The sequence below is a fragment of the Amphiura filiformis genome, chromosome 5 (genome assembly GCF_039555335.1).
Source record: "Amphiura filiformis chromosome 5, Afil_fr2py, whole genome shotgun sequence".
Classification (NCBI taxonomy): domain Eukaryota; kingdom Metazoa; phylum Echinodermata; class Ophiuroidea; order Amphilepidida; family Amphiuridae; genus Amphiura; species Amphiura filiformis.
This window is the reverse complement of record NC_092632.1, coordinates 43413841-43661077: the sequence shown is the minus strand read 5'-3', so window position 1 is coordinate 43661077 and position 247237 is coordinate 43413841. Positions and strand designations below refer to the sequence as shown.

At 36.5% G+C, this 247237-nt stretch overlaps 4 protein-coding genes, 1 non-coding gene and 1 pseudogene across 9 annotated transcripts; 2 read left to right on the top strand and 4 right to left on the bottom strand.

The window, feature by feature from the left end:
• Positions 1-11557: 11557 nt before the first annotated feature.
• Positions 11558-54040, top strand: LOC140153184 (ral GTPase-activating protein subunit beta-like). 5 transcript variants are annotated; one of them, XM_072175857.1, is made up of 26 exons: positions 11558-11897; positions 17044-17239; positions 19138-19305; positions 23840-24106; positions 24829-25089; positions 27154-27597; positions 32774-33075; positions 33940-34082; positions 35369-35466; positions 35629-35781; positions 37060-37234; positions 37558-37646; positions 38979-39119; positions 39747-39913; positions 40058-40228; positions 40902-41079; positions 41733-41824; positions 42427-42551; positions 44603-44855; positions 46011-46184; positions 46659-46812; positions 47738-47965; positions 48915-49181; positions 49803-49950; positions 50995-51111; positions 51632-54040. In XM_072175857.1, exons 1-26 carry the CDS (start codon positions 11685-11687, stop codon positions 51747-51749), a joined length of 4842 nt encoding a protein of 1613 aa, XP_072031958.1. In that variant the 5' UTR covers positions 11558-11684; the 3' UTR covers positions 51750-54040. The 5 variants fall into 5 exon arrangements, with proteins under 5 accessions (XP_072031958.1, XP_072031959.1, XP_072031961.1 ...); XM_072175858.1 differs by having other exon boundaries at positions 17044-17251; positions 23873-24106; XM_072175860.1 differs by having other exon boundaries at positions 17044-17251; positions 27154-27513.
• A 6796-nt stretch (positions 54041-60836) lies between these two features.
• On the bottom strand, positions 60837-61703 carry LOC140152216 (E3 ubiquitin-protein ligase TRIM17-like). The gene has a single exon (XM_072174515.1). The coding sequence runs from the start codon at positions 61701-61703 to the stop codon at positions 60837-60839; it is 867 nt and encodes a 288-aa protein (XP_072030616.1).
• Positions 61704-74864: 13161 nt separating this feature from the next.
• Positions 74865-210777, bottom strand: LOC140153183 (fermitin family homolog 2-like). Its single transcript, XM_072175855.1, is given in 13 exon segments — positions 74865-81896; positions 83127-83303; positions 89878-90099; positions 91272-91378; positions 93271-93395; positions 100210-100259; positions 101392-101523; positions 111864-112074; positions 159563-159998; positions 162192-162295; positions 162297-162423; positions 207697-207965; positions 210658-210777. Coding segments are annotated over 12 exon segments (2139 nt in total). The 5' UTR covers positions 207854-207965; positions 210658-210777; the 3' UTR covers positions 74865-81605.
• LOC140153182 (zinc finger protein 862-like) lies at positions 177184-179546 on the top strand (annotated as a pseudogene).
• Positions 210778-218448: 7671 nt separating the features above from the next.
• On the bottom strand, positions 218449-243687 carry LOC140153181 (nuclear factor NF-kappa-B p105 subunit-like). The gene is made up of 11 exons (XM_072175854.1): positions 243544-243687; positions 236407-236541; positions 235583-235761; positions 233887-234038; positions 232667-232932; positions 231876-231971; positions 228800-228882; positions 227183-227321; positions 226213-226299; positions 225630-225809; positions 218449-224029 (listed from the first exon to the last, which is right to left on the bottom strand). Exons 1-11 carry the CDS (start codon positions 243551-243553, stop codon positions 223281-223283), a joined length of 2076 nt encoding a protein of 691 aa, XP_072031955.1. The 5' UTR covers positions 243554-243687; the 3' UTR covers positions 218449-223280.
• Positions 219386-219458, bottom strand: Trnaa-ugc (transfer RNA alanine (anticodon UGC)). The gene has a single exon. It is a non-coding gene; the product is annotated as a tRNA-Ala (tRNA).
• Positions 243688-247237: the final 3550 nt, after the last annotated feature.

Here is a 247237-nt window from a genome sequence, read left to right as displayed (position 1 = left end):
ACGATTAATTGAAAATTTTGACTTTTCATATTGAGGATATGGATTTTTTCCCAAAAGACCTAATTTTTGGGGAAAAATCCATGTCTTCAATACGAATGGTCAAAATTTTCAATTGATCGTCTGCTTTTTCCACCTACATACACTGAAAGTATAAATCATCAGATTTATAAAGTTTACTTCGAGTACTGTTAAATATCAAAAATATCAATTTTTAATCATTTGCCATAAAATGTGTATTACATTACGAATTTCAAAAAAAAAATCAAAATTTTGATATCAGAAGGACATTCTTCGTATTCAGAATGCAATTCGATATGTCTGATGTGCTCTAATGTCCCACAATAAATACTGTCCAAACGTTCATACCCCATCCCTTAATGATAAACGCTTAAAACAAAAAAAATAAAGAAATAGGGGAGAGAGGAGCTAAACAGGCCCGGGACAAAACAGGCCCCCAAACAGATTGAGCTCATTGATAAATATACCAACAAGGCCAGTAAGGTTGCTGTTTGTGTGTTGTTAGGGCCACTACCTTTGCACACACTCATGGCTATATGGTTAACTTGAGGCTTCAGGCATATGGCTAAGAAGACCTGATGTCCAGAGGCATCTATAGTATAGCTAGTCCACTTTGGAAAGAGGGATGTAGTATCTACCAAATACTTGATGTCATTTTCCATTTATGTTTATTTTAGTAAGTTACTATTATGCATCTCAATAGTAAACTTATTTCCTCAAAATTCCATACTCTCTTATCACTGGACATGCTTGAATCTGGTAAGACCGTCGGGGCAAAACAGGCCCCCATATTTCTCTGCCCTATTTGGTCATTCAATGGGGTGGAATCTTTTCTAAACCATTTAGTTATGTAAAATGATTATAACAAAGGCTATTTTGAACAAATAGAAGTGAAAAAGACAATTGGAAAGCCGGTGTTGAGGCACCATACCATAATATCGAACCACTGGAGATTCCGGAGTCCATGCTCCATGAATGGAACATCATCCCCAAGCATTTTCAAGTATACAGGTATGAAAATGCACACAGCTCTATATCTGCACCCTAAACACTGGGAAGAACTCAATAAATCTTTGGCAACCCCATGTGTGTCTACATCACAGTCAATTCCAGTCAAAAAGCAGCACTATAAGCAGAAACGCATTTTAGGTAAGTATATAACATCTACTAGGCTGTAGATAGCAACCTTAAACTCATTTGAACAATTGTCAATATTCAGAAGGTTATTCTCAAATTTGGCCTTGATCATTTCATAGGTATCAATTTGACTGCCTATTGATGAAAGAAGTGATAAAAACGCAGAAATGAAACTGAACAGTTGAATGGGCACAGAATAAGAAAAGAAGACTGAGAGCAATGGGTAAAGAATTATACACTTACTATGTGATTCAAAACACCACCCAAGTCCGGCATACAAAATTACCCCTCACGAAGTCCCCTGAAATGCTAATCGTCAACCCACTCATTAATTTTGATATTTACAAATCTTGCCCTATTTACGAGGTAAATCTAACCATGCTAACTGAAGGAATTACAATGATACACAATTTCTTTTAGTTTTCTCAAAATCCCTTTCCATGGACTTGGGTGGGTTTTGTATTCATGTATTCTACTGCTGACACTGGCATTGACGTTGACATCAGTGGTATTGGTGAAGTAGCTATCTGCTGCTGATACTGGCATTGACGTAGTAACTATCTATACTGCTGATATTTGCATTGACAATGATTGAATGAGTAATGTTGATATTGGTATTGGTGAAGTCGCTATCTATACTGCTGGCATTGATGAAGTAACTCTCTACGCACGATATTGGTATTAATGAAGTAACTGTCTACTGCTATTGGCATTAATGAAGTAGTTATCTATTGCTGATATTGTTATTGATGAATTAACTTTCTACCGCTGATATTGGTATGAATGAAGTAACTATCTACTACTGATATTGGTATTGATGAAGTAGCTATCTACTGCTGATATTGGTATTGATGAAGTAGCTATCTATACTGCTGATATTGGTATTGATGAAGTAGCTATCTACTGCTGATATTGTATTGAGGAAGTAACTATAATCACTGATATTGGTATTGATGAAGTGATATCTACTGCTGATATTGTTATTGATGAAGTAGAAGTAACTACCTACTCCTGATCTATATTGGTACTGATGAAGTAACTTTCTACTCCTGATATTGGTAAAGATGAAATAACTGCACTACCAACATTGGTTTTGATAAAGTAACTTTCTACTGTTGATATTGGTGTTGATGAAATAACTATGTACTACTGATATCAAAGAAGTAATTATCAACTGCTGATACTGACATTGATGAAGTAGCTATCTACTACTGATATTGGTATTGATGAAGCTATTATATACGGCTAATATTGGTATTAATAAAGTAGATTTATGAACTGCTGATATTGGTTTTCGTATTTACGCCTGATGTTGGCGTTGATAAAGTAAATATCTTTTGCCGATTTTGACATTGATGAACTGTTATACTGCTGATATTGACATTGATGAAATAACTATCTACTGTTGATATTGACGACGTAATTATATACCGGGGTATCTGCTGATATTGCCATTGATGAAGTAACAATCTACTCCTGATATTGACATTGATGAAGTATTATCTACTGCCGATATTGACATTGATGAAGTAACTATCTACTGCTGATATTGACATTGATGAAGTAACTATCTACTGCATATATTGACACTGATGAAGTAACTATCTACTGCTGATATTGACGCTGATGAAGTAACTATCTACTGCTGATATCGACATTGATAAAGGCTGCAATTGGGATGACCTGATTTTATTGCTGGCTGTTGTCAGTAATGAAGCATTCTTATGGCGAGCAATTTAAGACCATTTTCATTGAAATTCGAGTAGTGATATTGACATTGATGAAGTAACAATCTACTGCTGATATTGGCATTGATGAAGTAACTATCTATATACTGCTGATATTGACATTGATGAAGTAACAATCTACTGCTGATATTGACATTGATGAAGTAACTATGTACTGCTAATATCGACATTAATGAAGTAACTAACTATCTATACAGCTGATATTGAAATTGATGAAATAACTTATTGCCACTGATGAAGTAACTATCATCTATTAACTATAGTACTCAAAAATCGGGCAGTAAGAAAAACATCGCCTGATGAAAGAAATTACTTCTATAAGAGGAATCATAATACCTGTAATATAAATAATTTGAAGCAAAAAACTTTCCAATGTGAATTGGCATGCTGAACTGGATAATGAAGATGTAAATGATAGTTACAATAAGTTTATACATATTTTCAATAATGTATATGATGAATGTGTGCCTTTGACAAAATGCAAGAGTAATAATAAAAAAGAACCAAAATTTCCTTGGATAAGTAGAGGTCTTCTCAAAAGTATAAAAACTAAGAATAAGATGTATAAGAGGTATATACAAAAGCCATGTGATGAAACGCTTGAGTCATTCAAAACATATAGAAATAAGTTAAACACGTTAATACGAAAATCAAAAGAGAGTTTTATAAAAGAAATTTGAATCTGTCAAACACAATCTGCAAAAAACTTGGAAAACAATAAACAGTATTATTGGACGTAACAACAAAAGAAATATGCAAGCTAAATTCAAAAATGATGAAGGCGAAACGGTGTCAGATCCCCAGAAAATTTCAAATGAATTTAATGAATATTTTGTTAACATCGGACCTAAATTAGCTTCCAAGATTACAACAAATGGCAAGAAGTACTATGATTATTTAAAGAGCCCATTAAGCAGTAGCATGTACATGAAACCAATTGAATATATGAATACAAAAGCCACCCAAGTCCATACTTTCGCCAAATTGAGTTAAGTATGGGAAAGTGTTGCTATACATAGGCATGTCATATGTATGAAAGAACAACTCAAATTCATCCTCTGTGTCTTTTGAGCATGTGAAAAATAGCATGTATGAAAAAATCAACCCAAGTCCATGATTTGAGTCTTGTAACACATTGATTGAAATCCAGTATGTATAAAAGTCCACTTGTAACATCTTCATTGCTGGAGAGTGACTTTTAAAAAAAATGGGTTTGCAGAATGCTTATCAACATTATACATAACTGTGTGCTTTATTTTGTATTATCTTACTAGTGGTAATCTCATTCCAACATTATTGTCTTTGTATATGATTCAAAAAACCACCCAAGTCCAGAATTTAAAATGAACCCCACGAAGTCCCTGAAATGCTAATCGTCATACCTAATACAGTTTAATCCACCCATTTGCACGTACAACTTACCATATTGACCAGGTAAATCTAACTGAAGGAATTAAAATGATACACATGTTTTTTTCTCAAAATCACTTCCCATGCATGGACTTGGGTGGGTTTTGGATTCATGTATTCAATTGTTAATGAAGACGTTATAAAAATAATACATAAATTTAATCAAAACAAGAGTGCTGGTCACAATACTATTGGTAATTACGTGGTAAAAAGGATTGCAAAGGAAATATCGATTCCGTTAAGGGATCTAAAATGAGCGTTTATTGCGTTTCGACAGTATTTTTTGTGGGACATGAGAGCACCTCTATCGAATTGCATTCTGAATACGAAGCAGGTCTTTCTGATATCAAATAATTTTCATTGTTTGAAAATCACAATATAATACAAATTTTATGACAAATTATAAAAATTTAATATTTTTCAAATGTTTGATATATAACAGTCCTCGAGGTAAATTATGTAAATCTAATGACATATTCTTAAAGTGTATGTAGCTGGGAGGAAAAGCCGACGATCAATTGAAAATTTTGACCTTTCGTATTGAAGATATGGATTTTTTTTCCCCAAAAGACCTATTTTTTTTTGGGTGTTTTGGGAAAAAAAATCCATATCTTCAATACGAAAGGTAAAAATTTTCAATTGATCGTCGGCTTTTCATCCCACCTACATACACTTTAAGTATAAATCATCAGATTTATAAAGTTTACTTCAAGTACTGTTAAATATCAAAAATATTAATTTTTAATGATTTGCCATAAAATGTGTATTAAATTGCGAATTTCAAAAAATCAAAATTATTTGATATCAAAATGACATTCTTCGTATTCAGAATGCAATTCGATATGTCTGATGTGCTCTAATGTCCCACAATAAATACTGTCCAAACGTTCATACCCCAGCCCTTAACTATCATATTCAACCTGTCTATTGGGCTATTCCAGAAAATAGATGCACACCCCCTATAGAGGAGTTCGGATATCCGGACTTTTGTCCAGTCGTGACTGTTGGAAATCCAGACTTTTAAAGTGCCCAAAGGCAAAAAAATCCGGCAGAAAAATAGTTCATAATCAGAAATCCGCAATTTGAGAGCTCATTTTCAACATTTCCGTGATTTTTCCTGCATTTGATTGGATTTCCAAGCTTTTTCCAGTAACATTTGCAACTGGAAATCCAGTAGTTTTCAGAAAGCATACTTGGAAATCCGGACATTTCTTCGATTGAAAAGTTACTCCTCTATAGGGGGTGTGCACCTATTTTCTGGAATAGCCCATTACTGCTGGTGTAGTACCAAATGAGTTAAAGATCGCAAAGGTAATTCCCATTTATAAGAAAGAAAATCCAGAAGTTTTCTCCAACTATCGTCCAGTTTCTGTCCTGCCATGCTTGTCAAAAATACTTGAAAGGCTTGTATTCAACAGATGCATACATTACATTGATAAATATGAAATTCTAAATGATAAGCAATTTGGCTTTAGATCTAAACATTCTACCTATATGGCTATCTTGGAATTTATTGACAAAATTAGTAATGCTGTCGAAAACAATGAGACAACTGTTGGGATTTTCTTAGATTTGTCAAAAGCCTTTGACACTATCGACCATAGTATTTTATTACATAAACTGGAACATTATGGTTTTAGAAACGTTTTAAAATGGTTTAAAGATTACTTACATAATAGAAAACAGTATGTGTATTACAATTCTTGTAAATCTGAATATAAAGATATAATATGTGGAGTACCTCAAGGCTCCATCCTAGGCCCATTATTGTTCATTTTGTATGTTAATGATATCATAAATACTTCCACCATTCTAAAATTTGTCTTGTTTGCCGATGATACTACTATAACTTATTCACATAAGGACATTGTGTCCAAATACGATCTTATCAACAATGAATTAAAAGAAGTTAATAATTGGTTTAAGGCTAATAAGCTATCAGTGAATGCAAGCAAGACTAATTATATGGTGCTTGGTACAAATCACAAAACATCACGCGTATTGTACAATGTTACTAATAATATTATATTAGATAATGTAATCCTGGAAAGGTTGAATAAGACCAAATTTCTTGGAGTGACAATTGATGAGAATCTAACTTGGAAATTTCATATTACCAACATCTCAAAGAATATATCTAGAGGTGTTGGTGTAATAAACCAACTGAAACATTTTGTTCCCGAGCGAATAATGTATTCACTATATTGTACTTTAATACTTCCTTACATAAACTACGGTATCTTAGCATGGGGAAATACTTGTCAAAAATATTTGGAAAAGATTTTCAAACTTAAAAAAAAGCCCTTAGGGACCGTTCATAAATACTTTGGTGGGGGGACTGGGCAAAGTGTGGGGGACACAAAAAGTTTTGAGTTGCAGAATGGGGGACCAAAAGTTTTGGTTACTAAAGGAGGGGGGTCAAAAAGTTTTTAAGAAGAAAATACCAAAAGAACAAGAGCATACAAAATTTTTGCGCGCTACGCGCGCATGTACCAATAAAGCCCTTTTTTACCCCGATTATGGCTCAAAATAGTGCAAAATAGACCTACATTTTTTGGCACGCTACGCGCGCTCATTTCCAGTATCCCATTAAAGCCTTTTTGGAATCTCAAAGACTTTACATGTATGTATTCTACAGTCACTATAAGAAAAGGGTATATGTATGTATCCCACTGATAAAATGATGCAACCAGTATTTTTTTTGTCTTTGACCCAAAATTTATATTTTGCCTCCCTGACCAAGAAAGCTGGCTATGCCCCTGATAAAACAGTCTTAAGTATTAAATTGAGTATGTGCCCAGATGTTGCTCTCAATTTCCAGTGGCATAGCGACGGGGGAAGGTGGGGCATGTGCCCTGGGCGGCACTCTTAGGAGGCGCCAAATTGACCAATTCAGCATTGATTCTGCGCCCCTCTAAGCGATGAAAGTCAAATTTTTCGCGCGCTTCGCACGCATAAAAGGTCAAAGTCATTTGAAAGATCAATTTAAGACCAATATTCAACTTCATTATAACCAAAATTAATTAATGGTAGGCCCTTTGTGCTCCGGGCGCAATAATTATTTCAAGAATCGGGAGCAACACCCATCCTTAGACCTGGGTGCCACAAGCCCTAGCTACGCCACTGTCAATTTCCCTTTTTTGTGTTACTTTTATTTATTTAATTATTGGTTATAAGAATAAAACATGTATTTTCAAAAAATTAGAATGCATAAATTGAAATTAAACTTCATACAAGTCACAGCATGTGAAAAACACCTTCAACTTTCATGTTTTTTGGAAACAGGCCTATTATAAATAAATGTATGAACAAACATGCAGGCCTATAATTGTGACTGAGTTTGCACAAATGGAGTAGCCCCCCTCCCTAGACCTTTTTTAACCTCATGTAAGGGGGGGGGGTCAAAAAAGTTTTGTATGTCTAAAGAGGGGGGTCAAAAAAGTTTTATGGTTCTCTGGAGGGGGTCAAAAAGTTTTGACTCAAAAATTTCAAGTGCCCAGCCCCCCCCCACCAAAGTATGATATCGAATAGTCACTTTTTAAGTCACTCAGCCCCTATTTTCAAGAATTACAATTTGCTTAAGGGATCTAAAATGAGCATTTATTGGGTTTCGACAGTATTTTTTGTGGGACCTGAGAGCACCCCAGACCTATCGAATTGCATTCTGAATACGAAGCATGTCTTTCTGATATCAAATAATTTTCATATTTTGAAAATCACAATATAATACAAATTTTATGACAAATTATAAAAATTTGATATTTTTCAAATTTTTGATATAATACAGTCCTCGAAGTAAATTATATAAATCTAATGATATATTCTTAAAGTGTATGTAGCAGGGAGGAAAAGCCGACGGTCAATTGAAAATTTTGACCTTTCATATTGAAGATATGGATTTTTTTCCCCAAAAGACCTAATTTTTTTTGGTGTTTTGGAAAAAAAATCCATATCTTCAATACCAAAGGTCAAAATTTTCAATTGATCGTCGGCTTTTCATCCCACCTAAATACACTTTAAGTATAAATCATCAGATTTATAAAGTTTACTTCAAGTACTGTTAAATATCAAAAATATCAATTTTAATGATTTGCCATAAAATGTGTATTAAATTGCGAATTTCAAAAATCAAAATTATTTGATATCAGAATGACATTCTTCGTATTCAGAATGCAATTCGATATGTCTGATGTGCTCTAATGTCCCAAAATAAATACTGTCCAAACGTTCATACCCCAGCCCTTAATGTTTATGATAGTTATGATCACGAACTAAGCACTTTCATGTACAAGTATAATACCAATCTGTTACCAAAGGCCTTCAATAGTTATTTCGTTGAGCAGAGGAATCACCTCAGGTATCACACAAGAAACGCTGAAGATGACAAGATCTGTCTTACAAAAACAGAATTTGCTAACAAAACAATAAGAACCGCCGGGCCAAGAAAATGGCATTCGATTGACAGATGCGCCAAAACGGCTACATCAGTCAAACTCGAAGTCAATCCCAAATTAAAACAAACCTTATGGAAATGGACACTTAATACCTCTTAGTTTTGATTTACTTATTTTTATTTTTCTCCCTTTTAAAACAAAAAATCGATTAAAATAACTGATCTCTTAGCATTTATACTATATTCACAAAATGTCAGCTTTCTTTTGCGATATACGTGAGCATATGTTGTGAAATCCTAATTTGTCTTACACTTATATTCTGCATGTTCTTTATTCATCATTTTTTTCCTGCTTAGTTCGTTCTACATGAATGTATGAAAGAGGGTGGGGGGTGTTTGTATGTATGTAATTGCATTTTAATTAACAAATTAAGAAACTTAGGCTAAGGTTAAGGGGGTGCTTGTTCAGGCCTTTTTGGCCTTCTGAGCATCTCCTCATTCAAATGTGTTGTTTTGCTGTTATTGTATTGTTGTATTTTGAATGAAATAAAGACTGATTGATTGATTGATTGATCTACTGTGTATCGACATTGATGAAGTAACTATCTACTGCTGATATTGACATTGATGAAGTAACTAACTATCTTCTGCTGATATTGACATTGATGAAATAACTAATTGACATTGATGGCGTAACTAGCTAATACTGCATATATCGACATTGATGAAGTAACTATCTACTGCTGATATTGACATTGATGAAGTAACTATCTACTGCTGATATTGACATTGATCATGCTGATGAAGTAACTATCTACTGTTGATATTGACATTGATGAAATAACTATCTACTGCAAATATCGACATTGATCATGCTGATGAAGTAACTATCTACTGTTGATATTGGTATTGATGAAGTAACTATCTACTGCTGATATTGACATTGATGAAGTAACTATCTACTGCAAATATCGACATTGATCATGCTGATGAAGTAACTATCTAATGTTGATATTGGTATTGATGAAGTAACTATCTACTGCTGATATTGACATTGATGAAATAACTAGCTACTGCATAATGCCATTGATGAAGTAACTATTATACTGCTGATATTGACATTGATGAAGTAACTATCCCCGGGGGTAACTACTGATATTGACATTGATGACGTAACTAGCTATTGCATATATCACATTGATGAAGTAACTATCTACTGCTGATATTGACATGAAGCAACTATCTACTGCTGCTTTTGACACTGATGAAATAACTATATAGCTAACTGCATATATTGACATTGATGAAGTAACTACTGCTGATATTGACATTGATGAAGTAACAATGTACTGCTGATATTGCCATTGATGAAGTAAGAATCTACTGCTGGTATTGCCATTGACGCATGACGACGTAACTATCTACTGCTGATATTGACGCTGATGAAGTAACTATCTACTGCTGATATCGACATTGATAAAGGCTGCAATTGGGATGACATGATTTTATTGCTGGCTTTTGTCAGTAATGAAGCATTCTTATGGCTTGCTTTAAACGGCGAGCAATTTAAGACCATTTTCATTGAAATCCGAGTAGTTTTTCATTTTTGACCCCTAGCCAAAAAGCTGACCACCTAGACCTCCCAGCTTGGACCCAGAATATAGGCCTATGTTGCAGGTATAGCTGAAACTACAGTGCAAAATCCATAGATATCGAGGACAGATTTGTGTTTAGAAAGTTAATATATCCTAAACACATGGCTATAGGCCTATGATTATGTGTTTAGATGTTTAAAGCCATAATGTACGATGTATGAAATTGGTTAATTTTTTTCAAACCTGAGTTTTTTGCATATTTGTAATGTTTACACATGTATGGAATCGGCCAAATTTGTTGTCTTTGTAGGTCAAAAGAGCAAAGTTCGACATATTATCATAATTTAAAAATTATGATAATATGTCCTCCCATAGAACTGCATGTAAAATGGCCAAAATAACCAGTGGGGTTTCTTTCACTTTACCTTGTTATTTCAACTTAAAATGGACATCAACCCTTCCCGTCTGTATATTATTTCAACATTTTGAATAAAGAATAACAAAATTAAAATTTAACGGCCTTTTTTAAAGCCTTAATGTACGATTTCCGTTAAATTTTAATTTTAAAAGATCTAAACATCAAAGTGTTTAAATGCTAGACATTTAACATTCTAAACACCAATCTGTCCTATCCTGTGTGATGGGCCTATATAGGCCTACTTTCAGTTCTGATTCATTGAGTTGAGAGGAATGGTTAATCAAATGTGAGTCTGCAAGAAATTGGATCCCTGCGTTGACCTTTTGATTAATCCTTAGGAGCTATGCAATAATATGTGTCCGGGGGTGGTAAATTCTCAAAATGCACTGCCAAAAATCGCTTAATTGCTTGATCATCTTTCCACCTGCCAAAACCCTTATAGGCCCTACTACCCCTTGAACGTTTCATGTTTGTGATGCTTTTTTTTTGCCTGCCAACAAATCTTTCCCCTTTTGGCTAGTAAAAACCCCTCCCTTTTGGTCTGCCAAAAAATCTTACCCCCCCCCCCCGCGAAAAAAATCTTTGCTCCTCCCCTCCTCCCCGTTTTATCATAAACCGTCTGTCATATTTTTTTTTTAACTTGGCCCCGTCCTCTTTTCGGGATTTTGGGGCAAATGGGTTCAAATGGGCAAGATGAATTTACTGCGTGGATAAGGTAATTTTATTTTACCCACCCTCTTTGCCTTTCAGTGACTTCACACAACCGCCTAAAAATAAACAAACAAAACACCTGCTCTTGTTTACATACTAGAAACACCAATCGCTGTTTCCGATTCGACCTTTGACCCACCTGCAAGTACCGATTTTGCAGCAAAATAAAGGATGAAAACATTGGATTTTTGGCTAAAAGAAAAGTTTAAAATGATAATTTAATAAATTGAAAGCAAGTTAAGACGTTTTTGAAGATGTATTCAGAGTGGGCATCTCTACAACTCTCTATAGAGAACGATACAAGCAATCGCAGTGTGCTGCATAGCTACAGTGAAGTTGTGGGTAAAGAAGTGGCCGTTTCCGTGGTCAGACAGTTATCTGGGCACCTGAGTTTGACGGCCACCAAAGGCGATAACCTACCGCCTAGTCCGCTTGATTCAGAGAAGCAAGTGTTATGGACAATGGAGGTATGTATTTTATTATGTATCCCAAGTTTCTGCAAATCTTAAGTCTGATTCAGACGCGTGCATTGCAGGGCCAGGGGCGGCGATGAGAATTGAGATTCTCTCGGTCGGGCTGACGCGACTCAGTGGGAAAAGCCTTGACTTTTACTTAACTTTGTACTTGTAAAACCAGTGTGCGCATGTGCAGTTCCCCTTCCTCGAGCTGGTTGCTATGCGCGCGCTTGTGCAAAGGGGACAATGTTCCCGAATGTCTGACTGAGAGAATCAGAATGCGAATGATTGCTGCAAGTCCCCGGGCTCATGATGGGCTGCGAGCCTGCGATAGTCGGGATTATGCACTTTCAGTTTCTCACACGTTTGAACGGGAATTGGATTGCGTACTTTTGTCTAGTGAGCAAATTTCTTCAGTATTTTGAGAAAATGATGTCAAATTTTCTATTCTATATAATATTGTTTGGTAATAATGTCTTTTGCAGTATGTTTAAGGGGGTACTACTAGTCTACACCCCTCGATAAATGTGTGTTTATTTGTGCATTTTTCTCAAAAACTAATGACACAGTGGTAACAAAAATTATGTATATTATAGGGGCAAGGAATCCAATTACTACACTGGAATTTCAGTGACCCAAGACAAGTGGTTCGTTATTTATGATAAGAAAAGAGGTACCGCTAGTATGTACCACATTTCCTATCATAATATATTGAACCGTTTGTCTTGAGTCACTGAAATTCCAGTGTAGTAATTGGATTTCTTGCCCCAATAATATACATAACTTTCGTTACCAATGTGTTATTATTTTTGAGAAAAATGCTAAAAATAATCGCAATTTACCACAGGGGTGTAGTACCCCTATAAAGTTGTAATTTTGTGTTTTTGATCATAAAGATCGGATATTTTCGTTCCTGATTGAATTCTGAACCCTTCATAAGGGTGCCGATTTGACAGAACTTTGGAGATAATTTTGCCTTTTTGGACACTAAAATGCATTCGATCCTTAATTTTGTTTCAACCGAGTCTTAAATTAGCAAGCACAATAAGGTTGGTACTACTTTTATATACATACCGGTACTGTACATTGATAAAATTTTTAAGATTTTTTTTCAAGTTTCTAACCGGCGCAAATCGTTAAGTGTGTATTTCCCATTGTCATTGACATCCAAAATGGCGTAAGCCAGTCCTTAATATACATAGGTACAGCGTATATAGGACTGGCAAGCAAGTCTAGGCTGCGATGCATGCTTTGTGAGTTTGAAAACTGAAATCTGAGCCAGGTTTCTACACAGCCCTCAAATTAACCCACGGCACCCACGGCAAAATGCCAACCCCACTGCCGTATTTCCGTATCACTATTAATGCCCACAAGGCTCAAAATATGTCCTTGCTGTGCCCTCTTAAGGCAGCTGTGTACTCTCAGACATGCATGTAGTAAAAGTGCCATAACTTTGTAATTATTCACGCAAGACATATAAAAGTATATACATTTTTATAAAGGCAATACATGTACATCAATGAATCTTAATACAGATTTGGTGTAAAAACAACAATTATGAAGAAAATCACAAAAAAATGAGTTTGTGGCAATTTTTGTTCGGTACATCATAACAAAAAAACACTTTGTTTTTTTCTTAATCTTGAGACACCATTCCAAAAACGGATTTTTTAGTTTTTTGATATTGGCCTTATTTTTTGAGATATTGACCAATGACCGCATAAGGCATCAAAATGAACTTTTAAAATTCACAAACGCCTATTTGCACATGATGCCTAAAATCAGAAATAGACCAAAATATAAAAAAATGAGAAAACCGTTTCTTAAGTCGATCATGCTTTTTATGATGAGCATAATTGTGACCGTCCACCACGAATGAGCCGTAAATGTCCTCAATCGTATTCTGAGTTACAGTGTAAAATGGGCATGAAGGTCATATTCTTACGTACTTCAATTTGGTGCTACATGTATCGGATTAAATGAGGTACGCTTAGATCCAAATTGAGGTACCTATGAATACAACCTTCATGCCCATTTTACTGTAACTCAAATACAATTGAGGACATTTACGACTCATTAAATGATGAACGTCACAATGCTTACCTATAGATGCTGTATTTATTGAGTTATCGTGTACCTAAATCGTCATTTTACCGAGAAAATGAACCTTGAAATAGAGGCCGTTGAAGTTTAAAGTGGTCACATTTTGCACTTTGATTGAAGCTCACACGAGAATACGACAGTTCTCGTTTTTCTACCTTACATTACGTAAACATCAGGTAAATCCACAGCCCCTTGAGAAGTTTGGGCGAAATCTGTTCATATCTTGATGTTTAAATCGGGGAAAGAACTTGAAAAAATCCACATTTTATCAGCTAAAAGCGGAGCCATTTGACCGCTAGGTTTTATGAAATCAGTGCTTCCGTAGGCGCTTCCATAAGATCGCCCGGCGCATGCAGATAAGCGTTAGCGTATGCGTAGCGTATCTGTGCGTTAACAAATTGCGCGTCTACAAAAGCGCGATGCGTTGTTGTCTTAGCGTATACCCGATGGTACAACAAAGATTTTATTTCCTTTTAAATTGCGTAAACGAGTGAAATAGTGAAATAAAATCCATAAAATAGAGCAGTTGGAGTTAACAAATCTGGATTTTCTTTCTTTGTATCTATAAAAAACATAACAAAGTAAATACATTTCAAAAAAGCTCAATTTCATGAAAGAAACAATGTCTAGAGTACACAGCCGCGTTAAGAAGTTGCCGTCGATTGCCCCAGCCCTGCCCTTCATTATAAAATCATCTATCTATGTTCTTCACTTCTGAGAAATTGCCTTGGTGCCCTTCTCAAATTTTCAACAGTTGTCATGATGCCCTCTTGAAATATTACAGACTGCTGTGCTGCCTTGCCTTTTCAGTGAAAATCCAAGGCAATTACCAACTTGCCCTAAAAAAGTTGCAGTGCCCCTTCAGGCAGTGAAAATTCTCATCGCGTGGTGGAAATTTTGATCCGTTATGGAGTTGGATTTTGTTCAACTTTTTCGTATCGTACACGAGATATCGTGGCCGTGCATGCTTGTGATTGGCTGCAGGAAAATCGAGGTCTGCAGAATGACAATAAATTAGGAGATGCAGACCCTACATGCTTTTTTTTAAAACATTGCAGCATCGCACAATGAAATTTAGGTACATTTTTCTTTCATTGTGCGATGCTGCGATGTTTTAAAGGCATCACAGAATCGCATTGCGCTGCAAAGTGTAGTCTGAATCAGAGCTTCCAAAGCAGCCAGTTTGGTTCCCTCCCTCCGCATAAGCGGTCTGCCAACAGGGTTGCCAAAAGATTTCAGGCTGAATTGCGGGTCAAATAATCGAAAAAGTCGCCCAATTTTTCTCTTTAACATTGGTTTCTATGGGGCATGAAACTATCGGAAATCGCGGGAACCAATGTTGAAAAGTCGCCCAAATTATTTCTTAACCATTGGTTTCTATTCTATGGGATAGGAAATTGTCAAAAATCGCGGGAAAAATCTTTAAAAGTCGCCCAATTGGGCTACCAAATCGTGGGTTTGGCAACCCTGTCTGCCAATCTTTTTTGATTGGCTAGCACTTTTCCCATGACGTCATCTAGCATGTGCTGCTCGTTTATCTGATTATTCAGCCAGAAGTTCAACCCACTGGCAATCAAGTTCCCTGATGTATCGCTTCTGATCAGATTCTCATGTAGACTTTGCATTGTTGCCCTCTTACAATACATGTAGCTAATTAAGGGCTCATATTGAAATACACTACCACGGTTTCACACAGAAAGAAGGCAGGATTCCCCTCGCTAAGCGCGCGCCTCAGGAAAGCTCTGTCATAAAGCGGATGGATTATATGCATCAGTGATACACCCTGCCCAGGATTTTAACAAAAGAAGGCTAGCACAGGAAAGCTGCAGGATGGCGCACACCTTCCTGTGTAAGGGAATTTCAATATGAGCCCTAATCAGAAACAGACAGCGCAGCATACATACGTGTTCATTGGCAGACTGTTTGTGTGGAGGAAGCGTAACCAAATTGGCTGCATAGGAAAAGCGCCAAACAGAATATACTCGAGAACTCTAGCTTTGAATTTGCATGTGTGCGATAGTTATGCATAACAGCATTCGATGCTGGAGTACGTTGCTATCGTTTTTCAGTTGGACAGCATTGACATTCTTTTGCACTGGATGTTATTTATTGTGTTAAATGTTGAAATTCGGATGAAAGTTATTTCAATGAATCAACTGTATGCCTGAATCTTTTAAGTAAAATTTGCCTATTTCAGTCTAACACTTTGTTGACTGCATTTTAGCAACACATTTGATGCTATCACCCGTCGTGATCGGCTATGTCTACTTCTGAACTTCCATTGCTTTACATGGTGTCATGCTTCAGCGAATCCAACTAGATTTTGAATGCAATGGTCTCTAACCTCCAATGTGAAGCTATCGGTGGCTAGACCAGATTAAGCCCTTTCACAATTTTGGAAATCTCAGACTGGGTATGATTGATGAACTGCGCATCAACATCCGGGTTTTTTTGAGAGATTGACAACCGATTGAACCAAACTTCCTCCATTGAAGATGCGTGTGATGAACCATGCCTGAAAGGGATTCCCCCATGATTTTACATTCCTGTTTTCACTCTAGTAGTTTCCAGCTACATATAGCTCATCAATACTTTCAATTCTTATTATGCAAGTGTATGGAAGACATATGATAAACACAGATAGAAAGTGTTTCTTAAATTAAATGTGCAATGTTCACCCGCATTGTCCATATGGTAGCGAGTCCTCAAAAGTCAATATTTATCTTCTATTCTAAGCAAGGAATTTACGCATGCACAGTAGTAATTGTGAATCGGCTTATTGAAACAGGATATAGTGCCGCATTAATTAATATATTATTGTTGCACTGCATGTGATTATATGTAACTTTTCGTAAACTTTGGTGATGTCATGATGATAATTCTTGATCATGAGAGGATGTACCATCTGCGTACTGTTGTGTCAGCATACTTTTCATTGGAATAACACAGTCACATGACCTACATGACCTAGTTCGCAACACAAACTTTAAAATGCTCTCCAAATAACTGCTGCGCTTATTAACCTCTAAGTATATATTTTTTCTCTTTCCATCAGGTCATCTGCTATGGTTTGAGTTTACCGTTGACAGAACATGATGCATTGAAAAACTGTGTGAATATCTACTGCGAATGGCTGAGTGCCCTGACCATTCCTAAACACACAGTGCCGCCTCCACTGATGAAGGATCCCAATCATTATGTGCAGAAAATCTTCCAACATCTCATCAACCTTTTCCAGCCTAGACCACAAGGTTGGTCACTTGGTAGGCATTGCTATGGCATGCCAGTTCATAACATAATATAACTACTAATATTCCTGAGGCATTGTTAGCTTTAATAGTAAACCTGCATTTCTATAACAGATTAGATCAATACCTGACTGGAATGATTGTAATTTGTTTTTAATATACAGTACAGTTGCATGAAAAGATACAAATAATTTAGAATCAGCATTGGACCATATCCCTGATTGGACGCAAGACATGTGTAGCATTATCAGTTTGCACTACTTGATTTTGGTTACATTTGCACACTACACTATATAATTTTGTTGTTTATTGCCAGATGAATAAAATAAAATAATAAAAATTGTATGGCAATTGAGTAGCAATGTGATCAAAATTGGGTAGCATTTTGCTACGCGATACCGACTATGGTCAACACTGTTTAGAATACCAGTAACATGGTAGTATACAAATATTGACTGCTATGAGGGGCATGGTTAAAATTATAGGCCCAAGGTGATCTCAAAACCATGACTATGCCCGAGGCGTAGCCAAGGGCATAGTCATGGTTTTGAGATCTGCTGAACCTAATTTAACCATGCCCCAATTAAAACAGTCAATATTTGTTACTCTCTAAATCTTAAGATTCTTGTCATCTGTTTGGTTAAAAGCATCGAATTGTGAAGAGAAATTAATATTTTCAATGCGAGCGGCACACAGATTACAATCTGCGATTTCTGCGTAATTATAGCGCATGAAAACATTAGCGTGTGCGTAATATCATTTTACGCTGGGAAAAAGCAGCGCAGTTTGATCGTGGCGCACGTGACCGGTCCATAGTTCTTTTCCATGGACGGTCCATAGTTCATTTTGCGGGCATAGTTAATTCAATGACTGCTTTTTCTACCAATCAGATGACAGGAATCTATATGAGGTATATAAGCATTGCTATGGCATGCCAGTTCATAACATAACTAGTACTACTAATATTCCCGAGGCATTGTTAGCTTTAATAGTAAACCTGCATGTCTATTAGATTAGATCAATACCTGGGTGAGTAAGTTTATGAACATTTGGTAGATTGTTTATAATTTACCTGTACATTTGCATGCCACTTAGATACAAATTAGTTAGAATACAAGTATTAAACTTGATGCATTGCTATGGCATGCTAGTCATATCATAACTACTACGGTAATATTCCTCAGGCATTAGATAGTGAAATTCAAAGTTGGGTATCACTATTTATTACGGTACCGGGGTATCTGTGTTTATGCATGTGTTTAAGGTGTGTGTGTGCTCTAGGATGTTTGAAATGAACTATTGGGAGCATTATGGTACATGTGGGCAGGGTGAGCAAGTGTGTGCAAAGTAAAGTGAACCATATCATAATACTAATCACAGAGTGTCCATCCACCAGCGCTTATCGCGTTCAGCAGTGCGATATCGCGTGCTTTCGCGGTGTGCTATCACGAAGTATCAACTGGGGTGTGCGCAGAGTACCGCATCGCGCATCGAAAGACATTATAGTGTGACTAACAGGTGCATCTCATCGGACCAATAGGCCTATTTTCAAGACATGATTGAATTGACGGCCTACATGTACATCCAGACACTACTAGAATTTTGGGGTATATTTGGGTCCTCCAATGTGGTAGCAGGATAGGGCTTGGAAGAGGCGGACGATGGGTTTTCAGATTATGGGTAACGAAGTAAGCGTCACAGCTACAAAACAGAGTTGATTAAGTTGTGTCTTAATCATTGAGAGACGTAGGCCTATATCGTAGTAGTTTGAAAGGTCAGGACAAGTATTATGGGTAACGGATGTTGGTTAAGTAGAGATAGGCCTATCACAAGAACCGCCCAACCCGAGAACCGCGAAATCTAGTACCATATAGTGTTGAATAATTTTGTTTTCTTTACAGTTGCATTGAGCGATGCTAATAAACAAGCAGTTCTGTGCCATCGAGTTCTGAGAACCATTCAGACTGTTGCCACAGAGAGCATCGTGATGACGAGGCAGACATGGGAATCACTGCTGCGTTTTTTGCTAGCCGTCAATGACACCATCTTGGCTCCACCGCTGGAAGCAGGTACCGGTATTACTGTAGATATAGTTTGAAAAGAAATATTTACAAAACTTGAGTGTTGGTATGAAAGGTTCAAGCTGTAATCCTGTTTCCTTTTGTACAAGGATCTATTATCAATGCATACATACAAGTACCCTATTCATTATTCAATATAATTAGCGCTCTAGGCGCTTAAGTCAGTCACTCTATAGTGTGTCTTATATTAAAATGATGAAATGCAAGTTTCAAGTCAGTAATTTAGTAGGTAAATTAACATAACCAATGGACCTAGTGCATCTGAAGGCAAAATCATCTTGCCGTATTTCCTCGAATAGTCGTCCCCCCTCAAATATACGCTTTCACCACTTACCTATTTCCATGCTATCTTGTAAAGCGTATCAAGTTGCACACATGGTCGATAATAGCGTAGATAATCGGCGAAAAACTGGTCGGAAACCCGGAAGTGAACCAGAAGTCAGTGTTTCTAGTTCATAGTTCATCATTTAAGCATGAGTTTTAAGCTTACCTAACAATTTTAACAGGAATTTTTGTTCTAAAATGACCTCGAATAAACGCCCGATTTGGAAAATGCAACGCCCTGGGGGCGTTTATTCGAGAAATCTGATCATCTAATTTTTAAGCTAGAAAATTCTGATTAGTCAGATTTTGTTTTGACATTTGACAGAATTTAGTTGTTCAGGTGCATTTAAAAGGGGCGCTTAGACAGCTGTCACTTGAAAAAATTACACAGGGAGCGCTTATTAGGGGAAGAGTGCTAAGGGCTCATATTGAAATACCCTACCACGTTTTCACACAGAAAGAAGGCAGGATTCCCTCGCTAAGCGCGCCTCAGGGAACTTCGGTCATAAAAGCGGATGGATTATATCATGCATCAGTGATACACCCTGCCCAGGATTTTGGATTTTAACAAAAGAAGGCTAGCACCAGGAAGCTGCAGGATGGCGCACACCTTCCTGTGTAAGGGAATTTCAATATGAGCCCTAATTAGGTTGAATGCAGTACTAGAATCTGCCTAGTGTATGGATCTCGTGGTGACAGAGTATTATCGAGATCAGAAAATTACAAAGTCGTACTAAGATTTCTTAATTCAGGTTTTCATGTAAATTAATTATTACAAGTAAAGTTAGCAAAACTGTTCAAAACACCTTACTATTATAAACAAGCTCTCCTGCACCTTCTATAAAGCATCATTTATCTCAAGAATATATGCCAAGATATCTCATCATAATTAGAATGATTTGCATAATTCTAACAGAACTTGAACAATGCGTGTACACTATGATTTTGGTTTAGGGCCTATGAAAATAGCTAATGTTGTATTTCAATTTTGGCATTAGTACATTTTGTACACATAGTTTGATGTGTGCTATGCAACATCATCAATTTAGATCTGTAAACAGGCTGCTAAAAGTTGTGATGAGATACCTTGTCATTGTTGTTTTCAAACCTAGCAGTATTTATTTAAAAGCACCATTCTTGCTATGACAAAGCCTTTTCTTACACATAGTTACATAGACTCATTGTCCCTGCATATATATTTATGTTACTGTTTGTAGTTTAGTGCATGTCACACTATCCACCTGGGTGTGCAGTGGTATTCTAGTAGATAATTTGATAGGTGTGCAGTGGTATTCTAGTAGATGTAGGTAGTTTGAACTTGTGTACAATGTTAGAAATATGCCTCAAAAGTTACAGGCCAGCCGGACCTGTAACTAAAAAGTTACCAGCCAGCCGGGCCTGCAACTACACTGCTAGTCAGAAAAGTTACCGGCCAAGCCAAAAAGTTACAGGCCAATGGGTGGTTGACCGGCCCTATTTCGAACGCTTCTAGGTAGAAGCAAATGGGTTTTGTGTGTGTGTTAGTTGGGTTTCCTTGGAAGTGTTGGAATCTGATTACAGACATCGGATGTACACTGTATATAGATGATGTCTGTTGTACAACATATCAAAAGGGCATAATTTAAAATTGCTCTGTTGTCCTATAAACACTACAAATTTGGCTGATTCCAACTAGGTGTCAGCTGGGACATGTGTAAATATTACAAATATGACAAAAAGCAGATTTTGAAGAAAAAAACAACCAATTTCATTTGAAAAGATGAAACATCAGCACCTCATTTACTGAATTAGAAATGAGTCATTGCACAATTCTGCAATGACTTTGATATTTTTATATGTGATAAGCAATGTGGGCATGGTAACACTAACAAGGGTTAGTGTGGTTACTGTAATTCCTGGGTTTATTGCACATTTTATGATCAGTAAGTACCCAGGTTGTAATTGAATTGTTGATGATACCCTATTCTGTTTTCAATACAAAAGGTGAGTTAAATGTGAGACCTGCTCTGGGAGGTAATTTAACCAAATTGTCTTAGTTTTTGAAAATTTTCCCAAAATTTTGTGAAAATTTTGAAAATATTGGCTAGATTAAGGAAAAATTGGGCTATTTTCCGAGAAAATTTTGAAAAAAGGACCCATTTATATACCAAAATAGGCTTTGAAAAAGGGGTCATTGATATACCAAAAGGCTAAAAATGCTACTCATATTTGCGGCACGTCCCCGTATGGTCATTTGTTCTGAGTCCCCCGGACCTGCTCCCATAAAACCTGGACAAACTCGCTAAAGCTTTATTTGAGATACACTCCAACAATCAACAGACAACAAAAGGATTTTTGAAGCTAAAGATATATTTTTGAAGGACAAAAGATTGAGTAATTATATGAGATATATCATTATAAAGCCGACAATCTGAACATTTTAAATTTGGACATATCTCCAATTTACCGACTTTATCCGGGTTTCATGGGAGCAGGTCTTATATCCTATCATGAACCATATGAAAACCACAAACTAGAAATATTCCGTACCAAATGATCAATTTCATTTTCGTGATAGTTGGTAAGGTGTATTATAGCCAAATATAGTTACCATGCATTGAAACCACAAAGATGACTTTCCTAAGAAGAAGAATTTGAATTTATTTATTTATAGCAAAATCCATAATAATAGTCATAGCAATAATTATTATGAAAAGGTTATCATGCCATCTGATATTAGTATTTAGTTTAATTTGCTTCAAAGCTATATATAAGTAGTTACAAGCACATGAGGTGAACATGCATAAATGGGTGATTTGATTTATTTATCTGTTGTATTCATGTTGATTTGGATTTAACCGCCAGTCAAGATCTTCAGACATTTCCAACTGCAGATGCTCCATCGGTGACTGTAAATGATTACTAGCTCCACATGTGTCTATGTCATACATGATAAATAAACTTCCATGTTAACCATACATGTACTTCACAAGCACATTTGCAGTAAAATGTCTTAAGATCTGTGACTGGCGGAGTAGAAGGAGGTTTTGAAATTGTTTTACTTAATGATAGGTGGCTCATGTAGAACTGGAAAATCCTTACTAGGGTTAGAATTTTATCACACAATGCAAGAATCAATCTTGATTCATGCAAAGCAATTTTATAGTCATTTGATTCTTGCAAATTATCCAGTTTCTACTATGTAGATTTTGAAAGTTTGTGTTGATAAACTGTGATTCGTGTAGATTTTGTTCATCAATATATGCAAGAATCAATTTGTGGATTTTCACTTAATTAAATACTATCTGTAAACCAATTCCATGCTTTATATAATCTTTAACATACGATCATGTTCTTACTGACATAGTACTATCTAACAAAACAATCTTCCACACTGTAAATATATCATGAAACATTTTTCCCGTCCCACAAGCTGCAAAATGTAAACATCAGTCATTACTAAGAAACAGTTTCATCACTTTCAGACAAAATAGTATGTATATTCTTCTAAGCTTTTTCACACTGATGAGTTGGGCAGAGATTTGTATCAAATGTAAAGTAGATTGATATTTAACTTAAAGTTTAAAAGCGAGCTGCTGGAAACTGCAAAAATAGCCTGTTATGTAAAATTTCATAGTTTTTAGGGGCCTGAGCTTTTGATCCTAGGATCTTTATCAAAACGATCCTGCTAGTATTGAAAGTTAGAAAAAATTTTGGTGAAATATAATCAAAATGAAAGGGATAATTTGGATGACACTAGGTATGGATTGTGCACGCAGTGTATTAGAATTGAGCCTGGGTCATAATTGTTTCAATTACAAGTAAGCTAGCCCACCACAGAAAAATCATCAACGTTGGTCTTCAGTTTCTAAAGACTTCATTTCAATATTGCCATGAATTTTGGGAAATAATGAAATTGTACCCAGTATCAAAATAGTTTGGGGACTAGAATCTCTTCATCTTGGTAGGCAAAGCAAAGAAGCAGTAGCTGCTGTGATTGCCATACAGTAAGCATGGTAAGGTAATAATAAAATGTCCCAAGCTAATTGATACTGGATACAACCATTTTCTTGCAGTGTGAGGCAGCTTGTAAGTAATATTAGCTTGATGTGATAGTTTTTGCTACATTGGTGTTGGGTGACTCACTCTATGCTTCTAATCACTAGCTAGTGCACCCTCTCTTGTTTTCTGCTTTCCACCCATTCTGATAAAACTCTAGATCCTAAGTGGGTGTTGGTTTCTGACAAAACAGGCAGTCTTGCGGACCAATTGTGTGAACGTTTGCTTAGCGTTCTCTTTGAGATCTGGCTCTTGGCCTGCGCTCGTTGCTTTCCGTCACCTACGCTGTGGAGAACACTTAACGAGCTGTGTGCGACATGGCGTCACCACCAGGCTACGGTTGATCAATGGAATCGTATTACCAGGGTGTTGACTTCAAGCTTGTTGAAAATTCTGTACGGACCAGACTTTCCTGTACTGAAAATAGGTAAGGGTTCAAGCTCTATCAGTAATTCCAGGGAAAGTGTTAAAAATATTCATTTTGTAGATATTGCTTCAAAGTGAAGGATAAGTCAATATGAAAGTTTATATGAAACAATTGACCAAAAGGAAGAAAATGGCAATGTTGATCATTATGAATTAAGCTCTGTTCTACTGCAAGTAGCTCTACAAGTGTCCAAACATTGCCCAAAATGTGACATTTTTTTTATCTTACCCTCAACTTTTTTTAGAAAATATTAATATCTGTGAATTTGTGTTACATGCACCAGCCAGTGATGGTGGTGGTGGTTGGCGGTGTTTGCCACCCATATTTTCTCTAATAAATGCTCCTAAAAGGCAACACTTGTTGGCATCAGTTAATGTTCATAGCCTCTAAAATACCATTCAAAGGAGAGAACATAATCTGCTTTGACAAGAAAATTTTCTATGATGTGGTATGTTCTCATTGTTTAGCAGATATTTTCTTGAAAAAATGGCAGTGTCATTTGTTAGAGAGACGAGTATGTAATCAGTACAAAGTCTGATATTTATACTTTCATTGTAATGTGGGTGAAAGGGCCCAACTTTTTTTCCAGAAAAGGGGAAAGTCTATGGTTTATGCAAGTATAAAATGTAAAGTTCTTAAGTACAGTATCACAGACTAATAATACTTTCATATTCTGGAGAATCAGAAATGTTAAAGTTGCAAGTTTTTGTTCTTCCAAACAGGAGAAGAAGATTCTCAGATAATCCCTGCAGAAATGGACAGTGATTGCGTAGCACAGTCTTGGTTTCGGTTTCTGCATGTGCTTGGTAACCCTGTTGACCTGTGTAGGCCAAAGGTGATAGGTAAAACACCCAAATTCTTGTCAACAATCATGACATATGAGCAGCCGATTGACCCTGCCCATCATCCATGCCTCAGGTCTCTACCAAAGATCTTCCTCAAGGCAATGAAAGGCATTTCTGTGATGGTCGATGCTTTCCTTGGTGAGTGTTTTTATGTCAAGCATATCTAGGCATTAACAGCTGAAATCTAGGAGAAAATGTTTAAATGTCAGGTTATATAAAGAGTATATAAGTGTTATATAACGTCATTTTAATAACATTCAAAAACATTTTTGGAAACGTACTACATATAATGTTATTTAAGAGCTGACAAAACATTTTGCAAAAATGTTCACCAAAAATAGTTGCCAATATTATTTTGATAAGATTTTAAACATGTTGTTGTAGTGTTTTTTCATATAAAACATTTTAAAAATGTGTTCATGACATTTATATAAAGATCATGAAAAATGTTATTAAATATTTATACTTTACCGGCGATAGCGATTGCAGACAACAATTAAAATATTCTAGATGCCACAAAATACATTTTTAAAACATCAGTTGCTGTCAATAATTATTGCTTTGAATTAATTCATCACCAAAAGTTAAAAATCAAGAAAGGTAAATTAATTAGCAAAATAATAGATCCAGTTGGTTGTATATGATTGGTTGACGCCGAGCGATATCGCTGGGAAGTTGAGATTTCTTCAACTTGCAAAAGCGACGTCGTTTTTGCCTCCGGGATTTGAATCGATTGATCGGCTAGACGCTCTGGAAATGTAAGTAAACATTGAGCATGCGTGAAAATCGCTTTTCTGCAAAAGCGATCGAGTATAAATTCAGCTTTACTGTAAAAGTGATCATTTTCACTCTTGTAGTTTTTCACACTTTACCAATTTTTTTTATTGTTTATTTTTTAGCTATTTCGTCTGTTTTTAATTTCAAGATTGTTAATTTTCTGTTTGAATTTTCAATAAGTTTATAACCTTATCGCCTGATTCATTAATTCTGGCCATTTTACGGTATTAAGACTTTTGCATTTTGTTTGATAGTGGCAAGTTGCCTTAGCAGAGTGCGGTCCTGTTTCCTAATGTAAATACGACGATACTCTCTTAGAGAGGAACGTACTCACCAAAAGAAGAAGTAGCTCAGTGTTCATTCTGCTATCAGTGTTTCTCACAGATGAAGATGATGTTGATATCAAACATTTCATCACCTAAGCCTCTTACTGAGCATAGAGACACTTGGGTTCATCCAAGAGCTAGGCAGTCCTTTGTTAGTTCCTGCTTAAAATGTAAAACATCTGAAGATAAGACACCAAAATGACAAAGGAAAGAACTTGCCAGTGAAGACTAAATTGATCAATTCAACATTATTTAATTAAAGCCATATTATAACATTTCTGTAAAAATAGATTAGTATTTTTTACTGTCAGATATATCCCCTTTTAATTTTGACAAGTGAGGTAAAGCATAGAAAATTGGAATTTACTACTAGTGCCATGCATGTTACTCCCGCGGTTGTAATACGGTACGATCCTCTGTGTGTATGTGTATCCCTTGCGCCGTGTAATGCGTACTGTGCATACGTGTTCGGCTAATATTTCCATCGTAATAATAAAACACCGGTTCCATCGTTTTATTCAAAATCTCGGATTTTGACAAAACTACAGCACCTAAAGTCTTGATTTTTGCAGAGTATCTTTATTGACTAAAATACATTACAATCGTGTAAAATACATTACAATCGTGTAAAATACATTACAATCGTGTAAAAAACAGAATTTTTTTGACGGCGTTCTCCTCAGCAAATGTTATAATATGGCTTTAATTAAGAATATTTTATTTCTTGCATTTACGGCCCTAGCTACTATGGGCTATTTGCGGGGAGGAGATAAGTTAAAATGACCGCTTATGGGTCCAAATTTCAACCAGCCTAATCATGAAGCTCCCGCGGCCGAGTGGATAAGGCACAGGTCTTGTTAACCTGAGGTCCAGGGTTCGATTCCCAGGCGGGATCACTTTTTCTACTTGTCTCCTTTATTATTTGCGACGGCGAACCTGGTGAAAATTTATGTTTATTTATATCATTCCTGTCGATCATGCCACTGTTTTTCCATGTAATTAAGAATATGTTGAATTGCAAAAATTGACATCAAGCATAATTGCAAAATTTGACATGAAATGGTAATTGCATAATCTGACATGAAACATCCTCTTACAGGTCTTCCATCTACTCAACCTGCTCCCCCTCAACCAGATCCGCTAGCTGTCAAGTCACCTAATAGCCTTCATCCAGATACACCACCACAAGGCCGCAAAGGAATCAAGAGTTCTGGAGGTACAAAGAAGGAACGTACCTCTTCAACAAGTCAGGCACATCAACAGCAGTTTCATCAGCAGCAGCAGCAACAGCAGCAGCAGCAAGTACATTCTGCATCATCAAGTTCATCATTGCATGGGGGAGCTGAAGACAGTCGTTCGGCAGATGGCTTCCGCGTATTTGCCGATGCATCACATTCATCATGTAACAGTATCCTCAACTTGTACGGATCGTGGCTTTTTGAAGCCGCATTGACTGGGTGTAAGTTGCAGGCTCAATCGCCAACGCGGCGAAAATCGGTGGCCTTTGATGCTGCTCCTTATCCTCTCACTAACTCCGGTGTCGGTATGTCTCATTTCTTTTTCTCACACATGTTCATTTCTTATTTTTGGTTTAATTATCAAGTTAAGTATCAGTTACAATGTAAACTTGGATCAAGTTTACAAAACACTTTCACACAAAATGACAATCACCACTTGTTTTTTTGTCACTAACATGTACTTGGATGACATTTACCAAAATGTAACAGAAAATGGCAATCATCTTTAGTCTTTTATGTCACTAACATGTCATATCATTCATATCAAGGGAGTCAATGGCATCTTCAAAATTTCTTATTTCATAGCAAGTTTTAACAATAGCTTATTTTATGTGGGCACCACTTTGTGAACATTATTACTAACTGGTTTCTTTGCATTGCATTGTTCTCCTTTAAACATGGTTAATGTTCCTAACATTTCTGGGCAATTTTTATTTTTTCGTTAATTCAAACACTTATCATTGTCACACATTGTCATTTTTAAATATTTTCTTTTTTTTTTTAACAATATGTTCATTATGACATTTGTTTCATTGACATAACACTTTGTTTTTCAGTTCTGCCATTATTAACACCCTGTACCTGTCCTTGTTTTGACAATCCGACTCCGTCCTTCCACTAATAACAAATGAACCTGTTATAAACCAGCCTCTTAGTTAGTCCCTTCTATAGTTTGTTTATTACCTAATGGGCACTCTTTATGTTTTAGCTATATAAAAGCATTTTGTATATATGTGTATGACTCATGTGTTGTTAATGCACGCATGTGATATTCAATACAGGGGTAGCGCTAACCTGTGCCATGGGGTCATAGGTTCATTCTTTTAGCTTTTGGCGCACAAAATTACCATTTAGAGGTTGCTAAAGGGTCGTTTGAACCCTTTATTTCTATTGTTTTGGATCCATAGTTTTAAGAAAATTTTACATTTTTGACCCCTTGTTTGAAAACCCAGCGCTACCCCTGATTCAATATTTAGTTTGTCAAGAAGTTCCTTCAGCAGTGCACCCTACTAAGCACCTAAACTAAGTTAATAACGGAGGGTCCCTCTACTTTCATTGTAAGCCCCCAGCAGCAAAAGGTCATTATTATGATGCGACTTGTCAAGATGATGAGTTGCGCAAATACTCCAAATATGGTAGATACAACTGCCCTCTACTGTTGTAAGTATCATCCAATCACATCCCTCCATGGTGCGTTACGCAGCACTAAGTATGCCTGGACCAGGAGCTAAAATGAGCTCCTGGTCCAAAAGATGGCTCCTGGCCTATAGTTTGTAGTGTAAAATATTGGACACACCAGGAGCCAAAACTGGGCAACCATGGGGTAAAAAAGCCTGGGTGCCTGCTTAATATAAGCCTTGCTAAGCATAAAGTCTGCTTGTGCAAATGGGGTATGTGAATCTGGCTGCAATATCCAACCACCTTGAACTCTGTTCTGAATTACCGAATTTTATTATTATTGGTATCTATTGATAACTTGGGAAGTTGATCAACTGCACACACTTTTACAATCCCATGCATTTATCATCTTTAATTTACCAATTTTGAGAGTGGAAAAATAAAACCAACTCTGTGTATATATGTAATGCTAATTACAAGTCAAATCTGATTGGGCAAACATCATTTATCATTGTTTCGACATTTGCACCAACTTTTCTGCACATGAAATAGCAAAAGTAGAAGGACCCTCATCATCCTTGTTTTATGCCTTGGGTGCTCTGTTAAGCGGACTGGTGAAGGTACTTCTTGATGGACTATACAATATTTGTGGTTTCTTTGAAAAAAATTGTTGCATTTAATTTGTGATTTGAAGGTTTTACTTTTATGTCATTTGTACTGGACTCATTGTCTTTCATGTAATCATAAAGCATTACTGATTATCAGAGTTTGGATAATATGTACCAGTTAATGCATAATCATAAACCTGCCTGTTTAGTAATGAACAAACTATAGAAATTGGCATTATTATGGTCTTGTGTGATTTAATCTAGGAGGTAGGTTTGTCGTGTTCACTAACAGATCCAGAGGCTAGTTTTAAAAGGCTTGCAGTTCGAACAATTGGGCTTCAATTGAATTGATGAATGATTGATCGATCATTTCAGTATTACCAACACATACAGTGTGATTAGCATGTTACAGGATTTGCACTGCTTACTGATTTTTGTCAAATCAGCCAAGGAGATGTTAATGATTTAACCTTAAGTCAGTGAATTATGACTCATAGATAATCATTTAATTTGCAGCCTCACTTGGTACATTGGTGAAATATGGCAAATTACCTTAAATGGCTATTTGGGGTTAGATGGGTATGTGCAATCCCATTTTGTATTCACTGGCTATAGTCTGTCTATCTACCTTGAGTCACCGGCACTAGCTTTGAAGTTCAGCGTGTGCAGCGTTGGCGTAGCGTGGTTTCTTGCATGTACATAAGCGGCACGTTGATCATGCGCGTAAAAGTGTGTCACGCACCAAGTAACGCTGAGCTAACGCAGAACATGCTGAACTTCAAAGCTAGTGGCATGACTGGAGGTAGATATATAGACTATAGAGATGGCAATCATAAAGTTTGTTGGGAGTCAGACTAGGGACCATCACATGATCACACTAAATCTCCTTGAGCTGTAATTTAAATTTAACAACAACTACATGGTGTAAATGTAGATATATATACATGTATAATATTGACATGCATGCTTTTTTCACACCTGGCACACATTGATATGTATGTAATTCGCTGTCGTAGTCCGACGTCACCTTCTACCGAGGTCACAACTACTTCCGCAGTGATGAATCAAGCTGTTGCAAGATGACGCTATCTACACTGTGCACGTCGATGTTCTGCTGTTTGAAAATCAAGTTTTAGAAATTTTTTATGGGTTTCACTGCCTAGTTACGTTTGCAAGATGTTTTCCTTATGAAATCATGAGGTTTCAGGTCTTAAATATGAATGGTAATTAAAAAATTTGATATATAAATTCCATACATTGATATCGCCATTGCGGTTCTCACAAAAGCGTGATCCAGTCGCTATGGTAACGCCCAGGGGTCACCAATATGACGTCATGACTACGATAGCGAATTGTCCATTTCACCAATTTTATCATCTGTCATCTGTTCAGGTGGGTTGGTTATCTCTCCTAGTGGGGCATAAAAGAATTCCCTCTTTTGGTTGTCTTTTGACAGTCCTGGATCTGTTAGTACTAATTTATGAATGCAAATTGCTAGTGGTGACCAGCATGCCAATTATCAGGGGTTGACAATGAGGCATGCTGCAATTTATTATGATAGTACCGTATTTGACCTAATTAGCGCCCTCTCCTAATTAGCGTTCCATGTACACTTTACTGACTCACACCTGTTTAAGTGCCCCTTTTCATGTACTTATAGCATGAATTGGGTACAAAATGACTAAAATACATAGCTGTAGTCTATATATCTACCTCCAGTCAGCGGCACTAACTTTGAAGATCAGCATGTTCTGTGTTAGCTTAGCGTTACTTATTGCGTGTATATACCTTTTTGCATACGATCAAAGTGATGCATATGTATCCGTTATAACGCTAAGCCAACGCAGAACAAGCTGAAGTTGAAAGCTAGTGCCGTTGACTGGAGGTAGATATATAGACTATTATATAGAAAACCCATTTTGACGTTGAATATCAATGGCTGGGACACTTGTTTGCAGTTCTTTTTGAACTATTTTTGTCATAAGTCCCGCTCTGAAAATTTCGTCATAACATCGTAAAGTAAAACTTTGTACCAATAAAACGTACTTAGAAATAATTATATGATTGTTTACTAAGTGTTTTGTGAAAATGAAAGATGTCCATGACTTCATGGCTGAATGAACCCAAATTGAAGACAAAAACTGCCACTTCCAAAAGTCACAAAGTAGGCCTATGCTTGTTAACTGCAAGGTGTACTGGGACAAGGAATGGAACTGGCCATCTTACAACTCACTGTGCTGAACTCTGCACCAAGGGGATTTGCATGGCTGAATGATCAAGAATCGATACACATTACAGTAAATGTTCACTTGGTGAGGATTTTAAACTGCACTCAAACACATGGGGTTTTCCATTAGTAACAAGCCACGAATCAACTTTTGTGACAAGCATAGGCCTACTTTGTGACTTTTGAAAAGGGCAGTTTTTGCCTTCAATTTAGGCTCATTCAGCCCTGAAGTCATGGAAATCTCTCATTTTCACACAGCACTTAGTAAACAGTCATATAATTATTTCAAAGTTAGTTTTATTGGTACAAAATGAAACCTTACAATGTTATGACGACATGTTCAGAGGGGGACTTATTTCTTTTGATGTGTTTATAAAAATGCAACATTGTTTTATATGAAAACTGTCCATTTTGACTTGCAGAACATAGTACATGATAAGCACCCCTTCAAATGTCTGTAAGTGACAGGGGCATTAATTAGGTCAAATATGGTCATGTTTGAAATGGTAGATTAATTTAGTATCGTAATTAGATCCTAAATGTTAGATTAACAGTGATTGGAGTGTTAAATTAATAATAATAATGATAAACAGAATTTATCAAGCACAACATTGCAAACATAACAAAATACAAACATTCAGATTTGTCTACAAAATATCATGTATTTTTGTAATCAATAGGATGAGAAAATTGGGCAGATATGTTTTGTACCTGAATTTGGTATAGATTTACATCTATTGTGGTTTAATCTCTTATAGCCAGCAATCTCAATTATTATCTGTACAGAACCTGTTGGTGATCCATCAGAATCAAAGTTGTTATCCACAAAGATAGCACAAACTTTGAATTAATAAGAGAAGATGTACTAACCGCAATAGATGGCATATATTTCTTCTTCTATATTGTTCAAATACAAAGGGTTCGCAATGGTATAATCCAAATTTGGTTTGAAAATGAATTATAAAACTTGCTATTGTGGTTTCATATTCATTGACACTGAGGTTTGTGCTCACTTCAACACAGCACAGTGAGTATAGATTAGCACAGCACAGTGAATAGTAGACTAACTTAAATACAGAACCTATTTTAGTCACTGTATATATTTTTGTCCTCAAATGTTGAATGAAAGTTGAAATGATATGAGATGAGCCTGGGTAGTTTCAGCAGTTACTGTTCTGTACTAGATATACAATGCACTCACATATATATGCCCCTCTATATACCACCCGTTCTGTGTTCACCTTATAGGTCGCATGTTTCGTAGGCACCACTCTATAGCAGCACCAGAATCCAACCGCTCCAGTGGACATTTTTCAGATTTGCGACAACTTCCATTCCACATGGACAACCCACCGTCAGCAGCAGCAGCAGTAGCAGCTAATCCACTGTTTGATGCATCAGAGTTTCCTGATAATTATGAGGCTGGGCGTGCTGAAGCTTGTGGTGCTTTGTGTCGTATCTTCACTAGCAGGACGTATGCTGAGGATATAATGCCAGTGTACCTGGCTCGCTTTTATATTGCATTGTATCAGGGCTTGAGAATTGATGAGGTATTGAAAATAGTATTAAAAAATCTACTCTCATTTCAATCTCAATAGGTGCACCATTGGGCTACTTGGGAATCACTTGCCGCTACTCAAAAAATGTGCTGCTATTTGCCTAAAATTGGGATACTTTGCAAAAGTCTCGACAGTAATTTAACTTTATTTTCCTTTCAATTTAGACGAATTCTAAGGTCCGTATGCAGGAAACAAGTTAGAGAGGGTCTAACTTTAGACCTGGGCTGACTATGGAGATTTGAACCATGGAGAAGGAACATTTTAGTATTTACATACCTTTCTCTATAATATTGTAGATCCAGTTACGGGCAAATACATGTGTGCTTAATATTAGATGGATACACTTTAATTTTTGGATTTTGCTAGGAGTAAAGGGCAAAAGAAAAGATTAAAGGGATCCCTCCATAAGTCTAACCGCCATAGTTAGACAACCGCCATAGTTAGACAAGTTCTAAAGTTAGACTTGATCAAATTTGTTTTTATGCATACGGACCTAAAGGTTTTAAGCCACAAAATTGCGATAACAGTGAGTTTTGTAACCATTTATTGATCACTCTGAAACTTCCCATAAAGCACCAGAAGTTTTTAAGTCAAGTGCTTTTCCACCCAATTGGATGATTTACGTTTTGAATTATGTTCAATTTTTGGACTCTTACAAATTTTTAAGTCTTGAGAGTCATTCTCCATGGCCTGGTGAGCCAATTCTCAAAATTTTCCAAAGCAGTCTCATGCAATGCTTTTTAAAAAAATTACAAGCTTAATTGAAAAAAAGAATTTGATTTATATTTCTTGCCAATTGAAGGCCCTAGCTGTACCACCAGCAGACTATTTAATTTGTGTTGTGTTAATTTTCAGGATATGAGCAGCCAGGTACTATCCAGCATCTTGTACAACAGTCCAGACCTATTCAGAATTGATCTAAAAGGAGTACAGGCTCTTATCCCTGATATCATTACAGCATTGGAAATGGTATTGCCTCAGAAAGAACTGCAATTTAGGTAAGTGTAGGTGACAAGAAGACAGGTGGTCAGAGATTCATTTCACAAAGATTTTACTTTGTAGTAACTATAGTCAAATGCAGCAAACCTTTGACGAGCGCGACTACCGTGATGTTGCAAATTCGGCGCTAACAACGTGTACGTACGGTGCACAGTTCATTCATAAATTTCCACTCAGCAACAACATATCGCCTTAGCAGCCAATCAGAGACAAGTGCGTGCAACGCAGTAAATACGCGATGTATCCTTACAATACGCGCTCGTCAAAGGTTTATTGCATTTTAGTATATTATAGGTTTGCTAAACTTTAAAAACATTTTTTGGGATTTGATGTCCTTGTTCACTCATGATGTGTTACACATATGCAAAATCAGGAGTTCATGTTTCACTTACATAGACTAATCTGTAACTTTGGGTATATGGCTGAGCAAAAGGGACATTGCCCGGTACCCCAGGTCAACATAAAAAGTGGTAACCATGTGTGTTCTAAATTTCGCGGAAAAAGGGTATTTTGTTGACTGAAATCGCGGACCGCTTGAAATCGCGAAAAAGGGGGTATTCTGAGCATTGTCTCCGCGAAATTTTAAAAAAAAGGGCTATTTCACAGGTTCGTTCGATCGATGTCTTCAGCCCGAGTCTTCAGCCTCCATCCTCTGGCATTTCATTGATTCCGCCCTCAATCGTCACACAGCGAGAGCGTCAGAAGGCAGCTTTTTTACTATTGGCACGGCGGTTTCCCGATATAGTTGTCTAGTGGGTGTTGCACGTATGCTCCCGCACGTTTTGAAGAGAGCTGAATGAGCGACGCGAACAAAGCTGCCGAATTTGGAACCTATCATGCAATCCGTGAGTTTTTTTCGAAAATTTCAAGCTCAGTTTTAAAGAAACACTCCACCCACGACACTCGATCAGTCGGGCGATAATAACACAGGATCATCTGGGAGTACAACAGACACAAAGTAATGTTCATACTTGCACATTTTGTACTTAATATATTAAAATATTTGGAGTCATTGAAAAGGGGTGTCTGGAAATCTTCTCATTGAAAACCTTGAAAAAGGGGGGTATTTTTTACCCTGATTTTGTCAGTGATTTGGCAAAAAAAGGGGGGTAAAATCAATGAAAAATCAGTGAAAAGGGGGGTTTTGAAAAAAGGAAGAACACACATGGTTACCACTTTTTATGTTGACCTGGGGTACCGGGGACATTGTTGTTTTGCCTGAATATTTTTTTTTTTTAATAAACAATCTTCATTTTTATCATAATGACTTCTTTTTGGAATTTAGATCGCAGGTTTCCCAGACACAGCTTCGCCGGGCATCTATTCATCTGCTGCTCTCTATGATGTCTCTGCCTCATCATTTTAAACATCTGTGCATTCAGGGTAAGTTTTATGATAAATTGTTAAACACTTGAGAATTTCAATGCAATTTCATTTGTTTCTGGTCGTGTTATGTTACATGGCTAGCAACTTTACATCAACATACACACTGGGATGATACTACTAATTCATTTTCAATATCATATTATCTAATTTTGTATGTAGAGTTACTCACAGGCAAAGACCTTATAATGAAAGATGTGGATGATGGACCAGGAGAACCAGTGACATTCCTATCTCTGAAGTATAAACTAGTAGATTTGATGATCATGGCTGTACAGTGTGAAACAGACTCATACAACACACAGATGCTTTTGGGTAAGTGAACTGTTTAACTAGTAGTATGTAGTATGCCATGTGATGTCATGTGGTATTTACATACAAGTATAATAATTATTGTTATTGAAAGTGATATTTTATATTTTAATGGGCATAGTTTTTTTTTCTTCTTGAGATTACTCTATTCATCCAAATTGGTGACAAATTAAAAACAACCCCACAATCTTTGCAACTAAAAAAAATGTTCTCAACATACCAGTACCAAAAAAGAAGTATTAGAGATGTTACCAATTTCTTGCCAGTAGCTTTTAGTGTACGCCAGATATTTAACCAAGTTCCGATGGATTTCTTGTATCTTGTAAATGTAAATAATGTGATCCAATTTAAGGGATCTGGAATGAGCGTTTTGAGCGTTTCGACAGTATTTTTTGTGGGACATGAGAGCCCATCAGACATATCGAATTGCATTCTGAATACGAAGAAAGTCTTTTTGATATCAAATAATTTTCATTTTTTGAAATTCACGATATAATACAAATTTTATGACAAATTATTAAAATTTGATATTTTTCACATTTAGCTATATATAACAGTCCTCAAAGTAAATTTTATAAATCTAACAATATATTCTTAAAGTGTATGTAGCTGGGAGGAAAGCCGACGATCAATTGAAAATTTTGACCTTTCATATTGAAGATATGGATTTTTTCCCAAAAAGACCTATTTTTGTTTTAGTGTTTTGGGAAAAAAAAATCCATATCTTCAATACGAAGGTCAAAATTTTCAATTGATCGTCGGCTTTTCATCCCACCTACATACACTTTAAGTACATATTATCAGATTTATAAAGTTAACTTTGAGTACTGTTAAATAGCAAAAATATCAATTTGTAATCATTTGCCATAAAAATGTATTACATTGCTAATTTCAAAAATCAAAATTATTTGATATCAGAAGGACATTCTTCAGTATTCAGAATGCAATTTGATATGTCTGATGTGCTCTAATGTCCCACAATAAATACTGTCCAAACGCTCATACCCCACCCCTTAAATGACTCATGGCCCCAGTACCAATTCGAAATTTATGTTGACACCAGGATTTAAATATTCTCACATGTTGATATCTTGACAATTATTATAGCACTCAGTTTAATTGTTGCTCTTAAATGAGATATCAACATGTGCAGAAATTAATTGAGCTGCTTTTGGTAGGTCAGCATTACATTTTGATGCACAGGTTTTGAGTTGGGCCTGTCCAGCTGAGCGGGTTCTTTCTATAATGTGTTTATGACACCTGCATCTTTCAATATTTCAGGTGCTATGCACTTATGTGTGCTTGACTCTGCAATGTGTGAGGAGGTTCAAACAAAAGAGAATCAGAGAAGGAAGGATAAAGAGAAGAAAGAGAACAAATTAGAGGAAGAAGAATCAGGAGATGATGAACTTGACAATGGGGAAGATATCATTGAAAATGGTCATGTGTCAAAGAGGTAGGTATGAAGCACAATACTGTAGAATTTGTTTATGTCAAGGTGGAGCGAGTATTGCGTATGTGATAGTGCGTATTGTGGAAATATTGTAAGCAAAACTAAGCGTAATGCTATGCATAGAATGTGTTATGGCACTTGACCCATTATTGTAATTGTGAGGGTAATATAAGAATGTATCAAGATATCCAACATGTTACACAGATTTGATAGAGATCAAGTTCAGGACTTTCAGTATTTTCTCTAGATCACCTATAAAGGTTTGGTGACAAGCCAGTAATATTGTCTATCTTTTTTTACCATTTGTATCTTTTTTTCACCTTCAGAAGCAGCACAATATCAGGCTCTGGTCAATCATCATCTAGTAGAAGCGGTTCTGTCAGCTCCACCTTGTCTGCTATGGCAACACACTCAGGTAACAAAATCAATACAATTATGACAATAATTTGAAATTACACTTCAACACTACTTGTTTATTTTGATTAGTGTGAGTGCTTTTGAGAAAGTTCCTCATCATCAACCAATGTTGTTAGCTCTCATGATTTTCTTAGAAACAGCTGGAGTCCAACCTGATCAGATGACGTCACACTAGGTGACATCCCCGAAGTCGGTTCCAAGAAAAATATCGGAACTAACAACTTTGGCTGACAAATGAGGAAGTTTCTCAAAAAGGCTCCCAATAAGTGTAATTTCAAATTATTCTCATTTTATTACCGCTACGTATGAATCTGCAATGCTATACAATTCAATTATGTTGTGTCTTATTCTACATATTTTGTCAATTGGTATAGGGTGTATCATAATGATTGGTACCCATCGGGTTTGTCTAATGAAACGCCTGCTTATTCCAAAATCAACATTAGATCCTTTTGAAATGACTACAGTTTATTGTTTAATGTTCTAAAACAAATTTAGAAAAAAGGTGGATCCTGTAAACCTGTGTCACCGCTGTGTCACCGCAGTGTCAACATTAGATCCTTTTGAAATGACTACAATTTATTGTTTTAATGTTCTAAAACATATTTAGAAAAAAGGTGGATCCTGTACTACATTTTGATGTGGCATTCCTGTCCATACTCACTGGATATTGATGGGTACCAATCATTTTGATACACCCTGTACATTTGTTTAAGGGTCATATTCCTTCACACGCTTTCTGTATTTTGAAAGAGATTGTGCAATGACATGATCAAGTTATTAAGTTTTCTATATATGTGATGCTATTTAAATCAAACTTCTTAATATTGCAAATGATACATCCAGCTGAAGATACCATCAATACCATGGAATCATTGATATACAAATGTTTATATTATTTGGCGACACTTTCTAAATCACATACAAAACAGAAAAGAGTTCAAAGCCACAACTACCAGTATATCATATAATGGAGTCATTGGTCAGGGCAATCATGGGTGTTCAGTACTTTTAACAATTTACCTGCTGCAAGTGATAAGGAAATTTAAGCTTAAATCATAAATTCACCAACATTAGAGACAATTTAGATAGGTAGGGGAAGAAAAATCTTGTCATAAAGGCTTGGTCAAATTAATGTTCAGCCCTTTCCAGACAGTTGAATAAATTTATGTTTAAAAAAGCTGATGAATTTTGAAACAAAAGTCAATATTTTTTTAACTTTGCCTTGCACTTAGGGGTGGGACTTTACTCAAAGGTGGGACTATACTTGTGTTAGTACGGTAATTAAGCCTTTCACCGTTTCACACGCATGTGACTTTTTAAATTTCAGATTCTGCTTGGGTGATCTTTGTCCGTTGCTGCCACCTGGTTTGCAGAAGTCTAATGTCCACATGGAGTCAAGACTATAGCGTAGCACTAGCTGCATTGGAACTCTTGTCTGGTTTGGCCAAAATCAAAATACAGATCAAAGGTGAGTGAGTATTGCAGTTGCAAGGGCTATGTCTTTGTAAGCATTTTGGCACCTGTTGCGAATGTGAGCAGCTTTTGAGCAGGTACAAGGTATCCCAAGTTGGTATAATCCACCATGATTGGATGAAGCACTGGCTTGATAAGTTGATAAGTGAAAAATATGTATTAGAGAATTGTGTCTTCTTCTGCATTGTTTGGTAAAAGTGATAAAATTAGGACAATAGGAAAGTACTTAGTAAGGGTTTATGGCACCAAATGATACTATTTATGCTGTAGATTACAAAAAAGTGATCTTCAAATTATTTAACAGCATATGACATTGAAGTGATGCACTGATTAAAACATGTTTTTATCAAAGATTAGTCAACCAGAGTACAAAGATATCTTTGTAAAAGAGATACATATAAAAGAGATTGAACTGTATATTATTAGCACCTGAATGTGAACCCTTGACATGAAACTCAGTGCTTAAACTGAAAATGAATAAAATGACAAAATAGGGTTATTATGTATTTGGATTGTTTAGAATACCCAATTTACCCAATTACCCAAAGTCAGTGAGAAACTCTCGGAAAATTTGGATGATGGTTTCACAAAATAGAAATTTCATTATTGTTTCTCCCTCCAGATAAGCTTGAGTGCAAGAGAACAGTGCGTTGGATATGTGACCACATAATATTCCAGTGTAGTCGTCCTTCCATGTATCATTCACGTGATCTTCATTCCATCATCGTAGCAGCCTTCCAATGCTTGTCAGTCTGGGTTATTGAACATAGCTACCTGCTCAAAGACAAGGTAAGTCACATGTGATGGTAACATTTCTAACATCCAATCAAATGAATTTCTCTATGTAGATGCCATATCACAAAGATTTGCCTAACATACAAATAGAGAATATCCTAACAGGAATTCAGGAAATGTATGTATTATCTTTTTCAGGAGTGTATTCAGTGCATTCTTGAGGTGATAGAGCTGGGCATATCTGGTACCAAATCCCAACACAAAGCCAGTATACCACCGGTATACAAGCATGAGAAGGAGCTAAAGCCAGCATCTATGAGGGTCAAAGATGCTGCAGAGAGTGTGTTGTCCTGTATATTAAACCATGTGGTGAGTAGCATGTCTGTTTTAAAAGCGTTAATTAAAAATATTACTCAGTAAGGAGATGTATTAATCATTTACTTTGAGTTTTTTATGTTTCATAAATGGAAGAGTGGTAAGGAACTGGTACTTGCATAAACTTCCAACAAGTCAGCTAGCGCCGCATTTTGAAAAGTGGTATCTTTACAGTGATGTGTGTAAGAAAACCTTGCCCTGGGTAAAATTTATTTGATTCTTATCAAATATTTTTTCTAGAAAACTTCAAACATGAATAGCTCATGGGCAGAGTGCAAAACTATCAAAAGTGATTTTATTGGCAAAATTTGGAGTTAAGATCAATTTTGAAATTGTTTTTGAATATTTACAATTTGAAGTTTATTTGTGGTGCAAAAATTTATTCAAGTAATAAAATGGATATTGTAAGGTATTTATTGCATTTTATTTTTGCTGCACTTAAGATGGTCTTGCACTGAACAAAATGTTTTTGATATTCCAGTAAAAACATACAATATTTTGGTTTATGAACAGTTCGTAAAACAAAAAAAATGCTGCTCCTGCAAACCATACAATATGCACTTGCAATCTGCTGCAATCTTGTACTCTCAAGCCATGTAAAAAGCTAGAGCTTGATGAAATGTTTCATTTTATCTATTTGAATATGTGTCTTCTATCTTCATTCCAGGATGCATTCCCAAACCCTTGTGGCCCATCATCTGTCAATTCCCTTCTAGATGAAGAGTCAATTCTGAGATATATCGAGAGTCCATTCCTACCAGATAACAGAGCCAAGTTCAAGTATTTTGTATTGGACAACACTACATTACTAGCAGTCCTAGAACAGCCTCTTGGAGTTAGCCCAGGTAGGGAGTATTTAATGATATCAAATATAAAAACAATACTGGAAAAGGAAGATTAGCAGGTTGGTAGAAAGATTATTAAATAGTGTAATTGTTTGTCAATTTGACCAAAATGTATGAATTTCTTGTTCTATAACAAAATATGTGACACGATCAAGGGAAATGAGTCGGATGTCGCTAATATTGATTTTGAGATATTGGCAAAGAAAGTGTTAAAATTCTTTTGTTTTATATTGTTTTCAGCGATTGATAAATTCATGTAACTTTGCAAAGAAAAGTCGTGTCAACATGGGGTTTTCAGTTTCAGAAAGCTCTAAATGTCCTCTTTAGAAACATATGTAAAACTCATTTTCGACCAGGGTCGACATGTGACTCATTCCCCTTGATCATGTCACATATTATGAACTTTCTGTTTTATAATTTCAGGTACATTGATATACTAGTATATAATTCACCTGGCTTAATCTGGTATACTGTGTCATAGCTGCATTATCAACAATACATCGAAATGAAAGTCTTCATTCAAAAATGAAAGCAAATTATGCTTGTTATAAAAATATGCATACTAACTAGCTAGGTTCACATTAAAGGTTTTACATTTGAATGAGGTATTATAAGCATTTGACTAATTTAATTTTTTCTGTAATTGTTTCCAGATATTTTGCCAACTGTGACTGCCATCATGCGAGGTCCAACTGGCAGACATGCTTGGACAATGCAACTCAGACACAGCTCCAAAAAAGATGAGGTAAGGAAATAGAAAACAAGAAATCATCTATTATTCTCGCATTCGCAGCGATAGAGAGACTAATGGCTGGTGATCATATGCTGGTAGCAATTCTTCAAACCCTTCTGGCAATTCAGTTGTTGCTAGCAACTTTTGATTTGTATTGCTCTAAGTTGACTTTTTTGAGTTCAACTAGTTGCAATTTGACGTTGGGCATGAAAGTGAAATATACGTCACCAACAATTTGACCCTCATAGCAACTACTTGCAACCATTAAGAAAGTAGCAAAGAAAGATAATTAAAATCTGTATGACAACCACTCATAAATTGCATTCCCATTATTATTCCTTTTGAGGGATTTCATTTCCAAACTCTCATGTCATAGTCTCCAGGCATTATGGCTTGATAAATTAATTGCAACCATTGACATAACTTGCTTACAGACAACCTTTGAGATGAAATTGGCTGGTTTAAATATAATTATGTGAAGTAATGTAATAGCAGAGGTTGAAATCAAATATATTATGTTTGTGGGGCTGATTCTACAGATAAAAAGAAAGGAAAAATATCATTATCTTAAAATCATGTCTCATTTTTTTTGCGCCTTTAATCTCTGGTCACAGGAGGCAGCCAAAGCACGTTTACAATACCCTGACCGTCCGGAACCATTAGGTGATGTCCCTGAGCAGCCAGAGGTCACAGCCAGAAACTTTCCTGAAACAGTGGACATGATTCCACTCACAATGGCGTAAGTTTCTTTTACCCCTTCTCAATCAAAATGTGCATAGTGTCAATCAATATCTAAAGACAGTCTGTTCTCAGGTTGGGCTTATCAAAGCTGCTATAGCACTTTTTTAGAATTTTTGTATAGCAGTTTTCAAAGTTGTTTTGAGGTGCTACAGACAGGTGTCAAGCAGATAAACCCTAGTGTTGCCAACACTGGTAATATAAGCTATATAATTACACATTCAGAACCTCATGAATGTACACAATGTGTGAGATCCAACCATATTTTATTATGCAAATTGTGGTCATTACTATATCACAATTGACCACAAAGTGTGTAATTGTTTAAATAATAACTGCGCACTATCTGTTTTGAGATCATTGCATGATATTCGGATGGGTTTGTTTTGGGCTGTGGTAATTTTCCAACACTCCTGAGGAAAAATACTGAAGCACAACACAAACCGCAACGATTTACAATGGCTGTAAGCAGATGGTGCACGGTTATTATTGTCATTCATTACCGCCATTTTACAAATTTAATTCATGAAAATAACACCATTTATTGCTTAAAAGATATTGAAAATGTATCTTCGGTTCACTGTTTTAATGCACATTGAATATGCGATTAACAAGTACGCGAGCTTACTCACGACGATTATGTGTGCTTGTTTGCAGGTCAAGAAACAATATGCCAACATGGGTTATTTATTTGTAAGATTGGAACAATTACACACTTTGCGGTCAATTGTGAGATATCAATGACTTTCATTTGCATTCGCGTTATTACAAATAATAAAATATGATTGGATCACATGCATCACATCTGTTCATGAGGTTATGAATACGATATAATAAAACAAGTTAGAATTTGCTTCACAATAAGTTTGAACTAACCTGTACTTCTATGCAGGTGTTATTATCAATTGAGGGAAGAACTCATTTACTTTCCACATTATGCAGCAGTTATATTGTGCCTTGGAAGAGATATTATAATAATTTTGTTAATTATGGTTTTCTATTTTGGACAATAGAAGAGATTCAACGCCTGTTAACCTTTTTTCAAATCACTCAAGATCATTTTGAATCTACTGACAAAAATTAGGCAGCATACAAAGGAAATACATGATTCACATATATGATGAACAACATGGTAATAGAGATTATATATCCCTTAGTTTAGAGCAGCCAATTATATCGTTATGAATTCGGCAGACAGACGAATCCGGATTCTACTTATAAAATCTACTTATCTACTTACTTTTATAAGTAGATCCCTTGCTTCATGATAAATTCATGTTACGCATTAATTAACATGAAATTATGAATTGGAGAACAAGGGATCAAGCGCTTCAGCTCTAGATGGCAGCATATGAATTTTTTAACAGTGTTCAGCATGATAAGTATGCAAATGAGCTCAGCATACTGGGATAGCTACAAAGATATTAACCATAGCAGGGCAAAGGGGCATTGCAAATTCAGTGGTTAGCTAACGGTGCTGCGCAGTACGGTCGATGATGTTAACCGTTAAAAAATTTATATACTGCCCTTTAAAGATAAATCGTTGATCCCATGTTCGCTAATTCAAAAATAATTCATGCGTAACATGAATTTACCAAGAGCCAAATACAGATTTTCGGGCAATTTTGTGGCGGGTAACCTGGTACCCGAAATTGCAAAAAAAAAAAAAGTTTTTTTCGGTTTTGTAGTGTCTCTGGACCTAGACCTAAATGCTAGGACCATTCATGGTTGACCTAAAAAAAATTGCATGTTTTGTGTTTTTAATAAGAAAATTGATATTTTGTATTCATGTCATACTCTATTAATGATATCAAAATGCATTCAAATTCAATGCATTTTGATATCATTAATAGAGTATGACATGAATACAAAATATCAATTTTCTTATTAAAAACACAAAACATCATGCAAATTTTTTTTTTCGGGTACCCGGGCAGGGAATTTCCTGCCCAGGTAGTAGGATTCTCGGGCAGGACTCGAATTCCCGGGACTCACTCACACCCTTAACTATGTGTTACAGTTCCTTATTTATATCATATGTTTTCACCACAGGGATAAGAGCATTCCACAATTATCAGCTATAGAAACAGAGACTTCACAAGAGCAGCATGAATTACTGGATAAACTGATAGATGACCAGGCCGAGTATGAGAAGTTTGTGTGTGATATGGCAAAAGAGAATGTCCAACATGCTGGTTATCCCAATGCTCAGACGGAGTGCAAACCACCCAATCCATGCCAGTTATTTAGTCCAGCTAGGCTGATCCTATCGCATCTTGGATATCTCAGTTTGGATAGGCTAAAGGTAACGTTGAAATATTTGTTGTTAGGTTATCAATCTTGATCACAAACTACAGTGGGAATAACAAATGAATGAACACAACTACATTGCCAAGGACAATTAAGTAGCATGTGAAAATACAGATTAAACCAATCAAAAGATATCAGAATACCAACTAATCAGTCCTTTGCCACTCGGACTAATGATGAATTGTATATACTTGCTGTCTAATTATTTTGCCATATAAATAAAGGTCTGGGGTTTTCAAATACATCAAATAAATCCTGACTTGATCCATATACAGGTAAGGCCATCTTAATTTAATAGTTTGTCTCAAAGCCGTTCCCAAGTTGAAAACCTAATGCAGAATGCAGTTTTTTAAGGATTTTTTTTTAAATTAAATTTATTATTTTATCTGTCGGACAAGCTTTTTGACAAGAATAGACCACCTTGCATCTCTCAAGGAGGTTTCATTGTGGTCAAGATGAAGGCTTTTATTGAAATTAACATTTTAGGCCATTTTCATTTTTGTTTGTTGGATTTGAAAAAAAGCAGAAAAAAAATAAAATTTACTCAATCCAGTGGGAATAAAGCGCAAAAATGTGGGTGATTTTATTAACGTGGGCAGGGGCTTTGAGACAAACTATTAAATTAAGTTGGCCTAATTGTTTATAAACTAAAAGTAACATGATATTTCGTATATGATAATACGGGGGAGCGAGTTGGCGCAGCGGTAGTTCCCTCGCCTTGCACCACTGAGGTCCCGGGTTCAAGCCCCGATGCGGCCCAAGGACTCATGTGCACTTGGTTTATCCCGATTCTATGCTCGCTCTTGCAGGTTTTCTCCGGGATCTCCGGTTTCCTCCTGTATCGCAAAAATTGGTGATTAGTTGTTTGATTATCAAAAAACTTCCTTCACCCAATGGAATTTGGGGAGCTGCACAGATAATTGGTGGATGTTACAATCTAAATGCGGATAGGTGTGTGCCGTTCGGCAGTTGGCCTAGTTGATGCAATCTGATTGTGATGATTCACCATTGCAGCGAAATTACAGTGCTTTGAGTCCTCTAAGATCTGGAGAAAGGCGCTTTATAAATCCAAAATTTATTATTTTATTATTATTATTATTTATTTATTATTTGTAACAAACAAATCTCTGATGTCTTTTTCACTCTTCAGGCAGTGCCAACTAGTCCAGTGCCTCCAGCCCTTGTTGCATTGGATGAAAGCTTCTCTGGTTTCCATGGAGACCTGCGACTACTAGATGCCATTCCAAGTCGTACCTATGACTCTGTATTCGTCTTTTATGTTAAGTCTGGTCAGAAAACTTCAGAGGAAATCCTCAATAATGTGGTGAGTTGGAAATATTGTGATCAAACTTTTGACAAGATAAATATTGGTGCTATACCCTGACAGATTTCGGAAATCTGTTAGTCTCAATGCATCTCAAGAGTATTGATGATTGAGGTGGTTGGTCAAAACACCAACATTTATTAAACTGCCACAAAGGAACACATAAACAGGTCCACTGGTCCAGTAGGGTACTGTTGCTTAACTCTCTGGGTCTTAGCTAATGATCTTAAGGTTGCAGGTTCGAAAGCAGGCAGTGTTTTTGTGTTGTGCACTTAAGCAAGGCCTTAGGATCTCTCACCACCCAGGTGTACAAATGGTACTGGCTTATGCTTGGAAGTTAAACAGACTAGGTGTACAGGATGCAGGCTGTCTTCTCACTGAAATAATATATTTTCATTTGTGGGTGTGTATATGTCTGTGTGTTAATAGTAATACATTGTTTTCTGTTACTTTGGTTATGTGTACCTTTTGCAGAACTCTAAATCTAATGTGCAACCAGAGTTCCTAGAATTTCTCCGCTCCTTAGGTTGGCCTGTGGACATTAGCAAACATGCAGGATGGACAGGCAATTTAACTACCAGCTGGAAGATGTCATTTAACGCAACATCATCAAGAGGCTCACGGGAAGGTATTTATAACAAGCATTGATCGTCCAAAGCAGTGGAACACTTATTTGTAAAAAGAAACCTACTCAAGCTGGTCTTTATCAAAAAGAAATGTTTCATATATTGGTCCCCCATATTGTATGTTTGATCCTGCCAAACTGATGTTTCTAGTTCAGATGTCAGTTTCTATGCAGTTGCAGGATACCTGGCTTGTTGACATGTTTTTTTCTGTGTTTCAGCGGAAGAGTTTGTAGGCCTTCTCATTGTCTGTAAATTTCAAAATTATAAAGAAATTAAGTTGTAGGAAACCAACAAAAGCAAGATGAAAACATGTCAGCTATCATTCACTTCATGGTCATTTAGTGAACATCAATTTAATCATTGTGTTTTTAAGTATTGAGTATAAATCACCATTTCCGCAGAATGAAATTAGTCTTGTAGTGCCATCATTACACAGTAAGATTCATGTAGCTGGTGCATAAAATAGACAATACATGTACATAAGTACAAAGATTGTACTTTTATACTTTTAGAGAACTGGTGTAGTATATACTCAGTATACACAAGCACCATATTCCATCACATGGACTACCCGTACCACACTCTGTGCCTTCCGTTTCCATTTTTGTCAATCGCTAATTTTGATATTTTGTTATTGTAATTATTTTCAGGCATTTTAGTTGCACATTCATTTATTTATGATACTTGTTTTGTCTTTTATTTATTTGACACTTTCACTGTTTGATAATCACACTCATTTGCACGTACTTGTATTTTGATGTTTGCATTGCAATGTTTTGTTTCCTTTTCTACCATTTGTTATGTTTTAAATGTTCTGTGATTAACTATTAAACCATGCTACAACCCATTTCACCTATTTTCACCATTCATGAAACCCCTTTCAACTTTGCACTATCCACCATAACCCTTTGACCTCTGCACTGTTAGACTTGGATCTCACCTCAACTTCCCTTCAGCGTGAACTGTGCACATTGTTTCATATTAATTCTGATCTAGGTGGTGTGAACGAGGAGGAGAACAACGGCGGAAGCATCTATAATGGCCGAAAAAAGGTCCTGTATTATGCGGATGTGATATCAGAGATAGCGTTTGTTGTGCCCAGTTTAAAGCCTGAGGGTCAAGGGTTCGAGGAGGACCAACCTGTGGATGAAAATGGTAATTTTTTTTTCTTAAATTTTATTCCCTGTACTTGGAGCTGGTGGTAGGAAAGAAAAACATACAAAATGGACCCACCAGCTCCCACAACACATTCTACATTACCAATGTTATACAAGTATAAAAGTTACCGGATTTTAAGAGAGAGAGAGAGAAAACAAAATGGTATTGTATTTGTTCTGCCAAATTTGATCAAATTTAATCAACTTTAGTGTCATACAAACAACTGGCATAATAATGAAACTTGAGTGGATAATGACAGCAAAAAGCATGAAGCTAACACAACCTAATCCTATCCTACAAGATAGGAACAATAATACTTGTTAACAGCTCAAACAAATTTGTTTAAGGGACACCCAATGTGCAGCTTCCTAGACTTGACACTGCAAATGCAAATAATCTTATTTACTTTCCATTTTTAATTAAAAGAAAGCAATTTTGGTATTATTCCTCCTTTGCAATTTTTACATGTATTCTATATTACAATTTTACACACACAACTGAAAAACACCATTTGTGACACAATCTGGTCCATGGGGACCAAAGGCGGCAAATTTAAAATTGAGATAAAGGCAAATACATGGAGTCAAAAAACAATAAAATACATAAGAAAATTGGCATCACATAACTTCATAACTTCAGAACTTAGTATGCTAGACCTTTGGTGTTTTCAGTATATGATAGCCTAATGTTTGTATAAGGTAATAATTATAGTAACTCAATTTTCAAAAATGCCTCCTTTGGCCCCCATGGAGCAGATCGTGTCACATTTTCCTTTCTGTTAAAGACTAATATAGTCTGGTGTCTTTCATCATTGCATTTATAAGATGGCATCATTTTGGATCTGTAGCCAATTCATTGCATTTTATGTCACATATTGGTGGCCCTATCTCAAAAAGTTTTGAAAATAGCATTTTGCATCTGAATTCTTCATTTCCTGATTATATAGATGCCAGTAGTGACACCAAGTCTACCACATCAACAACTACAACCAGTAGTCAAGGTCTATTGCCCCTAGATGTTACAGCAGAGTCAGCCACAAGTACACCGCAATCAACAGCTTCCAGTTCTAGTGCACCAACAGTCTGCGGCACTTCCTTGGAGCGTGAGAGAAGTCGCAAGTTGTCCACCCGTGGAGGACTAATGCTGGGACCAGAGGTGCGCATCATTGTGGCATGGTTGGAGAATTTTGATGATCATGCAAGTTTCCCACTTGGTAAGTAAATAATGAAATTACTATATCATCATGCCATTTAGTTATTGAATTCATCCATTTCTGGAGATCAAACATTATCCCACCTTATATTTTTTGACCCAAACTTCTACAGGTTTGAACCCAATCACAAAATGTTGCCAGCTTTCCTGAAAGGTGACTTTAAGTAAATATGTAGCAAAAAAGTAAACATTTCAATTAGATCCTGTTTCAGCTGGAGGATTTTTATCTGTCTTCAATAGTGAATGAAATTTAAAAAGTACACAAACATTTTGCAGTTTATGTTTGGCTTCAACAAGGATGTAGTGATCAGTGTTGCATGTTTACTTCAGGAACTGATATTTATGATAAATACTAGTATTATTTTGTCTCTTACTCCAAACTATAATCATACTTCAGTTAAAATTGGATGTGATTACTGTAAAACACTAAGTTTTTTATGGCATAAAACTTTCGGGATTTGAAAAGAACCATCATACTTATGACATGTCATGATACATTTTCTTAAAAGCCTATAGGAAAAGGAAATACTTGCAAGCATGAAAATTTTGTGAATCCAAATTTTCATGCACTATTTTTCATTCAGTATACCCAGTGAATATAACAATTTGTTTGTTTTTTTAGATGACCTTATACCTGAGACCAGTACAGGGTTGGAGCATCTTCTAAACTTTGCAGGCTCCAGTTGCAAAGGCACTGCAGAACCTGGTATTGTGGTCATCTATGTACATCCCTTGAAGACTGGATTGTTCAGGATTCACATCAGGGGGAAGTAAGTAATGATTTCAGTTTGGATATTTTATTTTGTTCATATTTAATTATGTTAATTTTATAGCTTCAGAAAATGCAATTTTTACAAAGGCTATTTAATGCACAGCATTGGTTCCAAAATCAAAATGGAATCAGTAATTAATTTTCTATTACACAAATGACAATTCAATTCAAAGAGATAGACCCAAAAAGTACCAAATCCGCCATATTTGTTACATGCTCATGGAGGGCAAAACAGTGTGCCTCCGAATTATTTTTGTCAGGCACACAGGGTTGCCTAAAGTTCCATTCAGACTCCACATCACAGCGCGATGCGGTGCTGCGATGCTTTTAAAACATCGCAGCATCAGGCGATGCTGCGATATTTTAAAAGCATGTGGGGTCTGCATCTCCTATTATAGTCATTCTGCCGACCTTGATTTTCCAGCAGCCAATCACAACCATGCACTGCTGCAAAAACCAAGCGCAAACCTTTGAAATGCACAAGCTGGAAGATGGAAATTACCATTCGATATCATGTGTTTGCCAATTAATGCCGGGTACAATATTTTAGTCTCCAAACGTGATAAACCAATATGGCACATTTACTATTATAGTGTTACCCACTGTGCAAATCTTAGTTGGTACTCTGGGTCTAATCACTTTAGCTCAGTTACACATGTACAATGTATAGAAAGACACAGGATTACTATACTAAACCTTGTTTGTCTGCAATGAAAGTTATTGAAATTTGCCAGTGGGGGCCAAGGTAATGGACTATTTGAGAGAATGGCGTGTACACCTAGAATTTGTGAGGTCAGAGAAAACTGATTGGTGGGTTGTGAAATGATTCATTGATTCTAATAGACTACAATGTTGTGTATATAAACATATTCTAAATAACATCTGCTGCTGAAGATGCTGGGTGACCCGGTGAAAGCGCTCTGGTGAGTGTACCAAATTTGAGTAGCGTAGAAGTTCAATTTTGTTCTCTATTTACATTTACAGCTACGTAGGAATATACATCATTATTTATTCTAAATTTGTTTTCATTAATCTTGTGTAGGCCATCAGTTGCCATACCCCTTGTTGATGGAATGGTAGTGAGCAGACGTATTCTGGGTGTATTAGTCAGACAGACTGCCATCAACACTTGCCATCGAAAACGTCTGGAAAGTGATGCGTAAGTGGATTGATTAGTTGATAATTTGGAAATGAACATTTTTAAAAAGTAGAAATATTGAATGCACTGTGCTTAGTCAATATCGCTGCTGTTAATTATTTAAAATTTAGTTAAAATTAACTAATGTTTATATTTACATAAACTTTGTGTTTAAAGGTCATCATTAAAAAGATGAGCCAGTGAAGCCACAAGATTGTGCACATAAGTAACTTGAAAATTGCTTGATAGGAATGAGAAGCCAGTACTAAAGAAAATAAATAAATTCTTGATTTATGACATTCAATGTCTTTTTACATTTTGCTTACTATGCACTGCTTTGGTTTTCAAAATCAAATCTTGGCATAATCTTAACAAATTGCATCACTAAAACTAAAAGAGGTCACAGTTGTGTTTACATGCTTGAAATCTGTAGCACAGAAATTGTATATTATTTACAATGCTGCAAGTTGTTATTATAGCTGTTATTAAACTTCTGCCACATCAAACCATAAATAACCTTACTTTCATTATTTTGTCTCAGGTATTCTCCACCCCATGTGAAACGCAGACAGAAGATTCAAGACATGGTTAACAAATATCGCAAGCAGATGTCAGCACCTGAACTCTACACATCTCTATTTGCATCAGGGGTCAGGTGATATGGGTTGTGTCAAAGGTCAGGGGTCATGCAGGTTCATATCAGGGGATGATATGAAACTACTAGTTTGATCATAGTGCAATTAGTGGAGATGTACATACACCAACTCATACATGAGGACAGGAGCATTGACACAGTAAACTTTAAAAATTTTCTTCCTCTTTTTGTCTGCCGAGAGTCTGATTTCTCTTGATTTCCTTGTCCATCTTATTTAAGGGTGAAAATAAACTGGCCTTGTGTCAGTCCTGTAGTTGCCTACTGTAGCCCATTAAGAATCCAAAAAATTTAAACCAAGCTACACTTGTTGTTCTGAACCATAGCCTGATAACAAATTCATATTAAGATACCCATGAAATAGGAAGAAGTGAAAAAATGGTGTTTCTGTGCAATTTGAGGTCAGAATTTGAGCTGTTATTGTTGAAGGAATGCTATTGAACTATGCCATTGGATTTTAGATCAATTGGCTTAAAATTATATTTACTGACTTACTAAAAAAAGAAATTAGGTCACTTTCACAAACAGAGTTCTGGGGTCCATTTCACAAAACTTTTACCCTTTGTAACTCAAGTAACCGTTTGTAAAGTTACGAATACCCAATACTAGACATAACTTTATGAAGGGTCCCTGTAGTAAATTCTTATTATTTACAAAGGGTACCGTTTGTAAGTAAGTTTAATGAAATGGAACTTACGACGAACTTCGTACAGTTTAGTGAAAGGAACCCCTGGTAAAAAAACTCAAATTTTCGTCCCTTTACCCGAACCCAAAATAATTGCTTGAGATTGAGACTTTCTTTAACCAATTTTAGAGCTCATAATGTATTACAAATCATTATGAAACTGAGGCTAAGATTATTGTAGACATTTCCAGTGACAAAGGACCAATTAAATTGTTCAGCGTTTGTAAATGGTTCTGAGTGTGGAGGTGTGTGTGTTTTGTCACATTCACACTGTGGAGTCTCCTAACAACCGTGGAGCTCCACAGTTGAAGATAACCTCAAAAATGGGGTTTTTGAGCCATAGGGGGGTATACCACCTGTCATTTTCTGATTAGAGCAACCTCCACAGTATGGCGGTTGCTGTGAGATTTGTGTAAAAAAATCTCCCCAGTTTGAATGTGGGTGTGTGAATCTCCCCAGTTTGAAAACACACACACCTCCACACTTGGCAGCATCTACAAGAGGGGGTGTCTAAAACACTTGACATATGTGATAAAGGCTAGATTCGTAGTGGTAATGGTTGTTAATTGCGCAAATCGATGGAGTTTGTTTTATTAACAAAAATAATTAAAATGGTGCCAAATTTAACTAATTGTTTGAAATTTATTAGATTATTTTACAACAAGAGAACATGATGTGAGTTATACAACTATGAAATTGTTACAATAAACAAGTTTATTTCTTGAATTTTCATGGTTTTTTTTCAAATAGATAATGAAGAACTTTTTGTATGTATTAGGTGATAAACATTTTCAGGGACTGCCGTTTGAGAGGAGTGAGAGCAATCACCACTCCTCTACAGCTCTTCTTAAGTTGCATTTGCAAGCGCGCTTTATAGCTCCTCTAGATGACTAGTTAAATTCATTATGCTTTAATGGCCACAGGTGTAAACAACTCTTCTAAAGCTCTTCTTGAAGAGATCAGAAGAGCATTCTACAGCTCTTCTAATTTTCAAAAGGCAGTCCCCGATTTTGTCTTTTTTTTTAGATTTTGTACTCCATAGTATCTTCATTTTTGTTTTATTTTACTTTGTGTACTACCGTAAAACCTCGTCTACAAGCATATATATGCCTCTAAACGAGGTGTTTTTAATGAAAGAGACGAGAGGAAGACACTCTCCACAAAAACAATATTTGGAGTTTGCAAAACTATATTACTGATTTAGCGACTGTACAACACATATTATTGCAAGCCTAATCTATTGTAATGTGTTTGTGGGGGTATTTTGGCTTTCGTCTCTTTCGTACAAAAATAACCTTGTTTAGAAGCGGAATTCTACGGTATTTAGCTCTATCTTTTTTCCTTGGTAAAACAACATAAAGTGTTGTGGTGTACTGTTGACCTTTACTGAATCTCACAAGAGGATTACTTCAGCACTGCCCAACACTATATAGCCACCTCAGTGTTGAAGTCTGGGTGACAACACTTTTCAATGAATTATGGGAAATGCTTAAATCATCCCCTGGAATCTCATTAAACATACAAAAATGACAAATTATGTGATGCGATGAAGCAAGATGAGTTGTTTCTCACTGAAATGGATATTGTCAATAAAGTTTTGAACTTTACTTTTGTTACATATAAACATTTCATTTGAGGAATGGGAAGTCCAAGTTTGATGGCATTTCACATCATATTGTAGCCTGTTAAATAGACAGGAATATGAAAGGAAAAATTCGAACTTGAATTTTGTGAGAAATGAGCTCATATACTTCTTCATTTCAAGAAGAGTCGATCGATCAGGATATTTTCTTGCTGGAGGCTAAAATGACCCAGAAATATCACCACAAACTTGAAAATCTGGCAAAATTTGATGATTTTTTGGCAAACATATTTTGAAATGTTCTGAATTTTTTCCAAAAATTTCAATTCAAAAACAAAAAATTTTAGCCAAAAAAACAGCAAAATTTTACATGATTTTAACAAATAAAATAAAACTTCTCCCAAAATGCAAAATCTGGGTCGGTCAGGCCTGTAAAACAGGGGGTGGTTGTTTTTTTCTTCGCCTTACCAGAAAAATAAAAATGTGATTCATGTTCTTTCATGTAAAGCTCAAAATCATGAATTTATGAACAAATGAAGAAGTTCAAAATCGGCAAAGTGAGAAAACCTAAAAAATGACACTTGTACAGTAGCTTGATCGCATCACATGGAATATTTCCACAGCATTTTATGGAAACTTGTTTAAAGTTGCTGTGTGGGTGCCTACTTGGTACCAAATCATGTGCAATATAGTAAATTTATATTATTATGAGATAGAGATATATTATACACTGTAGGTGAATATGACAATGTGTATTGATTAATCTTAATTTTGTTGTGGATATATACATATATTTTTTATATAATAATATCACTAATCAGTTGTATGAATTATTTTTGGCATAAAGTGCTAGTTTAGTTGATTTATTATTGTCTCAGTCAAAAGTTAAATAGACTGAAAGAATTTGGTTGTGTAAATAAAGGTACACACTGTTAGGGAATTCCAAATAAGTGCCGTCATATATCGTAATATGCCCATTCAATTTGGGAGTAGAATGTATGATCACAGGTAAAGAAACACTTTCGATTTTTGTAACATAAGGGACAGGTGAAAATTATATACTTAATTCTCTGGGTCGATAGGATGAACAAATTTTAATCTTAACCCAGAGCAGCCAGCGCACGTAAACAACTAACTATACTTCCAATTAAATAAATTCAATTGACCACAAGCATTTTTTTTTTTTTCAACGTTATGTGCGCTGGCTGCTCTGGGTAAAGATTAAAATATGTTCATAATCATAAGGGACAGGTCATTATTAATGCAGAGAGGTGAAATTAATGTTGGCACAAGATTTTTATCAAGACCTCACTTTTCATTATAATAAGGAAGAATGGAACACAACATTTTTATGAAACTTAACTTTTAATCTACATTAATTTTGTTTCTGAAAGTAGTTTTGTTGTTGGATAGATAAACCCTCAACAAAGTTCATAGAAATGTCATTGAGAAATGTGTTGTGCTGCAGAAAATGTTGGGTCCTGAGAATTGAAAAAAATCTAATGAGCAGATCCGTCTTCAATAAACAATGAAAACTTTGCGTCCAAGTTAAAGTCATAATGTACGATCTTATAATATGAATTTGGTTAATTTTTTTTCAAGCCTGATTTTTTTGCATATTTTTAATGGTTACACATGTGACAACTGGCACCAAAATGGAATCAGCCAAATTTGTTGTGTTTGTAGGTAAACAGAGCAAAGTTAGACATAAGTCATAATTCAAGAAATTATGACTTTATGTCCGCCCTATAGAACTGCGTGTTAAGCGGCCAAAATAACAAGCAGTGTTTCTTTCATGTTACCTCGTTATTTCAGCTCAAAATGGACAGAAACCATTCCGATCATTATTACTAGTATTATTTCAGCATTTTGAGTATATAATGACAAATTTAAAATTTGAAGGAAATCGTACATTAAGCCTTTAATTGAATGTATAATAAGTTTAGCACATAACAGGTATCCACAACCCATACTTCCTATGAGAAATTATTATATCGTATAATAATGTCCAGCCATATCAATAATTCACAAAGTGCATTGTGGGTAATACCAGTGGGATACAAAATCCAATCTTCACACATGGGTGCTTGAACCAAAGGAGGTGAATGAACTGTGACTTGTTGGTAATCTTCATGATTATACTCTTCAGTTACTACATTGACCATTCTAGCTAAGGCACTCAATAATTGCCTGTTTTAATAATAATATGATAATCAGGCTCAGTGCAGATGATCAAGATCAAACGGTTTACAAATCACAAGTACAACAACTTTTTTAAAAAGTGCAAAGTTCACCCCATATGTGATGCAATCAAGCAAAATCAGTCAGAACTCGGAAAAATTGATTTTGAGATATAGCCAAACAAAGGAAATATTTCCTTTTGTTTCCTCTTGTTTTTTAAACTCTTTAATCTTTGGTATTGGTTGTTCAATTTCAATGGGGTTTTCTGCATAAGTGCAGCTTTGTAAATGCTTTTTACTGTCCTAAGAAACTGAAAATTTAATATTTCCGAGTTCCGACTGATTTTGCTTGATCGCATCACATATAAGTAGTGTTTGAGGTTCCATGCTGTTTGTCCCATGTGACTTTACCCACAATGCACTTTGTTCTTCGCTTTCCCTAAACTTGATCAGTCCATCATGATCACCCATATTTCCTACTGATTTTTGTCTTACTTAAAATGCCAGTATGTTCCCAGGAAGAGATGTACTTGGTTATTGTTTTGAAATGGTAATTATATGATCAATATAAAGAAAACTGCATGTAAACCATGTATAGTGAGTAAATTTTATAATTTCATCAAAAAACATTATATTTTGTTATAGCACTAATACATAAATTCTCGAGTTTATTGGTTAATTATCATTTGATATTTTACCTCCTGACATTTGATAATTTTTACCACCCTAACCATGCTTATGCCTCGCAATAAGTAATGAGCCAGTTTTACACGTACGCTACTCATGGACTCTCTGATTAACCCTAACCCTCCTGAATACTACAAAATACTACTTGATATATGCGCTGTTCGTGCATGCATCCCACGTGGTGTGATGACTTAATCGCCCTAGGTGATATATAGGCACGGTTTAGCTGGTTAGCGAAGCCCAAGACCGTGGCAAAGTGTCGCCGACCGAGTGCTTGGCATGCGAGGGTCTCGGTTCGAATCCCACCCAGAGCAAACAACTTCTTTCCTTCTTTTCTCTCTTTATTCTTTCCTTCTTTCCTTTCCTGTCGCCAAAAAGCCCTTAGGCGGTTAAGGGTAAGGGACAGGTAAATTAGGATCAAACAAATTAAGCCATGGTAGAACTTGGTGTTGTGCTGTAAATAATTCTTGAAATGTTATTGAATTTTATGCATAAGTATTAAATCAACTGCTTTAGTGTGAACATTTGGCAATTTATGCACAGTATATTGAACTCATCCAACACATGGCAGCTACTTCATCTTACCCACTTCTGGCACTATTAAAGCAGTCGCAGAAGTGGGTAAGTACAAATAGCTGCTCTGTGAACATTTGGCAATTTCCCCGCAGTATATTGTACTCATTTAACACATGGCCGTTATTTCACTTACCTGGCCAGTTCTGGTACTAATCGGACTAAATTTCTGCAATGTTCAAAAAAATAATCACACAGTGAAAGGTGTATTGTTCCATTCCACTTGCCATTCTGGCTCATGAAATGGAACAATCCATCTTTCACCTTGTGATTGTATTTTGACCATCACACTCATAGAAGTTAATATTTGTATAATAAGGTATTGTACTGTTTTCTAATGATCCAATAATGTAAACAATTTTAATTGTTTAAAACAAGGTGGTGGTAGTGGACTGAGCAAGTTTTGGAAAAGCACTCTTCAAGTAGAGTCATACAGGTTTCTTCATGTATGCATCCTCTAGAGTCAGCCTAGTATCAAGACATAAATTATACAGCTTACAGAATAAAGGTGTCTAATCCCTCAATGAAGTCTTGACAATAGGCTAATTTTTATGTATGCTTAGATGAAGGATAGATCCATAGATGTAGAATCATTAGTTACACCTTTTTGCTTTGAACAACTACTATGAAATGAATCAAACTATTTTGGAAGAAAATATGTATTCTAGAAATTGTATAATAAAAATGAAAGTTTATAGTACACACAAGATCTTTTTATGTTTTTGTATGAGTACATGTACCAATCAATAAGCAGAGTGTTTCATTAATGTTAATACTAAGTCCAATTCTTTATATTGGAATAAAAAAACTTTGTTGCTCTGTTCAACTAGTGAAACTTTTGTCTACTTTTCAATGAAATTCTGTTTTAACCAATTTAGGTGGTTATTAGTAATGGCATAATTATCGTTAGCTCTTTGCCCAAATTATTTTTGGTAATTTTGAGAAAAAAGTACAAAATATGGCTCAAGCATGCATTTAAACATATTTATTCACCAATCTTTGCACAAGAACAAATGATAATGATACAAATGAAAGGCAATAATCAGAAATGATTAAGGTGATTACGTAACTGATGCATGCTTGAACCACATTTTGTTCTTTGTTCTCAAAATTACAAAAAATGACTTGGGCAATTAGTGTAGCAGGCTGACGATATGGCCATTAAGTGACGAGTAGTAGATAAACCAGAAACCGCATCCCTACCCTAGTTTTGTGGACCCTTTAGCTTTCGTCTACTTTTAATTAAAATTTTTATAAGTGATAACTATTAAATAAACCAAAAACAGTATGCACATCCTATTAGTTTTATGGACCTATCAGATGCACTGTCAAGACAAACCTAGAAAGCTGATGTAAATGGAAATTCAGCTTGGCAATGCAACTTGTCATGGTCTGGTTTGTTAGAGCAATGTCAAATGATAAATTAGTGCAAATAACATGTTTTTTTCCACAAACTGGGTGTATGTGTGTGTCAAAACACACTATTTGATCAATAAAAGTATAACACTGAAAATCATATTGTACTCTCAAGATATAACAGAAAAATTACTGACAATTAACAGTAATAACACAATAAAATACACTGAAAAAACCCACTGAATTAAAGGTTTGTTCAGGCATGGAAATAACCATTTTCTAGTACACTGTAAAATTGACTGAAAATCTCTGTAAGTCAGTGACCAGTCATTAATCCCACTGTAATAGGTGTAATCGTAATTTAACAAATGTTGGTCAATGCCCCGGTCAATGTTGTTGTGGAAGTCACTGCCCTAGATCATTGTTCATAACAGCAGACAATAACAAAAACATACACTTTCAAGTCAAAGTTTCATAGCCAAAAACTGGTGATTTAAATATACAGAAATCGGGAATAAAATCATGAAATGCATTCCTAGGATTCATGAATTGAAAATGTACAGGAATCATCATGAATTGAAAATGTACAGGAATCCAGGCATGACAATTTTCTGCCTGTTTTAGGCCTTTTAAGACCAAATTCACACACTTTTTCAGGCAGTTTTCAAAAGGCCATTCTCATGCCCAGGAATCATGAATTGAAAATGTACAGAAGTTATGAAATCACAATTTGATAAGCTTTATGTGACCCAATTAGTTAAACTGAGCACAAAGGTGAGGAAAGCACATGTATTCAAAATTTGCTTTTAATTACTTTGGTACAGAAATTACACCAAACTGTGACACAAAGAGGCCAATATATACAGTAAGCCAAAAAAATAAGGTACCAGTTATATTCACCCCCTGTATATCTGAAACGAAGACAGATATATCATAATTGGAACCAGCCGCCAATAGCTGCATATTTTAGCTTGAATTTAAGACCTCATTTGTTGAAATTGTTCAAGAAATAAAGACACAATGATCCAAAACGCCAAGGAAGATGCCACTTTAAAAGTTGCAGTTTGCTACATTGCATGCCCTATTGATTTGTACACAAAGCGTTCGCGAACAAGTGAACTAGTGCCGTGCTTCCATTGATTAGCACGTTATAACTAGAACACAAAAGTGCAACTTTTGCTTTCGTTTCTTCATTAGGTTTTAGCTCACTGTTTCTTAATCCTCAACCAATTTAAATAAATCAGAGCTAAAAAGTACAGGTATTGGTTGTTTGTTTTAATTTTGGCATATTTGTCTTTATTTAGGATATACAGGGGTTTACACAACTGGTACCTTAATTTTTTGGTTTACTGTACTGCAGATATTGGTGTCTTAAATAACATTAATGAAAGGAATAAGAAAAATATACAAAACAGAAATCTGATCATAACTCAAAAATGACCAGTAACATTATCCTTGTTTTGACTAATCAGGTCACATCTGTGTGGTAAATATAGTCAACCAAGTAAATTGAGAGAAAAAAATTAAATAGTATACAAATATTGAATGTCTAGGAGTACAGTGGTAAGAATATTTTCATGAGGTGAAATATGGACTGTATGGAACAGTTCATATTTCACCGAATGAAAATATTCTTTCCATTGAACAAATAAAAGCATTCAATATTTGTTTTATATAACTCATACATAAATTCCTTTTCTTCCTCTTAATGTTATAAATCAACAGCAAAACAAAATAAATTGCAAAATATATGAACTATATTTAATTTAGAAGCAACCACATACCTATAATTGGCGAGTCAAGTTTGTCACCGCGCTCGCTATACACATACGTATGTTAAAGTTGCCATGGGAGCTGCACATGAGTGCAATGGAAAATTGCAATAGTCTTTTTTTCAAAAATAGCAAAAATAATCAACAGTTATTGACCAATCAAATGGCAAGAATCTTTGTACGAGTTATATAAATTATAATATATTATTTTAGACAAATCATACAAAAATGTTACAGATCATTTGTTTCAGGTTAAGCTCTAGTTCTCTTCAACACAACCAATGTTTATATCAGGTGCAGGTTGAGGATTAAACCGTATTGCGTTATCATTGATCTCCTTCGGTGGATCATGTCGTTTTAATTCTTCCATCTTTGCAATAAGAGTATCAATCAAATACAAGTCAGTGTCACCATCGGGTCCTGTCTGTAAAGCCTCGTCACATTGGCTCTGAACTTGATCAATTTCTTGCACAAATCTCTGTGCACGCTCTTTTTCCGATTTGACCAAATCAAGTTGGGATTGTTCAAATTGGTGCAGTTCTTGCATTGAACGTTCTCCTGCTTCATCGATTGGCTTCTTGTGCTGTTCAACAATTCGGTGAATTTTTTTCTCTTCGTAAGCAACTGCAGCATCCATTTTTGATTCCATCTTTGAAAGCTCATCTTTGCGCATTTCCCATTCTTTGAGTCTCCTATACAGCTTTTCAGTGCGTTTTGTGATTTTGATGTGAAACCGTTGTTTATATTTTGTCAATTCTTCAACTTGGTCGCCTTCATGATCTTTCAAGCAAAACTGGCAGATAGGTTTAATACATTTTCTACAGAATAACTGCATTGGTTCATTATTATGATCCAAACAGCACTCAAATCTTTCTTTCGCTAGTGTATGCTTCCGATGCTCTTCTGCCAGATTCATAATTCTCAGACTTGTTCTCAGTGCTTCAATCTTACCATTGGGTACCTCGGTTAAAGTTCGACACTCTGGACAAGAAATACAACCAAGTGTCACTATCTTTTGAAGACACTCTTTGCAAAACACATGTTGACATCCGATCATTTCTTTAGGTGGATTTTCACTTGTGAAAATTTCTATGCAAACGCAACATTTTAAATGATCCTCAGCCATTATTGCAAAGGAAACTAGCCCAGAACTAGCCATTTTTATGAATAGTAAATAATTACTCAGTAGCGGTTCATATCATCCTGTTTGGACTATATAGTTATCAGTCATAGATGTTTTTGACCTGAATGGGCGTATGTACAAAGTCCAAACAATGGTCTGTTCTTGAGCTCTAAAGTCCAAACAATGATGTGTTCTTCAGCTCTGAAGCCCAAATGGGTGTATAATTTACACACTTTACTTCACGCAAAATATTTCCACCAAGTTTTCTCTTAATACTGCAGCTTTATCTTCACTCACAAATGTAATGTCATAAGCATCCCCGTGATTTTGATCCAGTGCAAATTCTCTCAGACATTCACCATTGTTTGTGTATTGTCCAATTAGAGAGTTGAGACTATGTTTCTGCACGACAAAGATTGTGTGTGAACGTGAATGAAAACATAGTCCATGTGGTGACTCGATAGAAATAATCTTGGTATCTTTGTTTGATTGCAAATCCAATATGCAAAGCTTGTTTTTTATGGTGTCACTAATAGCTACCGTTTTGCCATTGGTTGCTATGTAACAAGGATGGACAGAAATTTTCATAGTTTCTGGTCTTGACTTGGTTGGGTCGACAAGTGATAGACTACGACGTTTCTTGTTTCCTAAAATCATTGTTCCATCTGTAGAAATTGCGATGCAGTCAACTAAAAATGCTTTCTCTCTTCGAAAGCTGTGTCTTCGTGACAGAGATCGTTTGGTGCCAAATGATGGGACAGTGGGTAGATTGACGCATCTTGCGATTTGATTTTGATGCTCCCCCGATGACGAAAACACCTCTACATTTTTACCACATGCGACTACCAGCTCTCCATTGGGATTTATTGCCATATCAGTTGGTTTAACGGTTACTCCTTTCAGCTCAAAATCTTTACCAGGTTTATAGGATCCAGTGGCTTGATGAAAAGTGTGGATTTGAACAGTTTTAGCCACATCTAAAACAACTAGCAATCCTTGCTGAGCTGATGCAATACTGGTTGGTCCATGGAAAGTTTTTGGTAAAGTAGCGAATGTAGTGAATCCATATTTATGCTGCATTCTCCTCCTTGATTTAGCACCGGATGCATGGGCACTTAGGGGCCACTTGGTTTGAGCTCACCTAAGTTGACGTGATCTTGGGCTGGAGTGGGGATGAAAAACACATTCTTAGTAGATAGATCAAGGTCAGAAAGCTTCTCTGTGAGTAGATCCTCAACTTTTTTAAGTCGCTGTTTCCCTATCTCCGTTCTGTCATCGTGCTCATCAGCTGTTACAACTTCTTCCATTTGTCCAATTTTACGATCGATTTGAGATTTTCGCATGGTTATTGGATCAATTTGTAGTTTTGCTTTCCGATTTAATTCTGCCACCATCTTCATACCATTTGCGTCAATTTGGTCTTTATGCTGTTTGATGCATTCATTGATTCTCTTCTCTTGTGCTTTTATAGCTTCATCTAGATCCTTTTCAATATCTGAATCCTGTACATACATCATACAGATCTCCCACGGATCTCGCAAATCATTTGACACCGATAGTAATTTCTGACGCTGCTCTTCTTTAAATGCCATCAACCCCGGTTCCTCTATTTCATGCGTGCCGTGGGTCTGGAATAAGCAGAATTTACAGATGAAATCGTGACAAGATTCACAGTACATGGAAACAGCGCAATCTCTATGGCGTTCACAAGCTCTTCTTACAGTCCTCAATTCAATACTTCCTTCATCAGGCAGGTGGGTGGCCTTCCCACATGACGGACATTTTATATGTGAAGCTCCCGTTTGTTCTTCATGAAAGGCTAGGCATACTTGACAAACCATGTGAGAACATGATAACTGCTTGGCTATATTTGGTGGAATGAGTTTAGCTGAACAGAGCAGACATGTCCACCTATTGATTCCTAAGAAGTTGGCCATTTTGGCAGCTTGGTAAGATGAATGGTGCGTTCAGAATTTTACACAGTACAACATAATGGAGTGTTGCCAGATTAATTTGCATGATCAAAATAGAGATAGAAACACCCAAAATTGAAATGGTTTATAGGTTTTATAGGTGAACGGCAGCATTATATGTTTGGTGATCAACACCAAATACTGATAAGGCAGAAATATATTTAAATAAGCCAGAGAAATGACCTTTGTCTAGCCGCAGATCATATTAGAATTTGATATCTATTGTTTATACTAGATAAAAGTAACCAAGCACAATAAGTCACAAATGTGACACTATCTGCTCCATGGGTGCCAAAGGAGACATTTTTGAAAATTAAGTTACTATAATTACTACCTTATACAAACATTTGGCTATCAAATACTGAACATACCAAAGGTCTAGTATACTTGGTTGTAAAGTTATGAAGTTTTATGATGTCTATTTTCTTATTTATTTTATTGTTTTCTTACTCCATATTTTTGGCTTTATCTCAATTTCATATTTGCCACCTTTGGCCCCCATGGACCAGATAAATTGCAAACATTTAAAGAGATATAGTCAAGAGAAGTATGCAGTTTCTTTTGTTTTTTACTGTTCAAGCTAAACAAGAACCTTTCATGCATCCCAACAAAATTAGATTTTTGATTTAATTTTCAGTAAATTAAAAAGTCAAAATTGAATATGGTTACAATGAGAACTGCCTTTTTGTAATAAGTGCCATCTCTATTTTGAGTGTTGGAGCAAAACATAGGGAGAGTCCCTTTTATGGGGACAAACGAGGGACAGTCCCTATTTATGGGAACAAACAGGCGGTGATGGAAGCGATATTGCCAATTTTGAGGTCGCCATTGGATTAACACATAATCATGAAATCTTCACAAACAATTCTAAATTTGTTATGTGGTGTCAAAGCAAAATTATCTTACTCTAAAACCGTCGAGAATGCGAAAATGTACCACACTGCAACTTGTTAATTTTCCATTTGTAATTACTAACCGTGTATTTTGAATGGGGCTGTCAGCCCTGTATCTTCGCCAGCCTCGTACGTCATGTGTTGCGCTTCCTATGCCGCCTGGGAACAAAGTCCCTATCCTAGCAAGTAGTGATGGTAGATAGAAGTAAAATAACATCAAGATTACCCCTTGCCCCATTACTTCATTAGGTCATAGCATACAGATCTTGACTCTGTATATAAGGCAAACTGGAGACATTTTCATTGCAATTAGAGCATTTGGAAAATTTTACCACTACAAATTTTGTTTTTACCCTTTGGACCTATTTTGACATATATCTCATTTAATTTGGCCCTTGTGTGACCTTTGACCTCAATAACCCAATTTGCTCCCTACAGATTCGATTCTGAATCTACACACCTCTGGTTGTTATTTAAAAGAAACAAAATTACATCAGTGTGCAACTTCACACCTATAAGGCCATTTTCCTCGACTAACATTACAATGAGCCCTTCAAATGATTCCTGGAGATGTAAACATCTAATTTCATCGCCAAATGCCTTTCCTTGTTGGTGGTGTTTTTGTTCTAAGTGTGTTGTATAGCTTCATAGGGGTAAGTTTGAAAGAGGATGGCCAAAGTCACATAATCATGTACTTCCAAACTTGTATTATTAGGGAAACCACTTTGGGTTAAAGGTGTTTTAGTGTTTTCAGAGTTAGGATGAAATAGGCCAACCTTGCAATTTGCAGAACTGAATTGGTCACTCTTTCTTGATGTCTGATGATATAGGACAAAATATGTTTAAATGTTTTTAAAGGAATATGATAAGGAAAATTACCCTTTGCACCTGTATTTTGAACCCTTCATAATAACATGTATATATTCACTGCCTGTATGAGAATAACATGATCTGATGATATGATCTGATTAAAGACCAAAGTCAGCTTTAATGATACCGAAATATAGGCAAATATTAGGAGCAAAATTCAATACATAATATGAAAATTAAAATAATGAAGTTCATAATTTTGTAAGCAAGTATGCCAAGGATATGGGGATTTCAACATCCGGGGATGAAAGTCCACTTTAGACAATAGGCCTGAAAAACAGCGTGAAAAGTACCAGAATGGCCTCAAAATGGCCTGAAAAAAACACAAGAAATTGCATAAATCTGAACTACAAAAAAGCCTGAATTCATGTAAAAGCCTGCAAACTTTACATCCCTGATTAACATCTGGGCCATATGGAAGAACAGGGGAATACTTAAATTTACCCCTGAATATGGACCCAGTATAAAGAAGAAATAAACAAACAAACAATCAGTAATGAAGCTTGGGTAGGCCTACTGAGCAAGTTAGAAAGTCAGAATGTCCATCTTTGGTCTGAGTAGATTAGATCAAGTCAATGTCATCAGAGGTCAACAACATCAGTACCCACAAAGGCATATGGGATTTATAAAAACTAGGTCTTGGGGCTTGTCACACTATTGTGTCACACTGGATCGAACCAGTTTGCCGATGGAAGGTGGGCATGTTATAAACAAACCGTTCAAACCCAAGGGAACGTCCTTTATTATTATAATACTAGTTCTTTGTTATTATTTACCTAATCCTCTTATGCCGTCTTGGCAATGGATGCCTGGATGTTTATGATGGGTTTTAATCGATTGGCTGTCACTCAATTAATATTTAGTTATTATTTAGTTATTTTGTTTACAGTTATTTTATAATTTTCAGTGGAGAAATAAGTTTGATAATTTTATTAAAAATAACACGATTAAAATAAATGGGATGAATGTTTTTTTTTTAATGTTTTTTTGTAATCAATATTATTTTTAAATATTATATTACTACTATTTATTATTATTTATTATTTATTTATATTATCTATTATTGTTATTTTTATTTATATTATTAAATTATTATTATAAATATTAATCATTATTTTTTTTTGTTATTATTTATTATTTATTATTTATTATTACTAGACCTAAAATTATTATTACTATTTATTATTTAATATCATCATCTTATTTTTAAATTTTAAAATACAATTAAAAAGTAGGCCTACACTGAATTCATTTCAGATTTTTCTTTATCTTTTTCTTTTTATAGGCCTTTTCGTTTATTTGTACAGCTAAGTATAATATATTATTTGTTTATGTCATTATTTTTGTTAATTTCTTCAGGTAACTTTCATTTATTTATCATTCATGAATTAATTTAAATTTATTTAGATGGTACTGTAGGCTAGCATAGTAGCATGATTTTAATTTTATAAGTTTGTCATGATTTATTAAAATGACGACTTTGTTTATTATTTTACATGATAAATCTCTAGCACTAATAATTCCTGTATTTTTTTATATTTTTTTTAAATCATAATATCATGATTCATTTTCATTTATAATAAATGTATTTTTATTTATTTTTAAATCTGCTAAAATAATGTCAGCTAACCGTGGGTGATGGTAGGCCCTACTCAAGTACTTGTGGCTTTTGATACCACCGAATAATCGAAGTCAAGTGGTGACTTCCATATAAGGCTCATATATAATGGACGTTCCCTTGGGTTTGAACGGTTTGTTGTTATAATAGGCATGTTGATAGGCAAAGGAATATAGGAGTATGAAGAACAGGTAAACGGCATGAGTAGGACACTCTTGGACTTCAATATGTGGTCAGTTTGCTTATCATTGTGATTTCAACATGACAAATACCCGATTACTATGAACCACCCTTACATGAAGCATCCTATCAGGCCAGCGGTACTCCAAACTGCCTATACCGATTCTGAGGACAAGAACTGTGTAACAGTCGTGATCCCCTTCTTTGTTTTGCAGCCGCTAGCCGCCAGGTCATGGTCTGTCTGCATGACAAACAGTGCAGGTCAGTCAGGGTTGGAGGACAGTGGGCTGTGCACCACCCCTTTTCATAATAAAGGTCTGGTAATCACTTTTTGTACTGCCGATATGCAGCTGTCAATCACAGGCTGTCTGCGTGGTTTACTTTGCGAGGGCAGCTTTAACAGCCCAAGCAAAGTAAATCATGCAGACGCATTGGACGCAAGTTGTTAAACGTTGATGAACAATAGCGAAACATGACTGAATCCCTTTCAACAATGAAAACAAGCAAAATATCATATAATTATTTCATGAAGAATTTCAGTTAATTATTGCCACTAAGTCTTCAGTGATATCTCTGTTGATATCATCAATAAAACTACAGAATAAATCTGCAATGTTTAGCCGCTACATCCAAAATACTGAATTAACTTTGATCAGCTCGTAATCGGCGGGCCTTATAACATCACAGATTAATATCAATATATTTTATTTGGAGAATCGTCTTGTTACATCTCACCAGAAGCAGGACAAATTATTAATTCAAGTCCTATTCTTTGCGTACTTTCTTCAACACACAAAATATAGACCAGGCAAATCAACTATCACTCTTAAAGTGGGTCTACTTTTCGGCGTAGTGGTAAAAAGCCTAAAAATGCCCGCCAATTACGAGCTGATCAAAGTATAGGTGTGTATAAACACACGGGTCAGGCATGACAAATTTTGCTCGCAAATTTTGCTCGCAAACTTCCATTAACTTGCATAAAGCTTTTATGGCGGGCACAAAAGGAGAGGATGTACTTTTACGTAGATTTGGGTAATCTTTTGTCAGCTGAGAAGCAAACAAAAGATTACCAAAATCAAAGTAGGCCTACGCCCTCTCCTTTTGTGCCCACCACACTTCAAAAAAGGTTATTCACGTATACCCTACTGTAGGAGTATGGACCGGGAGTATGGATTCATCACAGATTGACAACGGTTGGCTCCTGTACAAAGATTGTCGAATGATCACAATGGTATGCTAACAGCTAATTGGCTGCTTTGTTTCACAGGGAAGTGTCATAGACTCTGCACTGAAAATACATACCACCAGTTCAGTCTGGGGTAAGCAGATTAACAGGTAAATTTTCACAGGAAAATTTTCTGGACATGTGACCAATGCGTATCAATGTTAGTGTAACCTCGAGCCTGATCCCTGACCCCCGGCGGTGACCTCGCTATTCAAGTCTTAGTTATTTTGAATTGGAATAGTATTTTTGGCCGCAGTTTCGATAGAAATTCGTGCATTGCAAAATTATTGAAAATTATGCAATCTTAATTTCTTCAAAATATCATCAAAACATAATTTCAAAAATATATACCTACGGAAAAAAATATTTATCTACGGAAACTCTTGTTATAACATTATCAACTTCCGACAAGTAACTTATTTTACATCCAAGAAGAAATTCTTCCTATTCAAATACATTGGAAGACCACCCGCTGCGCTCGGGGTCACATTCCATAATGCTAATATGTCTGTGCCCATGGGTGTCACGTGTCCAGAAAATTTTCCCGTGAAAATGTTCCTATTAATCTTGACTGGTAAGTGGGGAGGGATTTTCATGGGGTTAATTTTGCAGTGACCAGGGTCTGGTAGATAATGTTCACTTGTGAATGCCTGAATGGGACAGGAGGGAAAAATATGTCCTGCTTGTCTTTGTTAATTCCTATAGAGGCCTTGCATGTGACATATCATCCCGTAAATAAGGCAGACTACTCAATGCATTCAACAAAAGCATGATTGCAATCTACCGTGGCAATTCATCTCACACACATAACCCTGCACTAGCTACGATCAAATAGGTTGATGACAACATTTGATTGAATGGACTGCACTCCGCCATAACTACGGTGAAGGACACCGTCTCAAATCCTTTGTTTGGAGCCAATCGATAATTTCATGCAGGGCCTCTATATAGAACAGCTTCTGAGAATATTGATGCGGAACTTTTTCCTGTGGTGTAAGTAAATTAAGGGGTCGGTCACCCACCTTTACACAGTATTGAGACCAAATCAGACACACCAAATCACATTATGAATATGAGGAATGTCCTTCTGATGTCAAATAATAGTGATATTTTGAAATATGCGATATCATACATATAATTTATGGCAAATTATTAAAAATTGATATTTTTGATAAAAAGTTCTTTTTGGGAAAAACATGTCTTCAATATTAAAGGTCAAATTTTTCATATGTTGGACAGCTTTTCCTCTCAGCTACATTTAAGTACACATCATTAGATGGTATTAAAGTTTACTTTAAGGACTGATAAATATCAAAAATACCTATTTTTAATAATTTATCATGGTATTTGTATCGTATAGCAAAAAATTAGAAATCACAATTATTTGATATCATCAGTACATTCCTTGTATTTAGAATGCAATTTGGCATGTCTGATGTGCTCTCAGGTCCCACAAATATTCTGTGCAAATGCTGCTATCCCAGCCCTTAAGGAAGGCATTCCTTCTCTGCTTCAAATATACAGTACCCAAAATAAATAAGGTACTAGTTCTGGCAAAATTCTACTAAATATCAGAATTGCCCACAAACTGTTCTGTTATTGTCAATTGAAGACATTACTGACTAAATTTGATTCCAGAAAACTGGAGATGTGTTTACAAGAAATGTCATCACACAAAGTTGCAATCCCAGTTGATTTTTTTTCCAGATTAATTACAGAGAGTTGTATTGATATCCACACAACACCCCATTGACATTAGCTGTGTTCACACATGCACTTATTACCGGTAATATTTTATCTAGGCTTATGTCCGATCGAATTAAATATTTCCGCTAATCCCTTAGCGCGTCCACATTTGTCGGCAATAGCGCTATACGCTGTCGAGGTTACGTAATAATCGGATTAACTACCATAGCAATAGGTGAATCGTGATGATTACTTGCACCTGTAAGATTAGTATATTTGAAAAGACCAGTATTGTATTCAATCTATATGTTCAAAATTGTTTTCACCTATTGCTATGGTAATTAATCCGATAAATTGCGTAACTTCGCCAGCGTATGTCCGACGTGTTATGTCTGATAAGCCTATTACCGGTCATAAATCCCTCCTTTCTACATGAGCATCATCAGAAAATTTAACCCGATTTTAAATTTTTTCACTTTCAATAAACGCCCCTCTTTAGAAAAAGTTACAGACAATGCGGTAGGTATGTCATGTAAGAAAAATGCAAATTCAAAAGTTCCAAAATTCAGACCAATTTTGTATTTATGTAGGTTCTATTATTATTGTTATTATTATTATTATTATTATTATGCTTATTATTATTATTATTATTATTATTATTATCGTTATTATTATTATTTTAGTTTGAGTAGTCCCATTTTACAGTAGACTTGAAAGTCTTTGAAAAAATGACAAAAATAAAACAAGAGCACCACTGGTGCTGTAGCTCATTTGTTATGGGTTATAGTCAGGAATACCATGCGTAGCTATGTATAGCCATGCATAGATATGTATAGCCATGCATAGCTATGTATAGCCATGCATAGTATAGCCATGCATAGTTATGTATAGCCATGTATAGATATGTATAGCCATGCATAGCCATGCATAGCTATGTATAGCCATGCATAGCTATGTATAGCCATGGATAGCTATGTATAGCCATGGATAGCTATGTATGGCCATGTATAGCCATATGTAACCATGTCATGGCTATGTATAGCCATGTATAGCTATGTATACAGGGCTGCCAACTTTGAAAAACACATTTCAGTATTCTCAAAATCACCATAGTGCTGTGAACAAGCACAAATCAGCATTTTGAAAATATACTTACTGTTCTCAAGATATTTATTTATTCAAGGCATTTATTTATTTGTACCTTTTGCTTGTCGAGTATCCTTTGATTTTATTTTGTTTAATACAGTTTTGTTTGTATATTTAATGTCTTGGATGCACCATCGGATAGATGAGTGCCACTGATGTAAAAGCAATTTCCAAATAAAAACTTGAAACTTAAAAACTACAACACTTTCATGGTAAATGAAATAAATAAATAAATAAAATTTTGCACACACATCTAATTTTCCTGACTTCATATTTCAAACAAGTGCTCCCTTCAATCTTCAGAACAGGAAAAGGCCACTAGCCTAGTGTTTACCCCAGCACTTCCCTGTTCAGACTTTCTGTTTGTCTGTTTTGTAATGTCAGAGAGGGGTTGTCATGGTCCCATATACTGATATACTAGGCCAGTGCCAGTCAAAAGGACATTTCACCTTGAATAAATGTTTACATAACTAATTGGGTCAAGATGTGTGATATAAAGTGTAAATGAGTGAGATGTTTGTTCATAGTCAGGGTTGCCAACCAACAATTTGGTAGCCCAATTAGTTCTGATTTGGGAGAATTTGAGACACTATTTGCTCATGGCTCGTGCACAGAAGTAAGGGCCTATAGACAGCACAAGCCCAATTGGTGCTAAAAGCAACACTGAAAAGCAGACATTGTAGCCGCACTGAAACAGTAAAGTTCAACATCTCATTTACAAATTCGCACGATCAAGGAGTTTGTACAGTGTTTGTAATATGAAAAGCACCACAAACAGTCTGCATAGGAGACTATTCCATGAAATTTGGTAGAACTTTTCGTAAGAAAATGCTCCAAAAATGATACTTTCCGTCCGAATTTTTTTAGCTAAATAAGTAACAATCATTAACCATCATGCAAAGATCGCCGCCTCAAATTACCAGATCCATTGCTCAAACGATGTAGAAAGAGAAAGAAAAAAACATACAGAAAAATGGATCATGCCTAGAGTTCATTGTGCTAACACAATGAGCTAAAAATAACAATGACTCCCATCATCATGCTATTTTTTTCTTGGGGGGTCCCAAATTTACAAAAAGTCGGCTTCAATAACATTTGCGACCTCCCCTATTTCGTCAGCAAAGATTTTATGACCCCCCCAACAGGCATCAGTCTTTTGGAATAAAATAAACACACTATCTGTAGTCATGTTGTGTTGTGACTCCTACATTTTGGTCATCAAAATATTTTATGACACCCCTATTTTTCTTTCCAGTATATTTGGGACTCCCTAATCATCTTATAAAATCCAATTACATGCCTTATCATGCTTATGGCTTAATAAATGTCATCTCCATCTACTTCCAGGGCCATACTGCCCCCCCGAGCCCTCTGGAGGGTTTACATTTGCTACCCCCCAGAAACTTGTGTAGATCATCCCAATAAGGATGGTCAATTGCTCCTGCGCCTGAACTTTTTACCCGATCATGGAGGGTGCGATGGAGAGTTTTCAGTTCCTTTATCTTAGCATGTATCTGCTCCGCCGACCGTATGGGGATCCCCCTTGTCATGTAATAGCGTGGCTATCTCCTCCCAAAGCTTTTTTTATCCCAGAAATACTTTCCGTGTCTCTCCAAATTTTGAGGATAACCAATGTTCCCTTGTCATTCCAATTGACCCCTCTATTGCGTTTATTTATATTAATATTTGCAGCTGCAGCCATCACGCAGTAAATTACTCTGCTCAGTGGCGTAGATTTCTTTTTGACATTGGGGGGATGGAGTTGGAAAAAAAATTTCAAGTATAGTCAATCCAGCACCTTTTGGCGACAGAATAAGTCTTTGGTTCAATTGTGCGCGAAGCGCGCGAACAATTTTGCTATTTTGAAGCTAAACTGATGAAATAATGGTGTAAAAGTAGAAGAAATGCGCGCGAAGCGCGTGAAAATTTACACTTTGGGGGCAAAAAATGGGCAAATATGAGGTTAATTTGGTCAGAAACCCATTATCAGGCGTCAACATGGGGGGTGATTGTATGGACCATCCCCTGGCAAAATATTGGGGATTTATCCCCCATCCCCGGATCTACGCCTATGACTCTGCTTAAAATTTTGCGCGAAAGTGATATACTTACAGTTATATCCGACAGCCCAATAGTGCTGCATGTCCACACGTAATTACTATTACCGGACGTAACGCTTCGATCGGTCTTAACAGCTCTTAACCCTGGTCATCTTCAGCCTTAAATTTTCGGATTTAAAGCACATTACGTCGGATATAGTAATTTTTTTATATCCGACGCTCATTCACACTGCCACTTATATTCGATACTATTACCGACGTAATTTAAGTCCGACTGTGTGAACAAATTGTCGGATTTAAAGCACATTACGTCGGATATAGATATATCCGACGCTAATTCACACTGCCACTTATATCTGATACTATTACCGACGTAATTTAAGACCGGTAATAAGTGATTTAAGTCCGACTGTGTGAACACGACTATTATCATTATTACTATACAGTTACACTCACTCATTGTCTGCTTGATTCACCTTATTGGTAAATCCCATAAACCTTCGCAGATGTCATCATTTGACGTCACGCCGATGTGCTCATCGTTACTGCGCATTTGAAAGCTGTGAAGAGTGCAGTAATGATGTACGTATCAGCGTGACAACACCAGAAGTCTACCTGCAAAGGCTTATGGGATTTATCGAAAAGGTGAATTCTCTGAAGTCATCCATATAATTATGCCAGTCCACCAGAGCTTATCTTTTTTAATCAATTTCAGTCAGCAATACCTCAAATTAAAGATAAATAAAAAATTAATTCTCATTTCATTTCAAATATTCCACTTTTTCAGTAATTTTGTATTATTATTCTTGTCAAGTAATTTGTACCTTCTTTATTTTGAGTACAGTATTATTTTTTTTTTGGGGGGTTTGACCATTCTGGATAACCCAAGAAAGCCTCTATTGAAGCTTATTTCCATTGGGGTCCATTTGAACACCGGACGGATTGGGAACAGTCAGGGGTTAACACCCTCCTCTTTTTTAAACTGGTACGTGTACAGATATGGTTCTCTGTACATGGGACCGATGGCTTAACATCCCCTTCGAAGGATGGAGTACTTTCTTGATTCATTTACCCAATTCAGAATGAATCATGGGGTGAGCAGTAGTCTGAATTTAATCCAGAGGTTGCCAATTAATTTCAGACATTTTTTCCCACGTCAATATCCTAGCAAATCTCCATCGCCGGGAATTGAACCCGGGATCTCATACACTCAAGGCAAGTACCCTAACCATTAGTCCACGCTCTCATAATTTCCCCAGAGAAGATATCTTACACTTCCCACAATACATTTCTTCTTTGTACATGTACTGATTTGCTATTCAGTGCAACATTGGTCGATAATAACAAAAAATAGGTCAATTAACAGAGCTCATCCAGATCTTGCAACTGAAGTATTTTTGTCACTATCGACCCTTGGAAAAATGCATTGTAGGAAGGGTAAGACATCTTCTCTGTTATCTCCCATTGTCCAACATAATACAAACCACAACAGAACAAAGGATAAGCAAAGATGTACATGAAAAGATAAAAATGACATTTTAATGCATTCAATCAGCTTGATTTTTGAATAAATAAATAACCACCAAAAAAAAATCAAGAAAAAAAATAAAAAAATTAACTAACTGCTTACATAATGTGTAATCATGATTTGACTAATAAAAATATGACCCAACTTAGGGGGAAACATGAAACAATTTGCAACAAGCCAGAGTAAGGTACAATTTCTGTCAAAAAATCTCAAGTTGACTCTTATTCTCGCTGTGTGCACTGGTAAATAATTGTTGCTAGGCCTAGGAGGCAATACTATATTATAATAATAATAAGCTAGTTGCAAAAATACAGGACCAAATATTATATTAGTCAATAAAATGAGTCAATTGTTACAAATTTTGGTATTACGAACAATATGTTACAAGTAAATATTACATAGCAATTCAAAAGATTTGTCGCAGACAACATTATATTAAGAACTGTCTTTTACCTATCAAATATTCTCATATTTTTACACAGTTCACTCTTTAATATATAAAAATGGCAGTATATCAAGCTCCTTTGCCTTGCAATGAGATTAGTCCTCATCTAAATTGTTATATTACATCATTTTTTCATACATACTAGCAAATTGCGCTGGAGTAGACTTTGAAATATACAGTATTTTTTTTTGTTAATTGAAAATATTTGATTTGCAAGAGAGTCGTCTGCTAGTTTTTGTAACAGTAAATGATTAAAAAAACATGCTGAAAATTATTGTTAGTGGAATATAAACATGGCACGTCATATCCCCATTTTTTATAAATCTGGGTTTTTTCCCAAAAACCAATAGCAATAACATCAGCAAGTTCTCATATAGAAAAATAAAGTGATTAAAATACTACCTTCTTTTTGTTTTACATAATGGTATACATGAATAGCTTTTTTTAAGCATAAAAACGTGTTTCTTCTCTCCAGGCGATATTGTTGTATTATGCTTCACAAAATGTACAATATTGTGTGGCGTACATGCTACAAAAACTGGTTATTAACAAATTTTAGCATTCGTAAAGTGTTTGAGTTCAGTAGTACAATAATTAGCACGTAACCTTGTTTCTCTACACTTATAAAAAGCTTTTCTCTCAAGTTAGTCAATGGCAGCATATGGAAGGTTAACATAAGAACTAAATATTAAACACATAGCTACAGCAAAAAGGTAGCAGTCAAAACAAGAAAGATGTACACAACTATAACTGTACTTAACAAAGGCCACCCCTGTGACAAGGTTGGTTCAATGTCGGCTTTTACAAGATTGAAACCTATTACCAATTCAAGCATCTATCACTCTCATTTCTTGTTGCAAAGTCCATAATCCATATCTGTGGTATATGATGGTGAAGAACTTGCAACACTGTTCTGTGTACTCAATAGAACAGTATTCCCAGGGGGTAATGTTCTAATTCTTTCCACTTGTATATCCACACATGGGACTTTATACTGTAAATTGAGACTGTCACACACTTAAATTGTGCCCCATTCAAATGAATGCTTTAGCTGTGAGGCATCGTGAAGACACCGGAGTTCCCTTTCCCTCTACTGTCGCTAAGGGCCAACATCATCCCATTTTTTGTCTGTTTTACTCATTTGTCTTTTGCTTGGTGTATAAAAGAACAGGAAATAGGGTTATACACAGCCAGAACATGCCAGCTGATTTGATTTCAATTACGTATTTGATCAACTGGGGCCACTTTTTTTTATATATATTTAAATGTCACTAAATTCTAAAAACATCTTGACAACTGCAGTGCAAAACACTACTGAGAATATTTTGTTGCATTTTATATTTTAAATTCCCAGTGCACCCACTTGCAAAATGTTTACTTCTTGAAACTTCTCAATTTATAATATGATTTTTTTTTACATCTGATATATTTTTTATTCGGGTAATCAACTGTAACTTCACACTGCTGCATAAAACCTGACAACAACACATCTAATTTTTTGCAACTTATAATAATGCAATATTGGCTGGCTTTTGTGCTCTGAGTTAACTAAATATCATTAATGTTCCGAGTTATATGCCATGTGTCAAGCATTGCAAGCGTGCACAGCGACTTGTTAACCTTTTACATGTACAACAGGGTGTCTTATGAGTCGTGTACGGCGGCGTTGTGCATGTACATTGTGCTAGGGGCACGCAATCGGGATCACAGAGCATACCGGAACTTTGAACATTTGTGATACTGAGTACATGTGTTGAATATTTCACTGCCTAAATTTACTCTGTGAATTGATTTTTTTTATGGCAATGCAATTCATTCGGCAGACCCAGTTAAAAAAGTCAAATCTTTACAAACATATTGTTTTTCAGGCATAACCATTTACATCAATTCTATAGCCTTACACAAAAGTTGAGTACAGATAAAATTCAAATAAAACGACAGCATTGTAGTATCTTTAGCCAGTTTGTACACTTTTCAAAATGGTTATTTCTTAAAAACTCATGAATTATGTGTGATTAAATTGGCCCTTTGTGTACAATTAAATATATAGTCTTAAAAAAAAGTAAGGTATAGTTTGATCAGCTCGTAATAGGCGGGAAATGTTAGGCGAAAAGTAGATCCATGTTAAGAGTGCTATTTAGTTGGCCTGTCTGGTCTTTATTTTGTGTTTAAGAAAGTAGACAAAGTATATGACTTGAATTAATATTTGTGATGCTTCTGGCGAGATGTCACAAGAAAATTCTTAAAATAAAATATTTTGATATTAATCCGTGATGTTATAAAGCCCGCCGATTAAGAGCTGATCAAAGTATAAATGTACAGTTGTGTAGCAGCAATGCTCCAAAGTGCCCATCTCTTTTACCATGGCGTTTTAGTCAGACTGAATTAACTTTTTGTGGTTGTTCGCCACTCCTCTGAGTCCGTTTGACCTTTCCAGAACAGAGGTTATAGGCCTTGTCTAAGTGCACAACACAAGAATGGCACTGCTGGGGTTCGAACCCGCAACCTTTCCGATCATGAATCGGAACCCAAACCACTACTGTGCCCACTATCAAAAACTCCATAAGAACAGGTGAAGTCTATATCTGACTGAATGAAAAAGAAATCACTTCAACTGACTGCTGAAAGTACTGCCAAATGTCACAAATCAGCTTTAAAAATTATTTTTTTCTTCTAATTTACCCGTAATAAGCTGCACAAATAACTAGTTTTCAATGCTTTTCCACATAACACAAAATCAGCACAAAACTTAATTAATTTTAAATGACAACTTGCTACCCAATGCATTTCACTTCTTTTTTTGCAGACTGACTATAGAGCATAAGGCACCCAAATATAATATAATTTCCAACAACTCTTAATAATGGTGTGTTTAAAGTATGTATAATAAATTTAAATACACCAAATTGAGTTTTGGAATTTAATAACATTTGATAATAATAATAATACAGAAATATAATTTCTAGCTGATACTCCTCAATTATGATCCACATATCATCATCTTTAAGACAAAGTTGAAGAACATACAATACAGTATGGAATCTGATCATCACTTACAATACCCATATAGCAAGACAAATTTGTAATTCACCTTGCTAAAGTTTGCTCGGCTTATATAAGGCGGAAAAAATAAGACTCACATATTGATATAGAATGGCATGCACGTAGTTGGGCGTAATGCTGACGCTAGTCGTGCATTGCGTAATGTGGCTGGCGTACGCTTATGTGAATTTACGCGAGCGAGAGTTGGGACTTTATTGGCGCGCTTAGTAACAAAAGCCTAATAATTTCTGCCTTATATAAGCCAAACAAACTTTATGCAAGTCCCTCAACTTTGCACTTAAGGTTAGTAATATGCGGAAACTAGTGAATTTTGTACAGACTGTAGAATCCTCCTCCCTTCTTCTAGTTTCACACAAGTGAGCTTTATTTCATTAAATTACATTTTGCTTTATTGAAAGTTAACTCATGATGCTATTATAGCTCAATTAAATTTGGCAATTGCAAACTTTACCGGAATTCTGTAACATTACCTGTGCAATGGCATAAACAGTATAGAGTGAGGAGGCCTCACCCTTAACCCACCACCTGGAACTAACTGGCAATGTAAGTGTATATGAAAAAGATCACATTTCACCACTTGGATACCAAGTTTGCCCCCCTCCCGCTTTGAATTCAAAAGTCTAGTTACACAGCATGTTATGTCATGTGCCATATTATATAAGGCCTAAAAAAAATTGTTTGATTGGCGTAACCCGGCCGACCCTAAAAGTAGGCCCGATCCTGACTTGTTTTTTGTTATGTAACACAAAAATTAAAAGGGAATAAAATTAATAAATTAAAAAAAAAAAAAAGAAAAAATGTTCAAAGGCCTTTTGCAAATGCAATTTACACAATTTAGAGCTTTAAAAGTTAAAAAAAATCCCTACCTACCTACTTTAATTTTCTTTTCATTTTACGCCAATGAAACCAATTTTTTTAGGCCTAATAAAATCAAAGCATGTCGATCTGAGTGCCAGATAGCCTCTTTACCAATGCAGTTGAAATGGGAAGGTACATTGTACCAATATTTTTTTTTGCAACACCAGATATACAAATTAAGCAACAGCAACATATGAGTCCTAACAATGCAATGATTGGGCACCATTTTCTTTTAAAATAGGTATATAGGAGGGGGTTAGTAGATAGGAGAAGTGAGAAATAAATAAATTCAACTTGGAATACCCCAATATACAACTTGAAAGCCATATAGCTTACTCTTTAATATATATGTTGTTATTATGTCATTAAAAACACAAGGGGAACTTTTTACAAACAATTGCAAAATATACCCAAGCTGGCTCATAAATATTGGCAAATCATACAACCACTTGAAGTCTGACAGAATGACATTAAAATATCCATCTTGATTGGAAATTGACATTGACATGGATAACCATGAAATCCTCTTGGCACACCTGTATTGGATTATCCAAATATTTTATGGACAAGATGAGAATCTTATATTGAGTATATGAATCTGAAACAATTTCTTCTGCAACAGACTTTTTTTGTCTCGATGGCTGGTAGCTTTCCTGTATGTTTGGTAAACTTTCTAAATTACATGCTTTACTGGCTGGTTGGAAGTTCACCTGCTCAACAAGACTTCAGTGTGCTGTGTAGCTAAAAGTTCCCATCAGGCTGGTAATTTTGATTGCTAAGTACCTAATTAGCTGTTGCCAAATAAGACACATGGCCTAAAGTCTTTATGTCAACCTCGAGGCAATAAAGTAAAATCAAATTTTGTGATTTTCTCAAAAATTGCTCATTTTTGCACAAATCTGTTTTGCTAGTTGGATTGTGTTGTTTTCATCCTGAAAATGTATACTTTATTTTATTATCATTAAGTTTAGATATACAATATAAAAAAAACCAGTATTTAAATTACTGCCTCAAGGAAGGCATGCAGACTATAGTACCCAAGATCTGTGACGTGTCATCAATAAATAACATTCAACAGTAACCTTTTCTCCTGATAAAATAGTGACGTAAAGTGACTTTCCCAAGTGCACAACTCGTTGGCGCTGCAGGGATTTGAACCCTCCAAGCTACCTTGTTATTATGGGTCAAAAACCTTCAATGTTGCCCCACCTTGTCCTCATTAAGTATGAATAATTAACAAGGTTAAAATTTCCCCTCTGTTTGAAAATAATAGAAAGGAAAAAATGGAGTGATAGGATCGTGTTAACCCTTCCTTTGACAATGTATTCACTGAATATATTGTCCAAAACTCTGCATCATTTAAGTGAATGTATGAATGCGCTATATCATAATTAATTTGTCCCCACCCAACTTACAAGGTTCTGTTCATCATGCACAGAATTCACTCACTCAAAAACAAATGCAACTTGCATCACATCATATTTTATCATCTGTCAACAACAAAACTCTTCTTAATAATAACAATACCCGAGTTAGTATTAAAACATTTTTCAAAAAAAAAATTCTTGTATTTACACCACACCACTGAACATTTTCATCCAAGTGATATTACATAGTTGTGAACAAATATACCCCCATCCAGTACATACAATAAAACTAATATATATCAGGAGACAACTTAGTGCACTCGCTGTTTAGATTTGTGTATATAAAATTGAAGCCTTAGTAGCATTTGCAATCTGTACAGTTGTATTGTCTCTAGGCAAAAACAGTTATAATGCCAGCATAATTCTATTTACAAAATAAGAAACATATAATCGCCAGCAAAATACCATATATCAAATGCTGCTGTAAGGCGTCAAGGGGATGCGGCGTTAACCTCGCTTTGCAAAAAATTAAAGGTCTTCCAGTATTAATAAAGCTCAACTCAGTTTTGCGTTAACTCGTTTTGACTACTGATGTATGTGTTAGGCATGCGCTGGAGACTAGTCTCTATGCAGTGCTGCAAGGAACTTGAGTAGACTCTCTCTCAATCTCAATCATACTGTCTTTTTTTAATGTATAAAATTCGCAGAAGACAAGTTGATTTTTAGTTCTCCAATATTGCATACATCTATTTTGGTATAAATACCAAAATGCATCGGTTGATTCGAGAGGAACAACATCCAGATTCAGAACCAAAAATGGGGTAAAGGTTTGTGCTGTAGTTTGAAGATGACCACACGTCAAGTCTTGTAGGGTGCAAATTCCAGCTCGGCATCCAAATATGATAAGTATTATGTTGTCAGATTTCCAATAAAAACCAACCACCAAACCCCTGTATACAGGTTACGTAAAAACCACACAAACAAGAGCTAGTCTCACACCCATCCTCCTGTCAGTTTGTGAAACATTTCTTCATTAAGGGTTTGGTTAGAGTCTAATGACCTCATGGAGAGGAAAATGTAGCCCCCTATGAACTCATGGACTACCTTACAGTCAGCGCTATGACATGAGAATTGGATGTTTTCATCCTCCATCTGAACGAGGACCTCTTTGACTTCCCAGTTGACGTGCCATGCCGTCATGGTGCTGTATCTCCATGTCTTTTGTGAGTCTCCCGAGTTAACATCCATCTTGATCAGACGATTGTAGGCCACACCAAGAAGTTCCTGGAGGAGAAGCAAGGAGAACACAAAATTATACATGGATTGAAGAAAATTGCAAAATGGTATTTCATAAAAATGATATTTTGGTTTTTTGTTTGATTTTTGCTTTTATTATTGAACATTTCATGATCCTTTAATGATTGTACAGCTGGTATCAAGCCAGAAGAAACAACCTCCTCATTTTTGGAGTCTCGAAACAATGTAAGAATGGTGCAAGTAAGTACCTTTAAATTTTATTGTCACTCAATCTAGCATTCTCATGACAATTATGTTTCTTTGATTTCCACTTGATCAAATTACTCCAAAAACTATCAAATCTATAGAATAGTGATTATTGGATTAGCTTATGAATTTCTGCTTAATTGCTGCCAAACTTTTGTTTCAGATATTTGTTTGTTTGTTGTTGGTTTTTTTACTTTTGATACGGTTGGGTGTGCGTAATTGTGGGAAAACACAAAGCAGTCTAATCTCATCGTAACATCATCCAAGCGGTTCATCTCTATTGAAAAGTGTATTCCCATGATTACACACTAACCCATACTGTAAAGTGGACTGCCATGATTGATTCATAAACTGAAGTAGTACAACTACTTACTACCACTAGCACAAACATCACACTAATACACAAAAACTCTTTGAAGATACTATTTTTTCTACTTGCTTAGTTTCCAAAGCAAGTACTTAAAGTTGGGATCTCACAAACTGATGTTAAAGTTCTGTTCTAACACCATCTATCACAACTTCCAAGAATATTTGACAGAACATTGTATGCTTCAAGCTAATCTCCAAGAGACGCATTTGTCACCAAAAGTCTAGTTTCACTAACTCTCACATCAAATGTCAAATTTCAACTTCTAAACTGTTCAAGCTTTTCTACAGTACGATACCAAATCTCCTACACTTTAGATAATTCAAGTGAAGTAATATATCTGTACAAAGTGGTTATTTAACTATTTGCTCACTAGTAATTTGGTTTGTCAAGCTGATACTAAATAAAGTGTACCACTCAAATCTCACTGGGTTTATTTCCCACAAGATCAAAATTGAAAGTATTCATCTGCACAAATGCACTTTTTCTCAACTTATACCACCACGCTGCATACCAACTGCAATTCCTTCATGGCCGCAAAATACCGTAATTAATAAGCTACTTTGTCGTGAGCTACCATCATAAACCCCCGCAAGATTTCAATCCATGCGTTTTAACATGTTAATCTCTTGGTGTTTTTACACGTTTTTAATTTGTTGTTCTAACTCGCACCTCTTTCCTGCAGTTGCTATGAATTTGACGACAAAGTAAGTGATTCCATACTCGGGCAGGGCCTGCCAGGCTTTGATGTAATTCCATTTGGCATCCATTAGTGACATCCTTTGTACGCTAGCATGGGCCTCTAATATCCTCGAAGCGATCTAATGTGAAAAGGAAAGAGACAAAAATGATGAAAAGTATAAAATAAGAACCACATAAGCTCTACCAGTTTGGTACTCAAAAGGTTATTTCCCCCGATACGATGATGGGATGAGATAGAATTTACCTAAAGGATGAGATGATACTATACGACAACCAGGTGAGGTGACCATGGATTGTGCTCGGAGGAGATAACCAGACAAAAACAATACAACCAATTTAGATGTGAAGCAATGTCATACATCGCATATATCTGGTTTCCTCCTTTTTTTGCACCAAGGTATTTTTCTACCAAAAGAAGTAGGTTGCTTCTCTTGTGGCAGTAAGGTCTAGTCGATGTTAAAGCTACAATGGTTTCACATTGTATTATTTGTCATTGTATTATACTATGATCAGCTTATAATAGGCGAGAATTATTCGGTTTTTGTTACTACATTAGTCAATAAAGTCCGCCCAGCTGTGTGTACACCATTCTATATCAATCCACAATGTTATGAGTCCCACCTATAACGAGCTGATCAGAGTATAGCTTGCTAGCTATGTAACAAATGGTTAATATCAAAATCACTGTCATTAAAAATCCTGAAATAACTCTATCAAAATCACTGTCATTAAAAATCCTGAAATAACTCTATTTTTAAATTCAATTAATAAATATTAATGCTATTTACGGTAATAGTTAAATATTTTAGGCAGACTATAGTGCTCAAACTTGGTTTTCTAAAATCTAACAAATCTTCACATAAACCACAAGGAACATTTTCAAGAAAATACTCTAATTTCTTCATATTGTAGAACTGAAAAAACTCATAATATTTGTTTCCAGGAAGTCATATAAGTAGTTCTCAAAAAAAAATTGATTCAACATCACAGCTTATTGCATCATTGAACAAAACCTGAAATGGTACACCATCCCTGCTCTGGGTTATTTTATCAAGTCACTGACAAATTTTCACTGTGATGCTAGACTTGAAGAGAAAAAAAAAAGAAAGTGTCCGTATAGATCAAGTCAACAACACAATATTATTGGCGCCATAAAGTAGCCGCCGGTCACGCTTCTAAGCTTCCTTAGCTGCGCCACGTAGCACACACAAGGCTACCTAGTTTTCATTAAGTGGAATTTCTCCAAACATCTTTAGCCATAGTAACGCATATAAAAGAACCAACCCATGCATGCATTCCGATACAATATCTCCCTACAGTAATGATTTCATATTTCTAGCCTGAAGGAAACTCTTGTTATAAGCGGAGGTATTCAGCCGCTTTAAGGGAAAAGGAAACTCAGTACCCGGTGCTGCCCCGCTATTCATCCCAGGCTAAGAGTGTGACCCATTATAGTCAACCCATCTCATAATGTGCAAGCCCATTGTACACCCTGGGGGAATACCACACAATGGTGACTCATACCTACTAACTCCTTACCCACTAACTGAAATTAATTTAATTAGTAAATTTCAGATTTTGTCATGAGTAAGTGACTGTAACTCTCAATACTGTGATTCGGAACATTTGTTTAAAATATATACAATGATGATTTTGTTTTAAATTAATTCCAAATATGCTTAAATATACACAAGCATCGTATACGCTAAATGGAAATTTATCTCCTGCTCACAGTTGTTCTTGAACCAAGTTTCATCATAAACGTTCACCTAAAACACACGACTTGTTAAAGTTGTGTTCTTAACTGGAAATCCCACAACAATTAGTCGCCTCATAAAAACATCCACTTCACACCTGTTCCTTCAATGGCTGACACTGGCCACATATCCTTAACATGTTATACGTAACCTTGACCAAATCCCTTAAGGACATGTGATCACTGGATTACCACTTCACTTAGGCCGCTAAGAGAACAGAAAAAACACTTTGCTTTGACACCGGAGAATAGTGGCCTATACCATCAAGAATCGATTTACAAGCTTACTTAAATCCATTACTTAAACCTGATCAACCGGTGAGCGAGTATGCACAAACGTGGACAAGTGGACAGACAATTACGATTTTGCTCATTTTGCCCAGCAAAATGGTAAACTGTCATCAATTATGGAGAATGGGAATGCATAATTAATCGCATTATTAACAATTGATTGATTTGGCTATCTGGAATTACAGCTTGCAACCGTTAAATACCACTGGTGAAGTTTGGTAGCCAAAGTTGTGACCCATAAACTTCTTGACCCCTTCTTGTCTTAAATTACCTTTGAACTCATCTCCCTTTCCTTTTAAAGTGTAGCCTCCAAAAAATATTTCCCATTCCGTCTTGAATTGGAGGATTTTATCATACTCTATTATTTAATTGTTTCTACCAAATGCCGATTATTATATGTCCGTAATTGTGTTCAGCACTATGGGTTAACATGATGAAATTCTAAAAGCAGAGGTGACTAAAAGGTTAACATTCAACTGAATGTCCTTGGAGGGCCAATTAATGCATGTGGGAGTTGCCCTGTGCTCTCAGAACATATCTAGGAATATTTAATGAAAAGTTGGATTTGTTTAATATTGCCGATTGATAAAGCAAATATTTGTTGAGATTTTTGGCAGGACAAGAGCAGACTATCAGCAAACATCTTGAGTTGAATCATTATTTCAAATCAATATGTTGGTAATTATGAAATTGATGCACAAATCAGATTTTCCAATAAAGACCATCAATGTTTGTCATTGGTACACATACAGTTAATATACGGCATAATAGAGAGGTTTGCTTGAGCAGACCTCAACTGCTCGGTCTGATTTCCATTGCATCGCAAATCCACTACTTCAATCACTAATTTCAAGTTATTTTCCCTATTGCAGTGCATATTTTCCCCCTAACACACTGTACTTATACAAAGTTCCCTCAATGATTTCTACAAACTTCTAGTTATCTAATGAAGAATATGTACAGACAAAACTGACCATTTGTGAAAAAAGAGGAAAATGCTTTTAAAAAAAAGAGGAAAATCTCAAATTGGGCTGAAAATAACAAATAATGCGTAAATTTCAGGAATAAAAAAAGAAAGAAAAGGAAATCAGCTTAAAAGAGGAAAAGTTTCAGGTCTGTAAATATATTTCCCAGCATATTTTTAAAAACCTATCAATTCGATCAATTCTAATTCAATCAAGCATTCCTTTGATAAGCTCTTTAGATAATTGCAATACTGGCCAATGATAAACTTCTGACCTCTCCAACCCAGCAACCTTTAGGACACAATATAATCTCTCCCCCTTAAATCCAGTGCATTACTCAAATTACAGGGGCACACACATGCACACAAACACATAGCTATCTGGCAGACCTCTCCTAGCCAACATAGAGATCTAATTATGACATAGCGATCTGCCCTCGGGGGTAAATACAAGGACCCATCTGACTCATCAGCCTACACCTCTGATATTAAGCAATTAGCGGCTTCTTACCCGAGCTAGCACAAATCATGTTTAAGAGCACTGCCCCGCAATGAGTAGCACTATCTATGCCCATCAATGTTGTGCTAATGACATCAAACCCCACGTAAAGGGCAATAGCAATAAGAAGCTGTAGATGGCCACCGTGTTACGATCATTCATCGATGATTTAATTGAGCGATTTATTTTTCGCCCCCTTGCTTCTGACATTTTGCTCTGCAATTGCTAAGCTTGAGTAACTATCAACTGTTAAGCATGTGTGAGTGGATGCATATGGGATCATTATTGGGTAATAAAAACTAATTGGCAATTCCTCACGTAGAGAATCCGCTTCCTCGTACCCTACATGTTATAAGACACGGGATGCATTTTACTCAACTTTATGACGCATCTTAAGTCCATTAGCCATCACCAAGTTCAATGTCCACACCATTGTAACCCTAATATATACTAGATACTGGGTTCAGGAGTGAAATGTGTTTAGAACTTGCAGTGCATCATGTGTGAGTGAAAAGCACCCCGGCCTTCCATTTGCAACCATAGGAGGGATGACTTAACAATCATTTCATGTAACTGCAAGGCAAGTGAAATAGAACCCTTGTGAGTCTTTACACTACAATTAACATCACTAAAATGGCCTCAAAAACTCTCAGAACTTAATTTCTCAGGATCTTTATGATATAACTGATCTACACAACATATCTTATTTAGGAAACCACTGCCAAACTGGTGATCAAAATTCACTGGGCAATGACACAAACAAATGCGGCGGTATTATAAAGGAACATAGAAACACTGGTCAACACTGAACACATGGTTAATGTATACAACATCAGCTGGGGCAGTTGGTGATCTATTTCTCCCTGTAACCTCTTCACACAAAATGTCACGATGATAGTTGGGGCTTATATCATAAAAGCAATTGCTATAATGTATTGAAAACATTTATTACATCACTATGCGATAAATGATCTAGTGGCTGCTACTCATATATATGCGAACAAAATCAGTTTGGTACCGACTGAAACTATGACTCTGCACAACCCCTGATTGCACATCGACACAATTTACAAACACAGCACTAGTTTCTAGTCCAAATGCTGTGTTTTCCTAGCATCATTACGTCAATAGATGCACTACTTAGTAGTATATATTGGATTGACGAGTCATCAATTCGAGACAGTTGACTTGTAATTGTCCACTAGAGACCCCCATCAATATTCATCGTTTGCTAGTCGCTACTTGACTTGATGACTTGATACAACTCTTATGTCATTCTCCATTAATTAGGTCATTTACCCTTTGGTCCAAGTCACTACATCTTGTAGCCATCACCGAGGTATCCAGTACCCGGTATTACCCCCTAGTGACTAGTCACCAATTAATCAATGCCTTTTGGGTCTCGTATCAGTACCCTCACAAATTGAATTTTAACATGTCGGGCTGTCGGGCATGTCACGAAGCGTATCGTGATACTGTCAATCACTCTCACAACCAACGTAACCCTAACAATGGTCCGAATCGCAAAATGCAATAAATGGTAATATCATGCTGCTGTTTTTCTCGTAACTGTGATCATAACAGCTGTAGTTTATTAAACGGCCCCCAACCCTCGTTCATCAATAAAACATCCCTCCTTTACGCCCTCTAGCAAGAATAAAGTATGGAGATATTAAATTGTTAGTTGACCTAGATATTATCAAGTCATCCATCTACTCTATGTATTCATGTCTCAATATTATACACAACCAATACGAACATGACTGCTTAAAGCATGCTAGCAGCTTCTGCGCACTTCCTAACTCATAGTACCCATCACATCAGGGGTACCCATCAACTATGTTCTGGTTGTTGTTTTGGGGTTTGTTTGTTTCTTTGTTGTTTTTTGGTTATTGCTTTTAAATGCTTTAAGGTTAGGCGACGGGAAAAAAACCCTGTTCTACATGCCCGACAGACCCAGAATTTGCGTTTTGGAGAATTTTTTTTTTAAATTTTGCTAGAATCATTTAAATCATTTTATTACTATCAAATTTGTTAATTTTAGCTGAAAATGTTTAGAAAATATGTTTGCAATCAGATTTTGGTGAAATTTTAGGGTAATTTAAGCCTCCAGAAAAAAAAACGCCCAACCGACTGACCCTAATTGATAGGTCCATCCGCCTGTGGAACAGGGTTCATTTTTTCGTTGACTTAAGGTAAAATTCACAACACGGTGGATTTACTTTTTTCAAGCGAGAATTCATATTATGGGCAGAATTACAAAACAGAACAAATCAATACATAAAATGGTCTCTTAATTAAAACCTGGAATACAAGGAGCAAAATGGCAAGGAATGAATAAGAATTAACATTCTGCCCAATGATGTGTGACTTCATGTCTACAAAACAACCCAGTCTTGCAAGTATTGCAGCCTCTAATAGACTATTATAGAGAATAAATTACGCCAATATAGACAGTTTATCCTATCAAAGAATCAAAATAGACGTATTATGGATGTGGATTCCGCTTGACACACTTTTATTGCATCAATTTAGGCCATCATTGAGGCTTGCTGTCAGCGTAAAACTATGTTACCGCTCAATGCCCACATTTATTCACTTCACAAACGCATTCCCACAGTGATTAACATTCTAACAAGACAAACACAAAAACATTTAACACGAATAGTGCTCACCTCCTTTGAATTCTGCCCATTGTGTGATTTCATTTCTACAAAACCAACCCAGTCTTGCAAGTATTTCAGCAACTAAGGCGAGGAAAAAAACCCTGTTCTACAGGTGGACGGACCTTTCAAGTAGGGTCAGTCGGTCAAGCATTTTTTTGTTTTTTTTTGTTTTGTTTTTAGGCTAAAATTACCCTAAGAATTTTTCCAAACATGTTTTCTAAACATTTTCAGCTTGGCCCCAAAATGACTGATTTTACATGATTTTAGCAATTAAAAAAAAATTCTCCAAAATGTAAATTCTGGGTCTGTAGGGCCCGTAGAATAATAGACTATCATAAAGAAATCCACACTTTTATTGCATCAATTTAGGCCATCATTCAAGCTCACTGTCAGTTGAAAACTGTATTACCATTCAATGCCCACACACCCCCACTTCACAAAAAGCATTCCAACAGTGATTAACATTCGAACAAGACACACAGAAACATTTCTAACATGACTATAGCTAGCAACTCACCTGCTTTGCTTTATGCTTTTTAAGGAAGCGATATGACACATAATCTTCCACCTTGATATCGGTATTCTCTGAGGTGATGGTGGGTGTATTAGCAACCTGTCTATGCTGCATACTAAGGAACGCTTTGATGCCTTGTACTTCACTATTATATGTACTGTCTGCCATAGTCTTGCCTTTTGATGCTAACCTGAATCCTGCCATCCAACGTGCATACTGATCCTCCTGAATAAACAAAAACATATAACATTCTTTGTGTAATAGATGTATATGTATATTAAAATGATTTTGATAAGAATTTTTTAGTTTTTCACTGCTTAATTTCCCTTCTGAATGCTACCAGGGTGATACTGGCTCCTAAATATCAATAGGGTTGATACGAGCGTAGATTCATGGATTCAGAACTCCTTTTTGAGGCATTTTCCAGCAAATAATTTTGCAATATTGGGTAAATATTTGGAGAATCACTATTTGTACCAAAGTTTCAAAAAGTAATGATCCTAGCATTTAGCTGTAGGTCCATGGACACTCCAAAACCGACAAAAATAAAGAACTTAATAAAGAGCAAAATGAAAAAAAAAACTTCCTTAAATTAAGTCATTTGAAATATCAACAGGATATTTAGCAAAGTAAACATCATCAGAACAAAAATAACATTACCAACAAATTGAACTTTCTTATCAGGTGAATTATGCTGACAAATTTGAGTTTGATTATTTCTGCAAAACCTTATTACTATCAGATATGTACGAAATGTACCTTTGTTTTGACCAAAAAAAATGCAGGAAAAGCTATTAACCAAAGTCAGGGCTCAATGCACTCCAAATTACCTTCCAGGCATATGAAGCACTACCAATCAATTTTCAAAACACAGAAAAGTACAATTGCATCTTCATGACTCACCGGCACAACTACTCACCTAGCTTTCATCATGTACCAATGTAAATTCCTAGAACACCGCCGTACTTTGTAACTCTTTATATCATCCATGACTTAATGCAATTGAAGCTTACGCAAGCAAGCCAAGGAACACGCAAGCATGCCAGTATACGAGTGTAGTTTATTAATCTCACAATGTCTACCATGCTATGTTACCTTTCCTTTGATTGCTAAATGTTGAGGAATACTTCTTCGTAATTGGACATGAAAGCAAACACGTAGCAATCCTAGAAACAATTCCATGAAATCATGTGACAATTCTTAGCAAACATATGAATTCATCAAGTTTCAGCAGAATTTGTCACTTATCTTTCCTGATGTATTATTTTGGTCTTCCTAATTTAGACAGTTATATATGAAAATCAAGCAAGCAAATGCTTGTTACTTTTGATCATATTTAGTGGATTTTCTTTCTACTTTTTTTTTTCTTTCTTCTTTTTTTTTTTGTGTCAACCTACCGTATCACATCTGAGTAAAATATCTTGGGCTCCTTCCGCAGACACCACTAGAAGCTTGATGCCATATTTCTCATTTGCTATGTTCACATCATGCGTCACTTCACATTCTACAATGAAAAAGACAGTTTCTTTAATTAGCAAAGTGCTTTAACCCTCATACAAAACCCTACACGTTTGGTGTCTTCCCTTCTGCAGGCAGGGCGGGCAACACATAGGGGCACCTCCAACCAAAAAAACCCCTCAGGGGCATTAGGGTTAATTAATTCAAAAGTTTAATTTATTGCACTTATCTTTTGTTTTCATTTTGAGTTCATATATCAAAGGAGTAACAGGTTTAGGGTCACCAAATACTTGTGCATCCATGTACAAGAATCCACAAATACAACGTCCCAGGGGTGATCATCTAATTAACCCAGGAGATGCGATCAGACAACATGACCACCTTATTCAAATAATGTCAGATGCTATCCAAACACACATGATATCAATGCTTAATTTATTGTCTTATTTACTTCCTCACTTCATTCATAACATTGCCAGAGTACTCTGCAGGGGTTAAGTGTTATTTTTCAGCACATTGAAATAACATAAGCTGATGTCGTTCAAGCAGGCTATGGTGTTTCTGCTCTATGAAGCATGCAATGAAATTCTGCAGGCTTTGTTCATCACAAAACTTGTAGATATACACAAACACCTTAATTGTTGATTAGAAACTGAACGGAAACTCTTTCAAATCAATCAAAACTCTCACATTCAAGAGAGGCTGTGTCAACATCAAAATGTGTTCATTATTTTGCAAAATGATGTGATTCTACAGGATTTTCTTTCATCACAAAACTTGTAGATATACACACAAAACACCTTACTTGTTGATTAGAAACTGAAGGAAAAATCTGTCAATCTTCTAAATGAGGTTATGTCAACATTAAAATGTATTCATTATTTTGCAAAATGACTCAAATTTTGACAAATTTATCACAATGGTTTACACCAAAGTATTCTTTGTTTCACATCAAGAGTTTATGCACCATATAATGGCATAAAATTACCATTTGGCAAGAAATCATTGTTTGCAAAATAGGCTATCATGACAAAACAAATATAAATATATTCAACAACTCTTCCTATACCTTTGTACAGGAGCCAACCGTTGTTAATCCGTGATGAATCCACAGTTCAGTAGCATATACGCGAACGCAAGGTTACGCGTACGCGTTACGCATAAGCGCATAAAATTCGTCATGCCTGGAAAATATGCTTAAACATGAACTCTTCAATGTTGGCGGTAGCAGCTAATATTACCGCTTTATTCTTTAGTTTTATTGCTGATATTAACAGAAAAATACCGCAATCTTTTTGTAAGGCTGAGTGGTAATGGCAAACGGACATTCGAATAAAAGAATCATGTGAATTAGACATCTTTAGCTTGTTTCGTTGTTGAAAGGATTCAATCATGTTTTCAAGCGTCCGGCGCGCGTCTGCGTGGTTTACTTGGCGAACTTGGCCTATTGAATCCCTAATTTGGTGCTCCATCACCCTGTTAATCAAAATTGCAAAAAGAGGTTTTGATTTTTTGCCTGAGACTGACCTTTTTGCCAATTAGGGGTTCATTTTCGGCCATATCGACATTTAGGGTCTCTTTTTTGCCATCAATGATACAAAAAGTGATGTTACGTCATTTCAAGGAAATAATCAATGCATTAGGGTAAAAATGTGAACAGTTATGCCATTTATTTGCAACCAGTTATGCCACTTAGTCACTTAGGGTCTTGAGGGTTGATTAACAAGCATGGCTAACACTTTTATATGAGTGACCCCTACCCCCATCACAACCTAATACACAAAAGTGTCTATACAGAGGGGGGACAAGTTGCAACAGATTTTATCTCTATTTAATACTTTTTTCACACCTCTTTATAACCTATAATTTCATACTTACTCCTCAAAATTTGACATTATTCATTAAGCACTTGGCAGCCATTTGTTACTGTATACTTACTGTTTAGATTAAACCGTGCCAACGGTAAGCCATGACTCTCTTCTTGACTCTTGTATTGAGTTAATGTTGTATCACGGAAGACAAAATAACCTCTTTTGAAACTCTTCAAAGTAATTTTCTTTGGCCTGTTGAAAAGAAGAGGGAGAAAACCGTACATTTAGTTGAGTATGCAGTGAGTGGGTAATCGTTTTGAAAACAAATTCAAATCAACGTAAGGTGTAAAAGATGAAAGGTGGTGATTAGAAAACAATATTTGATAACTAAGCGAGAGAGAAACAACCTGCATTTTGTTGAATTTGTTTGAGTGTGACATGAGGTTCAATACTAGTGCCCCATATTTTTTGTTTTTAATGCACCTCACAGCTGACTGATAAGTACAAATAAACAGTACAAACCAACCAAATTTAATATCTGTCATTTGACATAAAACAACATGCATGACTACTCTCTCGCTCTCTCCGCAGTCTGTAAATTGCTTTTATGAGAGCAAAAAATATACGAGTCTGCACAACTTTGTGCTCTCATGGATGTCTCTTAACCGTTGTTGCTCAAGCAAATAAGATACCTGGGAAGAAACTGTAAAAAGCTAATATGTGACCAACTCCAACAAAACCGAAACAAGTCGCCAGACATGATTTTGAGTTATAAGGCCTTTAAAGATGACATTCCCATAAAAAATGAAATTTTGAAATTCATGGTATTTGACTGTGGGACTAAGTGGACTTCCAAATCCTTGAAAGTACTTATTAAAAAGATGTTTATTAATCAATAAATAACAGTTGAACTATGATAATCCTTATTCAATCCTGTGTACAGCAGGAAACTAATTGGCCCATTACTCAGAATAGCAATTTGGCAAAAATATCAAGGTATCATTTACAAAATTGAAAAGTATTGATGCAGTTTATATAATTAATTTTGGTATCATTTTAAAGCTTATCGTCTAGTGCTTACAGTTTTATTCAAATCATGAAATGTCAAAAATGGGAGTTGTTCCTGGTATTGTCAGAGCGGATCACATATGCATACCATAGCATGGATCTCAAAACAGGCAAAATAACACAAAAACATAGCAATGATGTACGTGCTGACGGGAGGCGTAATGTCAACACCTGAAGTACCCGATAATCACAACAAGAACAAGAGTAACGGCAGCTTGTTGAGAGCACCCCACATGACAGCACTTAAGGTGTTCCTGACCCACATTTATCCGTTTTATTAACCATATCGAAGAACGCCAAGTGTTTGAACTCGACTCATCTTTTTTCTTGACATTCTAACCCTTCAGGGGAGTGCAACGATAAAATGCCAAAACATCATAAACTACAGAATACCGCATGAAATTTGTTGCTCGGTACTCGTCAATTTGGGATTTCACCAAAATCATGGAAATCCTTTAATAACAGTTGAACTATGATAATCCTTATTCAATCCTGTGTACAGCAGGAAACTAATTGGCCCATTACTCAGAATAGCAATTTGGCAAAAATATCAAGGTATCATTTACAAAATTGAAAAGTATTGATGCAGTTTATATAATTAATTTTGGTATCATTTTAAAGCTTATCGTCTAGTGCTTACAGTTTTATTCAAATCATGAAATGTCAAAAATGGGAGTTGTTCCTGGTATTGTCAGAGCGGATCACATATGCATACCATAGCATGGATCTCAAAACAGGCAAAATAACACAAAAACATAGCAATGATGTACGTGCTGACGGGAGGCGTAATGTCAACACCTGAAGTACCCGATAATCACAACAAGAACAAAAGTAACGGCAGCTTGTTGAGAGCACCCCACATGACAGCACTTAAGGTGTTCCTGACCCACATTTATCCGTTTTATTAACCATATCGAAGAACGCCAAGTGTTTGAACTCGACTCATCTTTTTCCTTGACATTCTAACCCTTCAGGGGAGTGCAACGATAAAATGCCAAAACATCATAAACTACAGAATACCGCATGAATTTGTTGCTCGGTACCCGTCAATTTGGGATTTCACCAAAATCATGGAAATCCTTTAATGTTGAACATTTGCTGGCTTGTATGTCAGTGATATGTGCTTTATCTTTTGTTTACCCAGGGCTATTCTTTCTGCCTAAGTGCCCATGTGAGATGAGCAATGGAGAGATAGTCACGATCTGAAATCTAGCAGAGTTAATTGAATGTGCATAATAGCATTTAGCACATCGCTTAACCCTACAGGGGAAAATGCACTGTTTACTTTCTGAAAAAGATGCTCCTCACAGGGCTGTTTAATTATGTTAATCGGCGCTGAAAATTGGATTCTGTAAGTCGCAAACTTCCAACTAAAATGATCTTAATAGACATGGCACTTTAGACTCCTAATTCAAGAACTGGAGATGCAAAATAATTCATAATAACTAACTTTAATCAGCTTTTGACTATTCCAAGTCTTAAATTTGATTGCACAAATCGGGATTAGAAACTGATGCATATCGACAAGGTGTAATTTTGTGAATTAAACATGAGCATCGGTGTGACAACCGGAGTAGTAGAATGCAAAAAGCTTTCTTAAAAATCTTGAGCCATTCTGCTTGATGAATACAAACTTCACAAATTTGTAATTTCTGTCAAGAATGTACCGACTGTAAACACATTGGTCTACTTGAAGGTGCTGGATTAAATTTGTCTGTGTTCATGGCATTTTGTATGTATGACGTCAATTTGATGTCATATGAGCCTGCTGATTAGGCACATTAATGACATCAGATTGACATCACGCATGTATGAGGACAGGACGGTAATCCTATGAAGGATCAATCATACCAACACTTATACCTGGGCTATTCCAGTTGATATCCATACACCCCCTATGGAAGACATGACCTTACTCTGCCACACAAGGAGTGTGAATTTCAAATAGAGTCACCCATTCAGGTAACCACGTTTGAAATGCACACTCCCTATGTGGAAGATTAAGGTCATGTCTTCCATAGGGGGTGTATGGATTTCAACTGAAATTGCCCATTATTTTGAGCTGCTAACCAGTGCTCTATAACCTATGACAATAGAGCTTTATTTTAAATAATACAAGAGGCTTGATATGAGACATTCACATCAAACACATACAACCAACTTGAAATGGTTAATGAGAAGTAAAGTAATAAGTTTAAAAGAACAGCATGACAAACATCCTGCATTTGATGCACTACACACCACCACAACACCAGACTCCCTCCCGCAAGGAAGAACAGTTTTGAGGTCAAGAGTTTTTTCGGCATATCCTGGTATTTTTATAGGATTTATTACACGCTCAGCCTGCAAACAACACTATACAATGTTCCATAAAGGATGGATCCTCTTGTTATTATGTCCTCAACACCTGTGGTGTGCGCATGCCCTCATTAGGGTTACACATGATATTATCTAGGTTTACTATGCAGGCAGGTTTCAAGGAAAGGGCTATTCTTTACGACAATGATTAAGAATGTTTTTATACTGTTTATGGAGCTAAGATACCTCAGATTATGAGTGTATACAGGTAAAATGCAGTTTTGCAAGACACAACACCTTATGGACACGCACATGCATATATGCACATAAGCAATTCTTTAAACTCATTTGTATTAACAAATTGCCATTATTCCCATTCCCTTCTCTCAAGTCTTAAACACAAAAAACTTAATGTGGGTATTAGCATTGGTCCATTGCTGATGTGACAGACTGTCCATGGTACTAACCAATAGCAAGGCCGTTGTGATCCAAGGAACAGAGCCAGTTCTTGTAGGTATGTGTGCATGCCTACAAACCCTTCCCATACACACATCACTTTGACTGCTCAGTGCCAAAAGTGGGTAAGTGCAATAAGCTATTGCACTTACCCACTTCTGGCACTGAGCAGTCGATTTGCTTGCAATTTACTGAAGACAATATTCTGTTTACTTCTTCTACAATAAAGATGTAATAACCTGTTCCCAGTATATAATGGTTATTTTATATTCACCATCTCATCTTGCTCTACTCAATTCAAAATCCCACTAACTTTATTTTATAGGGACAGGGATACAAAGTTACCACAGCACAAATCAACCAGCGTTCCTATAAATCGCTGTGATTAAGCCATTGCTTTGTCATCATAAAGTGTCTAGTTCCTTCCATCAGTAAAATTTGTTGCCACCAAACATCAACTGCCTGTTGTGAGCGAGAGAGGAAGTCCGCAGCCATAAACCCTGATAACAAAACCAGGTTGTGAACACTGGATAGCTGGGATCAGGTTTCCTGTTAGTGATAGCTATAACGGCGTGCCTCAAACATAATAAGAATAATAAAGGCCCGACTATGAGTCCCATGAACAATACTGCACGGATATCAGAATGGATTACATGTTCCTGTATTGTACTTCACATTTAGCCAAACATCATGTGCACTGAAAACACCATTAAAGGTATAATGTCATTCTTGCACTGATTTTCAGTAAGTCAAACCTTTTACCATGTAATTCATACATTAAGAGCTTAGCAGGAAAGGAAGAAAAATGTGCAACAAGTTGGTATGCATTTGCAAAATACGAAGTGAAGATTCTATGATCAACTACTGGTAATAACTAGTTGCCAACAGTTAGAAGCAGATACCAACAATACCTAAGTTTATGGCTTGATGGTTCTGTCAAGACACTCAAAGTACTGCTTCAATTTTGAAGCAAACCCTAACAATATGACAGATTTTTGGTTATTTTCCAACCACGTGTTAACTGTTCTGATAATTTTGACTATGTCGAATATACTCAGATCATAAATGAAAGGGCTATGTTTTGCTGAAGTAACTTAAAATGCTGATCGTTTTGAGCTTGAATTCAAATTTGAGATCATTGGAATGAACTATAGTGCATTGAATTTGTTGTTGTTGTTTTTTTGCAAAAGTAGTTTGTTTTGTAATGGTAGCCAAAAATAACTTTCATTTCATTTTTATTTACACAAATTGGCTAGGTTGTATAAGTCACAGGAAATGAAAAGTATTTTCTGTAACTAATAAAATCTACAAGACGGGGGTGTGATATCACTGATTCTGACAAATTATTGCTTTTTGCTTCCTTGCCTTTGCCCTGACTCTCAATATAAGAGAAAAGTGACATAAATAGGTTTCTAAAAAAAGAATAAAATACACCTAGGTCAAATGGAGTGACAAACACTTGAGTTTCTATTACTTCTATGAATGTCCACATTTCCTTGATTGCTAATGGCTTAAGACCTGTCCACTCCCCATTTAAATTATTACTTTTATTCCATTTGCACGTTTCTTCCTCACTGTGAAATTGGCCTCAATCAGCGTTCAGGAGTGGCAATAACTGATTGACCATCAACAAGATCTGAGGTATCTGCCCTATCACTTTATTACAAAATGCACTTTCCAGCATTTCGAGCTCACAATGTCCAGAGAAAAGTGACCACTGGTGGAATTGTTCCTTAAGGCAGTAACGTGCTAACGTGGTTAAATGTCCTTTAGGGCGAAACAGCGACTTGGACCACTATAGAATAAGGAGACCATTTTGCATAATTGATTGATCCATACTTGTTTGCCTCAGTGTGTATTTTTATTAGACTAGCTAAAAGGTTTCGTCAAGACACACAATGATGACACTGGAATAAAAAACCAAAAGGACTCTGGCTATTTACAAATAAATAAGGCAACAAACAAAATTGTCAACTTAAAAACTAATGAAATTCCGTTTAAGTCCTTCTTATGAGGATGTGCATTCACAGGTTGAGTTGTTGTTATTTACATGCAACACTGAGCCCGATTGTTTACATGAACTACATCATGCAGGTCATTCTGTGATATGTATTTATGGTATGTGTGTTTGTACACGACTGCCATGGGCCATTGGTTTACATCATTGGTCCACTTGTCATAAATACACAAATATGTAGTGACTAGTGGAGCACATAAGATTCAAAGCGAGTACATTGAGAACCACCAATATACAACTATGGTACGTGCACAATGTCATGTAAACCCAACTCATTATCTATAGAGGGTATTATTGTATGTAAACACAAATAATGTGTTTGTTAGTACACAACGACTGGCATTTACACCTTGCCAATCAGCAACAGTGTGGTGTTTTCTGTATTGTTTTTTGTGTTGTCTGCAAACATTTGCAGTGAGGGACCTAATTAAAGGTACAACCAAGAACCTCGGCATTAAACTATGTAGTCACTCAGTTGAATTTTCACATAGCAGTACATGTATAATTCTACACAGACAATATAGATAACTGGCACACATGTATTTGTACTGTTATTGCAGAATAATCTATATCAGCTTGTACCGCAGACATGTTATATCGATAATGAGGGCAAACATCAAGGGATGCTACTAATCAAGAGAACATTGTCTCACATACAAACCTAACAAAGATCCACAAGTCAAAAACTAATGATTCCGTTGACTCATAAGTGATCAGATCTGTTACCATTTGACTCATTCAGCACATAGCAGTATACATTTCAGTGTAGAGTTTGCCTCACACCACCGGATTCACAACATACGTGCAATATTTGTCAACTACACAATGTTTCATTCATGAAGACAACCACCGTCTGGTGTACGTAATCAGTCACAGGTGTCGACTTAAGTCGTGAAAAAACAAGCCAGAATATCCACCCTGCTGTTCTGTGCTTCTGTTACTGAAAAACCCTTAGGCAGTATTACAAAGCCATGATTACTTGTACACAATTTATAGTAACTAAGACCTCTAATTTGTTCATCAGCGATAACAATGGGGTAAATTGACTTTGTTTTGATAGTTTTGGTTCCATTCGGGAAGTGTTGATTTGAGAACAAGTTAAAGTAGCTGAAAATTCATTTACTGGTAAGCAGATATTTTGATTTGGTTTAGTTTCTATCTGAAAATGTACAATTTTCAGTCAGCCTGCCATGTAATAACAACAAAAATTGTGAGCTTGGTACTTACTTCAGAAATCTCAAGTAATCTTGTAATTCTGGAACTGTTGTGATGTCCGTCTGTTAAAAGAAAAAGAGTCACACAAAAACATGACTATTTAACAGTTCAATATTTTCAAGTTTACACCCTGCAGGGATTCTTTCTACCGCACATTTTGTCTACAACTTTGTCACGATCACAATTTGCTATTAAAGAGAAACTTCCGATGTGAACTGATCAAAATAAAACGATATTTCCTTCTTCAGATAAATTACCTACAAGTGCCTGTCTTCCCAATTTATTGACTGAAATTACTTGGAGAACGGAAGGTAAAGTAAGCCAGTGATCCATGAAGAGCTATGAACAACACAATTGCCTTTAGCATTTGTGTAATACACCTCTCAAATTACCCCAGCGATCCAAATGATGGCATAAATAATCTATTCCGCATCATTGAGAGTTTTCCGATTTTACATCTTGACCTTGATCAAGTTCATTCTCCTTTACGTTAAATTCTCCCCGTACATTTTTAGAATAAAAAATTCTCAAACTGAAAGTAAGCAAATACGATTGAATCATCCAAAACGATGCATTGGAAAACCAATTCCCCGATGACGGAATCCGACTACCAATCCTGAAGCATTTAAGCATTGACTGTAGTTGTGCCGAATTAATCATGGGAATAGCAAATGGAGATATAATATCACTTTGCCTTATCATAGGAATTCGGTTTAACAAGAGACACCATCTGATGACTTTCATTGGAATGGAGATTCACAGGGGTACATAATATACACCAAAATTGAGCAGGCACTAGAATTGCACTCAGGGAAAAATACCGGTTTGTTGAAAGGTGTGACGGGAACATTTCCCATGATTTATTTCATAACATAAGCATGATATAGATGGTTACTACCTGGCAAATACAGATACAGAGTAGCACCTTACTGATTGCATCAATAATGTGCCATGCTATGTCCTGTTTATATTCAAATGTATATTTTGTTAACCCATGGTATTCATAATTTTTAAAACATAAACAAAAGCATTTTTAATGTTATACATTTGTTGGTGCCGGTCACAGATTCCTATGGATGGTACTAGTTGACAATTTGAGGAGGAAATAGGATGCTAGTACATGGCAATTTGCATACCAATCTTGTGAAATGAGGCCTGATGAGACCTTTCAGGTTGAATCATTTCTTTACTCACATGTCCAGCTTCTATTGTTGACCCTTCTAATGATGCTTGTAAGTTGGTTAGTGCTTGATCAATGTCATCTTTTCCCCCATCTGGTGAGTCTGTTGATTGTTGAGGAAGATCTGCTTGTAAATTAACTTGCATCTGTAAAGAGATACAAAGAAGGAAACAAAATGGTGACTTTCAGGATCTTGAAATTGAGTTCATACATTACAGAAGTTTAAGCAAGGGAAACTGGTAAGAATCACATTCAGAAAAGAAGAACAGAAAGATGTAGCACCCAACAGTAACCAATTATATATCTTCTTTTTTTCACCTTTTTTTTTTTTTTTTGCTATCTTTATTATTTTTGCCAACTTTATTATTTATGACAATTTTGTTGTTTTTTACCTCATTCAAAGATTTGATCAAATTAAACTTCTACATCATTTCACACACAAGTTACCAGGAGCCACAAGTCTTCCAACTTGAGAACATAAACAAGTTTTGATTCACACCATCTCAACACTAAGAATACATCTCTGACCTCCTTACCAAGTTATCCAAACAGAGGTTCCATCTTTTCTCTCTCACTACAAATACAACTTCTTACTCACTCATTTTCAACACACTTACTCTTAGACAAAATTGCTATGCCTTAATAGTTCACATTGTAATCTCAATTCACTTGTTTGTCAAAAACAAAGGATAATTGCAATGGTAACATAGAACGTAAATGGCCTCTGAGTCCTTCCCGATATCATTTTTGCATTCTTAACCTCCCCTACATACTATCTTCACTACATTTCTGTTTTGCTCTTGTGTTCATAAGATCCTAGCCTACATATTGGGCTATTCTAGTTGAAATCCATAACCCCCTATGGAAGACAAGATCTTATTCTTCCACATTGTGGTGTAAGGATTTCAACTGAAATAGCCTCTTTTAACAAGAGACCTGTTGTAAAGAGGACACATTATTTGATCATATCTCCATGGTTCTGTTATTACAGTTCAAACAAGAATTACAAATTTCATATATTGTACTCCCACTTCAATTTCATGTGGGACAAGATTGTTATGATATCATCATACAAGCAGGTCGCTATGCATTCTCTCAAAAAGACTCACAAAATATCATAATGAAGTTCAAAACTTAGAAACATGTGATCTTCCTTGTAAAATTTCCCTGTTGCTTCCCTTGGAGGGCATTTTTTTAAGATCAATTCACTCATTTTGATTAGGTATCATGGTCCTATACATTGTACATGTATACATCAAAAGCAACATGTCAGTTTCTGCAAGATATTGCGCACAAACCCTATTCTCTTCTGCATCCCTTGAACAATACAAGACGGTGATATTTAATTACAACAATGCACCTGTTAATACATGTTGGCTTACAACAATAGCGCTACATGAATAAGTACTTGACTTGACAAGGCAGATCGCAATTGTGCAATGATGTTGAAAACACGAACATGGCTTAAGAAATCAACCCACTTATGTTTGGGTACCTGGCATAAAGTCAGGGTTGCCAAATCCGTGATTTGGTAGCCCAATTGGGCGACTTTTGAAGATTTTTCCAGCAACTTTTGACAATTAAACCAATGGTTAAGAAAAAAATTGGGCGACTTTTCAACATTGGCTCCCGCGCCTTCCGATAGTTTCCTGCCCCATAGAAAGCAATGGTAAAGAGAAAAATTGGGCGACTTTTCGATGACATGACCTGCAATTTGGGCTGAATTTTTTTGACAACCCTGCATAAAGTGTGTGGGAGTTAACCCATGTGGTGGTTGTTTTATTTTGGTTCATTATGTTGGTAAGCTTTTCACTTTTACCTATAGATATCCTTTATCCATTTACATATTCACTTCAAATATTATGCATAAAAAACAGTCATGTTTTCGCCTTTACGTCAATCTTTCGATATATCCAATTTACCCTATCATATATCCATTTGCTGTGGGACAATGGCAGCACCATTTGTTGGTTTCAATCTTATGATAAGCACCTGACTATGAGCACATACTTGTTTGTGATTTTAAAAGCTGCCATTCTTGCAATAAAAATATCATGTTTTTCTTCTATATTCAGTTATTCACTCCATGTTGGCAAATAAAACATCAGCTGGACCCAATAAATCAGAACTATTATTGTTCTTGAAAAGCTATTGCAATTGCATTCAATTTCTAAATTTTTAGTCTGAATTACAGTAATTGATATTTTTACATATCAGGAGAAATGGTTATACAGCATCTTTTAAAGCTATGCAGAAACATCAAATATCACATCGATGCCATTTGTGTTTGAAGTGTAATTAATTCCTCTTCATTTATTTACACTACAGCTGCAATTACACACACAAAGTAAAATATTAACTACAAACGTCATGCATTTGTTACTTTCTTAATAGTGCATTGTTTTGGAACCATCGTTTTCTTACGTATGCATGCACAAAAGGTGTGAAGCGTGACATAGGACATAGTTCCCTCAACTGGATGGTTTTACCAACTGTAGATAGGTCACGATCAACTCTTCATGGATGAATCCAAGCTTGTCACTGTTAATTACATTTGATTACATTCACATAATACCATGAAAACACAGGCGTTGGGCTATTCCATTTAAAATCCATACTACCTCTGTAGAAGATTTTAAAAATATGTTCCACAGGGGGAGTATGAATTTCAAATAGAATTAGCACATTAGGCAGCTCCATTTGAATTTCATGCACCCTCTGATTAAGATTCAACCTGAATCTTCCACAGAGGGAAGGTGAGTTTCAATGGAGCTGCCTAATGAGTTCATTCTATTTAAAATTCATCTCCCCCTGTGAAACACAATTCCAAAATCTTCCACAGAGGTAGTGTGGATTTTAAATGGAACAGCCCACTGAGATTCTCATCACCCATAGGAAAACCGGTCTCTTCCCAATCTGTGGGTTTTGACCAAGCATTGAACCATACTGACAACTGGAAAATACATTTTGATCAGCATACATTAATGTTCCGGAATCTTGAGTGTGTTATTGACCATGAACATTGTCATTCTGACAATTCTGAAAAGGCTGGTTAAGCCATGAATAATATCATTGTAGGATGATAATTATATTAATGGTGTTCAATCATTTGATGGTTAGAATAGTTGACTTGTAAATATTAAAATGGTAAAAAAAAAATCAACATCATCTTAATTCAGTACACGCTTTATAGATAATTTTCAATTTAGAAGTTTAAAAGCCATGCTCCAGGATTCATAAACTAAGTAGTCCTACTATTCAAGCCTTTCCTTTCTTTCAGTAAACCGTAGATGCACAAGTGTACCACTGAACTCAGGCTGAGCTATACGGTTCTCAGTGCTTTGACATTGAATGTCACATTCCTCTATATAACATTCCACAAACTTTTGTCATGATGAGCCACAGTTGCCTAAAAATGAGTGGGTTTAACACATCATAATATGGTTGATGATCGATCAAGTATGTGATATTTTAATTGGAATATGACAACTGTAGTACAAATATAATTTTCTTTAACTGGAATTTTTTTTTTGCTTGGCTACAAGCCAAGCAATATTATCATTCGTTTGCGACCTCGGCCTTTGACCTGAAGTAGGAAACTAGTCTTGTTAACATGCATTGCTTCATCCTCAGTAATAAGCCTAATTTACATGGAGACTCTATTGCTTGAAATTTAGTTCCAGCAAGGGAGAGTCCCCGTGTATATTGGTAATTTTGCCAGGCAATGCTCCTGGACCTCTGACCTTTCATAGTTTCCTCAAAATAGAACCGGGGCTATTTTTTCAGGACAGTATACACTCTCCAGAGAGTTTTCTCTGGTATGTTGATGACATATGCACACTTTTGTTATGTATTTACCTGGTTATGGTTTTATAGGTCACATAGGGGGCCCCAGATATAGTTGATTGAGGTCATAATTGCTGGACTCTATGTCCCCATGTAAATTGCATCGCCAGGGCAAGTAATCCATCAAAATAAAATTTATGGTTATTATGTAGGCAAGGGTAAAGTCCCCATGTAAATTAGGCTTTTAAAACAATGTTGTAGGATAATGCTCAAAATTTAAGTTGTGGATTTGCAGGAGGCTAAAGAGTAGCCGCATTCCCCTATGACTCAATTCATTTAGCTATATATTCAGCAGTGAACTCTTTGACTTGACCATGTTAACCCAGGGATGAAATAGCAACCTCCCAGATAACCTGGTTTCCCTCACAAAGCAGTGCTCAGTAGTGATTGTTTTTTAACCTGGAGGATGATGAGTTTTAATGACTGTTGACAGGTGTAACATGGAACTTGCTTCCGTTTCCAAGATAAATTTAACCAAATTATTATATTGTCCTTGGACATGGAACAATTGACCAAGAACAATTTTGGTGGTTAATGAACTTTCGGATCACAGTATACATGGTATTATAAGAGAGTGTAATATCACAGTCTATTCATGTGTTTTACTTCCATGGACTATGTTACTGCGAAATTCTTGATTTAATGTAGTGTTTGTCAGTCATGTTTGACGTTTGGGAGAAACTACCGTTTTATAGGTAGGTGGGTATTTAGGTTGTGGGTTGGTAGTAGATTGTATACATGTAGGTATAGGTTTAAGGTACATTGTATTTCATAGCACAGACCATCTATATTGTCTATGTTTATAGGTAGGTATATATGGCCTATAGGTAGGAAGGTAATAATGCATAGGTCAGGTACTCCTAGATGGTAGATGCTGTTGGAGCAGGTGTGTAAAGGGCCAGTGCTGACTTGGACTGATTGGATCAGATCGTTTCACATAGGCCTACTGCAATAGGCCTATGAGTTCCTGTAGTGTAGTATGTTCTTTGTATTTATTGTTTGATATAATTATTTCATTTAGTTTGGGTATTCCAAGGCCAAGCTTTAGAACAATTCACTCATTTTGATTAGGTATCATGGTCCTATACATTGTACATGTATACATCAAAAGCAACATGTCAGTTTCTGCAAGATATTGCACAAACCCTATTCTCTTCTGCATCCCTTGAACAATACAAGACGATGATATTTAATTACAGCAATGCACCTGTTAATACATGTTGGCTTACAACAATAGTGCTACATGAATAAGTACTTGACTTGACAAGGCAGATCGCAATTGTGCAATCATGTTGAAAACACGAACATGGCTTAAGAAATCAACCCACTTATGTTTGGGTACCTGGCATAAAGTCAGGGTTGCCAAATCCGCGATTTGGTAGCCCAATTGGGCGACTTTTGAAGATTTTTACAGCAACTTTTGACAATTTCCTGTCCCATAGAAACCAATGGTTAAGAAAAAAATTGGGCGACTTTTCAACATTGGCTCCCGCGCCTTCCGATAGTTTCCTGCCCTGTAGAAAGCAATGGTAAAGTAAAAAATGGGTGACTTTTCGATGATTTTACCTGCGATTTGGGCTGAAATTTTTTGGCAACCCTGCATAAAGTGTGTGGGAGTTAACCCATGTGGTGGTGGTTTTATTTTGTTCATTATGTTGGTAAGCTTTTCACTTTTCCCTATATCCTTTATCCATTTACATATTCACTACAAATATTATGCACAAAAAACAGTCATGTTTTCACCTTTATGTCAATCTTTCGATATATCCAATTTACCCTATCATATATCCATTTGCTGTGGGACAATGGCAGCACCATTTGTTGGTTTCAATCTTATGATAAGCACCTGACTATGTGCACATACTTGTTTGTGATTTTAAAAGCTGAGATTCTTGAAATAAAAATATCATGTTTTTCTTCTATAGATATTCAGTTATTCACTCCATGTTGGCAAATAAAACATCAGCTGGACCCAATAAATCAGAACTATTATTGTTCTTGAAAAGCTATTGCAATTGCATTCAATTTCTAAATTTTTAGTCTGAATTACAGTAATTGATATTTTCACATATCAGGAGAAATGGTTATACAGCATCTTTTAAAGCTAGGCAGAAACATCAAATATCACATCGATGCCATTTGTGTTTGAAGTGTAATTAATTCCTCTTCATTTATTTACACTACAGCTGCAATTACACACACAAAGTAAAATATTAACTACAAACGTCATGCATTTGTTACTTTCTTAATAGTGCGTTGTTTTGGAACCATCGTTTTCTTACGTATGCATGCACAAAAGGTGTGAAGCGTGACATAGGACATAGTTCCCTCGACTGGATGGTTTTACCAACTGTAGATAGGTCACGATCAACTCTTCATGGATGAATCCAAGCTTGTCACTGTTAATTACATTTGATTACATTCACATAATACCATGAAAACACAGGCGTTGGGCTATTCCATTTAAAATCCATACTACCTCTGTAGAAGATTTTAAAAATATGTTCCACAGGGGGAGCATGAATTTCAAATAGAATTAGCACATTAGGCAACTCCATTTGAATTTCATGCACCCTCTGATTCAGATTCAACCTGAATCTTCCACAGAGGGAAGGCGAGTTTCAATGGAGCTGCCTAATGAGTTCATTCCATTTAAAATTCATACTCCCCCTGTGAAACACAATTCCAAAATCTTCCACAGAGGTAGTGTGGATTTTAAATGGAACAGCCCACTGAGATTCTCATCACCCATAGGAAAACCGGTCTCTTCCCAATCTGTGGGTTTTGACCAAGCATTGAACCATACTGACAACTGGAAAATACATTTTGATCAGCATACATTAATGTTCCGGAATCTTGAGTGTGTTATTGACCATGAACATTGTCATTCTGACACAATTGTCATTCTGAAAAGGCTGGTTATGCCATGAATAATATCATTTGTAGGATGATAATTAATGGTGTTCAATCCTTTGATGGTTAGAATACAGTCCAACCTCTCTTATCCGGACCTCTTTTATGGATCTCTCTGTTACCCGGATGTGAAATCTTCAGAGGGAAATATGTTTTTGATGATTTACCACAGGTAATTCCATGCTCTGAATGCTTAGAATGACATCTATATGTGTTGCAAAAAGCACTCTAAAGCCATCTTTTAGTGTTATTTCACCATGTTTAAACAATCTTTTGTTGTCACCATTTCAGTACTTGGGACAGGGAAAGCAGAATTACATGTAATTCACTTATCCGGATTTGTCACTTATCCGGACAATGCTTGGTCCCATCATGGCCGGATAAGAGAGGTTGGACTGTAGTTGGCTTGTAAATATTTAAATGGTAAAAAAAATCAACATCATCTTAATTCAGTACACGCTTTATAGATAATTTTCAATTTAGAAGTTTAAAAGCCATGCTCCAGGATTCATAAACTAAGTAGTCCTACTATTCAAGCCTTTCCTTTCTTTCAGTAAACCGTAGATGCACAAGTGTACCACTGAACTCAGGCTGAGCTATACGGTTCTCAGTGCTTTGACATTGAATGTCACATTCCTCTATATAACATTCCACAAACTTTTGTCATGATGAGCCACAGTTGCCTAAAAATGAGTGGGTTTAACACATCATAATATGGTTGATGATCGATCAAGTATGTGATATTTTAATTGGAATATGACAACTGTAGTACAAATATAATTTTCTTTAACTGGAATTTTTTTTTTTTTTTCATTTAAGTGTATGTCGTTACCAATGAAATGGACCTTGATTTTTTGCAGTCAAATTAGGTATATGCCAAAGGTGAGCCACTTATTTGCACTCAAGTCACAAGAGAGGCCATGCATCAGTTGGACTACTAGAAAGCTAGGCTTCAAATTGAATGTCATTGGCTTCTGTGTATCCTCTCTACGTGGATGGTCATTATCTCTAAATGCAATTTATTCTTTAATCGCTAAGTCAACAAAACCCAACAGTCGACGAAAGAGCATATGCCATTCATTCTGCCTACTTCATCACGTTCCATCAAATATTGGCTATACCATTCCTAAAAACATTCAGGGCGGGATATATTTTAAACTCCTCTGTATAACCAGAGAATATGGCTTTTCTCATCTTCTATGGTTTAAATATAACTCCATCCATTTTTATTCATTTTGTTCAAATGGTTAATGTTGCATGTTGCTGTTATTCCTTTGACAATTTCACAACATACATACATGTATCAGCAGGAAGGGATGGACTCGCTACTGCTGACAACACACACCCTCTACCTCAACACTGTCTCATCTCTCTTTCGGTCTTTTTCCTCACTTCATTTCTTTGGCTTACACTACCTATATTTCAATCTTTTCACCGACAACTTGAATGCTTCTGCTTTCTTGATATCATCATCACTTCTGCTTTTCTTAAATCCACACCATATTTTCACTTGAAGCTACTTCAACAGTGGCCAGCTAGGTACTAATCAATTCAAAAATGCAATACTGATAATCTACATGGCTAATACTGAAGCTCATTTCTCATTATCAATTCCGCTTTAATCACGACAATACAATGTCATCAACTCCAAAACAAATATGTATTCGAATCTCTAGTCTATACCACTGACATTACCCAATGGAGCACATTCTACCACTAGTGTGATTTATATCTACAGTCATGTACCACTGCCTTGCTAACGAGCTACGAATTGGCAAGAAAAACAGATCGCTACATAGTAGTAACATTGGGCTATTCCATTTAATATCCACACTACCCCTGTGGAAGATTCCACACTACCCCTGTGAAAGATTTTGGAAATATCTTCCACAGGGGGAGTATGAATTTCAAATGGAATGAACACCTTAGCAGCTCCATTTGAAACTCACTCTCCCTCAGGGAAGATTCAGGTTGAATCTTTCTCAGAGGGTGTATGAAATTCAAATGGAGCTGCCTAATTAATGTGTTCATTCCATTTGAAATTCATACTCCCCCTGTGGCAGATATTTCCAAAATCTTCCACAGGGGTAGTGTGGATATTAAATGGAATGGCCCATTGTATCACGGGTCTAGACTTAATATAATTAACATTTACCTACCAGCAGATTTCTGTTCTCAAAAGTTAAATGTCATATTTCGATAATAATGCACGATGATAGACTGCATTATTTTGTAGACAAATTCACCTCGCAGCATTTGCAATTAGTTTCATAATAATTAATTTTCATCAATATACCCTTTGTAACTCCTGACATGGGTTGATAGAGGCATAGAGGTTTGTGCTTTTAGGGACAGCAGTGTTTCAATGTTGTCTGTATTCGGGTAATTGTAACTTATATGATTGTGAATACAACATACATAGACACTAATTAACAACATAACTGAAGTGTCATAAAGTCAAACCAATATATTTTGTTCAACAATAAATTGCGGAAATGATTCTGTTTTACTTTATCAGCATGTTGGCAAAGACCCAACTTTCGCTCGTGTAAATTAACAAACTTTCTTTTTGCAATGTTTGTATCTATGGTAATTTAAAAATTAGTATAATTAAATTTCATTTCATTAGCCAGATACTGCACCCAACTGTGTCATATACCATTTTACTATCAATTCACAATGTTATGAATCTTGTCTGTTCAGTGCTGAACAGAGTTTACTTGTTGCAATGGTACAAAACTCAATATCACTGTTGGGCAAAGAACATGGACATACCATTTAATGAGTAGGAGCCCCAACGTACTATACCTATACCTATAAATGCCTGTAATGTATTGGACAGAAATAGTGAGACTGAGGAATAGAGTACACCTACAAACATTGCTGGCAGTAAGTCTTCTTTTTCCTACTATAACAAGAGCCTCTCACTTGACATGCAAGCTTGAAATTTGAATATTTCTTTCACCTAGTAATACAGCTTGGATAATTTTCCATCTTGGTATTCAGTACTCCCTTAGATATGGTTTCTTACATAAACACTGACTATTATCTATGAGATATGCCAATATCTGAACAGCTGTCAAGTTCACTGCCTCTAACAGACCTTTCAACTAACATATTTGTGGGGTTACTGGAGGTATCTCATTAACTGTCACATATGTTCCCTTTTTTAAGGAACTTTATTTGGTCCCTGATAGCTAATGCAAATGTACATGTATGGTGACGCTTACAAGCTGAATTCAGTATTTTGGAGGTAGCGGCTAAACATTGCCATTTTTATTCTGTACTTTTATTGGCAATTATTGCTGATATCAACAGAGATATCACCAATCTCTTTGTAAGGCTGAGTAGCAATGATTAATTGACATGCTTCACGAAATAATCATGTGAATTATACCATCTTTAGCATGTTTCCGTTATTGAAAAGGATTCAATACTATTTCGCCGTTTATTCATCAACGTTTAACAACTCGCATAACAACTCGCATACAGCATGTCTGCATTGTTGTTAAACGGTGATGAACAGAATGGGGGGTGGGCAGAATTAGGGATTCAATCATGTTTCACCGTTGTTCATTACCATTTAACAACTCGCGTTCAGCGCGTCTGCATGGTTTAGCTGCCTTCGCAAAGTAAACTACGCAGACGGCGTGGACACATCATTGTTAAACGGTGATGAACAACGGTGATACATGATTGAATCCCACACACACAACAAAGTACTAACCTGTAAAGCAGCAAACATAATCATCTCTTCTTCTGTACAATCTATCTCTTCATTCAACAGCGACCACTTGGCCTGTTCATAGATTTGGTTAATCCGGATCTGGTCCTGTTTTGGGTCTAGATCGTAGAAGGTGAAGTACTTGAACCGCAGCATTAATGTGTCGTTTTCTCGTGTGCCCTGTTCCATCAGTGATTTCGAAGAGTCGAGCCATCTGCAGCAAAAAAAAAAGAAGACAAAGAAAAATTTAATGATTTTGAACAAAAATACTTTCTGAGAAAGTTTGTTTGTTGGATGGATAGCATGATATACGGTGAGCATTTGTTTGTGAACTAACTTTTTATCACTTCAGTAAGAATTTTCAAATTGTTTTAAGATCACACTCAACAACAAAAGTCAAAACACCACAAATCTTATTACCACTGCACTGTTCATATAAATGAATAATATCCTTTTTGGCAATGTTAACATTATAATGAACAATTGAATCAAGTTCTCCTTTTTCCTAAAAGAGAAAATACCTCAAGCAGAAATCTAAATATAGTATAAGATCCCGGGTCCAAGATGTTTACAGAGGTATTCATATGTAGAAAATACATTTCTATTAAATCAAAACAATTTGTCCCATTTTGGAAACTCTCTCTTTCACTACATGACTGTTTTTGCAATTGACGTCAGACAAGTTATTGGGCAAGGTTGATGTCCCCTCCCCTCTGAGCTACTCGGTAATTTTATAAATTAAATTGTGCCATATTTGACTGCATCTAGATGTGAAATCTTCATGGCCAGCATAGCATGGCTATAGCCAGCTTGCTTGTAGGCTTTATGTGCAATTATTTCCAAGCCCAATCCAATTTCAATATTTTTCTTTCCATGATGGGTATGGACGAAATGGGATGCTGATCACAACATTGATAATTGGATGGTAGTTAATAAGTTAGAGGCCCATCATGCAGCGTGTTTTGCTCTTAAATGTGTTTACTATATATTTATAATATATAGTCCTGGTGTGTTGTGCGCCAATAATAAAAGCAAGTGCCAAATATATAAATGAATTCTTAAAGTATATGTTTTGTTTTTGCATATTGGAGAAACCCATATACTCTCTATGGAAGATATGACATTAATCTCCCACACAGGGAGTATAGATATCAAAGGGAATTACCCATTCATGTAGTCCCATTTGAAATTCACACTCCCTGTGTGGAAATGTGTCTTCCATATGGTTAGGGTATATGGATTTCAACTAAAATAGCCCAATGGTTCACCCAAATAAGTAGGACTAAACTGAGTTACTGTTTTAGGAGCATTCTGATACCCGACTCATTTGCAAGTTCTTCTACCCTAAGATGCTGGAGTTCTCTAGATACCTAAACCCTCCCCAATTGCATTTTGGCTTTTGACTTTGTAAAAACAAGATGAGGATAGTGATAGTACTCTTCATCTTCATTCAATCAACGAGCAATTCTCTGACAGCCTGATTCAAAGGAAATGAGAGCAATTAAACCCTGATCAAGATGATTAAATGCTCATACATAATTTATAATCAAAGTCCAATATCATCCTCTTCATTGTGGATGAGGGAAAGTTAAGACCCAGAGGGCTTAGGACAACACAGCAATCCCTGTTATATTCTGTATCATTGCACCTGCTAAAAGCTATACTTTCCTCCAATGATTGTCATTGAAAAATAATAGCTGAGAATGAACATCTTGATACGATGATGAAAAAACACCATCCTGTACTGGCTTGAAGATATACCTTTCAACAAGGGTACATGTAGGTTAGGTAGCATTTTTTTTCCAAGGGGGGGGGATGTTTTGGTGTGCAAATGACCATACAAAATCACCAAATCATCACCCGTTTTTATATAAATATAAAATATGAAACTAGGTTGGTCAAGCCCATAGAACAGGTTGGTTTTTTTCTTGTCGCCTAAAGGAGTCATGTACTTTGTAATAATGATCAATTCCATCCAATTCCACTGAAAAATTGATTGATGTTTTTCATCGCTAGATTATCCATTACAAGTTACTCCAAAAGATGTGACTATGATAGATATGTCTGAAAAGCTGTTTACATGGAGATTGACTGCGCACTAGCTATTTAATTTAGGAAACCGTATCCTATCTTCTGGCAGTCCATAAATCTTCCCTTCCTACTCGGGCATTTGATGACCGACTTGGTCAATTGCAGATAATGATGCGAGATGATCTTCCAATCTCTGATGGTCGTAAATTTACCGAGCCCCGGTGGAATGTTGGATACAATCATGATGTTAAAATGTCTGTCGCTGTCTACTGAAGACTACATCTTTGTATATGATATTAGTTTATCTTATTAGATAAGATGTACAAATTTATTGCCATAAAAATGTATGTGGAAAGTGATCAAGTCATATAGGAAATATTTTAAAAATTTGACACAGGGATCTTCTCACATTTTCCACAAGGAAATATTTAGTTAAAACGTCACAGATTTCAAGCAACTCTCTCTAATACAAAATATCAAGTCATAAAATTCACTTCACATTTTTAATTGTAAAATAATACTACTGTGTTTTGTTTAATACAGATTGCACATCACCCAAGCTGAGACACACATATCAGCTTACCCAAGCCTACATAATATATTTTGTCATAGTTTAAATGAACCACAACCATGTTTCACTTTCCCCAAACAAGTCTTCTCATGTGTAAAGGGATGTCAGCACCTGCTGTCAGTCAATTGTGTCTTATCGGTTTTCCGCCGCATCGCTCTCATTTCGTACAAAGACGACTTACTAATTGATGAAGGTGTGATGAATCTAGATTGTGACATGGGTTATGGTGAACCAACGTTGTAGCTCTCTGTCAATGTCACGTACAGAACCCAATGATAGCATCCATCACAATGAGATCTACCATGTACATACCATCAGGTGCAACACCTGTGCTATCAACAAACATGAATGAATCAAAGTATGTCATGTTCCATTGAATGCGGATCACAGCAGCCTTCATATACAGACAGTTCACTGATTCTGTATCACCATGAAGCAAGTTGGGTTCATTGCCACATAGTGAACGCACTACACAAGAAGTAAACACCAATTCTGAGCTATGAATAAAACTGAGCAACCATTTACAGAGGAAATTATATAGTGCGTTCCATCGAGCTTGAGAGTGACCTTGTAACTTCACTACGACATTGCAGCGCTGCAACCAAATGTTATGCCGTTCAATGTTCTGAACATGCTATATTGCGAGAGTAAAAACAAATCTTGCTGGGGTTTGATGCTCGTGGGGGGAAATGCTTACTGTCATGTTAGGGTTCTTGTACTATTGTTAGCGAAAATATGAACGGCAACAGGAATTTCACTTGATGGTTAGATGTTGTAGAAGAATATACATTTGTACAACTAAATGCACAGGCACATATATATACCTGTACACACCTACCTACATTTCAAACAGATTGAAAATGTCTTGCTATATGCATTAAAATCTTGAATGACAGTTTGTAAATTAAAATGCAACATTTGGAAGAAAAAAAAATAATTCTGATTAAAATATAAGTAATTTTGCATCATCAATCTTTATTAATTAACGATTGACAATATTCTGCGCAGTTCTTCTCATTAAATCTGAAATGGTTGCAGCTGTTTGCATTTCAGCTAACATTTCCGTTTCTCCTGCATTCAATATTATTGACCAAAGTCTTAGCCCCGCTTTCCTTCTACTCCATCAAATCCATTACTTTGATTACAAAAGTATCGAAAAATATGCAGATTCACACGCACAAAACCCCCCTTGTTTATAATTGAAATCAGGCTACTCCCAAAACCTAGTTTCTATTCCAGACTTTAAGCCTCTGGGCTACCAGTCAACCACATTTGCAAAAGGGCATCTACATACCAGACACTGTAACCTGGGTTACCCTATGCATTTAATGGACTGGATAATGGTAATGAGTCAGGATTACTCATTAAATCTAGAGAAAACCCCATCCTATGTTATCACCTTTGGCTCAATCATATCATCATATTTTGTAATGGTTCTGTCACCATGGTTTCCTCTCACTCAGATGCATCAATCAATGAACCAGTGCAATCAACATGCAGTGTTTCAATTGAGTCATATTTCTCTGTAAATTACTTCGTCCTTTCTTTGGTAAATATCATCACTTTCATAAGATTTGCTTCCCTCCATTTTCTGGCCAAATCTCCCAAGAGAATCTCAATTTAAACTTGACCCATTCAGAAATCAATATGAGATTTCAATGTAAAATTTCAAGAATATGATACTGTTTTCGTTATTCCATATCACCGGATATTGGAGAAGTACAATGAAATGGATTTATACAGACTTAAGATAATAGTATGACTGTATCAGTCTATATCCCTGCATCTTTTATAAATAAACCAAGTGCAATCACAATTTTCATATTATCATATTTGCATAATTATAAGCTCTAATGGTTCTGACCCAATCAAACAACATTTGGCACCAACGAACAGACGGTACAATAACATTAACTCTGATCAAGCGAGAAGTGATGCGATTCCTCTGATTTGCACAGCGGCAGCGATGTTACCATTGCATCGAACCAAACCAGCGATGAAATCGGAATATAATAGAGAAGTAAAACTCAGGCAAAATGTCACTTGGTAATCGAATAAAAAAAAACGTAGCCAAAAGAATGGATCTGGAGCAGAATTCAATTTTGTGTGAGACGGACTGACGGTAGCGATGTTATCATATGGCTTTTGGTGATGTTTTGGTATTTTACATTGTAATTATGACTGAAGTGCTTAACAGGTGGATGACCTATACCGTGAAGAAGATGAGAATCCCTTTTGCAGGAATTAGACGGGCATCGAGGAATCAAATTGCTCACTAATCACACTCCCAAGTTACTGTTCTTAGACATAATTAAACCTGGTCTAATAACACCAACATGTTTTGACTCAAAACACCTCCCAGCATTGCACAAGAAAAGAAGTATTGACGATCTTATTAATTCCAAACGTGATGTTGGATTTTATTTTTCCTGAAAAATATCTTAATTCCATACCCTTGTAATTTGTGACATTACAATGCGATAACCTTCTTAGCTCATGTTTGAATCAAATAAATACATGGGATCAAGAGTCCTCAATACTTTAAATGCCCAGGCAATAGAGTATTTGTTCTTCAGGTAGCAATATTTGGTTAGCAAGTAAGTGGTACAATAATAAAGCACATAGTTCAAACCTTGAAGTCAGGGATAGGAATTATTGATGAATGTACAAGTCAAAACCATTGTAAATATTAGGGACAGAAGGCAATGAAACTATTTAATTGAATTAAGTCTTATGCATTAAATGCTTTCTTATTAAAATCGCAATCATATGGTGCAGGAAACCTTTATGTGAATCATGTCAGGAAAACAGACCTTGACTTAAAACCACTGCCTTACTCGTACAATGCATATAAATACTCCTTCAAGGAATGATAGCATTTGGCAGCAAATTAACAATTGTACATACAGATAGTTAATTAATCATTAATCATTAATTAATGGCTAATTGATACATCCTCATTATGTGGATGAATAAGTTAACTGGCCTCAAATGTACATCAATAAATAACAATACTTGAAGTAATCACAGATGCTAATCTGTACAGAAGTCAACAACTGATGCTTAAGCTGTGAACAACTGTTATCAAACAATGGTTAAAGAAGAGAAAGTTAAAGCACTTTGACAATAGCACCAAATTTTTTAATCTTTTGATCGACCGTTGATACTTGGTTCATCCTTATTACTATTATTTATAATTGTGATAACATTAAATCCTTTTATGTAATGTATTTTAACCATTAATTATGATTAATTAATTGATAGTTCAAGGATTGAGGCAGCATTAACGGTCGATCCAAAGTTCTAATAAATTTGGCCGTGCCGCTGCAGTGTCTTATACTTATAGCAATAACCATGCCTGGAAAAATCCACTAAGCTCCTTCAAAGGAAATTTTGAAGGAAATTTGGGGTTTCCCAAAATAAAGATAAGAAATTGTAGAAAATATTGCTACTTTTATGAGGAATTTGGATTACTGGGAAATACATTATTTTTCTAGGTCTGGCAAAATTTGATGTTCCCTTTTTCGGTCTAAAATATTTTCATACACATGTGTGCTAAGGCAAACACTACATCATCCCCTTAAATGGGCATTTCTGTTTTCAAAACATGTAACCACAAAATATTGAGGCTATGACTAAGTTATTAATCTCATCAAACACTTAGAAATCATCCAATGGATGGACATACACTCGGTCACTTAACCACATGTATTCAAGTCATGGCATACAACTTACACTACATCATGTCTACAAGAAACATGATACACCTAGATACAAATTTAATTTTATACTTCCAAAATATAATGCACTACCAAACCATCAAGTTCCCTGCTAAAGTCTACCATTTTTTAAAACTCCTGCTTTGAAGCCATTGACTACAATCCCACATATTATTCCTAAAGCAATAAAAAGAGATGTCATTGATCATTTGAAAGTGATGCTGATTAGCCAGTTGGAATATATAGTAAGGTATTCAAGCCATCAGAATAAAACATTAAACAATATCATAGCCGTTAGTGTGATCACATTTCCGATGGGGCTACCGTCATCAGGGGAACACGTCTTATTATATGACATACAGGCTGTCTAAGACAGTAAAGCTTTTCTATACTGCAACCGTATCTTGCATCTAATAATGCACCATTCCATCAAAAAGTGAATTATCGTCATCAAATTACCTATTTCCAAATTATCCATTCTATAGAGATTTAATTACAAACAATACAAGGTGCTTTTTTGTCCTATCAATTTGACTCTCATAGGTATATCAGCACAAGGCACTAATGTAAATTTTAATATACGTCTGATATAGTAGTCTCAAATATGTTTCACTATGTAATATTACAAAGGATGCATTACCTGTAATGATTTACAACCAACACATTATCCTCACCAGGGCATTAAGTTTGATGAAAACAAAAAGAGAATCATGTCTCATACAAGTACAAACCATCCTAGTCTTCAGTCAATACCCAGTGGCACAATCCAAGTAATCTACCTGTAATCATTTGACTTGTGTATTAAACCCTATTCTTAGTGGTATTGAAGAAGTTAAACTTGAAACCATTGAGTTGGTTTCCTGGCAGGTGCTGGGAAACAGGTCTCGATAAACATCTCTACACTGAGGGAAAGGCACGCACACCAAACCACATGTAAACCCCTTTCGTTCATCCTCTCTCACTCTCTCTCCCTCTTCTTTCTCTCTCTCTCTTCTTCTCTTGTCCATTAAATTAAATGTTGGATCCTTTCTGATTGGCATCAGTGTATTACCATCATTGGTGTATGATCCCTAGATGCATCATGCTGTAACTCAAGAGAACCGGTATTTGCAGATGTTGGCGACACCAAGCTCTAACACTACTGTTGCATCCTCCTAGAAATGCAATCCTCTTAATATCATTAGATATAATATATATACGGTCTCTTTTGACATTTTGCATTTTTGGTAGAAGTAAATTTCTTAGACCAACCTAAAGTTGTTTTCTTTAAACTTCCGTGGTCGTGCCTGTGTGTATCGCGTACACGAGCGTAAACACAAAAGCAATAAACAATCACGCTGGTTGGCTGATCAATGCACTTGACAACAAGCCGGCTGACCCATTGGTCTTCGGCGCGGCGCGAGTAGGCGACCTTGTCACTTCTACGCGATCGCAATTCACCAGCGCGTACCCGGACCACGGAAGTTTAAAGAAAACAACTTTATCCATCTATATTTATTGTACACTTTACATTTCATCTTGTATCGTCTTTGGCGTAGCTAACAAATCCCTTGGTGTTTTATTACGGTAGTAGGGGCACATCGCAAGGTAGCGATACAAGAATAGTTTGACTTTTTCATTTCTTATGGTGGGGTTGTGATCCCTGCGTGCAATGACACTGGGGTGCTTTCAAAATACAATTGGAATTTTTTTTAGAGAAATTTAATTTAAATGCTATCAGCAGTAGACAGCAAAAATATTCTGTCACAATTGCTGGCCAAATCGATGCCAAATTGAGCTATTTTTGTCATTCACAAGTCAAACACTTACACACACATTATGAACAATAAAATGTACAATAAGTTTCATCCACAAAAGATAAAAATTTTCCGCATATTAAAATCAGACTTCTGTCATTTTACATGTAAACAAAGACTGCACAGCCTTTCCTGGGATATCTCTGTTACAGTAGAAGTTCTCTGTTGTGTTGTGGTCATAAATTTCTAACAATAAAACCATGATATTCCACAGATGAAAATGATGTATAGCATTTATCAATTTCTGTACCGATTCACATCCCATTGAAGTATGAGGAGCGTGTTATTTTCCCTATTTGGGTTAGCAGTCGCCCACTCTGTGTAACTAATTACCGTACATGGTTATGCATTCTCACGTAAAACTCCACTAATCACATTTGGTATAATTTTATTTTATGTGTAATGTACACCCAATTTTGAAATGCCATAAAAATATGAAGGTTTGAACCTGTCAGGCCATGCAAGTACGTATATATATACGATGTATGCACGCTAAGAATTGATCAGATGTATGGGATCTCCAGATGGTCGGGGTATTACGCTATCCGGGTCATGGTGACATTCAGAAAACGAGCGTCAGATCCTTCCTTTAAGTCAACTGCTTCTAATTATAATTATTACAATTATTTTTACTGTACACTGTATGTGTATAATGTCTACAGAGAATACGCTATATATACACACATAAATTCATATTCAACTCATAGAATTTCCCAATAGGACATAACAACAAATAATCAGGAGTAAGAACCTTTTTTAACTGGTGATTCGATTCATAAACTTGAAAAAAAATGACTTGGAATTATAAATGTGATGTGCCAAAATTAGAAACATCTGGAGTAGCATTACAAAGTAAATTTCCTGCATTCTGCCAAAGGCATACTGTTAATACCTCGCACACAATCACCTTCCTAGACACAGCCATTAGAATTAATCTAGTTCGCTAATGTAAATCTCTGAATATTACATTTCCAAATAAGATTGAGACAATTCCAAAATGCCAACATTTTAATTTGATTTGATTTTGATTATCAACAAATCTTTTTCCACCACGCTTCTGGTAATCGTTCTTTTTTTGTCAAATAAATGATGCAATATTTTATTGACAGTTTTACATTGTGACCAATGCATCATTTAGCATTGCTCATCATGTACAAATTATTGCACAAGTTTATCATCCATATGTGTGCAAATATGGTGTGTAGAGAGATTTAATGTGTAAGTGAATATTATTGGGTAATATATTTGAGGGACTGGCTTCAAATAAATCATATTGATAGCAACTGAATATATAAGCCTGTCATACATTAGCTATAGGTACCTAAATGATGCCTTGCTGATTTATTTCCTGAATTGGTTAAGAAAAAATTGAACACTTAGAATAGTTACACATTTACTGATACAGAGAAGAGAAAAGCGTGATAAGGCAATTTGTAGCGTCATTTTTGTAATTGTATGTGTTACATTAAAACTTTAAAAGCACGTATCTCTGTTCTTAATTTGCGGAGGCTGTATCCGATGAGGAAATGTTCACTCTTCAAAGAGCAAACCTCGTGACTGTTCTATACAATTACCAGCCTTAGGAGGACATCTTTCTAGTCTTTATACCTCCTATTTCTTTCCTCTCTTGTTCTTCTATTCTCGTAATTTCAAATTCCCCAAACCAATTTTCACCTGTATGTAAGTTATCATTTACCTGGTACCATTTCTTTACTTTTCATTAAGGAATTCTTTTTATCTCTAAAACAACTGAACATCGCCTTGGAAACTTGACTTTCATTGAAACACGAACATCCTATAGGAAAAGAAGCCCTGGATATGGTAATGCTTAACAGGACTTAATATGCTTAACGTAAAGCAGCACATGCATAACCCCAAAACATGTTTATGCTACGCTAAACCAATCAACATTCGCTTACTAAGCCTCTAGCTTTAATTTTTTTTGTTCCTTCACCGAAGACTTCTAATCAAGTTGTTACTTTAACTAAAGACGAGATCGACGTCACAAATATACCATGTTCTTTTATGTGAGTTTTCTTTTATACTGACCATCACTGACCATTATTGTAAATGTGTTGCATCGCTATTGGCCCGAGGCCTGTCATCTTCAAGAGCAGGTAAAAAGAGAAGTCGGTGTTGACGATGGAAAGTTGATAGTTTTTGGCGTACTAATGAGACAGAATCGAATGCAGGACAGCTTCCACCCCAGGCTTTATTGCATATTGAATAATTTTCAATCATACCGTATTCTCTCGTATTAGTAAAAGCTTGTTTATAATACTGAGGTACACTTGGCAAAAAAAACTTTCATCTCCCCACAGCTTTGTTAACACTTCAAACACTGCCATAATGTAGGTCAAAATATTCTTACAGATAATCAACGCTTATTCATGCATTGATAACGGGAATTCCTCCAAGGCCAAAATTGAAGTTGATGAACATGCCACTTTACTGTTGCACTGGCTGTAATATTGTATCGAGTTATGCATACTAATTAATGCAAGTTTGATTTGTAACTTGTAACATCCCTATAATATCCTCAGATCATTCAAACCAGGGGGGTATTTTCATTGATTAAGGAAGTTCAAGATCAAGGATTCTCAGATATTTTTGAGGTATTGTAAACATGTTGTATGGTTATGTTCAGTCATGTCTGCTAGCTTTCTTCACTCAGTCATTACTGATACATTACTAGTACTTCATCTTTTAGGAGTGACGGGGAAACATAATGTCAAGTGTCTCCAAGTTGGAATTGTCTTCTGTAAGCATTGTCTACTTAAATATTCACAAAATGTTTCGGGTGGAATAGATCATGTTATACCCATGTATCCTATACTGTAAGCATTCGATAAATCACATATGTGCCTATTAAAGGGAATTTAGTGATCCACAGCCTCATCCCCACTTTTCCCAAAAAAGTTGAGATTTTTACACCACTGGATACCTCTGGCTACATAATGTTTATATACCAAATATTTCTTGCAACTTAATTCGTGTAGCAAAAATATCGCCAAATTTGAATTTCGTTCTGGTGCACCAGAGCGAAATTACAACACATTGTCTATGGAGCAGTGTAATACACATAATCATGCATAACTCATAAAGCATAAAATCGGAATCAACTGAAATTTTGGAAATAAGCTTTTTTGTGGATATCTACTGAAAAATGTAAAGAGGATGCTAGGATCATGAAACCTGCCTATTAATGAGTTGTTCTGACAAGAACAAATTTTTACAGTAGTTGTTAACTTTTTTCAAATTTTTTTCATTTAATATACTAATATTTGTAAATTAAATTAAAACAAAACATATGCAAAAGGTTTAACAAATTATAAAACTTTGTTCTTGCAGAGCAGCTATGCTTATTATCGAATTTTTACGGTATTAGTCTATACCATTTAGTTTATACCATTTTTTTTGCGATTGTGTTATGCTCATATCATCCACTGTCAATTAAGAGTCACAACTCTTCAAAGTCTAATGTTTTGGTGATATCATTTCATGATAAAATGTTTTTTTAATTTAACAGAGAGAAATCAAAATATGTTCAAATTTGATGACAATTGATTTGCAAGGATAATGCGGACAATAATTTAGAATACATTTCACTTTGACACAGATTTGAATTATTTCCCACATAAAATATTTACATGTAAGTGCTTGCAAACCTTTTCAAACCATATCCAAATCAACTCAGAAATAATATTCCACAGTCACAACTTGACATTCACAATAATTTCTACCTCTTTCAATGCAAGTTCCTGTTATTGACCTTAGCCTGAAGAAAGTTCTAATTAATTAATTCACTATTATCAAAAGCAACAATCTTCTAGCTAACAAGCCTGACAAAACCCTTTGGGTTGTGTTAGGTCAGTCCACTCCTGTGCAGTTGTATAGATCAGCACCCTATAGGTATGTGAGCAATGCTACAGTGACATCTTCGTGCTCTAGCACGCAATAGTTGCTACCGGCAAACCGTATACTTGTACAGCAGCTGAAATGCTTTTCTGGATATTCCACATTGAGATCTTACCATGATTTACTATTCAAATGTATCTTCATGTTGTTTTATCATTGATCACTAAATTAAACAAATTTGTTGCGTTTTGGACGGTAAAAATACAAAGTACCATGACATTTTCTAACTGAAATCTTAATCCAACTTAATGGTAAGTCCAGATGAACAGAATTAATAATTTATTTACTTAATCTACCTGGATGATTGAGGACATGAATTCACAAATTAATCCCATTTAAGATGAGTTATTGAGCAAATTGGGAATACAAATTTGTCAAACATAATTTACTCAAAATTACTGCTTAAAATGAATAAATTTCTCTATTTAATGCATAGCGGTGCCTATAAATTTAACCCTGTTTCCAGTTCCATTCCAAGTTGATAAAAATCAATAAGAAATGACAGCCGATAAATAAAGCGAAGTCGTTCTCATGACATTAATGAATATGACCGAGTACAATATGCCCAGCAAAACAATAAAGCTTTTAAGAAGCCTCGCCACTTGTGCGTGATGTGTTCTTTCTTGTACGCTCTCTGTCCGGCCGGGGCTCGTCCAAAGTGACCAGGATAATAGTCGTTATGTGGGCCGAGTGTCAATTTGTCGTCTTCTATTTGTCTTTAAACATCTCTAAGTGACCTCCTCCCTCACTCCCTTAGGGAAGCGATATATTCAACAGCCTGCTCGCTAGTTATGTATACACGCAATTGAAGGCCATGCATGCACGGTGCGAGATTGTAATTATGGTTTTTAATGAGAGCAAGTTTGCAAATTTCCTAACCATCTTTTCCAACCTCCAGAGCAACAGAAAATTGGGGCAAAAATTCTGTACAGTTGTATTTGAAACTGTTAAGACTTTTTTTCTTTCACATGAATTTACAAGAATTTCCATTCCATGTACAATGTATGAGAGTAATGTCATCTACATTAGAAGATATATTTCTACCATACAACAAGTATTGCTATATAGTATTCTGAGGTTCAGTAAAGGGACTGGGTAAAGGGATGTTTGGTAAATAGGGTTACCAAGGATTCTATATTTAAAGCACCCATCAAAGTTAATATTTACTCAACTCTCCTATATCACAGATAAATCATTTGGCCAAGTAATATCAAGAGGGTAGATTTACCTATAAATCAAGGCGGATTGGGCTATTCCATTTGTGGAAGATTTTGGAAATATCTTCAACAGGGGGAGTATGAATTTCAAATGGAATGAACACATTAGGCACCTCCCTTTGAATTTCATACACTCTCCGAGAAAGATTCAAGCATTGAGGGAGGGCGAGTTTCAAATGGAGCTGCTAATGTGTTCATTCCATTTGAAATTCATACTCCCCCTGTGAAAGATATTTCAAAAATCTTTCATAGGGGTAATGTGGATTTTAAATGGAATAGCCCATTTCACTACCTTTAGTACTGCAATTTATCTACTCTTTCCTTTTCCTATCCAAACCCCTTGCCACTCCAACAAATCCCCCAGATTTGATTCATGTCAGTATCACTGTATAATAAACATTGATCAGTTCAATAGTTGTTGCTTTGGAACATCTTTCTATAAAAACTAAAGTAGTTCAAGTGTAATCGGAGCAGGGAAATGCAAGCCAATCCTACCTCGCTAACATTTATACCTCTACCTTCTTTTCACTAGCTAGTGTAGTTACTAGAGAAATATGAAATGTTTGCAATTGGAAAGGCAATGCCATATTACGCCATGGGCACTTGCCGATAGTGTGGATACGTTGATGGTACTTGACGCTGCTTGTCAAACTTAATGATCAGCTACGATTGGGGAGGATTGTTTTTACAGCCAATGATAAGCGGTCAGATCAGGATCACGCAAATGGCTTGGAGCGATTGGTCAACCAAGCTGACTACCAGCGCCAATTCAAACACCTCCAGCTAATGGTAAACTCACAGATAGTGATATGCAATATTAAATTTCACCATAATATTTAGCTAGCACAATATTTGACACTGTATTATAATCATTCTTCTGTGTCCATGTTATTACCTTGTGCATACATGTGCACATTCATTAATCTTACTCTTAATTTAATATCACAACCAGCCAGCGCTGATTTTTCAAAGCAATTTATCTTGTTGACAGTAATTTGAAATAAAGCAAAGACTAGATTTTTTATCCATTTGTAACCATAGCAACCGGAGGTGTTGATGTTTACAACCTGCTTATTTTTGCTCTTTCTACGAAAGCAAATATCCAGAAAGTTATTAAACACTGTGGCAAATCCAATTCACTCAAAAGGATTTACTGCGGCGTGTTTACTCTGGCAAAAGGTTCCCATCAGGCTGTGGCAACATTGCAGATATTGAGCAACGGAACTTGAAATCATTCAAAAATCGCTAACCACTCCAATCTCCACTTCAAACCGATGTTTTCATCTGTGTCCTGCATGATAAAGAGTGAGCAATTGCCCCGTTTTATTTACGCAGAACCGAGCAGCCAACAGGCTTAGCCTGTCAATACACTATTGATTACTGCGTGCCACTACAACATGACGCAATGTTCCGGGCCATGTTCCGTTTGCTACAAATTACAAGCCCAACGCTCACCTCTTAACACTTGCATCAGCTAAAGTTCTTTCTTTTTATTTTCCAGTACCACATAAAATACACTAAAATGTCGCTTTTACTGTCTTCATATGTCGCTTTTACTGCCTTCATCTACCTATCTTCAAAACTTAGATTGTGTGAGAATAAAATACTTTTTGAATTCAGTTCAAATATGGAAATAGCGAGGCTGAGCCTGAGCAATAGACACGTGCATACATATATATAACCAGTAAAGTGGTATCAATAGACTGCACCACCATATACTCCTCCATCTAAACTAAAATTCCATCCCCTGCAGGCATCCAGCTCACTTGGGTGAGTACCATTACATCGTCATGCCCTGTTTATCAACTTTCAAAACTCGCATGGATTAAAACTATCACTCAAAAAACTAATCCTCCTTCACTTCTACAAGTGTATCTTACGTTGTCTGTAAATTCTATATGTTACGGGGGAAAATAGAGCATATCCAATTCAAAATTGAAACAAGTCTTAATTGTGTTCAACTTAGTATCTCTTGTATTCCCCCTCTGCACCACAAAGGAGCAGGAAATTGAGTGAACATCTTGCTGTGTGTACGACTTAGTATTGGCCACAGATGAGCAAGACAGATTCCATTGACGGTGCCAAGGCCCCGCAGGCCAATTGCCGAGGTTGAACACCTGCAACGGGATGATGCTCCTCCGTCTCTTGCCTGCCTGCCCTGATCTCTTTTTCTCTCCAACTGCTATGCACTGACAAAGGAGGCACTCTATGACATTATATAGCAACTTTGGGAGGTGCAAGTCGGATACATATAGATAACTGCACAAATGACTCTTTTAAACATTCTGAAATGATGCTTCTGAGCCTACTTCTACAAAAATTGAAAAAATTTTGCATTTAAAATATCTAAAGTACACTAATTGATTCTCACAAACAATGCTGTCTACTGAAGATAGCATACACTGAGAACAATTACTACAAATGTGTAACAACAGATATGAGATAAAATAACAATAGATAGAATAACTGTTAAGGTTAACTGGTCACAATCACACTGTATGGTGTCTACTTCACATCTTCTAATGGCACACAATATGTACCCAAAGCCCAAAGTACAAGTGTTAGAAATGCCATACATGGGAACTTCCACTTCACAAACTCTGCAGCAGACTCAGTATCTTCAGTCAGAGAGCATGTTGGGCAAGAGTTGTAGCTTCACAGATGTCTTGTGACACAGCACTGTTACATGACAACACACTGTGTGTGACATGTGAAATAATAGTAAACCATTGGGCAGGTAAACAAATTGACTCACCCAAACAATGCTGCTGTCTACTGAAGATAGCACCCACTGAGAATAATTATCTAACAATAGATAGAATAACTGTTAAGGTTTATAGGTCACACTCTATGGTGTCGATCTAGAGATGCAATACTATTACTTGATACTTCTATTTGTTTATTATTAATTATAGTGAATCACATAGCAAGAACCTGTCTAAACACGATAGACTATAATATATGTGCAGGTCATTCCATGCTATATGGAGCAAAGAATAATCAAATAAAATAACATGCAACTCCTAACATTCTACACACAGTAAAGATTCACTTTATTTCTTCTTTTTTCTCTCTAAGACAGAAACATACAATTTACATTCCCATTTTAAATTTTCAGTCACATACAAAATCAATATAATTTTGTGCATTTTTATTCACCTTTATCTCTTCAATTAACTATTTCAATGTAATACCTGTTCTTACACATTAATTTGCAAGTCCATTTGGTAAAAATCAATATACTTACGATTCATTTCCTCCTGTTTTCCAATAACTCCTTTAAAATTTGAATTTTACACTTCTGTTATAAATCTAGTATAGCAAAAAGCCCCTAATAAATACTTACAGTTACAGCTGATTGGAACATCAGCTTAATCAATGCTTAAACCCAAATACTGGAAAATAATTACCAATCACAAAATATTTAATAAACTTCCCATAATTTCAAACTCAATCAGTCAGCATATCTGTCCGCCACCAGGGCTTCAGCCCTGGAGGCTCAGGAAACAACAAGGCATCAAATTCAACAAGCTTTTCAGCCTGTGAAAACATCTTTTCTGTACACATGGTGGGATCTTTTGTACACACTCCAATATGCCTCATTCCTCCTTTTCCTACTTGACACAGCACTGCAGGTGATGTGGCATTGTCATTGATAATACAACAAAATGGTGCAATCGATAGCCTCATCAAATTGCGGAGTATGTATATGTACTGCCTTGTCACACAGTTTGCAGCATTTTTGATGAAGAAATACTACCGTATCTATGCATAAAAATACTCATGATGCATTCAGGTCAATTGTTTCCCCTTATTCGTGGAAGCAAAAACTACAAGCAGTGCCAAAATGGTAATTTTTTTTTTTGAAGCAGATTTTTAATCAAATCAATTATATGGTAAGTTTGCTTTGAAACAAGCGCTTGAGGATAGAATAGTTCTCAAATTAGCATCTGGAATACTTGCCCTCTTTTGGGTATTCAAATAATAATTTCTTCATTCAAGATTCTATTCTATATACAGTAATATAATTCAGGCACTCCACCATCCCAGATGTCGTCAAAATATTGCCAAGTTAGAACATTTTCAACTGAAACAGTGAATCAAAGTTTGGTGGAAAACAAAAACTGAATTAACTATTTTTTTTATATTTTCAACTATAAAACCAAACTATACACATAATAGAAGCTTACTGCTGTATGATCTGTGTGGAAAACAAATTATATATATAGACAATTAGACATCCAAATTGTTATGTTCATAGACATAGACAATAACATTTAAAATTATTGGTGTCATATCAGTGGTTACGGCCTTGGACTCATAATCTGAGAGCTTGCTCGACGTGCGTGGGTTCGAGTCCCCGTCCCACCACCGTGTTGCGCCCTTGGGCAAGGCGCTTTGCCTCGCTTGCCTCACCCCACCCAGGTGCAATGGGAAGCTGTTAGGGGTAGTCACAGTCGTTGTACTGATGGACCCTGCGCCACTTGTAGGCTGCAACGTGGTTCGACATTATTCTAATGACGGCGGAATAAATGTAAAGCGCTTTGAGGCTGTTTACGGCATAAAGCGCTATATAAATATCTGCATTTATTTTATTTTATATTGCAAGTGAGTCTGGTTGTTTAATGTTTAGTGCAATTGGTTCCCATGAAATGTTTTCGCTCAAAGCAAAATTATATTCTGTTAACCCAACACAAATTATTAGGTCATGTGTACTTTATATAATTATGCAAACTCAAATTACAGATGTTGAATACAGGCTGTATCAAAATGATTGGTACCCAAGAGTTTCCTCTGATTATTAACAAGACTGTCAGATCAAAATACAACATAAGATTCACCTAATTTGTAGGGAAATGTTATAGATGGCCATACAACTATACATTGTGACCATTTCAAGAGGATCCAATGTTACATTTGAGAGAAGCAGGCTTTTCAAAAAACATTAAAACTTATGGGTACCAATCGTTTTGATGTAGCCTGTAATTTGATAGAGCACTAAAAGATGATGCAAATGCTTGTCTCAGATTTTTTTTATAAGTTGCTATCATTATCAAAACTGTCTTGAAATGTTGTCATTGAAATGTTGTCAGAACTGCAATAATCACCATTACCCTGATTAACTATCTAAAATGAAGCAAATAAATTAGTTCAAGTGTACTCCCAACAACATCAATGGCAAAAGCACAGACAGTATTTCCCAGGTTTACATCATATAGATGGCATAAAATTTTTATAAGCCAAACATGAATGATGAAGCCTCTGCATACCAAACACTGCAGCCTCCCTGTTACACTATCAGAATTAATTGAAACGTAACATTCCCAAAGAGATACGAAGTGTAACAAATGCATCTAGAATCAATGCTTGAAATAAGTCGTATCATCACCCTCCAAGTCATGACTTATGTGACTTAAAGGAAGGTGACCCGGAAAAGCAAATTTTTTAAAACTTACGTATAACGTAAAATGTTGTCCTTTCCAAGAACACGTAAATGCTTTCGTAAATTTCTTATGGAATTACAGACATTTATACAGCGTGATACTGGCAGTCTACAGTGTTTTTATTAATGATAATCATCATGATTATGTAATATAATCAATGAAAGACCATATTTTTTCAAAACATATTGAAATTAAGAGTTCCAAATAGGCATACTTCCAAAGATATCATCAAAAAACTGTCAAATTAGTCTCAAACGTGATATACCACCACAGTCAAGACTAATTCAGCAGTTTTTTGATGATTTCTTTGGAAATATACCGATTTGGATTGCGTAATTTCAATATGTTAAATGAGAAAAATATGAGCTTTCACCCGATACCAAAATCTGCATTTTGATGGGCTTAAGTGGGGAATGAGGCTGTCAATCGCATCACCCACCTTTAAGATGCAAAATAGCAGCAACATAACATAGTGAATGTAGGATCGTCAAATCATCAGTCCTGTTGGGATTTTCAGGTGCTATATTTCCACCTTACATACCAGTTGGTGTTTGTTGAAACAGTTGCATACCCTGCAAAGTCGTGAAATTAGGTGGTCGTGTCCCAGGACAGAGGTAAAGCACACTTTATCTCAGGAGTCACTGCCCTTATGTACATTTTATATTTGATGGAATCAAAAGGGATTTTGTCTAAACTTGAAAGTAATTCTTGACCATTTATAGAATGGTTAGGTGGAATTTAAGAGTAACTGTGTCACAAAAAAGCATTAATAAGTCATAAGAGATATTAATTCTAGTACCAGAACTAACGATAACCATAATTTATCAGTTAAAAATACTAAATTTCATGAAATATTCCAAAAGCCCAAATATTATAAAGTCTATTGAATGTGTACTTTAAAACAAGACAAACAGTCTATATATAGTGCAATCTTGATGAAAATCTGTGCACATCCAAACTCTTCACAAATTGCTCTTTTAGGCTGGTGAAGGTTCAAAGAAGAACTACTGTGACATGATTACCTTAAGAATCTAATGTGCCAGATATAAATCTGTACTGTGTTGATTCCAAACATTTCGTACGTATAAAGATGACATGGCTGCATCCAATCGAGTGTTATGTTCATTTGACTCTATACATCGTTTCATACATCATCTACCAACTGCCTACAAATTTGAGGCACTTTTTTATATGTCTGTATACTAATGACTCCGCATTGATGCATATTTTGATCTAAACAAAGTATAAAGTCGAGTACTACTGGAAGTGGGGATCGTTTGAATCGCTTCACAATCTGCAAATAAATAAGATTTGGTTCATGAAGTCAAGCACGTACTTCAAAACATGCATGCTACTTTTAGTATTTGGCACTCATCATCTTCGTCATTAGTAATTATGCCTCTAAAGATATCTTCATGTTTCCAATCAAATGAAGACTTCTGTACAGTGAGTATTGAATGAAACATGAAGCCTAGGTTAGGAACACTTTAAAAATAGAAATCAAATTAGCACAGATGTTGGATGTATCCTCTTCTTTCACTCGCAACTTGTTATTTTGCGTCATATGCTCACCGAGATTTGTTTCATCTAGTTTAGTTTTTTTCCTGGATGCTGTTTCAATAAACACTGGTCTCTGATGAGTTCTAGATTTAAACATTTACATTGAGAATGATAAAAATACCATGAAGTGGAGGTGTATGTTACAGTTATTGGTGATGACATTAACAATGTTACTATTTATAAATAAAACAACAAAATGATGTGATTCATCTGGGGCATTCAGGTCAATTGTTTCATAACCAGTATGTGTATTTTGTGTATCCACTATCCATGCACATGTCATATTGCTATTCGCCATCGTAGTGCGACATCAAAATCGATTGTTGCCTGGTCAACTGGTTCAAGCAATGTGTTCGGAACCACAATCAAAATAATCACAACATAAAGTCAATGGGTTGCTAACAAGGGTGGGAAATCAAGCTTTAATAATTACACAATACACTGACTAATATTTTGCACATTACAACCAGTGTTACCAACTTCACAAGGTGTGATACACTCATCAACCAGTGGATAATGGCCTCCAGTAGAAATTGGGTGCTTTCAGGGAAATCAACAGGGAAATCACCCAACTGTGTAGAATTAGGTCTTCATTGAATATTCTTGATCCTACTTAAAGGTCATTTGATCATTTTGATGAAGTGTCTTTTCATATTTAAATGATGTTTGGGCACTTCAGAGGCTAAATAAATGAAAACATGGGATATTCTCAAGCTAAGCAAAGAGAAAATTTTGAATTGGAATTGTACCAAAATACTTGGCTGTCACATGCAAATGTTGCCCAATTTTAGACAGAGAGGTGATACTTTTTTCCCCAAGCATTGGCAAACAACAACAGCGTTTGCATCACTTATTAGAACATTTACAGCCCCTCAATCCTGGTTAACTTTTTATACCAAATCCCTGAATATAGACACCTATATCAGCAAACAACATGATGGGGTAATAATAACGGTAACATTCGTCTACTACATTACATTATCATGACAAAACGCATACCATCACATAAAAAATGCCCCGATCACCGAAGCATGTAATGTCTGAAATTAATAAATCTGGAGCTAGCATCTTCTATTTTCCTCCAAGTCTAATATTCCAATCAGCAATATATCTCTGCATTGCTAATTTCAATTAGGCTCAATCTTGATTACAGCATTAGGAGGAAGAGTCCGAATAGCTGATCATATCATATGCAATGATTACAGTCATATAAAATCAAACAAGAAAGAAAATGAAAACAGACGGACGGCTTAATTCAGCTGTGAATCCAGCATAGGTGGTGATGACGTGCAGAGAAAAAATTGAAATCTAGCGGTTTATTTCCCAAAGGAGGATAAAAGTCAGGGGGAGATCGCCGCGCATTAATGACAACTGCATCACGTACATATATACTGTCTGTAACCGACTGATGAGTTAACATACCAAGTGTAGGAAGATGTGAGAAATTTTAATGTGTTGATGTACTAGCATTGGAATGGTGACAATGCTCTACTTCTTATTACCACATAAATTGTCAAGTATGTTTGATATTAATCAGATTTGTTTTTTGGACAACTGGAAAATATCAAAATATCACTGCTTTATATCTGAATGTATGGATGGCATGCAATTAAGCAAAATGAGCTGCTTCAAGTGAAACTAATTTTTAGAGATGTTCAAATTCTTCTGTATCTTTTTGTTTGCAGGAAATATATTAAAATTCCAGGAATCAGAGGTCAAATTTGATTGGTTCTTCAGCTTATTGTAGATTGTTTAAAGGGCAAGGATGAGATAAAATAGGGCTTGGTTTTGCTTGATTACATCAAATGTTTATTCATATGTTACTATTGGGTCTTTTGGTACATTATTGCCTCTGCCCTTTTCACAAGACCCCAGGACAATTTTGAGCAAAAGGATCTAATGAATCTCATAGGAAGAAGACAGACAGAGAGGGAGACAGATGGACGGAAGGATGGACCAACAGAAGAGACAAACTCAACAGAGACAAAATGCAATCGCAATCTTATTGCATTCAACTGATGAATTGAAAGGTACAGAAAGTGATAATAGGGAGTGAAAAAAAAGAGAAAATAATATATTTGACCCGTTCTAGCAAAATATAATTTTGAGAAATAGACTATTTAAACTTTTAAAATATAAAGAAAAACAAAGAGAAATAGTCACTAAAATCATCACAGCTTCATAACCGAAACGTCAATTTTCAAAAAGAAAGGTATCAATCTCATGATCATCATGGTCTCCCTTGTTTTCATATTCCTGTCATTGGGCAGTGAACAGCTGACAGATACTTGCGTATAATAAGTTTCCATAATATTATTATTATTTTTAACAAAAGGCTAATTTTAGTGTCTTTCTAATAGGAAATCTCACTTTCTTGAAAAACAGACTTAAAGGTGTACACTTTGCTGGAATGAATGCTTTTTTCTTGAATCCTTGCTGAGAGCTCTCTATACAGTATTGAGCTTTCAAGACCATTTACAGAAGTTCAAGTAGGTAAGATGATGTCCACTCCAATGACGATGATGAATCCCAACACAATAGCTCCCTCTGGAAATCACATCCTAATCAAACGTATACACGCATGATTACCCAATTGTACCGTACAATGTACATATACCTGAGTAAAGGTACACTGAATGCAATTAATGTGGGTACGTCCCGCTCTTCTCTTGAGTTGAATGATGCTTGGGATGTTAATAGCTACTTAGCTGTATATTGATGAAGGAGCAATGTAATTGATCTCTAGCCATGGTGGGTTTGACAGCCCTTTACTGTTACTGACCATCCAATGTGTGTTTTGTATATTAGCTGCTTGTACGGACTGCCCAGGTTGATTTGGGTACGGTCAACATGCTGTTTAAATTACAAGAGTTTCATTATAATAGACACTGGTTCAAGTACGAGCCTAAAACCAGCTGTCTTATGTCTCCTTGCAATTGTGAACACTTCATTTAGAATATATAAGAATAGTCTCGAACTCTACCATCATCAAAGAAGACATGCTTTTCTTTATAGTGTTAATCTAACTAAATGGATCCATCTTTCCTTCCACTTCCCTTATTTATAAGCATCAACAGTGCTTGGTCTACAGTATAATATCTGCCAAGCAGACATGCTCTGAAAATGTCAAAAGGTTTGTGGCCGTGACTATAACCATAATACTCAGTCTAATTTGACTCTGATCAGGCTCTGATTTATCATATTACTGTTGCTTTGCAATAAGCATACACTGCCCTGAAGAGATTTTGAGAGCGAGCGGTCTGAACATTCAAAGCTGATGATATACTGCTGACCATTTCCACAGGCCAAAACCGACCGATTTGACTTTTATTTGTTATTACAATATTCAGTTTACACTAATCCCTTACAGGCATTCATATACAATTCACAAAAGTAACCCAAACAAATGCAAATGGTTTATGAAATTGAACTTGTTAGGCATCCCAGTGAAGCAGATGTCCAAATGCATTCCATTCCAACTTGAATTGTATACTATTTTATTGAATCATGCCTTATACATGTAGGCCTAGATGTAAAATTCCTTTTCCTTGATAGCCTTTATTCATGATGTACACACAGCTAAATTCAGTATGTCCATTGTCCAATTTTAGTTTGTACTATCAGGGAAGCTCAAAGCTCTGGTACGATGTCAATTTAAATCCTCATAATCATGAGGGCACAGTGGTCTAGCAGTACAGGCTATCAGGCTCTGATTCATAATCGGAGGGGCGCGGTGCAGCTATCGTGTTGTGCCCTTAGGCTCTTATTGTACACAAGGAGTGTATGACCCCCCTCCACCATACAACCCCCCACTACCACCATGTTACTTCAGAGATCGGCACTTCACCTTGTGAGCATTGCTCAAGCATGAACCAAAGTTTTTCACCTGCATGTGCAGGGAACTCGGAATCCACCTTGTAAACTCATTTCGGTATCAATAATAAGAACTGACAGCCCCTGGGATAGAAGACACAGGATTCACAGAGACCTGTATCAGAAGGGCAGCTTGAAACAACAATCAAGTAACAAGTGGGCTTACACATGGGACAATTTCCCATCAATATTTAATAACTTGATGCACCACTTAGGCTATCTAGAAAACCATGTGCAACAACTTACTAGGTCGGGTATGCCGAATATTAAGGGAAGTATTCAATCTATTACAACAAATTCACTGTTGTAAAAGAACCAATTGTCAGTCTTCCTCTTCAACAATTCCACCTGACATCTTTTCACATGAACCAGTGACCTATATCATATGCCTATATGATGTTAGAGCCTTAAGCAAGTCGCCAAGGTCAGACTGGGGTTGCAAGATGAACTCCTTTCTACATTTTTGTATATTCACAGAGTCTACCCCATGACGAGTTTGTTCCAAAGCCTGGCGAAACGTCCTGCATGTGGTCATTCCTCTCAACTGTGCAGCGTTTCTATAAACACATAAACCTGTTCTCAAATTTTCAAAACCAGCACCACAAAAGCGAAAATGACTGAGTGACCTCTTAAGTCCGTAAACCTGCACACATTGTCATGTAGGGGATTTCACTGTTGTTCTATGGTGTACATTACGTATACATTGTATGTTTGTAGTGTACTATGGGGTCGTAGGTCAGAATTACCCTTAGGGAAAGGTAATCACCCTTACATGTATTCTGTTCATGGCTCATATCGGCCATGTTTTTTCAATGGTTCCCCTTACAGGTCTGATCAAGTAATGAACATTAGCAATGGAGCTGATAATTGGTCTGCCATGGAGACAAACTAGTGCATTAAAATGGGTCAAACATTCACACTGATGATGGTACAATATCACAATAAGACCAATGGAGGTGATTATTGCAGCGTTTGGTCTTGTTTTCATACCAGGAAGTTACTAGTAATTACAAATTATGCCATACTAGTCCTACTTGTCAGTTCTTACATAACTAAATAGTAAACAAAAATATTAAATGAACCGAACACAGATTTGTATTAACAAAACCATAAGCAAGTATATTAGTAGTATCTAAATGCACAAACTTGCCATACGTGCAAACACGTACACATCTCATCAGTGTAATTGTGAGATAATGATTCAATCAAAACATGTACAGTCTAGACTATGTGTTTCTTTGGAAATCAAATGTTTCTGTTCATAATACTGTCGCAACAGTACTGCAAATGTGATCAATCTCTACGTCTGGCGCTAAAATAGTCAAAATTATTGTTACTTGAGAAAACGTATCTAATAACCTACTTCAATATGACAAATTGATATTGTTCTCCCGTTATTACTTTCTATTATTGCTTTCCCAAATAGTGTAACAAGGCATTGAACTATCACAAATCATCCCTGAAAACCAATATAATAAGCAACAATTTCCAACGTAATTATCTGAACCTGTATGCAGCCGTGCAATATGACAAACTTCATTTGTAGTTAATCAGATAATATGAAAGTTTTGAAATTAAATATTTTGATATGAAACATATGACATCACAACCCACACAGGTGCCTGCAGAGATGGTTCATTGTCAGGGACAAGTACAGGTTACCACGGTAACAGTTAGTTGCGCATGTTTATATTTTTCTCACAAAAAATGATATTGGCCTTTTACCATCTTTGTACTGTAATAGGACTTCCTGATCAAGGTCAAGGTAACCCGTACATTTGCATTTTTTTTCCAATTTCCTGAATAACAAATAAATAACAAACTGGGAAACAACCAAGCAAAGAAGCAATATACAATTTAAGCAAATGGAAATTACACCAAAATGGAAATAAAATCTCAACCAAACCATCCCTAGAATCAGCAGTACGCCTACAAACGTGCCGTTTCATCACTTCTCTGAATTCTGTACCACTCTGTTCTACCTCCTCCTTGGCAATATCCTGCAAGTATTTATTCCAAGTATCATTATTCTAACCCAGATAGAAAACCACTGCATTCCTTCACACTACCCAATTACAGAATTACAGAGCGTAAAGAATGTATATATTTCTCTTAAATATTTGAAAACTTTCTCAACAAATTCCTATCCCCACTAACACATCCTGCATGCTACTGCTTGTTTGCAATTAACAAATAAATCTTTGCTATAATCACCACTATCTGTGTCACCAATTTTCCCACAACTTACACGATATATTACATCCCTATGGTTTATACCCTAACCAGGAAAGCGTCCCTTGTACCCGTTGATGTATAGCACATGGTTTACAAGTGACAGTAAGGAATACATAAGCTTCCTAAGCTAAACAATTCACTGACTCCTATGCCCTACAGTCAGCAAATGTGCTGTTTGCTTTGCTCCACGCTTTATTTTGTGTTCATTACCATGTCGTATACAGACAGACAGTGCAAGCCAAAGAATGTGGCGATGTTCTTTCTGTGTGATTGTGTGACCAACACTGTGTACACATACAATGAAGTAATGTTCAGTATGAGGCTATAGAGCAAAACAAGCCAGATGTATCGATGCTTATTTTCTACTTCTCTGTATAAAATTTCTACTTTTCTATACACATATACATGTATGTTACTGATACTGTCATTAAAATTGAATAATTTACTTTTGACATACAAACATTTAAAGTGCAGCTTAAACAACAGAATACAAAAGAAATTGCATCGCACTTGTTTGAGCCATGCCTCAAAATGAGTTCCGACATACGTCTCATATTTGTGGTTGATCACATTATAAATGATTATTACATAGATAAGGTAAGACAGACTGGGGGACTCCAAATCGCACACAGTAATTCCATTTCAATGTATGACCATGACGTCCATAGTTTGATTAACATCATCAATGTACACATTACACGCTACAGAACGACCCGCTATGCAATATTGTAAATTGCAATTTGTCAGACTGCAAATGCGGAGGTTGTCAGTTTTCTGTTTTCCAACTCCGTGGTGTGCTCATATTTCTACCCCAAAATTGGAAAATTCATTAAATCAGTCATGTGGGGAACTTGTTTTTGTCATTCCGCAGACAGCCACAAATGCAATTAATTACCCAAAATGAGGGGAAATTCAAAAACAATTCTTACAAGATACACAAGAATACTGCGAAGAAATGGTTTGTTTGGCATCAAAGTAGGGATAAAGTTCCTTCAACAAACACAAGGACAGAACTTGATGATGACACAACATGAAAGTTCATAAGCTTAAAAAGTTACCTTTTCAGAGTCCAAGCGACGTAGCTTGCCACACCATCATGACTCTGAAAAGGTAACTTTTTAAGCTTATGTCAATATGACAGAGTCCAATATGTCTATTAAGCTCTATTACTTCCATGATCAGTGTACATGCTGCTATGAAAGTTCATGATAATAATAAACATCATGATGTTCATGATAATCGTTACCAGTAATAGCCAATTTGATTTGGTCTCATTAAGCCTTGCCCTTGTCCTTGCGCAGATCCTCCAAAATGTCAAAATTATCTTCTGCCTCTTCCTGTCAGTTTATTTCAGGATGATCTTATCGGCCAAACTTAAAATACATCAACCAAACAAGTTTACTATCAGGAAATTGGAACATATGCCAAGGCTCACAAGAAGATCCTTAGGAGGCTTAATGATGCTTAATTTCCTGACCTCTCAATAATTTACCTTCTGAAGGTTAGGCCTATAAAATAATGAGCATATCACTACATGTATCAGTATCACTATTCTATATTATCAATGGATTCTTTAATATCACAGGTATCATTTCAAAATAATTTAATTTAATTTACAAATATTGAATGCTTCATGTGTATTTCTTTTAATAAATGTGCAAAGACAAAAATATCAGTTTGAATGATGTCAACTAATTCTCCGCTCAAACTCAAAGTTCATGCATTCATACGCTGCAACATTTATAATGTCCACATCTTCAAACATTATAATGTCCTTCACATGTTCACATACTATGTAGATATGACATTTTTTAAAATGCAAAAGGTCAAAATGAGTGTTAACTCATGAGTAGATGACTTGATGAGCGAAGATTTAAAGTTTACTTAGTAGGGAGGAAGATTGTTAGAATTGCCACACCTACGCTCTGCACAAGTACACAGATACTGAAGAGATACCAGGACCTGTGCTCAAGAGAAGCAAATTGTGAAAACCAAATTCTGTGGCCTTGTCAAGGGCATTTGGGGAGAACTGTGGTATTACTTCCAAGATTCTACAGACATGAAATATCAACTTGAATTGTCTATACAAACCGGTATTGGCGACAGCTGTAAACCTTAATGTTTATCTTTATAGGACTTACATTCAAATATTCTCTCTATCCATTGATCACTGTTTATCACCCGGAAGAACTGCTGTCTCCTGTTTGAAGCTATTTCTATCATTCTTTTTAAAGGTACTCTATGCAATTGTCAGTCCGGTACTCTATGCGATTGTCAGTCCGGTACCCTCAGGTACTGCCACAATTCACATTATTTCTGCTGCTCAATACAACCAGCAAAATATCAAGGTTAACCCGATGTTTTGTTTGGATGTGATTGCAGGTGTGCTTTAAGATATAGGCTAAAAATTTTCATGAAACATCTCATTATAAAAATTCTTAAAAGATTTTAAAATGCAGTACACAAATGCAAACAAGGCTTGGATTGTTACATACAGGGGAAGGAATGAATGACCCTTTGAAATCAGAATTTTTGACATCCAGAGTGTTCATATCTCTCAATTCTAGCACCTTTTAACTCTATTAAACCGGACTAATTAACAGCCCCCTGGTAAAATGAAGCTCTGGTGCTTGCAGCAGAAGAACAAGTTTGAAGACAATTCATTCCAAGAAGGTGCCCTGCAACTATCAGCATAAGCCTAAGGTAGTCAAAGGTGACAGGTTTAATAGTACAAGTCAAATGCTAATTTGTAATCCTGATGTTATCTCAGGCCTCTCATCACACTGTATGGTCATAGTCAAGGAAGATACACACTGTATCCAGGCACTGTATATGCCTTTACACCATTAGAGTCAACCTTTCAGGGAAACCCAAATCCTGTGACTAAAACTGAGGACATTCTATGACACATCCCTGTTACTTCTGGTAATTATTTTGATTTTATCGTTAAGGTCATTTAAGGTCATTAGAGTCATTATTGCACTTGGATGAATAGACAGACCTTTAATCATCCAATTTTATCATTACTGGATTTGGCATAATAATGGTTAATTTCAGTAAATTGCCATGGGTTAAAAAGCAAAAAATTGAAGATATGGTGTGCTAAAAGTGACAGGTCAGCAGTTCACCTTTCTTTTAATTACAGTGTACTACTTGGAGTGACCAAAGTATTCTACTTGGAGTGACATTGAGAATCATGATTTAGGCACCTCTATGTATAGTTTTATCCCGGGGGGGGGGGGGGGTTCTCAGTACAAATGACCATACGGGGCCGTGCCGCAAATATGGGTAGCATTTTCAGCCTCTTGGTATATCAATGACCCTTTTTCAAAGCCTATTTTGGTATATGAATGGGTCCTTTTTCAAAATTTTCTCAATTTTTTCCGGAAAATAGCCCAATTTTTTCGTTAATTTAGTAAAAATTTTCAAAATTTTCCCAAAATTTTGGGAAAATTTGTAAAAACTAGGACAATTTGGGTTAAATTTGGCCGAAAATTTGGACTTTTGGTATATCAATGGGTCCAAATTTCTTAAAAAATTGGTATATATATGGGTCCACTTTCAAATTCTCAGCGCCACGCCCTACCAAAACCAAACTTGAGTACCCCGGAGTTTTATACCTCAAGTTTGGTAGTGACATGGGTATTTTGCAGTATCAAGTCTAGCCCTATAGGTCCTACATTAGTGTGTATACACATAGCATACAATGGCAATTTGTCAGCACACTTACCATGCTTACAGCACAATTAAAAGCACTAACATCACATCAAATAAGGCCAAAAAAAATCAGCATATGTGATGGTAGAGAGCTGGGGATTCCCATTCACTTTTGTCCATCACAGGGAAATGGCTGTAAGATTTGGAGAATTAACCAATGTTTTTACATTATGTGACCTGTTCCAGCAAAATATGTACCCTGAGTGTATTTTTCAAGAAAGTGAGGTTTACCTACTTAAAGAAAAATGAGCTTTAACAACACTGTGATTTTAAAAATTTGAAGTTTTAGTTATGAGATTATGATGAATTTAGCAACTATTTTTAATACAACTGGAAATGTAAAGACGGATGGAGGAAATACAACAAAACTAGTAAAAACAAAAAGGAGGAAACAAAAACTAAACCATTTTATGAGCAATTTAGAGGAGACTTCCTCAATATTCTACAAACAAAACGCCCAAGTGTTTATTCAATCTTTATTTTTTTTAACTAGTCTGTAATACTTCCTCAATGTGTTTGACGACGATAACACACATCTTCAAATTTAACAGATAAAAGTAGTTTTCCCAGTAAAGTGTCAGATCTATGTGAATTTCTTTTCAAATTTAAAAGCCTTTTTCATCAATCGAGCTAGATCAAAGTAGAGATATGTGCAGGAAAATCAAGTGACATTTTCAGAACATTCTTTCATCCATGGTAATAAACACACAGGAAGATTTCACTTTATGTACTCAACTCATGACAGCTCATTTTACTGACATACTCAAGTTCGACCTGGACTAAATCAGCAAGTTGGGTGGGTTTAAATGAATACATGATAACTAACCACTCACCTTTTACACGCACTAGTTCAAAGTTTTTTGTTTTTTAAATTGTACTTATAACTACAATAATAAGTCCACAAATGTAAATGCTGTCATAAGTCTGTACACGCACACTTATACAGTCATATACTATAGCAATACATGAGTACTATTTATGAGGTTTGTTCATTTTCCCCGGTTGATTTATGATTGCAATACACACATTGTATATAAACCACACCCAAATCGGAAAGGACTGATAAAGATATTATTAACTGATGCACTCAATGAATTCTCACATACTGATGAATTGCAAGTGGTTCATCATGTTGGATAATGGAAGGCGGATAAGACGAGTACCATGGAACTGGTATCATATGGGTGTGTGTGTATACAGAAGTTATATTGAAAAAAACATGTGACATGATCTTATTTACACCAACAGCATTTGTGAAATTTAAATACGGGAAAAATAGGAGGGAGCAAACAATACTAAAATAAATTTATGGCATTAAAAAAACTCATAATTTTGTATAATAAAGTATTTTGGGATGCAACATCAATAGAATGCTAACAATATATCCTACCTAAATTGACGATATTGATAATAACTCAATTATTAAATTGGTTCCTTTAGTCGAATTGGAGAAGATCAGGTAAACGGTTCTGCTGGGAATGACTTAATTTTTGGTACATTTGTAATGGAATATCTGAAGGTGTTGCTTCTATAGGTCAGTACATGTATCTGCTAGTGTGCCAGTGATAAATTCAAGCCTAAATAAATGCTGCACATCACCATCCATTTGCACAAGACAAGACTGTCATTACTGTCTGATCACCATGTATTTAGTATGCTTTGCTGATGTTTCAGCTGTTAGAAGCCCTACTGATCTCATCCAAAACCGGAACAACTCGCTAAAAGGCAAATACTTCAAACTACAGAATAGCTACTGAATTTTACATGGAAAAAACACAGGATATTCACTGTATTTACCAAAGGACAAGACTTATAGGTCAACAATCAAAGCTAATATTAACACAAATTGCTGGCAATTATTGCATTTTCAGTAATGAGACTAGGGAGCAGTTTCAGAAAATGTACTCTTAACTTCACAATATGGTATCAATGATTGAAAACTTGTTTCTTTCTGTAAACAATTCAGTGTCATTTTCCTCCAATTATTTTCTGTTCTTTTCCAAGAATGATCATGACATGTTTGCTGCCCACACCAGGGAAGGAGAACATCTAATTTGACAAGCTTCACAAGCACTAGATAGTTGCCAAGTTTTATCTAAAACAAATAATTCAAACTTGTAACTTTGCCCTTTCAGTTTTGTTGAATCCCCCCAAATTATGAAGTCTTGAACTTACAGGGCATTGCTTGCATTCTTGCCGTCTAACATCTTTGCCTCTCAGTATTCTTTTCTGACACCCTCATCAGTCACTGTCTTGATAATGATGTTTAGAAATCTGTAACATTATGTGGTGAGTCAGTGCACATACTGTTGCCCCCTTCCTGACCCTAGTTCATGTTGTATTGATTACAGCACGGAGGTGACAAGAAGAGTGACACCGATTAGTCTCTGTCTTTGCTTGGGAAGATGAGCCAAGAAAATTGAAGGTCTTGGAAGATACAGGAGAATATATAAAAAGAATGATCAGATCTTGAAAGGTTAAAGATCAGACCAGCTGTTAACGCATCTACAATTTCATCTTATATTACATCAACATTTCAATACTATCATGATAATATTATGTAATTAATGTAATGGCAAATATCGTGTACCACAACGCATCACAAATTCAACAGACAGCGTGTTTGCCTCTGACCACCAACATTATCACAATCCAAACATATTCTTTGGCTATTTCGAAATCGAACAAATTATATATGGATCTCCAATGACAGCTGGTGTCAAAACATGTTTGCAAAGGCGGCAATAATGAGTATTAATGGTTTGCATTGCCTTAACACAACAGAAAATGACTAACTTGTGTTAATATTTATGATGACGGACTTGGTGGATGTTCGAAAAATACTGAACGTGGTAGGTAAAATTTTGTTTGCCATAGGCCGATATTGTTAGCAAGATGCAGACAATCAAACCCTGCTTTCTTGACTATCCAAAAATAGCAAGAATAACACTGCCCACAAATAAGCCTTGAAAACATCTTTACCTCCTTCAACACTTGAGGAGCTCAAGAAAACATCCTCAACTTGTTCAAAACATCTTTGAAGTGAAGAAAAGCTGTCGACCATGACCCATTGCTATCTGTTTATTACAGTCCTGTCCCCAGTAGGTAAAGTCGGTTATCAAATCAAATCGCTAGTCGTAGTACCACTGCCATCTTTATCATCTTAGACTTCGCAACAACAAACACCGTAAGAACCGAGCTGAGGTGGGCGTATTACGCACGTTCACATCCGTAATTTTTGGTAGAAGGGAAAATATGCTCTATATTTTTGTCTTTACAAATCACACAGAAATGAGTAAAAAATATTATTATATGACCAAAGCAGGATTTGAATCTGTGACCTCTTGATAGTCCATTTCAAAATTGTATGGTGTAAATTGCCTAGAACTAAAAATAAGTAAATAACTGACATGTATGATGGTACATAAAGTAGTGCCAGCTAGAGGATTGGTATCACTGATCACCACTGGATTGAATAGAGAACTGAAATTTTCAATCTACAGGTTGCTGGTTCAAATCCACCTTTTAACACATTATCTTTCCACATGAAGGTGAGTTGAATAGTTAAGAATAGATTTGGATTTGTTCACAGGTTTAGACACTATCTACTTTATTAGTTGATTTCAAAACTCCTCTTCAACAAAGTATCCCAAAACATAGACTGGGTGAACCCAAGATGATCTTGTCCCTTTTGTGACAACCATGTCACTGTATGTCACCATGAGAATGATCTTCTTATAAAAGTGGATTGGTGGTTTTAAATTGATTCAAAACAAATATTTTTCTGCTTCAAATTAGATATACGGGCATAAGCTTCATTTAGTGGTATTGAAGGCTGCATGTAGTTCCTGATTCTTGTAGTATGCATATATTGCATACAAATTAAGAAAATCAAAAGTGATACATGCTAAAATTAAGAAATTCAGGATCAATTCACGTTCAATTTGAATACAAAAGCAACACTTATCCCCATCCCCAGAAGCATCAGCCACAACATGACAGGCCACAGCTGATCCGGTCCTAAATCTCCTGGGTCAAATCAGTGAAGACCTTCATTAACTCCCAGACAATGTTTTCTCAAGTCCATGACCCCTTTCAGACTCCTAAGTCAAGTACCTCAAAAACAACTTGTTTCCCCAATCAGCCTACTTTGGCTAACAATTACCAATCGCTATAGCAACCTGATATTGTTGCTGTGATTCTTATCTGAGCCTACAGCAGCCTACAGATGTCCCAGTTCTGTATGCCATGTTATTGTGTTTATTACTTTATATTTACGGTGAATCTCGGGTGACAAACACATTTTGGGGGTTTGCCTCCGGCACATTCTGTTGTATTTACCTGCTCCGGTGCTTTTCTTTGGCACAAGCCTTTGTTACAAACTTTTCCAATCCCTCCAAACATATGTCATCAATAACAAACCTATGTCATCTTTAACCTAGATTCCTCAAAGAACATACCAACAAATAAAAACATGTGACTTACACTTTACATTATGCAAAAAAATCAACCTAGTTTCCCAATATACTGACAAGAACACAAGAATAACATGTACATGCCAACATACAAATTGTGATAACCATAGTATTAACATGCATCACAACCAGGTGTACAAAATGTCTTTCTTATTGCCCACAAAACCATAATGCTTCACTGCAAATAGTGCCAAGACACCATGCCAGGCTTTAAGTTCGCTAGCTTGGAATCACTTTCAGAAAAGTAATAATAATAATCTTAGATTGGCTTGGCTGCACATAATATGCACGGATCTCCTCCAACAAATTGGTTTATAGGGTGACGAAGACTTGCACTCTAATTGGATTGCAACTTGGCGATGACATTTCTCCTGGATCAGGGACCGAATGGAAATATGACCATTTTCTACTAAACGAGGAAACGGTTTAAGCAATGGAAGTATAAGCAGAAGAAAGTAATATTTATCGCTAGTACAACAGCAATAGTATGCATTTCCTTGCCGAAACCAACTAAATTTGATATCTTTGCTCTTATAAAGTCCATTTCTGCCAATTTCTCAATGACAAATTGATATAGAACATGGTTGGGTTTCAATGTAAACTTCAAAATGTGAACAGGATGGACTCAAAGTACAACAGTGTGTGTGACTATTAACATTAATTGAAACTAAAACATTCTTTGAAACATCAAATTGAAGATAATTGAAGATGGAGATAATCTGTTTCCAATACCATGTCCCAATTCCATTACTCTAACTTCCATTTACAACCTGATACCAGCCCAATTTAATGCAACTGTCATGAAAATGAGATTTTTACCCATGAAGAAAGCTCAAAATTTCTTAGAAAAGTATATTAAACATACCACATACATAGAAACTTCACATTCATATGCCGTACAACATTCCATTTTGATGACACAATGTTTGAAAATACATTTATATGGGATTAAATGGAATTTAAAAACTGCAATTTACTAAGTTTGTGTGGCATTTGTGGCTCTTTGACTTTTGAAATTCAGACAAAAAATCATGTCTCAACTGCAAAAATAATGTCTATGTTTACAGAGTTTGACAGAAATTTGAAAAACAATTCAGACATTTGCACGCAATCAAAGAGATTGAACACCTACCTGGCCGTGGTAATATTACCAATTTCAGGTATATGAACTTACAAGTAACCATGGTAACACACTACAACTATTCCATTTAAAATCCACACTACCCCTATGGAAGATTTTGGAAATATCTAACACAGGGGGAATATGAATTTCAAACAGAATGAGCACATCAGGCAGCTCCATTTAAAACTCACCCTCCCTCTGTGGAAGATTCAAGTTGAATTTTCTCAGAGGGTGTATGAAATTCAAATGGAACTGCCTAATGTGTTTATTCTGTTTGAAATTCATACTCCCCCTGTAGAAGATATTTCCAAAATCGTCCAAATCTTCCATAGCGGTACTAGTGTGGATTTTAAATGGAATAACCCAATGAGGGAAATGGCAACGTGAATAACAGTTAGATAAGGCACCTTCTTTAAGAACCAATAATTATTGTGTCAGATCATCGCCTCTGTTACATGTCAGTTCCAAGTCAGTAAACAGGGTTACTACCATATTTCAAGCAAATTATTTTCACAATATTCATAATTTCACAAGAGCCGGCTTTAGTTTGGTTTACAACATCATAATGCCAGCATGTTTTTAAGAAGGTCTAATTATACATGCATAGCATGGGAAGCGGATGTTCATTTCTTGCCAGAAAGTAAAAATAAAGCGCTTTAAATATAATTCCTGTCCACTAGTGTTTACAAGCAGTTTAGTGCATAAAAGTGCAATGACATTCGGAATAATTTGAAATGACGCCAGACCCACTACAACTTCTTTCCATTATAGCAAGAAACTTAATGCCTTTAGACATGGAACCCTGCAGATATATTCCCTGGTAGTACAGAATTTGTACAATAATTTTGCACCATACAATTTTCATAATTACAAGTATTCCACTGTCTTTAGAATGCAACTATAATCAAGGATAACTCAAGTTCAAAACCTTTATGTTGAGACCTATAGGCAGCAATAAATTAGTGGTTTGATTCTTTATCATTTGCCAGGACAATATTTGAAAATTGCATATTAAACCTTGAATTTAGCTTTGCAGATAATATCGTGAACTGAAGTGTACTAGTGAAAGTAAAAGTCAAGAACAAACTGTAAGAATGACTTGAATAGCTGAATCTTAACCAACATGCATGTATTTCCCTACATAGCTATTATACCACTATCTTTATAGCTCGGCTTTAAGAACTGAAATTGATTAAACTTGAACCTATAATAAGCACACAAATCAATGGCACAAAACATGTGGGAAAGTTGCACCAACATGAATTCTGTGAATGTTACTAAAGAGTTATATTAGGAAGGGAAACCAGTTGTCTTCACTTGCTTCCTTGTCCAACTGACAGTTTCATACTCACACATACAAAATTGACTATGAACATCCATAAATATCTACTCTCACTTCCCTGATGTAACTGATGCTTTATAGGGCAAATTAATTAGGCCATCTTACGTAAAGGAGTGAAAAAGAAACGTGCTATATCATTTTTCACCCTGATGTGGCAGCGACGTCAGTGCCGGTTTCATTAGGCGCAGTTTCAAGTAGCTAGCGGACACTCAAAAGCGCTGGCTTACACATGCACATGCTCAGATGCGCACACGAAACAAGTGCCTCAACGTGTTGCCATCACTTCCACATCAGGGTGAAAAATATTAAACCTTTTCACGTTTAACTTTGATGTAGGCAGGGAAGGTCGTACCTGCAGCAGTACCATAATGAAAACAAGTGATCTGAACCTAGATCAAAACAATATTTGTCATAATTATAGCAAAGCTCTTTTAACATTCTATTGCTTAACTGAATTTACCAAAAACTATGGTACCGTAGTTTTTTCGTTTCACTTCTGCCCTTTAATATCCCCTGAATACCGAAGTACATTGAGCTATAGTGTTAGATCAAGCCACACAATATACCGCACCTGAAGTTGACACAACTGCCTAAGATAGGAACCCCACCAGGTTTCCAATGTAATTACAAGCGCGTAGATGACACTACGCTTCATATCACATGTTGAATCGGAAAGCCTTATGAGCCGTTACCTACAAATCATTAGCTACTTGCCCAGCAAATTTAGATCAATGTGATAAAACATGTTCTAAATGGCTGGTTAAGTTTCAATCCCCGGAAAAGGTTTTATCAGTTTTTACCTATCTCTTCAAATATTTGCGGGTTCTATTTGAAGTTCCATTAGTTTGCATCTTGCACGCTTTTCTGACTTTAAATCGAAACATAAAAATAAATAAAAAATGTGTGACAGCTATTTATTTTTATTTGGATTACCCGATTTGATTCAGGGACCTGCATGTCTTTTGGTGTCAATTGTTCTAATATTCTAGTTCATCAATGTGAACAAATAAGTACTGAACTTATATCATATTTTGTCTTGGTTTGCCTGTAAATTAATCATGACTAGCTTGAGGTAATCAGACCGTTCAGACGGTAGTGAGGTATCGGTAAGCTTACATGTTATATGCAGTCAAAATTCCAAATTAATTTTCCTATATACGTAAACCTACTTAGGGATGCCATGAAATCTACAATAGATGCAGGTAGTCAGGACTGCAAGCTGAGATGATCTCAAATATTCTGCATGAATGATCATATTTTGAGTTTATACAGGTTTTGTGTGTAGGGGTGTGATTGTGGGTTGGGTGGGGGTGTAATACCAGGTCTACGGTTAGCGGTGAAATATCACAGAAGTCCACATTTGGATTATGATATGTCTGTGTGTGCACTGTTAACAACAACATACACAATAAGGTTCCACGGTTTTTGATGAACACATGTACAAATGTAGGGATGTGGGGGGTCGATGTATGTGCATAATGTGTGAGCCCGGATTGAAGTGGGCATTAGTCTACAAGCAATCCTGATGTTACAGTAAAATATGTGACACGATCAAGAGAAATGAGTCCGATGTCGCTAATATTGATTTTGAGATATTGGCAAAGAAAGTGTTGAAATTCTTTTATTTTTTATTGTTTTCACTCAGGGACTGATCAATTTATGTAACTTCGCAAAGAAAATTCGTATCAAGACAGGGTTTTCAGTTTCTGAAATCTCTTTAATGTCCTATTTAGAAAAATATACACAACTCATTTCCGACTAGGGTCGACATGTGACTCATTCCCCTTGATCATGTCACATATGTTGATATCTATAAGGGAATTGAAAATAAGAATAAATGATACATAAATTTTATTGATTTTTAGAACAATTGAAGAACTCTACATAATAATGCAAATCTATTCAAAGGATTAAAAAAAACTTTCATAAATACACAAGTTAGAACCACATTAATTTATTATAACAATTTGTTATAAATATTTAAAACTAACAACATCAAGAAATATTTCTTTTTTTATTCAATATGCGTCATGCCAAGTCAAACAGTCTTTTGAACAAACTCGCAAAACACTTGCGGTAAGACCCCGCAACCAAATACAAGATACCGTACGCACACAACACAAAATGGCACTTAGCAAAGCGAAATACAAACATTTATTTAGTTGATGACCCATGGACTTTGCACCAAACTTGGATGTGAGCGCTGTTCAAACTATACCAGTGCATGCAATATTTGCTGGCTCGTTGTTCTACAGATCCGGTACAATCATTCACTCAATTGCAATATGGAGTATTAAAACTGAAAAGGCCATAGGTTATCTTGCCTCGCATGGAACAACACTGTGATAGTCATCAATACGTGCAATCCGTAATTATTTTAATCGTATTTATTAGACGATAACGACAATTATATTTTGATTTTCCCAAAGTGCTTACAGCATGAGTCAAGTCACTGAAATCATTTTTTTAATCGCTCTTTCGAAAGAAATACATAAATGCCTTCCAAACAGATTAGCATATAAATGTAACAAAAACAGGTTACTCCAATTCCTTGTTTTTGTTACAAAAAAAATCCACAAATTTACTCTTGAAAGTCAACTTCTTCAAGCTTGACTACTTATTACTTTTTCTTGTACAAATTCAACAAAAGGAATGGACTAAATAGAGGTCACGTCCATTTTCACCTTATACTGTCAGTCACTCAAACAAACAGATATACAACCCATCCCATGTAATCCACATTGACTTGAAATTAACCATAAAAGTGATTGGCATTCTGATAGTACATTGTAACAACCGGGGAAGCCTTTAAACTGATTTGACTTTGTACGTTGCCATTTCTGACTTGCTGCACAAGCTCAAACGAAACAGGAAATTACAGGGAGGAATAGGGAAAAAGTGCAGAGAGTACATTCCAGCCCTAAGCACTGCTACGATCAATTCATTTTCCAACAAATTTAAAGGCACATTAGCCAATTTTCAGCTTGACTAGAATTTGCCTAGGCTTCTTTCATATTTGCATGGCCATAAGCGATGTATACATTGCCTATATCATACCTTTTTTTAGTCAAATGAATATTGGTTTTTCAGGGTTCTCTGGCATATAAGTCATACTTGTTTTTGTTATGTGTTTGAGTGTGTGGTGTTTGCTGAATGTTTTAGAAAGTGGTGTGTGTGCGGGTTTATGTGCGACAGGAATGCAATATCGTTTACAGCTCATCGTGCGATGTGATGTCACACACAGACACAGGACATGAGTATCTAGAAGAGAAACAGAAAACACTGAATGAACCTAAGCTAGGTGCCATTCTAATTTCTATTTCAAGATCAAAATAAAAATTCCTTTAAAAAAGTAATGGGGTGCCCAATGGGAGCTTTAATGTGATGTGCTAAATGTCACCGTTTGGATAAAATTGTCTTCTTTAAAACAAAATAAGCTCTCTGTCCAAAATTTATCTGTCTTTATTATATTGAAGTTTTCTAAATTTGAGATTTCATACAAAATAGTACATTTCTAGTTTAGTTAAAAAGGTAGAGACCAACCAAACACGAGATCTGCAAAATCAAAACATGCCGCCATGTTTGCTGTGTTATGTGATGTTAATAACCAAGTTGAAAAGTAAAGGTCTTTAATTCATACGTAAATATTTTGTAGGAATTCTATTACTTGCAAGCTGACAATTCTAGAGATGCTACAGTGCCCCTCCAGAAACAACACTGCATATGATACCATAAAATGCCAATAGCCTCAACCTTTATTTAGAGACTCTGGTTTCATTTCAAATTAATTCCATTACTCACCTCAAAACGAATTTCATAATCAGCGTAAAATATAATATTGAATAACATGCAGGTATTTCAGTTATGTGCAAATCATTGGGTGGAGAGGCAAAACTCTGTGGCTTCCCGGTGATAATTACCGTCTTTTGACTCTGGTCTTAGACTGATGGTTGGTAATCAGTAGGGGTGAAATGGGTCGTTTCATGTAACCTTAATTGACCTGTCGTAATTGCTGCCATGTGTTGGGCCTTTTATGCTGCAGCGCTTGGTAAACAGCTACTGAATAAACGGCAAGTGTGTACATATTAGATGGAACATGTACAATATTATTTATAAATTATTATAGGTGTGGTATTGTTGGGTTTTACATGTACCTCTTTGTTATTCTATGACTGAAACTGAAAGGGTTTTATTTACAATCACAGTCTAAAAATGAACAAGGTTTTCTTGTGTATTTGCTATTAATAAAACACAGGTATCCTGTGTTATTTTTAATTTCATTTCAACAAAACTGGTGGATAGAATAAATTCACACTACAATATAATCGGAACTATTATTTGCATTCTGGCAATGAAGATAAATTGGTTGACACTTCACGCTAGAAATGGTGGTCTTATACTGAAGTAATTATGATTACTATGGATAGCATGTTGCAAATTCTGTTGGCATCTTTTTCTACCAACATTCAAAACAAATCAACAAAAAATTTAAATTCATCTTGTATCTTAAAATCTGAATTAGGACATTTTTACTTGTTCTCTCTGCTTTGAAATTCAAATACAATCAAAACAATTAATGGCACTACAAAAAAAAATGATTTTCAAATAAAAGTATACCTTTTAAAGAAACGAAATGACGCACGAAATCCAACTAGCATAACAGATTCCTGCAAAAATAAGCAGTTTTTGAGAAAATCACACAAATTGATTTCACTTTACTGCTTCTAGGAAAGCATACGGACTACAGCTATCACCACTCAGGTTCATGACTATTTTCTTCACCATCCCAGTTACATGATGTCAAAATTGGTTTGTGAGAATTCAATAACTGCCTCAATTAAGCCTCATCAAAGCTTTCATTGTCTCTGTCAGTAACGATGCTCATCTACAATTAAGCATGTTACAGAGGTGCACCCGTAGATTCATCATGGCAACATTCTTGGCTTTTTAAACTTACACTGTATCAGGAGAGAATATCTTGCAAGAAATACCCTCTAAAAGCAAATTCGATGTTGTCCATGAATTAGTGGAATATCCAATTGAATCTTTATTATTTTACTGAATTGGGTTTGAATTAAAAATATTGACAAGGGTCAGAAATTTGCCACCAAGTGTGAGAATCCGTATGGATTCTCCTTGTGGAATTTTGCAAGAATCCATGGATTCTCGCCATATAACTTTGTATGGTAAATTGAAATATTTACGAGAATCCATTTAGATTCTTGCAATTTTGTTGACAAGTATCTTTGCGAGAATGGATGCTCGGATTCTCGCCAAATTTCTGACCCTCGCCGAATTTCTGATCCTGTATTCCCACTTTAACATTTGTGACATTGGCTTTGAGGGCGCTTGCTGCTTACTCTCACTTGCTATCATGAATATCCAACATAGAATGGATGGAGACATGCACAATCCCACATACCCACCCCCCCCCCCCACCCCTACACACACAAACACATATCCTGTCTTTCTTATATAGCTACATCAGCAGTCACTGCAACCTTTTAATTTCGACTGCTGGTAAATCCCATGGTTGATTGTCATCTCATTTACATTCATGTTATTGAATACTGTATTGCTTCTGCAGGGCCTAGACATGATTGCTCACTATGACAGATGTGTAGCATACAATGTAACATGCTATCCCAGGAAGATCTTATTCCCAGCCCTACGTCATGATGTTAGCAATATCCAAAACAACAAATCCTGTTTTGCACATGCTGTATATGACTAGTCTTACCAATAAATATACAGAAAGGAAAAATCATGTGGATGACAGGAATTGGTGAGACATTCTGCTGCATGTTTCCTATTCCAAGTCATATTTTTAAAATGAATACCTAAATATGATATGAAGTGGCATTTTAGGATTACACCAAACAAAGGCATCAAATTGTGTTTCAAAAAAAGTTAATTATTGTTTCAAAAATGCCATTAATTGGTATTAATTTTAGTAGAACATGATTAATATCATCATACATTACATCGTATTGGAGCCAAATATTTTCTTTCCTCCCAGTGTACATAATAAGAGGGACAGAAGGAACAGAGAGAAAGGGCATATTGTTGAATTCTCTCAAACAAACAATATCGAACATGTTTACAAATACAGCTGGAAGGTTTACCAACTACAAATGCAATTTGCGGAATGCATTAGGAAGGGGAAAATGATCAAGTTCCAATTTTGTTCTATAAAATCATCCTCACTGTACCTTGCCTTTTAAAAGATTGAATTTACAAATGTTAACCTATATTTTAATGTTCATTTCCATAGGACATGATGTCATATTATATTTTGTGTTTTATAGATTCAGTGTTTGTGCTATTTGTTGTACATGTATATCAAATTTATCACTTTATAATGGATATATTGCAACATGAACTAGGTCACAATGTTGATCAGTTGGTTAACTCCCCAGCCATCTTGTCTTTCATACATGTTTACTTCCACAGTGAATCATAACTTGATTGTCACTTCTTGGCTTGTCACTAGCATCTCGAACATAAGATAATACAGAGTGCATCTATGATAAAAACCAGGAAACGTGCTATGGAAAAAGCAATGGTTCACAGTTTCAGACACAATGATTCAAATTTATAGCTGATAGCATTATATGATAAATGCCAGTGGTTACAAATGCATTCCGACAGTGACCCTTCGCTTCAGCTAAATAAAGCAGAGTTTTTCTATTTTCCAGTGCCTGAAATATGTATAATGATTAAACATCAAGTATCCTTTTTCATCTGACTGAAAATTATTGACAGAACACTTTGTGTATGCTGTTTTACCTGCAATCTCTCCTTAAAGAGGAACCCCTGCCAGAGTTCTTCTGAGGTGAACCAAACCTGCCTGGTTATCGAATTAATCAGTGACAATCTCTGAAGTTAACAGGTGCTAATTGATACAATAACACATAAAACATCAATTAGCACCTGTCAATTACAGAGATAACCTTGTCACTGATTACTTTGATAACCAGGCAGGTTTGGTTCACACCAGAAGAACTGCTCTGGCACAACTTCCTCTTTGAATGGCCATGCTGTATCCTACCAATCTGCTCTGTTCATTATTCCCTAGATGTAAGATCTATCAAATCTTGAATACTTAAGTTGTCCTGTCTTCATCATTTTTTACAAGCATTAGACACCTTGTGTCTTTTATTACCAGTCAACATCACTCTGGTGAGGAGAAGCAAGAGTTTTGTCCAGCCAGCTATCAGGTGTAATCCACACTGGTAAATACAGGATATCCACAGGTCTGTTGCTTTTATCTAAACATTCAATACATGGTCATCAATACACTGTGTTTCCTATATATAGCTCCCATGTATCTCAAATTATTACCTCTCTCCAATACCCATCACATAAAGAAAATTGGAGGAAAATAATATTGAAATTACTACTTTTAGGTCAATAAAACAATAATCCTGCACTTTCTTCCCAACACTGCTCAGAACAGCTCAGAACTGCAACTAAACAAAAATGTGCAATTATATTTATACTCTTATCATTTTCTTACCAATTATAACTAATTAAAGGTTCATCTTATTCTCCTTATCCAACATTTCCACGCAATATCAAAATGGGAATTATACCATAAATGGCTCAGTAAACTATTGATGTTTTAATTATGAACTACGGTACTAATTGTAGTATTGATACCGTTTATTTACCTCTGCGTAGCGCAACCACCACAGAGCAGCCCTAATAGTCAAAAATACCGACTCTGAGCATCCCAAAATATGATGCAGAAAGATGGACATGGGATCCATTATAATCCTCCAGCGACTTGACAGATTGGCTCCTACATGTGTACACATTATACGCCAACGATAGCTTTTTCCGCCTTTCAGCGTAATGTGACGTTTGTTGGATGAGGATAGGTTTTGACAAAGCAGCAATTGCTGGGGCGAAATGTTTCTTCTCTGCTAAATGCCACAAAATGGTATGGTATATCGCAAGTCAAAGAGGAGTCATATTACATTGCATTATTAGGTTAAGGGTTTTGACTTTTACAATTGGCATCAATCTATTTTTAAAGAACAGTAAAATATTGTGCGAAATAAACAAAAATTATGAAAATTCAAATGCCTCTTGAAAAAGATGCACAATATAATTTTCAGCTGCATATGAGGTTAGAGTGAGAGATCTCAAATGCACATTATGTATTCCAATTATTTCCTATGTTTAAGTGCAATAAAATGCAGAGACTTGATTAAAAATTGCTAAATTTTGAATACCATATTCCTGCATATTCGAAAAAAACGAAGAAAAATATAAGGAGCGATATTGCGGAGCAAAATGCATCATCACATCCCAAAAATTTGCATTTTTCCTGATTAAAGATATTTTTGGCTCACAATTATTTTAGTGGGATGAAGTAATGGTTACATTTTGCAGATTGGAATTGTGCCAAGATATATCTCAATCTCTCAACAGCTGATCAGATCTAACTACAACAACAAACCAAAGCACCTGTCTGGTTATGAAACAATGATATCACTGAAATATGGAATGTGACAGGTTGTCAAGTGATGGCTTCATTGGGGGTGCCTTCAAATCATCTCAGAACAGTACATATACCTTGAAAGAACATAGAGGAGCATATCAAAACAATGTTGTGAGCTTTAGAGCAAGACATCAAATCAGGCAACACCTAAAGGGTACTTGGGTTCAGTGCTCTGGAGAGTTAGTGGGACATGTTGGCAGGTATACACTGAAAGAGAATTGCAGAATGTTGTTGGAAGGGTAGATGCTTCTCAGAACTTTAATATACTGGACGCAAATCGGGTAGAATATTCCAATAGAGTTTTATTGCTAGTGGTAAAAGCTTTAAATTTCATACAGAAGAAGTTGATGCTAAAGTAGAACACCAATCATGTGATATATTTTGATATCACAACAACAAATTCCCTGTATTGTTGCATCTAATCTGCTTGCCAAGTAACCTGAATATGTGCATTCATACACTAAATTTATCATCACCTGTATTGTACATGATCAGATCCAACTAAGCAATTGGAGCCAATTTTGACAATTTAATTATTGTCATTCAACTTGTACATTTTTAACCAATGTTTTATCATTGCTGATATCCTTACATCTCCAGTACTATTGTCTGTCTCGTCTCAAGTCGAGAGTAACTCCATGTTGGATTTCGCAGCATTTGGCAGATTCAAATCAGTGCATTTACACCGTTGAGTGTATGGACAAATCACCCTTCTACGCGTGTGTATACGCTTCATGGATTATATTATCATTCACAATTCGAATCTGACACTGCAAAATCCAACATGATGTTAACTTGAGACCAGACAGGGATTAGTAGTAATAGCGCTATAGGCCTACTTGATGGATTAAGTGATGAGCTTTTAATATTTGATTGTTTTTTGCACTATAACAATTGCTTCCTTCAAGGCCATACAGTAGATATAACAAAATTATGAGGTAATAAGGACGTTCACCTCTTTATATCCATATCTTCATCTCTTGTGTATTTCTTTATTTACTCATTCAAAAACCATCAAGGCACCTGCCTCACTTGCCACTATGTAGCTATGGCCCTGGTCGCCTTTGGTCTGCTTAGATCATACCCTGTTAGATGTGTATGAATGTGTACATCAGCCATTGAACTGCTCACAGAGGTTACTGACACCGACTCAAAAACTGGGGGGAACTGGGTAGGTAGGACAGTGTACATAAAATCTGAACCAGAGTTACAGCACTTTTAGTGCAGACCCTAGAAATTATGAGTATATATCCCGTGAGCACCTACTTTTTGAGTAACACTCAATTTGCCTGAGACTTCAAAACAAATTTGTATCAATCAACTCCAAATTAAACATCACCCTATGTTCCATTCCTAATACACTACTGAATGTAATTTATGTTCCTACTAAAAAACAGCTCATGAGACCCAACCCAAAGGGTACTAAGGTTCAACGTCTCTGCTGCTCATAAAACCTACGCTCAATTTATCCTAGAGATGAATCTATAAATAACGAACACACATCTGCCGTCTACAAAACAAGTACATTACTGTTTTTGTATCAAATTATGTTCTTGATGACTTGGCAGCTACACAAATTCAGCTCTTTATTATGTAAATTCAGATGAAATTGCAGATAATATTTATAAGGAAGTAAGCAATGTTCAGGCTCTACATTTGATCCCTCATTTTGACATCTTCAAGTAACCTACTTGGCAGTTTTATGTATACCTGTATAAATTATAGACATAACAGCTAAAAGTTTACTATGTTATATCCAAGGGTGTTATCAGAAGGTGGGGCAGTGACATCTTATGTCAAGACCCAAGCCCCACTCCCTTGAGCTCCCCCCCCCACCATGCACTGATAGTTTATACATATATGTGTCTATGGAGAGGGGCAGTTTTTGCATCCTTCAGATACTAAGTTTTTCCCTTACTTCTCCTTCAATTAGCCTCCTTGAAAAATGGCGGACAAAATAGGAAGGCGGTGCTATTCATAAGGCTTTACTAAAACTGAACATCGCCCTCTTATTATGTCCGCCATTCTTCAAAGAGGCTAATTACCCCACTGGTTATGTTGGGAGTCAAAATCCTTATTTGCTAAATCCACTGCAGTTAAAGCTAAGACCAACTCCACACAAGGCATGCTTGAGACATGACTTCCAATGCAGCCGGTCAAAATGGTACTTACCCAGAGTTGATACGGGCCTTGTCCCTGTATGATCCCGGCCTACACAGGCCTTCCAGTGCTTCCTTGCTAGGCTGCTGCGGACTGTTGATCAATGATGTATTGAGATTCTCAAAACTATCACTGTAGTTCGAACCACCACTGCTATAAACCGACATAGGGGTATTCCCATTAGTGCCATGTGAGTTAGGAGTGCTAGCATTTGAACCAATTCCGCTTCTATTGTATCCGGGTGAAGGTCTTCTTGTTGGCGTATGTGGAGGAATACCATCCAAACTACCTGTTGAGGCTGCTTCGTTGCTGTTGCTTGATGCCATGGAGTCACGATCTTTGTCTTTGGCCTTCTTGATGGCAGCACTTGGCCTTCGATGTTTGTTATTCCTGCCTCCTTTGTTGTCTGGTTTAGTTAAAAAGGACATCTCCTCTGGATGTCGGACACCTGTGCATAAAAAACAATGGAGGTGTGATACAATTTTAGGGTTATAACATGTAATAAGATCAAGGAATATTCTTTTTGACACATTCTATTACAATCTAGGCTTCTTTTCGAAATACAGTATTGAACATGTCCATCTATATGCTCATAGTAACGGATAAAACAAACTATTTTGGATACTAATTTTTATTCCTTGGTCAAGAGCATCAGCATAAAACATTTGGTCAATCTTCACATTATTTAAAAATCTATTTTTGCACCTGGGTCTGAACTTCCTCAACCTGCAATCTGACAAACTATCCCCACCTCTTCCCCCCAAAAAAAAAAAACACCTTACACTTCATTTAATAACTGAATTCCTTGCAGTTTCATCTTTTTGGGAAAACACATTTAGTGTTAAACAAAATCAAAATTAACTCAAGTCACCTTTGAAATTAATTGGCTAATATTCTCCTTTTCACCTGGCATTGACCTTTTGCAGCTCTTGTCCCCCTTATCAAAATTCAAAAATAAAACCTTCACCTTTGCACTTTCTTTCATATAATTTGAACAGAATAAGTCCTAATTACGTTAAACATGAATGCTCAGTAAAAATTCAACCAAGTAAAAACAACAAGCAATAACTTACTTACTTACTTATAATAAACCCATTATTTCACTCAGGTACATCCTAATCCTGAATATTGCTCATTGTAGCTTAATCTTGCTCAAGGCCAAGGGTATCTCTATCAAGACAGACTAGGTCTAGTAGAAAGAATCTCTTACCATACTATATCAATCATTTATCTGCAATCCTTCTCACATACATACAAGAAAGAAGCATGTTATACAGTAAGTTACCTTTTAGATTCTTGGTCCTGGGGAGGGTAAAAAACTGTTTGCAAATAGAACAAACAATCATTTTTCAGTCTTTTACGTATTTTCTCCTTTTTTTTAATCATCATCCTTTCACTATTTCAGCAACATAATGATGGGCAACTATAAACACACTTTGAAAATTTGACTGTGTGGCTACTTCACTGGACCTGTACATAGTATGAAATTGACACAGTTGTGAATCAGGGCTCTCACACTAGGATTCACAACATGCTATCTATCAGGGGCACAGTTCTTTAACCCCAATACATTTGCACTTTCATTGAATGACCTTTGAAAATTTGAGTACAAAAACTCATACTCTGCAAGTTGAGGTTTAATTTTGCACTATGATTATTTAATTGAGGTTATTGAACTCTGCCATAGGGATGAGGCCATAGTGGTCCATAGCATCAGGTTGAGTTGAATTAATCTTGGGACTGTCTCTTTCAGATGGTACCATCTGCTTGAAATTAATATACAATGTCCAGTGGTATCTGTTTACAATTCCCTGGTTTGTATCTCATCCAACTGACCCATTTTCACACTTAACATTGAAATTGAATGAAAAAATGAGTATTCCACCATGTTTGTCAGTCTGTCTGCCAGGAATAGGATTGTTTCACTCTATACCATTTTGCACCCCGATGTGGCAGTGCAGTTTTGTGCGCGTGTATCTATGCACCGTCTTTAAGACGCTAGCGCTGTGAGCAAGCGCTAGCGATTTGAAGGTGCGTCGCTGCCACATCAGGGTGGAAAATGTACCGTATACACTGGATAATCTTCATTTTAAATATTTTGTTTAAAATGTAAATTTTCATACAAAGTATGTGCCATGTCCTGTATATAATACATTCTTAAACACTTGAGAACGTTCCTGCAATCTTATTGGTTCTTACCCGTGTGATATGACACGATATCACACGGGTCAGCGCGTGTGCATCAATGCGATACGCGTACTCGCTATTTGAACCAATCGGAGACGCGTAGCAACAACGGGACTGGTCGATTTTAAGCTCTAGGTAGTTCCTTGTAAAATGTAGGATCTAATTTGATTAAAATTTGTAATACTTATGATATTTCTATTTAAATTGAAGTGTTTAAGAATGAGAATAAAGGTATTGTTTTTAGCCGCTGTCATGCATCTATCGTCTCATATAACACGGGCGACATCATTATTTTTGGCGTAAAACAACTCGGCTTCGCCTCGTTGTTTTATATTAAATAATGATATCGCCCGTGTTATATGAGACGATAGATGCACTCCAGTGGCTAAAAACAATACCTTTATTCTCTAAATGCTGCTCAAGCGCAGATTTTTCCTTGTCGCTTGTCACTCACCTAACTCTTTGCCGAGTTCCATAACAGATTTGAAAATATTCTCTGAAAAGTCTACTCTCATATCAATGAGCTGCATATCAGGCATCTGTACACGTAGTGTTTGTGCATAGGGTAAACCATAGTTTGGCGTCGGCTTGAACACCACACTGGTCAAGCGTGGATCCTGTCCTCTTGAGCCACATATTTCTCTCTGGCCACCAAATGGCATGATCTGACCAATCAACTGGACAATCTGAAGGGGGTAAAAATAGAGAATGAAAACAACATGATTATTAAAAAATGTATAACATATACTGCATGTATCAGTTTCAAATGAAATACATTGTATACAATGCTGCAAAAACACCCTTTCAGTACCTAGTGCGCTTTCAGACAGTTTAGCACCTGGTCAATTCAGAGGACTGAAAATGAACAAGACTTTAACTTAACTAAGTATACATCAGATAAGGCACAATAAAGGTGAATCTGCAGGTGTGCCCTTCTCTGTTCTGATAACAAATTTATATCAATCATGCATTTTATCCTTAAAATATCAATATATACAATTCAAATCTCTAAAACTTAGTAGACAGATTTGGCTTAAATAGAGGAAAGACAATCAACATTTTGAACAGTCTACTAATACTTTGCATCAAAAATGACTTATCATCTTGGTAAATGATGCTTGACTTCAACAACTATTATCTAAAATGGGTCTTTAATTAGCTCTAATGGCTTTAGAATAAAGATGTTATATTGGCTCTGATGGTACTCGAAATATTTTTAAAGATTCCAGGTCAGGTCACGCCAGTTAGCCTTTGCAGGAAAAACAAAATCAGTAATTGGTTTATGGTAATGATTTGATCAGATCAACAAGTGCATTTGTCTAACCTACAAGTGGGAGTTGAATTCCCTATTGCTTTGTAATAAGGTTTATTGTGACCCAGAAACATCCTTCATTTTAAAATTCAAGAGCCTCTTGTACTTAACATACAATCAACTTGATAAATGAAATGTGTGTCTTCATATTAGCTTTAAAACATTTTAACATGTACTCCAAATTTGTGAATTGAATGTTTAAAAAATGATATCTTGGTGCCCTTCCATGTTCATTACCACCATTATTTTGGTTAATTTCCCTTCATTTTCTATAACACTAACAATTTCATTTTCACAAGCAAGTGGGAAAATCTGACAAGTGAATTTTCAGTCTTCACATTGCTCAGGGCTGTTATGCAGATAGTTACTCGTAATTCAAATCATGCCTCAGTCGAGTCATCAGCTTGCCATATTTGGTCAAAATGACGTATTTTGTTACGGTTATCCATCTTTTAGAAGCAATTGAAGCCCAAAATCACATTAGCTAACTATAGAATCAAGTTCTGTTACGGAAGTATTAACAGTGTGACATTTGGAACTCAAACCAGGGGATGAGCACTGGTATGTGGAGAGACACAAAGGTTCCGATGCCACATTGCACGGACGGTAAGATTTAATCAGTATTGATTAATTGCTCCTACCCCATGGGCTATGAAATGACAGTAAGCCAATACCTCCTAACCTGGGGCAAGACAAATTAAATAACAACATTAAGGGTACTTGAATTCTAAAGAAAAATCTATCAAAGGTCTAATATGTGGTAATATAAAACGCATCAACCCCAATTGATAAGATTTTCTCGGCCAAGTGCTAATAAATCAGTAGGTCTTCATGACAGCTTGACGTGTAATCCCAACAAACTAATCTTATTTGAAAAAGCAAGTTGTGATCTCCTTTAATCTAAATAGAAATTATAAATTAGAATTTGCAGCAAATCAGTGTGAATAAGATAATTTATTGGAAAAGAATGTATTAAAAATTGTCCTAAAACAAGTGCTGTGAGATTCAGACAGTCTACATTTGTATGGAATTTTACCACATTCCAGATAGAGAAACATCATTACTGAAATATACTCAAGACAGAACAATTTGATCTGAGCAAGGAAATAAGAAACCAGTCTGGCTTATAACCACAACAAGTCATTTATTTTTAAATGGTATCTTCAATAGATATTCCTTTACTCTCTATCTTCAGTAGATAACACCTTTAGCTTTTTAAATACCAATCTTCAGTAGATAGCACAAACTTGCTTCAATACCTATCTTCAGTAGATAGTACAAATGTTACTTTCATGCTGTCTTTAGTAGATAGCACATAGCTTGCTTCAAGTTCAATACCTATCTTCAGTAGATAGCACAAACTTGCTTAAAGACCTATCCTCAGTAGATAGCACATATATGTTCTGTTCATACTATCTTTAGTAGATAGCACACATAATTTGCCATACATGTATGACTATATTTTCAGTAGACAGCAAAGATATAGCACAAACAAATGTCATCTTAAATTAATTTCTATCTTCATTAGATAGCACATACAAAATCATGTTCATACTAAACTTCACAGAGTTAAGTTATCTTCAGTAGACAGCAAATACTTACTTTGAATATTATGCACTTTATAATATTTACTAAATATATCAGATTCACTTTAATGCACCTTACTGCATTCTATGTTTTTAATTCAATTAAAAATTCAATATTAATCCTTCCAATGCGACCAAATATTATTATTATCTTTGAAGGTCAGTTCCGACAAGTAAACACTTATATCGCTATAACCAATGGCCAAGAAGGTCGCCACACCTGGAGTACTAGAGATCAATAAATGGCCAGAATCTACGCAGGTCAATACCCTGTAGACCCCTATTGATTTCACTAGTGCAACAAATGAACACAAAAAGGCAATTCCAATCAAACCTGTCAATTTCCTCTTCTTTATATAGCAATTTAACCATTTATTGACCAGGTTTACAACCCAATAGTTTTAATCAATCAATAAAGATTTTTTGAAGCTACTGTTGGACAACAAGTTACCATTTTTTTTCGATTGTATCTAATGGGGGAATTCCAGATAATTGATCAAATTGTATTTATATGCTTACACCTATGCATTCTTCAGATGATATCAATTTTGCTGCCAGCATCAACTTGAAATCATGTGCCATATTAGATGCTTAACTATGAATATTATTTCAATGTCTAATTTCTTTATTTCCAATTTCATTACGTGTGATACAATCTTATCTTAGGGTAAAGGGATAAATTCTAGTCTCAATGTTATGATTACTTTTATCTATCCAATTCTTTTATCATTTTAAAGTGATACGCATCAGTTGAGGTTTCATGTACTTGTACATGCACATGAATGTTACATCCCATGACCAAGTACTTTGGTTCACTAGAGAAAAGTCATAAGGGAATATATAATGTTGGTAAAACCATATGCTGACAAACTCAGTACACATGATACAGTCTCACCACTGCATTAACAAATGCACCTGCTTTGTAACTTGTACGCAATATAAGGTGTACTTCTGTACGTGTAATGTAAAAAATACTTAAAGCAGCTAACACTACCCAATTTAAAAACACCTTTGATGGAAATTTTGGTGCCAAAATATCACACAATTTGAATAAGTTGTGATTTGTTCTTGAGAGAGATGGAAACCTTTTAAACACAAGACTGAACATGCTTCAGCACATCTATCACACTAAGCAATGAAATGAAATATATATGCAGTATTTCACTTCATTTTCTGAATTTCAAATTCCTACATTTTGGTGGTCCTTGCTCTGAATACATGAATAACACTTGACCCAGCTGTGAATTATTGATATGCTTTTATGAAGACTTTTTGAGGAAATTCAACTATCTGGTTCAAAAGATGCAAAATTCAAGTTGATATTACCCCCTATTCTCAAGAATCATTATATATCAAGTTCATATCCAGGTCATCCCATTCACAATCATGATTGATGTGTTTGTAAATTATAATTTACATATGCAAATGTAAAAACTGATCTCTCATGAATTAATCACCCCCATGAGCTCAATTTAAAACACTAACAAGACCTATGGATGAAACATTGACTGCATACTACACACACCGTACATTCACATAGTAAGTACACTGGACATCATATTGCCTTCGGCAACACCATTACTCCATATCACAGCTAGAGTTTCTTCAATGGTCTTCTCTTTCCCCCACTCCAGTCGTAGGTGACTTGAATTTAATCAGCTCTTCTAACAATGTGACTCATCGATGATGACCTTGCGGGTAACTTCTCTCTTGTCCATTCCAGGGACTTTGCAAGATGTCAAAATGACCTTGGAAAATCTAAACACTTTTTAACCAAATGGTTTTTGTTATAATTAACACCATTGATTTCGACTTGGGAGGCAAAGTTACCAGTTCCTGGTAATGTGCCACAGTTGTTTGAGCTCAAGAGCATTTGGATGGAATCTCAGATTTATGATACCGTACCCATTGATCGAAAGACCCACACAGTAAGCTAGACAAGACTGAACTGCGTACATGTGCATGAGATCAGGAGTACTTAAACCAACCTAACCAAGCAATGTACAGGAAACTTACACCTTCATTCACACCTGCTGTTCTTAGATATAGATGGAAATTCATTTTAATTCAAAACTAATTCAAATAACATCAAACTTCAGGTAATTTGACATGCATGGAAAGTAACAAATCAATCTCAGCTCAAATGTGATGTATTAAAGATGAACAGCAAACAAATGAGCGTGCACTGGAAATGCAACCCGAGACCTGCAGGAAATACTGGCGCCACTTTTGAGATCACTTTTCAGCCAAATTTACCTCGAAAAAGTGCGGTCATTTACGCTGTGGCCACTCAAAAGCGGAAATCACATTTTCTGTACTTGTGTGCCAGCATAGCTTCATGTCCCTTCATAAATGGTCAAATTTGATGGGTTATCTTTCAGGCTCAGACAAAACACAATTCACAAAATGAATCAAAGTAACCCTATCCTCTGGCACTAGGTATCTTCCTCCACGCCACCCATAATGCTTTATTTAAATTCCAAGCACATCTACGACAATAACCTGGTCATATTTATTTCTTTTCAATTCCATAACAGGACCTTACGGGCTATTATTCTGTCAATCTTCTTACATCAGTATTGGGTACCGCAACAATTTGTACATTTTCTCTCCCTTTCAATTTCCTAAAGCCATTTGGAGCTATTGTGAAGATTGGAAGAAGAAAAAAAAAGCCCTTGCAGCTAGCTGAATGACTAAATCGTGTAATGTATTTATAGCTTACCCTCAAGTCCAGTCCATGTAGATGGGTCTTGATTTGACTTCAAATTATCCTAATCCCCCATGAGAATAAGGAACTTTCTCTAGATGTTATATGAGAGAGATCCCGAGAACTTGATCAAGAAAGTAAGAGTGAATTTGGAACAGTTTTGCAATCCTGTCAGCTACAACATACAAATTAAATAGCAGCACTTGCTGAAGTTGCACAACAATCAACAAACAATGGTGTTGTTCAAGGGTGAAATTAAGTGGGAGACGGGAGCTGTTTGGCCCCCAGAAACTCTGAAATGGCCCCTGGTTCCATCTCAATTGTAGTTGACCAGGGGACACTTTTCTCACAAAACTGGCCCCCTGCTTGCCCCCTAGATAGTGAACCAAAAATATCAAATTCAAAGCAACTAGTGCTTATTTAACTCATCCAGCACATCTTTATTTTTATTGGCCCCTTGGTAATTGGAAATGGCCCCTGGTTCCTCCAAATCTTGGTGAACCAGGGGCCACTTTTTTGCCAAAGTGGCCCCTGGCACAAGCTCTCTTATTTGCACGCTTGGTGTTGTTTGCATCTTTTAATGCTTGGGACTTCCTAAATTGATACATAATGCTGATAAAGAAGCTGTTTACAACTTTTAAAGTAATACAATTACTTAAGGTTAAACAAAGTGTTGAAGGGCTTTACCTCCAGAAAAATATATTATTACCTTATACGTAAGAAAATATGTCTACTTATCATGTGAAATAAAAAATCCGAGGAAAAAATGTGTGAAAATGTGTTTTAGCCTATTTTTTAGCTCTTGTCAAGCACTATTATTCGATTTGTTTACAAGCGCCAAGCAACTGTCGTCTAGGAGAGTGATTGACATCTTTATTATTAGAGAAGAATGGAATCTGTATAGTTCATGAATATTCATGTAGTATTTATACAACCTGTATCCCAGCCATTTTGCTTAGCTATCATAATCGTTCATATACAACGCCCATATGATCCATGGTGTTAAACTGATATTCAGCAACTTTATATCTCTCGATCTTTGCGATCCGAAATATTGAATTTCAACTTTAGGCACATCTCTAGCAAGATAATTAAATACCTGTCACAAATAGAGGTCTTGAAATGTTACTTGCAACGTTAAAAATGTGAATAGAGAACAAATCGGGTTCAAACATGCTTCAAAAATATGGTAATCGCGTAAGGTAATTGTCAACGCCTACTACCAGAATAGCCGGAAGAGGGCAGACTTCATAAGGGAGTGTTCATAATATATTTTAGTGGGGACAAAGAATTTAGAACTTATTTCGGGAAATTTCCTGGGTTTTTGGTTTTGTTTTTTTGTTTTATCTTCCTGTTCGGGTGTTTCTGTTGGCACATTTTCGGGTCATTTTCATGCACTTCACAGGAGTTTTTTCGTGGCTTCTCTGTAGCTGCCGTGTGTCATTTTCCCACACGTAAAGGGTATAAGTAATAAATGATAAAAAAAAAAAAAAAAAAGAATCTGGAACTTCAACGTCAAAAACAAAACAAAAACAAGACAAACTGTACCCTGCTAAAATATCAACCCCTATCCTCTCTGAGAATAAAAATAATAAGACTCCAACCTCACCTGCAAAAAATATTTTTTCGGGGATAATTTGGGATAAGTTCGGGCCTATTTTATTGCGACAATTTTCAAAATCTATAAGCTGAAATACTTGATTGTCGTGATGTGCGGCAGATTTGGGGTGCATTTTCAGCCATTTAGTTTAGACTCTGTTGTATTTTTAGCCATGATTTTATTGACCCTCGGTGTCTTGAAAATTAGGTTTAAGAAGGGTATTTTTCAATGATTTTCTCGAAAAAGTAAAAATTTTGAAAACTTTCAGTCCAAAAGTTGATACAATTTTGGGTCTGTTTTATTCAAATTTGGTTTAAAATCGCATACCGTAGTTTTTTGAGTCACAGCCTCACATCCTTACCCAAACCAACTTGAGAAGGTTCCCCCGGTTTGTGTGCAAATTTGCAATTTATAGGCCTACACTCATCATTTAAGCCTAAAATCAAAGTGTTAATACCATTAACACTACCATGGCCCGCTTTTGTCGTGATGACTGGCTTCCAAAATGTAGGCCTATTTTAAATTATAAATCTGGTCCCGCTAGAGGTGTGTTTTTACCCGCGGAGGTCTCTCCCTCGGGTTCGTGGATGTGCCACAGTTTTGGGGTAGGCCTACCCTTTTCAACGACTATGATGGGTGGGTTTACAGCGAAGACCAACTTTTGGGCGCATTTTGGCAAAAGTGCCCAATAAAAAAGCGTCAAATTAGGCCAAATGTGGGTGACTTTGATCCCCTTGGTACAAATGTTTTGAAGAGACCCGCCGAGGTGTTTTTATTAAAAAATGGTCGGGCCTGCTAAAAACCTCCGGAATCAAGCATGGGTAGGCATACCAAAATGCCTTGAGACCCCCCCAACCCAGCGCCGGGACCTCCATGACATGATATTCTCCTCGCGTCCACCAGAAAATATAAAAATATAACATTTCGATAGGCCTACTAGACCTATATTTGTCTGTAAACCTTTCTTGTAGTTGTAGGCTACCGCGTGTGTCTACCGTGATGACAGTAGCGTAGCTGTCGGGGGGGCAATTGCAAAATTGCCTATTTGGGCCCCCGCCCCTAGTGCAAGGAAAAAAGAGGGAAGAGGGGGAAGAGAAAAAAAAGAGAGGGTGAGAGGAGGGCCAGAGAGATGGGGAATCCAAACGATATGCAATACAGCTCAATAGGCCTACCATATACGATTATTATCAATAAGCCTGGCAAAAATTGTCTATTTGGGCCCCGCCCCCAGTGGGAAATTTGGTGGATTTGGGCCCCGCCCATAGGGCCTACAGTCTTGCCCCTCCTGGAAAAAATCCCAGCTACGCCGCTGCGTGATGATGTTGCAAAGTTGCGGAAGTTCATTCATAAATTTTCCATTTCCACTCGACAACAACCCGGGACAACAACAGGCCAGCACGCAGCGCGCAGTAGCTGAATCCCCGACCGGGATCCCCGAGCTAATCAGAGACATGTGCGTTTCTCTTTCAACAGAAAATATGTGACCATGTGACTGACACGATGTACGCTTCAAATAATTATGCTCTCGGCGTCGAAAGTATGATAATGGTAAATATTTATAATGAACACTCCCTTATTTAGCCACACCTCAGTTCCTTTCTCGGGTTGCCTGGTATATCAGCAAAATCCTACACCTATCGCCTTCCCTTGGTAAAATCCTGATAAAAACTCGTGATATTGAAATTGAATTTCAGCGCCAGAACTTCCGTCATTCTAGCATCATGGATGGATATGCAGTGGCGCCGCTAGAGAGGGGGCAGTATTTCCCCAATATTTTTTCTTTCCCACCCAGTTTTTAGGCAAAATCCCCACAATTATGTAATTTTCCACTTTTTGCGGCAATTTAGTGCAATGATTTCCAAGTGCCCCTGTCTCAAATTCACTTCCCCCCCATGCACCGCGAAAAAAAATTCTGGTTCCGCCACTACGGGTATGGCCATAGCTAGGGGGCTTTCCCACCCACCCCAGTTGCCCTTGGTTATGCTGGACGTATGAGAAATTTAGAGCTTGTTCAATTCCACCAATTTTAGAAATTTTAAAGGTATATACAGTGTATATAGCCTATTAAAACGGATCACAGTCGAATAAAATATCGTGAGGCCTAATAATTTTACCAATGGCATTTATTGAGCTGCTCCTATGGTTTAATATTGATATTATGTAATTGAGCTCCTTGTCAAGCTCCTGAGTACAGGGACTAACTGAGCTCCCGCTATTTTCAGAAATGAAGGCCTGGCCTTAAATGAATAATTAAGATTGAGGCAGTCTTTTGTTTCATTTTACAGAACTTTTTTTTAATCCCCCCAAAATTAGTGTGTTTTTTATTGGGGAGTAGGCTTTTAAAACGAAATTCAAATTTGGCAATATTTTCCATTGCTTAACGAATTGATCTGCGTGAAAATTCCTAAACATGTGGCCAGAGCGGGATGAGTGGTATAAAAATCTTAACTTGTGAGAAAGGACGTAGGCCTATGGGGTTGTATGAGGTTGTGGATCACGAAATGCCCCTTTAATGTGTGCTAGGTAAAGTCATTCTTCCTCCCTTTCGACATGCCAAAATTTATTCCCTCCCCCGGCTTGCCAAAAAATTGCGTTCTCGAAATCAAAAGGCTGTGCAATCAGTACCGGTATTAGCCTACTAATTATAAGCCAAAATTTCCAAGCGACTCGCTAAAATCGCTTGCCTCCGTCTCGCCAGCCAAAAATCACTTGTCCGCACCCCCTGGACTGCCACATTTTGTGGCCCTCCCCTTGGCCTGCCGAAAATGCCCCACCCCTTTGCATAGGCCTAGGCCTATATGCCAATTTTTTGGGATCCCCAATTTTCATACCCATACCTTAAATAGATTTCTAAATATCTACCTGTTGCAAGCGCAGCAAGCATGAAAATGTGCACATTTTTTTTCGCTACCTAACTACCCCCCCACAACATTTTCCCTCCCATGCACCAGGTTCATTGGCGCTAGATTTTAAGCTAGAAAATACCTAAATATTTTAAAATCCAAACTCGGCAACACCACTTTATCGGGCAAATAGAGCCCGTCAGTACACGTAAACAGCGTGTTTAAAAAAAAAATGAGAGTGTCACTTTTGTCCAAAAAATTTCGACTTTTGGCCTTGAGCAGCGACAATCAGAGGTAAGAAAAACACAGTATGCGCAGCTTGAAATATAGAATCACTATATCAATTTTGAAGTTTGTACTTCAAAGCACAAGTCAAACGAGGTGAAATGGTTCTAAAAAAATTGATTTCGCTGTATCTTTTTATCGCGAAACTAGACAATTTGACAGCAGAGAAGTCGGAAAAATAGCAAATATCTCAATTTTCTGCTATCGAAATAAAAATTTAAATAGCACCTGCATATAGAAGAGGGTTTATAGAAATAATGTAGGTCAGAATTTTGTCTATGAAATCGTGCACGGAATTGTTATTACTGGTTACAAAACAACATACAAGTGGAGGCCATTTTACTTCAAATTCGGCAAACATGTAAGCTTACTAAAACAAATCGAGACAAGCAATATCAAGAATGAATATGCACATTCTTTTATTGACTTGTTTGTAATGTGTGTCGTAGTTCCCAACAAAATCGCCACTTCCACTGAGAAATTATGGCCGTGTTCCCAAAAATCTTGATGCTCAAAATATTGAAAAAAAATTGAAATGTTTGAAAAGTACATTTCTTTTTTGAGCCAAGTGGAAAATTCAAGCATAATAATAACCCTTACACTTTCAGCTTTTAGACGTAGTTTATGTTTCTCTCTCGATATTTATTTCCAGAAATAGATAATTTTAAAGGGGGCTACATGCAGTCTCATTCTGGATCGATCATTGCAAAGTTTAGTATAACCTTAATGCTAGTAATTTCTGTTCCATTCAATATGCACTTGTGTACATGTATATATCTGATCATTTCTTTGTTTTGTAATTTTCCTAATCAAAAGTCATTTTGTTAATTGGAAATTTGATATCCCTTTATGCAAAATATATGGGTAGTTTTTTATTTCAATCTGCGCGCTGTCAAATGCTATGAAAAATACACACATGCTTACACAATGTAGTGATAGATACAACAACAAATTTCCTGACTGACTTGTCTCATATTTTCTAACAAATGGGCAGAAACGTGCAGCGAAAAAAAATTTAGAAACCGCAAGTTCACTTTGTAAATTTAAAATTCATCAAATTCTGTGCTTTATGATGCCTAATGGAAAAGTCAAATGCAATACGTATTTTGAAGGTGATTCATTTGGTCAATATTGATTTCAAATTACTACAAGCACCCCTTTATGCCTACCTCCCAGGGACACAGTTCACACAAATGTGTACATGTTTCAATGCAATCAAATTAACCTTTGCATTCTGGGCATACAAACTCATATTACACACACTTATCATTTTACACTGATTCAATACACGAATGCAGGCTCCCAAATTGGTGTCAATGAAAAGTGAGATTTGGGCTCATTTTTTTTTGCCCCGTCTATTCGATACTGAACAAATATAATTTCACTTGGAATTTGAGCTCTAGTATGTGTACCCATTTTCTCACCAAATCTGGGACATTGTATTGACACTTGACAAAATAGTAAATAATTCTGAGCAAACTGTTGGTGGTCGAACTCCATGATTCAGTCATTGTGGAGGAACAACCATTTTTTTTAATACTATTTTTTACCTGTCAAGCATAATGTCCCCCTATATACCAACTCAGTTACTCCACAATATAAAGGTCACAATCTTTGAAGTCTAATACTATGGCAGATTACCATACACAATACACTATGGTGTTCCAGATGGATAACAGCCAATTTCTAGTGACTTTAAGGATGATCCAGGGTATTCAATTGCCATCTTTATCATCTTTGTATAATAATATCATATCTTTGTTTATATTTCAAAATCTCAGGTCAGGGTCAATCGGTTTTTAAAGAGAAAACAACAGTATTCCCATAATAATTTGTCATTTTGGACTTTTTTTTTTTAAATTTTGATGATTTATAGTCTGTTTTTTTATTCACATCATTTATAGTTCGAAATCTTTTGGTGGAAAATCAGACAAATAGAATATCTAACAGAAGAGCTATATATTTCCTTTTCACTGACGACTGATGAGTGGACCCCACTGACCATCTTCCCTACCTAACTTCCTTGTCAAGTCTCCCACCCAAGAGTCCTTACCCATTTCCCCAATTGCAGCTCAACCAAACCCTCATCATATTGCTTTGTACAAAAGTGAGATTTATTCATTCAAATCACTTCCAACACCCAAAGTAGGCAACACTTTCTCTATTATAAGCTGGTTGAACAACTTCCCAAAGTGTCTTTTTTCTTCACTTGACATTGAGTATTTCCTTATTGACATTGCGTGTCGAGGTACACAAATGAAAGGCTAACACAGAATTCCATATGAGAAAGATAAATCCCTATGGAATCCCAATAACCATGCACAACACCTCAATTCATGATCAGAATGCAGCCTTTTTATTCTTCACATCTCGCCTGTAAACATCCGCTATAAACAAGAAATTACCCATCTCTAATACATGTTGCAAAACACGTACGGTCGGACACCTGCGTTGATCCTGGCGTCATGCCAATTTTAAGAGACCCCTTGGACGTTTAGGGTTATCAATTTTTCTTCTGTCATATTTCGTATCAGGTACGATTATAATGTGTCCGGTCATAAAACACCCAGTCATGCATGCAGAGCCACACACTTTCCATGTCACAGTATGAAATCAGAGCAAGGTATGTCCTCGTTCACTGAATCTAAACAATGCCCAAAAAAATTGTACAAAGTTATTTTTAATATGATAAAGTTGTCATAGAAACTTGTTGGAGTCAGACAATACAATTCATGCACAATCATAACCATAAATATGTTATCCCAGTTTAAAGTACTCTAAATGTTAGGCATAAAAGCAGTAAAAGGCACAATACCTGCACCGAAATACTAAAATTTCAGCTCTATTTATAACCAGTTCTGTTCCTTTTCTTTATGACACAAAAGACCTGCAACAATTTGATTCTTTTACTAGGGTGGCCACAATGCTAGCTATTGTGTGTACCCCTGCCTACATACACAAATGTATGGTGAAAATGTAACAGATTCTGCAGCAGTTGGAAAACTTTTGGGCATTTTGAATTCCATATAATTTGTCTCCTAGTAACTTCTGTGCAAACCCGACTACCTAATTAGATAGAATATATTCTGCTCGTAATGAAGGTGAATATAGTGAATATAGCAAAATAATTTTTTGTCATCAAATAAAACTATTTTCCCAAAGATGTACAATTATGCTATATTCAGTTTTACAATCTAGACCCTCAGAGCAAAATCCTGTGCAAAAATCAGACAATTTGGTTGTGTAGTTTAGGAAATACAGGCCTTTGAAGGTCAAAATTGGCACATAATAACGCCCTCAACGGTGAAAATCACATATATTAACCTTAAAAGTCCTGGCAAAAGAGTTATTTTTGTGATTTCAGCCATTTTAAAAATGTTGTAAAGAAGCAAATATAGCAATTATGACCCTGGATTTTTAATATTTGCATAAATGAACATTAAATAAACAAAAACAATATATCTCGTGCCTTCTTTGGCTTTATTCCCACAATTATTGCTCCGTGAATATGCAAATTTATGACAAAATCAGGATTTTCCTAAAAATGGGGTAAAAATGGCCAATTTTGTGAATCTTTAAAAGGCTGTATCTTCGCAACGGATTGTCCGATTGAGTTGATTCAAGAGGTTTTTTAAATCATTTTGCAGCAGGAACAATCCTGACAGAAAAAGTAATTCCAGGGGTAGGTTTGAAATTTTCATGTGACCACCCTACTTTTACCGAGACGAGATAAAGGCAATACATCACCATTTTATATTGTTTTGATTACAAAAACCAGGATCGACAATCAAAATAAACAAACAAGTTTCTGTTTTTCATTGCTGTTGTTGTTATTGTTGTTGTCTTCATTATTGACCTTTTCCGGTCAATGTCCTGCTTGTCTTAACTTTAATAATGAAATAAAGAACCTTTGAATAATTACTACCGTGTCAATTATTGTTATATTTTGTGATACACAGTTATATTTTGTTATACATTTCTATGCATTATAATACAATATGTAACATCCCAATCAATTTTAACTTGATCATTTAGCTTGTTTATGGACCCAAAATTGCTGTAATGGTACTACAGCTGGCATGATCGATGCTGTTAAAAGTCAATATTGTCATGCTTAGTTTGCTATTCACATTACGTGGATGACCCGACCATTCAAGCAAAAATGACTCAATAATATTTACAATTATCGATCCATTTTACAAACAAATTTGTAACGAAAACTGGTGTATTTTTGCTTTTCCTGGAGATAGTGTCTTTGTTGTCAATTCTTTGCACTGCAAAAAGCCGATGCAGTTTTTTTTGTCTACGGCCTAGAGTACTTCTTAAAATGTTGATTTCAAGTTACATTCATGATGTTTCACGTTTGCATGTATGGATGAGTCAGGATGACCCTTGGTGACCTTTGCATTATTGAAAAGCACCCTATAGTTTCACCAAAATGTGAGATTACATGTCATAAAAAGGTAATGAAAGCATGATGTATTTTATAGTTTAGTACGTACTTTTTTTATCTCTCAGTGGTTACCTGTTATGCAGTGTTGTCACTACGCCGGTCGGCGCTGGTCGGCAGCGCCGGCACTGATCTTGGCCGGCCGGCACAAAACCCAAAAATAGCCACAGCCGGCCGGCACACTTTTGTTCAAATAATAAAATAAAAAAACTCTGAATATTGAATAATCCGTAAAATATTCACAATTAAAACAAGCAAAATTAACTAAAAAGGTAAATTTGAGGCGGTAAATAATAATAATAATTCATAAAAATTCATTCCTGAGCGTATTTTCGCATCAACGAGCCATGTACATGCACACACTACACAGTACAATGTTTTCCTTTTAATTATAATAATTTATGCAGTTGACGTCTTGGGGGAACCCCCTGAATCGCATTGCGATTGGTTGGTATTAGCGGGAAAATGGAAAAAGTGAATTAGTGACTAGACTTAATTGCAGTCTTTTTTCTGGTTGCACGTCATGGAGTGACTAAAGTAGAGGACAATCATGACTTTGAAACGACTAGTGGTATTTGACCTGTGACCTCTGTCACCTCTCTCTATTGTGAAGCGTGCTAACTCATCTGTTTACATACGTGAGCCTGAGGCTGTACATGTGGTTAGATTTGACAGCTCAGTAAAAAGTCGCCGTCGGGTTGTTTTGATTCGGAAAAAATATCATCTTTACTGCAAGAATTCCACCATGTCTCAGTCTAATATTACCAGTTTTTTTAAGCGGAAAACCCCTTCTGCTGATCGCGATATCGTTGGCGAAATGTCAGGTGAAACAACGTGCAGCGAAACGCCAACAAATGAAAGTGAAATAGAATTGTCTTCCATGGAAAACCCCAGCGCTAGCGCTGGGATCGGTAAGCTTACTCGTGATTGTCAATTAGAACTTTCCGAGGACGAACTTGCTAAGAAAAAAAAGCAAAAACTTGCCAGTAAATTTAACCCAAGTTGGAAGGAAAAACGCCCATGGTTGAAGTACGTGGAAAACGTTGGTATGTTTTGCACATATTGTCAGAAATACAATAAACGACCGTTTGATCGAACCACTTGGAATGTCACACCTTGTATCAGAATAAGGTTGACATCCGTGACTGACCCACGAAACTTGTAAAGAGCACAGAGATTCAGTTGGGCTTGAAATGATCTCTACTACGTCCAAAGACATTGGTGTTGAATTAATCAAGCCTATTGATATTTCTAAAGATGGTATGATTCAGGCTTTTAAATGCCTGTATTTTCTTGCAAAGAATAATATTGCTCATACCACAAACTTCCCAAAACTGTTGGATCTTGAGAAGCACCTGGGAATTGATATTTCAGCTAAAATAAACGTTGGAGAAAATGCAAAATACCGTCACATGCAGCAGTGAAAGATATGTTAGAATGCATCAGTGAAATTATTGAAAATGATATTCTGGATAACATCCGTAAGAGTGAGGGATACAGCATCATGTTTGATGAAACAACTGACGTTTCTGTAATTGAACAGTTAGTGATACATTCGCGCAGCATTGATGAGAATGGTGATGTGCAGGTAAAATTTCTAAAGATATTAGATGCACTGGCCAAAGATGAGGATTCAAATGCAAATGATGGTACAGACATGAATGAACTGGATATAGGTATTATTACATTAAATGCCGACACAATCCGACGAAAAGTTACTAACTATCTAGAGGACAACAATCTCTCGTACGCAACGCTGCGTGGAATCGGCACTGATGGGGCTGCTGTGATGACGGGAAAAAAGGGGGGAGCGGTAAAGCAAATCACACAAAGACAAAAGGAAAAACAGTTGGACAAAAACGATCCGGACAAGAAAATAAACCAAGCAGTGGGGGCACACTGTGCTGCCCATAAGTTGAGCTTAGCAGCGAAACAGGCTGGGAGCGAGTTCCCAATAATCCAGCGTTTCAAACGTGTTTTGTCAGCACTTCATGCCTTTTACGCAAGAAGTGCAGTCCGTGAGAAGGGACGGTCAACCATACAAGAATTGCTGTCAAAAACACTAGAGGAAAGTGGAAAACTCACCAATCCATCAGAAACAAGATGGCTATGTCTCGGACAATGCGCAATCAAATTAAAGAACACCTTCACCAGCATTGTACTAAGTTTGGAACGTGAAGCAGAGGAGCGCGCCGATTGTACTGCAGCAGGGCTGGTCAAGCTTATGACAAAGATAGATTTTGTTGCCATACTGGTTCTTCTTTGTGAAGTCTTACCCACTGTTAACCGACTAAGTCTGGCTTTCCAGAAATCAAAACTTGATTTCAAAGAACTTAATGCTTCCTTGACTGCTACTGTTTGCAGCTTGAAGTCCACAAAACTACCGAATTAACATCAAGCGTAACTGAGATTTATGAGAAGTGTGCAGCCCAAAAATCACTCTGCGATATGCATCTGATTCTATTTCTGTCACTGAAGCCATCACTAATTTCTACAGTACCATCCAGCAGCAGTTCATAGAAAACCTCATAAACAACATCCAAGCAAGATTTAATGACACGGATGTCATGGCCGCCTTCTCGTACGTTTTCGACCATGAAAACTACAAGAACCCAAATCCTGACCAGCTCCGCCAAGAAGTTGTTAAGTTATGTCATCAATTTGGAGAACCATCTTCTGAAGCTACTACCGAAGTGAAGGATGCCATATTTTATGCGCAGGCTGACAGTGAATTTCTGGAAAAACTTACCTCCGGTTCCAATGTCCACAGCACTGCATTCCCGGTACTCAGCAAATTAGCCAAAATATATAAAGTCATACCTCCACACACAGCAGACTGTGAGAGAGACTTTTCACAAGTGACACTGATCAAGACAAATATAAGGAACAAAATGGGTGAAGACACTTTAGACTATTTGCTACGGATAAGCATTGAAGGACCTCCTCTGGAACAATATCCATTTGAAAAGGCTGTGATACTCTGGGCAAGCAAGAAAGAAAGAAGATACAAAGTTCGTCTACTTTAAGGTAAGGAAATAGAGACATTTTTTGATTTTCATCCATGAACCATTCTGGTATTTATTACTTTCTCCAAATACAAAGTCATTATTCATGTACACAACAAAATACAAAAATAATATAAATAACAAAGTTCTACAAATGAACAAAAAGACAGTAAGTAAATTCAGTAATCACCCAAGTTGTGACCCAACATATACTGTTTATTGACATCATGACATGTTATTGTTAAATATCATACAAATATGCTCAAGAGTAGTTTAGAGTACATAATTCATCTGATTATAAGTGTTAACATTAGTGTCAAAATTTGACTTCTGTAAGGGCATCAAATTGATTTTTTATGTGTAGAAGCCCAGGAGCTTGAGGGGGCCGCCCCCGAGCCCCCACCAGGGCCCTTAAGCGGGCCCCTGGACCCCCGGCCGTGGGGGGCGAGGCTTCGGTCGCTTCGCTCCCTCAGCTCGCATTTGTCACAAATTAGCCGGCACTAAAAATGGGCTGGTGACAACCCTGCTGTTATGTGCCTCATAATTTACCAAATCTGCAGTGAAATTATAAACTTGCAATGCAAATCTAGCGCTAAACAATTTATTGATGTTTAAATTGCATTTATGCATTTCAAAAATGGAATATCAGTTAGCCGTGCCTCAATATTCAAATCCTTCATTTTTTTCTATTTCTTAAGTGACAGTTAAAATATCAGGTCTAACATAACCAGCCCGATGTGAAACGGAAAATTGAAGTAGTGGCCCAGTATTGAACCAAATGTTTATTTGTGTAATAGGATCGGGCACACACAGGAAAACTTCATTTGGTTTCTCCTTTAGTCACGCACTATATTTAGTGCAATTCTTCATTTCGGCTCGGAAATTGAAATCTGTTATTTCCGATAATTGGTCTCTTGTGTTTATCACGGCATGCCTGACTTGTCCTGAAACGACGTTCAGCCCTTTTTTTAACTGTCAATACCGAACATTGGCTTCTGTTCCATTTTAAGGATGTTTTATAATTATGCTGCTGCAATTTCCGAATAATTTCATTTGCATTATCTGGAACTACATGTTTAACTCAACAAACTGTTGACTTCTTTTTCGATCAAATACTTATGTTTTGTTTCCTTGCTTGTCATTATGTGTTTCAAATTCAATTCCAAATATTTGTGGTGAAATCTAAACCATTATAGTCGCACATAATTTAATTATTTTTCACATAATATTAACCATATAACCTTGAGCTTTTCATGTTTCAAAATGTTTAGCAAAATAAAGAAATGGAAGCCTGAAAACATCATGTGATGAGTGTGCACATTTGCAAGAAAATCATGTAAGAATGAATAATACAATCAAATAACATCACATTAGGAAAAACGTGTGGAGATATTTTGGGATGAAAATGGGTCTCTTGTTGAGCATTTAGGCAATTTCTCTCCGAAATATATTTTGCCCATTTTATATACTATTATCCTGAGACTAGAAAAATAACAAAAACATTTTTAATGTTATCTTTGAGACCTTCCCCGAATCCCCGGATAGTAATATAGAAACTGTTTGTGCAATCTGTCGACTTGAAAAACAAGACAAAAACACCCATTTCTATTAACCTATTATTGTTAAAAACTAGACCAATCAATATACTTTTTAAGATTCAATATTTTTTACTATTTTATTGGTGTATGAGGGCATCAACACTTTCCCAAAACTGCTGAAAATACACTCCAAAAGGGAGAGAGACTACATAGGCTTACTGCATATCAGCAGAATACCCTCCCCCAGTCTAGCTAGTAAGTAAGTAAGCTAGTAACATACACTGATTTAGGGTGTTCCCGCTATGCGGTCCACCAAAAAAGGCATGTTGAAAACTTCTTGAAAGCAAACGAAACTTCTTCATGAAGTTGATTTGTCTTTCCATGTTATCAGTCACTTGTTTTTGCCCGATCTCAAAATCATTTATGCACCTTCCAACTTACAGGATCACATTGCAAAAATGTGTTGTTTGCATAGAGCACAGCTAGAGCTGTTATTTTCTCAATCAACTTGACTTCTGTATCAATTGTATGTTCATATAATTATGAAAGAACTTTTTATGGTTTTAGTCCTACATGTACCTGAGCACATCAATTCAACTATATAAGTAACGCCATGATGTCAAAAAGCAAATGGATCTTTACAAAATGTTTTGAAAAAGAAAGGAGCTGATATGGATCTACATGTATGTTGCAGCAAATGCTACCAGTTCAAAATGCAGGCCTCTTTCCATGAGAGCAAAACCAATGAAAATCAATGTCCATTGCAAATATCATTTCTATGATTACATATGACACGGTTGGCATTTCACAGCCATGTGGAGTGTTACCTGTACTGGGCCGGGGCAAAGCTGCTTGCTGCAGTCCTAAAACAGGTAAAATCTAAATAGGCCCCATGCACCGGCATCTTTCATCAGATCTTAATAACCACTTGATGTCATAATAGGACAGCGCAAATCACAAATCATTTCACACATCCTGAATTACAGGACATCACAAGTGAAGAAAAAAATGTTCATCGGCTCTATTGGCAAACATCAATATCCTAAGAGTTTACGTGTCCTTTTATATGTTGTAAAAATGTAAAGACTGGAATTTTCACAATTTATGTGAATAAGGTACCAAATCTTTTACAGTAGGAACAAGTTTCTTCAAATGGACTACAAAGAACTACAAAGTATATGGAACAGTTTTCTATAAAAATTTACATCCTTTTTTACAAAAAAAACACAACTTAAAATTTCAAAGTATTACTGTCAAAACTCACAAATTTCCAACAATGTTGTCATTTGTTTTGTCATTTATAAGTCATAGTACATATATATGATTGATACCGGGTATAATCACATCTAGGGCTCAACCGATTATTGGATGTCGGATGTCGGTAAAAAAAATTCAAAAAACAATTTGTTATTTATTTTTTAACATTTTTTTAGAAGTATTCTGCAACTTTGAAGAACCACTGGACCTATTCTGAAGGGCTAGGATTATTCACAGATAATTTGAAAAAAAAAATGGAAAAAAATTACGAAAAAATTACAGTTTGCTATCCTTAATATGTAAACCATTAACTTATGTTCACCTCTTCATCTATCACATATTATAAATCATGCATGGAAAACCAATGCATCTATAATATGTGATAGATGAAGAAATAAACATTAGTTAATGGTTTGCATACAAAAAATGTATACAGGATAACAAACTGTAATTTTTTTCTGATTTTTTTTCTTCTTTTTTTAAAATTAACTGTGAATGATCCTGAAATTTCATAATAGGTCCAGTGGTTCTCCAAGGTCGCCGAAAACTTTGGAAAAAAAAATAAAAAAATAAAAAATTAAAAAATAAAAATGTTTTTTTTGTTTTGTTTTTTTTTGCATTTTTTTTTCTGTGACCTCTGTGACCTTTCTGGGAACGCCCGTTCCTTGGTTTTTGGAGGCCTGTATATCATCCTCTACCAACACATTGCTTCCTATTTTCATCAACTGTTTATTCATTTCACTTTCTAATTTCATTTTGATACTAATTTTATCCAGTAAAACCAACAACAGCATGATCATTTTTTTTCTCCATCAGCTCCAAGCTCAAGCATGGGTCACAATTTAGTGATCAGTGTTACAATTTTTAAATGTACTGGTATTGAAGTAGTATGAGCTAAACTATATACTGCTCTGCTATGACATTAAAAAACTAAGGCTAACTGTGATCTGTGCAATCAAATCATGATGAGGGATGCGTCTCGATGCGAGTTCAGTCTAAGTTTACAGTACCAGAGAACGTTTATCTGTTTTTAATTGATTATTTATAACAAAATCTCCCAAAGATTTTCTAAAACACCTTTACCACCAGATGCAAAGCACATCAAAAAGACCCCTATATAATTCACCGAAATAAATTGAAATATTTTTTTCAAAACAGTCAGGTAATAACACAGCATATAAAATGCTCTATTACGATTCATATTACCATACACCTTGTACACTTACTGGGATAACAAGCATGAATCTTGTCACTTTACCACGAAAAAAGGAAACACAGAAAAATTCCTTTGCATTTCATCAGCAGCATACTGTCTGCGCAGCACATCACTATGACATGTGTAGCTGTCCTGAGGCTGTAATACACAGGAGAGGAGCTCTCTCATCAGTTGTAAACAATTCATGAAACAAAAACCAGTTTGTCATTGACTTCTTAAACAGCCACTTTATACTACTACTACCAATGTTTGATCACATCCCAAACCTGCCTGGGAAAAAAGCAATCCTGCTTGCTCAATGCTGATGGTGCTCGAGTCTTTTGCAACTGATTTCGACAATCTGACCTGATTTTTATGGCAAAATGGTTTTCACTTTTCATCTTGTTTCTTTTTAGAAGTCTTGACTCTGCTGGCTTTTCCTCCCACTTCATTGATCTGTTTGCTAAGAATAAATGGATCAGAACAAGATGACAGGAAGATGATGCTTGTGGTCCCAGTCAAGCTGAGTGAGAGAGCTTGGTATGTCTAACCTTTTCCCTTCTGCTCTGAAAAAAAAACCACCCATATTAACCCCTCCTTCCCCCCACCCCCTTGGAAACAAGCTGCTACTGCCACAAAATCAAAATGATCATCACTGATCGTGATGAGGTGCCCATTCATTTAAAATTATACATCCTATCTTGTTCTATTCAATTTCACTGGGACTAAAGCACTAATTTCTATTCTGTTCTGATAGTAGCTAGCTTCGTCACATGCAGCCTTAGAGGTTTCATGTTTTTCAAAATGGTACATGTACTTTGTAAATACACTTGCTTCAGGCACCAGCATACCTGGTCACTTTTAAGGATGGCAAGGTAAAGGCACGTAAGTCCATCACTGCCGGTTAATTCATACTAGCTCTTGAATGACAATTTTCAATTTTATCAATAAATGCCTGCCCTACACTTCTTGCTACGGTAGTGACCATTACTATATGAAGAGAGGGAAGGAGGGATTGGCCCAGGTAGTTGTACTTATAGCACTCAATGATCAAGTAGCAAGGTAGTTTGTGTTCAGTATTGAATATCTAGGTGACTTCATTTCATTTAACCTAGCTGAATGAAAAGGGGTAAACATAGGGAGTGGAGAAAGGTTTGCAAATATGACTTAGCATCCTTTGAATCATGTACAATTGTACATGTAGAGAAGAAACCTTGATACTTTAATATTTTCATAACAATGTAATGTTCATGATTCAACAAATCCTACATTTTTTCCATTTCTCTCATTCATTTTCTCTGATAAGGTCATTCAATTCATTCAGTAAAATTTCTCACAAAAATGTACAAAATGACACAATTCCTCTCTGTAATGGTGTGTATCAAAAGTACTACTACAGTGCTATAATGGAAGGTCAGTGGACAATAAACAAGACAATGCACATATCACAATAATCCTATATTGGTAGAGATTTTAAGCTTTTTGCATCATCATGATAATCAGAGGTTTATAGTACTGCTTGATATTATTTTGAATACTCAAACCGTATCATAAATTCTGATTGATTTAGACCGCATTTCACAGAACAGTTACTGCCTGGATCCTAAAACTTCTGTATCTAGGTAATCCACCTTTCATAGGGCCTCAAATGGCAACTACACATCTTCACAGATGAACTCAAAGCAGAGAATGCACAACTAGACATTACTTCACTACTCAACACATTTAACACAATAACATGCCCCGGCTTTCTCACTCCTTCCAGCAGTTTATTGGCTTCGATCCACAACCCCTGCCTACGCTCATCCTGCCAATGGCGATTACACAAATCTCATAAAAAGTAAGGCTATGACTCTTTTCACCCTATCCTCTCCTCTCCCTCTCTCCATCTCAGCTCAAGAGGCTTATGTGGGTGACCCTGACTCGGTTGATGCCTTTGCTGCATCACCTGCCCAATGCAATTTCTCCCGAACATTTACCCGGCGCTAACAACTTGCCGTATCTACTATCTACTTGTTACAGTATAAAAAAAAGGTCATAGTTCATTGACCTCGGCAATGTGTGCTCTAGATATTGCTCAACATTCTCCTCATACTAAAGAGGTCGGCATGTTATCGCAATGTATGTCAATGAACTTTGCCAAAGTAGGATGATGTTGCAGAAGCTCGCAGCGAAAGACCTGCTCTAGTGCCTGTATCACAACTGCCATCACTTCCCAAGCAAAACTGCCGTAGGATTTCTGGCGACCGCGGGCGAAGCACAACACAAGTTACCGAAAGCTTGTCAGTTCTGATCATGGTATACACGTGTAGCCCCGATCATATCAGAATGTTGTGAAGTGTGAGCTTGCATGACTGCAATTACGTCTTTCTTTTACTGAAATACTAATGTGTCAAAATGTTGTAGTCAAAGTTATACATAAACGCTAAAATTTTCATAAAAGTAGGAAGGAAGCATAACACTTTTATATCGAAATGCAAATTGATATTTTGAAGAAAAATACTTGAGCTATTTTAAAAACTATTAACTTCAGTCATCTTGACTGTATCATTACTTATACTCAATGGGAGCTTACGCACAGACAAAAATATTGCATTAATTACATCTCTTATAATGAATGTTTTTCCTCCTGCTTCTAAAATCGGACCTCTTCCTATTTCCCTCTCCCCCGGCCCTCTCCCATCATATTCGGTTGGCATCCCTTTAATTTAGTAGCCTCTGAGCACTATTGGGCTTTGTCTAGCTTTGGCCAAATGATATTACCTCTGTTGTTTCCAAATTTGAAAGAAGCATTAGTTTGATTTTTGGGGGATGAGGCTATTCACAAAGTTTACCTTGAATTGATTTTTTGTGGTAATAATATTTCAACTTTCCAATCAAGATATTATTTTAAATATATCAACCATTTAGCCACCTCTTTCTAGTCAAAGTTTACCTTGAAAACAAAGATACGATTCTAAAATTACTATTTTGAATTCATTTACCAAGAAAATTTCTATTTTAAGAACCCAACTTGAACATGTCCTGATAAGGACAACATCCATTCATCCAATTATCACCCTCACAGTAGGAAAGCTTCAAGGGCTTGACATGTTGTCATGGCAACCAAGTCCCCAAAGTGATGCTAACTAAAATCACAGCCCTATGTCATTATCATGATTATGTACCATAATATGGTTTGTAGGATGGATGGTTTAGCCTGGGGTGAGAGAGGCATCACTAAAACTGCCATGTCCCATACCCCCTGAGTGGATGCGACCTGATGATGACCTGAATATTTATATAGGATGAAATAAAACAAATTAATCTCAAATGTGATTCTAAACATTGATGCTTTTGATTCTTTCTATGATTCGGCTGTTAACATTCTTGCATGTAGACCCCCTATTTCACAAACAATGAACTTGTCAACTCTTTTACCTGAACTATATAATATAAAGCTATAAATTTATAACTCAGAACATTTCAATAATTACCAATTTATAATACAATTTTCTAGAAATGTTTATTCACATATATCCTGTTTTGGGTACATCATTCCACAAACTAGTAGCCTACCATAGCATTTTCATATTAATAACCAGACTGGTCTTTTGACACCAGACAGTTAAATCACTGAAATATTAAAAACTAAAAGTCACATAAAATGATCCATGTAATTCATCCTCATCATTCCTCCCACACAATCTATATCTACGCAAGTCCCTCTTAAAATTAATTGCATTTTCCTTGAAAAATAGACGGAATTAGTCTCAAGATGACAATCTAAACTCCAAATATCCAAGAAAAAGATAACTTATAAATAAATAATTCTTTGAATAATATAGCCTACATAGTTTACCCACTAGCTATGTCTGTTTATTTTTATTTTGGAAGCCCGATATAAAAGCTGGCAAAAGTTCAAGAACTTTTGACACAGTCGGAGTAATTTAATACATCCTCATTATTTCATCAAAGACCCTCATCAAGGAATTCAAAATTCCACACCCCATACATTCGTCCTCCCCTTGCAAAATATTGTTAACATATCCAGATGTTCGACAACATTTTCGCTAGTTATAATTCTCTGTGATACATCGAATGACAGTTGATCCATCCAGTGATTGCCAGAAAGTCATGTAATGCCAGCTACACAGGATATGGCAGATATAGGCGGAGTGCACAGTCACAGCCTGTCTATTTTTGGGCATGGTGCAGTGTGCGCAAGGCATGTAAGGCTGCTGCTTGTAGTGCGATGCCTTACTACTGGAATGCAGTCCTACCCCGGTTTATTTTTTTCCTCCGACTCTAAAATCACTGACGTACACCGTTACCTATTGCAAACTGTGTTATCATTTAGTAGTAAATTTGTTTCAACTAGATATTTGTAAACATCAAATTAAACTAGTCATGTGGATGATAAAGAATAAGATGAGAAATAAAGATGCACGGTCGTGACTATTGGAATTCTGGTCATGTTGTGCCAGATTTACTAGTTCAAAAATAGATCCTTCTCCTAGGACTAGATAGCTAGAGCCCAGAGCTCTATCTATTTACATGCAACTATAGCTAGCCTTGGTGTTATATTAGAAAGGGACTTCACTTGACTGCCTTTTACTTGAAATAACAAGAAATAAAAGTTTCCATTTTACGTGTAGGCAATTGGTCTTCTTTGGTTTGGCAATTAAAGGACTTTTCCTCACACAATTCTTTTTTTTTTAAAGGGAGTATATTACGAATAGGGGCCTGCTATGTACATAACATAACACCATCACGTAACAATCAATGGGCTAGATACCAATTACCGTAAAGTAGGGAGCAAAAAAAACAAAAAAACCCTAGGAAAACTATCATTTTATACAGATTTGCACAGATTGGGTCACATTTAAAATGTATTTCCAAAGATTTCTAACATTATTATAAGGCCAAGTAAAATAAAAAACATGTTTCACGTCCGGGTTTTTGAAAAAAAGGGGGAAGAGGGGGCTTTTTATTTTTTATTATTTATCGCAAAATCGGTGTAAATACCCATAATTAGAAGCTATTAGAGCTGTTTTAGCGTGTACAATAATGCCTGGAAAAAGGAAGAGGCCTCTTTTTATTTGTTGTTCTGAGAGATAGGCCCCCTCTAACTATCATAAAACCTTATAAAAGTGTTTCTTGTATATTAGCAAGGCTATAGAAAGCATCTCTGCTTCCTAGACATATTTTTTGAAAAGTTATAACTGAATTTCAAAAAATAAAAATAAAATTGAAGAAACCTCAAAAAAGGAAGCGGGAGGGGACGTGAAACATGTTTATTTTTTTATTTGGCCTAATGTTGTGCATGAACTAGAATCAGCACTGTAGGCAAACAGGCAAATCACAGCAACCATCAGACCAAAGCTGTCAAATTTTGACAGAATCAACCTGCTGATGGTGACTGTCCACCCTAAACAAGGAGTCAAATTGAGGTCAATGTTACTACCATCTTGATTCAATAGCTCTAAAAGACTCAGTAGACTCTAAAATGTGTCCCAAATGCTCAATAATTTATGATGGCCAGCAATTGTTTGGTAGACCATATCATTGCATCTGAACTTGGTGAATGAAGTTATTGCTATCCCTGATTGTACATGTATGGCATGATACATGTCTATAATCACATTGGTCAGCATTAGTACTGATTAATTAATAGCAGAAGAATTAGTGTTAAGATCTGTATTAGTCAAATTGAGGTCAGTGTAAGACCTGAAATAATTCGGACCTAGTTTAAGACACTGGATTAATTAGTAATTACTAAAAGTTGCTAAGCATTTCAATCTGTAAAAACACTACAGAAAGTTGCTTATAAATAGTGATTTTGCGCCAAACTGTTTAAATTTTGTCACAATATTTATATTAGGGTTCATTTGTTGTGATATGATACAGGCTTTATGGGTCAGTGACATCAACTTGATTCAAAACTTAAGGTGGTTATGGAGGCATTATAAAAGTGCTCTAAACATGTTTTAAACAGATTAATTGAGTAGAGCAAAGTACACTGATCAATATGCCTTTTGTTTGGAGTTAATCGGACATACGGTTTTCAAAATATATCAATTTATATTTTCTTTGTATCTTATTGTTTTTATCAATAATCAATCAAGTTAATGAGCTAAAATGACTGGAGAAGCTCATTTACATATAATTTTGCCAATATTTTGCTAAAATCCATGCATAAATGTTCAGGGTACTTTTATCTTGCATGATTTTGCCCTGAAACTTGGTCAAAGTGTTTCTAATATGTTCTAATGTATTATATAGTGAAGCCGCCCCCTAATTTGCATATTTGCATAATTAATTAGCATTTATGCAAATTAGCTCATTAATTATGCAAATATGCAAATTAGAGGGCGGCTTCACTATATAATACATTAGAACATATTAGAAACACTTTGACCAGGTTTCAGGGCAAAAGTATGCAAAATAAAAGTACCCTGAACATTTATGCATTGATTTTTAGCAAAATATTAAAAATTACATATTAATGAGCCTTTCCAGTCCTTTTAGCTCATTAACTATATTGATTATTGACAAAAACAATAGGATACAAAGAAAATATAAATTGATGTATTTTGGAAACCGTATGTCCGATTTGTTCTCAACAAAAGGCATATTGATCAGTGTACTTTTACCCTACTCAATTAATCTGTTTAAATATGCTCAAAGCATTTTCTAATTTCTAGAAAATGCATCCAATACCACCTTAAGCACTACATGTAGCAGCAATTAGCCTCCCCTGTCTTCCTTCTAGAATCTGTGATGCAACAGTTACATAACATAGAGAATATGTGCCTAAATTCAGTAAACTGAAAGTGCAAGGCAAACTGATATCTAAGTTCAGAGACCCGAAAGTGCAAAAATAACGTCATTTTACATCAAATTGACTCTTTCCTTGTTAATGGCCGATTAATTTGCTTTCATTTCAATCATTTGTCAATAATAATAACACTGGCTCACTCAACTGCACAGTATTCATTGTGTTACTACTTTCATAATTTTTGGTTGCCAAACCATGAAAGAAAGAAAATTCTATACTTTTGCAAGCTAATAATAACCCCTTCTAACCATCTTGAATGACTGTACTTCAAAGCATCAAAAGGTCATCCACCACAACTGACTGAACGGTGGAGTATAAACTGAAACACCTATTTGGCCATTTGTAATGTCTCTGTCCAGAGATGTTGGTTTCCTCATTCTTCTCCTCCCACATCATACATTGTTACCATTCATCAAGGTACATTAAACTGGACATTGCTCTTTGACCAACTTCCACAACCGTGTTGAACTTTTCACCTGATTTTAAATAGTCAGTCAAACTATGGTGAAACAAATTATGTCCTAACAATACATGTACCAGAAATCAGTTTACCATTAGTCAGAGGTGAAGACAAAAAGAGTCAAAAAGAATGACAAGTGTTTGATGAATTGTTTGGTAGGGTTAAACAGTCAAAATGGGTCAAATACATGTAGTCTGCCGACTCTGCTCTCCCAGGTAAGCCAACCAGTTCAAATATTATATTTACTTCACCTTCTTATGTGCAGGTATTCACAATTCCCATTTCATCTGTACTCCCAGGGAATAACAACCAAACAACACCATAGATTAAATCTAGAAATCTGTCCATAAATGAAACCTACTCTTTACTCCATACAAAAGACATTTTGAAACTTAAAATTGCTACTTTTATATTTAAATCACTTGAAACTGCTTCATGGTGTAATTTATTCCCATTCTTAACTTCAATCATGTGTTTACAAGCTGATTGTGTCCGGTGATTTCCATGGGAAAATACAAATACCCGGTGCTTAAAAAACTCACAATATCAATCATCATTGCAAATTCAATAGATGTAAATATAGAGCGACTTTTTTCTAGCACTGTATCACATGTGTACAACATGGAGGGTTACAGTAAGTTGTTTTCTTCCGTCATATCTACCAATGTTAACCTGGGGCAAACTTTTTGTAATGGCTTATTACCAATCGCCCAAATTCAAGTAATATATAGTCCGAGTGCTACATACCACTTGAACCTGTACATTACAATATGTTTTTCATGTAGGCCTATGTATTTGTGGCTTGAGCTGCCTTGGTTGCACTGAATACATGGTATAGGGCTAGTGGTGGTATATAGATGCATCCAACTTGAAAAACAGCAATACCATTTCACTCTGCTGAATTCATATAGAGCCAAGTACACTTTTCACCCTCTCAACTATGCAAAGCTTTGCCTCTATAGATTGGCGGATTAACCTCTCTGATTTAATCCTGTTATTTGGACAGCGATGCCGAACTGAAACAGACTTCCTCTTGGTTTTGCTTGCCTCATTGCTCAGCACAGGCTTTTGCCAAATCCTTTATTATGACCTTTATATAAAGTGTCCATGATGGAATATGTGTTTAATTGAATAAAGCCAAGTCTTACCTTATTTAGCTAGACACTGGGCAATTAAACCTACATTTGATTCTTAATTTGTTGCCTTTGAAACAGCTCAATAGCATTGTTTTCAAATCAATGGTGATACCATGTACTCAAAATCTAGGACGATAAAAATCTAACTTTTTAATTCCATTATTACTCATAGTAGCATTGCATATAAACATACAAAAGTGGTTTAACATGTCCAAGGGCATGTTGTTCCGACTGTATAGAATCGGTTATTATGATTAGCCATTGAAGTTCATTTCTCTATAATATACAAATCTTGACTAAATGTACTTGTATGAAAAATTTGTACATACATTTGTACAAACCAATGTTCTTTGGACATTGTCATCATACCTTGAATCATTCATCACATGTATTGACTTCACTTTAATATTCTTTGGTACTGATACATTGGTATTCGATGTTCTTCCATCTACCACATGTACATGTACCATCATGTTGATGCCTCAATGTTATTATTACAGTCCCAGCCACATTTGTCAAAAAATTTCCTGTTATTTTCCATTTCTACCACATTTTGGCCTGTGTATTGAACCAACATCTTGTTTTTAGATGTCTACAGGAGGTGGGTTCATATTCCATTGTTTTAACCTCATTTCATGGTTAAGACCATACTGCAGCTGCACAATGTACTGAGTTCCATTCACAATTTCCTGCACTTGACCCCTACCTCTTGTATTGTATAGTTTGGCTTCTGTTGTGTTCTTCTACCCTTCACCTGCAGGCAGCAGTGGTGTAGCCAGTTTTTCAAGACCAAGGAACTGCATTGGTATACAGGGACATGGTAATACTACACAATCTGCGTGTTTCTACTGAGGGCCAAATTCCGTGCCATGCCGTGCCGTGCCGGGTCATACCGGGTAACAAGCCCAGTAGAAACGATCTGGGTAATCGGTTGCCGTGTCATGCCGGGTCATGTGCTCGCTTTCGTGATCCACCTCTTGAGGTGGATCATGCCGGGTCAAAGCGTGTAATTCGCGCAGTAGAAACGAGCCGTGTCATCGGTTGCGGGTCGAGGTCATGCTTGTTGCAAAAATAACGCGATTTATATTCTACTTGTATAGTCTAGCCTAGGCCTATAATGTAGTAGGTTCCTTCTTTCTGATATTATATACACTGGCATGATGTGTGACTCGCATGAACTTGATGAAGTAAAATGGATATGACTTTACTTAGTCTAGGCCTACTTCTTTATAGTTATTTAAATGAGTTGGTTTATATATTTTGGCTGTAAATTAATTATAATAGCCAATTACTAGATCCACTGGTAAATTAATGCAATTTGTATTTTACGAAAACACTAAATTGTGATTGTAGGTCATATGCCATGAGCTGCCATGCGTGAGACATTTAAATTAGAATACAACCGTCAGATCTGTTTTCCGTACTTCGGTTTACAGGAAAAAATGCCGTGCATAAATGCGAGACACGGCTTTCTGGTCTCAGTAGAAACAAGCTGGGTAACGGTGGCGGATTATGATCGGTATTTTGTGCCCGGAAAATAGCGGGTCAAAAAGCCGTACGCTCAGTATAAACACGCTGTATGTGTAGCAGTTGTGTGTACTGGTATACTGATTCCCAGTCATAACCCTAAGAAGTCACTACCCTAATTATGATCTTACGGAAGGGCAGTGAATACAAGGTGTGCATGGCAAAAGATTAATTGAAATCTTACTATATAGTCTGTATAGACCTTTAAAGTTCAGTGTGTTCCGAGTTAGATTAGTGTTACTTGGTGCGTGTACATACTTTAACGTACGCAATCAACATGCCACACATGTACATGCAATAGGCCTATAGACTATAGAACATTTGAAGTCACTAGAATTTAGATTCTTTCACAATTTACCACAATAGCAGAAACGATCATGAGAAACAATCTCGCTTTCATTACAGAAACAAGAGCACCAATGGTACTGTGGCTCTATGCTTCTTTGGTGGGAAAGCGATTGTTCTTGAAGTCGAATGCGCAACAGGTTGGTAGCTGACCCCTAGGTGACACCAGATGACCCCGAAATGACCTTCCAAAAATTTGACCCCAAATGTTGACTGTACCCACCAAGTTTCATGCCCATATGACAGTTTTTGCTCATTTGACCTCAGATGACCCCTGGATGACCTCGACCCACTAACCAATACAAACTTAATTGTTCTGCCTGGGGTCAAGATGCACCCACCAAGTTTGAGGAACATGCTACCCCACAAAATTTGGCTCCAAATGTTGACTGTACCCAGTTTCATGTCCATACGACAGTTTTAGTAATTTGACCTCAGATAACCCCTGGTTGACCCCGGATAACCTGAAATGACCTTCCAAAAATTTGACTCCAAATGTTGACTGTACCCACCAAGTTTCATGCCCATACGACAGTTTTTAGTAATTTGACCTCAGATGACCCCTGGGTGACCTCGAATGACCCCAAAATGAGCATCCGAAAATTTAACTCTAAATGTTGACTGTACCTACCAAGTTTCATGCCCATATGACAGTTTTTAGTAATTTGACCTCAGATAACCCCTGGGTGACCTTGGATGACCTTGAATTGACCTTCCATAAATTTGACTCTAAATGTTGACTGTACCCAACAAGTTTCATGGCAATACGACAGTTTTCAGCAATTTGACTTCAGATGACCCATGGGTGACCTTGGATGACCTTGAATTGACCTTCCATAAATTTGACTCTAAATGTTGACTGTACCCACCAAGTTTCATGCCCATATACAAGTTTTTAGTGATTTGACCTCACATGACCCTTTGGTGACCTCGGATGACCCTGAAATGACCTTCCGAAAATTTGCCTCTTAATGTTGACTGTACCCAACAAGTTTCATGCCCATACGACAGTCTTTAGTCATTTGACCTCAGATGACCCCTGGATGACCTTGGTTGACCCGAAATGACTTTCCAAAAATTTGACTCTAAATGTTGACTGTACCCACCAAGTTTCATGCCCATACAACAGTTTTAGTAATTTGACCTCAGATGACCCCTGGATGACCTCGGGTGACCTTGACCCACGAAACAATACACACTTGTTTTGTCTGGGGTCAAGATGCACCCACCCACCAAGTTTGAAGAATGTGTGACCCCCAGTCTCTGAGAAAATAGGTTTTCGCCTGTAAAGCACAAATTATGCAAATTAAGTATTTCATAACCATACTTTGTGCTCAAAATCGAATCAGGTCGAGACCTTCTATACTAAAATGCAGCAAACCTTTGACGAGCGCGACTACCATGATGTTGCAAATTTGGCGCTAACAACGCGTACGGCGCACAGTTCATTCATAAATTTCCACTCAGCAACAACATATCGCCTTAGCAGCCAATCAGAGACAAGTGCGTACAACGCAGTAAATACATGTTGTATCATTACAATACGTGCTCGTCAAAGGTTTACTGCAATTTAGTATAGTCATGCTACCCCCTATCAAGCTACATCATCATAGCGCTAAGGGTTCTTATGGATCCCCATATACAGCTCCACAAGGCGGATTTCTTCAGATTTCCAACCATATTTGTAGAAGTGTTCCGCATAAATTATGCAAATTAACAACTAAATGCACATAATCTTTGCCAAAAAACTAACCAGGTGATCAGCAGGTGTGTATCGTTCCCAGGGGTAGCGCTAGAACTAAACACTCCAGTGTACGCAGGGACCCCCGAACTTGCAGAAAATTAAAAAGTAGGGGGTCCGGAGTAGAGTTTGGCGAGTCCGATTTGCACAAATTCAGCATAAATATACCTGCAATAGCGCTAGATTGAAAAAACTGGGGATCTGCAGGGACCCCTGAACTTGCAGAAAATTTAAAAATAGGTGGTCCGAACTCTATTTTGGTGGGTCCGGGACCCCAAAAAGCAACCTAGCGCTATACCCCTGATCGTTCCTGCCACCAGGTTTCGTTACCCTGCGCCCAGCGGATCTTCAGATCTTGCTATCAATTTATGCTGATTTTTTTTTTTTTTTTAAACATCCGGTTACGGAGCAAACTTGTATATGCTTCCTCCCACCAAGTAACGTCCCCGCAGGTCTTATGGTTCCCCAGATACAGCTCCGGACGGACACACGCCCCCTCCCCCACACACACAGAAATAGTGATTACTAAGGCCCATCCTGAGCGAGGTATCGGTACATGAGACCAGATATAAACATAGTTCAGGCGAGACAAAAATCAAACCCTCACTCTTTTGCAGTGTTTGTATCCAAAGCTTATGCTTACATTTACAACATTACTTTAATCAAATTCGGAAGACTGTACAGTCACTTCCGGGTCCATTTTATCACTATCTGCACCATTGATCCATTTCAGAATCCGAATTGATGCAGAATTTATCCTCATCTAACAAATATTCATGATTTTCTTCTTCATCTGAAACATTTGCGACATTATTTGCACAACTGAATCACTGCAATTTAATCTTTCCAAAAACTACGACTTTCGCCATTAGAATTGTTTATTGTGAACACATGTGCGAATGGTAGAGGGCTGACATCCTGAATTAATTGCATTACGTCATGCTCATCACTCTCGACACAGCGGCTGTGGTTCCGGTCCCTTCACTTCTAGTGTGGAGCGAGCGGACCAAAGCGGCTGGTGTAGAGACTGAAAATTATATTCATTCCTGATTCATTCATAAAATTCACGGTAGCGTCGATTCTACTACATGGGTGACGTAAATGCGAATTGAAAACAGCAGCAAATTAATTTCCGACATTTTCTTTCGAGATTTATGAAGAAAATATGAATGTTTTTCAACAGATCATCAAATTACTTTATTATATATATTTTTTCAATTGGTAGCATTACCCACACGCTTTATATATTGCTCCCACGCTTTTTAGAAACCCACCATTTATTCCACAAAATTTTAACCCCCACCCTAATACAGATTTTCAGAATTCCCAACCCCACGCTGGTAGAAAGCGTGCAAGCTAAACAATGCCAGCTGTGACCTTCGCTGGCGAGCGTTGTTTTCAGGGTTGTCAAACCCAGCGATTTGGTAACCCAATTGGGTGACTTTTGAAGATTTTAACCGGGACAATTTCCTGCCCCATAGAATACAAAGGGTAAAGAAAAAAATTGGGCGACTTTTCGATTATTTGATTCGGGCTGAATTTTTTTTGGCAACCCTGGTTATTTAGCGTTTATTTAACTAAATTACTCGCCACTGGTCTCTAAATATTTTGAAGTGTTGTCCCATGGTGACGAAACTCCGAGAACTCAATAAACAATCTGGACAAAGGAATCATCCAATCACGTTTCTAGCCACGTGAGATCACCGCAAAAATTCATGATAAAAGGTCACTTTCCCAAAGAAAAATAGTGCAATCCGTCAATTCCCGCCATGATCTCTTAACTTAAATTACTCAGACCAAAATAATCTCTAGCGCATACAGGGAACCAAGCAAAAGATAGAAATGACTTGTTTCTCGTGGCGACTTTTGACTTTTCTCACTTCAAAATAAGTACTTTCCCCACCCCAAATTCACCTCTAAAGGAGTGCAATCGATTGAAAAATAACTCAGCAAAGCTTAGAACCCAATTTGATATCTAAATATCACACACAAAAAAGCCTTAGTATAAAAAAGCAGCGCCGGAAGTTGCCGAAAAATGAGGTAAAATATGGCTACCATCGAGCTGGAGTCCTTAGGCCCATTAGCTCCGCTAAGAGCCAAAAATGACAATTTATAAATTTTGTTCCTCTTTGTATCCTTGCATTTGCTAAATAAAAGTTGATTAAAACCTACATGTAGGAACTGTGACAAAAATTCTCCTGCATGTCTTGTCAGACTGCAATGACAGCCCAAAGTTTTACTTTAATATTAGTCAATTCATATGACCCAATATATTTGTGAAGCTCTTTCAATAATGACTAATAATATGTAATGTGTGTGAATGCACAGAACTTGTGTCTAGTTAACTCATAGTCATAGTTGTGCAAACTAAGAGAGCTAAAAATATCTGCAAATTTAAACAAATGCCAAATTCCATTTTGATAAAAGCATCCATATCATAATCTAACCTAGTACATGTAACATTGTATGCGGGTGTAGGGCAGGTCACAAAAATGTGATAACTCACAGGTATCATTCTGCATTATGGTGACTAGATTTGAAATTAATGTCAACATCAAATTGGCACTATGCCATTTCATGCCACGCTATCTAGATACAGGTAGTGCTTTATTATTCTGGTAACAAATTGATCACACGTCAAATATATGTGAAAGCGGCATTTTATACCAATTCTAAGGGGGCCTTCATTTTTATGCCTACATGTTAAAATTAATAACAACACACTTCTTACAATAAACAATTACCCATCAATTGCACTGTACAAATTTCATAATTTAACAACATCCCCCTCACAATCGGGACCAACCCAACCACGAAATTGTAATATCAATCTATTTATAAGAACATAATTACACCAGCCCTTACACGTCATACTAAAAGACACCAAGCCCTATTTAGCTTCAGGTTCGCGAAATGACAGCAATTTCCTGTATTAATAAAGCAAAGTAATAAACGAGCGATTACGTATTTTGCAGTATTTCATAGCATCCATGATCCAGTATATAAGTTAAGACCATGCGGGATGGATTACCGAGGCGACTGTATGATGAGTACAATAATGTGCAGAATTGGTATTGAACAACATGCTATGTGCACCATATCAATAGTAATGCACAATATTGTTTCTGCTTGGCGAGGCCGAGACATGCATTGTAACATACATTTAGCAATATTATTAGCCTGTATTTAGATGATCTATGAATATAGTCAGTCGCTTTCCATTTCTCTAGTTTGCTTAAAAATGTAACCACTAAATCATTGATACACACCTAAAGTACATTTTTGGCTTTGGTCCGCCCACTAAAAATGAGCCTGAAACCAACCACACAAGTTCACTGTCCTTAGTGTCCATTGACTGAACAGTAACATTTTGACATAGAGAGAGTGGGATGAGCCTTTTAAAATGAGGATAGTGATTTGTGACAAGTATATTGGTAACATAGGCCTTTTAAATTATAAATGTCATGGGGGAAGGTATGGTGTACTTTGAAAATTAACGTCATATTGTTTGATTTAATATCACATGGCCATGTATTGGGCGTAGACAAAACTGAACATCAAAAATTTTTGTTTCATACTTGTGCTGGTATTGATCTAATGTTGTTCACAATGTTTACATTTCTTGGGGTGGTTTGGTGGTTGATTATCAATATGTATTATTATTTTATCATGATTATTACTAATTATTACCATACAATAATAATTATTAATATCATTTTAACATTTACTTTCAATGCACACAATTATGGTCAAGTTTGCTTTCTTGCGGACAATTTTAAGTGCGACCTATAACTTTGAGGCCTGTATACATGTATGTAGTACTGGTAACACCACTTTGTTGTTGTTGTGGCAGGTTTTCCTTGTAACTGCTTCAACGTCACAATCTGTGGGCAAATGCATTACAACTTTGTTGACAATTGTAATTGTTTGAATAGGCTAAGTACCTGTAATAGGTCATTGCCAAGGCTAACCCATGGTTGGTTGGTTGCTAGGTGGGTGTCATGTTATTTTCAGGAAAATATTTATAGTTGGAGGACAAAATGCTGTCCACAGGAAGTTGTTTACTTCATGATGTCAATCGTGGATTCTTGTGTAGTTACTAATAAAAATAAAATAAGTTGGAAAAATGTGGTGGTCAAGTTTGACATTTCCATATTTGGTATTGGCAGTCAAATTCAACCAAATACCTGCCATTTCTGATATCCTAATGTCCACTCCACGTTATGAATCACACAGGATGGACAGAAAGAGTCACAAGTAGGCCTATAATTTTATAAATTAGTAAAAAATATTTGTTACATTATGTGTACATTATTATGCAAGACTAATTGTATAAGATGTGTGTATGTTCAACGGTTGACTCATCAACACACACAACCCAGGGACATGCTACATGTCCGGAGCTTCACAAAAATTCTATGTGTACCACTGGTCAGCGTGGTCAGTGCTAGCCCAGTCCACTTTGACATCTCTAAATATTGACACTCTTATATAACCTTCTTTGTGTTGTTCTACATCTGACTGAGGAGTGAAGAATCAAAACTATGTCAAACAATTCCCAAGCAAATACAAAACTTGACATGTCAAAAACTATGTCTAACAATTCCCAAGCAAATAAGGAAGTTTTGTTGGATTCAAGACAAACTTCAGTGTCCTAGGTCTTTTTTTTTAACCTTACAATCATGTGCTACCATCCCACCATGTAAATTCTAATGCTATACTGCTATTCCCATTTATGTAAATCAGCCAATTCGATCTCAATGAGTACTTAACGCACAGAGCAAGCCAACAATAAAGTTTTAGTCATTAGACAATGCAACATCTCACTATATATTCGGGAAGATGCGCATATCAGGTACAAGTGTTCATCTTCAGTTTCACTACTTGTGAATTTTGATGGAAAGTCGATAGGTAGAAATTCATTTGAGCATCGAGTATGTTGCGTTGAATTTCATAGCTTGTGCAAAAAGAGCAATATGCAACAACTTGTGATGTTGTCATTTAATACCATACCTTATACATGTATAACAATAAATAGAAAATCTATGCTTTGCTTTGTCTTAGCAAGTTTAGTATCAAAATGAGCAACATTGGATGGGTTGCTCAAATTTAATTTATTATTTTGAAAAGTGGGTTGCCGGTTGTTCCAATATTTAAATGCACAGAGTAAAATTGCAAATTCCTTCATTCTTAATCTGTCACCAGTGAACTTGGTGAAGCTAATTAATTACCAGTTTATGTGTAGTTTGTCAGGTTGTTTACGAAACCAAAACATTTACAACATGAAAAATGTGCACTTTGTAATCTATCTGACCTGGGTTATGGTATTGCCTGCTAAAGATATAATAAACAACAATAAATTCAACTTTGAAACAGTAAAAAAAATGGGGTGCCCATTTGTTAGCCTGTTGAGTTCAATCTCACTTCACAATTTATTTACTTCATAATTTTGAGGTGTACTGCACTTAATATTAAATCATCATCAAAACTATTTATTCCTGACATTCATAACATTCATTTCACCATGTGCATGGACCCTGATTTATATTAGCAAGACCAGAATATGATTCATTCAAATTAAATTTATATAACAATTTTAACTGTATTGCCCCTCCAACTCCAACATTTGTGTCCAGAATGGAGGTTTGTGTTCTTTCTATGCAGGAAATAACCACACATTTTTTAATTTGGTCAAAAACCAGTGCTGTACGGTGCGACCATTTTAGGCGCATTGGCGACTAGATATTTTCTGATGCGACTAAATATTAAATCCCTGGCGCCAATGGCGCCCAACTGTTGAAGCTTTTAATCGCCAGCAAATTATGCAAAACATGTATGTAACGTAGCATTCAAGAGTACGAATGTATGCTATGAATATCCATTTATCATGTCTTGATGGGGACTTCCTGGAAAACATATAGGCGTACACTGTACATGCTGCGTACAGGGTTAGCGCTGGGTCACAATTTACGGGTTGCATTGGACCCCTTCAACCCCCAATTTCAAACATTTCGGGGTCCGGGGTAATTTTTCGGGGTCCCAAAGTTTGTTCGGAATTTTTTGGGTAATGTGATATATGAACACATTAAGAGTACCGTACTGAAGACGAACAATAAACAATTGAAGAAACAAGGATATATTTTGTGACTGATCATGTTTTGAAGAATTTTGCGACAATAATTACCACATGGCCACCCGTGCATGGGAAATTGTAACATTTGTTAAGCTTATTACTGGGTAATTTTGTCATTTGGAAGGACTGAATTTACTAGATGATGTGAAACAGTCAAACTTTACTATCTGCGCCGGTAGAGGCAGCGTTATGCAATTGCGGTGTTGCAGGCCGAATGTGGTTCAAAATTCGGCACCCTAACTTCTTAAGCTGATTATTCATGTGTCCTTTCTAACACAAATTTTCCTTCAGTAATCAAGAGAAGTTCTACATTTTTTTGAGTAGAGGAAACTCACAAATTTACTAGCTGAAGCATTAAAATAATGTGAGGAATCTATGAAATCCTGAAAATCTTGTATAATTTTGGAAGATTGTCACGCAGGGCAGGACGCACGATATTTTCGTCTCACCACTGAACTATACACCCATATAAACATTGCTACTTCTATGACGTTATAGTTGTCTGGCATTAATTTTGGAGTATGAGATCCATGAACTCACGTAATTTGCATAATATAATTTGCATATAATGGAGAATACTGTATTTAGTTTGATGATCAATTGGCGAATTTCAGGGATCTTTCTTGCATTCTGAAGACTGACATTGAAATTTATTGCGTCCGTCGGACGCAGAAGGTTTGATAATTTCAAAATTAATGCGTCCGGCGCTCAAAAAAAGCGTCATGGACGCGAAGACGCGATCTGGCGCGAACCCTGGCTGCGTATGAAGTATGTAGCGTTCAATGGAAATATGTAGATTGATTACAGCAGCTATGAACATTCAACACACGTGGCTGTTCAGTTGGTGCCTCAGATTTTTTACCTGGGAGCAAAATTTGGGCGCCTAAATTTATAAAGTTAGGAGCCATTGGCGCCTCAATCAGTTTTTGCACCGTACAGCACTGTCAAAAACTCACATACAGGCAAAAAACATTGGGGGATGATTGTATGGACTATGGACCATCATCACTATCAAATTATTGCAGGGGATTTATCCCCCATCCCTCAGGATCTACGCAGGCCTCTAGAAGTTTAACGACATTTCAGTTCCTGGATACATGATTCCAAATATTTTCACAAATTTAAACTTTTCATAGTCAGACTTTTATGAAGTAAAGTTTGTATCACCTTTGAGTCAGGATCATGCGCATGTAAATGATCTTTTATAAGCTGAAAACTTCAAATCACAAGGCCCTGGAGGTGATAGTTCCAGACTTACAGGGCAAAGGCCCTGCCTACACTACACTTAACTGTTACTTAACCTTAAGTTGTGGTTGGTTAGTAATTACAAATGTATACGTAAAGCCTATACCTAATTGTTGCCATGCATTGTTTTACAAACCTCAGCAACACCACCTCACATAGACTGTGACACAAATAAACCCTAGTAAACAATTAAATTTCTACTTACATGGATGTGGCTAATACCACGTAATATTCCATTTTAATACCATGTCTAGGCCTACGCTCTATTATGCAATAGGGACAGTGAAATATGAGGAAAGCATACTTTATTATCAAAGTAGGATCTAGGCCTATGTACATAAAATATGATGTTATTTCTGAAAGAAAATTTAGAGGAAAAGGAAAACGATCCCCATTAATTTATACTGTGATGCAATGTTATGTTAAATACAGATTGACTCGTTTTATAACATGAGCATATATATATTGATACTACAAGAAAAATAGTGGATGCAATGTACACCACATAATTATTTTCACTATACGGTGCCAATGAAGGAAACGGTGTGCAATGATGTACTTTGGGAACACATTGCATCAATGAATGATATTTTGCATTAACTTCCAGATGGTGTGTAGGTGGCATGATCATTTACTAAAATACTACAATAAGAATTCAGTCATGTTTTTATTGCATTACTCATGCTAGTATTTTCTCCATATGTTGATACATCCACGTGTTTAACACTTCCTGTAGACACAAAATTAATTCTATAGCACGCATGCTTAACACCAAATTTTGCCTACATGTACCTATACATTTAATATACATGAACATTCTGTTTCTGTACTACGTGTTTCTCCCTCCTACTTAAAGCCATAAATGTATGATTTAGGTCCAATTTTAATTTTGTTATTCTAAAGTTGCCAAAAATTACATAATATTAGCAATAACTGTCAAGGAGATTTTCTGATCATTTTAAGCCGAAATATTGAGGTAAAATGAAAGAAAACCACTTAGCCGCTAACTGTGGAGTTGAGGGAGATGCTGTGGAGCAAATCACACATCATACCGGTAACTGAAAAACACATAAATTTCGAGTATGTTTTATACGATGTCAATTGTCATGGCGGAAAACACTTCCTGGTTTAAGTAAATATACATGTATGGGGCTGTATTAAGGCACCTATTGAAAATCCCATTATGTATTTTCCCTATAAAAACAAGACTTTGCAAATTTGTCAGGTAAATCTCATTTCCAGGGATCACTACATTGTGTAGCCTTGTGAAGTTGTGTATACATGTACAGTGCTCATTACTGTTAAACCATGGAGCACAGGAATATGTGTGTAAAATATTAACAGTCCCATATATTACAATGCTGTTTCTTTCCATTTCATTTTAGAGCACAAAATGGAGGCTCTGATATCCTCAAGGACAGATTTAAAAAAAAGTACACAAGATTCACTCAAGCCTGCATTCAAAAACTACTAAGCATTGTACAGTAGACTATAGAATCCCTAAAACTAAAAACATGGAATTAATGAATCTCGGTGTCAAAAAGATCCGCTATTCAGATGCATGTCTCATATATCTTTATCAATGTAGGCCAAATCAATTCCAATTTAAATCATGCAGGTAAACCAAAAATTGAAATTACATGTTTTAGAGGAAAACCTGCTATTTTCAGCACACATGACATCAAACCCTGTGTGACACATCTTCCTGGGGGAGTCCACTATTTCATATGACTCAATCAATGAGCATCCAAAAAATTTGGGATTTAGGCACTTGGGGACTAAGCCTTGGACAATTCAGTCTAGCATAAAAATATGTATCTGACCTGATCACCTGATTAATTCAATGAATTGTCATTGATAATGATATGCAACCTACATTCTAAATTGATGACTGGAACAAATTCTAATCCTTGGAAAGTGTTGATAAGCTTATCAACATCTACATTTTACTACTCTATTCTATTGATCAATTTGGAGGACATCAATTTGCAATTGATTCCCATTTTGACTTCTAAATTAATTCTAGAGTTAACATGGATAATCCAGAGCAAATAAAATTTCAAGGTCCCATTTTTAAAATAGCAACAAACAATGAAAATTGTAACAATGGTTTGATGTAATCAGTCTATATCTTGGATTTGGGCATGCACAGCCTCATCATATACAAATGTTTTACAAATTATTTTACTAAGTTTTGGTTTTTTAAAGCTGGATAAAGTAGTATGTTTTAATTACTGTTGCTTCTATTGAACAGCCAGAGACACATTGAATTAGTATGCAATGCTAGCTGTTCAACAGAAACAGAAGGAATTAAAACATTCAACTTAACCCAGCTTTGAAAACAACAACTTGATGAATAACTTTTTTTAGCAGTATTTGTCCAGATTCCGATCTTGAATAACAAGAAGTAATTTAGGGTCCATTAACCATCCATTATTTACAATGTACTTGTAGAACCTTATATTAATGTTAAAATTGCTTCAAATATAATGTTTTTTTGGTACCGTATACAATAATTGTACTGATAAATAACCCACACTTTTGCTTTATTTTTTATTTAGTTTACAAATGTACATCATTAGGAGTTTATAGATTTTGTTCTTTCTTTCCTTCTTTGCTCATCTTTTCATTATTATTGATAATTAATAGCGAGTCTGTATGTCACTGGAAAGGTTACAGTGTGACTTACAATGCATATTAAATATCAAAATATGATAAAGCCAAGCACCATTTCACACTGAACATGTGACTAAATGAAATTGAATGTATCATTCTAAAAGCATTTTCGTTGTACTTCATTCATGTCATGACCATGATGATATGGTCAATCTCCTGTTGCCATTGATTCCATTTCTGTTATTGATCAACCCATTCAAGCTGTTCTTTCACTGTCTGTTTTTGAGATTTGTCATTGATTTTTGTGGAATAAAATCTGCTCCAATGGCATAGATCTACTGTATAGTTTAGGTGTATATAGCATAGCCAGGATAATATAACAGCCAAAATTAGCTCAGTCAACTTTGAAAAGTGCAAGCTGGTATTCAAACAGGCGTAAATTAAAAGGTCATGGTCTAATTCAAGGCATGGCAATTTGAGTTTTTGATATCATCAAAGGTAGTCATTTGCAATGCTACTAATTCAATAACATTGTATATTTGTGAAACATCAAATGCAGTGTTCTACATGTAGCCTATGATCTTTGCACAGTTGGTCTGCTTTTGTTTACTTAAAATTTGAGCTAAATTCCTCTTGAAGCTATAAATTTAAATTACATCAATAGGACAGAATAATGCTAAGGCCTCACCTACGTATAAAAGGCAAATTATTATTTCATTGACATTGTGCACGGTCTCGCAGTATGAACATACAATGTAAGGTATGTTTACGCCCGGGTTATTGCTTCGGGCACATGACATTGCCAGGACTAAAAGAATTCAGTAGAGCATGAAATCATAATTGTAATTATGCCTTAGTAGCTATCAAAAGTTAAACTGGATTTGCATCTCCGATCCAGACAGGCACCAAATAGACATAGCCCATTGGAAAATAAAAAATATAAAATAAGTAAATGTAAATTATCACTCTGCTTTAAAATATAAAAAAAAGTACATCAACTTGAGTTGACTAATGTGAAAGTACATGCCCCCAACTGAGTCTGAAACTGAAATAAATTCCCCTCAATTGGATCCAAACCCCATTTCTAGAAAATGTCTACATGTTAAAACCACTAAAGTAATACAGACTGCAATAAATATATGTTGAGATGGTTGGATGTTGGCAAAGGTGTCATCGACAAATTATGTTATTAATAAATAATTCGCCATTCACACTGAACTGAAATGGCTTCACTTGACATTTTGACAACTCTTGAACATTTAGCAGTCATCTATCTGTTTTGTGGCTGCAAGGCTTCATGCGTTCAGCTCCGATTGCAAGTTCACCAGATAATTGTGAATATTTAATGGTGTGTTGTTTCGAGTAGCAATTATTACCCGACTGATAGAGATTAAAGCTGCATTTACTGTAATGTCATACAGATATTGTATAACATTTGGCCATAGGCCCAGGTTTCATACAAGATTGCAGCTTTATTGTACATTCATGCTACGGTATGTCCCAGTATGATACCTTCTTGATCTTCATCACATACTGAGTGTTCCATTTGAAAGTAACCAATTCAGATTCCAGTTCTGTTGCATAGATGTGGACAAATCCAATTCAGATCCAATTATGTAGACATAATTAATTTCTTTTACAAGTTACAAACCTTTGTGTATTTGGTAGTCATGCAAAACCGACCTAGCTTTGAATTGTGCCCTCTGACCTGAAATGGTCATTGACCTACCAAACTGCTGCTCTATGTTGAGTGGTTATGCTTCATGCTACTACTCACAGCCCTGGGGTAGTAGTGTATAGTGAAAGGTCAGTTCAGGTTATGGTAGTTGGAATTCAAGCATCATATTTAGCACCCCTGCTAAGCATAGAGTACCATACACTGAACATAGATACAATGTTTACAGTCAAACATCTTGACATGCCAACAATATTTTATCAGAATTATTTCTTATTTCAGAATCAATAAAATCTGCTCATAATAGATTGTCTGGATTTTGATTGTCATATTGTACCTAGTTGTTAGTTACTGGAAATGGGTTCATGTTTAATTAACTTTGACTCCAGAATCCAATAAATTTGACAAGTACTCTACATGGAAAGATCTTCACCACATTGCACAGGACTTGTTTTAAACTTTTAAAAAAAATGGGACACTTACCTAATTCCTCTACCAGTTTGAGCATGATTCCTCCGATGTGAATATCTCCAGTGACCGACAGTGTTTTCTCCACTTGTAAATCTGTTACGTACAGGTTCAGCTCCCAAGAACCATCAGCATATTTCCCGTCGGGAAGTTTGAACATTTTACCTTCCATGGTGTTAGTTCTTTAGTCTCAACGACTAGTAAATTCCACAATATTGCAAGATCCTATTTAACTTTCAAGAGTCAAGTTTATTTCCAGTTCAGGTTGGATCCAGATGCTAGTCCTGTACAGCAAAACCAAATATTCCAAAGTTAATGAAGATACAGTACTAAATAAAGTTGAGCAGTCCTGTTTTAACAGGATCAGTATTAAATCACATAACATTAAGCTAAAAAACGCAAGTGGGTGCAGGAGGAAGGACCTCACTTGCGGAAATAGCACCTACCAGGGTTGTGAATATTCAGCAGACTGATGCACACCCTGGTTTGACTAGAGATTAGAAGATTGACCTTTGGAACAGGAAACTATATGACAGTGACACAGGGCCTGCAGTCCAATAGATACAAATCCAAACTGTCAAGTATTTCAAAGTATTGTCAGTGCACCAATGTACTTTAAAATAAAAGTGCAGGGTAGATTTCCTGCCACAAGCTGCTAAGGTCAACTTAAGATCCTATTGGGTAGTCTATTGGAAGCTCAACTCAAGTCACAAGTTTGATGTGTTCATCTAAGTAGGAAATAAAAAGCAATTGACATGACATTGTATTAAAACCACACATCTATTATGTGACATACATCAACTGCTCAGTGCCCGAAGTGGGTAAATGCAATAGCTGCCCTGTGAACATTTGGTAATTTACACACAGTATATTGTACTTATCTACACATGGCAGCTATTGCACTCCACATGCAGATCACACACCATGCAGATCATTTTTGCATGAGCACTGAGCAGGATACCGGTACTGTGGCAGTACATTAAAATGTTGGTAGAATCTGTTCAAAATATCTAATATTTTCAAGAAAGTATTATCAGAAAAAGTACCCCACCAGCAATCATACATCGCATGCCACCACAATAATATTTTAGCCAACAGAATATACTTTAATGCGTGCATTTATTTATATTGGCTGGCCCTATCTTACTTCAAATGATTGACCATACAATACCATACATGATATGTGTACACAGGAAGTGATCTTCACATAACATGCATAGTGAATTTGTTACTCACACAATATATGGTTATACACAGTCACTAGCTACACTAGCTGCAGAATTTTGCACTGCAAGTTCAATTACTGACAGACCTGTGCAAAATGCGGTAACTTCACATTTTAAAATCATAGGTGGTGGATGGGGGAGGGGACATCTCCAACTAAATTGCCCTTTTCAGGACTGTTTTGGGCCAAAATAGGATAAAATTGCACAATTTTACATGCTAACACAAACAAATATTATATACTCACCCCCCCCCCCCAAATTGGAACAATTAATGCTTCCGCTGCCATTGCTCATAATTTAATATTGCGACCAACACATCAACAATGATCTTGCTTCATTCAAATTAAAATGCGTAATTTATGTATGCCTTCATTTTAACATAAATCATACAAAATTATATTAAATGAAATGGGCCAGGTTAAGGCCAAGTAAAATAAATAACAAAACATATCGTCCCCACGCTCACTGATTGTTGGAGATTTTCAAATATTTTTGTTATTTTTCTTCTTTCCTCCTTTACTTTGTTTCTAAAATTGTTGTAACAAAAAGACATGTTTGGAAGTTCCTGATTATCATTTTAAATTAACACATTGCAAACACTCTCTTCAAGCTAGGGGTAGGGCTTTGGGGAAATAACAAAAATATTAGGGGCCTCCCCGTTTATATGATGTGTTGACAAAGACTTTTGAATGGTAAAAAATAACATAATAACAAATATTACGAGCCCCCCTCACCAATTTTTGAAAAACTACGGACAATATACATGTTATTTTTTTACTTGGCCTAATTATGTTAAAAGTTAATTAATGCCAAATTCATTCTAGTTGACAGTCGTACTCCTTGTGACATGATGTAGTACTCGCGTAAGTTTAGTAGAGCGTTAAGCGTATACCGTCATCCAGCCTCTTTCAAAATAATATATGCTGGACGGTTGGTAGTACTTACACAACCCACAATGCGTATGGCGGTAGAAGTTAAAAACGTGCTAACACGTACGATGCAGAAAGCAGACATACATGTAGTACGCTTTGGATGCGCCTTGTTAACACCGCAGAAGTACGCTCTCATCATAACTTACGACGACTACCATGCACACAAGACACATCAACAGTACTTACTCAACAAATACCAATACATGAATACAACAATTATAGTAATAATACTACAATTTACAATTTATAACAGGATATTGATAACATTAACAAGGCTCATGACATGGACGGTCACAATTACACAACAAACAGCAATGTAAACATTACTGGTCACTCCACTATCAAAATATTGCCACAGCAGATTTTCAACTGTAAATCCATAAGTTAATCCACATAACATGTCATCACTGGTCCAAACAACATGCACATGTCATGATGCAGCTGCAGCATCACACAACAACATTGTTGATGCATGATGATCATGATGATAAACTGAATTGTATCAACTCATTTACTCATTACTGTTGATGTCATAAAACTAATATACTGAAAGCTGACAAAGTTGTTGTGATCGTGACGTAGTCCATAATTATCAGACTTGGTATAAAACTAGTACACAGCACCACCACTGACAGGGATACAAGCAGCACAGAACCGATCGTTTGATCTTACAACTGACAGTGCGTATACACTACAAACCTGCATTAACACCAGTTCATGAGTTGTGATAACCTTCGTTAGTAACTCCTATGATTTGATCTTGAAATGTCACACTAACTACGATCCAAACTAATGATTAAACATTTCCACAAACTTACACCAGTCTTCGCCCACATATCGAAAGTTCACTGAGTCGAAATTTTACTCTGCCACTCGTTAAATTATGACGATTTCTAGCATCACTCGCTACCGCCCACGCAAAGATTCTGCCGTCGGCAAATTCATTTTACATGATATGTTAATTGGAAAACGGTCCATGTACAGTGCTATAAAATATAGCACGGTAAAAATATAACATGTTAATACAGAATTAAATCATTCAGTTGATTGTCTATATATATGTTACTTTATAAAATAATTAACAGTCAATTTTTTTATTATTGGTGCTGTAATTACCAAAAATAAAGAAATTGTATATTATTTATTGCAACAAATCTATTTTTAGAAATACATTATCAGCACGGTATTTTCACATTCCAACGTTTAGCGTTTCTAGAAAATAAAAGTGTGAGGTATATTTTGTTTTGGAAATGGGACATTCATCCGTGATCATACAGTGATTCATCCAGGACTCGTCCAAAGACAAAGTTACCCCAGTTTCATTCTAAATTAATTATTAATTAAGATGCAAAAAATGACAAAAACGTGTTTTTTTGTGCGGGATCAGTGATCTAATTTTTTTTCCTTGGAATTTTCTTCCTGTCTATTACAGATGCATCATGCTGTTTCTGCCGGGTGTTTCTGAGCTTTTCTGCTCATCTTGGGATCTGGATAGATCTTTAAATCTAAGCTTGGATTTGTCCCTCATCTCAACCTAATAGATTAACTTTTTAATCTTAGGAATTTATAGAGTATGTAAGAGTTATTTAATATGTACAGAGTATAAAAGCCAATAGGCCTCACTATAAATAGTATAAGCCTAATTGCTTTAATTATTTGAAATGTTTTCCTTTAACATTTTAAAGAGTGAATTTCAATATTTTTTTTTAATTTGAAAGTTGTCCCGGGACGGCAAAAGATTGAAAAACAATGAAAATCAATCCTTTCTACTGAAAATTCAATCGAAAAAGATTTGTTCCCGGGGGAGGAGGCACTCAAGTATGATAGTGACGGTGACCATTTTTTTCTCTGAAACTGAGTTTTACCAGCAAATTAGCCCTTAATAAGGTACTTTAATGTAGAATCTACTCCTATTGAATTTTTGGCTGGTAAAAATGTAAAAATTGTACCCCTGGACTCGTTACCAAAAATTTAAATGCCCTAAGCAAGTTGGTCAGTTTCAGAAAACGCCCCTTATTCTTGAAATGATCGTGTTTTTTAGACCCTAAATGCGTCACGTGCGTATCTGTGACCCCTTTTTATTTGTTTTGTCGGTCACGCATGGGTACCCGGTACAGATCATTTATGTGAGTGCCCCCCCCCCCCCCGGTTTGTTCCTAACTTTAATCGCTAAAAGATTGAGAATCACTTGACTTGATTGACAATTCAAATCACCCGACTGAATAGGCCTACAGTCGATAACGATTTATCCCTAATTCGGAACGGATAGCCTATAGATTGAAAATTCAATCTTTTGATTGAATATTCAATTGGAGAGTAGATCGGGGAGTAGATGTGGAGAATCATAAGAGTAAAAAAAAAAGGCACTAAATGTTTCTGTTTATTGCTTTACTTATTGGCTATTTGCTATTTTTGAAAAAATAAATAAAGGGAGTTAAAATTTGACGAAATGAATGGTCTAAAAAATGTCTGCCGGGGACAGGGTGAGAACCCAGGGTGAGAATCCGAGATGTCCCACATGGCTGTTCCAGTGCCCCTTCAATCAGCTTCCCCTTCTTCCCCTGACACCATTTTCCCCGCACATGAAACGTTTTCAAGCCTGACAGCTAAAATAATAGCAAATTATATGTGGAGGTGGCCGAGGAAGAGCGAGCAAGGGAGGCTCCGGTCAACTCCGAATCATTGATAAATGAGGCCTGTATCTTAAACTTATATTCATCAGTATCAAACCAAACGCCATCAAACACAGTTTGATGTCTCTTTCCCTCCCCTCCACCTCCCCACAGTGGTGGCGCCACGGGGGGGCATGAGGGGGGAAATGCCTCAGTCATAACTCTTGCCCCCGTTGCCCCCCGCCCCCCAGTAAAAATCCAAAATTACGAAAATGTCACCTTTTTGCGCAAATTTGGTTGATTTTGCCCCCCTGAAATTCACTTTGCCTTTGCCCCCCCCCGGAAAAAATTCCTGGCGCCGCCACTGCATGCCCCCACACAGTGTCATCGACCCTATATCTTCATGGCATAAATCGCCATGGTAGGTTGAATCCACAGCCACGATTGGCCATTTGGTTCAGACCTTTGAAGCTCTTTGAGACGAAGAATTAGTCGAGGGACATGACTAAGGCTACACACAATAGCCGGGTAATTGATCTTGGTTGTGCGTGAATAAGCTTGTATACCCCATTGAGGTCAATGGTCATCGACTTTTATACTGCCTAGTAGTGAGTGCAGCTGTACTACACGCTGTAGTACCACGCTACACGCTACAGGACCAACGCAATATAAAATTAGAGTTTTGGTCAAATTTTGAGTTCAAAGCGCACGGCCAATTTTCAAAGCGCATTCTAGCGACTATCATATCTGTTCAACACGTATTTTCAAGTGTATGAGACCACATCTGGTTTCTTGAGAAAAAATCATTTACGGGAGATATTCATCATTTTCTAACCCGGTATATCAAAATCGTGCATAGCAATTCACGTGTATCGATCCCGTGTATTCATTTTAGTGTCTCTGCTCCACCAAATAATTATTAGCCAGGCGGTGTCGGTGTGCCCCACACCCACCCAGCTCGTCATGTCCGATTGCCTCACTCCTTTTTGATGATAAAAGTGATCTGAAAGTGATCCAAGCAGACAATTTTCATTCTAAGTTCACTTTAATAGCTTCGAGGTAAAACTTGGGTTTTTTAATGATTGGATTTGTCTATATTACAGAAGCCTTTCTTGTGATTGGTTGGAGTGATGTGAATATCCTCCTCCTAATTAATATAATTTACGTTGCACTTATCCGAAAATGAGAAGCACCATGAGCACTGTCTTCGTCCACAGTCTTCGTCCGTTTGAACTTTTTATGCATATGATGGCGCTATTTAAATTGTAAAGCTAGGAGCAGCAGGCTGGGCAACAACGCACTGGCCCTCAAAATAGAAGGTCAAACACATCAGGGGCTGTGCAATAATTATGAGCACGGGGGAGGGTAAAATTAGGGTGGGGGGTGGGCAAGAAATTTGTGGCGAGCCGAAAGGGGGGGGGGGCAGGCAATTTTTGGCAAGCCGAGAGGGGGGCCAAGCGAATTCTGACACCGTCACATTCATGGGGCGCCTTTTAAACTGAGAACACGCTCTAAAAAAGCCTTGGGAAAACAATACGGAAACGCTTAAATGCAAATTTTCCTGGCTTTTGTAGGCTTTTTTTGTATCTTTTAGCCCATTTTTGACCAATTTCGTCAAAGTTCCACCCCCCCCCCAGAAAGTTGACAAGACAAGATCATTCTGCCTAAAGTCTCCCCAGTGGGATGCTGGCCGCCATGTAGACTACCCCGTAGTCCACTTGCCCATTGTGCATACTCTGGATATTGTATTTAAGATTAAAACTCTGATTTAATTAATGTGTGCACAATTGATAGATTTTCACATCTGATCAGTCACCCTACTCCCTCTGTTTGTTAGCTTCCCAAGTGTATTTCGGGGTTCGCTATCAATAAACTGGTAGATTCCAAAATCAGAATTGTTCAGTATTAAAGTGAGCCGTTATAATTATGCAAGATAATATTGTATTCAATTACTTTTATTGTCACTAATCGTCTGATATTTTTAACTCTTTATGACCATTTTACTATTGAATACTTTTTTTAATAAACATCAGTATAATTTTGAGTTCAACGAAATGGGTTCATCATGACTAATAATAACATATTTTTAATAAAATTCGACTATGGCATAGTCTAGCCGCCATGATAAGATTTTTAGGCCTTTTTTGATATGAATTGCTGACCATTTTCATCAAAATAATAATAATAATAATACAAGGGTCATTTAGTGTAGAGTTTATATTTTCCACTACACTGGATTAGGCCCCTATAAGTACAATCAAATCTTTGATATTCCTAAATAACAAGACACAAACCATACAGCACAAGACGTAATCATACTCTACCATCCTATCAAGTTAGAAGTTAATTGGTTAGAGTGGGTTAATAGAATGTCAGGCGAAATATGTAAATACTTATACAGCACAATACAGCACAAGAGGTCACCATACTCTGTCATCCTAGTTAGAGATTTTAACGGGGTGTAAACCTGCTGTTACCCGGGCTGTTACCTGCATAGTGGATTAATGGAATTTGAGTTAAATAAACAAATAAGCTTTTTTATTTATAAATATGCAAATAACATGACACAAACTACACAGCACATGTGGTCACCATGTCAGAAGTTAATTCAATAATTGGTTATTGCGTATGCCCCCCCCCCCCCACCACGGCCCAACAGCCAAACTGACCGCCCGAACAACCATATTATAGGCTAGACCGGACCGTACATATTACATAAGCTTCACACAATACACTGTTGTGGGGCCAAAAATGGGGCTAATTGTGTGGGAGTGGAAACATAGGGGTGGGATGGGGACCAGGGGGGACTTCAATATGAAATAGATATAGGCATGATAGGTGTAGGGCTGAAACTTTCACAGTAAGGGACATTCGGTGAGAGCAAGATGTAACAAATATGGGGTCATTTGGGTGAGAGCATGATTTTTGACATTCGGAAAATGTAAAAAATATGGGGTCATTGGATGAGAACATGACCTTTTTCTTAAATGGAAACTTTGGGTGAGAGCCAAAACAGTGCCACAGAAACCTCGAACATTAATTTCTAGCTCTAAATGGCTTCAAATTTCTTTGTTTTTTCAAAATAAGTAACAAAATCAGTGATAAATGAAAGTTGCTGTTCAAATTGAAAAATAAGGGTCTTTGGGTGACAGATCAAATGGATAAATAGGGGTCTTTGGGTGACAGCGACGCTGAAAAGGGGGGTCTTAACAGCCCTACATATGCGTCACCTCCAAAGTGGGAGTGCCCCCCGGATGTGGATGTTACCTTGGAGCAACGGCATAATGGACAAAATTTCCAAGCCCTGAGGAAAATTACTGGGCCAAATGTGTGAAATGTGAGAAAATTTGCAGTTATAATGCTGATTGCTGGTCAGTTCATTACCACTCAAGTGGTGAATTATAGGTGGGGGGGGGGGGGGATATTTTGGCAAACTGAAAAGAGAGTGGAAGGTTGAAAGGGGAGGGCAAAGCATTTTTGGCACAACTTTTTTGGCCCCCCTTTTCAATATTACGCTCTAATAAGGTATACAAAAAACGTTGGGAAAATATTCTTTTGGTTATAATCTTTATTGAATATTTTGTACAGGCAAAATAATCTTGCTATAAAACATAAATAAAGTACAGAGAAGTGGTTCACACATAATAGTTTATACAAAGTTATGTTATTGATCAAACCACTACGAATTGCTTCATTTTGATTCCCCTTAATGGGGCATTTGTGATCCACAGCCTCATCTCCCTACTTTTCTCAAAAGATGAGATTTTGATATCACTAGAAACCTTGGAAATTTCTTGCAGATTTGTTCATTTAGCAAAAATATTGTCAAATTTGAATTACGTTCTGGTAAATTACAACACAGTGACCTATGGTGCAGTGTAATACACATAAGGCACGGTGCTGGGGCCGTTGTTATTCCTCGTTTACATAAATGATTTGCCTGAAAAATTAAACTCGTCTGTCCGTCTGTTCGCAGAGCGATTGTGTTTTATACCATGAAATACAAAATGATTTTGATGCTAAGGAGCTTCAAGAAGACCTTAATACATTGGTCGAATGGGAGAAAAAGTGGCAATTATGTTTCAATCCCTCAAAGTGTTTCATAATGAGACTCACACACTCCAGAAACCCGAAGCACTTTGAATACAAACTGGGCGACTCTGTTTTAAATGAAACGGATGGCCACCCCTATTTAGGTGTCTTCATTACCAGTAAGCTCAATTGGAAAAACCATATTCAACAGATATCTGCAAAGGCAAACCGGACATTGGGTTTCATCAAGAGAAATTTTTATTCATGTCCTAAATCCACCAAGGAAGCTGCTTACAGATCCCTCGTTAGACCACTTCTAGAATATTCATCGGCTGCATGGGATCCCCATACCAAAGATTCTATAAACCAGATTGAAATGATACAGAAAAGAGCTGCTCGCTTTGTCTTCAACGACTACACATCTCGCACCCCAGGAACAGTTACAAATATGTTGAAAACCCTTGAATGGGACTCGCTGGAGAACAGAAGAACCTCTCGCAGATTAACCATCCTGCAGCAATCTCGCCTAGGCCACTTATCCCTGCCAACTGGAACACTACTACAGCCCGTCCAACGTCAATCGCGGCACCTTCACTGCAACGCCTACACAACAATCACCACCAGCAAAGACTGCTTGAAATTTTCATTTTTCCCGAACAATTATTAACTGGAACAATTTACCTGAACAAATAACCCAAATAGAAGACATACCACAGTTTAAAGAGGCTGTAGCCAACCATATCAAAGAGAAGCATCAAGACTAACCAAGCACACCGCACGCACATTCCCTGACCGTCTGACTCCAGGAGGAGTGTTGGCCAGTACTAAATCAAGATCAAGAAGATCATAATCATGCATAACTCAAAAATGCAAAATTGGAATCCACTGAAATTTTGGGAATAAGCTTTTTTCATGGATATCTACTGAAATATGTCATAAAAAGAGGATGCTAGGATCACAAAATACTCATTTAATTTATGTTGCATTATTATCATAAAGTTCCACACAAAGCCATATTAGTGAATGTAATTAAGTACTGCTGAAAGATCATAAGATCCACAACTCATATTGCATGAAAATTTTTAAATAGTTATTGATGTATTTAGGTGCTTCTTAGTATTTTACCATTGGCTTGTGTATAAAAAACTTCATATGTCCAAAATAATTTTACGCTGTATTCAGCAAGATGTCTTTTAATTGGATTCTTTAACTGAAAACAAGTGACCTTGGGTTTTTCTTATGTCCTTGAATACTATGATCCACTTCTCTTTATTTTGTCCACTCCAAACAATTCACTGTCATAGGTTACTACAATATTTGGTTAGGATTCTGTCCGTTTCCGTCTGGTTTCCAGTGTTTAGAACAATAGAAACCTGACGGAACTGGCGGTTAGTGTTTTGATTTCATCCTTTGTACTATACCGTAAACGTTCGCCTAATGGCGCACCTGGGCTCCTTTGCCTTGGGGTAAATTTCATGTACAAATAGAGAGCTCCTTACTCTAAAAATCCCAACAAGAATTAAGGGTACGTGCCCTTATTTGTGTAAAAAATTCCAGTTATGTCAAGGGAGCCCATAGCGCCATTAGGCGAACGTTTACGGTATAGTATAAAAGGGACAGCATGTAGGATTGAGGTAATCTTACTACTATTCTTATATAGTAACACCAGTTTTTATTTCGAATCTAGATTGTGACACAGATAGGTACACTGATAAAATTGGACAGAGTATAGGCAGGGATGGAAGCAGAATGTGAAAAATTGTCAAATTACACTGAGTGTAATCAAGTGTGTTAAAATAGGCCAATTTAGATTTGTGCATATGTGCAGTGGATGATCTGTGCTTCCCCTTAATATACTAGTAATTTGCATTCAAGGAAGTGTGAGGAGCATAGATTCAGTGGCATAGCATGGGTCATCCGATTGGGGGGGCACTGACCATGATGGGGGGGCACCGGGTGTGATGGGGGAGGGCACAAGCCATTTTTGGCAATTAACCACTCGCTATTCTTGTTTACATTGCTGTTCCTCATCTATAAGGTATATTGCTGATCGAGATCGATGGCCAAACGTGATGCATGGTGGGAATGAAAAGGCCTCAAAAGCTATGAAATTTGTCACCCGAGATCACTAATTTGAGCCCTTTTCCTTCCCAGCAAGCATCACTTTTGCCTATCGATCCCTATCAGCAATATACCTTATAAGACGCATGTCTTACTGCACTACTTGTCCATATTTATTAGAAAATTGTAACAGAGACTACTTAGTAAGTTCAATATTCAATTACACATCAACTTATAGGCACAAAGCTATTTAATGTCAAGCGAATTGAGTAATATAACATCACAGTAATGGGTTGTATAAGTTTACAACAATTGATAAGTGTGATCAAGGACAATGAGTTATCAGTCTGGAAAACCGATTTCAAGTTACAACCAAAAAATGTACAATTTCATCAGGTTTCAGCTGTAAATGGTAGTACTTAAGTTCTTAATAGTTTGAAATTTGATTGTCGTAAGTAACAATTACAGAACATTCTGATATAGATAAAGCAAACATTTTTGAATAGTTCTGCAGCATTTTTCCTCTGAAACGAGAAATAACCTGGTAAATACTAAAAGTTGAATTTGCCAAACGGACCACACACTCATTGTGCTTGATGCCACCACATACAATCACACCAAATATTTGGTACAATATTTATCATACAATAGTATGTACTGATATTTTTTTAACGTTGCTTACAAGTCAGCCAATGGTTCTATCATCGACTCCTCTAAACCAACTGTCAACAGGGGCTGTATTTGAATGATTACTATTACCAATAATAATATTATGTTAATACAGACGAAGCCCAAAAGGTACACAATCTTTCCCCTAAGATGACTCTTAATGATAAATCATTTCCTTGGCCTGGAATTGAACCAGGGACCTTCGGGCTGCAAGTCCGATGCTCTATCCACTGAGCCACCAAGGGTATTATTAAAGACTGATATCACAGCATAACAGATACACTCTTAGTCATATCAGGAGAAAGATTTGTCACATAATGGCATATATGGATGATCATCTGTATAACCATCATATCTCACAGTTGCAATGCTGGCGTGATTGTTAGACATGCACAAGCAAACAATCAGCCTTCATGAATATGCGAGAGATCACAGCATACAAAGCACAGGAACTTTGTTTGTGGTTAGTCTGTAGTAGTCTGTGGTGCTATCGCTTCAAGGATATTTTGAAATAAGATTGATGAAGCCCTATCACCCTAACCAGTTTAGTTAACTCAAATGTATCAAAACAGACAGTGCTCAAAATAACACTTGTTTACAGGGCATAGAATAAACTTAATCAACATTTTTTAAACCCATCCCTCCCTAATGAAACTTCCTTGTTAGACTGTTACAAGTGAACAAGTGAACAAGGGACAAATATGTATCTTAAAATTCAGCAAATTTAGCACTTGGCAGTAAATAAATAAGCCCATTAAATACAATGTGTGGTGATTTACACATTCACAACTATGTAGCGTCCACTGAGATACATCCGAATAGTTTTACTTCATCAAGGAATACATATACGACCAGGCATGCCAACCCCTCTGCACATGTAAGACAAAGATTGGCAAAAACCAAACAAACTTACCCACTACACTGAAGTTACATGGCCCACTCACCATCATATGAGTGCTTGACCTTGACCACATGATCAGTATATACTACATTGACCATGCTCCCTAAATAATGTCATCATTCATCATACTATCCTTATTACCGAGGTTTTACAGCAGCAAATGATTGCAGTATCACTGCTCCTCTTCCAGCAGATAATGAGAGTAAAGTGTGAAACAAGTTTTAAAAGAGCAGTAGTCTGAAACCAGCTTACACCTACTGTAGTCACTCTTTGCACGGATCCATCATCTTGCTACCAAAACGAGATTCTCCCTGCAAACGCAGGCACAAAAAAGTGCATTTTTGTTTCTTGCCCTTTTCTAGCAATGCGCCAGAAGGCTTTTGCAAACTGTTTGACAGGCGTAAGCACATGCAGCACGCGCTTTACGGGTAGAACCTCATCTTGAAATGACCGTGCAATCGGTGAATAGCAGGACATTTTCATGGTATCAATGTTTTCACTGTTTTGAACAGTTTGTGAATTTCTTTTATCCACATAAATAAAAATATTTTCACAGGCTTTCAAATTACCAGTTCTGAAATTACCCGTTCTGAAAAAAGTGCAAAAATAAGAGCTGTGCAAACATTCCCCGTTATACAGTAACTTTGAAAATTATCACACTATACTTTGATCAACCTGTAAATAGGTGAAAATAACTTGTTTTTTTGTTGTTGCTGTGCAAATCAAAAAAGTCCTACTTCACATAAATTCAGAAAAGTGCTCATCAATCACAAATTTCCGAAAGTGTATGTTGTGAAGGTGCTGTATGCCATTCTATATCAATCCATGATGTAATGAGTTCCAGCATATTACGAGTTGATCATAGTATAGGCTGATGAGACAATGGCCAGTTTGTCTATTTCACTCCAATCCATTGAAAGTCAAGAGCTACTCCCTGTGACGGTTGAAGTTCTAAACCTTCTCAACCGCTATTCTATTGACACCAGAACTCATAGTACTTACAAAATGTTTGGTTGGGTTTTTTTTACACATAAAACATCCATGCACAGCACAAAAATTGTATTCCTATGTAATGTACATCCTTACTTACATATTTCCATTTATACAAAAATTATGTGAGTTGTTCCCATAAATCTCTTTCTAGAAGCATCTAATAAAAATAAACAAAATAAACATATATATCCATCGCCATTTTACCTTTTTACAAACTGTACCCTTGCATCAGATCTTTACAACCATCATAGTCGCATACTAATGTTTGTTTGGCTTATAAAAATGAGGCTCATAATATCGTGTATTGATATAGAATGGCGCGCACACATTTGGGCACAGCACTTAAGCTAGTTGCATGTTGCAAATGTAAGCTATGACTTTATTGATGCATGCAGTAGCAAAAACTGAATAACTTTTGCCAATTATAAGCCGTACAAACTTTACACATAACCTGTTCTACAAAGTGAGAGCCGCACCACAAAGATACCTTTTGAAGTGATAATGTGGGCTATTCCATTTAAAAGTCGCACTACCCCTGTACAAAATGGGTAACTTCCATTTGAAATACTCACACCAGTTGTGGAAAATATAGGTAAAGCCATAATACAGAGGGAGTATGGGTGTCAAAAAGATTAACCCTGACTAATTACATTTGAAAAACATACACCCCTGTAGAAGATATTTCCAAAATATTCCAGAGATAGTATGGATTTCTTTATCAGTGTCCTGTTAATTTGGACTTTCTTGTTTGGTTGATGATGTATCTTTGCTTCTGTCTGGGTAACATCGGTCTCATTTTGTAAGAAAAAGTCTCATTATTTCACAATTTTGCCTTTTTTTCTTGATACATAAATACACCCTTGCGGAAAATAAACTATAGCAAAATTTTGTCATATTATTTGATTTTTCCCATTCATAGTAATTAGAAACAAAGAAAATACAAACAAAAATAGTGGTAAAAATTCATTAATTTTTTGCAAGAATGAGAGCACCTGCTCAAGTTGTGTCACAAAGAAATTGTTGAATATGGTTCATTTGCATCATCTGAACCACACTCAATCAAGGCAGAAATGTGGTGCTACTGAAAGTAATACAAAAACCATAACAATAAAAATAATACGTTTTTTACTTCACCATATGGAAATGCCAGAAGGCCAACTCATGACTCTTTTAAGGTGGGGTTGTTCCTTTAATAGCTTCCAGAGGAGAGCACTACTTTCTTGCTTGTGGTGAGTATGTGCAGTGTAAACACTGAAGTGGGGTTCTGATTGAGCCAATTCAAATTTTAATACGGAAAAAAACTGTTCTACAGGCCCGACCAACCCAGAAGTTAAGAAATTAGGGAAAAGACCTTAAAAGGTCCATCCTCCCTTAGAACAGGTTTTTTTGTTGCCTAACAGACCTGTAATCTGATTGGCTGGTTATGTGTCAAAGGCATACGGCACAGGGCAGCACTCATGAACGGAATAAAGTCCTCCTGGCGTATGTCATTCATTAACAGAACGAGCGCATCGATCAGAGCAAGAATGTAATACTTCTCCGGAAGCTAGTGTGGGTACCCTGTGGAACTTAACCCCATGAGAACTACCAGCCTATTGGTCAAAACGTTTTCAATATTAATTGGACCAATCAGCAACATTGTTACAATAATTTCACCACACAAAAAAATTATTTGCAAAGCTCCATTCTGATTGGTGATTAAAATGAAAATATCATGTACTTGACCAATCAGAGGTAATGTTAGATCGACAGGTAGTGCTCAGAGGGTTAACAGGCAATCTGCAGAATTCCAACCACTAATATTAGTTTATTACCTTTATGTTCATCAAGTAGCCTCAAGCTTCTGAAGTGAAATGAAAAATACTAATTGGATATGTAATGCACTTAGGTTTATGAACAATTCACTATTATCCCATCACAAATTCATTGACTGGGTTCTGAACCAGTGGTGTCATAGAAAACCATTGATAATGGTTTCCAATAATTTATATACATAATTTACAATTCATTATCTACAATTGTATAATACATAGTTGTAAGATCTGGCAAGGTTAAAATTACTATACAAATAGTACAACAGTGAGAACATTCCACTTTGGTTTAAATGTTGAATCTATGGTTCAATTTTGACATAATAGTTCCAAGAGAATATTCAGACATTACATCTCACATTTCACTTGTTAAAATCAGAATTCAGCATCGGCGGATTTGCACCGAGTTCAATACTGTTTGAGAATGGAATATTCACTGAATCATGTACACCACCCTCTACCATCATCTCCGGTGAATTGGGCTCAGATATCAAAATATCTCCTCCCATTTGAGCATCTTGTAAATGAGTTAAGTCAACTCTCTCAAGGTCTCCCGATGTTGTCGTCTGCATATACTGAGCAGCGTAATTACTGATTTCCTCCGCAAACTGTGAATCGGCTATCTCTACACCATCTATTTGCCAATTACCGGCACTGTTCAACTCAATAACGCTAGATGGGTTCACCACAGCCTCAACCGATGGCCCCTGGGGACCTGGCAATTGTGACAGTATCTGCTGCACAGCATTATCCGTTTCACTCATACCATCACTGGGCCCTGCCATAGCGCCCTCCTGCATTGAACTAAACAGATTCATTGCCGAATCTATGTTATGCAATGAAGTAGGTACTGCAGTAGGCTGTGCTGCTGCTATTGTTGATGCTGTCGTCTGAAGCCCCATGCTGTTGAGGATTTCTGGATTTATGGTCAGAAGACCTGCAATAGCGCTGTTGACATCAGCTGTAGTGGCCCGTGATGACGTCATATTGCCAAAGTTAGTTGCCGTTGATACATTGAAGCTGGCAGCAATGGGTGGTGCCCGTTTCTGAGAACGCCTGCCTTTTGTTGGTCTTGATGGTTGGTCATTTGGTGGCAGTCTTACATCCAAACCTAGACAGAAATAAACAATTTGATTAATCTAAGCTCTTTGTATATTTCTTTGATAGTTAATTTTCCTGGCATGACTGCAATGCAATGCAACGCAGTAACATATGTCAACTTGTAACAATAACGTATGTAAACTTGTACACATCTTTGCCTAAGAAGACACTTTAAGCGCTGACAGTGACAAATATTATACAGAAAGAACTATAAAGTATAAGTTCAGTTTCAGAAAGATTGTTTACAAAATATTGCTATAGCATTCGGCAGTGGTGTTTGACTGTTCTTTCTGATTATCACATAAAAAGAACTAGGTCACACCTGGATTGTGCGATGCTACACAGCTTGTTTAGCGAATAAGGTGCCGATGGGATGATGATGGGATTTAATTATTCAATCAGAACCCCAATTGCGCCAAATTGGCAAACTGACGGACCTTGCCAAAAACTATACGGCTGCACACACTAGGAAACAATGACCACACACAAGCTGAGGGACATGGATTGATAGTACACAGCGTCATCATCCCTAAATCTTTGTGTAAAAAATTGCAGTGATAGTACGACAAATCCACTCGTTTTTCAAAAGCTACGCATGGCAATTTTGTTCGAGATAAGCCGAGCAACTCAGGCTAAAACCCAGGTTTTGTTTTCAATACACTAACTGGAAATTCAATAAAAATGTGATATATTCCACTGTTTGAGAATCATTATCATATAAACGCATAACCCATTCAGCTTAGATCCATGTGCTGTATAGTATATTAAATCACAAGTCTAAAATACAATGCACTATATCGAGACACTATGCAACTTTCTTTATCTGCGTCAATAATAGAATATTGATTTAAATATAAATATTAAATATATGGAATACATCTCTACATTTTGAGTTTGTACTTCATCACTGAGCGATCTAGCGATCGATTCCTAGCCAATCAGATAGAACTCATTTTCTTGCGTTCCGTGAAATACCAATCGCCCTCGCTCACCAACGGAGTATTTAGTTGCAGGGAAAAAATATTTATAATACAGGGTGTTGACACTGTGTAGTATCTATACTGCTCTGAGCCTCTTGCCTAATCACTTGTCAAAAAGAGCATATCAAAAAATACTAATAACTTTCTTTAATTTTCTGCTTGTGACTGCATCAAGTTTAGCTTCTTTCACTCACTTTAGCCATACAAACACCCTCACACCCCCCATACACACTCACATACACAGGTATGGAGGTTCTAAAATAGATTGACCAGTGGCGTAGCTAGGGGTTATGGCGCCCAGGGCCCAAGGATGCATAATGCCCTCCCCTGATTTTTTGCACACAGAGCGGGCAAAAATTTGCACAAATAGGGCCAACCACTAATTAATTTTGGTTATAATGAAGTTGAATATCGGGCTTAAATTGATCTTACTATGATTTTGTGCTGAAATGGGTGAGAAGTGTGCAAAAATTATGTTTTTCATCGCTTGGAGGGAGCACAGAATCGATACTGAATTGGTCAATTCAACAACCCCTTAATTCAACATGCCCCCTTGCCCCCCCCCCCCCCTCCGCCACTGAGATTGACCATATTAAACTTATCAGATTTTTTCAATATGACCATCCTTACCATCAGACTTGTTTGAGTTTGAAGCTAGCAATTTCCCTCTCAGTTTCTGTTTAACATCCATTACAGGTTGTGGCATTCCTGCTTGAGACAGAGCTATAGGTGCTACATTTGATGCGGAGCCTGTTAATCCATAACGGGCAGCATAAGTACAACTTGATGAATTCTCACTAAGACTTTCAACTGCACAAAAAGGAAACAATTTGAAGATAAAAAGTGACTACAAAATATACTAACAGCTCAATAATATTTCAGAGAACCATATAACCAATTTAAAATATCCTCCTAGTTCATGTCTGATGTATTCACATACAAAATAGTTTAAAATAGATCAGTAATTGAGTAAAGAAAACCTTTGTCATAATTTATATGCCTGTATCTGTATCAAGGGTAGTGGCTTGTTGGCATGCTTGCGGCGCAACCGCGAAAATGCATTGGCATCACTACCAAACTTGAAGTGAAACCAAAGTATTGATTTTGTACTTTCAAATAATACTACAAAAATCTAATCAAATTGACAATAACAATAACAATTCAATGCATATTTTTGCTCAATTTTTATCCATTATTACAAAGATTTACATACCTTTTACATTAGCATCCACTGGACCTTTGAAATAATCTTTGAAATTCCCAGCTTTCCTTTTTCTCTTGGCTCCAATTTGTGCAATGTCTGCAAAAGAAACAGTTATGTCAAATAAGTACACAGAAAGCCTTTTCAGATCATCAGTTAAGGTGCTGATACCATGGGTTCAGGCTATTTACCCCATCGCAGACATACTATAACCCAGATGATTCACGCAATGAAGTCGCCACTGCATAACAAAATGTTTACTAAGACTTAACTAGTTGTTCCACCCCGGGTTATGTTATGCTCAATGCAGACGACGTTTCTCTGCGCATAGTACTAACTCCTTGCCATCGTGACAAAACCATCATAGATACATGACTTCATCTAACAAAGTGTTTATAAATGGATGTTCATAAGTCTAGGTTATAGTTTGTCTAGGCTCCCATGTCATTCACCTCTATGATGTGTCAATGGCTTATTTACAGTGTGTATCAGTAAGGATCAGAATCTCCTATCTCATCTTGTTTCTAAGAACATTGCATTGCAAAGAGTGTGGCTTTGATGGAATAAGTTTCCTGTTGTTAAGGAAACAAAACATACAAATCCACACTGCTCCAGGGTGCAGGGTCATATTGCTTCGAAGTCCAAATCATTAGATAAAATCAAATAGGGTTAGAATCAAGACTAGGGCACAGATTTATGAATATGAGTCTAATATTTAGAGTTAGGTTAGTAAGGAAAATCAGGATGTCTCCAGCACTGTTTTGTTGATTTTTGATGTTATAGGATGTGAAATTAAATTTATCTATCTGATCAAGAATATTATTTACATATAATTTCCTCCAGATTGGTAATTTCAGTGTATCATCCTGTGACTTTTGCAACACATATTTATTAAATTGACCAACAAGGGTTCTGAATTTGACATCGCAAAAGTAAAGAATAGAAATACAAAAGCTTATTGCAACTGGCGATGCTACCTTACCATCATCAAAGGGTGTGTATGTAAAATCCACAGGATCACTTTGTTCAAGATCTGAAGGCCGCCTCAGCAGAAACTGCACTCTCACTGGCTTGTCTATTTTGAGTGTTTGGTAGGGAGGTGTCCTACACACTATTGCTACCTGCAATGAAACAATAGCACAATAAAACATGAATTTAAGTACTATCACTGAGTAGATTTCAAAGTTGAAGTGCATCTTTTCATTACACTCTCCCCTATTCCTGAAATGGGCTATTCCAGTTGAAATTCGTACTCCCTATGGAAGACATGACCTTAATCTTCTACACAGGGAGTGTGAATTTCAAATGGAATTACCTGAGTGGGCAAACTATTTGAAATCTATACCCCTGTGTGGGAGATTAAGGTCATGTCTTCCATAGGGTATATGGTTTTCAACTGGAATAGCCCATTGTGGCAAGGAACATTGAACAATTTAGCTGAACTAAGATAGTAATGACATGATTTGCATTCCCTGGTGGGAGCATAGGGAGTTGGCCTTTCAAGATGGAGGTTATTCACCAAACTAATGTTGCATTTAATACAAGAGCAACAAACAATAGTTCATAACAAGTGTCTTTTTGTTTCTTGAAAGTGTTTTACATGAGAGACCCCTGATGAGTTTTGTTTGTCTTGTCTTACGTAAACTATCCAATGCCCCTAGATGTAGGAGCTATGAGGTAGCGCGCTGCATAGAACTTGGTTCAGGTAGTGTGTGGTTATTGCTTGCTTTAAAAGTCTTGTTATCATCTATGGTGAATCACCATTGGTGATGTGAAATGGTGTTTTGATAAAGCATTCCAGTTTCCTGTAGATTATGGTGAATATGAGTTTAGATAGCAGTCTTTGTTGGTTTGCACTGGGATGTGGCTATTAGTGGGCATGAGAACCGTGTGACTGGGTGCTGTGGTTGGCCATTCCATTCGTCGGCAACATAGTTGAAGTTGTGAATTGCAAGATATGAGGGATCATCTGAAGATCTGAGCAGGGATGCAGGAATGTAATACGAGAACATTTAAGCTATATAACGCAGGTGATTGGGAATGCATTAAGTTCCTTATCTACAAGATGCATAATATGGAAGGGTACTCTCTGTGCGACTGGAAGCCAGCGGCACTAGCTTCCTGTGCACGAGAGAGTGTCATTTTGTTATTATGGGTGTAGCTTCATTTTGACCATCAACAGCATATAGTCTAGTTCACTTCCAACGGCGGTGTATCTGTAGGGCATAGTCACTTTGCGTAGCATCGCATGCTACTAACAGATGCACCTCCTTTGTTCGTGCGTGTATCACATGCAGCAACTACTGTCTCGAGAAAGCCATTTGGACTTAAGCTCATAATGCACTGTTATACAGGTGTTTAAGGAGCTAGTGTTCCGAGACCAAAAAAAAGTCGTCTGAAAGACCCGCACCCATAGATATATGAAATCAGATTTGCCGCATAGCCCTACATGATGGCTTTTTTTAGTTCCAAAAAACCATATGCCTTCCGAAAACCAATATCACCCGAGAAAAAAATACCTGGGCAGGTTGGTTCATGAATGACAATAGTTTCTGAGGCATAGCATAAAAGGGACCTATCTAGTAGGGCTAGTATTTACCTGTCTGTGAATATCATTGGACCCAAATTCCGCTTTAGCCTCCCACTGAAGTGCCTCATTGTAGAAGATAACAGAAATATCATCTGTAACAAAAAGAACACAAGATGTTACATTACTTACAAAATACAATAGAAAGGCTACATACATAATTCAACTGAAAGAAGTCACCAGGTTCATTGCAAAGATTTCTATTTTATATAGACCTTTATCATATACCTGACATTAGAAAGTTTTGAGAAGCTAGAAAAAGAATTTACAGTAACTTAATGTAGTTGTGGACTTGTAGCTTAATGTTGTACATAGTTTGAAATAACTCCCTCTCATACCTGAAACAGTGGTGTATCAGGCACAATTCAAATACTTGTGTGAAGCACATGAAATTCATAGACCCTATGAGGAGTCTTTTTGTTGTTGTAATGTGTAGTCCTACCAGGGGAGATGTTATTTAATGAAGTCCTACTGGGGGACATGCGTTAACATGTAATCATATAGGGGGCTGGAGGAGTTTTTTCTCTTTTTTACTGTGTTGTCCTACAAGTATGAGGATAAAAGTAGTCCAACAGGGCAAATTTGTTTTACTCTATACTCCTACAAGTGGAGGAGGAGGTCATTGTTACGGTCAATGTAGTCGAATAGGCCTACTGTTAGTCATACAGGGAGGAGATTTTGCAGTTGTCTTATTTTTTAGTCACATTTTTTTAGTCGCTATACAATTGTACAGGGGACTTTTATTCTTAACGGGAGAGGATTTCTCCCCTCATGTCTTCAGCAATTTCATCTTCAAGGCCACAACGTGTAAAGATTTCAAGTAAAACTTACTAACAAATTAAGTCCAAACTCTATGCATTTACGAGCCGCTAAAAACGGGTGATCTGCTAGCTAGTAATGCTAAAATGGGCCAAAACAGATATAATTCTGATCTGAAACCAGACCATTACAGCACATCAAAATCTAATGCCATGCATGTATTTGGTATAATAAACCGCATGTTAGACCAATCAAAACTATTATATTAACAACCTCTCCAAACAATGAGGTTATCATACACACACATGTAGTACATATATCTGTAAACTTGTGTGAAGTATGATTAGCTTTCATCATTTATGCTATTTCAGTTGAAATCCATACACCCCCTATGGAAGACATGACCTTAATCTTCCACATAGGCCAGGGAGTGTGAATTTCAATGGGTTACTCTATTTAAAAGCTACACCTCCAGTATATAATGTAGGAAATTAAAGGATGTCTTCCATAGAGGGTGTATGGATTTCAACTGAAAAAAAAACCCACTAATTGCTATCTAAATACACATGTTCAACTGATAGTATACTGTAACAGCTTACTGGCTAACCGCAGGATTCTCTTTACTACAGGAAACCATAAGAGGAAGTATATGTGTGGCGACCAGTTCAGGTCGAGATGGACAAAAAACCCTTATTCACACCTATTGGACCACTATCAACTGTAACTGTTCACAGCTAAAATACATTCTCATCCCTACATGCTCTGCAATATTTGCATTGCTTTATCTGCTACCAAAACCCATGTACCTGTGCATTCTGATTATCAAATAAGATACTTCAATGTCAAGGGTTTTCTTTGCTGGTTAAAAAATTGTAAATCAAGTTCCTGATTGGTGACAGGAAACTGAGAGTGTACAACAATCATTGTGTCAATACTGCCATCCATTGATTGGTTTTTATCTCTCTATTTTTATATATACACAATGCAATTTATTCATAGTTTCTGTTGCTATGTATAAAAGAATATAAACAAAAACTTGGATGAATTGTTTCTATGTTATTTTTTTCTAATATAAAATATTTTCTCTTGGATTCTCAACCTGTCATACACTACTATTTCAAGGGGTGTGTATTTTGTTGGCTGTCCTGAATGCAAATGATCTATAAGACCTGTATTGCCCTGAAAGCTCCAAAGTCAGCATTTATTGTTTGGTTTTGGGGTTGTTGTTTTTTGCCATATCCTGAAATCAGAACAAATCCTGAAGAATCACCCCCTGATACAATGTTTAAAAAATGCAAGATTACAATAAAATACAATTACAAACAGTGATTTATAAGGTTTGTCAGGCTTGATTTTTTAATATATCAGAAGTTGTGTGGTAGGAATTACAAACAGGTAAAACATTTTGTAAATCTATTATACCAAATAATGAAAATTCAAAAATGAAAAAAAAAAATGCAACTATTTTTCTGATTTTTTTGGATCGGTTGAAAAGGGCAATACAATTTTCTTTTTTAGGCCCAAGTGGAAACTACTATGTGTGTCATTTGTATTTTAATTCTTGAATCCATGACTGAATTGTGGCACATTGCCATACAACTCTTTATTTTAGCTGTAGGAATAAATTATGCAATAATTTAGCATTCTTCAATTTGCCTTTACAAAAGTCCTCTGCATGAAAAAAAATATTTAGGAAAACCTTGTATGCCAATTGTTATATCTAAATGATGATGGTCTGATTTCATCACATGCTCATATTAAATGGCCTAAACCCCGACCCTACTCCCCAACTGTGTCACATCATTTTGGATTTTTTCATTCCCTTTGATATAAGGGCCAAACATATTCATTTGAAGGTTCCATAAAATAATGTTTGCATTATAAATGGGTTAAGTTCAGGTTAACTTTCTCAGAGGGACAATGAGAAAAATAAGGGATTTCCACATATGTGACCATCCAGCACAACTGAGCCCTGAAGTCGCCAATCATCATTTTTGAGATATTCAACCAAAATATTCTGCTTGAAATTAGCTTTAAAATGATGTATATCATGTCTATAGTACTTGACATTTAAGTAGTGAAAAATCAATAAAACAGTCAATAAATCCTTTGTTTCCTATTGTTTATTGTTAAGTTCAATGGAGCATATCTCAATATTGGCACTGGCGACATCCGGGCTCAGTTGTGGTGGATGGTCACATATACAAACAAATCTCCATTTGGATGGGAGAGAAGTGGGGATCAGGGGGCTCAAACAAACAATCCTCCTCGGAAAAAAGGTACAAGTAATTTGCAACAGATTACAGGTTGACTGCCTGATATGACCTACCTCTTTGTACTTTGTCACATAGGATATATATCTCGTCACCTCCTTTAACAGACCCATGATTCCTATCACAGCGAGCTATGTGAAGAGTTGCTCCTTCTGAAAAAAAAACCATCAGAGTCATCAAATTAGGAAATTTAACAACTTTTATTCCCAATTCATATTATAATCAAAGGAAAATTCAATACACAATCTATATTTTCACTGAAAGAACAATCCACTTTTACAAAGCCCCGATCAACAAATTTAATGGACCAACCTTGCAGTGGCGTATCTAGTGGTTGTAGCACCCGGGGCAAGGATACAAAATGGCAGCATCCCAAACGGGGAATTATTAATTGTTTACCCCAAATTTTTTTTGCCCGGAGCACTTGAGAATCTAAATAAAATGTGTGTGTGTGTGGGGGGGTGGTTGTGAGGAATCAACACTTTTCCAATCATTTTACAAAGCATGTTTAACTTAGACAGCAATATTCTGGCATCATAGACGTGGGGGCACATGCCACTTTTTTCACAAGTAAATAGGTCACAGCAACAACAAACACAATAACAGCTATTTCATTTTTTTTTAAATGTTGAGTTCTATTCGTCAACCCCCTTTTTATCCATTATCATTTTGGTGCCCCCTAATGTGGCGCCCAGGGCATGTGTCCAGCCTGCCCCCATTGCTACGCCACTGCCAACTTGTTAGACTAGGAATAAGACAATCAATTGGACCCTTGATATGTGTGCATAAATCACACAGCACAACTGTCAATCTGAAGTTTATTCCTTCACAAGGTCCTCAAACTTACTTTTGTCAAATATCGGATGTGTAGTTACTGGTGGCAAGGCTATGCAGAAATCAGTAGGATTAGCCTGGTCAGGAATGAACACTTGGAACGATATGCACACCACATTCATCTCAAACTCGAGACTCTTGGCTTTACACTTCTTGTCGTTAAGGTTGATTTTACTGGTTGCAAACCAATTATAGGGATCAATGCCCATGCCCTGTCTTCGTTGAAGAGATGGGATAACTTCCTTCTGTTTGACACACTGAATACCAAGATTGGGGAAACTGAAAATTAAACAAAAGATACATAAATGGAGATGAGAATTATCACACATGGGGTCCATTTCACAAACTTTTAACTCTTTGTAACTCAAGTAACCATTCGTAAAGTTATCAATACCCAATACTAGACGTAACTTTACCAAGGGTCCCTGTAGTAGTACAAAGGATACCGTTTGTAAGTAATTTCAGTGAAATGGAACTTGCGTTAAGTTACGAACAATTTCGAGACTTACAAATTTTTATAACGTTTAGTGAAATGGACCCCAGGTAGTTCCCTTACAGGAATTTAATTTACAATGGGAGGGATATTTTGTTTTCCCAAGTAAATTACATAAGAAATTGTGAGAAATATTACTATTTCTGTGAGATATGGGGAATTAGTTTTTTTTTTCTTGTCCTGCACATTTTCTGAGATGGGATGTGACTAAAGAGATTAGATCTTATCCCCTTGGGCGCTACTGCCTTTCTTACAGTGCCACTGATTGGTTAATTACATGATATAATCATCTCAGTAACCAACCAAAATAGAGCTTTTAGATCTCTTGGAACTTTCAAGCTTTATCCCCTGTCAGCCCTACTGACTATTCTTACCATATCTCTGATTGGCTAAATACATAATGTAGTCCTCTTTATGACCAATCAAAGTAGTTCTTAGAGGCCAATAATTTAGCCGGTAGTGCCCATAGGGTTAAAGAATACACAGCCAGAATTGCCCTATGCAAGGAGCTATGGTAAATCCACCATCCACTAATGAAGGGTCGGTTTTAAGCATATGAACATGATAATTATACATTTTTCGGAATATCTACAGATTCTATACTAATCATAAATAGAATCTCTGACTTTTTTTTTCTCTCAGAGGCCTTAAAACTATTTTGGGTAATTTGGGTTATGCAGGGGCCTCAAACTATTTTAGGATATGGCAGATCATCCAAGGAAAGTAAAATCACACCTTACCTAACTTGCATTCTGTCAGTTTGCGAAGCTGCAATACGGCAAATTCCATATTCACAATCTTTGCCCACAAGTCCATGTGGATGTGGACGAGGTGTGTCTTCTCTGGTAACCAATGATGCAACCACTTTGACTGGACCATGGTAGTTGTGGATCTATTGATTAAAATATTATGTGAATGTCAACATAGGTGTATATAAATGTGACATGATCTGGTCCACAGAGGCCAAAGGAGGCATTTTTGAATATTGAGTTACTATTTAATCAATACCTTAATATCATTTATTGAAAAAGCAAACGTCTAGCATACTTGGTTATGAAGTTTTGTGATGTCTATTTTCATATGTATTTTATTGTTTTTTAACTCCATATTTTTGCCTTTATCACAATTTCAAATCTGCTGCCTTTGGCCCCCATGGACCAGATCATGTCACATGCATAGAATTCTTATTCAGTGGGAGTGGTCTAACTTGTAGACACATAATCTGCTCAGCCAATCCCATGATTTTTTTGATTTTTTTTTTTTATTTGTTCGGGTTTTTGACAACCCTGGATAACCCAAGAAAGCCTCTATTGAAGCTTATTTCCATTGGGGTCCATTTGAACACTGGGACGGGTTGGGAACAGTCAGGGGTTAACACCCTACTCTTTTCGAAACTGGCTGCGTAGATACATGTACAGGTATGGCTCTCTGTACACGGGACCGACGGCCTACCGGCCCCTCCGAAGGACGGAGTACTTTCATGATTCATTTACCCAATTCTAAATGAACCATGGGGAGAGCGGAAGTCTGAATTTAATCTACAGAAGTTGCCAATTAATTTCAGACTTTTTTTTTTTTCCAAGTCAATATCCCAGCAAATCGCCACCGCCGGGAATTGAACCCGGGACCTCATGCACTAAAGGCAAGTACCCTAACCATTGCGCCACGCTCTCCCACGCTTTGGGTGTCATCTACTTGTCTATCAGGCTGTACATCATCACAAGTTTCAATACCACATGTGTAGAGGCCTGCACATATGTAGTGCGTTGTATGCGTAGGCCTAGTGCGTAATACTTGCACAAGTTTTGTTCATTTTCGAATAAGGGCATCCGCTACACATATTATATTATAAATATTGAGGATAGTAAAAACAAAGATTCTTGTCGTTTATTCTCAAAATTCATATAAATATTATTATCACAAGTCAGTTTGGATAAAATTTGGCATATTTCATTTCTACATTAATTAACTCTCAGCTATATGATTTAACCAATGACTAAATACTGTTGAGATATGAAGTGTGTTTCACCTGACAATACCCAGTACACTTCAATAATTTTGCTTTAATCATGATGCTTCAAACAAAGGCTGTAATTGTCGTGCAGATCCCCTCAGCACTCAGACTTTCTATCAGCTCCCCTTTACACTTGGGTGGTGTGAGGCAAACAGGGTAGAGCATATTGTTTGTGGAAGCATCGCAGCCCTGCCATGGCTCCTTTCTACCCACATCAACAACTTCTTATGTTATCTGCCAGTACGGAATTTGGTATACAATCATTATAACATTTACGTACTACAGCTCCGATTTTTAGTGACTGTTAGACATTTTTGTCTACAATCAAGGGTAATACATTGGTTTGATGCTCTTTATTATAACAAATACACATATAACATTTCCACACAACACAACAGACAGTACATTACCAACACCATTACCTTTATCGTAGGAAATGTTTTTCTATCCAGATCTGACCTCTGACCTGGGAGACTCCCAGCTGATCTGCCCTCGCATTCATACCGGAATCTTAGTTCTTTCTGTTTAGGTTGTTCTATTATCTCAACATATGGATTTGCTATCTCTGCTTGTTCATCTTTTTTTATATTAAGTAGATCATCTGAATGGTCAAAATGATAAAATGTAAAAACATCAACATATTGTAAGGTACTGGAATCAGGGACAGGGCTTATTAAAATACATATATTTCAAGGGGAAGTACAAGTAGTGCAAACTAATGTATTATAATATTATGCAGCAAACCTTTGACGAGGACGTACAACAGTGAAGTTGCGAAGTCAGAGCTAACAATGCGTACGGTGCAAAGCTCTCATCAAAGGTTTACTGCAAAATATTATAGACTTGTATACTCTGTTCACTATAAGTCAGCAAAAACACTAATTGATAATTGATTCACACCTTGAGTAATCTCTGGCACATTTGTGTGATCAGTATACATGGATGTTATGCACAGCTAGCTAATTGCCTTTTATTTCAAAGGGGAACTATTAAATGATCAGTGACTTTGGCCCTCTCTAACTCAGGGGGCACATGCTCCAATCAGAGTGAACATTTTGAAAAACAACATTGAAAAATGGCCGATGCCCTGTCAATCAGGCTCAGTGCCTCTCCCCCACCCCCTTGAATGACTCACACCACTGTATTGTAATTTACAATGATTTTACAACACATTGATTGTAAGCATGGCAATCTTTTGTGAAATACACTAACATTTGGTCATTGGTTAAATCTTATTTGAACTCACCAAGCATTTGTGTCTGTACATCTACTTGTAGTTGGGGCTCTCCCATTTCCATCACTGATGGACCTCCGGATGCCATGCACCTTTTTAATAAGCCGTCAAAGCTGTCTGTACTGGGAAAATTCTCGGCCTCGCCACCTACAATACAATTCAAGTACCACCCTGGTAAATATGTATCACAATAATTATTGGAATAACATTATTGATTTGTTTCACAAAGTTGCTTGGCAGCTCCCCTCACAAGGTGCTCAAGAAAGCTAATAACCAGTGACCATCGTACTATTAAAGGCTTAATTGTCACCTTGAATGAGGGCGAAAGGTCAAATCCAACTTCAGTTTGATCATTTTCATGGTTGCACAGTGACCACCGCCACATGTACATGAGGAGTGAGTTGAGTTCAATCGAACTGACAGAATAGGAAATACTAATTTGAAAAGGGCCTACATGTATATTGAAGTAGACTAAAATAAATGTACTAGGCATTTGGACAAAAGCTGATGCATAAAATAAGTTGAGTAATCACAGATAACATACATCAGTGACACAGGTTTCTAAAGTGAGTATTTTACTATCTTAATACTAATTATAGAGAGTTTGTCCGTCTGTCCACAAGGCTATCAAGGCTGCATGGAGCTATCGCGCTACTCGCAGAGCGCCATGACGCAGAGTATCAACGGGCGTGTGCGCGGAGTACAACGGGCGCAGTGCGGGTATCGCAAAGCATTAAAGCATTACAGTGTGCATGTGACTAATTTACAGGTGCATCTCATCGGTAAGGCCTATAATAGCCCATTATATTGATCACTAAGAGACGCAGGCCTATATCATAGTAGTTTAAAAGGTCAAGGCGGGTACCCCGGTATATGGGTAACGGGTGTTTGGTAATTAGAGATAGGCCTATAATGAGAACCACCCAACCCGAGAACCGCAAAATCTAGTGTATACTAATTATGCAAACTTGCCAAAATAAAACCCTGGAGGCACCTTACAGGAGTATCTTCAACTTGAGAACAAGTCCTCAAACGTTCGAAATTTGTAGTTACTACAACTACACTTTGCTACACAATCTAGCCAAATTGCTATGCAATCACACAAACATATGTCATTGCTATACATACTTATTGCTATACAAATAAAACTTTATCACAATTTTGCTAGATGCAAAATTCTGACACTAAATAATGCCCTGAATATCAGTAGCTTGGATTAAGGATAAATTCTCGATCAAGTCCAGTGAAGGTTGATCGAAAAGTCTATCCTCAATCCAGGCCACTGATAACCGACGATGGCTATTAGGATTGAACATGGAGCTATCTCAAAACGCATCAGAATCAGTGAAGCATGATACCAGGTAAAGCAATGGAAATTTGAAGTAAACAAAGCCGATCACAACGGTTATAGCACCCGGAAAAGTTGCTCAAATGACGTCGGCGAATTGTTAGCATGGTTAACCTCTTACAAATCAGCAAACTTTGCTCTGAATAAGATACAGATAAGTCATCACAATAAATTTCAGTAACATTAAGGGGGTACTACACCCCTGTCCAATTTTGTGCCTATTTTTGCATTTTTCTCAAAAATCATAGCGCATTGGTGACAAGTAAGATATGTATGTTATAGGGGCAAGGACTACAACTACTGCACTGGAAATTTTATTTCAGCACAGACAACGGTTGTGGAGTTACAGTCAAAAAAGAGGGAAAACCAGTATTTGATCAATAAATCAATAACTACTTGCCTTGATTTGCTAAATTTCAGTGCAGTAGTTGTAGTCCTTGCCCCTATAATATACATATCTTACTTGTCACCAATGCGCTATAAATTTTGAGAAAAATGCAAAAATAGGCACAAAATTGGCCAGGGGTGTAGTACCCCCTTAAAGTAACTTCACACAAAGAATTGTTTTATTACAGTACGTTTGAAAATTGGCGACGATTGAATGACAGTAGTTATAATTCCACACTCTATCCTATCCACACAGTAACTATTGTGTCGTCATGGATAGCATTAGTACTAGATAGATTTCTCGATCAAAGGTAGTGAGAAACATCCTACCGTCGGCTGCGTCTAGCTCGAGATACTCTAGCTAAAATACAGGTTTACATTTACTATCTTACATTATCTTGCTGTATTTCAGCTAGAGCTCCAAACGACAAACTTCCGGATCTTTTTGGAGAACAATACTGTTACGTAAGATGAAGAAGAAACCCGCCTCGGAGCCCGCCCCCTACTCATTATTTCATTGTACTTATTGCAATTTGCCTCCACACATTACGTAAGGCCGTATAAAATTAATGTTTTGGTTCTCGTCCAGAGGATTTTCATGAATTGATGAGGGAGGGAGGTGTTTTTTGTTTGTTTTTGTTTTCAATGTAAAATTAGCATTGTCAGTAGTTTTCGGTCTTCTCCAACAGTGCTCGAGGAAACGATGAGGCCCTTTTTTTTTTTTTTTCAAATGTGAGATTCTGAGGGATAAACCCCCTAGAGAACCACAAAAAGACTTGGAAGTGATGCTTGTTCTCTAATAAACTTATTTATATGTATGAAGATTTCATAAATCATTCCAAAGTCTTAAAAAATTGAAAAATCTAAAAAATCAAAAAAATCTGACAAATCCCAGAAATTGAGGAGGGAGGGGACGAGAACCAAAATATTAATTTTACACAGCCTAATCAACACAAAGCTTTTGTGAGGATTAGTGAGTGGATAAGAAATTGACAGTGGAGGATACGAAGGACACACCGATTGTTAGTTGTCAATCATGAATTGCCGCAACGTATTAATATTTTACTGCATGGCTTTCCGCAAACACCAAGACAAATTATGCCGTATTTTTCCAAAGATCATCTCATATGAAGTAAGCTGAATGCGATCTGTACTTTTGTAACATTCCGATCGCTTTTGATCACCTATTATCGGTAATTTGCTTGAAAACATGTGAGTTCATGTTGTGTAAACATAATTAGCATATGACACAAATGAAATTACGATGCAATACAATGCAATCTATAGAAATAACGTTGCCCGGTTTTATGCAGAATTAGACCCTGTCTGGCTGCGTCCTTTATCATATGGGTGTCCATCTCGATACATTGGGAATTTGTTGTGTACATTTCCCCGATCATGCCGATAGCAAGTACCACCACACAAATTCAATTGCTGCGGGTAAAAACCTTCCCGCAGTTCATGTTGGCTCCCAATCTCCAAGCATGCTGTGCGGATAAAGTTACCCAGGGACCATCACGATCTTTCGCTATGTGTTTCAGGGCTATTTATTGTCCAACTCAGTGGATAGTGGATATGAAAAAAGTTGATGTCTGTGCTGACGAAACTTAGTCCGGTACTAGTCCGAATAATCAGACCCAGAACAAAATATTAATTTCTGACATGATCGTGTACTGGGTCTGAACTGTTTCCATATGAAATCTTGATGGCAAATTGGACAATAGAAGCACATGGTTCTACGTGACAGCTTTTTAATCCCTATTCAGGTTACGTGAATCACGCTATTGTGGACCATCCTTCTGATACTTGAGTGTTTGGACAAGCGGAACGGTTTTTTGTCTACCTCTCTGTTTGTAAACAAACCAGGAGGTCGAAATCGCCCTCCTCGCCGAATACGAAAGTCAGCGTAATAGTACGGCACTAGTCCGGTACAGGGAACCCATACTGTAGTAGCTCTGCACAACATATGGGATAAAGTGTATACAAAAAGCTAGTGCAACGCAATTGCATGATTTCCATTAGAGTTTGTACTAAAAATACAAGGCTCCTGTAGCCTAAATATATAGTTGCATGTTTGTCATAATATTAATTACAGCTTCTTGTACTTCTTACCTAAACTCCTATTCTTGAAATTGTAATTAATACTCCATTATTTATCCAAAATAAATAAAAATTCATTAGCAAATGATCCAAATCACCGCACCCAAACTGAGATGGCACTTCAGTGCAAACTTAAATAGGGCAGCACCAATAACAAAAATGTCATAGCGATAAATGACTTGCCTGTTTTGCCCGGTTTTATAAGTTTGTGTTGTTGCGAACTAGACAATACTATAGGTATGAAAGGCAAACCTTAGAACACATTTGCTAGTCAGCCAAATTGGCCTAAACCGGGGCCCAAACACATGCATATTTACATAGAAATTTAATAGAAAAGATTTGGTCAAGAAAAGGTCAAGGAAACCTACATACATTTTGTAAATATGTGGTTTATACTTCACTAGACCCAAATATATGATTTATTTTTGTGATGAGACAATCGCACATGGAATTTTAGAGGGATTGTGATAGCAGTTCCACATCTAGAAAAGCTGCACTATCATGAGACTATGCTGGTTGTTTTTTTAAATTGATGCATTAAATGTTGGCTGAATATTTTTGATAAGTCAATCTTTGACAAGATGTAACTTTGCAACGGAAAGTGCTGTGACAAAACGGTTTTCAGCTTTGGCTTTCTTTAGGCTAATGAAAGTTGATCCCCAGTTTCCCGTTACATAGTTTTTCATGACTGGGTAGGTGACTGTTTCATTATTCATTATTCATTATTTTCAAACTTTCATTATCGGTGCAAAGTTAATTACGGAATGCTATGTTTTGAGGCCCAAATAAAATAATAAAGTATAGTATTAAATGACCATGCTTCACTCAAATATTTTACCAACTTAGTCTTCAAAACAAATTTTAATTAAGCACATCTTCTTTGGAATCTTCAAATTAACCTATAGGTTGTGCAACATATGAAAGCACCAGAAGTCCATGATAGTCTTTGGAGAACCTGGAGGACTGTGACAACTTGCTTTCCCCAAACACTGCATCTCACTATCTCGAGATCAGACAGCGACAGTCCCGCAAATAAAACATTAAATGATTGACCAATGTCGGTTGTAATAATTGTCCACAGCAGTCGGACCTTGCCCTCCTCCTCCACCTTCACAGAAATGAACATATTTATCAAAAACACCAGTAGGGGAAAGTAAATTGTCACAGTCAAAATGAACAAATAAACAAAATTGAAAGCAGAAATAAACTAAATTTGACAATTGAACGCTCACATGGAGGTTGCTGGTAAAAATCATCACAGGGTGCACGTGTTAATAATAAAACAACCATGCAAGAAATTGACAAATAAATCATTTTATTTATAAGTTTATTTTATTAAATACATATATTTGTAAGAAAAGCAGAATAAATTTGACTTCAAATTTTATTTATTTTATTTATTTTGATGTTGTCTATAGCGCTACATAGTGCACGGTAGAAATGCTTTCATATTTGTTCATACGCTGGTTCCCGCGAACTTGGCTGCCTCTCTTTGTGTTTGGTCTATCCATTTAGTGGTAGGAGAAACTTAGATGCAGGGAATTGCTAGTCTCCAGTAAATGCGCCCTACGATATCGCCATTTTACCACGTAGTTTAACCCAGCGTTTGTAAAGACTATTCGGGCCGGTCAGGGTCGGCGTAAAAGTGCTTAAAATACGTGGCGGACGTGAAAGATGACATTAAAACTATCCTTTTTTTCTTAAAAACTTGAAAATGAGAAATAATGAAATAATGGAAAATAATGAAATATTTGATCGGCATTTTTTTCTGACCGGAGTCGGGTAACGGGAAACTGGGAGTCAACTTTCATTAGCCTTACAAGGCTTTCATATACAAAATGATGCGGTTTGACGCAGGAATGGCAATTTTGAATTGTTCGCCGTGTCATGTTGGCTCCCAATCTCCAAGCATGCTGTGCATTTAAACTTACTGGAAAGTGAGTGTGGACCATCACGATCTTCCGCTTCATGTTTCAAGGCTATTGTCCAACTTAGTGGAAAGTTGTGTTCCATTTAAAAAATGTTAGTATGATAACACTAATTATAACAGTCGATGTTTGTGCGGACGAAACTAAGTAGGACGTGGACAACTTAGCTAGCCCGAAACATCTAGCCCGAAACATCATGGCCTTAGTTGTTCCTTCCTCACCATAGGGCCATGAACACGGTACCATCTTAAAAAGTTGGGCACCCTGAACTCATGTCGCGGTGATGACGTCACACTGACGGCATCTATTTTATAGGAAGAATTCAAAATAATGGCGATAACTGTCACAAGTCTGGTTTTTTATATCCTCAAATGTGCTCAAAATTTACGAACATGCACCAAATATGTTTTGTTTAAGTCTCATCTTCACGTGAGGAATGGTAGGAAGTGGTATTTTATGTGTATGGTACCCTAGAAAGGTTTAAGGTAGAAATCTCAGACCTTCGTACAGAGAAGGACAGTGGAAATTGTAGTGACGGAGGTGTGAGTACCTCGGGCTAACAACTAGTAACATGACTAAGTAATCATAGCCTAATCTTTATTACTTCCGTGGTCCAAGCTGTGCGCCAAGCGTAGATGATAAAACACAGAAGTTGGCTGATCAACGGACTTGATAACAAGCCGGTTGACCCATTGGTCGTGGGCGAGGCGCGTAGTAGGCTACCTTGTCACTTCTACGCGATCGCAATTCACCAGCGCGTACCCGGCAAGGGTGAAAATAAGTGGGAGACGGGAGCCGTTTAGCCCCCAGAAACCCTGAAATGGCCCCTGGTGCCATCTAAATTTAAGTCGACCAGGGGACACATTTCTTCAGAAACTGGCCCCTGGTCACTACACCCAAAAATTCAATTCTATAGCCATAAATGCATGATGAACTTATCCAGAACAAATATTGGCCCTTGTTGATTAGAAGTGGCCCCTGGTTCCATGTTGAATGAAGTGAACCAGGGGCCATTTTGTGTAAGAAGGAGCCCCTGGTTCATCATTTCTTATTTTCACCCTTGGTACCCGGACCACGGAAGTAATAAACTTTCGGGGAGGGGACTGAATGATTATCATCATGATCATGCTCTGACTTACATGACTTAGTCTTGAATCTGATGCATGAACAACACCAAAACAAAGCACATGTTGCATGTACATTGACATTATACCAGCATTGAGCAGATGAAAATACAGTGAATCATGCCGATACTAACCTGTATGTTGGCTGTAGCTGTACACACAGCGTACGTTAGTGTAGTAAAATAGATTTGAGATGACTTGCAAGATCAAGAATCGAGATAAACAACATACACACACGCTTACAATTTGATTCACGCCTTACCTTGCGACATACTCCAAATATTCTGTATACAAACTTGGCTAAAATTGGCATAAGGCGTGGGTTGTAAAATTCCCAAATCCTATTTTTAGCAAATTAATAATATGGTAAAAACCCAGTTCCCTATTCAATGTTGATCATGGGGAATTCCCGTTCCGTGTGTGGACTGTCTGATTTGAAACGAAAGTGTTGATTGGTTGGCTACGTACGCCACTGGATAATCTCATTACGGTATGCCAGCAACATATGGACAATACTCAGCTATGCAATGTGTAGTTTGCGCACTAGGTATGACAGTATACCAAGTGATGAGAGAGATGCGATGATTGGTTCAGTCTATACAGAAATAAATTCACTTTAAAAGGGAATGGTCGATGACATGGGTAAAGTCAAAAATAAGGGACCGTTCATTATTTATAGGGGAGGGGGGCCGGGAGGATTTCAAAATTGAGTTCATAAAGTTACACAACCCCCTATTAGTAGCATTTAAAATTACATACCCCCCCCAATTGCAAAAAAAAAAACACGTAACCCCCCCCCCCCCCTCACATTGAGAAATACATTTTGCTGGTATACCATGGCCGGATTCACCTTTTGATGGCCCCAGGGCATGGCAACATGATTGCCACCTCTGGCTCTTCGTATAGAAGACACCCCTCTCCCCACAATTGTAATCCAAGTTTATTTTCCAAGCTGTCCCCAGAAAATATGCTATTCAATGCTAAAATTCAAAGAGAGATGTATCGGAGTCACCGAGCCAGGAGGCAAAATTTACAAATCGTCCCACTGATCTGCTACTAAAAGAACATTACCTGGACAAATGCGCTTGAAATGCGCTTGAAGCACGCGAAAAAAAAAAAAGAAGCTAAAATGAACAAATTGAGGACAATATGTGCCCTAAAATCATTCCAAAGGATGATGCATATAGGGCTTTCACAACTTTTGGTTAATTTAAAGTCCCAGTATTTTGATCCAGTATACAAGTTTTATGCTTTTTCCAAGCACTCATATTTATGATTTACACTATAGAATGGATGGAATGATAACTCTCATTTTTGAGATTTGTGTTCAAATTCAAGATGAAAAAAAACACCAGAATTTACAAGGGCGCGTCTCGCAGATCTAGGCCTATACTCACAGAATGGTCTTTCTGAATAAATGTGCGCGAAGCGCGCAGCAATTTGGCATTTTGATACTAAAAATGGGGTTAATTTAGGGTCTAAAATAGACCAAAAGGAAGATGCAAATCATAAGTTTTGTCACAATACATCTGTCGACTGAGCAGAGGAGGGGACTGACTTGCCACCCTGCCATATGGCTAATGTGCTGATGAACAGTGGCATAGATTTCTTTTTGACATGAGGTGGTTGGAAACATTTCTTGAAGTATTATGTAAATCTAGCACCTTTTGGTGAAAGAATACGTTTATGACACAAATGCGTGCGAAGCGCGTAAAAATATTGCCATATTGAAGCTAAACTCAAAATATGGTGCAGGAATAAATTCGCGCGAAGCGCGCAAAAAATTTTTGTGGCCAAAATAGCCAAATATTATGAGGTAAATATTGTAGTGAATCATAATCATAGTGAATAATTTAATATTAAATTTCACCTGACCCCCCTATTAGGAAAAATAAAATCACATAACCCCCCCTGTTTGTTAAAGTGAAAATCACATAGCCCCCCTACATTTTCCCGGCCCCCCCTCCCCTGTAAATAATGAGCGGTCCCTAATGTATTTTTATTTTTACTCTGTCTAGGTATTGGTAGCAGTAGTTTTTTTAGCCTTAGTATCACTGTCATCTTCCCCCAAAATAGCCCAACCACCTACTAGAAATACTGGAAGAAAGGCCTAACTAACTTTCAAAGTGTTGGTGACCTACCCAGCAAACATGTTTTGAAAACGTTTTAAACAAGCCTATATTTTAAGTTTGGTTTGGTAAAAACGTTTTTATAACATTTAATGTCGGGATATATAAAGGCCATGAAAACGTTTAAAACGTTTTTTTTTTTATGAAAACACACTTCGACAATATTTTTTAAATGTTTTCAAAATGTTATTGTAAACTATTTTTTGCCAACATTTTTTGACAAATATTTTGTCAACACTTTAAAGGAGGATTTCGTGATCCTAGCATCTTCTTTTTATGACATTTTTCAGTCGATATCCAGAAGAAAAGCTTATTCCCAAAATTTCAGTTGTTTCCGATTTCGCGTTTGTGAGTTATGCATGATTATGTGTATTACACGGCTCCATAGGCCACTGTTGTAATTTCGTTCTGGTGTACCAGAACGAAATTCAAATTTTACGATATATTTTTGCTAAACGAATTAGGGGCTGTGCAATAATTATGAGCCCCCCCGGGGGGGTAAAATTTCCAAACGGCTCGCCAAAAATCGGTTCCCCGGCCCGCCAAAATTGCTTGCCCCTTTTATTTAAAAGGCGCCCGAAGAATGTGTGCCAAAAATCGTACACAATCGGGGGGGGTGCAGGTTGTTCGGTTCCCCCGAATGGAGTCTGATTAGGAGTGTAAGGTGCGGGCGAAATCAGATTGATTTCCTCGAATGAACAAAGGTGCCATGGGGGTTGTGGCCCCCCTTTGCGCACGCCACTGTTGCCACCCCCTCTCGGCTTGCCAAAATTGCTTGCCCGCCTTTCGGCTCGCCAAAATTTCTTGCCTCCCCCCATTTTACCCCCCCCCCCGGGCTCATAATTATTGCACAGCCCCTTAATCTGCAAGAAATTTTCGGTACATAAACGTTAAACATGTAGCCAGAGGTTTCTAATGCAATGGTATAAAAATCTCAACTTTTTTTAGAAAAGTGGGGGGATGAGACTGTGGATCACGAAATGCCTTTTTAATAACATCATGTTAAAATATTTGCAGTAGGTTATCAAAAAATGTTTTTTAAATATTATGGAAACATTTAATACCCTTTATATAACCCGACATTTCAACGTTTTCTGACAACCTTTCATAACCTTTTGAGAATGATGTCGAAAACGTTTCGTGTTTGATGGGTAGCAGCTTGTCTGGAAATCCAAAATCCTTATGTGCTCACAGGAACGGAAACATGGCTTTGTAGCACAAATTATTCCCTTACAATTATACCATCATAGGAAGGACTCATCTTCAGTAGGCCTAGGTATCCCACTTGCCTCATCACCATAATGTCATGTGCTATCTTAGATAGCTCACTTGCCTCATCACCATGTCATGTGCTACCTTCAGTAGATAGCTCACTTGCCTTATTATCATGTCATGTGCTATCTTCAGTAGATAGCTAACTTGCCTCATCACCATGTCATGTGCTATCTTCAGTAGATAGCTCTCTTGTCTCATCACCATGTCATGTGCTCAGTAGATAACTCACTTGCCTCATCACCAGATGTCATGTGCTATCTTTAATATACAACTCACTTGCCTTATCATCATGTCATATGCTATCTTCAGTAGATAGCTCACTTGCCTCATCACCATATGTTATGTGCTATCTTCAGTAGACTCACTTGTCTCATCACCAGGTCATGTGCTATCTTCAGTATATAGCTCACTTGCCTTATCACCATGTCACGTGCTATCTTTAGTATAGATAGCTCACTTTCTCATCACCATGTAATGTGCTATCTTCAGTAGATAACTCACTTGCCTCATCACTATGTCATGTGCTATCTTAGTGGATATCTCACTTGCCTT

Coding starts and splice junctions, on each gene's coding strand:
- LOC140153184 (XM_072175856.1), top strand. CDS start 11,685: ATGTATTCAGAGTGGGCATCTCTACAACTCTCTATAGAGAACGATACA. Junction 39,914..40,057: donor GCTACCTGCTCAAAGACAAG/GTAAGTCACATG, acceptor TATCTTTTTCAG/GAGTGTATTCAGTGCATTCT. Junction 46,813..47,737: donor ATCAAGAGGCTCACGGGAAG/GTATTTATAACA, acceptor CTGCACTGTTAG/ACTTGGATCTCACCTCAACT.
- LOC140153181 (XM_072175854.1), bottom strand. Junction 235,762..236,406: donor TGTACAGACACAAATGCTTG/GTGAGTTCAAAT, acceptor TTGACCATTCAG/ATGATCTACTTAATATAAAA. Junction 231,972..232,666: donor ACATCCGATATTTGACAAAA/GTAAGTTTGAGG, acceptor TTTTTTTTTCAG/AAGGAGCAACTCTTCACATA.
- LOC140152216 (XM_072174515.1), bottom strand. CDS start 61,703: ATGGCTGAGGATCATTTAAAATGTTGCGTTTGCATAGAAATTTTCACA.